The sequence below is a fragment of the Hippoglossus stenolepis genome, chromosome 4 (assembly GCF_022539355.2).
Source record: "Hippoglossus stenolepis isolate QCI-W04-F060 chromosome 4, HSTE1.2, whole genome shotgun sequence".
NCBI lineage: Eukaryota > Metazoa > Chordata > Actinopteri > Pleuronectiformes > Pleuronectidae > Hippoglossus > Hippoglossus stenolepis.
The window spans coordinates 27,788,535-28,074,094 of record NC_061486.1 but is presented as its reverse complement, the minus strand read 5'-3'; the positions used below and the strand labels follow the sequence as shown (position 1 = coordinate 28,074,094).

Genomic DNA, 285,560 nt, shown 5'->3' with positions numbered 1-285,560 from the left:
CTCACACACACTACTGTACTCTTACATGCTCCATCATACTCTCTCACACACTACTGTACTCTTACATGCTCCATCATACTCTCTCACACACTACTGTACTCTTACATGCTCCCTCATACTCTCTCACACACTACTGTACTCTTACATGCTCCATCATACTCTCTCACACACTACTGTACTCTTACATGCTCCATCATACTCTCTCACACACACTACTGTACTCTTACATGCTCCATCATACTCTCTCACACACACTACTGTACTCTTACATGCTCCATCATACACTCTCACACACACTACTGTACTCTTACATGCTCCATCATACACTCTCACACACACTACTGTACTCTTACATGCTCCATCATACTCTCTCACACACACTACTGTACTCTTACATGCTCCATCATACTCTCTCACACACACTACTGTACTCTTACATGCTCCATCATACTCTCTCACACACACTACTGTACTCTCTTACATGCTCCATCATACTCTCTCACACACACTACTGTACTCTTACATGCTCCATCATACTCTCTCACACACACTACTGTACTCTTACATGCTCCATCATACTCTCTCACAAACACTACTGTACTCTTACATGCTCCATCATACTCTCTCACACACACTACTGTACTCTTACATGCTCCATCATACTCTCTCACAAACACTACTGTACTCTTACATGCTCCATCATACTCTCTCACACACACTACTGTACTCTTACATGCTCCATCATACTCTCTCACACACACTACTGTACTCTCTTACATGCTCCATCATACTCTCTCACACACACTACTGTACTCTCTTACATGCTCCATCATAATCTCTTTTATTTACAATCATACTCTCATACACACAGCAGTGATCTATCTTGCACAGAGATATTATATTTGAAACAGAATAATAGCACATGTAAGATAAATTAATAGAACATGTCAATGCAAATAACCATGTGTCTGGCACAAAATAACAGTGAATGTAAGTCAGAATGATATATGTGAATTAGAATAGTAGTGCGTGTGAGAGAGAACTAGAAAATTCTTCCTGAGAAATTTTGAATGTGTGCCTAGTGCTTACTGCCGGGTCCAGAGAGAGACTGTTTCAGTTTGAGAGTGAGAGAGACAGACTGGCTGGTCTAAGAGAGAAAGAGAGTGAGAGAGAGAGTAACGGACATAGATACAGAGTCAGAGACAGACAGACGGAGAGAGAGAGAGACACAGAGAGATGCAAACAGGGACTGAGAGAGGGAGAGAGAAAGAAGGACTGAGAGTGAGACACACAGAGAGAAAGAGGGAGAGAGACAGAGACATTTTTGATTTTCAGAACTTCTTTATATCCTCAAAACAGGTTTTCTATATCCAAACAATAGTTTTTTTCAATACGGGGAGAAATTCATAAACAAAACAAAATAAAACTGCAAGTCTCCAACTCTTTTGGTCAGCTGTGGTTTGTATAGTGCTGTCCACTCAGGACAGCACTATACAAACCACTTTGTATAGTGTCAGCTCGACCATTGAGTTTGTCTTTGTTTAAGATTTTTACCATCAGTTTGTACATGTTTTTCCTACCAGAACACTGAACCTGTTTATTGAGGCCTCACTGGACTCCAACAGCTGACCGGTACAGGCTATAAAGTCAGGAGTAAGAGTCAGTGCAGGGTTAAGGATCGTCAGCATTTAACTGACAGTGACCCTTACAGAAAGTATTCTACAAGGATAGTTCTGTTTGTGTCAGCTCACTCCTCCAAATATTGAGCAGGTGGTCCAACGGATCGAACTCCCAAACGAGAGGCCAGCTCTGCAGCGTTGATCCTCAGAGGTCTGCATACTGTAGATCCACCACGTATTTGATGGTGACGTCCCCCGCTGAGCAAAGCAGCTTTTGCATGGAGGGTCCTGCTGCTCGCTCTGCATCCCAAAAACAACGGGCTCTTTTAAAAGCCATGACAGGGAAACACAGTTCTCTAGTCTCTGTTTGATGTACATCCCCCACACAGTGAACGATCCATGGTAAAAGTTTGGGAGATTGGACAGATTGTGATCCCTCAGGTTCATTAGGAACAGAGGTTCAGCGAGGCCCAATCCCCCACCTCGACTCAGCATGGCTCGGGCTATGGGTCTCCAGGTGAGGTCTGTGGGTCCGACGAGGAGTCTTTGGATGTACTGGAGTCGAAAGGCAGCGCACCTGCTGGCCAGGTGTACCAGCCCCTGTCCACCTTCCTCCTTTGGCAGGTACAGCATGCTCTGCGGGACCCAGTGAAGATGGTCCCAGAAGAAGTCCACCAGCACCGCCTGCATCTTGGCCATCAGACGTGCTGGGGGGTCCACACATGGCAGTCGGTGCCATAGCATAGAAGACACCCGGTCTTTGATTATAAGGGTCCTTCTACCATCTCAGTTTTTGATCATAAAGGTTTCATCCCCAAGATAAACACCCAGATATTTGAGACCTTCTTTGTTCCAGGTCAACCCCCCAGGTAACACAAGCTTTCTGCTTAGCTCAGCTCCCACTGCTGAAGCTGCACTATTTTCCAGTTAGTTTTTGTATATGATATTTTGCCGAATTGATCAACAGTTTCAACAAGGATATTAATGTCGTCAGTTTTTCTGATGAGGATAATGACATCGTCAGCGTATGCAGATACCTTAAGCGTTTGTTGGCAACCTGGGAGATTTACACCTGACAGCTGTATCCTTAGTTTGTGCAAGAGCGGCTCTATGGCTAGAGAGTACAGCATGCCAAAGAGAGAGAGTAGCCCTGTCTAATTCCCCTTTGAACTTTAAAAGGAGAGCTTTCACAGCCCAAAGAACAAGAGAGGTCCAAAATGTCACGAATCAGAGTAATATTGTCAGATATCAGCCTGCTGGGCACACAGTAGGTCTGGTCTACTTGAATGACATGCTCCATCATTTTACTCAGCCTCGTGGCCAACACTTTGCACAAACGTTTATAGTCAGTGCAGAGCAGAGCTACTGGCCGCCAGTTCTTCATCTTCTGAAGATCCCCTTATTTGGGGAGAAGGGTGAGGACCGCTCTCCTGCAACTCAAAGGTAACTGTCCTTTATTAAGATTGTCTCTGAGAACCATCAGCAGGTCTTTTCCAATCACAGGCCAGAAAACCTTGTAAAAGTCTGCAGGAAGTCTGTCGATTCCTGGAGCCTTGCTGTTCTTTAGGTTCTGCAGTGCAGCATGTAGCTCTTCAGCAGAGATCTGTGTGTCTAGCTTTGCACTGACCTCTGCAGGAACCTTGGGTAGACCCTCATAGAACGACTGTGCCACCTCTGGTCTCTCTTGGAACGCCATCTTGTAGAGTTCCTCATAAAAGGTGACAGCATGTCTGCGAATCTCTGCAGCTGCCCTGTGTTGGACCGCAGGGAGTTCATGAGTCTTTTTTGTCCATTCTTGCGTTCGAGGACAAAGAAGAAGTGAGAGGGCGCATCCATTTTGGCAACATGTTGAAACCGGGAGCGAACCAGAGCACCTCGAGCAGAAAAAAAACAGCAGGTCTGACAGAACTGACTTTTTGTTTTAGAGAACTTGAATGTGTTCTCCGTCTCCTGTGGAGTCTGCAAGATCTGCAGATCCTCTATTTCTCTCTCCAGAGCTTTCATAGACCTGGTCATGTTCCTTGTAACATGGAGAGTGTACTGTAGGCACAGATGCTTCATTTGACCCTTTCCTATATCCTACCACTGTTGTAGAGATGTGTAGTCAGATTTAGTCTTTGAGAAATTATTCAAAAATAAATATTTTTGAAAACATTATCTGAGAGCAGGGCTACATTGAAATGCTAGTAGCTACTGCTGCATTTTATATTTTTGATAGAACTGAAACCTGAATACGTGAATGGTCTGAAATGCCAACTGGGTGTATGAAACAACTCTGAAGAGCATTGGCCTGATGTTTGAAGGATTAAAATCTGTCACGACGGGCCATAGATAAAAAGTTATCTCTAGTATGGACCCACGTGTACTGACGCGGAGTTTGATGAAGGAGCCTCCAGGTGTCACATAGATCATTGGATTCAATCAGTTTGACAAGACAACTCCTGGAGGCTCTGTCCAGGCACGTCCAGGCACGTGCAAATTAAATGTCCCTCATTTAATTAAAGAGCCCAGCTTTATGTCACACAGACAGAGTTTAACCATCATTGGCAATTTGTGCTCAGACTTTGGACATTCGTTTTTTGAGTCGGAAAGCTTCCTGGTCAGTGAAGGTTGGTTGGTCGGTACCGAGGCCGCAGAAGCCGTGGAGCCACCACCAGCCGAGGCAGGTGGAGGACCCGCCACGGAAGCAGTAGAACCACCACCGGCCGAGGCAGGCGGAGGACCCGCCACGGAAGCAGTAGAACCACCACCGGCCGAGGCAGGTGGAGGACCCGCCACGGAAGCAGTAGAACCACCACCGGCCGAGGCAGGCGGAGGACCCCCTGCAGAAGCAGCCGACCAGCTCTCACCGGCTCTGTCCAGGCACGTGCAAATTAAATGTCCCTCATTTCCACAGCAAAAACATTTCATTGTTTCTGACATTACATGCACAGTGTAATTAAATTCTTGAATTTTACACCTGAAAACCAGGTTTAACTTTTTAGCTGGACTGATCAGTGACAATACAGGTGTGAAAGACTTACCACAGCGCTGTTCATTCTGGAAGCAGACTTTACGCTATCATAGCCAACAACCTCACCTACAGCCAGACTGACCTCTTCGACAGAGCAGTCCACAGCCAGACACAGTTTGATGGCGTGTGGGCGTGTTAGTTTGTGGAGGCCGAAGCCTCCACCTGCAGCAGCCATGCTGTACAGAGTCAGACACACCGGCAACCACCACCTCCACCAACTACACTACTTCTACACACACTATTACTTACACAGAAACACACTACTACTATAAGTAAAGAAGGAAGAGCAAAGAAAGGGTAGAAAAATCTAACAATCTGATACATTCTCTGTAGCACACCACACTCACTCCAAACTTGCACTCTGACAGAGAGAGAGACACAGAGAGAGACACAGAGAGAGAGACAGAGAGACAGACAGACAGACAGATTTTTAATTTAAAAAAAAAACATTCTCTAGATTTTTAATTTTTTTTAAAAACATTCTCTAGTGTTTTGGAAAGGTTAGTACGTTTTTTACAGTCATAAAAACAGTGAACATTTTTTTCTGCTTCCCCACAAAACGGACATCTGCACGAAACTGTAGGGTTGATGGTGAAGATAAAAGTGTTAACTGCGATTGCTCCGTGTAAAATCCTCCACTGCAGGTCACCAGTCCTTTTCTTTAAAAGTGGTTTATATATATAACCCTCCATACTGGTTTCACATTACTGTGTATAGCTAATTTTTTCCTCCACACAATGTCAACCCTCCCATCCAGTTTACTTTTGTTCAGGACTAAAACACAACATTCATACTCGGCTCTCCTTTTGGCTGTGTATAAGTCCACGTGTCTGCAGTCCATTTTATTTAAAAAGGGCCCTGTGAGCCCATCCAGATTCGGGGTAAATCCCAGCTCTGGAAAAGGATCGCTGTCGTCAGGAGTTTCTATTCCAGCAGTGTATTCCTGCAGCATGTGGCAGTTGACCATGCCACAGGGCTCTCCCACACACAGCCAGAGACACAACTGTTGCTTTTCAGCATGTTTTATTCACACCATACACACACAATCAAACACAACTTAAATGAACTTAAAGGGTCTAGCTTTACAGCTCAGTCCTTTCCAGAGTCTCTCCTCCCATGTGTTTCTGTCTCTCAGTCCTCTCTGCCTCCGTGTGCTCGGTCCTGAGTGTCTGCGAGTCTGTTGAGGCAGCTCAGTCACTGCCTAAAATTGATCCTCTGGTGCAGGTGAAGGTGCTCTCCCAGCCCTCCTCTACCTCCTCCTCTGTTAGTCTTTTACTACTAAATGTTCTTTGTCTGTCGCATAGACCTCTGTCCGAGAAGGGAAGCTGTAGCCGGTATGTTGGTTAGTCCAGGACCTGCTGTATCCACTACTCTCCTTAAGGTGACAGCTCCAGTGGTGCACAGCATGCTGATGAGGCCTGGTGTTCAGCTGACCTGGACATCCAGCCTGGCTCAGTTGATTTGAGGTTCTTCTAGTAGCCAGTGAAGAGAGTTTGTAGGTTCCAGTCTTTTCCATTTAAAAAGGTTCCACTTTTTAAAAAGTGACTCATAAAAAGGAGATAATCCACACAGAACAGTGCATTGTCTAACCCCAGACCAGCTGTCCTACTCAGTATGCTGCTTGTCGCTTGTCCCCAAACAACATCATGTGGACCTATTTTGGTATTTTGGTACAAATTGTTCTCTGAATGTTGATAATCTGCTTTGTATGTGCACAAGGCCTGCCCCCCCCCTCCTTAGGTAAAAACAACATACTCTGGGGCACCCAGTGTAACCTGTCCCAAAACAAATCTCTTCAAATAGCTTGTAGTTTTTGTCAGTCCTTTTGGTGGTTCCATGCAGGCGAACCGATGCCACAGAGGCTACCAGGTTATTCATTATTAATGTTCTGCCTCTGAAGGATAACTGTGGCTTCAGCCATTTCCATTTGTTTAGTCTTCCTTGTATGTTTTGTACCACCCCCTCCCAGTTCTTCTGAACTATGGCCTTGTTGCCAATGTATACTCCCAGATATTTGAGACCATCTCTTTTCCACATCAACCCCCCTGGGTAGACTGGGTAGACCCCCTCCCAACTCCAAACTGCCAGCGTTTACTCTGGCAGCTGATGTGGTTCATCATCAACAATTTTCTGCAGTTCTTACATTTTTTATGCTGATAAAATGTGACTTTTGTTCAAATCATCTAAAATCACACCTTCAATGTTAGCTCTTATTTTGTTTAGCATGGGTTCAATGGACAGAGCTGAAACATCCCTGAGAGAGAGCAGCCCTGTCTCCCCCCCCCTGTGCACTTTAAAAGATGCACTCAGACCTCCATTAATCTTTAGTACACTCTCAATGTCCTGATACAAATCATTGATCATGGCTATGAGACCTGGGCTGAGGCCGAAACTCTCCAGAGTCTTCCAGAGGTAAAGGTAAATGAACTAGAGATGTCCAAAATATCTCGAATTAAGGACACATTGTCCAGGATAGATCTACCAGGCAAACAATAGGTCTGGTCTTGGTGGATCACGTGGTCCATCGCCTCTCTCAGGCGTTTTGCCAGCGCTTTGGATAGGATCTTCTAGTTTGTGCAGTGTTGGCACACAGGACGCTAGTTCTTAATCTCCTGTAGGTCTCCTTTTTCAGGCAGGAAAGTTATTATTGCTCTTCTGCAGCTTATTAGCAGCATTAGCATGTCTCTAAAACCCTTGTAAAAATAGTTAAAAGATCTTTGCCCATCTCACTCCAGAAGTCTTTATAAAACTCCACTGGACTCCCATCGATACCAGGGGCCTTTCCCCCTCCATGCTCTGCAGAGCTGTGTCGTATTCTTGTATCACCAGGGTTCCCTCCAACCCAGTGTTCATGTCTTCTGGGACATAGGGCAGCTCATTCTCTTTAAGAAACAGGAGCGTACACATTTATAAAAACAAAGTGTGTTCGAATGTCGGCCTCACCACCAGTGGTCTGCCCTCCAACAACCCACATCCAAAGATGCTGGTGTGAAGTTGCTATCAAAGAGGATGCCCATCCACCCACTGGTTGTGTTTAGGTGGCTCAGCACCATCTCACCTGCTGGACCCCACTTGTCCCCTCTTGTACCCCCTCACTCACCTGACTCAACTGCTGGACCCCACCTGTCCCCTCCTGTCTCCCCTCACTTACCTGACCTACCTGCTGAACCCGATATGTCCCCTCCTGTCCCCCCTCACTCAACTGAGTGAGACACTATCTTCCCGTGTCTCGACAGTTCTCTGATCATTGTCTCATCTCTAATAAACGGGGGCCAGAGACAGAGTGACTTTAACCGCCGGTGTGGCAAGAGGCAGAACAGATACGAACATATCATTCAGTTTGATGCCACTTGCCACAACCATGTTCGCCTTCTCCATGCTGTCTACAAAAATGACAACCGCGTTGTTCATACGTGCAGCGGACTTCAAGCTGCTGTGACCCACAACCACCCCCCCCACGGCCAGGCTGCAGTCCTCCACCAAGCAAGGGAAGCCTGGCACGATCTTAATGCCATGCTTCCTCGTTAGCCTGGTGAGAGCCTTGGCCTTTAGCATGCAATATTTGTAGCAAGACTTCAGATCTCACCGATCAGATCTCAGGATCTTCAATCAATCAGATCAATCACATTTTATTTGTATAACCCATATTCACAAATCACAATTTGTCTCATACGGCTTTAACAAGGTGTGACATCCTCTGTTCTTAACCTCAACAAGAGTAAGGAAAAACGAAAGAAAATAGGGTAAAAAGAACGTAGAAACCTCAGAGAGAGCCATGTGTGAGGGATCTTGGCAGCAAGCACTAGGCACACATTCAAAATTTCTCGGGAGGAATTTTCTAGTTCTTACTTTTTCTTTCATAAATTTCGTCCCGCTACTCTCTAATTTTTGTCGCACATACACAAGAGATATATTAAAGGGGACATAGCATGCAAAGTCCACTTTGTTAGTGCTTCTACAGGTTAATGTGGGTATCTGGCATGTCTACCAACCCAAAAACTCTGGGGAAAAACACTCGCGCGTTTTGTTATGGTTCCTCTAAGTCAGAAACGTCATGCTTGAGTGACTCGATTGAGCTTCCTGGGTTTTGTGTCGTAACAAGGTACTGGAAGTCTCCCTATGGTCTTGGCCCACCCCGTCCCCCCACACTCGTTACGCCGGGTTTACACCGGACGCAACGAGGCTGCGAGGCAGCGCAGCGCCGTTCCCAAGCACGCAGCCGCCTGGCTGCTCACACGGGACGAGCATTTCTCCGCTGGTCAGCCCGCGATTCACTCACATGTGGCATTTGTCTGGATCGTTGGGACTGGGAGGCTGCAGCAGCTGCTCGGGCGCGACCGCTCGCTCTCCCATGCGTGAGCTGGAATTTGTGTCAACGCCACACAGCCAGCAGTGTGGAAGACTTCCGCAGTGTTCAGCACTACTGTAACACTGGCACAAACACACAGAGCCCCCCCACTCGTTACACCGGGTTTACCAGGCGGAAGCGCCGCTGCCAGGCAGCGCAGCGCCGTTCTCCAGCGCGCAGCCGCCTGGCTGTTCACAGGGACGTGCATTTCTCGCGCTGGTCAGCCCCATAGACTGTATATATAAGGTCAGCCCGCGATTCTGCTTTCTCCGCTTGTTGTTGTACCCGTTGAATGTCGGGGTTCGGGGGTAAATGATGGTCTTCATAGCCCCCCCCCACCCCTCTCTTTCTCTCTCTGTCTGTCTGCTTGTGTGCTTGTAGTGGATGGGCAGAGGGGGACATTTAATTATGTGATTGGGAAAATTAAAACTCCAGGGCAACAGAAGGGGAATACAAAGTATGGGATGCATATTTGATAATTTATATCATATAAAATATGTAATTTATATTGTTTAAAATCATGGGGGGAGAGGGGGGAGGGGGGAGCTGGCTCATTAGCATTTAAAGGAACAGGCACTCAAAACAGGTCACTCTGTGGAGGGCTGTTTTAGACAGGGTAAAAAGGGTGCTGTTTTAAATGATCCTTGTGGTATTTTGACCAAAGTATGTTACAGACATTTCATTAAGACCCCAAGGAACCATATCAACTTGTGGTAAAATGGGCATACAATGTCCCCTTTAAATCATGTGGAATTACGTGGAATGGTGTGCTATGACTTTTCTAAGGCTTTCGTCAAATGCTTTGCTCAAAAATTGCTAAAAAACAGCCAAAAAAATTAATGGGGGTTAAGGTCTTTCTATCAAACAAACGAGAGTGAGAAAAGGACTGTTTTTTATGTACTTTTTGGTGCTTAAACTGCTTTCAAAGCCACAAATGGAGGTTGTCATAAATGCTTTTTAGTTTAAAACATAGAAAAACACGTTAGCTTTGCAGAAATGTCACTATGAAATCTATCAGAGCTAAACTTTTGGCTGTATTCATGTTGTAACTTTAGTTCTTTGTTGTCCCTCTCATTGGGTCTAATTTTATTTTGTTATTGTTTTCCAACTCACATTTCTTAACTCTAACCAATGAAAAATATATGTGTGTGTTCGGCAAAGTCTTGGGATTCTTACAGTGTTTTTATTTCACAGATCAGACTTATAGCTTTTGAAAAAGAGTGATTTGTTGGATATCTGCACTGGAGCATAGATCTGTCTCTTCCCAGTGGGGGACACACAAGTGCGACTAATTTGTGAGATACACACACAGAGGAGGGGGGCCAGAGGGGGAAGCACTCTTTAAAGCAGTGGTTCTCAAAGTGGGGGGGCGCGAACACTCTCCAGGGGGGGCGCGATGTCACAGACGGAGAAAAATTTAAAAATTTAAAAAATAAAAACGACCGCCGACCTGTCACTGGTTAGTGAAAGCTCCCTCAGTGGCGAAATGCAAAGGGCTGGACTGACACAAACAAATCAAATACTGTTTCGTTCCTGATCCACCAATCAAAAGAGGAGTGTTATCATTTGAACGCGAGTTGCACGTACGCTTCCGAGTATAAAAGTAACCGCAGGCATGGTCAGCGCTCACCCTCACTGAGACGACACCCTGCAGAGTTTGTGCGATTGCTCTTGTTTCCTCTATCATTCAGATATTCATTGCTTTATAAACAGTCTTTTTAAAGACTCACTCCTTCCTTAGTAATACCTTCCTGCACTTGCAGTAGGCCTATTCGTAGCCTAATCTAAGGAGTAATTTGCTCCAGTCTTTTTAGAAAGCTCCTAGCCCCAAGAGCTAGCCTTCTAGCTAGCTAACTTCTTCCAACTGCAGCTAGCCCTTTTCTCCTTAACACCTACCTTTACATCTTCAATCATCCACCGTGTTGCAACAAATAAAACACCAGCACTTGAATACTATTCTGTGCTGTCCCTGTCTACATTGTGTACTGTTCGTTTTGTTAGGAACCATTGCCTAGCACAGCCTTATTCATTATTTGTGTGCAAGTCGCTCACAGCCACACATACAAACACACTCACAAGACCACGACGTTGCAATTAGAACTTTATTAACTTCACACACTGTATCAGCAAACAAACACAACTATGGACAAGTTTCTGATTCGTAAAAGTCAGGCAACCGATGCGCCAGTTGCGAAGAAGCCAACGCTTCGCAAATATGACGAGAGCTATTTGCAGTTTGGTTTCACCGTCACTGGCACGACTGAGCAACGTCCTCAGTGTGTTTTGTGTGCCGAAGTGCTGGCAAATGACAGCATGAAGCCATGCAAATTAAAAAGGCACCTCGACACCAAACACCCTGACTTGAAAGAGAAGCCTGTGGACTTCTTTAAACGTGATGGCCTCCAGCAACAACAAACCACCATCTCCAAGCATAGCACTGTCTCCAAGCAGTGTCTGGAGGCATCGTATGTAGTTGCTCATAGAATTGCTAAGCTTGGCAAACCCCATACAATTGCCGAAACACTGATTTTGCCGGCCGCGCAAGACATGTGTAGAATAATGATAGGAGAGAGTGCAGCTGCTAAACTCAGCGCAATACCTATGTCAAATGACACTGTGTCACGCCGAATATCAGAAATGTCTAGTGATATCAAAGAGCAACTTATACACTACATTCAAATCAGTCCTTAATATGCACTGCAGCTGGACGAATCCACTGACATCGCTGGACAGGCCCAGCTTCTCACTTACGTCAGGTATGTGCGGGAAAAGGAAATTGAGGAGGACATCCTGTTTTGCCGGCCTCTTCAGACCCGTACAACAGGGGAGGCAATCTTTAATGTCCTTGACTCGTTCATCCAAGACAGTGGTTTGGGCTGGGGAAAGTGTATTGGCCTCTGCACAGATGGAGCGCGGTCGATGACAGGGCGTGAGCGTGGCCTCGTAGCTCGCGTCCAGCAAGTTGCTCCACTTGTGCAATGGACACACTGCATGGTCCATCGCGAGGCACTTGCTGCCAAGAAAATGCCACCGCTCTTCGAGTCAGTGCTTCACCAGGCCGTGAAAATAATTAACCATATTAAAGCTCGTCCACTTAACTCCCGTTTGTTTGGGGTCCTCTGCCAGGAGATGGGGTCAGGGCACAAACAGCTGTTGCTGCACACTGAAGTTCGCTGGCTCTCCAGGGGGCGGGTGTTACAACGGCTGTATGAGCTGCGAGAGGAGGTAAAGTTGTTTTTGACTGAAAGTCAAACAGATCTGGCGAAGCACCTGGATGATGCCATGTGGCTTGCCTCTCTCTCCTATTTTTGACCGGCTGAATGGCCTTAACCTGTCTTTGCAAGGCGGCGAATCTAACGTTCTGCTCCTCGCTGATAGAGTGAATGCCTTCACGCAAAAAATTGCTCTCTGGCATGGTCGCATCAGTTCTGGAAACTGCGACATGTTTCCCAGCCTTGCAGACTTCATTGCCGATGCACGTGGCACTGATTTCTCCTCTCTCCTCCAATCAGCTGCTGATCACCTTTCAGCGCTGAAGAATCAGTTTGGGTCCTATTTCAAAGAGGACTTCCGTTCATTCGCCTGGGTTCGGGATCCATTTCTCTGCTCAGCAGACGAGCTGTCAATAGACATGCAAGAGCAGCTTATTGAGCTGAAGAGTGACAGTAGACTAAAGCATCTGTTTACCACCTCCCCTCTTTCGTCATTCTGGGTAGCAATGATGCCGGAATACCCTCAGCTTTGCGACATAGCCTTAAAAATGATCCTCCTTTTCACATCGACTTATTTGTGCGAGGCAGGCTTTTCAAGACTGACTGCGCTCAAAACTAAATATCGCTACTGCGCACAGATCGAGGATGACCTGAGGATATGTTTGTCAAACATTGCCCCAAGACTTGAGGACCTTTGCAAGGCAAAGCAGGCTCATGTCTCACATTGACAGACCTGCAAGATTTTTTTTGAAAGATCACAAGAGGCCCATAATAATAACAGTATCCTAATGATAGCAATAATAACACTTATTATTATTATGATAATAATAATATAATAATAATTGGTCGATTATCATTAATTATAATAATAATAATATAATGATGGTGATAATAATGATGATATATATTATAATAAGAAAGCATGCAGGCTCACATAGCATAATATTAATAGCCTACTAATAGGCCTACTACTACTGCCCAGGATCCTCATACTATCCTACTACACAACAACCATACTTCAAAATATTCTGTAATTCTTTTTTTAAATCATGCATCATGACGAATAGGTCAGTGGATGAACCGACCCGGTGCAATCCTTATCTTGCATGATGTTTTTAAATTGTGATTCCTGATCACTTTTTCAATCGCACGAGTTTGAATTATCTGAGTTTGCAGTGTCTTCGTAATGCTGACTTTGCACATATCAAATACAGCATGTTAAGCACATTTATTCTTTTGCATACTGTAATGGTTAAGCATTCATTTTTCTAGCATTGAGCATAAAGAAGACGCCAGAAATCCTTTAGGGAATTTCATATATTTTTTTGCCAATGTAGAATTATTTTTGATAAAGTTATATTTTTCCTAAACACTATAAATTCTATGACTTTTAACGGCAGGAATCAACACTAATGCTATACATACACACACATATCACATTGCAATTAGGGTTAGCAACCAAAACTCAATTCCAAACTAGACTGAATCCGAAATGGTCTCTGAACGTGATAACCCATCTAATACTTGGATCACGACAAATTAAAGCCTTAATAAGCAGCAGCCTGTTTATTATTCTCTGACTGTAAAGAGAGTTCATTGGATATCACATACTCTCTCTCTCAGCTCTCTGCCATTTTCCTTTAGTGACTGTTCAACAAACACAAACATGCAGATGCCAATGCAATACCACATGCCCCCAACAGTCTGTGTGTAACTGCTCTCGAGGGATCTTTATTATTTAAGATGTTTTTCATGTTTCATTGTTTACTTATCATTTGACCGCACATTTTTACCATATTGGAATCAAAACAGGGAATAATTAGGAGAACTGGACCCAGAATCAACAAAACTCCAACAATGAATAAACAATTTAAACATTAACAATTAAAACTGTTCTGTATATATCAAAATGCCAGCTGGAAATGCACTCTAAACCTGTGCTGGATGCAGTGTTAAATAATAAATAAATGTGCTAAAATGTTAAAATATTCATGCATCAACAGTTTGAACTTTTAAACAGAGGTGATATATAAAATAACAATTGATGGCATTAGCATAACTTGACAAATAGAAGAGGGATGCAAGTCAACTCAATAATAATAATACATTGTTAAAGCCACTGAAAAATGAGACTGTAAGACCTGATGAGCATAATATATTTATTTTGTTGGCATATGCATGGTGTAGCTGTTAATATACATGCTATAGAACAACATGTGTAATTATAGCTGCGAGCATCAATATGCGGCTTGTGACCTCTTTGCACTAAACGGGTGGAAGCAGCTTAATTGGCATGATTTAAATCAATGATCACCAATTAAGATGTACCAGGTTTGAGAAAGCTTTAACAAAGTCACCTCTGCTAGGTAAATCATAAAGTACTCTGGGTTTTGAGGTACTCATTTTTGTTTTTCATTAGAGGCGCCACTTAGGGGACAATCGAAAAATATATATATATATTATAATATATGCTGAGCCCTATGAGACAAATTGTGATTTGTGAATATGAGCTATAAAAATACAATTTGAATGATTGATTGATTGACATTCATACAAACATTTATTCAATGAAAACTCTAAAATTTATAATCTACTGATTTACAGTAACAATCTGATCTAAGGAGATAAGTGCAATGACAGTGGATCTTCAGTACATTTAGTTTCTGATAAACATTCTGTGGTGAAATTGACAATTTCATGTAGAACTACAAAATTCCTCCAGAGAAAGTTTGAATGTTTGTCTAGTGCTTGCTGCCGATTCCAGAGAGAGACTCTTTCAGTTTGAGAGATAGAGACACATAAAGGCAGAGAGAGAGAGAGAGAGCGAGAGAGACAGAGTGAGAGAGAGACACAGAAAGACCCACAGAGAGAGAGAGAGAGAGACACAGAAAGACCCACAGAGAGAGAGAGAGAGACACAGAAAGACCCACAGAGAGAGAGAGCGAGAGAGACAGAGTGAGAGAGAGACACAGAAAGACCCACAGAGAGAGAGAGAGAGAGAGAGAGACACAGAAAGACCCACAGAGAGAGAGAGAGAGAGAGGACTTTGTGTGTTTCTGTTTAGGAGCAGCAGCAGTAAAAAAGCAAAATAAAACTTTTGAACCTACAACCACTTATTCACTGTACAAGCATTTCAACCACCCGAGCAAATCAAACAATGTTGCTGAACAGTTGTGAAAGTTTCCAGCCTCCTTTCAGGTTTCTTTCTTTTTTAAATCCAGCCTCTATTAGAGAGAGGGGACTCGGTATGTTTCTATTTGCCAGCAGCAGTGAAAAGCTAAATCAAATTTTTGCCCAGATCTGAATTTGAACCCACCACCTCTGATTCCCTGTTCAAGAGTTTCAACCAACTGAGCTTAACACAATGTTGATTAACACCTGTGAAATTTGTTCCTTTAAAGCAGGGGTTCTCAAACTTTTGCAAGCTGGGCCCCCCCAAAGCTGGTTAGGGGTAGTTGGGGCCCCTCCACCCCCCCGCCGCCCGCCACCGCCGCCCTCAACTACACCACCATATATAGATAGATAGATAGATAGATAGATAGATAGCATATTGTTATTCATAGGCCTGACATGTCAAGGTTAGGCTATTGTTATTGTTAGGCCCATACAGACAATTATTATTACTATTTTACTGTTTATTATTATTATTATTATGATTATGATCAGATTAATACTGGATGACTGTCACACAGCTTCTGTGCACGTGGTACACTGACCATTAGTAAAAGACGCTCAGCTGTGATATCCACACATGTGGAGAGGGATTCAGCTAATTAGGCAGAGGGAGGAGTCACTTCTTTTGTCTGCCTCAGTGGTCATACTAAAGAAAGCTGCCTTGTGTCTGGTTGTTTGCAACAATGGGCTCCAGCCAGCTTATCGTATTTGGCTTTGTGCTGACATGTGTGAGGTTTAGTGATGCTAGATTTCTCAGCATGAGCGTGCCAAACTACTGGGAGGTTGAGGCGCAGGAGCCTGCAGCAGCAGAGCCTGAAAGGAAGAACTCCAGGGCGTCTGTTGAACAAGCTCTCAGGCTCCAGGTAGAGCGGACCCAGCCAACAGTCAGCTCACTCTCCTGGAGGTTTCCAAAAGATCCATTGGATCCAGTGATCACGCCCCCTGTCAAGTTTGAACTGCGGCAGCCGGTGACTACCAACCCTGTTGCTTTGAGGTGTGGGGAAAGTAGACTCCAGGTGGAAGTGAGTCAGGACCTGCTAGGCCTCGGCATGTTGATTAAACCTGAGGAGATCATGCTTGGTGGTTGTCCAGCCACTGATGTTGACAACTTGTCTCATGTGCTTGTCTTTGAATCTGAGCTGCAAGGCTGTGGCAGCACACTTGTGGTATGAGAATTGTATTACTTTAATCCATTCATATAATGGTTATGGACAAATGTTTGTTTATAAACTGTTGTCTTTCCTTAGATGACAGAGAACGCCTTCATTTATGCCTTCACATTGGTCTACAACCCTAAAGTGTTGAGCAGAAGTGGCATTATACGGAGCCAGAGTGCGGTCATTGGAGTAGAGTGCCACTACCCAAGGTGAAGAGAAATCTGCCAGCAAAGTCCCAATCAAGTTTACTGTGGGAAAATGAAATGATCATCTTAATGTTTAATGGCAATTTACAATAAAAAAATTCTAAACTTGTTTCACCTTAAACCTACAAAAAGGAAGTTTATTGTAAACTATTGCTTAATATTTTTTCATGGTTTTATGCATTTTACCTTTTTGTCTTGCAGAAGGTTACTCACACAACTCATTTTATTATGGCAGGACTGGTTTGTAAAAGCTAAATAATTAATGTAATCTTTAATGGAAACCATCTGGGGCACCTATTTATAAAATGTTCTGCTCCTTCTTGGTGGGGGCCGCCCTTCACCACATTTGATAGTCTCGAAGAGATTGCCAAACTCTGGATGCTGCATGCCTCCACTGAGCTACTAATTATGGGCGATCTCAACCTGGACCGGCTCTCTGACCGCTCTAGCATATTAAAAGAACAGTGTCTGGAACTAAATCTTTTTCGACTTATAGACAAATCCACCAGACCGAACATTAAAAAATCTTTAAAATCCATATTAATTGACATCATACTTACAGACCACTGTCCCATTGCATGTGTCAGACACACCAAAATCAACAAGACCAAATCTCAAATCTTCACAACCAGAAATTATAAGCACTTTAATATTCAAGAGTTTTAAAATAATTTAGCAACCTCTGACATTAATCAAATTTTTTCATCTCTAATCTGACCATAGCACTGAAAATCTTTGAATCTTTTAACACTATCGATGACAGAAATGCCCCCTACAAGAAATACAATTTTTAAAAACAGATACAGTGCTCGGTTCTCCCCACAACTGTCCAATGCCTCCACAATAGAGACAAAGCATGGACCAAGGCTAGATCCAGTCTGGTTTTGACCCCAGCACAAAAACGGCTGCAGTTTCAGTCGTTAATAACATTGTCACCTCTCTAGATAACAAACAATCTTGTGCTGCCCTCTCCATTGACCTGTCAAAAGCATTCGACACCGTTGATCACAAAATCCTCCTTCAAAAACTAAAATCCATAGGCTTAGACAATGCAACACTAAATTGGTTCCACTCACAATGTACGTTTCTTTGCTGATTATACTGTTTTATATGCTGCAGGTGCCATCCCAGCAGGCCTGGTCTCATCTACAGTCTGCCTTTCATTCATTCCAATATTCACTGTATAATTAGAAACTGGTTTTAAATGCAGATAAGACAAAATTCTTAGTATTTTGTACCTCCAATACTGGTTGTACTCATCCCACTCTAAAACATGGAACCCATATCACTCAAACAGACTCTTACAAATATCTAGGAATTTGGCTTGATAGGTCACTCTCATTCAAAAAACATATTAAACAACTTATTCAAAATCAAAAGAAATTAGAAATCAAACTCAGTTTCCTCTTCAAAAATTCTGTCTCCATCAATCCCAAAAAATATTGTGAAGTCTACCTTCATATCAGACCTTGACTGTGGAGATATTCTATACTGCCACGCAGCCCCATCAATTCTTCAGCACCTAAACCCAGTATATCATATATATATATATATATATCACAAACAACAAATTCCGCACACATCATGGTTCTCTGTATCAATCAATTGGATGGACTTCATTACAAACGAGAAGAGACAGTCATCTCATGTTATTCATAAAGGTCTGTTGTTAAATCTTCCAATTACCTATGCTCTCTTCTCTCATTTAAAACCAGTACATACTGCACAAGATGCAGTAACTACTTAACTCTAGACATTCCTCATTTACGCACCAATATTGGCAGAACTGGATTCAGTTACTATGCACCTTCAAAATTGAATGATTTACAAACTTCCCTCAAACTACAGTCTTCTGTTCCCCTTGGATATTTTAAATCTTTGTTATGTGATGTTTTTTATTTATCTTGTGAGTGTTTTCATTCATTTATTTGTGTTGAGTTTTGTTGTTGCTTGTGTTTAATTGTTTGTTGCTGATTGTGAAAGATTCTTGATCTCAGACCTCTTTTGGAAAACAGATCTTGATCTCAATATGACTGACTGATTAAATAGAGATTTAATAAAATAAATAAAATAAGATATATGACTTAAACAACCACCTAAATTACAGCTTTTTTGATGTATATTAAAAGAGTAGTGTTGTTGCCCATATATCTTTTAAATAGTTGCTCTTGCAAAGCAATATTTCTGCTTAGGTCCATTTCTTCCTTTTAATTTAACTGTGTGTGTGTGTGGATTAGGAAAACATGCTTTATTGAAATGGTAAATGTTTTTTTTATATATATAGAGCTTTTCTAGGCTTGATGACCACTCAAAGCGCTTTACAGAAGAGTTTTTTGCCATTCAGCCATTCACACACACATTCATACAGTGCATCTAAGGGCAGCACTTTTCTATGAGGGGCCATTCGGGGTTCGATATCTTGCCCACAGACACTTTGGTGGGGATGGGGAAGACTGAATTCGAACAGCTGACCTTCTATTTGGAGGAATACCGGTCTACCCCTCAGCCAAAGCTGGCCGAAATCAGGGATTTAAGTTGAAAATATTGATAAATTGTGTGCATTCTTTGTATACTACTGACATCTAGTGGTCTAACTAAATTTGATAAAATATCTTAGACTAACGTATGCCTTAATATATAAATTGAATAATGAAGGTAATCTAGAGTAATGAAAAATGTAATGTTTATCAAGTAGGGGTGGATGAAAAATGGCTATTGTGAGCATAAAGGACAACTTTGAGACTCACACCAATAGGGTTTCAAAATCTGTACTGTGCCTATTCCAGGTTTAGGTCAGTCAGTCTTTTGAAAAGATCTGCTCTAAGTAGGTCCCAAACAGAAATGCTTCAGTAAATGTTTCCTCAGGAGGTTATAATCATCAGGCTTTTAGTACAGTTTATAGAACTTAATTGTTGAACTTAACTTTGAGTTTGTTTTTGCTTTGCATCTTAATGATGAGACAAACAACCATTTATTTTTCCCATTCACATCCATGGGCAATTTAAGGTCAGGAGAAAAACCACGTAGAACATGCACACTCCATGAAAACAGATTACAGAATACAGTCCCTGACATTTAATGTGTAATGTACTCCATTTGATGACTTAAGTGAGTAACATAAAACACTTTGAATAAATGCAGCATTCAAATTCATCAATAAATCAAATTTTATTTGTATAGCCCATATTCACAAATCACAATTTGTCTCATAAGGCTTTATCAAGGTGAAAAACATCCTCTGCCCTTAACCCTCAACAAGAGAGAGGAAAAACAATCCAAAAAAAAACTATCAACAGGGAAAAAAGAACATAGAAACCTCAGAGAGAGCCACATGTGAGGGATCCCTCTCCCAGGACGGACAGAAGTGCAATAGATGCCACGTGTAACTGAGGAGTTATTGTCAGTATTGGTAGAGTATCTGTGTAGGCATATTGTATATCAAGCAGTCTTGTTGTAATCATAGTCCACAGTCAGCTGGAACTACGATCAGGATCCACCAACATGATCAGCCAGCATTCACACAATATTGCTACCTAAAGAAAAGGGATGAAAAAAAATTTTCTTTCACCTTTTTTTCCGACAACACTATTATTTAACTTTGCCAAAATTATTTTCGATTTTGTTCTCAGCTCTACTTTTGAGAAACGTCTTCAGTTTATCTTATAGTAGGTTAACTATTTTTGTGAATTTTTGAAAGTTTTTATTTCTATGTATATGTTACATTCTCCTGAGGAATATAAATGTTTTTCTTATGTTGTTGTGTGTGTGCTGCTCCTAGGCCTCAGTCAGCCCCAGATCCTCAGCTCTGCCTCTGCAGTGGGCGGGGCCTCTGTACACCTGGAGCCCGAATCAAGCTGGAGAGTATAAAGCTGAGGAGCTTCTCTTCAGTCCCCCTCTGCCTCCTGCTCTGCTCGCTCTGCTGTTGTCGGCTGCCTTGCTAAATGCACTGCCTGTGTGTTTGTACTTGTTGAGCTTTTTGCCTGCTTGTACTAGTGAACTTTTTGGTATTGTTGAACTACTATTGTTAGTTTTGGGATCTTTAGTTAGACGTTTGGCCAGGAAGCTGTAGGGTGGAGTAGCCATTTTGTTTCGACTCAGTTTTCTCCTGTCTAAGTGCTGGGAGGTTCAGTTTTTGTACCTTTCTTTTTGTTAGACAGAAGTATATTTGGTTCTAGTTAGGGATGAGCTTGGTTTGTTATTTTGGTTAGGCTCTCTCTGAAGTTGTTTTGCTTCAGTTGCTGGCAATAAACAACATTAAATGGACTACTTGACTCCTGACATCTTTAATCTGATATTATGTTACTCCCCCTACCCCTAGACCAAGTGGGGGACGTAACAGTATATTATGTATACCTTAAGGCATTCTTGAGATATTGCATTCACGAGAAATGTTTTTGTCACCATGTAAAACAGGGTTTACACTCCATATGCATTCAAGTGTGTGCCACATAATCTTTCCTCTGAGCTCAGAAAATAAAGGGGAACATGTAGTAATTTAGAAGCTAATATAATATTTATATGTGACTGTATCTACATCTATGTCATTTAATTCTAAAGGGTGTTTCTATTTGATAAGAGGCAGACAGCTGGAGAGCAAAAGTTCCAACAAACTGATTCACAGAACGTTGTCACTAAATCTTGAACCTCTGTATAGAGCAGAACTAAATGTGTGTGAGGGTGTCAAGATGCATCTCTCTTTTGAATCTAATCCTCTACAATGAAACTGTAAAATCTCCCAAACAAGTCTTAGCTGTACTAACATTTAGCACATTAAAACCTTTGTCAGGTATACTGACAAGCATCACAACAGATATCTATATCTATATAGATATATATCTATATAACTATAGATATCTATATCTATAGATATAGATATCTATATGGTCCTGGGGCTTGCTGTGGATGGGCTTTCTTTGGAGCTGGCTGATGGTCAATCTGATCCTCTTCTTTAAACTCACTGTAGCAGAGAATCTTTTCGATTGTGATAAGGAGCCAAACGGTCAAAGCTATTTATTTGTTGTATCCCACCCATAGACTGTATATCCCCGCCCTCAATTTGCAGTTGGGATTGTGTGATGATAGAGGTGCTTGAAATGTAACAATGTTGCAACCTTGTGCGGGAATAGCGGGTGCAGAAAGACAAAATTCACTCACACACACACACACACACACACACACACACACACACCGTAACCCTAAAACCAAGTCTTAGCCCTCAAACAGCCCTTCGAAAGGGTGTAAAAAAGTGAGGACCGGCAAAAATGTCCTCACTCCAATTGTCTAAAACTCAAATTGGTCCTCACAAAGTTAGCTGTACAAGATACACTCACACACATACGTAAATGTGTCACAGAGTGAAGGTACAAAGCACCTTCAATTTCCACACTTTCCTTACCCCTGCGTCCAGTGGACCCGAACACCACATATGTAATATAAATGTGTAGGGTTTACAGTGTACAGTCATTGAAAATATGTTCTTCACAGCAACTTCCTTTTTCCCCTTTCCACGGACGGGTAACACAACTGGGCTTAATAATTATACTAGGCTAAGCAAGACTGTTATTCGATTCTGTGTGAGGTTTATAAGTTTGATTGGTGGGGTTGTGATATATGCATATCTCTTCACCTAATTACCTCTGAGCCCCCGCTACATGTAGTAAACATTCCAATAGGGGGGGAAGGGTGTTATCTTCAAAGTGGCCAGCCGCCATTTGGGAAGCACACAGACACACACACATACCTATCTTTGTTTAGTAATTACACCGTTAGTAATTTGTGTTTTTATACTTTATTATATTCATAATAAATGTTTTCCCATTAATGTTGCATAAGTGAATTTTGCCAACCTCTACACTGTCAAGAACTCCATATCCTTCAACTTAGCTAACTATCTATATGGTAATTTTGGTTATAGTTATTAATTTAATTGTTAATCAGAGATCCAAATTTGTAGTTAGTACTTTTATGAGACTCAATCAATAAATTGGCTATCTTTTCCCTTCCTTTGAAGGGTGGTGCCCCGAGGTAACTTTAATCAATTAAAGTTATCATTTAATATTAATAATAAAATATGAATATTTAATATTTTATTTTGATAACCAAATTTATTGAATGCCGAAAGGCACACCATTTTATGGTATCACGTTTAATGCATTATTGCACAACATATATAACTGTTGTTTGTATGTTTAGTCTGTAAAGTGTTGATAGTTACATGTACAAAAATGGATCAGCGTCGTCAGCTAAATGAAATGTAATGAATACAGTGTACCTCCCTAAACTTAAATACACTCAACAAAAATATAAATGCAACACTTCACTACAATTTTTCACAGATGGTGAGCGAGCGGTTTGCTGATGTAAGTGTTGTCAAGAGAGTAGCCCATGGTGGTGTGGTTATGGTATGGGCAGGCACAAGCTATGGACAACGACCACAGGTGCTTTTTATTGATGGCAATTTGAATACAGATACTGTGGTGAGATCCTCAGGCCCATTGTGGACCAATAATACACAGGCCACAATCAATAACCTGATCAACTCAACTCAAGGAGATGTGTTGCACTGCATGAGGCAAGTGGATACACCAGATACTGACTGAACTTTGACTGAACTCCTATTGAGAAAGAGAGAGTAAGGGATTTTGAACTGAGCAGAGGCTTTGTTAACTGTCATAACTGCTCCCCAACAGGAAACAAGTGAAGCGAGAGGACAGACGGCGATCTGGCAAAGTATAACCACATGACGATTCAGAGCAGTGCACAAGCCAGCACACTCAGAAATCACCCTCTGCAGACGCACAAACAGTATGGTAAACAAAGACATTAATAACGTGTGCAGTGTTGCTGTGTGAGTCACTGACTGTGGGTGTGTAGTGATGGTAGATGACAAACGGCTCTAACATGATGATGTTAACGACTGATGTGGCAACTTCAAGGATGGACGTATTCACGATCTGAGTGTGACGTTTTCAGAGTAAAACTTCACAAATGACCTTTTCACTTTTGAAGCAGCGGTTATAACAGTTTTTGAATTGTACTTTACATATATATGGGATTGATTTATTGTCCCTCACTGAGACCTGGCTGCATCTTGATGAATATGTCAGCCTAAATGAATCTACTCCCCCCAGTCATGTAAATTCACACGTTCCCTGAGAATTCGGCCGAGGAGGTGGAGTTGTTGCTATTTTTAACTCCAGTCTATCAATTAATCCTAAACTAAGCTACAACTCATTTGAAAGTCTTGTTCTTAGTCTTCCACACCCGTCCAAGAAATACCAACAGCCAATCATATTTGTTGTTTGTAGTTTACCTGTCATGCCCTCTGCCTCATCTGCCCCCTAGTCTCTCTCTCTCTCTCTCTCTCTCTCTCTCTCTCTCTCTCTCTCTCTCTCGGTGCGTGTGGAGACTAATTGCAGATGAGGACCTGGTGTGCTGGAGTTGGGGTCTTGGCTACACAGCTGCTGTTGAGCGGTCAGCTGCCTTTATAAGCTCCAGCCCTGCTCTCAGTCTTCACCGGACTATAGACTAAGTTACCGTTAGTACTGCCAGCCACAACCTTTAGTAAAGATACTAGAAGATTCTGAACTTCCTGTTTTGCTGTGTCCTGACTTTCCCTGTCTCCCTGCCCAGGATCAACAGCTGGACATTAGCCCCGACTCCAGCCTCAGATTCCTGCCTGCCTACCTGTTCCACACGGTCATACAAATAAACCCTGTTTGACTTGACTTCTGCCTCAAGCCTCTCTCTGCCTCTGCGTCCAAAGCCTGGTCCTAACATTACCGTGCTCCTGGGGCTTATTCAGAATTTTTAATGGAAGTCCCTGAGTTTTTATCAAACCTAGTCCTAAAGACCGATAAAATTATTATTGTCGGTGACTTTAATATTCATGTTGACAATAATAATGATAGCCTTAGCGTAGCATTTATTTCAGTACTAGACTCAATAGGTTTCAGTCAGTGTGTACACCAACCTACTCATTGTTGTAACCACACACTTGACCTTGTATTATCATACGGTGTCAAAATTGAACATCTAATAGTACTTCCACAGAATCCGATTCTATCAGACCATAATTTTATAACCTTTGATTTTTCATTATCAGAATATATGCCACTAATAAAAAACTCCTTTTCTAGATGCCTACCTGATAGTGATGTAGCTAAATTTAAGGAAATAATTCCGATTACATTTAAACCCGTATTATCCGTCAATATAACCAACGAATCCTTTAAAAACCCTAGCTCCACTAAGATTGACCATCTCGTCGATAGCTCTGTAGACTCATTACGATTAACATTAGACTCAATAGCGCCTCTAAAAAAGAAACGTGTAAAACATAGTAAATTAGCTCCGTGGTATAATTCCAAGACACATGAGTTAAAACAAGTATCAAGAAAACTAGAAAGGAAGTGAGCTCCAGCAACCGTGCTGAATATCTCCTAGACTGGAAGAATAGTGTTAAAGCATATAAGAAGGCCCTCCACAAAGCAAGAGCTGCTTACTGCTCCACATAATAGAAGAAAATAGAAACAACCCCAGGTTTCTCTTCAGCACTGTAGCCAGGCTGACAGAGAGTCACACCTCCACCGAACCCAGTGTTCCTCGATCCCTGAATAGCAATATCTTTATGAGCTTCTTTAATGATAAAATTCTAACTATTAGAAATCAAATCAACCATCTCCTGCCCTCAATTGGCACTAATACCCCACCAAGAACAGAAATCTCAGAAACAGATGAGAATCCTACCGATTATTTAGACAGCTTCTCTCTGATCACCCTTGATCAGCTGACCAAAATAATCTCATCTTCTAAACCAACAACTTGTATCTTAGATCCCATTCCTACAAAATTACTTTTGATAGTACGTTACTGAACACAATCAATCTGTCATTATCATCAGGATATGTACCACAGTCCTTTAAACTAGCTGTAATCAAACCCATTCTCAAAAAACCCACCCTAGACCCGGAGGTTTTAGCCAATTACAGAACGATATCAAACCTCCTCTTCCTGTCTAAAATCCTTGAAAAGGTTGTAGCCAATCAGCTGTGTGAGTTTCTCCAGGAAAGTAATGAAGACTTTCAGTCAGGGTTTAGAGCCAATCACAGCACAGAGACAGCCTTGGCAAAAGTCACTAATGACCTTCTAATAGCTTCAGATCAGGGGTTTGTGTCTGTCCTCGTTCTGTTAGATCTTAGTGCATCATTCGACACTATTGACCATCAAATTTTATTACAGAGACTAGAACAGTTAATTAGCATTAAAGGAACCGCCCTAAACTGGTTTAAAATCATATTTTTCAGATCGATTCCAATTCGTGCAAATTAATGATGATTCATCTGTGCGCACCAAAGTTAACCACGGTGTTCCACAGGGCTCTGTGCTCGTCCCAATTTTATTCTCATTATATATGCTTCCACTAGGAAACATTATCAGGACACACTCTGTAAATTTCCACTGCTATGCAGATGACACCCATTTATACTTGTAATTCCTTATTATCAGGCTCCAGCAGTAAGTCGTTAAAGACTCTGCAGCTTGTCCAAAATGCTGCAGCACGTGTCCTGACAAGAACCAAGAAAAGAGACCACATTTCTCCAGTATTAGCTTCACTGGCTTCCGGTTAAATTCTCCTCCTCACCTTCAAGGCCCTTAATAATATGGCACCCTTATACCTCAAAGAGCTGATAGTACCAAATCAACCCACTAGAGCACTGCGCTCCCAGAATTCAGGCTTACTCCTCGTCCCTAAAGTCTCTAAAAGTAGAGTAGGAGCCAGAGCTTTCAGCTATCAGGTTCCTCTCATGTGGAATCATCTCCCACTTTCAGTTCGGGAGGCAGACACCATCTGTACGTTTAAGAGTAGGCTTAAAACCTTCCTTTACGATAAAGCTTATAGTTAGAGCTGGTCCAGGCTTGTCCTAGACCTGCTCTTAGTTATGCTGCTATAGGTCTAGAAGGTCGGGGGACACATGGCACTCGGAGCTTCTCTTCCCAGCTTCTCCTTCCTCTTCTCCCTCCTTATCACATCAAAGAAATTCATATCTCATCAATACATGTTACTGACTTGACTTCTTCCCCGGAGTCCCTTTGCCTTATCGTCCGCAGATCCAGGGCCGCGGCTGTGGCCACATCGTGGATTATGATCTGTGGATCACGTATCAGAGATCGTAATGGTGGATCCAGTATGGCGGATTCTGCATCGTGCTGGCTGATCATGATAATAAAGGCGGATCCTTTATCGTGTTGGCATCTGATAGTGGTGGTGGACCACGATCAAGGTGGCAGCTGATGATGGATCCTAATGGCGGCAGTGGACAATGACTGTGGACTATAGTGGCATCCGATCTTGATGGTGGATCATGATCGTGGTGGCTGCTGACCAGGGACTATGATTGCAGCAGGACTGCTTGATATATAGTATTTCTCCTCAGATACTCGACCATTACTGACAATAATCCATCAATTCATTGACCTTCAGTTATGCTTCAAAATGTTTATTCTTATCAATGCTGCTAAAACCCTTATCTTTCTGATGTTCTCCTTTACACTTGACATCTATTGCACTTGTGTCCGTCCTGGGAGAGGGATCCCTCACATGTGGCTCTCTCTGAGGTTTCTACCTTCTTTTTACCCTGTTAAAAGGGTTTTTTAGTAGTTTTTCCTTACTCTGGTTGAGGGTTAAGGGCAGAGGATGTTACACCCTGTTAAAGCCCTATGAGACAAATTGTGATTTGAGATTTATGGGCTATACAAATAAAATTTGATTGATTGATTGATGAGTATGTGACTGAGGACCAGTTTATTCTTTCTGGTGTTAAGTTAATGTACAGTGCAACCGGAAAGTATTCACAGCGCTTCACTTTTTCCACATTTTGTTATGTTACAGCCTTATTCCATTATGGGTTAAATTTGCAAACATTTTAAACAAACTTTTTTCACTTTGTTATTATGGGGTATTGTGTGTAGAATTTTGAGGAAAAAAATGAATTTGATACATTTTGAAATAAAGCTGTAACATAACAAAATGTGGAAAAAGTGAAGCGCTGTGAATACTTTCCGGATGCACTGTACTTACATGATTCTTGCTGTTCTGTGTTTGTACCCTCATAGTTGAATTCACTTATTGTAAGTCGCTTTGGATAAAAGTGTTGACTGTTTTAATGGAATACTGAGAAAGCTTAATAACAACAATAGGACAATTGAAGTCCAAATTATGAGGCAATTTCAGCAGAGTCAACAGCTTAGTATGCCATGGACATGTGAATATAATGCAGATTTTTTTTACCAGTAGTTTGGGAGGACAAATGTTTGGGACTTTGTCACGTGATGACACAGCTGATATGCTTTATGTGAAGCACAGTGTTTTGGTGTCAGCAGAAAGACATCTCTTAGAAAACTGTTCAGTGGTGCTACTCTCTCCATTCCAACAGATTATCTTGGATGAGCTTGACAGACATGCAATGTTATCAATGTATCATCAGATGTACCCTGAAAATTGTATCACTGATTACACTCATTATAGCATACTAACTTATATAAGGCAAATCTATTCAAGCTACAATTTATGATTCTTTAATTATACTAAGCCTGATGTATTTATAGGAGAAATTTCTTAAAAGGGAGTTAGTACCTTTTAGAAAAAGGTGTAACCTCTGCACCACTGAGTGAAACTATCCTGATTTGCATTTGTAAAGATCACAGTTTTGTCATTTACATGTGAAAGCCCCCCTATAGACCTAGGAGCAGGGAGGTCAACTGCCAAGCTTCTCAGGCTTGTAAAACTGCCGAAACCAGAACCCCACGTCAATTCCCGGCAGTTCCTGGCAGTTTTCTGTGCTGCCTGCAGATTCCTGTGAACAGTCGTTAACCTGAACTTCCACAGAAATTTACAGGGGCACTAACTGGCACAAATTCTTCTTTTCATGCAGTGTGAAATGTTACTGCTTTCCCTGGGTTTGTGGATGATATCATATATATATATATATATATATATAAAATGAATGTAAAACTGTACTGTAAAGCGCTTTGAGTGCTCAGCAAGACTAGAAAAGCGCTATATACATACAGACCAGACCATTTAAGTCAGGGGACATTGAGGTAAAGTAGCTTTTCCTGTGGCATATAAACCCTGAAAGTCATATTCATACTGGCGCTGCTTTTACTAAACTGGATAAAAATGTTAAATATTATATTAATGAGTAATGCAACTGTTTCCAACAGGACGACTATTCCATGCAGCTGGGGATTTGACTCAGATGGGAGGTCACTGTTCATCCTTTAAAAGCACAGCTGAATCATGATGCCTCTCCGGCACACCAACCTGTGTTCATAAATCTGTTTATGTATATAATATATATACAAAATAAATACAAATCTTTAGAACTTCTTTTTTATTATTACAATTTTCATTCCAGTGTAAACTCACTTTAACAAAATAATGGCAAAGCAAATGTGTGGCAATAGTAATATAAATACAATTATATAAAAAATAAAGATACAACAGAAATAATAATAATTATTGCCTTTATGCTCCCATTATACCAACATATGTTTGAAGCCTTTCCTTGATGTATGTGCAGGTGTGTACTGTGCGAAGGTTCCTGAGGGACTGTAAGGAAACTCAGAGACCATGTATGAAACCTGTGTAATGTCTAGGGTTGGGTACTATACTTTTAAGGGTAGCGACCGGGTACCATTCACCTTAAATCAATCGGTGCCCAATTTAGGTACCTTTGAGCACATCTGGGTGAGAGTATGAATACGTGAGTTAGAATGAAAAAGTTAAATAAAGAGAGAGAGCAAGACGATGTGACTCACCCCTGGAACGTGATCAAGCCAAGCTCATTTCTGATCATTGCACACACAGTCAGAACGATGGGAAGTCAATGACGCAGACACCCAGGTAGCCATCCACGGCGCCAGCTGGCACTGGCCCAGGGACCGTCAGAGTGCGCACAGCCCAGCCACAGCGCCACCAAGGCAGACACCCACTCCACTCTGTTCACTTACAGAGTTCATTTGGGCCTTCTCATTCATGTTTGGACCGTAAATAAGTTCTTTTTTACCAGCTCTGTCAGTAATTCACTGCTCCTCTCTGTATCTGTATCATTCGTGTTCAGTCTGAATTTACACGTGCCCGATCACAATGTGACCCCTGGGGGTGTGCGAGCTGCCTCTAGGGCAGGGATTCCCAAAGTGTGGTGAGCTGCCTCTAGGGCAGGGATTCCCAAAGTGTGGTGAGCTGCCTCTAGGGCAGGGATTCCCAAAGTGTGGTGAGCTGCCTCTAGGGCAGGGATTCCCAAAGTGTGGTGAGCTGCCTCTAGGGGGTGCGCGAGAGTAAAAATGTAATGGTGCTCTCTCCCCTTCCCTCTCCCTCTCTCTCTCTCTCTCTTGCTGCAGGCTGAGCCACCTGCGCTGCACTAGAAAATCCTCAAATGGATCATCTTTTTTATCCATATCTGGTTCTGAGCCTATGCATGTGCCAATCTTTGTTCTTTATGTGGTGGATCGTGTACAACTTTATTGTAATTTCATTCAGATTAATGGTGTTCAATTTCCGTAACCGCAGCTGAAAATATGATAGCATTTTCCCCCATGTTCTCTCATAATGGGCAAATCTGCCTCTGAGCGTGTGTCCTCGCCGTCCTCTTTGCTCTTTAAAAGTGACGGCTTGTGTAACTTTGTTGAAATTTATTGAAACTTTGTTGCAGTGTTTCAATTTCATTCGAATGTGAGAGCGCATTGATGCAATCTCTTGATTATTTTGTTCCGTGTGTTCTGATCATGTGTTCATGATTAAAGATGATGCATTTAATAAATAAGCTCTGTTGCGTATTTTTTTTTTGAAGGTGTGGGGGATTGGGGGTGCGTGAAACCAGTCGGGATGTAGAAGGGGGTGCGTGGCCTATAAAGTTTGGGAACCGCTGTTCTAGACAATACTGAAACACAGTAGTTTCAACAAAGTTAACATAGTTTCTCTGACTGAGCCAAAATGTCACAAAAATCATTACTGATTCAGCACTTCATGACTTTTCTAATTTGATTCCACAAAATGGCTCAAATTCAGAGGTCACGGCAGACTGTTTGTGATTCTCAAACATGTAGTGACTGTTTAGCAGCTGTATTTCTGAAGAAGTGTTTTTAAGCCAGCCACTACACCTATATCATTATACAGACCAGCTCAGGATTGTTCTGGGGGGCATCATCTCACAAGACCTGTTGGCAGGACTCACTGATGACTGGCTTATATGTTTTGCCTGGATAACTGACATATTTGACTCAGCCCTGTGACATGATACATGCAGAACAGGCTGAGTGCAAAAAATTGTCAATTTGGATATCATCAAGTGTAAGGTCTGTATAATTGCCTGCAGATATACAGCTGTAGTTATTATTTTACTACAGTGAGTGTGTCTAGAAATACAATTAGTGGACAAGTGAAGAAAATGTCACAGCAGCAGAAGATTCACTGCATCCTCACCTCTAATTTCCATTGGACCAGCTATCAGTTACTGCAGCATCAACAGAAGACATGACCAGTCATGGCCCTGCCAAAGTTAATGAGCGTGTCTGGACGACATATCCTAAAGCTCTTCCCCACTCAGAAAGTCGACTTGGAGGCAGAAACTCTGACATGGCACATCAGGAGGTCCTTATCGGAGGAGTCTATTGTCCTGATTGAGCTCAAGTTTCACCAATGAGGCACCAGCCGGGGCCAGAGCTCCCAAGGGCATCACCAAAGTGGGAAGGAAATACAATAAAGTGTCAAGGCCAATTAAACTGTTAATGCTTTAGGTCCAGCTTTCTAGTTGCTGGCTTGTTTGTAGCAAAAAGATTGTAGGAAAATTGATACAATTTATTTTGCATAATGTAAAAATGTTGTAACCGTTCACTGTCCTGGTCAATATGCTGGACATAAATACTGCAGCAGCAGACTGCACCCAGGCCATTATGGCCATTAATTCACATCCTAGTGGACGGTCCCAGACATGGAAAAAAATGAGTGAAGTTTTAATGGAGTGCATTGATATGATTCAGCAATGTACTTCATCACTCCCATCAGCCATTAGCCATTACTGTAACATTTTAAAATTTGAACACTTAAGTGTTCATACAGGCACATCATAAATGACAGGCTAACATAAATAGGAGTCCTGGCTTCCAGCATTACTCTCAAATGACAGTGGATCAATGATGGGCTTGTCTGTACACTGGCTCTGAGTGAAGTCATGTTGATCTGCTGATAAATGACTCGGGCGGTTCACTGTAATCCCAGTTCAGGGATGTGGCAGCAAACATTTGTAGAAAACCCTGGCTGATCACTGACAAGGGAAACTGGACCTTTTCAGCTGTATGACCAATTACAGAAACACTTATTTACACTTACAACTTAAATATGGCTTTAGTGACTTTGCCAGTCAAAACAGTTTCTTCAGTTGTTGAGTGTTCACTAGCTGCTTACTGGTTTGTCTGTCTCTCTACAGAACACAAACGATAATTGGATTTATATATTTATTTATCAGTTTATTTCCAAACGAATCTGCTTATATATTTTGACATGAAAACCACCAGAGACAGAATTACACATTTTTCAACCAACTAAAGTCATATAAAATACATCAATAAAACTAATAAATTAGATTAGATGGCTAAAGAAGACAGGTAAGAGACTGCTGCTATGTTTCAATGTTCTTGACCAGGGACTGCAGATGAAAATTAGCTAATAGCTAACTCTGGTACTGCTAAGGAGCTGTACATTGTCCATGTCAAATAAACAAATAAATTAAACATGATAAAATAACATACAAATTCACAAAATAATATGTACACCTAGGTTAACATGAGTAAGGTTCTGTGTCAGATAGATGCAGGTCATTCCCTGAAGTAACCATTTTACTAATCATTAACAGGACATTTAAAAAGACTAAGATCTGAATGAATCATTTAAAGCATGTGGGACTATTGTATCTGATCTGTTGTGAAAATGCCACTGACGACGGCAGTAAGTGTGGATTTAACCAGTGCAGTGGCAGAACCAAAACAATGAGCTGAAAGACACTGCAGGGTTCACTGCTCAGGGAAAAGCTGGAAGGAGCTGGAGTGAACTGCCTGTGAGTTCCATTCTCAAAGCTGATTGGCTTTCACAACATTACATCACACACATTTTTTGCTCAAGTTCATTATTTCATCTCGAACGGGTGAAGCGAATTATGCAAATTTCGTGTCTTTGCATCTATCACGTCACACTTCATTTGCACTGCCCGGAGTGAGTGATACTTTGTGTTTGGTGTGAATGTTAGGGACCAAGCAGAAAGGCAAAGGACAAAGGTGTAGATAGGAATTTCCCTTTTTAATAAAAACATGTTTTCTAATAACAAACAACTAAACAACCTATCAGAATAAGTAGATACACAAACGAACATGATTAACTCTAAACAAATATTAACAAAGTCAAACAAAAAAGTTTCAACCCATTCTAGATCTTATAGAAGCAGGAAACATTGGCTCAGCTGTGATGGTTGTTCTTCTGAATAAGAGTTATGATTCATTTATGATCATCATGAAACATTTTAGTTTTACTCAGACTGAATTAAAAAAATCCCCATCAATCTTGTAATATCCTGCCTTCTGGAGTTCTCACTGCTAATCCAAGGATAACTATAAATCAGAACGTTCTTTCCAGAACAATAGCTGATGAGCTCTACGATTCTATGTACTCCACCAGAGATGGACATTTTCCCAAATATCATCCTTTCAAATAAACTTTACTGGACACAGTAGCATGAAAAATAAGTGGAACCTCTTGAATAATCCTGGACCTCTTTTATTGGCATACGCAAAAATTGGAATCTATAAATTTGAACATTTTGGAGACGGGAGAGTGGTGATGTAGAAGTGAGGTGGTGAGTTGAAGCCACATTATAGATCCATGTTATCATGAACATTAATACAGAAGTGTTATTTGTGCTCATGCTATTGTTTCATAAGCTGTAACACATTAACACTCATTTTCTTTTATTAGTGGTATCACTGCTGTGATCACCAAACAATCTTCACACCCACCTCACTCACAAACACCTTGATTTCAGTATCAGTGTTACCTTTTGGATTCTTTGTTTGAAGACTTTCTGTCATAGATTTACTTCCATATTCATAGTCATTGTCCTGTTGTCACTCAGAAGCTAGACAGCTTCCCTGATAGCGATACACTGATGCACTTGGGAATTAATTCGATGTTGAGCTTTTCAGACAAAGAAGCAGGAAAGCCCGTCTTTTGACACATTTTAATTCGTTTTAGTCTAGTTCTAGTCAACTAAATAATAGCATTGTGGGACTACAGCTGTCACCAACTTCGAGTACATTTCCCATGTTTACAGGTTTGTCCATATGCTCTGCTCTGCAAGAATACACAGTGTATTTAACATTTCCAAACATTCTATTTGAACAAAACCAATATGCTAGTACAGCTGTTCCTGCTTACACAGCATTACAGCAGCTGCAGAGCATTGAGTCACTCACTTGTTCACCAAAATACTGCTAATTGTCTGGGTATAGTTTGAGAGGAAGCTCACACTGCATCATATAAAGTCAGTACAGAAATATCTCCCTCTGTTACCTCCACAGCAATTGGTAGTTACATCATCCTCTATGATAATCATAATTATAATAATTTAGTTGCAGCCTCTTGTCTAATTCAGGACTGTGGATTAATTTAGTTCATAAATCATTTTCTTCCAAGAACAGGTGACGTCAAACATCATTACTGACAGACACCTTGAAAGACGAACAGAACGGAAACATGAGGAAAAGCCATTTGTAAACAGACGAACTGACAAACACTGGAGGGAAACACAGAGACTAAATAATAAGGGAAGAGAGACAATTAGACACAGATGTGACACATCAGGATGGTGGTGCAGGTAATCAAGGATTCAAGTAACATGAGGAAGTGAATTGTCCTGAAACAAGAGCAGAAGTGAGTTTTAAAATAAGACACAAGACAACATGAGGCACTCTCACAGGAGAACTCTTCCCACTTTTATGTTGTGTTTTGTTGTCACAGCTCCTCTGTGCCCCCTTGTGTTTTTCCCCTTGTCTTGCTTTGTCTCCTCTCTGCAGGTGTGTGCCATCTGCCAGGGACAGCTCACCCCCGCACCTGCAGCTCATTCGCTGATCACCGGCAGGATAGGTACCCTGCTCATGCTCCCAGTCATCGCCAGTTCGTCCTCGTCACTACAGTGGTGGTCTCTTATACTCGGCCATTCTGAATTGTGCATTTAGAGTTTAATTCCCCGTGTCTCAGTTCGTGCTTTTCTGACAGTGTTTTCTCCTTGTGCCTCTAGGATTCACTCTCTGGCTCCCCTGCCTACCGTCCTTGCGGACTGGATTCTGCGAGCGAATCATTTACTCACCGCTTCCTCATCTCATCCCCGTGCCACCTTTGATTGGATTAATAAACACGTTCTGTACTGCCTCGTGCTCTGTGTTCTGTCTCTGCGCTGGGGATTAAAGACATTTTAAATGTCACCTTTTGAGATTCATTGTTGTGTTTTGGGATTTGCACTTCAGGACCATTGTTGTAGTGGGCAGTAGGCATTGGGCACATCTTAAGAGGGAAAACACATAGTTTATACATAAATTAAGGTAACTCCAAAGGATTATAATCTTTTTGCCACAAAATAGTATTTAGTGTCAGAATATGGAACGCTATTGCTTCTTTGACCGAAAAAAACAAAACACATCAGTAACACAGGTTTACTGTATTCGCATGATATTATCAAGTTATCTAACATTATACTATTTGTCTTATCTGATCAATTCTTATATAATTACCTGTAATTCAAGTTTAAATGATGAAACATGCTCAGGAAGGGGATACATTCATGAATATGGCTCATTTACCTGATCCAATAAATTTCTATTTCATGCTAAGAGTGAGACGAGTGAAATTCTTCCATTAATGAGCATTGTTGCTGTATGCATACACTCAGCAGTAAGGAAGAACGAGACCGACCCTTTGGAGGTATAGTATTTAATCAGCTGGAGGGGCACAGGCAAACCTATTTGGATCATGTAAATGACATGTTCATCAATTGATTTTATCATTCAAACATTAGTTTCAGATGATAACAATACAAGAAATATGTGATGTTATAAAATGGCATGCTTATATCCCCTAATAATGTGAACATTTCTATTCTTTCTCAAGAGGAGCAAAACAGGGAAATATGACAAGAAGTAGACAGTGATAAACATTCAAATCTGGCAATTGTTAAGGGCTACTGCACACTCGAGGATAATCCAGCTGATTTTAGACCCAATTCAACCCTTCCATCAATCGTGGGGCCGTTCCCATACAGAGATCAGTCGGTGCCAATTATCTGCCCAAATAATCCTGAGGTGTGAGGGGTTTACAAAATAATCTTAATGCTACCAATTGAGTCAAAGCATCCCCATAACTCGAATCGTAAATATCAAACAAATTGTAAATATCAACCATGATCGAAGGAGGCTCCGGCTCAATTGGTATCAGATAATTGGCTCTGACAAAAACCTACAATAGACTAAATACATCTTTTCTTTCTTTTTTTTGCTGCAAAACAGAACACAAGACGTTGGCCTGCTCCATGTTTGTTTTTCTTCTGAAGTCACGTTCAATCACGTGAGTTTTCCACACTCCAGTTCAGATGGTGGCAGTAATACTCTTCAGTCATTTCCCAACCGGCATAAAAAAAATATCGCCAGTTTCAGAGAGATTCCAAGTCTCTGGAATCGTCAGTGTAAAATCGTTTCCTACAAACAGCAAGTGTTGGTCTTATGTTCCGGCCAAATCATCTCGATTGTGTGTCCTGAAGATTATAATAATTAAAATTGGTTAAATCTGTCATTATGTCTGTGGTCTCTCACATTTATCAAATCAGTTAAGGCTACTGCACACTAGATGATAATGGGGCAGATTTTAGACCCTTCGGACAATCGGTGGGCCTTTCTGACTGGAGGTCACTTGGTGCTGATTATCTGCCCAAATAATCCTGAAGTGTGCGGGTTTACGAAATAATCTTAATGCTGCCAATTGAGTCGGAGTCTCCCAGAAGTCAAATCGTAATAATAATGATAATTATAATAACTTTATTTCTATAGCACTTTTCAATTTCAAGTAACAAAGTGCTTTACAAAATAATTTATAACATTTACAAATACAAATAATAGTCTTTATAGAGATGTGTCTTAAAATAAGAGATAAAACGGGTAACTGATTCTGCTGGTCTAATGTCTTCTGGCAGATTGTTCCAAAGTGTAGGGGCCTTCGCGGCAAAGGCTTTATCTCCCTCGGTTTTCAGCCTAGACTTTGGAGGATCTCAGACTGTGTCCTGGCTCGTAGGGGGATAAAAGGTAGGAAATATAGGGAGGGGCCAGTCCATGTCTGGCTGTCAAAGTAATTGAAAGAATTTTAAAATGAATCCTAAAACAAACGAAAAGAGGGGTGATATGGTTACATTTTTTAGGATTGTGTCAAAAGCCAAGTGGCAGCATTCTGGACTAACTGTAGACGGTGGATTGATTTCTGAGTAAGACCACTATAAAGGGAGTTACAGTTGTCGAGACAAGAGAAAATAAGGGCATGAATGATTTTTTTCCAGGTCTGTGTGAGAAAACCTTGGATATGTTTCTTAAATGATAAAAACACAATCGCACAACCTTCTTAATGTAGGGTTCAAATATCAGGTTTCGGAAAGTTATGACCTGAACCAGTTTAAGGGCATGTTCTCCAGTCTGTCGATGAGTATGTGGTGGTCTACACTATCGAAAGCAGCGCTTAGATCCAAAAGAACCAAGATGGAGGATTTACCAGCATATTCAGTCAACAGAATATGAAACATGTTTGACATTTTACGATAATTGGCTCCCACAGAAACCAGCAATAACAGGAGAGAAAGAGCGAGCTGACCCGGAAGTGTCACCAACCGGATTTTGCATACTTGTTGTACAGCTGTGACTCAAAACAACAATAAATCTCAAATTCACCTCCAAAAACTGAAGAAGAAGAAGAAGAAGAAGATATTGAGAGTTTTTCTGAGATTTCAAGTCTCTGGAATCGCCACTGTGAAATAGTTTCTTACACACGGCAAGTGTGTGGTATGATGTTCTGAACAAATTGTCCAGTGTGTGTGTGTTGTAAGAATCGGTTAAATCTGTCATTTTATGTCTGTAGTCTTCCGAGTCTTTTTCAAGAGTTGAAAATCCTCTAATGTGCAGCAGCCTTAAGGGAAAACAAAAGGATGCAATGTACTGAGGACTAATTGACTAACAAGACACAGGTGCAACAAAAACTGGTTGGAAAACTCACCAAGACAGGAAGTAAAACTGCAACAGACACACAAGAATAGTAATTTCCAAACAAAACAGGATTTCAAGTCCAAGCTGAAGGGTCACTATTAAGTTCCGCTACTTTAGCCGTTCAGACAGTTAAACCTCTGACTTAAGTCCATGGTCAACTTGCATTGTGGGTATTACCTACATCAATGCTACATGAAAGGCAGTCAGCTGGTGTTCTGTTTCTCTAGTTTCATAAAGTATCCGTAACTGATATCAAGTCATCCACTGTAAATGGTAAATAGTCTGCTTTTCTAGACTTGATGACAATTCAAAGTGCTTCACAGTACAGTTTTACATTCACCCATTCACACACACATTCATACAGTGCATCTACGTGCAGCACTTTTCTCTATAAGCAATTTGTGTTTCAGTATCTTTCCCAAGGACACTCTGGAATAGGGAATACTGGGATCAAACCGCCGACCTTCTGGTTAGAGAACAACAGCTCTAACCCCTGTACTAGCCACAGCCGCCCTGTACTGAGTAGTGTGCACAAGTTCTATATTGTATCTGTTTTATAATTGATAGGCTAACAGTGTTGCCTTTTAAGACTCTGTAGAGTCTGGAAGCTGTCGTGTAACTCTACCACAAACCAAAGAACCGTTGTAAACTGGCTGGACTCACCCTGTGAATCACCCATCTGCAATGGACTGGACACACTTAAAATAAAGATGCTAAAACCTAAATGGTTTGTCTCTGGCTGCTTTGTGATGAGAGCCCTGTGGCATGGTCAACTGCCACAGAGTGAAAGACACTTTAAGGGAAGTTGTACTGTTATCATCACTGCCATGGACCAACAAGCTAATAAAAAACACCAGGGTTCAAAGCTCCTTTGACAGCATCAACTGAAGTAATGTAAGAAAGACACAGACTACCTCTGGGTTTCTCCAGCCAGCCCCCTAGTAAATACTCTGCAGCACGTACAAATGAATGAGTGAGCGACTGTATGGATGACATTCCTAACACTCGACCTACACAAAAATGAAAATAACAAAAATGGACAAATATCTCAGAATGAAAAAGCGGTGTCATCCAAATTTAATACACTTATGAAGACGTCAAGAGAGTTTTTGGTGATAAGGGCAGATGCCGGTGCCGATGTGCTGTGAACAAAAATATGTGATCTAAGCAGAGGAATTAGTATGTTACATCCTGCCTGTGCCTGCTGCTCCACCCCTTGAAAGCTCTCGACCTGTATGCGTTGTTGTGAACATGTCTGAGCAGAGAATCTCCTGCTGCATTGTTCATGTGTGAAAGGCAAAGTCTGTAGAAAGTCTGAACCCAATTCTGCAGACATCATCTGGAGTTCATGTCTGAAATTGGCTTATGTAATTACCATGGAATGGAGACTGAGGGAAAGTACAAATACATTTATAACTTTAGTCAAGCAAATATTAATTGTGAAAAAGTAATGAACATATAATAGTAATAAAAGTGATATAGTATACTGACGACTGTAGCCACTGTCCCCATGTGTTACTGACTGGCGTGACTGCACACATTAATTACACCAGACCAGTGACTTACCATGAGGCAGGTACCTGCCTGGAATCTGGTGACAAAAAAATTGCTAAGAATCTAAGTATCAGCCGTTCGTATGAGGACTGTGCCCTCAGCCTGGTTTCACACACAGATATTTCCACTTGAGATACATGAGACGTCAGAGAATTATGTTTATGCTTTGAAATGTGTGTTAAAGCTGCAGATAATCATGATACATTTTCACAATATTGTATTAAATCTGCAAAATTGCATTGTAAGTGGTAAACAAGATAATAAACTTTTGACTGTGAAAACATCTTGTTTTGCCAAGTTACTCTCTACTGTCTGACATAACCTTTTCAGTACTGTTTTCATACATCCCTTTGTTTGATGTTTGTTTCATGGTTTTCTGCTGTGTGTGCCTGTCCTCAATAGGTCCCTAATCCTGTATGTGTACAATATAGAATGTAACCTTTTTATAGCCTGTGCTCAGGATTACCAACCTGCCTAGTAGTACCTCTCCTGTAAAAGTCACTGCATGCCACTGCTATGAGATATCGCCACATATTTTGGACTTGCAAAGTTTTAATATTCAGAGAATGAATCATACAAGATCCACAATTGTCATCTTGAAGTAAATTTCTATTGGGTTGAGTATTGTAGGATTGTAGTAATTCCCTATACCCAAGCTACAAATGTCTGACAGGACGGAAAGGTATATTGTGGATAGGTGCTGACAAGAAGAGAGGATAATATAACAAGTTCTTTTTGTTATCTAGTTTCACTTAGCCTAACATTGACAATCCTGGGGCCTCTACTACTGTAAAGCAGGATTTTCATTTATCTGGTTAACTTCAGGTTTACCATTGATTATTCTGAGCCGCTAACCTGCTCTGGTGCAGGTTGAGTTCGAGATAAGAGATCAAAATGTGTCAACAGCAAAACTATAGTCATACATGATCCTGAAAGGGACAAAAGTTTAAAATAAATGCTTAGAAATAAATGTCAGCAAATAAGATGGGCGCAGGGATTTTCCTTTTCCAGACTTTTCGTGTCAACTCTGGTTTTAAAACAGAGCCTCTGATAAATGGAGTTTATTACAATATATAAATATATCATGTTTATTATAGCTTCATATTAATTCAACAAAGATCCCTTGATTCTGACATAAACCCTGAGTGTTGATGCTTTTAAATTCTAATTATCTCAGTGCAACTCAGAACAGCATGAGGAGAAACTAAAACCAAAACCTCTGTCTTGAAAAAAAAAGAGAGATCCCAACACTGATCAATATATTCAAGCTTTTACATTTTGACATCACTTCAACTTTTTTATCTGAATTACATGCTCATAAGTTTGTTCAGACAAAAAAGTCTCAGCAATAACCTCAATAAAATCTCTCTGCTTTACAGTTTCTTTAGACACAATATATTTTCAATCTTTAAAGTATGAGGATAAATGAACTGCAAATAAGTAAAGGAATTTAATTAAGGTTGGGGCTGAGCATTTATTATGAACATGTTAAGTCTTGGAATGGATGAGGACCCAAGTGCAGATGACACAAAATTCAATTGAATTTTATTTGTATAGTGCCAAATTACAGACATTACTACACATGCATTATCTCAAGGCACTTTGCATAGTAAGGTGGAGATCTTACAAAATTATGGAGAAACTCAACAGTACCCACAATGAGCCAACGCTTTGGCGACTGTGGAGAGAAAACCGGAGAAAAAAAACCTCTAGCATAACGAGACTCAATGTGGGTGGTCATCTGCCTCGACCGGTTGGGGAAAAAATGTGGGTTGAAAAGAGGGGAGAAAAGATTATGTGTAACCATCATATTTAAGCTGACTGGTTGTTCAAATTAAAACAATAAGAGTGTTATTAATGATAGAAGCACTAGTTAAGTAGTAATGATGATAATAATAATAGTAATAATAATCCACACAACAAGGCAGGTATAGTGTGTGGAGTTTTTAATGATAAAGGCAGGCAAAAGCAAACTTAAATGTTAAGTGTGTAGATTTTAGATACATCTAGTGGTGAAGTTGCATGTTGCAGCTGAATAACCCTCACCTCACCCTCCCCTTCCAAACATGAAAGAGAACCTGTGGTAGGCTTTGGTTGTCATAAAAACAGTGTTTACTTTGTCCAGTTTGGAAAACATGACGACCTCCGTAGAGAGACCACGCTCCAGTTGTAAATGTAAATGTATTTAAATATAAAGAGGCCATTCTAGGGTAAAGAAAAAATCAATTCGTATAATTTAGATGAAACACACCAGTGAAAACATCACTAGGATTATTTTATATTCAATTTCTGCCAATAGATCCCTTTCACCTTAATCTTACACTCTGGACCTTTAAAGTCTAAAAAAGTCTGGTACAAACCAACAAAACGTAGGTACCAAGAAAACCAGGAAAACCAGCTGAAGCATGAGGAAGCCGAGACTAAGGCCCAATCCCATTTCACCCCTTAGCCCTATCCATTAGCCCTTCCTCTCTGTTTTGCGCGTTCCTGTGTAGGGGTAGAGTGAGATTTTTCAGACCCACACTTCAAGCCGAGGGCTACGATAATTTCCCAGAATGCCTTGCGAATCATCAGCAAGCTGGGAGAGAGACCTGTAAATGTAGTATTTTCTCCATTAATAAGGATTTTAAAATTATAATAATAATTGTAATGTCTTAGTAAATATCGTTTAAATGTATTATGGTCATTTTTTCCCGCAACAACCTTAAAAAAAATCGATAGTGTGCCGGCCTTAGCATCCCATAATTTCACATAATTTCATGTCGCATCCCCCCTTCTTTGAAGATACACGATGAACTTGATTTAACCAGCGTATAGCAGCGATGTTACTGAACTGAACTGCTCCTCTAATAACAAAGCATCATGGCAGGCAGCTAGCATCCTGAAGCTGTGTGCTTTTGATTTATACGTGAAATAGTGCCGAGCATCCAAGCTTTTCAATTTCAAATGTCATTAATTCACCTGCATTAGTATAGATGCTATTAGGATATAATGGGTTTGTCACTTCAGTAACTGCAAACAATAGCATTGGTTTATTTAAGATCTCAAAGATGTTATAACAATGACATCCCCGGCAAATTGTCTCTTCTGTTTACATAGACGACTACTGATAACGTGATGTAACAGCTTCTTGAAGGGCTGTCCCAATTCGTAGGGGAAGATTTCAAGTAAGGTAAGGGGAGGGGTAGGGAGAAGGGGTTAATTGGGATTGGGCCTTTATACAAGAAGGGATAATTGAACACAAGTAAAACAAACTTACATTAGAACTAGTGCAGACATAGGAGAGGGGAAATCAGACAGGAAGTAAAGTTAGAAACCCATGGAAGGACTTTTCCAAATAAAACAGGATAAATAAAACAGCAATGAGTCTCAATTATTGCTGTAATATGCACTTTTCCAAACATTAAAATCTTCATCTCTGTGAGAAGTGGATAAGGGACCTGTTTAACCACAGTAAATGTCCCATAACCCACTGCATTATACAGGTGGACATAGTATACATGATTAATGATTCCACATTTGTGTATGATAGTTTATGATAACAATGTTAACATTTAGCAGGTATTATATTTTTTATTGTCTAGTTAAAATCTTACTTTATTGTATTTGCATGCTAACCCTTCCTCATTACAAAACACTATAACAGCTGAGGCTGATGGGAATGTTATTAGTTCGTTTTGCAATAACTGAACAATGTTGAATCTTTATCTAAAGATGGCGCTACATAAAGAATACATAAAGTTATTTTTGATGGCAGCATGATTGTGCCTACCAGTTTACAGCAATCTGTCAGGATAAGCCCCTATAAGGGACTTTCGGGACTCTTTTTGAACATTTAAAGGCTGGTTGGACTTCTGATTTCCTTTGTTTGGATTGAAGTTGTTATTGTATTTGTTTGGACTTTGACATTATTCCCTGTTTTGCTTTGAAGTTACTTACCTTGTGTGTCTCTTACATACACTGTATTTGGTCTCTGGCTGTTTCAATCACCATTCACTATATAGTCCACTATTTAGTGAGTTCCCATTTTGTTGTGGTGTCCAAATCTTTAGTGAATTTTTTAAAACCCTATATAGTGGACTCATTCTTTCCCACAATGCATTGTGAAAGGTAATGTACAACATATGCACCAACCGAGCAATTTTTACCATTATGCATTGCACTCACGGCAGTAAGACGAGAGAAGAGAGGGCAGCAGAAATAGCCAGACCTTTTGTATAAATGTAAATTCAAGCAGAGCATCACAGCACAAACTGAGGCAAACAAGTTTGTTTCTACATTTAAAGATGATCATTCAACATTTTTTTCCTCTATCATCTACAAAATCCTGACAGTCACAACAATAAAAGGAGAATTAATAAAGAGCTATAAATAGAGAGTTTATCACATTTAATACAGGCATCACAACTATTATTGATTGATTTGAATTCAATGAAGATCCTTTAATTTTATATTTGATAATAGCTGATTGTTGATTGGTTTACTTTTCTCTATCACTGCAACTCAGAACAGCATAAGGAGAAATAAACACTCACGCCTCTGATGTCTTTATTAAAAAATTATCCACACTTCGCTCAATATGTCCCATGATTATAAATGAACATTTCAGTCAGACTGAGCACATCACACAATAACTACTAGAAACAATTTGACACCACTTCAACTTTTTTTTTTATCTGCATCACAGGTGTAATGATTTTGCCCCCTCAGTTGACTTTTTAGGAGACTTTGCATTCGGACATTTGGGAAATCATTTTTGGACTCTTGACATGTGTTGTGGACTTCAAGTTTGGACTTTGCTTTTTGAATTTTTATTTTGATCTGTTTCAGATTAACACAAATGCTGAATTCCCCAATACTTATGATGAGTTTAAACTGTGCCAGAGCATGATTGAATTGGTGTGTGTGTGTGTACAGATATCTTTGAGATGACCGTTTTGAGCCCACAACCTTAAGAGTGAAGACATTTTGGGACAGTGACGACATCCTCACTTTTAACCCACTTTTAACGGGCTGTTTCAGGGTTAAGACTTGTTTTTAGGGTTAGGGTTAGAAATAGATTTAGGTTGGGGTTTGGGTAATAGTTAAGCATTTAGTTTTGATGGCTAAGGTTCAGGTATGGGGCTGGGGAATGTATTATGCCAATGAATGTCCTCACCAAGATAGATGTACGTGTGTGTGTGTGTGTGTGTGTGTGTGTGTGTGTGTGTGTGTGTGTGTGTGTGTGTGTGTGTGTGTGTGTGTGTGTGTGAGAATGTGTGTGTGTGTTTTTAGGGGGGTCCATTAAGCTAAAGCATTATCAAGTTATTGCATAATGTTTCTGTTGAGCAGCTGATTTAAAAATGAATCATAATTTGAAGGGACATCTGTTTTTAATTATTTTTCTCTAATGAGCAAAATAAAGTGTGTGGGAGTAGAATAGTTCACTGTGGCTGCAGTGAAATACACATTTGACCTGAATTTAGAGAAGTGCAGCTTTGCACGCTCTTTGAGAAAATACTGACACAGATACATTCAGGTTAAGAGAGCTTTGATGAATACAACAACTCATTCTGTGCTCCCTCTGGAGATAAAATTACAAACTTGTTTGTATCCTGAAGCTGTTTGTGAGCAGTCAATTGTAAAAATACAAGAATGAAAGAGTGATTGGTATTAAAATATTGTTCCATGTTATTAGATCAGACATTTTAGGAAGTACAAGATCTTCTGTTTAGCTTTATCTTGCTCAAGTGCAGAAATATATTTGTCTTGGCACAATGACTGGTAGCTGGAGAAAGTTGCTTGCCTTGCTTGTGAAATAATCGAGATGCCTGTGACCATAGCATGTTACTAGGTTTGTAATGATTATAATGCAGAATATATTGGGATAATAGCTAGAAATTTAACAACATAAAATGTAACTTTGAAGCAGATTCATCTTGTGTCTTTAATTACAGATCAAGAAACACAGACATGAAATTTCTTTTAACTTCTAATATATATATATATGTGTTTGTGTGTAAATAAAATTTAGCTGAACTACAAACTATGCCTTATTTCTGTTCTGACTTCATACTCAATACCTTGACCTTTGCACCAGAAGAGATTATTGGACACTGCACATTTTTCTCAACGTCTCATAACTCACATCCATTCTCACACTTCACCAGGCCATTAAGTAAATGTCTCCTGGGAGAGCATTGTGGCAGCAGCGATGTTTGACCTCATCAACCTCTTGAGCCTCTCAGTAGATGATGACTTTTACCACTTTGTTCGTGAGAAATCTCTCATTCATATAAAGAAAACTGCCATGTAGTGACCTTCCATGCTCCTCACATGTCAGGGGACTGCGGTCAGCACTTATTACCTCAGTGTTTATTGTCGCTGCTTTACTATAAATGAGTCTCATGGGAAATATGAGTGTGAGCCAAACATCACACCACCCAATGTTCTTGCAATTAACACTGAATGGAACTAAGCATCTTTTTATTGGTATTAAGTTGTCAGCTGTCCATTGACTATCCATATATTTGGTTGGATAGATCAATGTATGATTAAATATTTAAAGATATTTAAATCAGTCATCCAATATGACGAAGGTTCAAACATGAACACAGTTCCTTTGTGGTTGCAATTGTTCTCTGATGTTTAATGTTTTGAATGACTTTATCATTAATGTTTTATGGAAATTGGGTTGTAAATTTGCCAACCAATGAGAATGGAGCTAAAGTAATTTTTTGGGGCTCATAAGGATCAAACTGTTATTGTAACATAATTTCTTTTCAGAAAACAGAATGGTTGTCATTTTGAGGGAAAGCAACCGATTGATCCAAATCTACTAATTTAAAGCAATTCTATTTAAAAAATGTAAGTGTCAACATCGTATTTCAAAACCCCCACACATTTCAAACCCTTATGTTTATTCTCAGTGTTCCCTGTGTCTTCTCATATCAGTTCATATGCACTTTTGAACCCTGCAGGAGTTGCTGAGTGCTGGTCCCTGTTGACTTTTCACTGTGACTGGAACCAGAGCAGGCACAATAATGGCATCATTGATCACAGACCATTTTTTCTGCCTTCAAAGCTCCCATTGCCACAAGAAATCTTTCTGAAACAGAAAAGCAATCTCTAATGTGGTGAGAGGCCTGATCTGCCCTCTCCATTACCCTCTGAAGCCTGATGGGCTTTTACACTCACTGCCTCACTCTTTCTCTGACTTTCAAGCAAAGATAACTGTTTGCTTCCTGAGGGGCTTCTCTCTCGTCTTTGTGACACAACAGCTGCATCACACCAATTTGTTATCAAACAGAAATCAACTCAACTCACTGTATTTGTGTAAAAATATCAAACCAGTGGTTGAATTTGTTTTGGGCCATATTTGCTACAGCAACTGTAGCAAAAAATGTGAGAGCAGGAGTTTCTTAATTTGTGATTCGGAACATCAGAATTGTGCACCTGTAATGACGTTGAGAAGGTGTAACTGTTGTGTTGTTCCTGTGGGAAAAAAATGTATCTACAAGTTTGCAACTCCTGAAGACTTTTTCTCTGTGACTTCAGATTTACCCATAAACATGTGGGTGATTTTCTACAACTACAAATTCCATTGTCACTGGTGCTTAGTTGAAACTTGCAGTTTTGTGCACTAAACTACTTTCATATTCACCATTAACTGACTGCTTCTTACCATGCATATTAGGAGCATAGAGCATTTTCGTTCTTTTACAAGTGTACAACAACTTCCTTACTTATTGGCTTACTACCACCGATTTGGCTCTGATGGCCTGAGAGGGAACAGTTTGCCCCCTTTCTGCCACCAGACATGGTGGAAGAACCAACCCAAACATCCTCACTATTACCATCAAGGAGGTTATGTTTTCCCTTCTTTCCGTTTGTTTGTTGGTTTGTTTGTCAGCTGGATCACACAAAAAACTACACTACTAAACTTGGTGTAAGGATGGCACATAGGCCAAGAAACAGCACAAACAATTTTACATAGATGGATCCAGGATTTTTTTCACTATCTTAAGTTTTTCCTATTTCCTAATGCATTTGTTTTGATGAAACGATTGAGTGTGTGAAATTTGCTGCAATTTGGTTGAATTTAAGGGGTCTGTTGGGCCTGTACTGCAATTGTAGTGGATATTTGCTGGTTGAACCTGTACTGTGCTTTTAAATCTGCTGTAGTTCCACCCAACACCGTATGGACCAATCAGCATCTCTGACACACAACCCTCTCTGAATTATGGACCAATCACAACTCGTCTCTCACATCCAGTAGAGCAGTAAGTTGTAGCAGTCTGGTTCGTTATCACCACCAGTCTACCAGCGCAACAAGCTTGTCCTCCTCGCGATTGATGCCGTCTATGTGCACAGAAAATGACCGGAAAGTGATTGTGGGGAACGGCAGGATTGTCCGGACGTTCCCAGTTGGTACACTGGAAGTTTGCTGACCGACAAATTCGAGTCTCCTGCGCCGTTTAAGGTAGGTTTTCGTCGGTGTGGTGCTGTTGCAATGTCCTCTCCTTCCCTTTTGCTCATGACCTGCGACTATTTACCGCACGTTTTGGCAAGGGGTTCTGAATAAGCGTAATTCGTTTTTTTCTCTTTAACATGGCCACTCATTTTTTAAAATGCTGGTTACGTAATTGCTAGTGTTTGTCATGTTAGCCACGAAGGCTGGAAAGTGAGTCCAGCTGATATAAAAACACAAATGAAGCCCTGTCAGCTAAAAGCCTTCTCCATAATAATGTATGCTGACAGATAGCTCCGTTACGTGCCGCCCCCGGGGAAACGTCGCGCTGAAATCATACATCTGCTCCGGTAATCGACGAACGGACCCTGGTTAGTCACCTTGGAGATCACCGAAGGCATTTTACCAAGCTTTAGAACCAACTCTCCCACTGCACACACGTTTTTGTCGCCGCGGAGTACGTCTTTCAGCGAAATCCAACTTAAGAATGCGTCCTCAGTGCTATTCTTGCCGTCCTTTCCCCCCCTCAACAGTCAGGTCTAGCTGCGTTACAAAACACTGAAAATAAAATCCTAGTTTATTCGAGGCCCTTCAAGCAGATGTGTATATCTGGTGATATAGATGCTTGCTGATTTGAAAAGAAGACCATAACATTAACGGAAGTTTCCAGTGGCCTAGCATCAAATCTGCCCCGCTGCTTCTGAACGAGGCGTCGTTTAATTGCGGTATTTTGAATATAGTTTGGTTTGAGGTTGCTTTTAACATTAAGAGGCACTGGGATGTGCTAGGGTTACATGCAAGAGTGTTCTACACTGTGAGTAAAGCTGGGGGAAATGAATCATGCCCTGGGTATCACAGATTTTACATATTAACATGCGGATGTATTGGTGACATGTTAGAGCTTCATACAATATTTTCTCTGTAAGGTCCTGTCAGAGGCCCAACAAATCTTGCCCTTTTATTGTGTTGTGGCCCACAGAAATATCTTCTTAAGTTAGTGCATATTACTTCTCCTTCATTTCAGACAGTTCTACTGTTTACCACTGCAATGTTACAGGTCAAGCTTCTCATCTCGTTACCCCCCATTGTTTATTGTATGTTAGACTAGCAAGTAAAAATAGGAAATACTTGTCTCATGTGTAAGGGAAATAGTTCAGAGGGCGAGTTATTTTTTTTTGCTTCCAGTGTCCAGTGATGGCCATAGAGTACAATTGTCTAGGTAGCCAGCAGGACATCTGCTCTGTGCAGGTGGTCTGGGGGGGAAAATACTCAAGTCTCGTTGAATTCTGAGTGTTTCTCAGTAGGTCATCTTCCACAGCTGCAGTGTTGGATCAGTTGGAATTTAGCTCACTTATACTCTCATTTCCATGTCTCAAAAGAACAGCCAGTGCTGCATCACAATTATTACAGTGAGTCAAACAGCTGTCCCCTTGCTGCGGCCAGCCACGGTTTCAACTGTAGAGTAAAGCCCATATTTATCATGTTCCTGGACTCATTGATGCAGGGGCCTACATTTGTCAAACCTCCCAGAATAGTAAAGATTCGTACAAAGTTAACATCTTGGACATCATAATTTTTTGGCATGTGTTTAGGCACTAAGAAAACTGCATTAAATTTGCATTTATGGAAACAAGTAGAAGTGGCTCTTCATGGGCAGTATACTGGAACAGCTGAACTCTGAGCCAACAAGTTTGGTGACCACCCACACACTGGCCAGGTTTCCTTGGTGACTTGCTGTTTCTCAGGAGGAGAAGAGAAGCAATATTCGGGAAGTGAAGTGGTAAGGGGTGCTGCTTCCACGTGTGCTTTAACTTTTCTGTTTTCCCCTAACAATGTTTTTTTTCCCCAAACTGGGAAGATGTTACTGGACACAGGAAAATGTGACTATTAGATCATGTAATAATCCTATAATTTTATGTTAAGAAGTTTTTTTGTAATTTGGAGATATATGCACGCCACATTGAGACACTATGGATTTGGTGATTTTTTTTTCCCATCACTCATCAAGATGCTTTATGCTTGTCCTACATCTGCCATTCTCACTAATGGGAACAGGTCATAACCTTTTAACCTGAAGCGTGGGACAAGGCAGGGCTGCTGTGCCAGTCCTCTGCTGTTCAACTTAGCACTTGCGCGTCTGGCTATTAGTATAAGGCAGCATACTGATATTAAGGTGGGGGATATTGACTGTAAATTATCTCTTTATGCAGACGATTTGTAAAAAATATTATCGGACCCCCTGTATCCCTTCCTACACTCCTCTTGCTAATTAAACTTTTTGGTAGCCTGTCTGGGTATTCCATTATTTGGAGGAAAAGTGTATTTATTCCTCTTTCAGAAAATCTGGATTCTGGATCAGTTCACTTATTTGGGCTTATCTATTCCTGTAAATCCTACACTCTTACTTAAGAATAATTTTACTATTCAGTTAGACAAGCTGAAGAAAGAAATAGATATTTGGAGGACTTTGGCTCTATCTCTTATAGGGCATGTAAATACGATTTTAAAATGGTGTCGCTCCCCAGGTTTATGTATTTGTTTCAAACTTTTCCAATTAACCTTCTGTTATCATTTTGTTTTTAAACTTGACTCAATAATAATGCTGTTTGTCTGGGGTATAATACACATCGTATTGCCAAGACCCACCTACAAAAGCCCAAAAAACTGGGGGGGTTTCTACCTTCCAGTATTCCAACATTATTATTGTTGGGCAACTAATGCCAGACCCCTAATTTATTGGCAAGACCAGCTTCCCCAGACAAATGAGCTCCATGATACACCCAAGTGGTTGCAATTGGAATCGCACGCTGCGAGAAACAGCTCTCTGTCAGCTCTTTTGTTTTCTACTAAGGATTATCCAATGCATCTAGTTGAGGACAATTTTGTTCTGCAAAATTCACTTAAAATTAAAAAAAATATTAAAATGGTGCTTCAAGCTCCTGAATTTGTTACATTCTCCTATTTGTTTTAATCATAATTTGATTCCATCTCAATCTGATCAGGCCTTTATTTACTGGAAGGATAAAGGACTGACTACTATTGCAGACTTGTACATAAATAATCATTTTGCATCCTATTTGGAGAGGATCCATTTGGGCTAAATTAATGCCAGGTTGCAGTTGATTCAATTTAAAGTCATGCATAGATTACATTATTCTAAAGAAAAAATGAATATAATGTTTATTCCTCGCCATATGCTTTCTTCTTTACTGAATGATTGGTTAGTATAGGCTGTAACTCCGTAGTTTATCTCTGTACAGTCTGGCTTTTTCTTTTTTGTCCTTTGTGATTGTCTTTTATGCTTTGGTTTGTGTTGTATGTTTTGTATGGGTGTTTATGTTTTGTTTCAGTGTGATGAAAGTTAAATATAATAAAATAAAAAAAGATGAAAAGTTTCCACTGTGTAAGAGAAATCCTGTTTTGTCATTTTGTGGTAGATGGCTTGACATCTTAAAGATCCTATGAGCCTCCAGTGCTATTGCTATGAAGAAGAAGGCCAGGTCAGGTTTTAATGCAAATGGTGGGGAATTCAAAATAGTTCTTATTGGCTTTGGCTCAAAGAGTGAATATGAAGATGGATGACATGACAGCTCCCTAGAAGTGAAGCCAAATCATCTTGATTGCCCCCTGGTGGCTGGCTGCCGTATAGGTCATAAACCCTGCCCCCTCAATGTTAGCAGGTGGGACATGAATCACACTATAAAGTAAAAGTCAAATACATATTTTCCAAAAATGGTTCCTGTCATATAGGGATGTGTATGTGTTTATATTTTTGATTTGTTTGGTTTTGACTAGTTGCTTGATGATATAAAAACACGGTAAAACATCATGACTGCTGAGATTCTCTTGGTCGTACAAGTATATCAGTGGGACCATGATAATGTTGCTTGACCATTACTCTGCAGTCTGGCTCCAAATAATGGCACCAGTAAAAGAGTGCGATTGAATGAATATATCGTCTATCAGCGGTTTGGATGATTCTTGCATTTTATTTTGGTCTGCCTCCTCGAGAAATTATTCAACTCTCTAAATAATTAACTGAACTAACACTAATCGCATATCATATTATATATATTCATTCAGTCCATCTGAACTCCTTGCTCACTTTTCTCTCTCTCGCTCTGACACGCAGACACTGACAGCTGAAGTTTCTGACTTATCTTTAGCTGCTTTGTGTCCATATGTCGATTTGTTTATAGCTACTGCCACAATATCAATCATTATGACAAATCACTTTTCTTAAATTATTTTATTTATTCCCTTTATTTAAAGCCAAAATAATCCAAAATAGGGGATTGTGTATTATTCTTTGCAACAAGCAATGCCATGCATACCCCCTGTGCATGCGTGCTCTGTGTCCGTCCCCCCCCCCCAGTGGGAGTAAGAATTGTAGTCTTGCTGATTGGATGTTTTTTGCTGAAATATACCTTGAGTCATAGTTAACTTTGGTCCTGAAAATATCATATACAAAAGCTTGTACCTTCAGGACTTTTTTTTTATCAGAAAACCAGATATTTTGTAAAGCAATTTTTGATCATTATGACTGACAATTGAATAGGGACAGTTTCATGCTATTGCATTGTTCCAGACACTGCAGTGTCACAAAACATGTTTAGTGTCTTGTTGTGTAGACGTGCAAGCCGATGCCTATTGTGCATTGGGAAAAGATGCATATTCATATGATTTGGACCATTTTCATTAGGGATGGGTAAGGTTAAGATTATAACCTTACATTACATTTCATTTAGCTGACGCTTTTATCCAAAGCGACTTACAATAAGTGCATTCAACCATGAAGGTACAGACCCAGAACAGCAATGAATAAAGTAAGCACAATTTGCTTCAAAAAAGCCAAACTACAAGTGTTACATGTAAGTGCCATATAAGTTACTACTTACTTTGTAGTTAGTGACCATTTCTGCACCCATAACAATCAGCTTGCTAATGGTTACTTTTAATCATTAACCCATGCTCCTATCATCAACTGTAGTTTATTGCACAAAAGCTTTGTCAAATAATCACAGGTGTAACACTGCTGTGCTGTGATGTTTACTTTAGTGATGTGTTATTTACACTGGCTGCCTGCTGATTGGATATAAATCTGATGCTGCTGTTATATTGTATTTTATATTACAGGGCTCCAGACTAACTTTTTTTACTAGGAGCACTGTAGCCCCTTACTAAAAATCTTTGGAGCGCAAGCAGAAAATTTAGGGGCACACCTTGTATTGACCTGCAACGGAATTATTCATAATTTTTCCCAACTTAACTGTTTAATGATAAATGTTTTGGTAATAAATAGAACATTTACAAAATAACAGCCACAACGAAACAGGTAAGGAACTTCCTCTTACAGAATGCTTCTCCTTCCCCTCCCTTTAGGGCACATCCCCCTGAGGACCACTAGGGCCTGGCACCTCTGAAGGCCAACCCTTGTAGTTGGGTGTTCGAGCTCTTTTGCCCTGACTGAACCTCATCTGTTCAGCCTCCTTGGGTCAACCTCCTATGATAATATTAATGTAGGCCTGTCATGATAACAAATCTTTTTAGATGATATATTGCCCCAGAAATTATTGGGATGAATAATATTATTGTCATCATTTTAAAACATTTTCTTACCACTGAAAAAAATTATCCTGCAAGTACACACTTTCAAAGAGCAATAAACTTGCAATTCTTCAGAATATTCAGTCTCAATAAATAAACCATAAATATAATAAACCACACACACATCCAAAACAATACTCTATTTTATTCAACTTTATACTGTTAACAAAAATTGCTCTTGAATAAATATTAAACAAACAAATTTACGATGATGTATTTAATTATTAATCGATGGTATCCGATCATGAATCTGGATCCTCCGTTCACTTAACACTGAGTCCTGACTGTGTGCGTCACGTCTCATGTTGTACTAAGCGCTCACAAAATGTTGACGACACATTCATAATGTTTAAATGCAGCCTCATAAACTCTGGACTGATAACTCCTGATGAGTGTTAGTTTAAGTGAGAGCAAGTCAGAAGGAGACTGGAGGAGGACACAGAAACTCCAGGAAGGTTTAAACCAATCTTCTGATCATTGAGCAGCTGTGGAACGGAGAGAAACTTTGTGTTTTCAGTTTGTTTCACTGTTCTTCAACATAGTAACTCACATGCACGAGCATAACATTTTGTCGCACTGTCTCCAAAAATAATCGCAAAATGCAACTAAATGGTCGCAGTCTGGAGCCCTGTATTACTCTGAAGATGTCTGGGATGCACACATCAACGAAAATGTGTTTGTCTAGAATTTCACACACGCACACAGTGTCTAGTCACACACAGATATACACATTACTGATTAGTGATGCCATTCATTGTTTATAGTCCCTGCATTTTGTTAGTTTGTGTGCAGCTGCTGAGATGGCTGCTGCACAAGCTTAAGTTGACTTACTTGCATTGCTTTAACAGGAAATATTGCAATTGATTGTTGTATATTCAGTTGCATGCAGGGCTGTGATGGTTTAATGTGTGAATACCTCCTGTGTAGGCATATACTCTACAAACTACAGTTCCAATGAGTGTGCTTTCAAAATATCAATGGTTTTATGTTGTTTGTTTTTGTAGAGTTTTTTTAAGGTTTGAGTGTGGAGTTGCCATCTAAGGTTTAAGTAGTCATGTGGAAATTTCTCGATTCTTAGATGCATCGCGAAATGGACGACTCTGCATCGATGCCGAGACAGAACATAAACGAGTCATGTTATATGCTGCGTTCATTGTTTAATCAGTTTTCCACCGCTGAATAATATAGGACAGACGCACACACAGGCCCCGGGGCTCAGCCCCCACTCACTCACAATGACGTAGTGAGATAAGAGGCGCGTTCACGTGAAGCAGCCGGTCAGTGACTTTGTTGAAGAGCACCGGAGACGAGCAGTGAAAACACAGTTTCCTCTATGATCCACAGCTGCTCAATGATCAGGAAGCAAGCCTTTATATCAAAAAATGGAAATGCTAACATCCACTAGCTTAGCCAATTTAACATTTGTACAGTGATTTAGAGGCAATTTTCAAAATATTGAAAAATGTATTGTGTATCGCGATATAGCCTAAAAATATAGCAATATTTGTTTTAGGCCATATTGCCCAGCCCTAATGAATTGTTGACTGCTGAATTGTGTGGCTAGTGAAGATGTATACTCAAAAGATATAGCTGTCTGTAGACATGTTTGTCATCATAGAAATTGATAATAATGTGGTGTTTTTTCAACTTTAGCGTAGAGGATTATGATGTTTATTGGAACTTCTTCAGCAGTATTTGTTGCCTCAAGCCCAGGCCACAGTGGTTTTCAATTCAGCGCCCATGATAACAGATTAGAGCAAACACACTGGCTGCAGTTCAGCCGCGAAGCAGCGCTGCTCTTATAGAGATTTGTGTTCTCGACGAATCTTTTCCCCCGGCATACTGCCCACTGTTCACAGTAGAGTAAACTTTAGAACAGTCTTTTCAGCATAGTTTCAATGATTATCTGTCGTATATATACAAGACATAAATATTTGCAACACTTTCTGTTGCCTACCTTTTTCAAAATAAAAGCACTCCAGCGTTTCTGTTGATTGATGCCATTCTTTCGTTTTTAAAGGTTTTTATTGTGAAATGTGTGCAGGAGCGGAAGATGCACAGCTTCATACTGTATAGTACTATACTATAGGACTACTTTTATAAAAGGAAATATAGTGATAACACCAGAAACCTCACAAAGGTTGTAGTTATATTAAAAGTTAAAAACCCTGTCACTCGCATTTTAGAATTAATTATTATCACCAATTGGATAAAATAATTACAGACACAGATAATCTAAAAATGCCCCCGATAATCGACGAGTTAGCGTATTTATCAGATTTCCTCTTAATTCCTGCCTGACCCACCAACATCATCACTGCAGTAAATGCCTGCATTTCAACAAGTCATTGAAGTTTCGTCTACACAGTGTATGGACAGAAGCTTCTGAGGTTTATTTTAGTTTCAGCTTATTAGTGAGTAGGGATGTCGCGATTAACCAATTTTACGATATCCGCGGTTTCATAACCTTAAGAATTTTAAAAACTACGCGTCACCTAATTTATGTGTGCGCCTTGCGGTGAAATCTCTCGCAAGTCACATTTTGTGCCACTGAAACGTGAGTTGACAAGAGGGACCTGAAGTAAAAGCCTCATTTCCACCAATGCTGGAAAAAACTCCATCGGAGCAGTTCGCAGCGAGAGGACAAATCCTTGTTTACTTTCAGTTTCTGACCAGCTCCGAAGGAGCCGCTGACATACCCCATCTCTCTGTCGCTTTCTCTCTCTCTCTCTCTTCCTATTAACAATTATAAATGTAGCCGAGAGTTTAATTCACCTATACTGAGAGGTAATAGTGTAATAAGAATGTGGCTTGAACCAGAACAATATGCCCGTTGACTTTTTCCCAACTAGTCAACACATGGCTCCATCAACTTCCGTCGGTGACCCTTCACAATAAAAGTCCCATACAGATACACTGCTTATGATGACAGGGAACACAAATTGGATATAGTTGATGATAATAATACATATTTTAGTTCATTAGCTATTCAATTAGCTATATTTTAGCTATATATTGCTTGTTGTGTGTCTATTTCCTTCTATAGTATCAATAATTGTGAAAACTTTGAAATTTCCTCTGACAATAATCGTGGCACCGAAATTTCACATCGTCACTATATGAAATTTCCTGCAGGATGGCTGGCATCATGTATAATCAAACAAAGGGAAAATAAATTCAGTGTGTGCTCCAGATGGCTGTGTTTGGCCACATGGCTTTGTATATTGGAAGACTTTCTATACACACCAAGTGAACATTGAACAAAAGCATGGAATGATCATTTATTGCAGAATATTAGTATTTAATTAAAAATTCATGCACAGCTAAGCCTAACATAGAATTGTATTCTATATCTTTATTTGATGAAAAATGTACTTGACCATGGTTTTAAAGGAAAATGGGAAGAAAGAGTTCTAAGTTAAGTTTTACTTCAGTGAGCTTGAGATCTCCTTACATGCATTTACTTAAGTTCTTCCTAGTCTTCAGGTTTTCCGCTATGTTCATTTTGCAGCTGGGCCAAATTATTGCTGCCACTGCTTCAAGATAGGGACAGACGCACATTGAAGGCCCGGTCTCTTTTACTGTGTCAGAGTGTCCTGTCTGAGTGTCCTCCCTCTCTGCTCCCCTGTTGACCTGTGCTCACTTTAGACTTTAACAAATAACAACAACCCTAATAATCTATAAGTTATTGGGACCTGTACAGGTTTAGTTTTTGTTTGTTTGATTCACTATAAAATTAAATGTTTTATCTTGCGCCCACTCCTGACGTACTGGTGTGCACGGCTGCAGTAGTCGAGGTGCATTTCAATGTATCACATCCCAAATTTTCTATTTTTCTGCACATGGCTGCTTTTTCATCAGTTAATATCAATTAATATAATCCATCAGAAAAATATGAACTCCCTTTTTATTTAGAAAGTGCTTTAAAAAGTATAATAGACTGTTACTGTTATTACAAGTCTGCTGTTATTTACAAAATAAGGAATTTCAATTCAAAAATCTGTCTGACAGTATTACAAGTTTACACTTGTGTGCTGCACCTGAGGCTTCAAAGGACAAACTCTGATTATAGCCTTTACAGGGTGGCTGTGGCTGAGGGGTAGAGCGGTCGTCCGCCAACCAGAAGGTTGGCAGTTCGATCCTAGTCTTTCCCATCTGCATGCCGAAGTGTCCTTGGGCAAGATGCTGAACCCCGAATTCCCCCTCATTGAAAAAAAGTGCTGCTAATAGATGCACTTTATGAATGGGTGAATGGTAAGCTGTAATGTAAAGCGCTTTGAGTGGTCATCAAGACTAGAAAAGCGCTATATAAATACAAAACCATTTAATCATTACTGTATCAAGGTGGTCCCGCCTGGCCCCCCTGCCAGCGCCACTGCACTGAGGTGCATTACTCTGCACAGGTCAACAAGTGACTCTGCTCTTCTGCTGTTTTCATTCATGCTTTCATTTACGTTCCTGGATAAATGGGGCATCACTTCTTCTGCAACAATGAAGTTAAAACATTGTGCTGCGTCATAATCTGCGTGTGTGTGCGTGCGTGTGTGTGTGTCCTTCTTCACACACAAACAATAATCACATATATTAAGTTATTAATCGATGATGTCAGATCATGACGATTGCTCCGGTCACTTTAACCCTGATGTCCTGCTGTGCGTGTCACGTTACATCTTGTGTTGTGTAGCAGGTTTAAACATGTGTCTCATAGAGTGAATCAAACAAACACAAAGTAAACATCAGTACTGTACGTGTCCTAATAACTTGTGATCAGAGATGGTGTTTATTCTTTGAGTGTAAAGTGAACGCAGGTCAGGGGGGACTGAGGAGGAAGCAGACTCTGACACATACAGGACGACTGGACCTTTAATGTGCATCTGTTCTGATCCTGAAGCAGCGGTGGTTAAAATTATTCAGCGTTGGAAAACCGCTAAAACAACAAATGTAGCGGAAAAAAAGAATCTTATGTTCTGTCACTGCATCGATGCAGAGTTGTCCACGTCCTCATTGTGATGCATCTAAAAATCGAGAAATTACAACACCAATATGAAGTAGCCCAAACATTAGCATGTGTGCTGCTGCGGGCTGCTACACTTACACTCTGTGCTGTGTGCGTCAACCATAGACTGTATATATAGAGGCGTCAACCTAACTTGACGTGGCTGTAACTCTATTCCAGCCACATGATTGGTTCGACGCAGTGCTATGCTCTTTATCGTTGGCTGTTCGTGTTGTCTGTCAAAACATGGATTGCATGAGTTCTATCGACGTTGAATTGACCATGTCCTATATTTGTATCAAGGAAAAAAAAAATTGCGAAAAGGGTTAGGGTTATCACCCACTCCTAGTATGTACACATTTCTACATTCCCCAGTTACAGGGCATAGAAAATGATTAAAGCATTAGGGTCTTAGGGCAGCTTAGGGTCGAACGAGGCCCCTGTCTGAGTGGCAAATGCAAGGCTTAGCAGTAATGTTTTGTTGTGAAATACTCGTAACTTGTAAAACAATTAATTAACAGTCAAGGATGTTGCTTAAAAGCAACAAAAGCCATTTGGCTCATTAGTAACCCACTGAGAAAAGAAGTTTGCAACTTTGTGTCAGAGTGGAAACAGATGGTGAAGTGATCCAAATGTAGCTTTGCAGATTCAAATACATTTCGCAGTATATTAACGAAATTATTTATTTTATTTGTCTAATTTGTTATATGAATTAAAATAAGAGAAACAGGGAAGGCTCTGGGGATGGTGATGTCTGTCTCAACAACTGTTGATTGGAATACCGAAATATCTACAGTCTGTCTAGAGTTAAACAAAGACTTCATTATTATATAATTTAATACAGGTTAGTTATTTGTCAGTCGCCTGTTTCACTCATTAACATTACAGCCTAAATACATGTGTGTATGTGACTCCGACTCAGTGGATTTGATGTGGGGCCGTAAGTCTCTCCTGATTGTGTTATAATTAAAATAGCACCAATATGCTGCCACAGCCGCAGAAAAGTGTATTTGCCATTAGCAGTGGTCATGGGTAAGGTGTTTTAGTCAGTAATAAAGTGTGGAGATAGCTCATGTTGTAGTATGGTAGTTACTGAAAGGGAAGTGAGCTGGGATATTAGTTAGCTAAACTAACCCAGCTTGGACCTTAGAGCGAGGGGAAAGATGCAATGCACTGTCAGCCCTCTCCGAAATGAATGCTTCACTACGGTTTTGCATTAGATGATTGATTGGTTGGATGGATGGATTGATTGATTTTGCCATGAGAAATTTTACCAGCAGAAACTTTGATTGGAAACTCCAATGCATTCCCACATACTTTGCTGCTTTGCATTCACAGCTGTACTTTTCCTGTCTAAAATCTTTATGCATGTGGTCACATGTAAAATGTGGATAAAAAAACTGTTGGTGAATGCAGACGGAAATCCTTCTTCTCTTAGCCACTCCCATGATTATAGAAACCGGTTTTGATTGAGTTGTAGATGACCTGCTACATGTCACTGTTTTCATCATTTCAGGTTAACCATATCCAAGTTAGGTTAACCTAATGATAAACTTGCATTGGAGTGAATGGTTTGCAAGTGAGGCACTGCAGTGAGCTGACCTGTTGTGGTTTCCTGTCATTCTTCCAACAAGGCAGTTTGTTCAGGAGGGTGACTGTGGCTGCAGAGTCAGCACAGAGAAACCCATCCAACAAATAAGCTGTATTAATCCGGCAGCTTTACTTCCCAACAGCAGAAGAAAAGTGGTCTGGCAGCCCTCTGTGGTGTGTAGACTGTGTGTGTGAGAGTGCGTGCTTATATCTTTGAGGACCATTCAGAGCATAGCGCTTACAGAGTGAGGACATTTTGGCAAAGTGAGGACATTTTTCACTTTTTCAAAGGACTGTTTAAGGGAAAGTCTTGCTCGTAGACTTAGGGTAAGGGTTAGGCATTTAGTTGGGATGTTTATGGTAAAGGTCCGGGACAAGCATTATACGTTACATTATTGTTCTGTGCTACATCACAAGTTCTGTTTCCTGATTGATTCCTGATTAGCTCTGTGAGCTTCGATAATAACTGCTGCAAATTTAAAATTAACTCATGTGACTTGCTCTGGCGATGTTGCTAATGAAAACGTTTAATTATCTTTTGCTGTTAACCTTGCTAAATGAGTGCTGAACTATATGTTTTGTGTTTTGTGCCACAGTCCAGGCCTCATGGAGCTGGGAACTGGACACCTGCTATGCACCAGGGAGCTTGATCCATGCCTGGTTCCCAGCAAGCAACCATAAGGGGTGGGAATCTTAATTACACCTCAGTTCCTTTTCCCATCCCGCTCCCTAAATTGCCCCTGTGGAGATATTGTCCTCTGCTGTCTCTGGTCTGCAACATGATTGGCAAGCTGAAACAGAACTTGCTGGTGGCCTGTCTGGTCATCAGCTCAGTCACGGTGTTCTACCTGGGCCGCCATGCCATGGAGTGCCACCATCGCATCGAGGAGCGCGGTCAGCCGGTTGGAATTCTCCCTCTGTCAGCAATGGGTGGCAGCATGCGAACCACTTTACGGACAGGCCAGAATCTCAGTACACCTTTTGTTTACAACAAAGACATGCCACTCATCTTCATCGGCGGTGTGCCCCGAAGTGGAACCACACTAATGCGAGCAATGCTTGATGCCCACCCAGAGGTACGCTGTGGCGAGGAAACCCGTGTCATCCCACGTATCCTGGCCATGAAGCAGATGTGGAGCCGCTCAGGCCGAGAGAAGATGCGCCTGGATGAGGCAGGTGTGACAGATGAGGTGCTGGACGCCGCCATGCAGGCCTTCCTGCTGGAAATCATCGTCAAACATGGAGAGCCTGCCAACTTCCTGTGCAACAAGGACCCTTTTGCACTGAAGTCGCTTGCCTACCTGGCTAAAATATTTCCCCATGCCAAGTTTGTACTGATGATTCGTGATGGGCGGGCTTCAGTCCACTCCATGATCTCACGGAAGGTGACCATTGCTGGCTTTGATCTGGGCAGCTACCGGGACTGCCTGACAAAGTGGAATCGGGCCATAGAGACCATGTATACTCAGTGCCTGGAGGCATCAAATAAATGTTTACCAGTGCATTACGAACAGTTAGTCCTCCATCCTGAGAAATGGATGAGGACACTGCTCAAATTCCTTGACATTCCTTGGAATGATGCTGTTCTACACCACGAGGAGCTCATTGGGAAAGCTGGAGGAGTGTCCCTCTCCAAGTAAGTAATATTACAACTCCTTCCTTTACTTTTTTCTTTCCCTAGCCCAACCAACTCCAAGCCCTGACATCTTGATCTGTGCCTAGACTTTAAAAGGTACTTATAGTTTAAGGTATACATTACAAATAAACCTTCATACTTCTTTGTTGGCTCAATAACTAGTAATAGTTGTCACAGACTAAAACATCACGCTATTCATTGTGACTGTGTCTTTGTTTGTTGCTCTGGGCAAAACATGTCCAGGTCATTACATCTAGAGCTCTTTTATTTCAGAGTAATTAAAACATAAGCCTGTGTGATGCATTTCAGGAATAGATTTTCTTTTTAAGCAGTTCTCTCTGCTGGAATGGCTCCATTGGTTTCTTTTTTTTCACTGCTGTGTAATATGTGAGTCAATGGCCTATTGTCTCAATAAACTAGACTTAGCTTATTGGCTGTTTAGTTGCTTTCAGGACTTAAAAGAGGTCACTACCAGTGAGGACAAACTAAATCACCATCCATCATTGTGTCATGCTGTGATTCATTTAGAGCAGTGGACGCCAACCCGTCGATCGCGATCTACTGGGCGATCTTGCAGTCTTCACTGTCGATCCCCCAACTCTTTGGACTAACTGGCTGTCGTCGCGCCGCAGATCAGCTGTGTGTCGGTTGTCTGTTTTTCACACACGCTGTGTGTCCACTACTGGTGGTGGAGTTGCAGGTTTATCTCCTGCATTTCCTTCAAGAACAAGTTGGTTTATGTTCTAAACTAAATGTCAGTACTCTACGTTATGAAGATGCGCATCTTTCTGTCTGTCGATAACAATCAAAGCCCCATTGGAACAAATGAGTGGATTCAGAAGGTGAAACGCTGGAGTGCTTTTACGTTGAACCTGGTTCGGAAAGTGTTGTAAATACATTTGTGTCATAGACAGATAAACATTGTGGTTCACAGAAGAATAAACAGAGAAGATGATCTTTCACCTGAGTTTTAATGTTTATCTGATGAATTTATGTCACAATAATAAGTATGAACCTCCTAAGTGGGTTTTTGGGAAGATAGCAGGGTGGTAGATCTCGGCTTACATTTGTAATTAATAAATGATCTTGGGCTTGAAAAGGTTGGTGACCACTGATATAGAGTGTTCTTGAAATTTTGGACTCTTTCGGATTGTAGTTTAAAGATGTCTGTTATGCCTGGGCTCCTGGTCATTTTTTTCTGTAATTCAAAATAATTTTATTAACACAACAACATGGTAACACTATCCTCAATGGGGGCATTACTTTTATATATTTTATTATGAAGTGATAGTAAAAAGAAGAAAAAATATAGCTGCAAGCGGCAATGAGCGGGTTTGAGCCTTAATTCGCTCAATAGGAGGAAGCGGCTCCATAAGAGTAAGCAGCAGCTCAATAAAGAGAAGCAGCAGCTCAAGAAGAAGAAGCAGCAGCTCAATAACAGAAGGCAGCTCAATAAGAGGAAGCAGCGGCTCAATAAGAGGAAGCACCTCAATAGGAATGTTTGGGGTATTTTTTGGTGCACCCTATGGGCGAAACGCAAAATGCTTTAGCACCACTATTTTACAACATGATATCAACATAATTGAATAGTTAATGATGATTGGACAAATTTTTAAAGAGTTATGGCCAATTTCCCTCTATGCCCCTCCTTTGGCAAAAGTTTATGGTTAATAACGGCCATGATTTTTGACCAATCCTGCTCATTTATAATAGAAATGTGTTTCTCAGTCTCACAATTTTTTATACTGAATTTGAATTTTATTTGATATTTGAATTGAGCTGGACTTGTGTGTGAAATTTCAAGTCAATTGGACGAACTGTGTGAGGGGCGTGGCCTGTGAAATGTAATAGCGCCACCATGTGGCAGATTGTACTCAAATTTCTTGGGCATTACTTTTACATCATTCTCAATCGATTGCAAAATATGCAAATGTTTGATACGCCACACCTATTTCTGCCAATCAATTCGGCAGCTTAGATTTTAGTTCGTAGTTGCTCATAGGGCTCTGTGAGAGTAACAAGAGTAAGGAAAAACTTCCAAAAAAAACCCTATTAACAGAGAAAAATGCGTAAAAAAACCTATGAAAGAGCCCACATGTGAGGGATCCCTCTCTCAGGACGTAGAGAAGTGCAATAGATGCCTGTTAAAGGGTTAAAGGGGTGCAACCCCCTCGGCTTGCCTCTGTGTAACCCTCCCTGCTCCCACCCTCTTCCTGCCACGTTGAACCACAGCCTCTTGAGATAATTTATGCCACATTGTACTATTGCCTGCATATGAGGATACTCATGGTTTTTATAAAAAAACAAAAAAAATAGGCTTATAGGATCCATTGAGTAGTTTTCTCTCAAAATACCTTTTGGATTTACTACAGACTTTATGACCTCATCCTACATCCTCTGTTGTAAAAAATGAGGGAGGGATGTTAAACTTCTAATTGGCTACATTCTTAATTTCTCTTTCCTCCTGTGTTCTTTCTAATGTTGGATGTTATGAGAATAAATAATTTCATTTACATAGGCTGGTTTTTCTAGCATTGTTTAGTACAATGTGGTAAAACTATATACTATACCAATACTTTAGCAAATGTTGCTGCTAATATAACAACAATATATTTAATACCATTAATTGATAAAACGGTAAGTTTCACAGTAGGTTGTGTTCGTATTAGCAAGCCATTTCTGTTGACTTTTTTTGTTTGACTGCTACCTGTCAAGTGGAATTAAAACTTTACTTGGTATGAACCAAGATATATCATTGTGTTACTCAAATTGGTTTGGTTTAGGATGAAGTTCTAGTAGTGAGGTCAAAATATATTTTCTTTCCCCATGCATGCAATATTTCTGCATGTGTCACTGTTATTATTCTAAAGCATTAGTACCACACTGTAAAATGTACACTCTTTCAAAGAAAAGTCCTGCATTCAAAATGTTAAATTTAAGTATGCAGGTATTTATTAAAAAGTACTTCAAATTTTAAAGAAAGTTTAATCACTCAATTTAATAAAAAATTCCCCTGTAATTGTTAATATATTAAATCATTAGATTGTTATGACTCCTGAGTCATATTTCATTTATGAATGTTATTTTCTTCATTAATTGATGACTCTGTCTGTAACTTATACTCACACACACATCTTTTCCATCTCCCTGAACCAGGAAAGTTTGTTTGGGCTTTTCTTTAAGGGGTCATATCAGGGTCAGTGTGAATCTGTAAGTCGGAGGTTAACGACCAGATAGACAATTCAGATGTTTGCTGGGAGGTGGGATGCGAAAAATCATTTAAAGACAGTATGCCATGTATGTGTGCACACACCAGGAATTTGACTCTGGTGTTAGCAAAATACAGAGGCGTCATTCTGGATCTACCAGTATCAGTCTATTAAATGGTGAATATACAGTATTTATATATTGCTTTTGCTATCTTATCTCAAAGTGCTTTACACAAACAAGTCACATTCACCCATTCACATATATATTACAGCACTTCTTCTATCGCATATGGTTGCCACAGGCAATCTGGGCTTCAGTGTCATGCCCAAGGAAATGCAGACTGGAGGAGCAGGGGATGACCCTCTCTAACTCCTGAGCCACAGCTGCCTGTTGTGGTATTTAGATTTAAACACATAAAATAAAGTCCATTCTTTGTTATCAGTCAAAATGTCTTATTCAGTTCTGTGAACTCAATTGCACAAAATCAACATGATTACATTTGTTTTAAATAATCGCTTCTCTCTTGGAAAAAGTTTATGATCATAAAACATTCAAAATAAAAATGAAACCAATTGAGAAATGGAACCAATATATTTATTCTTAGAAGAATAAAGTGTACAGGCTAGGCTTGCGTGGTCCAAAATTCGCAGCAATATTTAGATACAATCCAGTAGCCAATGTTGCATCTTGTAGAAACTCTATTTCCTGAGTTTAAATATTGACCTCTAACATGGAACAACTGCCGGTGTTGCTTTTTATAGTAGTGTTGGGACATTGAAAAAGGAAGTGACGAAAGATTGAGTAAGACAAGGCCACTGAAGCAGGATCTAGACACCAGGAGTGTAGTAATATCCTGGATATAAAGAGATGTCTATCCAAAAGCATGCTTGGCTCTGATTCATCCCTTTTCACATCTGTATTTGAGATCAGTTTAGTTTTTCAGTCACAATAAATGTTGGTCTACAGAAATATTGTAGTTGCTGTTTATCTCAGCTTGGACCAATCATAGCTTTATCGATTTGTCAAGAAATATTAATATATAAACTCAGCATTCTATGCATGACAGGGGAGCATTGTCAATTTGCAATTTTATACAGGAGTTTAAACAAGCTGTGGTGTGTGTGTGTAGTCAGAACACCTTTTTTTTGTCATTTCTATTTTTATTGGATTTCCAATAATAACAGTAACTTCCTTAAATGCAGGGTTGGTGATACAGGTATTGATTCTGGAGTAGACATCATGAGACATATATAGAAGTGGGAAATTCAGTTCATAATAGAGGGAGGGAGTGTACTGTATTCAGTCACTGGATCTCTGAACCAAGTTTTCATCAATCCTGGAATAGGTCCAAAAGAGCTCCCAGAGGATTGTCCCATCGTCCATGTTCCTGTCACTACAGCTAGAGAGAGAGAGGCTAAAGAATGCGCTGCTCTGAATAAAGATGCCCACCCTCCACTGATTGTGCTCATGTGACTCAGCACCCCCCCATATAACTACAGTATTTTCCTGTTTAAAAGTAGTCCTGTGTACTCAAATACATACCAGTACTATACAGTATGCCATGCATTTTTCAAATATTTCCCTATAAAAACCTTTTTAAAAACCGATGAATAGATTCAGTCAACAGAAACGCTTGAGTGCAGCTGTCTCTGTCTGTTCAGCTGTGAACAGCATGTGGAACACAGGGAAAAAAACTGCAAGACCTCAACTCTCTAAAAGAGCAGCACGGGTGAACAGTGGCTGAACCGCAGCCGATGTTCAGATCTAATCTGTTCCGCAGCCCTTCCGCAGCCAGTGTTCTAGGGGCGTGAGTGTTTAAATACAAGCCGTATGTTTACTGTGTGTGCAACACTTTACTTTCACTCCATATAGGTGAACCTGCAGTGCCTCCCTGTAGATTGCGTTTTTTCTCTCTCACTAGCAGCTGTCATATGTATGTATATCTATAATAAGATGTTATTTTATTAAAGTTGACAAGCTATGACCTTGATCATTACAATAATCAAATTATACAAAGCCTAATGCTATAAATTGAACGCTACTTATCCATTGTCAAAAACCAACCTACATGCATGAATACAACCAAACAACACTTAACAGATAAACTTATATATATATATTATACAATTATTCTGTTTACTGAATCCATTTATTTGTACAACAAGGTTTTGATTTTTATTGCACGACTGTAAAGTCTTTGCATTTAGTTGCCTATGTATTTGTACTTTTATTCAAGCAATACAGTATTCATACCAGAAACCTTACATTGTAGCTCCCCTGCAGTCATGCTGCCTGTGTCAACAATAGACACCCTATTAACAAACCTGCAAGATATCAAAGGTCATCTTAAAGTGCTGCGTGGCATGTCGTTGTTCAAGCAGAGATGCCATGGAGACTCTTGAGTGTTCTTCAGCCTTGCCACTACGATGCTGGACCTCTACAAATCAATGGTAAGGACACTTGAGGTTCTCAGTAAGGCAGCAGTGTCCTTGTCTCTCACTTGTGTCTAGACACTGGAAAACCTTCAGTGGTCATGTTTTCATAAAACAGGGGCTTGCGTGTAGAACCTCCTACAGCTGTACTATGAAACTGAAAAACAAATGAGGCCAAAACAGATGCAAGGTTTGCACAGGGAGGGAGAGGGGAAAAGCTCTTTGGCATCCAGATGCAGATCTTGGTCATTTAGTGTGCACATCACCCCTCTAGAAATCGACTTCCATCAAATATTAATGAATTGGTACCTTAACCAGAGCCCTCTGAGTTGAGCAGAAGATAGGCATGGAGACATTGCTTTGCCCTGCATGTCTACGTCTAATAACAAGTGTTAGCAGCCACAGTCAGAGACAATGTTCATGATGATTAAAGAGAAAACAGCGATTTATTGCCTAAAACGGATTCTTAAAAACAAACGGTAGCAAATCAAACTATTTTCTGTCTCTTCAAATGTGGTGTTTAGTTGGAATGTAACCTGTACACTCTTTGGCCCCTATTGAACATAATCCAAATAATAACAATTTCAGTTATAACAAAATGTCGTGAAATTTCTTTCCCTGATTTTTTTGTTACGACAGAACTGAATTGCCAATTTTAATATCCCCTAAATAGCTTTGATTCAAGTCATGTCTCTGCTCTCTCTCTTACCAACATTTCCTGTTTGACTAAATGTTGAAAAATAATCTTTAAAAAAAAAAGAAGAAGAATAGGCCAACTACAAGAGGTCACTACCTTTTACCATCATAAATGTTTTGCTCCATCGCCTCTCAAGTACTTTGCCCTTGGTGCATTACAGTCAACCCCCCTGACATGCCTCTTATCCACTGCAACCACCAGCGCTCCTCGCTCTCAACTATCCCAAAGCTTTGGGTCTCTAAGGAATATCTCAATAGTGGGGAGCCAGGCCCCATGGCGGGACCTTCTCTTAGCGTTAACATCAATTACCTGGCTTTGATTTAGTAAAGGCCTGCCTTGCTGAGTGACTTGCTCCATTATCTTATCCAAGAACAGAGAGCCACTCCATCCCTCCTCCCTAACTCTCTATCCTATTTGCAATCTTGATTTCTCTATCTATTCTCTCTTATCAGCTGTTGGTGATACAGAACACCACCTTGTGTTAAATAGGTTCGGTTATGATAACTGACAAGCTGCAGGCAATAAAGGGCATCAACCCGAAGGGAAGTGGTCATGTGATGACCTTTGTGTTTGAATGAACAGTTGAAGTGTTGTTATAACTTACCTTTTAAATGTATGGTATCAGCTTCAGCACTGAAAAGGACTGTGTTCTACCATTTAGTTCTTTAAAGACTTGACTAAAGCTGCAATTACTGATTATTTTCAATGTAGATATAATCTACCAATTATTTCATCATGCATCTATCATATCATTTATATCTGAAATTCCTGATTGCCATAATATTTTGTTTCTCAAAGGCCAAGGCAACGTAATCAAATTTCTGTTCAGTCCAAAATGTAAAGAAAAATTCAGATTTTACAATTACATATGATTAAGAAATGTAGAAAATCCTAACAAATGACAAGTGCAAACTGGGGAGGGGGTTGATTATTGTGAACATGCATGTAATATTCCCTCATCTGCACAGTTATACTACGGCATGGTACAAGCATACCAGGCTTATAATATGCATCTGCCCTAATTCTGAAGGAGTGGTGGTAATAATTTTGTAGCTGTGGGCCATAATTGCCATAATTTGCTATATCTATAAATCTGAAATATCCACTGAAGATTTTCATCTCTCTGTCAACTTTGTGTCATTCTAAGAGCAGGAGTATCTTTAACGCGCACTGTGTCATGTCATGTGTGTGTTTTTGTGATTAGACATAGTTTGGAGACCAGACGTACTAGTTGGGGGTTTCTTCTGGTGAAAGATCCTGTAGTCTGTGACCCCCGCTGTTGCCAGTCAGTGATGCTAAAGTCATGACTGCAAGACAGCTAGTCGTGCTATGTTAACTGCACAAGGATTCGTCAACTTTTAAAGTCCTGCTGTCTGAACTTGGCATTATGGTCTCTTGATTTATAGGTTGGGGGGGATATGTATGTACACAAGCACTTCAAAATCAACATTTTATATCATGGATTCAACAAAAATATTGGAAATAGATTTCTTAAGCTGCACATTCATGCTTCAAATCTTCTGCTGTTGTAGAACTATCATACTGAAGGTAGGATGTATTGTCTGCCTGTGTCTGCAGGATTACTCAAAGGGTAAGGCAGCAGATGTTGCAGCGGTTACAGTAAACATCACAGTCGTACAGTGAAGTTTGAAAAACATCACAATCAATATTTATTTGTATAGCCCATATTCACAAATTCCAATTTGTCTCATAGGGCTTTAACAAGATGTGACATCCTCTGCTCTTAACCCTAAACAAGAGTAAGGAAAAACTACCAAAAAATCTCTGTTAACGGGGGGGAAAAAATGTAGAAACTTCAGAGAGAAGTTATGACGTTTCTGTTGATCTAATACACAGAGAGAAGCCATCTTTAATTATACTGCAGCATGTTGGCATGCATTTGACTGCTCACCACTGTACCTTAAAAGTAGAAGAAAAATTACTGGTGTAAAAATGTAATCTGATAGAAAAACATTAGTCAATTAATCCGAGCAAAAGTAACTGTGTTAGAGATTTGTTGATTTTAACTGTGGAATAATTTTTAAGTATGTATTGCTGTGGAGTTGTAGTGGATAATATAGAGGTGTTTGTGTTATTCATGAATTATTGTTATAAATAGGATGGACAAAATAATTGAAAGACCTGGACATGACAGTGGGTGTCATGACAGTGGTTGCAAATATTGATGATCAGTCGCTTCGATATTGGACCTTAAATTTGATAGATTGTCTGCATCTAACATGTTGGTGAAGCTGAACTGTGTTAGCAAGACTCAGTCTTTGTCTTTATCAGTTTATCTTCCATGTCAACACTTAGCAGCCTCTTGGGTCTTGATGGAGTTACCTAAAGTGATTCCCTACCTATTTGTTGCAGAGTGGATATTTGGATCACGGCCCATCTCTCAAAAACCATCTCCACCATCCTCCTGAGATGACAAAACCAGCTCACTCTATTAATCATGCAGGAGACTATACCCATAGAGTGTAAAAATTGAATTGCAAAGTAAATGGATTAGAGGAAAGTGAATTGCAAGATTGAGGTATAGGGTCCGACAGGAAACATACGGATGGAGACGCTGGACTCTAGATGGTATATAGACATTTGTGGGGAGAGGGAGCAACTTGAACATTGTGTGTATTATGTATTAGTTGTGTTTACATCCTCACCAATAGAACAAAATGTCAACAGTCAACAGTTATCGATATTGATCAAAAGGATTATCTTGTGCTGTTCAGATGTGGTAAAATTTCAGAAAAAAACACTCCAGTTGAGCAGCTCCGATGCTCTTGCTTGTTGAATATTTAATTTCACACAATGAATAATTTAACATTGGTATGACATAATGGTGGATTCCTTTTAAAATGCTCTAACCAATGGCTAATTAAGTGAAATGACAGGTTGAGCAGTATTCATCTTCACTCTGACAACAAGAATCAAGAAGCTTGACTTGCTTTAACAAGTAATAACAATTTAACCTGGCTTGGTCACATTCTGTTGGCATGTCTGAAAATGGTTTGCCTTCAGAGTCCAGAACTGAAGGATGCACCAGTCTGCTATAAGGTGGACCATTTAAGGACAAGCTGAGGAAACAATGTTGCCATTACACTGATTACCAATGCTAATGTCATGTCATGCGGCATTACTTGCACTTCTGTCCGTCCTGGGAGAGGGATCCTCCACATGTGGCTCTCTCTGAGGTTTCCATGTTTTTTGTCTCCTGTAAAAATGTATTTTTTGGGGTAGTTTTTCCAGAGGATTTCGCACCTTGTTAAGCCCTATGAGTAGAGCTGGGAGATATTTTTCACATCAGTCGATAATTATATATATATAGTGATATAAATTAAATAACCAGAACATTTTTTTTTTGCACAATTATGTTGATGTACAACGTTCTTATGTACAAGCGTTTTTTCTTATGCACAACACAGCTTTTACTTGCTCGTACAATCATCCTGTGCCACTGCACTTTACTTTTCATATAAACCACTACAGTGAAAAGGTCTATATAATGTACATAATCAGCATTTTTTTAGACTTAATTTTAGTATTTTATTTTGTTCTATTGCCTTTTTATATTTCTTCATTCTCTTATCTACCTCATTCTGACGTGCCTGCTGCTGAATGTCCCCGGTGTGTGGATCCATCAAGTTTTATCTTATCTTAACTTAAATCAACGCCACTGCACTGAGGCCCATTACTCTGCTGGTCAACAAGTGACTCTGCTCCTCTGATGTTTTCTAATCATCACACTTAGAACTGATCTTTATAAAAACTGATGAATTCATATTCATGTTCCTGGATAAACGGGGCGTCGCTTCTTCTGCAACAGTAAAGTTAAACAGTTGCATTACGTATTAATCTGCGGGAGGAACTTCTGCCTGCAGGAGTGTGTGTGTTTGTATGCCAGTGTGTTCGTCTCTGTCCCTTTGTCACATGCAGTTACAACTACATGGTTAGGGTAAGGTTTGCTAAATTGATCCACTTGGGATTAAAGCCTTGAATATTAGGTGTTCCAAACATATACTTCAGCAACCAAGCAAAAACTTGCAAATACATTGTCACTTTTGTCTTGTAAGGGTGGAGAGGTCTACAGACCAGGTCATCAAGCCTGTCAATGTGGAGGCCTTGTCCAAGTGGGTGGGGAAGATCCCAGCAGACGTGGTGAGGGACATGGCTGTCATTGCACCAATGCTGTCCAGACTGGGCTACGATCCACACGCCAACCCTCCCAACTACGGCCGGCCTGACCCCAAGGTCCTGGACAACACCAGAAGGGTGAGTATTGGACGGATATGTTCAGTATTTCATTTTCAGTCAGTCTTTAAGGGACTTTAAGGATGATTTAACTTCTAGAATCTGAAATACCAGTAATTCCACATATTTGGAAAAATGTACTTATCTACTCTCTTGCTGAGAACTGAATGTGAACATTATTACCACTTATACTGTATGGAAAAATAGAAGCTGCAGTCAGCAGTTTGTTAGCGTAACAAAAAGCAGGCACCAATTGAAATAAATGGCCAAGAAATGTTCCATTACATGATAAAACCACAGCTTATGTTCTTGAAGACGTCCATCAGCTACTATTCAAGTGATTCATATAGATTGGGACATTTTATGACATTTACACTTGGTCACTTCAGGCTAGATTCACAAACCTCCAGAATGAATGCCTGCTGACTGACAAAATTGTATTATCTGATTTTATCATACGACATAATTGGGGGGGAAAAACCAACAATGTGAGCTATCAGCATGGTGGATAAGGATGTCATTAGTGCTGCAGTGATTCGGTTATGTGCTCTCAACAATTTCTCAAAGCAAAGTTATGGCAGGCGGTGGCCATTACTTCCAGAGGTAAAACAATGAATCTATTCAACCACAACGTAACTGAATGAGCATGCTGAGGGCGTGTCACTAATGTGGGTGCAACCCCTCTCATCTGTCTCTCACAAGGTCCTGAAACGTGAATCGTTACAAATGACAAGCATAGAAAAAATGCAATAAAAGTGGGAGAAGTGACTGGGCGTTTCACACTTTATCTTCTAGGATATGATGTTGTTCAAAGCTGTGGAAAACATGGGATTTAAGACATAGGTGCACATGGCCATTTTAAATCAGTGTTAAATGTAACGTTTTGTTTTAAATGGTGCAAACAGTTGTGTACATAGGCTGGATGGAGCCCGAATAATCTCAACAGTACATTTCAAAATCTGGATCATGATTGTGTGTTAAAATGATTGTGATATGATATTTCTTATTAGGACAAATTGCCTATTAACATTTTATCAAAAGATGTGTTAATTTGTGAGCTTTAGAGGGGTTACAAGATGAGTATTATTACTTATGAAGACCATCATTTACCCCCGAACCCCGACATTCAACGGGTACAACAACAAGCGGAGAAAGCAGAATCGCGGGCTGACCTTATATATACAGTCTATGGGGCTGACCAGCACGGAGCAATGCACGTCCCGTGTGAACAGCCAGGCGGCTGCGCGCTTGAGAACGGCGCTGCGTTGCCTCGCAGCGGCGCTTCCGCGTCCGGTGTTAACCCGGCATAACGAGTGGGGGGGGCTCGGTGTCTTTGTGCCAGTGTTACAGTAGTGCTGAACACTGCGGAAGTCTTCCACAGCGCGGAGAAATGCTCGTCCCGTGTGAACAGCCAGGCGGCTGCGTGCTTGGGAACAGCGCTGCGCTGCCTCGCAGCCTCGCTGCCTCCGGTGTAAACCCGGCATAACGAGTGTGGGGGGATGGGGGGTGGGGACGGGGGATGGGGGATGAGGGGATGAGGGGGGGGGCCAAGGCCATGTAGGGAGACTTCCAGTACCTTGTTACGACACAAAACCCAGGAAGCTCAATCGAGTCACTCAAGCATGACGTTTCTGACTTAGAGGAACTATAACAAAACGCGCGAGTGTTTTTTTCCCAGAGTTTTTGGGTTGGTAGACATGCCAGATACCCACATTAACCTGTAGAAGCACTAACAAAGTGGACTTTGCATGCTATGTCCCCTTTAAGAGAAAATCCACTTGAAGAGCATTTCCAGGATAAAGGACAACTGTAATTACATGTAATTGAGTGTCAGCAGTGAAACTATGCAATATGTAATAAGAACCTCTAGTTAAAATCTCTTAATATAAAGGAAGCACTCATTGATTGTCAGTGTACATCAGACATCATTAGTGGACAGCTCTAAACTCAGGTGTGAAAAGTTTTATAATGAACCGAAGGTATTTTTGAATTTCTACTTTTTTCTCCATTTCAAATATGTAAAATCTTGCTTTGGTGAGATATATATATTAAATAGCTCAGCCCCCTCCTGGCCTCTCTCCGGCTCTCTCTCGCCCTTGGTCTTTCTCTTGCTCTCTCATGCTCTCTCACACCAACACATTGACAATATAATCATCTATACCAGGGGTGTCATTTAAATTTTTATAACATCCCTCGAGGGCCCAGAGACTCTGACACGGTACAAACTGACTGCTGCTTCTGCTCTGATCATAAAGCAGTGACGCTAATAATCTATCATTGGCGGTCCGCAGTGGAAACCCTATATCCACACTTTTTGTGGCCACTGTTCGACATTTACCGCCTCGTTCACGTGTGTGAGTGAAATGGGGCGGTGTCTCACCCAAGACTCAGAGGAGATGAGAGACAGAGCAGCTAAATGCAGACGCACCGGTGAGACCAAGGACTTTTTCAAGGCACTACACACAGGTGTGTGTGTGTGTGTGTGTGTGTGTGTGTGTGTGTGTGTGTGTGTGTGTGTGTGTGTGTGTGTGTGTGTGTGTGTGTGTGTGTGTGTGTGTGTGTGTGTGTGTGTGTGTGTGTGTGTGTGTGTGTGTGTGTTTATACGGCCCGAATGCCAAACGTTCCCCAACCCTGATCTATATATTTGGATTGGTTTAAAACATCATCAGAGAGTGGGACACTGGAGACACGTGTCTTGAAATGTGGACACATGATCTAGGCCTATAGCAACATAACTAAGAGCTGGTCCAAGACAGACCTGAACCAGCTCTATCTACAATGTTCCTGCTGCTCCTTAAAAAGTACTAAAGTCTTAAATCAACAGCTGCTACTACTGCTACTATTGGTATTACCTCTTCAAATGACATGACACTAGGAACTCAATATGCTCTTGTCCAAAGTGACTGATACCTGGAACTACAACTCTATCAGTCAACCCTCTCTTCACATTACATAAACTATCCTCCTTATATTCTGGGAAGACATCTGCTATTTTTGGAGTAGAATGTTTTATTAAATTCCTTTTCTCAAGCTAAGCTATCAGGTGACATGTTCTGTATATTAGTTCTTATTTGGAGGACACAGGTCCTGCTGATACTCTTTAAGACATAAGTCTGTGTCTGTAATAATCTACAGTACTGGGAAGAAGATTATTTCACATTGCACCCTGGAGAGGAGACAAGAGTTGAGGATTGGGGAAAGGAGGAGCTTTAGTTTCCACTAGTTAAAATTTTCCCCTGTGATGATTTGTTGGTAAATTTGTAGCTGTCCAATGCTGGTAGACTGAAACATAACTCAAGTCATTCATTAAGTGAAAAGAAATGTTGATCCCTCAGGGTTCTGTCCTGGGTCCTCTCCTGTTCTCTCTGTACGCCAACTCTCACGGCTCTGTCATTCACTCACATGGCTTTTCCTACCACAGCTACCCCAGTAGTGAGGGGACAAGGTTCTGACACAGAGATCTAGAGATCGCTGTGCTTGCCCCGTCAATTTCACTGTGTCTGTCAGGCTTATCTCTTTTCCTCTTTCTCTCTCCATCTTTTCTGAGTAAAAACATCTCAGGGACGTCTTGGAATTGCCAACATCCATAATGAATTACAGACTTATTAAACAGAGAAACACCATTAACCCTATTAGTTGGATGGCCATCTGGTTCTTTGGTGGGTGTTTCAATTTCATTTTTGGAGCGCTGTGATGTCCGTCAACATCTCACTCAGATTCTGCCAGACTGTTTTCCACTGTGCTCTTGGAAGGCACCTGAGGTTCTTGAATCTGGGATCTAGAGCTGTTGGTGCCTTTAGCCATGGCAGGTTTGTGGCATATTACTCAGAGGTCCTCTGAGTGGAGTATTGAAGCGCACTGTATAGGCAGAGTTAACATCAAACAAGTCCAGTACTTGGAGTAGTGAGACTGACCCGCTACAGTTTAAACGTTGATTTGTTTGAAATGAGACCACAATATCCACACTGATCACCACATAATGGTCGATGCTTTTCTTAAATGAGTAAATTTCTTCATAGCTGCGCATTCATCAGCCCGTCCCCCTCTCTCTGTCTCTAGCGCTGACACAAATGCACTCACTCACAAACACACACCGACACACACCCACACAGTGTTATTGGACACGTGTAATGTGAGACTGTGTAAAAACAACAGAATTAGTACACTTAGTCAATGTATGTAGAGCGGGCTTGATTCAGTTTGCAGGGGGCAGCATGAATGATGGAGACACAGAGAGGAGCAGTAAATAACTGACAGAGCTGGTAAAAACTGTAAATCTAACTTTTTTTACAGTCCAAACATGTATGAAAAGACCCAAATTGAACACTGTAAGAGGACTACCTGATCACTATAACTGAATTATTTAAATAGCATCTGTATAGGAACTATTCTGTTCCAAGCTTTTTGATCCATATAAACGGTTGATTAAATATCTCTGATCACTATATCCGGTTTCCACTGTATTAGTCTGCCTTACCTGCACTGCATCAGCCACGGTCACAGTCGTCGAAGATGGGGATCTCATCAGCAGTGATTGTTAGTGCCATATGTGTGTTTAGTTGTAACAAGCAGGAGGCCCTCTCTTAATGTAACCTGCGATATATAATTTTAGCTTTGCTGAAACATCACCACTGCATCATCCTGACGTTTTCCGATCCAGCAGAAAGTGTCTTCCTGGTCACATAAAGCTGTGACTCGTACATCAGCAGGATGACACATCACCCAGTGGCAAGAATCTGCACACTCAGAGAAACCTAAATAGCATAGGCAGGCTGGTAGTGGTGGGGGGAGGGGTGTCGCAGAATACCAGCAGTTGAACAACTCACAGTAAAAAAGACCATCAGCCAATTCAGAATGTCCTTTCTTTCAGTCCTGATTTTGATGTACATATAAAGTTCTACTGTATTTTGCGTTATGTGAGTTTGCTAATGATGGTGAAAGTCTATAACAATGGTGCTTGGTAGACTTAACTTTAATCCAGTTTGGAGTTTTAGCCAAAATATTTTTCTAAAGCTTTGAGATGACTTTTCCATTTGTTTAAGCGGAATGAAGGGTGGGGGGTGGGTGTAGAATGAATTTGATGCAATTCATCATGTTGTCAAGACTGTTATGAGTCAAACGGAAAACATTTGTGAGATGTGAGTGGAGAGGGAATTTCTTTGGAAAAATATGTCTGACCACAAGTAGGGATGGAAACTACACAGAAGGTGGCAGAGTTGCAGAATGTCCCCTCCAGGGCTTTTCATAAGATTTAAACTTCAAAGTGGAAGTAACTTGCACTGATGTTGCTGAGTTTACTTTACATTATTACATTAGATGTTAGCACTCGGAGTCAAAAGTTAAATATAACTTCCTTTGAAGGACAAGGCTTTCATCGTCATACTATGATCAATGTATTGATCAGTATTGGCTCTGTTCTATTGAATACTGATGCTCCCCATTTTGTGTGGATTTTAACTGAATGGTGAAAAAATTGTGCTCTGAAGTATTGGCAATAAAACCTGATTCTTGTCTGTTGATGTTTTGAATAGCTATATTTTAATCATTAGATCTAGCAGGGCAGTGATAAGGTTAACACTTGTATCTAAGGCTGTAGGCTTGATTTTATGAAGATGGGGGAAAAACATTATTTCTGGTTAGCCTTATGTTAGTGTATTATGTTGTGTTTGCTGTTAAACCTAGAAGTAAATAATAATAATATCCATTTCATCTCTGTGTGTCCAGTAGAGAGCTAGATCAGGGGTATGTGTAGCCTAGCTTAACACATGCAGGTGGGGTATTAACACGTGCAGACTGGAGGTACTAGAGATGGAAACACTGACCCACTGGTTAGTGGACGACTTACTCGACCTTCACCCATGTTAATGAAAACCCTGAGGAATAAACTAAGGAAACTGTTACCATTCTGTTGTTCATTCTTTGATGGGGTCTATAGATGGGACAGAAGGACCTGTGTAAAAAGTGTTGATTGGGGATGGGCCCAACTGCGATTTCCCAACAGAACCATGAAAATGCACAACCCTATCAATCTGACCTAATGTGAACACAGAGTTGTAGTTGCACCTGGCGACAGTACTCTTGACATACTGCTTACAGTCATAGCAAAAAACTGTTGGTGAAAAATAGCTCCATTGTGTTGAATTCAGCTGCTTCAAAAACCACAATGTCCCATTGTGTGATGACTACAAAGAAGCAAATTTCCCAGAGGTTCTGACTATTCTTTTAAAGCTTAGTCTGCACACTATATGTAACCCCTTTTCCATCAAGGTTGCCCATATGTCAGTGTGTTAGTGACATATCAAATCCTCATGCTGTTCTTTCGATGTTATCACCATGTTGTCCAAGTTAATGCTTTTCAAATGTGCCTGTGGTCCTGTTTGCGTACTTTGGAGACAGCCAATATCCATGTCTGTGCTCCTCCCCCCTCTGCTCTCTGAAATAATTCTCCTCACAATAGACCTTACGTGTCTTGTTGAAAGCATGTGCGTGTTGAAGCTCAATTGCACAGATTTATGCTGTGTACATCTGCAGGTTATTAGTGTGACTTCCCTGCATCAAACACAGCTGCAGGGTTGATATTATTGTTTCTGTTCCCCTGGCTGGAGTTCCTGCATACGGAGGACCTCCTTCTTACCAGATCCAACTGAAGAAGTCGTCTCACAAAGTATCCTGGAGGCAGTGTATATATACATGTTCATTTTTAAGAGCAACAATCTCAGAGGTTTTTGAGCTGGCTCGGCAGTGTCTGAAGTTTGTTTTTATGAGGTCATTTACATCCAGGGTGGGGTGGCTGAGGGGTAGAGCGGTCGTCCTCCAACCTGAAGGTCGGCAGTTCGATCCCCAGTCTTCCCCATCTGCATGCCGAAGTGTCCTTGGGCAAGATGCTGAACCCTGAATTGCCCCTCATAGAACAACAAAGTGCTGCTAATAGATGCACTGTATGAATGTGTGTGTGAATGGGTGAATGTAAAACTGTACTGTAAAGAGCTTTGAGTGGTCATCAAGACTAGAAAAGCGCTATATAAATACAAAACCATTTACCATTTTACTGAAACTCAGCAGTATTGTTCAGGACGGAAGCTACTAAGCACCTAAAGCAGATAATGCTCTATTTCATATCATTCCAGTTGTTACCATGAAACTCTCCTTAGCTTTGTTTTGCTTGGTGGATTTATCAGATTATTTTTACCTTAGCAGTTGCCTGCTGCTGGAAAGGAGTTGAGTCCTGTGGTCAAACAGTGATCCAGAATATGCTGAAAGGTTGTGTTAGATGTTAAATCTGGATAAGTTCATCACAACGAGCAACCCTCTCACATTACTTCCATGACATCCATTATTAATATAAAAAGACAAGTTTGGCTTAAGGTGACATTTTATTTTTTAAACATTTTTTGTATGACTTGGCAGCTACAGGATAGCTGAGCATGAAGTCATATGACCTGACTTAAAATAGTAGCTACAAACTAAGCTGTCCCTTTACTTTTATGTTTTTGACGTTTGGATTTTTTAGTTCAATGAAACCATAATTAGGAAAAATATGGCTTTGCCATCTGTACCAACTTGAGTATTGTTTTGCACTAGTTATGTTGAATGTTAAGATACACATGAAAAAGATTTTTCTTTCCAGGTATGTTTCTTTGTAAGTCACAAATTGTCATTCTTTATTTATTATACCTTATCTGTATTTCAGTTTCTATTTTTCTTCTACTCCTCTAAATTACTCAAATTCAAGGTATTATATCTCTGTCTCCCCTCCATGTTGTATTGTATAAGACATCTGGTAGCCTATCGCAATATATCAATATTTTTAGGCTATATCGCGATACACGATATATATCGATATTTTGAAGTCTCCTCTCAATCACTGTATAAATGTTAAATTCATAAAAGTCCACAGAAAATGCCTAAGCTAGCAGACATTAGCATTTCCGACGTTCCCTGAATGCACCTTGTCGCAAGATATCAGCTGACATTTAGGCTTAAAACACGGTGTAAATGACCTCGTTTCGAGTCGAATATAAATGTCGGGGGCATGTCTTCTGATCATTGAGCAGCTGTGGATCATAGAGAAAACTCTGTGTTTTCACTGTTTGTTTCCACTGTTCTTCAACAAAGTCACCGACCGGCTGCTACACGTGAACGTGAAGTGAGTGAGTGGGGGCGGAGCCCCGGGGCCTGTTTGTGTGTGTGTCCGTGCTGGAGTGAACGTCGCTTACGTTCACTTTCATCATTTATAAACTTAGGTTCAGCGTTCACAAAGAATATTATAATAACCGAGTCTCTTCCCTTCCTCTCCTGATAAAAAAATATGCATGTGCTCAGGAGAGTTTTCTGGATGGATTGGGGGGGGTTAGTACTCTGTTGCCTTGAGTTTTCTCCCAGCTCCATCCAGATATTTACCTTCTATCTCATCTCTTCTTCAGCCCTGATTTCACCACACAACATGCAGTGTGGATCTAGTTGCTCAATAGAGAAATCCATTGGAAGCAGTTTGTTGAACAGAGTGTTACGTATATTGGGGAGTTTGACCTGGGCAGACCAGCCTTATCTCAGTGGTGCTTTGTTGTTTGTGTATTGTGAAGATACTGTGAAGACTCAGCTGGATTGAATTGAATCCATCTAAATGGTGTCAGCCCTTTTGTCAAAGCAGTAGGAGTGGACACATATGTTCCCATAGACCTTTGTCTTTATATTAATTTAATACAAAACGGTTCCAACAATTTGGTTATGGACATGTAACGTTGGAGAAGCAGCCAGAATGTTGGCAGAAAATGTGTTTGTTCACTCTACTTGTTCAGCTACCCAGAAGGCAGCATAAAAGCTATTTATGGCTGTCTTTCGTTGGTACCATTTCAAATTGCAATTTTAAAAAGATAATGTTTGTTTAGTCCTAGCCATGGACGAGGGCTGAGTTTGGTTTAGATTATTTTCAAATGGCATTCATTCATTCAGGAATGTTCTCTTTTTGTTGTTTGACTGTGCAAATAGTCTGTCCATGGGGGGCTTTTTTGCAAGTAAATATGTGATGCTCTGTGGTAAGAGGAAGAGTTACACACAGCCAACATTATTGTGGTGAGCTAACAGTCTCTGATCTTGCTTTGGGTTTAGGTCTCAAATTTGCCAGTACCATTAAAGTTCAGTGGGGTTGTGGTTACAGGTGGCAAGTTTACAAAACATGTAACTGGAGCTAATTGGAGAAAATCTTGCACGTAACATCCTTATGTATCTTTTCAACCAATGCTGCTCTCTGTCCAGGCTTCATGTCTTTCTGTTGGTAGAGGTTGTTCTGTGCGTGCTGTAAATTAGTCGTGTCAGGGCTGGCTCTTGGAACCGCAATCAATAGCTTTTAAGTGGCTTTGCAGTTGTTCTGATCCCTGGTGAGAAATGGATATTGGGATCAATAACTTCTCAGTTTCTCCACAGTAACAATGATAATATGAGTAAGTGGTGAGGTTACAAACAAATGTGCGTAAAGTTCCTTGTGTATTCACGTCTGTGGCTGGACCTTTTCCTTTATATTGATACAAGGACAGTTAATGATGTGGAAGCTAATCATATCCTATTGATTCCAGGCCTTCATCAATGCCTTGCCACCATTTGGCTCTGAAACCTCAAGAGAGATTAGTATTCATGAAAGCTTTGGTTGGATGAGGATAAAAAGAAGATTGTGCTTTGTTCAAGAGAACTTCAAAATTGAATGTCTCTTGATGGATGCATCTTGCTCTTTTTGCTAAAATTAACACTAAAAATGAGTTAATGTTTGTGATCCATGAAGAATCTTGGCGCATGCAGACAGATGTATAGTAAAGGTTAATCTTAAATTTGAGGTGGTTCCCTTTAGAGAGGGTGGAAGTTGCCAAGTGTGCAGCTGGAACTTTTTCTCCTGCCAACTGTAACTCAACAGGGGCTTAGTCACAGGGAGCCCAAGCCATTATACTGAAGCTGAAACTCTGCAGGGTTTAGTTTGGCACTTGCACACAGGACTGACCTGCTGCGTGTACCAGCAGGCACCTTGGCTGACCTGACTATGCTGGTCCCTCCCTAACTCAACTTTGCCTGGCTCTGCTTGGACATGTTGAGGCAGCCACACAGGGTTTCTGCTCACCTAGTCTTCCTGTGACGACAGTCCAACCCGTTCAGTGACTCGTTCCAACATGTCTGTCTCAGTCTTATATAAAAAAGGTCAGAATAGACTAACAAACAAAGCATTAAACAGACATAACCTCCTTGAGGAAATAATTTGTAATTATATTATATATTATATATTTATAATATATAATAATTTATAAATACTGTTGCAATGATGTGTATTATTTGATTGGTAGAGGAACTGATAAAGTGACAACATCTTTGATAATGGATCCATCACTTGCTTTGCAAAAAGGATATGCTGCTGTAATTATTAATAGATGAAAAATAATAAAATAAAATGAACACAAGGACAGTGTGCTTTGTTTTAGACTACATCTTAATCTTAATTATTGGATAAAGTCTGATCTTTGATCATAACAGTTTGAGTTGAGTCAACTCAATCACCCTTACAACCAACATCTTCAGGAACTTAACTTGAATGAATAACAGTCAACACAGCATACTACTACAAGAAATCATGATTGAAAAATATTGCATTAAAATACAAAAAACAACATAAATATATAATATTATTTATATAGACAAATGGCCTGAACATATTCAAATATGCAAATTATAGAGAACAATAGGGTGAATACAAAGTGCTCCTAAAAAAGAGACTTTCTCTGAGACGCGACCTACTGGCTGACAATCATGTCCAATGATGATCAGTTTATTGGTACTTTGAAGGGAGACATGGCGGAGTGACCAACCTGATAAAAACTGACAAAAGCACATGGAATATTATGCTCAATAAAGAATAGGAAAAAGATTGAGGATAGCTTATGTACTTGAGAGTGCAAGAGAGTAAGGAAGGTTTCTCTATACTTTGGCCTTCATGTAACATAAATCTTATCAAATGTTTTGCATAAAAATACTGAATAAATTAAATGCACTGACAATCTCTGAACAGAACTGTCATTTATCAAACACAATTAGTTTAAGCAAAATATAAAGTGCATCTTTCATTAATAAATGAAGGCTCTTATAGAACTGACAGGCTTGCTGTATGCGAGTGCATGCAACAATGATTCTGTCATTAATTGCTTTAGCCTGTGGAATGTAGGCCTTTTTTTGCCCCCTCACTAACGCTGGCTGCAAGCGCCTCGTATTCTCGCCATACATCGTTGTCACGATGACGGACTCTAAGGTGACTTATAAGATTGGTAGTGTTAAAATTTGCAAATGTTTTTCCACATTTTTTGCACATTTGTTGCAAATTGCAATCCCAAAGTCACTCTCAGAAAGTGTGAAAAGCATCCACACCCGCGACGCAGTTTACAGTTCCGACGTAAACGCATCACACTGGTATGACATGCACGGATGTATGACATCATGAGCACGACCAGGCACTCTGTGTTTATTGAATGTTTTATCTTGTATACTGTACTTTAAAGCTCAGCATGTAAAAGTGTGATAAATTCAAAAGTACAGATGGACCAGAAGAACTGACTTGTTATAATTATTATTATTAGAAACCCGTTCATTATTTAGAGGAAGAGTCTAATGAGCAGTAGAGTGCAGCTTGGAGTTGCTTCATCTAAATTTAAGAGGTCAGCTGGCTGTCTATGCTCCGGAAGGATGACGGTAAAGAGGTACACAGCCATTGAGTCAGCTGACTCACCACCAAGTCATGTGTTAGTAATCAGAGGACCCTTTTGTCAGACTGACCATATTTAAATCTTTCACCAGATGAATACTCTGCCTTTCATAACCATTTTAAAAGATCCCTCTGAGCTTACAGAGCTTGAGGTCAGAGGATTGCTTCAGGTTACTACAGTTTCCCAATCATGCAGACATGACACTGGGCCTTTCCCAGAGGGACACCTCCATCTGTTTTCTCTACAGTTCGATCTGTCGCTTGCGAAGGCCACAAACCCAGCCTCATCTTTATGTTTTTTAATCATACATCACTTGAATGATCAACATGTGACCTAGTGTGTAACCAGAGGTCATTGTGCTCCTCTTCTCCTGTGTGTGTACGTTGCATTTGTATCTGAGGAGAAGGTGTGGATAGGCTCGGAGCAGTCTGGCCTGGATCCCCTGCAAAGTGGGGAAATCAGAAACATGCGTTTGCCTGGCTGTCTCTGCTGCTGGAAATCATTTCCGATTACACTCAGTGTCTGGCCCTGTTTCAATATCAGCTAAACACGCAAGCATGCATGAAGGCACATGGGGTGGTTAAAAAACAAGTTATTTGTTTTGGGGAAGTTTTAATCACTGGCGCCCAGAAAGAGAGCACAGGACTTTAGACCACTCCTCCATCTCCATGGAGCTCCAACACAGGCTCACATTAAATATTTCCATTGATTACATCACTCTCGTACTACTCTGTCTATTAGCTCTATTGTTGATGAAAATAATATAAATGAAACATTCATATCAAGACTGTCTGAATGTTTGACTTTAAAATGAGATAATAGAACCTTTTCAGCTGATCTTTGACCCTGTGTTTTACCTAGATCACTGGTCACCAAACTTTTCGAGCCCAAGATCACTTTTTAATTCCAAACTCTTGCAAATAAAGAGCGGTAAAAACCTTTATTAACAAAAGAATGGATACATCTATGTTGCACTCAAAACATCCATGGACTTGTGCAGCCTATGAACCTATGAAGAGCCACTTCAGTACCCTAGCACTGAGTAAGGTTTTCCACCTGCTAACCTGAAATACCCTGTGGTACAGGGACAGAGACGTGTTTGTTGGCTCTAAAACTATTTTAAAACATTCATGCCTTTCTTCTGTCTTCTTAAAAGACAAACAGTTCCGACATAAACACTACGTACAGTGTTGAAGTGAGAATTGTCTTGGATAAGGCCATTAGTACTTTTCTAGGAGACCCTCCCTTCAAGCTTTTGGACAGAAAATCTTTCCACAGGAAAGGCACAATATGAACACAAAGCAGGATCTTTTCCTGCGCCTGATTCTGTTGCTGAAACTGAAAAGTTTTTCTGCCTGAAGGCGAACATATCCCCTCAGCTTGGCAGCGCTTGCTCACTGCTGTCCCCTACAGTAGTAAATGGTAAATGGTCTGTATTAATTTAGCGCTTTTCTAGTCTTGATGACCACTCAAAGCGCTTTACAGTACAGTTTTTGCCATTCACACAAACATGTATGGGTCCATTGGCATGCAGATGGGGAAGACTGGGATGGAACCGCCGACCTTCTGGTTGGAGGACGACCGGTCTACCTCAGCCACAGCCGCTACTACTACTGTAGTAGTACAGTAGTAACTGTATCCTCCTGTTTCCTGTCTTTATCTGGTAAATTCCTCTGATATTGAGCTTCTGTCCAACATTACACTGCTGTTACTCATTGTCCAGCCTTTCTTCCACATTCCTCTTCTCTGGCTTGCAGCTTATGCTACAGTGTTGTTTTCATTCAAAGCTGGTAGTGAGTTCATGTCCATATACAGTTACAGTCTCTGAAAAAATACTTCCAACACTCACAAACTAAAAGTCTCTGTGTACAGGGGAGCACAGTGCACCCAAGTAACCTCTAGGATATTGACCTCCACTCCCCCTCTCTCTTGATGTGACCTTTTTTAAACACTCAGTCAGCCTCCTGCCAGCAAACTGTCACTGTCTCAGGCTGATCTCATGTCAGCCCCCTGGGGTGAAACTATAGCCCTTTTACACAGTCTGTTCAAGACAGGAATGTGGATCCTTCATTCCGCCCCATCCTTTGTATAACAGGTACAAATATGGCATGCGGATGCCTGTATGCTGGCAGTGGAGATAGACAGAGGGCAGGATCGATGTCTGTGTAAAAGGGAGAGGCGGCATGGCTGACAGCGCCATGATGTATAAAAACAGTGAGTGCGTCCTGAGTCTGAAACGCCACTGTGCTGTTTTGAAATGTCACACTGGAGAGGCTTTGTTTGGTTCAGTGTAAACAAGCTAAGACCAAACAACATATGTCTGTATGAGGCCTGTATTACACTAGGAGCTGTGTGAAGTTCCTTGCATGTGTCCAGCAGTTTCAAGCTTTTCTCTTGCAAATGTTTACCTCACACAACGGAGTGTCACTACAAGTTAAATACATGTCACACTCTGTTGGACTAAAAGCTGTGAATTATGCTGTTTTACATATATCTAATTTACCAAAGGGTTCCCACGGCTCCTTAAAAACCAATAAATTAAAATCAATGAAACTAAAGGGATAGTTCACTAAAAAATGAAACTTCACTCATTATCTACTCACCACTATGCTGATGGAGAGATGGGTGAAGTATTGAAGAGTCCACAAAACCCTTTTGGAGTCTCAGGGGTAAACTGTGTTGCAGCCAAATCCATACAATTGAAGTGCAGGGTGCTTGTTAGCATCGCTACATCCCCCATCTTTAGGCTTATAACATGGTGGTGAGTAGATAATGAGCGAATTTTCATTTTAGGGTTAACTATCCCTTTAAATTACATTTTTTAAGTTCTTAAAAAGCATTCAATTTGACTTTAAAAATGGTGCAAGAACCCTGTACCAAGTGATTAATAAAAAATAATCTAGTAAATCTTCACCATGGTAATCCAGATGATGATTTCATGCAGATTTAATACATTTGTCGAGTTCTAAACCTGGTCCTTTGTTTTCCCAGGTCTTTAAAGGTGAATTTCAGCTACCAGATTTCCTAAAAGAACAATCACAACAGGTACAGTAACATTTCTGCCTGTCGCTGAGGTTTTTTTTCTTCCTAAATCAGCTTTCTTCAGTGTCTGATTTAAGTAAAACTAGTGTATAGCTCAGTTGAAGATCAAATTACAGATTTCCATCTGCTCAAGGTTCATCCCTTTTTTTTACTTGATTTTCGGGACATCTAATGCAGCCTGTTGTTTTTTGGTCCATGCTTCATCATTTTCTTCATGTTTTTGGTCTTTAGTGGTGATTTGTTTGTTAGTCTCTTTGTGTTGTTGCCTTTTTGTCTCTCATATCAAGAGCCTGATATTGGTTAAAGAGCATGTCTGCCGTCTTCTGGTAGTTGGATGCATTTACAGTTGTTGTTTTTTTTTAACACTGTCAATCTCTTTGTTCACGGAATGAGCGAAAAAGACGATTTATATGCTGAAGTCAGTGAGTCAGCTGTCTGGACAGCAGTTTATCTGTCACCCTGAGCACTGGTACTGTAACCTATGCTGTCTGTTTCTCCACACAGATCCAGAAGTCTGCAGAAAGACCCAACCCCAGTTAGAGCTGAAGGAGTGCATCACCTTAACACACAGGTACTACACAGGATTGGAGCTTACCAAACTCCAAACTACTCAGCAAAAACTCTGTGTTGACTGAGATATTAAATCAATAAGTGTTATTGTTAAAAGCAATTTCTCCATGCAATAATAAGTCTTGTTTGTTTAACGGTACACATACTAAGAGTTCAATATAGTGTTCTATATGCTTTCCTGAACACCAATATATTAAATATCTATCAAAATTTATTTCCTGGTTTCCTCCTGCCTAACAATAGAACTTTTGTTTCATTCTTACACAACATTTGCATATGGTGTGTTATTTCAGAAGAAAGTGGACAGCTCCGAGTTCAGGTGAAAACTCACCCAAGACGCATTGAGAAGGCATTTTAGTTTTGGGGCCTCATTTAAAACCGTTGCCTGATTTATAAAAAGGGACATTGCCTTCAGGTGTGCATGCGCACGGTTTTATAAATCTGAATGTTTCTTTACGTATGCCATTTTCGTCTTTTGTGCGCACGTAGACTTTTAGTATGAATCCAACACACTCTTTTATAAATGAGGCCCCAGATCACTTTGACCGCATGCAGAGCTGGCCTGGGAAGAATGTCGCCACAATGTTTTAGCTGTGTGAAGTTTTGTGTTCTGCTAGTGTCCTTGTCACGACTGGTAGCATTAGGCGGTACCTCCAGCCCAATCAAGTTGCAAAGGTAGTGCAGCTCCTCCAGGATGGCACATCTCCCAGCACAGTCTCAAAAGGATGGAGGAGATACCAGGAGACCGGCTGTGACAGGAGGAAAGCTGGACATGGCTTTAGATGGTTACTAACCCAGCAGCAGGACCGGTATATGCTTCTTTGTGCAAGGAGGATCAGGTGGAGCACTGCCAGAGCCCTACAAAATGACCTCCAGAGGGCTAATGGTGTGCATTTCTCTGACCAAACTGTCAGAAACAGACTCCATGAGGGTGTCATGAGGGCTGAACGTTCTCTAGTGGGACCTGTGCTCACAGCCCAGCACCGTTCAGCTCGATTGGCAATCGCCAGAGAACACCAGAATTGGCAGGTTTGCCACTGGCGCTCTGTTCTCTTCACAGATAAGACCAGGTTCAGACTGAGCACACGGCATGGTGAACGTTACGCCGGGTTTACACCGGACGCGGAAGCGCCGCGCAGCGCCAAGAAAAGCCAGGCGCCTCCTTTCCGCCCCCCTGTTACACAATTGTGCCGTTCGCATCGGCTGCGATGCGCCGCGCAGCGCCAAGGGCGCCTCGCTCCCTGCACCGATGATTTCGGCGTCAAGTCTATTTTTTCCGCTCGCCACGAGCGTATCGCGCCAGGAAACACACTGAAAAATGATTTAAAACGATATAAATGACATATTTTATATGATATAAATGATCAAATATGCATCCCATACTTTGGATTCCCCTTCTGTTGTCCTGGAGTTTCAATTTCCCAGATTTTTCCACTCACATTATAAATGTCCCCCTCTGCCCATCCACTACAAGCACACAAGCAGACAGACCGAGAGAGAAAGAGAGGGGTGGGGGGGGGGCTATGAAGACCATCATTTACCCCCGAACCCCGACATTCAACGGGTACAACAACAAGCGGAGAAAGCAGAATCGCGGGCTGACCGGCGCGGAGAAATGTGCGTCCGGTGTGAACAGCCAGGCGGCTGCGCGCTTGAGAATGCATCCGGTGTAAACCCGGCGTAATGCTGCCTGTAACATCATCCAGCATGATCGGTTTAGCTGTGGGTCACTGATAGTCTGCGGAGGCATATCCTTGGAGGGTCGCAAAGACCTTCATGTCATAGCCAACGGTACCTTGACTGCTGTTAGGTACCAGGATGAAATCCTCAGAGTGATTGTCAGACCTTACTCTGGTGCAATGGGCTCTGGGTTCCCCCTGGTGCAGGACAATGCATGTGGCCAGAGTGTGTAGGCAGTTCCAGAAATGACTAAGGCATTGATGCCATTGACTGACCCTCATGTTCCCCAGGCCTGAATCCAATTGAGAACGCCTTGGACATTATGTATCAGTGTGTACGTCGCTGTCAAGTACCGCCACAGACTGTCCAGGAGCTCAATGATGCCCTGATCCAGATCTGGGACGAGATCCCCAAGAACCATCCGCCGTCTGATCAGGAGCATGCCCAGACGATGGATTGCATACAGGCACGTGGTGGCCATACCCACCACTGCGTCGCATTGTGTTGTTTTGATGAAAATTCACACAAGTTGGATCAGCCTGTGATTTCAAATTTTCAATTTGACGTCGGTGTGATTTTGCATCCAGCCCTCAAGGGGTTAATGATGTTGGTTTCCATTGGAACTCCTCACGTTATTTTGTCCTCAATGTACATCAGTGTTCATCATGAATATTTTGTTCATTGAGATCCTGTGTGTGATTTAAGTGTACCCTATAACTTTTTTTGAGCAGTGTATATTGACATAATTGTCAGTCTGTGGACCGAGTTGGACATTTGTCTTCTTCTACTTCCTCGTATAAACTACATCAGTGGTTGGTAGCTGGGTCAAACTGCAGGTCAAAATGGTTGCCAGATCATTTTGTTCATTTGATTATTTTTATTTCACCATATTGGACTTGGACTGGCATTTGGGAGTAAACCAGAAGCTGATCTTTGTCTGCAACATTATTCATAGAATCACTTCTGATTGGGAATTTGTTGTCAAAGTAAAAGCATGTTTGTTTTGTTGCTGTTATGCTTTATATCATATATAATATATAGAGCTGAATAACAGCTTTTATTTTGAAGTCGTGAACTTTGGTCTGAAGATTGTGATTGCTTATCAGACTTCTGAAATAGCCGACATGTATGAAAAAATAACACCAGGTATGATGAACACAAAGTTTTTCTTACTTGACTCTGTGTAACGCGTGTGTGGATGAGGGCATGGAAGAAGACGACTCACAAATTGTTTCCAAGAATTTATTTGCTCCTGCAAAGGACAATATAAAAACATGTGTCCTTCCTAATTTCTTGTCTGCACAACAGCTCCCTTAGCGATGTGGATTGCATTGTGTGTATTACAACACATACAAATACATTAATCAGACATTACAGTCTATTCTTATTTATAATAAGATGTTTCCAAAAACCATGACATATACATGTGCAAAAGCCTGAACAGTGACACCTACTGGTCAGAATAAGATAAGATAAGAAGTCCTTTATTATTCCCACAATGGGGAAGAGTCAAAAGGACATCGGCAAGTAACATGCAATACTTAAGCGTGAGGAATATAGAAAATAGATAGAAATATAGAAACATATGAATGTAATTATTAAACCAGTATATACAGTTTAAAGACAGGATTAAATAAACAAGGTGCATGGAGTAGGGTAACTACACAGAAACATAGAAAACTAAAACATTTGACAAAGAAAGAAAACATACCTGCAAAGGACAATATGAAAACATAAGTGTCCTTCCGGTACTTTCTTCACATCAGCTCCTAAACATATAAAAATACAGAGAAAGAAGTATGTGACTTTGCTTTACTTTCATGGTTATTGTAACTAACATTCTATCCTCATATTTCAGTACGGGAGAACAGACCATGGACGTCATCTCAGCCATCTCACCACCTGTGTTGGGTCTCGCATTTCAAAGGTCACATGACCAAAGTTGGACTTTCTCCTCCACCAATAATCGTCTGCGGAGAACTCTTGGCCTTCAATATTGTACTGTATAAAAATACTACACGTTCTCACAACCACAGAATGTCTGCTGATCGTTAATTTGGTGTCACATCACACACTGATTTTTAGAAGTGATCTCTGGCTATTTAGAAAAAATACTGCAGTGAACTGAAATCACAAGTATTTATGAATGGAAAATTAGCTTTTGGAAGATGCAATACCTATTTTAATGTTTAATGTTTTTTTTCATGCCTTTGTATTGTGCAATGTCATGCTGATCAGATTCAATTATCAACCTTGATAAATAATGCTTTTTTTTTTAAAAGCTTGGCTTCTGTCTGTCTCGTTTTTTCTTCAGGAAGAAGGTTAACATTTAACCATATTAAGAACAGTGATGGAAAGTGTAACTCAACATTGAATTTTAATATAAAATTGAAGGTGATTTAGTTTTTCTTCGGTAAACACCAGGGGACTAATTTATTAACCGCGCGACACAACTGTTCCATAAGAACATATATAACATATCATAGTGTGTTTTTTAAATTGCTGCGGTTAACAAGTCTATGCTATACATGGTTCTGGTTATAGGTCACGACTGATGAGTAAAGTAATCGTTCCGATTTCAATAAACATAAATACTGCGGTGACACTCATGCGTAATCCTGGTTGATGATGCATGTGACATCGAGAAGTACGCGAATGGAAGAATTAGTGGGAAACAAGTGTTTAGTGACTATAAATCTTTCCTGTCCCATGATGATGACTGAATCATCAGCTCATATAGATTCTTTAGAGCTGTGATCTTGGATCTTTGTACTGAACTGAGTCCAGTATTACACAGGCCTCCACCTTTAAATCTGACCTCACTCACACTAGCAGCAACACTTTTATTAATGATATCACTGCCGTGGCAACCAAACAATCTGTCATTCCTCACCTCCACCTCACTAATAGGCTCCTCAATGTCGGTGTCAGAAAGTTTGCGCTTCTTCTCATCGCGTGATTCCATGATTCACCATAGAAACCCATTGGTCAGCAGGATAATTCAATATTCATAAGGTGCTTGTATTGACCATATAGGTTGAATGTGGGCGTTTAGAGGGTGGAATATGAGGCAGATCCATGCATGCATATTTCCAGGTGGAGTGTGATTTATAAAGAGAACATTGTGTTCACACAATTTTATAAATCTGAAAATTTGTGGCTTTTATGTATGTAGTATGAATCCTATACGCACTGTTTTGTAAATGACACCCCAGGTAAATTCAGTTTAAGTCGAAAACATTTTCAACCCTCACTGAGAATTTGGCTGCTGCTGGTTTTCTTCTATTATTGAACAAAGCAGAATTATTAACTTGGACTTGGGTTAGGGTTAACCCTAACCCTAAAGTTTTGATTAATCAAACTGAGTGACAGTAAGAGATGTCTATCTGCAAGAACTGTGCTAATATAATCCTAATCTAGATTTCTTCTGTCTATAGCTATTAACTAAATTAATTTATTGTTCTGTATAAAATGATAACTGATGGCTCACCCTGTACAAACAGAGTGAGGAGATATGTTGCTATATCTTTGTTTGAATAATGTCATAGAGGCTCTTTTATTTTATTATTAAAGATAGTGTTTTTTCCTTGTTGTGGATTTAACTGTATCTGTTGTAAAAACGCTATAAAAAGATCACTGGTGTGATGTTTAGGTTGTTTTTGGAAGGACTCTATTGAACTCTGTGACATGAATGTCATGGTAACACATGAGAAGCACAGGCTTAAGCACAGAGGCCCCCTGACAGATCCGGTGTTACATTAGACTCTTGGATTTCAGATGTGTGATCACAATTTTTTTTCTATCACACTATTGTTGCGTGCTGTGATTATGATGTGCTGGAGTCTGACACTGTAAGATCATGAATAAGACCATATGTCGTCAGGTGAGATGGTTACTGCTCTATACAGACAGGCCCTGTATCTAATATGTTAATACTGTACAATAATAGTCAATATTAATTTAAACTGAATAATATTAACAATATTGTAAGTCTTATGCTTTGTTATCAAACATCCCACACCCCAAGCAAAACTGGACTTACCATTAATGTGGGGACCAAAATCTTCAAGCTCCCACACAACAGTTGAACCTCGTGAAAAAATCCAATCCCTCCAAGCGGAGCAGGGCACTACTACCACCGCTCTGTCTTTACATGACTTTAGAGGAACATTTAGAGAAGCAACATAAAATGTATCAAAAGTCACAGTGACTTCTTTTGTGGTGTCAAAAGGAAAGAGAGCAGCACACAACTGAACAACCCCTTATTTAATAATACAGTACATTCAAGGCAAATGATACATCCTTACTAGTACATATTCAGCAATGCAATCACTGGCTCTCTAAATAAATAGAAATTTGAAATCTTGAAGTCAGTGCACAACATTGAGAAAGAACACTTAACAGTCAACGTGTACATAGTCTGCACACAATCTGCAGCTGTGCACAGTTTACACCTTCGACTATAGTGCCGCTAAAACCAACATAAAAAATAGATCTTAAAATAAGTTATATGTTCTGACTGTCTTCATAGAAATATTGGGTTCTTGATTCATATTTACAGGAATATAGAGTTTGATGGATTTTCTCAAATGACAGAAATTACAGAATCCAAGATCACCATTTTCAAAAATATTTTACACACATAGTAAACAGTCAGATGCTGTATGAAATTGCACATTGTTGTCATGCCACAGAGGGGGCTGTTTCAAGTAAAGTCCGACCGATACATTAGTCAGTCGATTTTCTCTGCCCATGTAGACCTATATCATATGTTTATACAGAATACAATGCAGAAAAAGATTGATCTCAGACAAATTTGTGCCACATGTTGGTAGTTTGCAAATGTTCATTAGTAGTCTCTGGGCAGGTGAACTAAGACAAAAGAAGCACATCGCAAAACCTATCAAATGAATAAAGAACTTACCAACCTTTTTTACTCCCCAAAACACGCTATCATAATCCGCCCCCAAAAAATCCAGTATCAGTGGGGTCTAGTTTCAAGGCTTTGGTAGACAATGTCCTGATTGGAAGAAAAGGCTCTGCTGTGGGCCCAGGCTTCCCTTAAGGCCCCCACTCTGTCGCTGTGGAGGCAGGATGGGGGAGGGGAAGAGGCCGTAGCAAGGCACATCCACACCACCGCCCATTCCTGGGATCAAACTAGCGAATCAGAGAGACAGATGACTACAGTGCACTTCAGGATTGGGGAAGACTCTTGGCCCTTGAATCACAGGTGCAGGTCCGTGCTGGATGACCAATCATATGCAGCCATATTGGACATTTGAAGGAGGTGAGGCGGGTGGAGATAAAGGGTCACACTGATTAGAGGATTGGAAACGGTATCAAAATTGTCCCAGATTTCCTTTAGATGTAATTATTAATGTATTCTTTGCTATTACTGTGAAGCCAATCCCAACCTAATACTGATTCAATGAACACTCAACAAAGTTTGGCATCAAAAGCAGCTTTTGTCTCAGGTACTTTTCAGACCTGTGACCAGGGGTCGGTTATTTAGACCAGCCTATTCTGAGCTTGTCTTCTTTTCTGAGGCTGGACTCGAGGCAGTAGAAAAATTTGGTTCAACATGGATGACTGCAACCACTTTTCCTGATAGCACTGCTCAGCAGCTTTCATGCTGTCTTCAGATCAATGTGCATGTTTGACTCCAATTCCAAAGGAAAACACTTCAAGATATTTCTTATGCTTAATGCAACCCCATGAAAAGACCCTAACCAACATTGAATGTGACTTAGTGACAGGTAAAGCCTGATATATGTGACTTATGAACACATAGAGCTCTGTTAAAAACACTGGGTGACATGTTGTAGTTTATAACTGTAGTACAAGATTGTGCTCATGTAACAACTAAATGTCCAAGAGCGTGGCACTCATACCTCACAACTCTCCAACAACATGCTGACATGACAGAAGACATGGATATTCCTCCCCTGCCACTGAATCACTAATAACCTCAGGTCAACTATGAATCTGACACATGACTTTGTGCTTTTCCAACTTTGTGAAGAGCTGATCCATTATAACCACATTATGTAAAATGTATGAAATAGTATAATACCCGAAAATTATAAATATAATAAATGTCATAATATGATTAGTTAACCACAGTCCATTTCTCAAATCAAACTCCCTTCATGACATGAATTCCCAGACTTAATGGGGATATACAGATTTTGAATCCGGTGAAAACCTTGAACCCTCATCCTGCTGCTGTAACTACTCAGTATAACACCAGACTGTGGAGGTGAGGGGGCTGGGAGGGCCCCTTCACCACAGAGGATCAATCAGCACATTGATCCTCACGCTTAACAGGCAGCGACTGGGCTGCCTCACGAGGGACTCAGACACACGGGACACTGAGAGACAGGCACAGAGGACCGAGACACACGGACAGAGACACTGAACTGCAAATCTTAGACTTAGACTAACCCCTTTAAGTTAAGTTTAATTTATGTTTGCTGACGTGTGTTAAATGGCAATAAAAGAATGCTGAAACCTGAATGGTTTGTGTCTGGCTGCTGTGTGTGGGAGAGCCCCGTGGCATGGTCAACTGCCACACCGATGTGTATTAATCTGCCACTGAAAACAGTCCCCAACAAATGCACTATCTATTGTAAAGTAGGGTCAAAGTGTCTGCTTGTTTTAAGAGTCTCTATATCTGAAAGCAGTTTTAAAGATTTGTGTCTTCAGTAAAACAGACAGGACAGGGACTTTGTGTTTTCATGGGATCTGTTGACAATAATAAAATATAGAATAATGTCAGCCTAATTCTTAACTCTCCCTGTAGACATGGGTATATGATCAATTCAAGTTTGTTATCTTCTTATAGCCTCTTCGTCTCCTTCTCCTCACCAGTCTCAGACCTATGAGACTTAATTCATTGGACACTTTTTCTTTTCAAATATCCTTCAGTCACCATGTCTTCTGAAACCTTAAGCAGTAAAACAGAGGCTGATTTTAGTTACTGAGCTCAGTTCAGTTTAACACATCTAAGAAACTCTTGGCCAGTCACTAAGCAACACTGACAATTTAAAGTATTGCTGAGAATAAAAACCAATCACAGAATTTCATGTAGTATTTATTCATTAATCCTTTACATTGTGTTGTATGTGTATGGTCTAAATCTTGTTTAAAAGCCCTCCCCACACTACCACACGTGTGATGTGATGCATGTGTGATTGGGAATGGTTAATCCCTTAATTTAATCAGAATTTTGGCTAAAACTACTTCTGAAATGCATGAATAAAACCAAATGTATAATATGCGTGTTTAATCAAAGCATCTAAATTCCCAAATTCAATGTCACAAATTGTAGAGATATTCCTAAGGGCCCGACCTCAATGGTTGTTAGAGCCGTAATTAAAATCATGAGGTAAAAAAGAGGATATTTTGTGTGAACGAGGACGGCCTGTGTGCTCTTGTCCTAACTGATGTGCTCTGCTGTTAGTTTGGTTTTCCATCTTGGAACGAGGATTAAACATGCTCTGACCACTGACTGACATGCTCAGAAAAGTCGGCTGCAAATCATCCTGAGTTTCTCAACAATTTGGCCTGTTGTGGCCCCTCCAGCCTCCACTGACTGTGGTGAGGCCTTCACAGGTGCCAGGAAGGAAACCCTCACAAAAAGTGCAACAAGTACCTTGGACTGTTACTGATAAAGGCAACATTTGTGTGATAATAAAGTCCTTGACAAAAGGAAAAACAGGGATTGGGTTGGGGTAAAAACACACATGCTAGTTGTAGAAAACACTCATGAAAAGGTAGTTGGCACAGTCCATTTGGTCACTAATGAAAACTTCTTCGTGGCTTAGTCCTCTGCTCCTCTGTGTAAATCCTGAACATTACTGGCCTCTGCTGGAGGAACACATCCAACAAACACTGACGATGCGTCAGCCTCTATCCAATATGTTCTGTTTCAGAGTTGAGGAAAAGGGTGAAACTCTAGAACTCTGATGACTAATATTGAATGTGCATGTGTGTGTTTGTATTTGTGTGTATGTGTGTTTTCATGCACGCACACAAACTGCAAGACTGGGGAGACTCAAGAATGTGCTTACAGTGTGATCAAACTTACAAGCATGCAGACCAATCCACATGTCTGAACGGACACCATGAGCATTCCATGTGAAGGTAAATGTAAACAGATCCAGGCCAAGCTCCAGAGCCAGTCTGTTTCAGCAGCACCGCGGCCCCACTCCCAGGACCTTCCATTGGACAGGGAGGAGACCTGAACCCTCTTCACCTTCTCTGGATCAACGGAGCTCTGGAAATCACTCTGGCGGAGAAAACATTTTCTCCCTCTGCATTATCCCATTTCTCCTCCTCCTCTTGCTCTTCGATCACTTGTTGTCCATCAGAGACTGAACTTTGTGGACCAGCTCACGTGCTATCTTCAAGATGTGTTGGACATCATGACGCTCAGCCATCTCTGTGGATCAGACACACTATTAGAGAGGCTTAACAACTACACTATATACAACTAAACTCACACAGAAAGCATTACACAGCCTCAGCTGTAATAAACAAGCTTAACTGTGAACCAGATGTGGTTGGATGACACCATGAAATAGTTTGTCTAAAGCATAGCTGCCTTATGAATGAGGAATATTATTATCTAAAGATTCAGCCTGTGGAGTAAAATCATATGCTGCATCTGAAATGTATAAGTGCTCCTTCTTCTTTTTCATCTTACTGTACGTGTTTGCTGGGCAGTTTTCATGTGCATAATAATATTTTCCTGCAGGTTTGAACATGGAAGCTACTTTAGTGATTTTAATACTTTTTAAAACTTCTTCCAGATGAGCTAAATGACAGTCATCCAAACCATCCATCATGTTCCAAATTCATTTCAGATTTTGGGCTCACTTTTTACCTGATGTTTTGTCAAGTTTGCATTGGTACTACTACCACATTTATACCATTTATCAATTATGTAATATTTTTTATTATTTTACTTAAATCTATAATGCTTTAAGTAAACTGAGATTTTTGTCTGTACTGTTTCTGTATTTTAAACTATCCGTATACTATGGAGTAGCAGGTGACAGTAAATATTCCATAAACATGATTATTTACACATTTAAAATGAAGTATAGCACTTGGATATCAAATATCTATCTGCTGAAAGTACTACACTAATGTTACACTAACAAACAACAAAAAGTATTCCTCTTTTTACTGGAATCCCAATGCTCCCATTGCACAAACTACAACTGAAAGAGAGTAGCAAAGTAGAAAGAATATTCTCCATTAAAAAACTAAAAACAGTATAAATTCCACAATATTAACCTCACAAATGTGTTGTCCCCTTCCCACAGGGGGGTGCTGAATCACCCAGAATGGCACTAACACAGCAGCCATAACAGGATAGTGAAAAATAAGCAATGTACACTACAAGTGTGTCTTACTTACCATTGAAGAACTTGATAATGTCAGTGAAGTCCATGTTGTTGTCCATGATGATCTCACGGTAAACTGTGACCAGTGCCAAGGCCAGGAAGAGGACGAAGTGTTGCGAGGAAATTCTGGGAGCCACCCAGATCACCTCCCACACTGCAAACACATTCTCGTACAGGAGCTCTGCACACACACAAACACACACACACACACACACACGTCATTATTGCTACATTTCTTCTGAGTGCTCTTTTCAGTTGGCAAACAACACAACTGTACAACAGCTACTACTCCTTTTGAAGATTTTGTACTTGTGTAACACTGCATATAACTTCTTTCAGTTGTGAACTTCACCTGAAGCACATAGCATGCTAGAGGTCTATGCTGTGCAGTGTGCACTTCAGTTGTAACCCAAACTGTGTGGTGTTCTATGACTTTCAGTTTCCCCTCTGCAAAAAATGCTAAATGTGTGAGGAGTCTTTCTGCTCAAAAAGACCTAATGTAGCTTTAGAGCCGACAACTCAATGAGTCACAGAACACAGGTCAGTGAGAGTAAAGGAAAGGTTGTTCACCTCTCTTGAAGTCCAGCAGGAACCAGCGGTAACAAAAGTAGAAGTGAGTGTAATCTCCATTTTGGTGAAACAGTTCAAACAGCTCAGAGTCCAGGATCTGACAACAAAGACAACGCCCATGGCTTTTAGTGGAAGTGTCACATTCACTCTCTGTCTATTTCTCTCTTTCACATAGACAAACAAACACAACAAAGAGTCTCTCACCTGGATCAGTGACCTCATGTTGGCAAAATGTGTGTCCATGGCTCCACCATTAGGGAAGTTCTGACTCATCCTCTTCATTAGCTGAGTGAAACAGCTGTACGCCAGGCTCTCTAACACACACACACACACACACACACATAAATTACATATGGTCAAGTAACCAGGACAACACTGTACACAGTAATTACATAATCCAATTCAACTCTGAAACAATGACAACACTTTTACTTCAAATCAATTGTACTGCAATTTAACTACTGTTCTAAACCTGCCTGTTTTGAATGGGCTGTTTTCTTTTTTCTGCGGTAATGCTTTGGAGCTACTTCAGAATTATTCCTGATCATAAGTGAGTCCTCCTCAAAGAGTCCCACAATACCTGTCACTTTTTATTGTTTGTGTGCTGAATGTTTTGTGTGTAGAGCTTTTTATTATGAGTCAATGGTGCAGAGGGAAGTTAGAAAACTTTGTGTTCATCCTACCTGGTTCATCTACAATTAAGATTTTATAATGTGTGGCTCATATATAAGTTTGAATGATTTACTTAAATGTTATTTTTTCATACATTGCATGGTGGCTATTTCAGTGGTCTGTTAAACATCTAAAAAAATGTCAGACCCAAATTCACAACTTTTCAAAACTAGAATTACCGTACTGCGGGTTGTATGTCTCCACCAACCATTGCAGTTTCTGTCTACGTAAATGTCTTTTTCCAGATTTATATAAAGTCACAGTGACCTTTACTTTTGACCACTGAAATCGAATCAGATAACCTTTGAGTCCAAGTGACAACTAATCAAAAGATCTTGAGATATTACATTCACAAGGAAAAATGTGTTTTGGGAGGTCACAGTGACCTTGACCTTTGACCACCAAATTCTAATCAGGTCATCCATGAGTCCAAGAGAATTGTGCCAGATGTAATGAAATTCCCTAAGGGTAGTCCTCATATATCACATTCACAGGAACGTGGGTCACTTGACCTTTGACCTCCAGTCACCAAAAATCAAATCAGTTCATCTTAGAGTCAATGTTTGTGACAATTTTAAGATATGTTCAAGAAAAACATAAACATACTTTGTGAGGCCACCATGAACTTGGTCCAAGTTAATGTTTTTCTAAATTTGGAAGGATTCTTTCAAAGTATTCCGGAGATATCACGTTCACAAGGCAAAAAATGTGAATTGTCTCCAAAGTCTAATCACTTCATCCTTGAGTCCTCAGGAATGTTTGAACTAAATTTAAAGAAAATCCCTCTGGGCCTTTTTTAGATATAGCGTTCACTGCAAGGATGGACAGACAACCCGAAAACAAAATGTCTCCAGTCTCATAAAAGCTCTGTAATTCAGCTGGATGTGAAGCATGAATGTTGTTGCCATGAAGAAGATAAGCACCTACAGACTGTGTAAAATTGAACCAATTATCCCAAAGATCTGAAGGCGCCTTTTGACCCGTGATTTAACTAAATGTAGTTTATGTGAGGATGTAGATGAAGACATGTTAAACAAGGTCCACAGACTGACCTTTAACACTGCCTCGCCCCCTGCGCCCCCACTCATAAACGCTGACTGCTACAGAGCGCTGGAGGCTTGTTTATTCCATTTGTATTAATATTGGTGGACGCGCTCTTGTTTCAGCCCTCAATGTGTTGATGATTTTGGTTTCCATTGACTGTTGTTACGTCATTTTGTTATCAACAAATTATACAATGTACATCAGTGAAGATTTTCAACTTGAATAATTCTTCAACTTGTTAATTCAACCCAGGTTTTCCTCATCAATATCTGAGCGCGTCCACATGAAAAGGAGCAGTGTTTCAAACTGTTATATTAGAAAAAATAGGAGAAGAACAAACACATTATCCAGACTAAAGGAAACACAGTTACAGCGGCTAAATGCAGGAAGGACAGCTGGTAAAAAAATCACTGATTTTGTGAATGTGTAAGGTACGGAGCTCCCCGGTGACATTTGGGAAAAAAATATATAATGTGTCCACAATATAATAACGCATGGGAACAAGATAAATAACCGTTGGCCACAAGATATGATTCTGTTCTTTGCTAACAAGACTTGTCGAAGTCTGACTCTTATACCGACTCACTTAAATTGCCTCTATCGCTAAATCTCAATTAATAAAGAAAAATAAGGATCATCTATCGGATAGATGATCCTTATAGATTCTATCCTGTAAGAATTACCACCCCATCAGCTTATTATCTGTAGATCTGAAGCTCCTGTCCAAATTGTAAGCTACCCGTTTGGAACCTGTCCTTCCTAATGTTACCTCCTCAGATCAGACGGAGTTGATTCAAGAAAGACAGGCCCTTTTTAATGTGAGGTGTCTCCTCAATGTGGTTTACAACCCCTCTTCTTCAAAGACATCAGAAGCTGTGATTTCAATTGATGTGGAAAAGGCCTTTGATCGGGTGGAGTGAAATATCTTTTTTATTCACTGGAGAATTTCAGGTTTTGTAAGAATTTAGTCACCTGGGTAAAACTACTTTATACCTCTCCCTGAGCATCAGTTAGAACCAACTTCACCCGCTCGAAGCAGTTCCCCTTGCACTGCTCCACCCGGCAAGGCTGCAGCCTGAGTCCGCTCTTGCTATTGAACCACTGCCGGTCGATCAGACCCCCGCATAACAGTTGTGTGGAGGAGTGGGTGCGAGCAGAAGATTTCGCTATATGTGGATGACTTACTTCTGTATCTATCCAACCTCTCCTCATCTGTTCCGGCTGCTCTGGACATATTCACCTTATTTGGCCATAAATCAGGTTATAAGATAAATTTAGATAAAAGTGCATGGTTTCCCCTAAATGGAGTAGCATATAAATATCCCCTACATAACTTCCCATTCAAAATTTCTCCACACGGCTTCACCTACATCTGCATCCTAATTGGGGATTAAATTAAAATTTTATTTCACCCCAGCTTTTAACCCGGTTAAAGGAAGATTTCAAACATTGGTCATTACCACCTTTATCTATTGCAGCACGAATAAACTGCATAAAGATGAACACTCTACCAAAATGTTTCTACTTCTTCCAGTCTATACCCATCTTCCTCGCTTATCCTTTTCTTCATAATATTGATATCCTAGTGTCCGAATTAGTTTGGAATAAAAAAATACCCAGACTTGGAAAAACCCTGTTACAGAGGCCTAAACCCCTTGGAGGACTGGCCTTACCTAATTTTATGTTTGACTACTGGGCAGCCAATCTTAGAATAATTCAATATTGGGTACAGTTGGATAATTCCCCCTGTCTGGGTGATTGTGGAGGCTACCATCAGCTAAAACACCTCACTCACAGCTCTCACTCCTGCTCCCATCAATATTTCATCTTCTCCTTACTCTAAAAATATTATCATCAAATCAACGCTTAAAATATGGACAGTTCTGAGATCTACAATCTTTCTCGCTCTTGACTCTGATAGCCACTAACCCAAGCTTTCATTCGTCTCTGATAGATGGAACCTTTTCCTTATGGTCCTCCCTTGGCCTCGATACCTTAAAGGATCTATATACATCAACATTTTGTCTTCGTTTCAGCAGCTCTCTAAGAATTACGCCCTCCCTAAACACTTCTTTTTCGGATAAATACTAATCTGTAGCTTTGTACGAAATATTCATCTATTGAGTCCTTTCTGGACCCACTAGCATCCACAAAGTGCGTGTGCCTTGCCATGTACAACTTTATCTATTCTTTATGCCCTGTTTCCTTAGATAATGGAAGGAGGATTTGGGGGAGGGGATCCCGGATGAGATGTGGAGTAAAATTTTAAAATGGGTACACTCCTCATCTATCTGTGCAAGGCACAGCCTGATTCAGTGTAAAATCCTTGACCGTGTACAGATGACAAAAGCTAGGATGGCTAAAATCTATGACAATGTCAACTCTGCATGTGAGAGGTCTCACATGCAGAGGCCCTAGCCACTTATATTTATATGTTTTGGTCACACCCCTCCTTGCACAGTTACTGGTCAGAGGTGTTAGCACTATCTCAACAAGTGTTGGAACTTGCCTTGTCAGCTCTTTTCGGGGTGGTCCCCTCTACTACATCCATGCCTAAATACAAAGGTGGCCTATGCCACGTTTGTAGCGAGGCGCCTTATTCTCCTGAGATGGAAATCCCCTACGCCACCCTCTTACTCCTTATGGATCAGAGATATTCTCCATTTCAGTAAGCTCGGAAAAATTAGATGTACTGTGAGAGGTTCATCAGTTAAATATGAGAAAATATGGGGACCTTTTCTCAAGTCCCCAATGTTCCAGAGTAATGACATCTAGTACTCTTGCCACTAATATCACATGAATCTGAAATGGACCGAGCTGGTTAGGTGTGTTGTGCCTTTTTAGTTTCATCTGCTTATTTCTATTTACTATTACTATCTATTTTTTGTAATTGTGGGGTAGCTACATAGATATGTATCCATACCTGTTTCTGTTGGGTGTTCGGACTGTGCAAGATGTGTTGTTGTTGTGGTGGTTGTATTTTTGAGAAAAGCTAACTCCGGGTCTACATCCAACGCTAATGTTATCACTATTATTATTACTTGTATTATTATTGTTGTTATTATTTTCTTATTTAGGTTTATTAAGGTCTCTCAGTTCTATTATGCTTTTCAATATTCTTTTTGTTGCTATTAATTTTTTTGTACTATAGTTTTAACATTGTATATCTAGATATAGATAAATATCTATATATCTATATCTATTTTCTATTTTATTTTTTATTTATCTACTTATTCGTTCTCTATTTCTATCTTTCTACTTTGTACGATCTGCACATTCATATTCGCCCGCCCAGAAGAGGGTATTGTGTGTGGAGACCATTGTATGCCCTGAAAAACTCAATAAATAAAACTGTGAATATTTGTGAGTTATTTGAAAATTGAGGAATTAGTAGGTAAATTTAAATAGCGCCAAATCAAGACATATATTATGTCAAGACTCTTTACGGGGTGAGGTCGAGACCTTACTATATTATGGAGAAAAAGTTCCAATGACGAGCAAGCACTTGGCCATAGAGGAGAGAAAAAACTCCCTCTGAACAGGAAATAACCTCTAGAACCAGACTAAATATGGGCCGCCATCTGCCTTGACTGGTTGAGGTTAGAGGAGAGGCTGCTTGTTAAATTTAAATCAGTTTATTATTTAATACATTTACAATTTGCTTTGGTTTTGGGTGATTCAACTTTACAAACTGACAATTTCATGTAATATCAATATAAACAGGAAAAAAAACGTACTTTGTGTGATGTTTGACTGCTGTGACAAAGAATCTAGTTCATGCATTGATTTCATTGTAGCATAAACTTCAACACATAGCTTCAAAATGTCTCATGTTCATGCCAACTGATACTGGGACCGTACTGTTTCTGAACTTTTGGCAATTACTAGTGTGTATAGGAGGAGCCCTTCTTCTTACCATCATCAAGGATGACCATGAGTGGAGCGAGCAGGTCACACATACCCTGAACGTAGCCCATCTCCAAATGTTCCCATACATAACTGCAGGCAGGGATAAGACACACATCACATTTAACTCAATACATTTTCTGTGCATGTTACACTGAGAGTCAGTATATTTACTCAAGTATGCTATAGTTGTTATTAATATTATTATTAAACCTGCACATGATGTTGCGTAGTTTCTCCAGGTTGGCTGTAGTGAAGTAATAGTAGTTTCGGTCGCAGCGTTGTACATCTTTGTCTATCCTGTGGAGGTTCAGGGCGACTATGTCCAAAAGCTCGATCTGTTTAAAGGAATCATTGTTGTTAACACCAGTGAGTAACTGAGTATCCATGACACCAGGCAAATAGTATGTTTCCATCTTGGATACAAGACTATTCTTCATCTACTAGCTTCAGCATAAATCTATGAGCCCCACATTGGTAAGAATGAGTTCATTCATTCTGTCAAATACAGGTCAGTGTGATGAACATTACCACCTCTACAGTTGAGGTCACTTATTCCTGGAGTTCACCCCACCTTCTCAAAGTTGGCATAGTTTTAGCCTTTAAGTCATATTCAAAGCAGACGTACTGTATATGACGACAGTGATGGTGATATCCCCTCAGCAGATGCTCCATTGGTCACCAGTTTGTCCAATTGGCAACACAGCCTGTCCTCGGTCAGAGAATCCTCACGCCCCCCCAGCCCACCTGGAGTCCTGCCCTCATCCCCACCCCCCCCTTCCTCCTCTGTGCTCTGACCGTCGTCTATGCTTGACAGGATCTGGGAATGAGCAGAGGTCACTGAGTAGTTTCTGGAGGAGGGGAGACCCGAGTCTGGGGAGTCAAACTCCACTAGAGGACGCTCCTCTGGGGGGAGGGCGGCAGGAGGGATCAAGGTGGTCATGGTGGGAGTACTGTCCTCTCCACTGGGGGTCTCCTGGCTGCCTGCGTCTGGCTCATCCACTGACATGAACACCTGGAGATGCAGTGATGGAGGGTGTGGGACTTAAATAATTATCTCTCAGTTACAAACTGTGATAATATATAAGGACAGAGGATACTGCACCTTTTACAGATTGTTAAGCCCAAAAAAAGCAAACTGTACATGTATGAAACACAAGGTGATGTGAAGCTCCCTGGGTTTTATGATTAAATGATTCATCTAATAATTAATTCAATATCAGCCTATTTGTGTTACTGCATTTGGACATTTCTTTTAGCTGCGATGGTCTATATTTTTGCAGTTTGCATCAGTTAATCGATGTGCAATATTTGCACTACTTCACCCAAAGATTTAAAATAGCCAAGTTTATACATTGACTATATAAATGGGGCGGCATGGTACAGTGGTTAGCCATCTCAACTCACAGTAGGAAGGTTCAGGTCCCAATTTGATATATATATATATAAATTTCTTTGAACTGTGATATACATATATATATATATATATATATATATATGTATGTATGTTCCTGATTGTAAGTTGGATTTGGATGTTGCATCAAACTGTGTTGAGCCTCCTTACCTCATTGCTGAGTGTGGAGTCTCTGTGAACCAGTCGTAGGACATGACTGTCAATGCTGCTGCCTGAGGAGAGCTTGGCAAAGATGGCCGACTGCATCTCCTTCTCCCTCTGCTTCACAATCACCTCACAAGCCTTCCACTCCCGCATCACCTGCTGGTAACGCCCACTGATCTTTGCATCAATCTTTACAGGAAAAAAGGGCAATCAAACACTGCCTTTCCAGTTTGGAGACAACTTATATTGTCTATGTGTGTGTATGTGTGTATGTGTCTGCATGCCTGTGTGTGTGAACTATACCTGTCCCATGTCCTTTTTGCCCATGCCGAATTTGTAGTGTCCCAGCAGGAAAGGCCAGACCTCCTTCCTGATGTCATGTTGCACTCCACCATAGTAAACCAGCCTCAGCAGCTCCAGTTCCTTATAGTTCTACACACACACACGCGCGCACACACACACACACACACACACACACACACACACACACACACACACACACACACACGAAGAAGAAGCTTGGTGTGAGTGCTGTGAAGAAGAGGAAGTGCATCAATAATGGACGGAGACAACAGAGTGATCCATACTCGGGAAGATAAAGTACAGGTTTGTAAATAAGTTATGATGACTTTGTTGGAGCTGATGAATTATTACAGTGGCTGCTCTGCTATCTGTCTCTATACATTTTAACGTCTTGACCATATTATGTTATGATTCGGCCCTTAAAATTTAACTGAATTGAATACCCTTTTATTATAATTCTTTCATCTTTTTGCCATGGATATTTTTGTGAAGCACTTTGTAACCTTGTTTAAATAAGTGCTATACAAATAAAGTTATTATTATCTTGTCACACTGCACTCCTTAATGAGACTTAATTTTACTGAAACTCTTTACTGAAACGCATTTTCATTAGAGTGAAGGAAAGAGTGGAGATTGCAGGATCAATACATGATTTCTGACACTAAATTAATATAAAACTACATCAGCAGAGGACACAGAATACCGTGTATGAGGGGAGGACAATATAGAGACCTATTTAACAATGAGCTGATGAATGGACAGATATGATGTTTTAAAGAGTTTATTAAGTTTACTAAGATCATGTTTAGTGTTGAGTGAGCGCGGATGACCATCACTTTCCCATCCACTTAAAACAAGAAGGAATTATTATATGTATATTATCTAAATTTAGAGCAATAACTATAAAAGACAAGACACTATTTGCATATATCCCTCTGAGATTTAGTTGCACAATGTAGTTAATTCCCCCCCAACATATTTTAAGGTGAAAAAGGGAGGTCATGTGTTAGGAAGCACACACACACACACACACACACACACACACACACACACACACACACACACACACACACACACACACACACACACACACAGATGAAATACAGATGTTCACCTCTTTGATTGACAGAAAGGTGAGATGCTTTTCTTCCTCTAGTTTTAACATGTCACTCCTCACAATTCAAAGCAATGACTCAAGCTGCTCTGCTCTTTATAAACAAGATACTTCTTTCACATTTGTTTACCAAAATCTGATATGTGCTATAAAATCTTCACTATTAATATTATATCAAGTTGTCTTATTTCTCAAAAATAGACTGTAGGAAAGAAACCTTTGCTCCTTATTATTATTTTAAGGACTATTCCTGACAGGTTGGGACAATTTATCACACTTTATAAGATGCTGCATTAAATAAGACTCCCCCACTGCACAAAATGATGATGATTAATCATTGGGGGCTGATCAATACCAAAAATGACTTGGCAAGCTGCTTGGATGTCTTGCCTCTAAATCTCCCGCCTGTGGGAGGTGTCATAGTGTGATGGAAGAAGATTAATATCTTTGGTGTGTTTCTGCAGTTTTCCATGAGCTCAATCCAGCTGTACCCACCTTGCAGTCTTTCTGGTACTTGCTCCACACCTCTTTGCTGAGGCCCCCGGACGCCTCACATGGTCTGTCTGGAGGAACAATGTTGTGGTTGACCAGAGCTGACAGATGAGTCCGCACAGTGGACAGGTGTCGACAGTAGGCCAGCCCTGATGGACAGATTAGACATGGACACACACACACCCACACACATATACAGCTGAGACTAAGCAGTGATAAAGTCAAGACAAGCAAATAGAAGGTTTTACAATTCGGACAACACAAAACTCCACTACAGTATAATGGAGCATCTAAACGGAGTAAAAAGAACCTCAACAAAAGCAGCAGAGCAAAGCTCCTGCTTCCACGACTGACAGATGTTCATATAAAGACTAGACTCAAAGGGTGGGCATATAGTTACTAAACAGTGCTATCTTAAAGTCAATGAAGACGTCTCCTTTTGGAAATTCCTACAATCTCCCAGAGTTCTACACTTCTCCTTCAAGGTTATCTAACTATGACATTAACCTTGCTGCATACTGAACTAGGAAGGTGGAGACATTAGGCACTGAATGTCTATGTTGGCTCGTGGGTTTTTTCCCCTCTCCTTATTATAGAGCGTGGTCTTTCAGTTGGAAGGCAGGACTTATTGATTTCACTTATTGATTTATCAATTTTCTAATGCTGTCACTCAAAACCCTGTGCTTGCACTGAAATAGCCCCTGTTTGTGCTCAAATTGTGCGCTTGCACTCAGATTTCTTGCGCTCCAGCTCCATATATTGGTTGTGAATTTTGACAGACAAAAAATCCAAGCACAGAAGAAAAAATCCAACACCAGAGGAGAAATCTGAGAGCAGACGTTGCACACGCGCACAGAAGCAGTGTGCAAGGAGCAGAGCTAAAGCTGGAGCACAGGAAATACATCCATGCAACAAAATATCTTGAGTGCAAGTACACAGTTTGTGCACTAGTACAACAAATCTAAACATAAGCAGGGGCTACTTGAGTACGAGTGCAGGTTTTTAGTGAGAGTTTTACAAAATCTTAATTTGAAATCAAGTCATATTCTCAAACTGAATGAGCACACTCTTCAATTGAGAGAGAAAAAAACCCATAGTCACTGACACAGTAGAAAAAACATTATTACATTACATTTCATTTAGCTGACGCTTTTATCCAAAGCGACTTACAATAAGTGCATCAACCATGAGGAACAAACTCAGAACAACAAGAATCAAGAAAGGGTTACAATTTCTTCAAAAAAGCAAAACTACAAAGTGCTATAAGTAAGTGCCATTTAAGTGCTACTAAATTGTTAGTTTTAAAATATTATTCAAGGTATAGTCGGAAGAGGTGTGTTTTTAGTTTGCGGGGGAAGATGTGTAAACTTTCTGATGTCCGGATGTCAATGGGGAGCTCATTCCACCATTTAGGAGCCAGAACAGCAAACAGTCGTGATTTTGATGAGTGTTTAGCTCGCAGTGAGGGAGCAACAAGCCGATTGGCAGATGCAATAACAATTTACAATAACAATAAGGTCTCATAATGTCAAACGTTGACATAACTCAAATGATTTTTCGTCTTCATTTACACAGACAAAAAAAGCTGAGTTATGCTGCAGAATGGCCCAAAATCTATGTATCTTAATTCTATGCTGACATACATTATTATATACATTTATATACAGATTATCACTTAAAGTTGCATTTTCTTTTTTCTTTTATGACATCAAAATTAATGTACATTCCAACTCCTTTCTTCATACTGATGTTGTAATTAAAATGATCCTTAGAACAGCACACTACTTACTCCTTTGATTTATTTGGAATTATTGTATATTGTATTACATTACGGTCAGCAAACATATTATTCTATCCAGACGAAAGTGCACTGAGCCATTCATTAATTTTGAAGGGGAGTTTTCATCTCCCTACTGTCACAGAGTGTTTGCTATAGGAACTGTTGGGTTTCTCTCTAACATTGTAACCTGACTCTGTAAAGTGCCTTAGGATAATGTATTTTCTGATTTGGTGCTATACAAATAAAATGGAATTGAAGTAAAATTGTAGTCATTTTGAAGTTGAATTCTTCACAAGTAGAATTTCATAAGAAATCAAATGTAATATCTATTATCTATTATATAATAATGTAATAGATATGTATTTACTATAGTCTATGGATAAAGTCTTATTAATTCTCGTAACAAAATAAACAAATAAATACGTGTCAAATCAAATTCCTTACATAATTACAGACTTAGCATAGTCACACTGTTGAGAGCCAATAAAAAAGAGCTAGATATTGATTACAAGCATTTATTAAGATGGCCCCTAATAGATACAATATATTACCTTGTGTGACAGCAGCAGAAATGTGTATATCAACACAATTCATCAAAGAACCTCAGTATTCAGAAACAAGGTAGACATAAGTAGTCTGCTGTGGTAACATGGTGTACTTACATCCATAAAAGGCTCTGGAGACTATCTGCCTCTTCATGTTCTGGCAGAGCATCTTTAGAGGAATACTGGTGGGAAAAAAGGTCACCCATTATCACCATGGTAACCACCAACATGGCTGGTCTTCAAATTATTCCTCTGATATGGTTTGCATAGATTCTGGCTCCATGAAATCTGTGACTTCAAAGTCCCTTTCTTTTGGAAGATGAGGTCAGATATTGTCGCCATGGTAATGCCTAGTCACCAATAACTAGTTGCAAATTAGCATAAACATTAGGAGAATAATGGCTCTTTATTACAAAGCACGTTGTAGTCAGCATGATTTAGAATAGGGAAGGGAAATGTGACAAAAAAGCGAGTCATTTACGAGCAAGACCTCTAAAATGAGGAACATATTGTGAATTAGATGGACTCGATTTACAGTTATTTTGACTTTATTAACATATGTAGTTGTCTATTTTGTTTCATGAGTATAGACTATATTCATGAATGTGTTATACGTACTGTAAAGCATACTTAGGTGCTAAAAAATAACTAATATGTGAATAACATCATAAACAACTCAGCAAAATGTAACTTCATTATCCATTATCATATTATAAAAACACTACAGCTTTTAACGTGCATCCAGGTGGCACCACATTCAGACACATTAAGGCTAAAAGGGAGAAAGGCTTTGGGTTGTTTGTTTAAAAGACTCAAGTCTTGAGACAGTTAGATTGTATGGCTCTCTCTCCCTTAATGACTCTTAGCAGACACACCCCAGCACCAGTCTGTGTTTTCATCTTTTGTTGACCACAGATGCTCAGGCAATAGTCCTGTGTAGTGTAGCTGTACACTGACAGCTGGGCTGTTAGGAGTTAGGTTTTACATTGAAGACGACTTTTTGAATTTTGTTGTTGTTTTACTTTATCTTTGTGTATTTTACAAGAATAAAAAATGTGTAGGACTTTAGTGCTACACTGGAATCCAGTGAATCACTAATCCTGTTTTCTTCTGCAGAGATTAACATTAAAAAACGTCTTTTCACGATCAATCTTTCGGTCAATCTCTCAATTTACAAGTCAGAATTAGTGAAAACACAACCACAAATTTCCAAAACCAAAGCTGACCTTTCGAAATCGATGTTTTATCTGACCAAGGAGAACATTGCACAGCCTCTCCCCCTTTAGCAGATGACATCATGATGTTAGATTATTCTTTTAAAATGAAGTCACTTGTCATGCTTCCCACATGATAAACCCCAGTAGCCCCAGTCTGTTTCTAATAGTAAATTATAATGAAAACGAAACTGCAGTGCGCATGAACATGTAATGGAAGTGCATACGTGTGAATGTCTGATGGTTCGTGTATGCAGGTACAGCCAGCCGGGTAGTCGAATGACACATTGCTACCAGCTGTGAAGCAGGACTGGCACAGGGACTCATGAGCGATTACTTCGGCCTGTTGCCATGACGATGGGCTTCCGCCAAAACCCTGCATCTCCATCATTTCCCCATGGTCTAAACCAGAAAGAAGGAAAGTAAGAAGACAGAGAGGTCTCAGTGCTGTGAGACACAATGGACAATGTTGTTTTCATGTATCACACTCTTTCACACTGGCTATGTTTTATGTCTTACATATTATGACATAGGTCCCTCAGCTCAACCATAAATACATCTCTCCATGTATTGCTCCTTGTTATTCATGAAATCAAGAGATGAGTTGATTGATGGACATTTTACACTCATGTTACATGTGAGAGCTGCAAACACATGTGTAGAGAGGAAACCAAAAGTGGAGGGGGACACTTAAGGAAGCAGGAACAGTGCTGTGGGAGATACAGGCAGAGAGGATGCTGGGAAGCCATGCTGGATCGGTTCATTCAGAGGGGAGAGAGGAGACAGCAGAGCGCAGAGGGACGTTCCACACAAACAGAAGAGATGAGGAAATGGAAGAGGAAGAAGAAGAGAAGTGAAAGAGGAGGAGAGGGCAGGGACGAGGCTGATGCTCAGGCCATGCAGGATGCATAAAGCCAGAACAAGACAAGAGACACCAAAATAAATCATCTCAGAAACAACAAAAAAGAATGGACACCAGTAAAAAGGCACACAAAGGGGAGGCAAAAAACATAAAAACTTCAACATTAAATATATGCTCTTCACCTTAATTCTTCAGGTTGGAGCTGATGACCTGTCATAAATATGAAGCTGCATTTTGGTTGTTTAATAACCCCCAAAAAACAAATAATATTAAGAACAAAAAAAGCAAACAGAAAAAAACGCTGGAACGAGACCAACATTTGGCCTTGTTCCCTTTGCTTTAGGACTATATGTGATCAACAAGTGTTTTTGGGCTCAGTAATACAACCCTGCTCACACAAGGACTCCACATCTCTACTACTGCGGAACCCCACAGGACCGTAATGAGAGGGGTGGAGGAGGGGACAAGGGGAGGGGAAGAGGGGTGGTGGGTTTAGTGAAGAATTACAGTGAACAGCATCGCAGCAAACGACTGCACAAACAAAGGAGAAACAACCCAGGAAGTCAGAGAAAAGCGAGAGAGAAATCAAAACAAACAGAGGAGGAGACTGAGAGAAAGGATTTTCAATCACAAATATGCAGAAACACACAATCGTTCTTTAAAGAACAACAAGACGGGTGCATATTTCCCATGCAAAAACTGTCAAGCATGTTGCAAGTGAGAAATGAAAGGACAAAAAAAAGGAAACAGAATCAAGTCAAATTAAAGAAGTAAATAAAAACGAAGCAAATTCTCAAAGCTATTTTTTGTCACGAAAACATAAAACCCAACAGTGCTGAGGCATACTTCACCAGCTGTGCCCTCGGATATTTGTAAGGCAGTTAGCTCTGCAAATCCCAGAATGTAAAGCAGCCAGAAAGCCTTTCACATAACTGACGAGACCTAGGTAAGTTTGAATCAGTGATGAAACCAGTTGGCGGACAAGTCTGTTCATCTAACAGCGTGTGTCTCCAGTGTGCATTCACAGGCTTGAGTAACGATCCCTGCAAAGCAAATGCATTAAATTGTGTAGCTTTGAGGTGGTGAGAAAGAGAAGAGACAAAGAAAGAGTGAAATCAAACAGGAGGGATGTAGAGGAAGTGTGTTAACAGCTGCACAGGCATTTACTGCATGTGTGACAAAGACACCTTCTGACGGCAGGATGCTCTTGTGCCAGTTTGCAATGTCCAGAAAAATAACACACACAGCAAATCTAGCCAACAAGAAAGCTGAAAATGTATTTCATTGTTGAGTGGATGTAATGGAATGGTCGGAATAAATTCGGAAAAGAATCCTAACATAAAAGGATTCATCTGGCTACTTACACAAGTAGCTTTTCTAACAGGCTACTTGTGACTGCTGCTTTAAGATGGTGTGTCTCTAGACTTCTTTTTCCTTGTGTTCCTCCTCTTCCTGTCCTCCATCTGACACTTGGAAGCAGCAGCCTCAGCCATACTATAATCTTTCTGTGGTAGATTGATAGACAAAACAATGTAATGATGAATGTTGATGGAGCTTTAGAGGACACTGTCTGAAGTATGAGTAAACTCTAAAACGCGCTTGATCCCTGAAACTAAATAAATACAAGAGTATGCAGCCACAAAGTTAAAGGAATTAATTTTGTATGTACTATAAAAAAACATGTAGCATTTTTAAGTAGCATTAATAATTTGGGTATCATACTGCCAAAGCTTGATTATTTCAAACCTGATGGTACACAACTGTCCCTGTCTATCTGTCTATCTCTCTCCCCTGGAACAGTAGTTTGTTACCCAGATGGACTTAACCCTGCCAGTTCTCTAATCAAACTCCATGTGCAACTGAGCCAATGTGCAAACTGATAAAGGCCTGATACCATGGCCTGACAAAAGCGAATACAACACAGTTCAGAATATGTTCATCGGTATATTGCAGGTCCACAATTGTCTTGAACTCCATGCTCAGGTTCACATTTACAATACCAGACAAGCCATATAGTAAGTTTTGACCTCGTGTTTTAACCAGAAATGTTTTTTCACTTAAACAACAGCTAACTCTAACGTTACTTGCTCCCAAGTATTTCCCTTTGGAAAACAATATGGCAGATTTTTTAACTACATCCAACCTTGTGGTTCAAAGTTAGAGACAGGGGACAGTCACCTCAGTGATTGGTGGACTGGTTTAGATCTATACCAATCATGTTCTCTAATGTTAGCATTTCTTCATTTTCAACAGGGCAAATATTTGTCCAAAATCATGCCTTTAAATAATCTTTGCATTTTAGATTTTTGTTGATCATCCTAAACTTCCCATGTCCTTGTTAAAAAAGCCAGCGCCAGCACACTCCACACTGTTGGGCTCAGCGTCTGGCAGCACACACACAGGTGGACAAAGCTGGTGGAGTGAGGTTGGGAGGAAAGGTGGGGAGAGGACTTGAGAGAGCAATGGGGTGGAAGGCAGGGAGGGACATCTGAAGCTGGGGTGAGGTCTCAGGAGTGGAGGGGCGGTGGGATTGGATGGGTGTGTTAAGGTGATAAAAACCTTTCATGACATTAGGGTCTGTGAGGTTCCGCGAGCAGATCATTGAGATCATAGCATGGAGCCTATCTTCTTCTTCCTCGTCATCGTCCAGCGACGGAGCGCGGCTGCCCGTGGTGTGGTGGTAATTTATAGTGACTGCTTGCACCAGTGGGACAACAGAGAACATAGTTAGAAGAGTTCCGTCCTACAGGCCTCAAGATGTGCATTGTGGGGTAGCCAGCACACTACACCCAAACTTTGTAAAAACATCATTGGAAGATAATCTTTAAACACATGTTCACTTATTATTTAAAAAGCAATCACAGAGATTAGTGTTAAATTGTTGAAACAATATATATTACATTGTAAATGTATTACTTACTGGCGTCGTAGTGGTATCCTGGGTAGACAATGCGAAACACATAGTCAGCAGCTGTCTGCTCCTCACCATTCCTGTCCTGGTCAATGAGTCGGGCAGCACTGCTCCTCTTCCTCAGTTTTGGGAACACTTTTCCCTGCAGGACACAGATATATTTATAAAAATACAAAGATACACAGTGAGCCAGAGAACACACATTACACATTTACATTACCCAATAAGAAATAAGCACATTTTTCAGATGGTAGCTGCATCTTCTGTAGACAACAAAAGGTGACTTTAAAATTAAGGTCTTCGAAGGTCCAGATGTTACTGACCACTCAATTCCCAATCCCCATTTAAACCACAGACATTGGACCTCCATGGTACTTACACCAAGCTAATATAACTGTGCAGCTGTTTACATTACTATCATACAAAAATGAGGATGGCTCAAGTATTCGATACAACTCTCGGTATAAAACAATTCAGCAAATGCAGCCTCCAAAACGATGCTCATATTGCATATGCAGCACTGGTGCTGCTACCCCTGCTGCTGTTATTATGAATAATTGTACATGGGCAATTGGAGTCCACTTGTCTATGTAAACTTATACTTTGAGGAGAGGGCTGATAGGAGAAGGGGTGGGATGTCTTGGTTGAATTCTGTGTGTGCGCTGCCTGCTCATGCTAGCTTTTCCAGGTTTATCAACCCTAGCTTTAATAACAGGTGTACATGTAATCAGGCTAAACTAATATGGAGATACAATCTGGATACGGGACACATAGTAATGCCAGGTGTAATCCTGAAATTTAAATGAGTACTGATATAACACTGACACACCTTGCCTTTCTTGGACCAGAGGGGGGGCTCCAGCTGACCACGCGGTAAGAGGCCTGTTTCCAGGCAAGAGAGGAAAGCCAGGAGGTGACCACCAGGGGGGAAGTGAAGAGGCGGCCTCTGGATCCCATCCTGACTTACCAGAACTAGTGTACCACCATAATCCGCTGAAACATATTACACTAGAATGAGATAGGTAGAGAGAAATTGCACAGCTGATATACAAACAAACGTAAAAAGGAGTTGAGAAGCGGTCACAACGACAAAAGATTGAAAGTGATATTAAAATAGTGATATGGCCGTTATTAATGCTGCATCAGTAAGCTCCAAGTCACTGATGCAGCATTACAGGAGGAGGGTTGATTGGGAGGAGCAGCAGAAGCAGCAGTATACTCACAGCGCTGATGGCAGTGGATACAGACAATCTGGCGCAGAGGAACAGTCAGTGCGTAGTCCCAGTAGATACTTAAAGTCACGTAAAATATGTTTTGGATTAGTAAGACAAGGTGGAAAATAAAGCTTTAGTGGCAGTTGAAAAATGTATCTGTGTCACTAAATGCATGTTGTTACATTTTTTGAAAGGAGATAAAGAGATAGATGATATACATATACATATCTATATATCTTTATATATATATATATATATATTATAATACCTTTTCTCCAGGTCACAGTCTCCCAATGTGCCATTGATGAGCTGGTTGGGGGTCCACTTCAGAGTGAGGTTATCCCCAGCCTGGTGGAGCGACAAGTAGCCCCGCAACACCTCCATCTCCTTCTTCTACCGTGGGAAGAACATAAGGAAGACGTAAGGGAACTGTGAGACTTGAGCTTTGAAAGAGAAGGAGACAGCATAAAACTGAAAAAAAAAAAAAAAGACAATTGAGAACTACTGTCAGTTCATTAGCTATACTCTCAATTGTATGTTGTAAGTAGCCTATAGAGCATAGGTTAGCATAAAAAGTGAAGGTAGGGCAGACAGTTGTCCAAAGTTTAAAAACACACACATAGACATATGTGATGAACACGTCCCAGCTATTGTGTAATTCAGTGGCTTTCAAATGTACATTTTGTGTCTGTGGGCAGGTTTTCAACAAGCATCTAATATGTAGAAGAATGGTTTAAGTATACTGTCCTTGTTCGAGGGATATAAGAACCATTCGGGAAGTTCGAATTCTGAGTGTTTTTGCTGTGAATATTTCGTTATAAGATTGACATGGAGTAAGTTGGCTACAACTTGAGACATCACATTTTTCTAAAATGGCTCTGTTAAAAGTATCCTGGATTGGCTATGAGCATGTGCTGTTTGTAATGTAACCAATGATGTACAGATAACTATCACTGAATCACTTATTTGACTGTTAAAACTCCAAAAATGAGAATGAATTTTGACTGAAATTCCTTCTACTCTTGGATAAATTCATACACAAACAGTAATGTAAGAATGTCTATTTATGATTTATGGTATACGAAAGAGCATGCGTGCAGTGAGTGCTGTGGTAATCTGTGTCTGCATTCAGTCAAATATCACATTTACAAAAAAGCAAATGAGGAGGAGATCAAGATAACAGGGTTAGTGAGTTAATCATTGCTGCCAGTGACGAAATGCACTGATATATGAGAGTTATAAAGGAAATGCTCACAGCAAAAATCAAAATGATAGACTTGAGTAAAGTGAAACAGACCAAAGTGATAAAAATGTCACAGAAGAAATATGTACAGAAGAAATTACTTGAAATGTTGGACATCCACAATTGACAATGTAGGGTGACACCTTGTGAACAAAAACTGAACTACACTGATGATGCCGAAATAATGGGTGATTGCAGAAAATAGAGAAAGCTGTAGGTAGCATAATCAATCTGACCACATGTACAAGAACCAGTCTGAGTTTTGTAGTAAGTCAACTGTCACAATATTTTACTGAGCAATGGACTTCTGTAAAACATATATTATCTATTTGGGAATACAGACAATGACACAAGCACACAGGGATGCAAATCAGGCAATTGTGAGAGGGTATTGATGGGCATCAGCGCACACACAACCTAAAGTTAATGAGGATAACCAAAGTCCAGTGGTGTTAGTAAAAACACAGACATAGGCTGTTTTCAGACTTGACCTCCGCAGGAAGTCTGGAGAATTGGGCCCTGACTTTCTCCAGAGTTTGCATTTCACACATGAACAATGCAGCAGGAGATTCTCTGCTCAGGCACGATCAAAACAACAAAGAAATCTGCGGAGCACGATGGGTGGTGCAGTAGCCAGAGGCAGGAAGTCATGTATTAATTCTCCTGCAGAGATCACATTTTTTGGTTTACAGCACATTCAGGTGTCGGCCCTTATCACCAAAAGCTCAGTCTTTGTCTGTGTCTTCTACATGGATAGCACCGCTTTTTCATCCAGAGACGTTTGTTTTCCTTTTTTTTCTTTTTTACACATCTGTCACATTTTTTTAATCAATCCCCCTCGGGATTCATTGGAAGTGAGTGGGGGGTTGATGACACTTCTAACACGTGACACGCCACATATAAAAGTGGAGCCACGCACATAGAAGACAATCACGAAGATGTCAAGACAGTTTATGGTGATAAGAGCCAACGCCGTTGTCAATGTGCTGTAAACAAACAACACATGATCTCTGCAGCGGAATTAAAACATTCTGTCTCTGACTGCTGCACCACCCCTAGCATGAATCCTGAGGTGCATTTGTTGCTGTTGTGAACGTGTCTGAGCAGAGAACCTCCTGCCGAGTTTTGCATGTGTAAAAGGAAAACTGTGGAGAGAGTACAGATGTGATTCTCCTGAGAGAACTAAAACGACTATACAACCCCTACGGAGAATGAGTTCAGTGAATGTCTGAAGGCAGCTATAGAGCACATTTGAAATGTTGCTGAGCAGATAAGATGATATGGCTCAGGAGGTAGAGAGGGCCGTCCACTAACCAGAAGGTCAATGGTTTGATTCCCGGCTCCTCCAGTCTGCATTCCGAAGTTGCCTTGGGCAGGATACTGTGATACACGAATGAATGGTGTGTAAGAGAAAAAGCTCGGCAAATGAAAGTGCAGTATGAATATAAGCATAATTGGGTGAATGTGACTTGTATCATAAGGTTGCTAGTACCTAAAGACTGTTTAGAATTGTCACATAAATAACTTCAGGAACTAATGCAGGGAATATGTGACAGACAATGGTAACAGCCAATGAGATTTGCTGAGATATACATGTAATGGTTATGTATGCATTAATGGGCAGTCGCCACTACTGTGCAGATGAGCAGGACTGATGCCCCATTGTGTTTTTATTCCTCTGGCTTTGCCTGCACTGCCATGGCAACCAAACACAAAAAAAACAATTCCCTGCATTACACAATATCATCACACATGAGTTTCTGTTAGTCCGAATAATGAAGAGACCCTCCCTGCAAAAACATCTCATAACCAGAGTCATGGGGATTCTGGCTTTCAGTCTAGAATGTTGTTGTATTTTTTAAGTAAATCTTTTTGTAAAATAATTAAAAACAATCTCATGAAAGACACACAGACTCATTAAATCTATAGAGACCTTTGTACTGTGAAGAGGGACTGAACAGACGTCCTCCTGTAGATATCAGGAGTCAAGGTCAGGTAATAACTAACTCAACTGATTTCTGTGCACAAGAGCATATTTTACTGCACGACATCATCTAGTTAGAAGTAAATGACCATTCTATTACTGGATCGATCTATCTACACAGCCAGATACCACTAAAGGTAAATGTGTCCTCATTTGATCAGGTGAGTTGGGTTGAGGTGTTCTGTATCAAACCAGATCCTCTGTTTGCTCTCAGTACACCATCTGTCAAAGCCCATTTAGAAAGACTGGGACTGTGTAGTGCGAATTTTTACTTCTGGGGGATTATCTGTTTTTAAATTATTATTATTATTATTACAGGGTAAGAGGGAGAATGTGCCATAATACCGGTTGCACCAGGACGTTGTTTTTGCCGTAGAGAAGGTGTGTTCTGGAGTTTTGGTGAAGAGACTCAACATACTCTCTCGCTGATGCAGCAAACTTGTCCTCTGACATACTGCCACTGGACTGCCTCTTGCGGATCTAGAATAGCAAAGAAAGTTTTTAATACCAAACTTAACAGTACAAAAATAAGAGCAACTCCTGTCCCACACATCCTCAGTGATCACCCATGACCAAACACCAACACTTCCTGAGGACTGAGCTGATCTAAATCAGCCTCTAAACTCACTCCAAGTGCAGGTCGACGGCTTGCCGTGGTGTCCTGACTCCGGTGGGCCCCATGGATGCGGTGGCGCTGGACTAGCTCATTGGCTGAGGGGTCGGTCCATAAATGATCCGATGTCTTCAGCTTGGTGTACTCCAGAGCACAGGGCCCCACTGAAAATACATGCGGACATTTCCAACACACTGTTAAACACAAATGTCATTCCTCAATTGAAACCCCTTTTGAAAGTTACTAAGTTAGAACTAAGCTGAGGTGAATTTTTACTAAGCTTAAACTGACTAAACTCCATATAAATAAGACAGATCAGACTTTGGCTACACACACTGAAAAAATAAATGTGACAGTTTGTTCATGCAAACAAATATGTCAGAAACAGGAAGTTATGATCCGGTGCTGTTATGTCATATTTTCAACCAGCCACATTTGTCTGACTTTATGCTTAAGTACTGCCTTTAACTGTCCCAGCTGTACAAGGTACAATAACTCAAACCATGTTTTTAGAATATGTCTTCACCAATATTTGCTGTTATAATTACATACACATTATTATTACATCTAAACATATCAATGTCGTTACTGTAATAACAACTCTGCTTGAATACAAAGGCATGACTAACAGCTGAACACCAAACTCTGTACTTTTAAGGGTACCAACAAAATGACATTGGTTCTACTGAGCACTGTTTCACGTTAAATCAAACGGTGCCAAATTTGATGCCAAGAGAGTGAATCTGATTAAAGAGTAACAGAGCATAGAGAGTAAGAAATATACGAATGTGATTCCAACCTAAAGATCAATTGAGATCAGTAGAATGAGAGACTACAGCACAGAGTGAGAATAAATATATTAAGATAAATGATGCGTTTGCACTCGCTTCTTGTGCTGATGACATCATTAGGAGCAAGTCTGTGCAGCAGAAATCATGGAGTGGATCTGTAATATCGAGGTCACGCCAAAAGCAGCCTTAGTTGTCAATCATGATGTTTCATCCCCTTTCTAAAGCATCAAATAACTAATAACTAAAACCAAACTTATCAGAAAAAGCTCTTGAACACACATCAGTGTGACGAGAATTACAAAAAATGACAGGAACCATCTTTGAGAAAAATATATTTGACACCACTGACATGGAGGAGGTGGGTTTATGACCTATACTGCAGCCAGCCACCGATCACAATGAGGCGGAGCGACAGCAAGCAGAAATCAGTCCCAAGTGTGGTTGTACTTTGCAAAGGTCTATGCAGGCAGAGCTTGATGACACTTTTGTGACGCCAAATGAAAAGCTGACAAGGAAAACCCACCTAATCTGAGGTAACACAGCAGCTGCAGGCTGAGGTTAGCACAATAGTATGTGTTCATTTCAGCAGCTACAGCTGAAGAATCCCTTATGGACAATGAAACCCTAATCTTTACCCCCATCTCCAAGTGATTAATGAGCTCTTTGGATAAAGATGGAGATGACTGAGCTTTTTTCACTGTCATGGTTGACATTAGCTTTTACTAGTTAACACCCAGTCAGTGGCTGCATCCAACATTTTGGTTGTCTGAATGTGCTTAATGTGAAACCAGTAGTTCACGAATTACATACTATTTATTGGAAAATCTTACATTGTGCACTGTGCGCACTGCAGTAGGGACAATGACGAATCTTACACCTACAGAGAAAGTAAAGTATGGGCTACAGACTGCACACCAGTGCTGAGTTTTAACTAATGGTACCATATTGGTTCAAATTTACCTACATTTGGAAGCATGCAAATTGATATTACTTATCACATATCAAAATGCTGAGATGAAAAAAAGGTAAAGCTTCCTGTGTCACATAGGGACTGACATCTACTGCACCAATGTGCAGCAACAAACCAGAAGAGTATATAATGTTTTAATTTTTTTCCCCCATAGATTTGTGTGTTTCTGTCCACTGTCCTCATCTGTCTAACAGGTGTCCTCCATGTGTTCTGCTGACTCCTATGTGCCACATCAGTGGCAACTTGTAACCTCTGCAGTCAGTGTGAATACAGTGTTTACTTTGTCTCAGCCGGTTGTCACATTGTTCAACATGTCCACTTTGGTTAAGTCTACAGACTTGTTTGTTTCCTCTTCCTGCCAGACTGTTTTAAACTTTGTGTCTGGGTATTTTGCCTCAGTCCTCTTCCTGCTGTTGGCTTTCAGCTCCTGCTGCTATACTCTCAGTAGAGCTGGCTCTGAATTTTACCCTCCAACCAATCGATCTGCAAGAAGTTGTATTTGTGGTAATTTCTATGATTGCAACTCCTGCAAGGACTGTAATTATTTTATATAATAGTGGCTTTTCACATGAATTTGGATACTGTAGCTTTGTACATTTTGATACTGATCTCTGGTAATTTTGTACATTTTTGTTGTTCAAGCACACGCTAATATACTTACCCAGCAGGGCTGCCAAGATGGGCCCGAAGACTGAGTCATGCATTAGAGCTTCTCTCTCGTAGTATTTACTGTAATGATAAACATACAGAAAAAAGTGAATGACAGAAAAACATTAAATGTCATTAGTTATTGATCCTCCTGATCATCATAAAATTTAAACTGAAAACTGGTTTTAATATTGTGTTTGCTTAAAGATAAGTATAATTAGAACTATGCACATGCGCCAACTTTATAACACAGAATTTATTTTATCTCCAAAGAGCAAAAATTTGTTTCTCACATGCAAAGACAGATATAATGTTTATAGCTTATAAATTATGTAATGCAGCTCTGAATATTGTTGTTTATCATTATATCAGTAAACCCAACTTAAAACATACAGTATGGCTGCATTGCCTCCTGGGGCCAAAACCCGATTATTTGGTTATCCAGCTGACTATGGGTTTTGACTCATCAGTGGTGGAGTGGTGTGCTGTGAGTCACTGCTGTGCAATGCCTGGGAACAAAGAATAAAAAAAAATCACCTGGAGTTGTCCACAATGTACTGCACTATCTTGTCCAGAACTTTCTCAAAGACAGCTGTTCGGACCCAGATGTGTTTGATGGCCTGAGCAGAGAGGGGTTGAGGGGGGCGGCTGGTGGTGGACGAGCCCTGTCTCCTCAGAGGCTCATGTCCCACGCTCTGAGTTCTCCTGCAGAGAAAAAAGCACATGTCAGAACCATTAATAACCATTACTACAGGGAAATGCTTCTGCTTGTATCTGACCCTGGCAGAAACAGGATTTTTGAATCTGATATAAATATTTAAGATTTAGACAAGAATGGAAAACAGGAAACAAAGCGAGTATGACATGCAACAAAGGTTCGTGGCTAAAATCAAACCGAAGACACTATGGGCGTGTGGCATGCGCTGTAACAATTTGGCCACCAGGGCATATCAAATTAAACAATTGTGATGTTATTCTTTTTGCTGATATGTTTTTGGGGTTATTTTATATGAGTATATATGTTGCAATCTCATGGTCGCTGTCATAAATCCACTCCTTGTTTTTTGAATATAACACAATTCAAAACCTTTCTTAGGAAACCCTTCACCTTGTTTTTCAAACCAAGATATGCATGTATAAATGGAGACATATGCTGTTACAACATGAATATAATTGGAATGGTTGTATAGCCTACATCAGTGGTCACCAGCCTTTTCGAGCCCAAGATCACTTTTTAATTCCAAACTTAAGCCGAGATCTACCATTACATTACATTTCATTTAGGTGACACTTTTATCCAAAGCGACTTACAATAAGTGCATTCAACCATGAGGAACAAACCCAGAACAACAAGAATCAAGAAAGTACAATTTCTTCAAAAAAAAGCCAAACTACAAAGTGCTATAAGTAAGTGCCACTTAAGTGCTACTAAATTGTTAGTTTAAACTTTTATTCAAGGTTTAGTCGGAAGAGGTGTGTTTTTAGTTTGCGGTGGAAGATGTGTAGACTTTCTGTCCTGATGTCAATGTGGAGCTCATTCCACCATTTAGGAGCCAGGACAGCAAACAGCTGGATTTTGTTGATATCTTCCAAAAAAAACACTTAGGAGGGTCATACTTATTATTTTTTGCAATTTCTGTTTAAGGCTGAATGTACAAGAAATAAATATACACAAAGAAAGGCAGTTGTGCAAATCTTTCTATTCAATGCAAAATATTCAAATTAATATCAATTCATATTTACAATGCAAAATATGAAGCTTCTCAGTTCCACAACATGTTCTGCAGAGGAGCTGCTACTGCAGCACAATGTTTTTAAATATAGGCTTTGATTTGAATATGGCCACAAATATGATTATTTCCTTGTATGAAAGAAGTACTTTGTACTCAAATAAATACCAGTACTACACAGTATGAAGCCGTGCATCTTCCGCTCCAGCAAATATTTCACAATAAAAAAAACTTTTTAAACATGGGAATGGATTCCATCAACAGAAACGCTTGAGTGCTTTTATTTTGAAAAGGCATACAGAAAGTGTTGCAACCATTTGTTTGTGACATAAATTCATCAGATAAACATAAAAAATCAGTTGAAAGATCATTTTCTCTGTTTATTCTGCTGTGAACCACAATGTTAATCTCTCTATGACACAAACGTATTTACATCACTTCCCGAACCCGTTTCAAAGTAAAAGCACTCCAGCGTTTCACTTTCTGAATCCACTCATTTGTTCCAACGGGGCTTTGTTTGTTATCGACAGACCGAAAGATGCGCATCTTCATACCGTAGAGTCCTGACATTTACATGAACCAACTTGTTCTTGAAGGAAATGCAGGAGATAAACCTGCAACTCCACCACCAGTAGTGGACACACAGCGCGTGTGAAAAACAGACAGCTGACACACAGCTGATCTGCGGCGCGACGACAGCCAGTTAGTCCAAAGAGTTGGGGGATCGACAGTGAAGATTGCGAGATCGACCGGTAGATCGCGATCGACGGGTTGGCGACCACTGGCCTACATGGTTCCTTATTACCTTCCTGCCCTGCAGTTGCAGTCAGTGGTGTAGTGCAGGGTATATGTAGGTACACGGCGTATAACCATTTATTTTTCAGCAAAGCATTTACCCCCAAAGCATTTAACCATTTCTAAATTTGCCGCTGATGCTGTGAGCCAATTTTTTTCCTATTACAGCGAAAACATGACGCGCCTTACTTTTGTCTAAGTAGGTTGGTACTTTAGTTAGTTAGGATAAGAATATCAGTGTTACGGCCGTTCCTCTTGTTTTTCCCTTTTTTCTCTCTGCTCCCCTGTGAGTGCATGTGTGAATGTGTGTTTGAGAGTGGCAGTGGCACGAGTCCCACACCTGGTCGCAATCACCTCATCAGCAGCCCTACAAGAACTTTAGGTTAAGGAATTAACCCCAGTTCTCTGAAACATGAGTGAGGTATCTCACTATGGGATATAGCGACTCCCGCATTGCCAGATAAGCTTACCTCGAAGACCAATAACTAACGAATCAATCAGTCAGTCAGACAGGGACATTTGTGACTGACCCCACGCTCAGAACTGTATGAGACCATGTAGGTACAGTAACATCCAGATTATAAAATCTGGTGAAGGTATGAGGCGTTGCCCAGCTGGCTGCCTCACATATCTCTTCCACAGACATGCCCTGGAACAGTGTCCATGACGCAACCATACCACGAGTGGAATGTGCGCGCAGGCCTATGGGGGGTTGTAATCCCCTGCAATGATAGGCTGTGGCAATCGCCTCCACGATAAAGCAATACAAACGCTGCTTCTTAAGAGGCGAGTGCGACATAGTCCAAGACACAAACAGCTGCTCTGATTTCCTGAAGCCAGATGTCCGGTCCACATATGTGCGTAATGCGCGCACCGGGCAGAGAGCATTCAGCCGTTCCTGCTCCAGCGTGGAGAACGGTGGAGGATGGAACGCCGACAGTTCAATAGGGCGATATGATAATGCCGAGTTAAAAACCTTAGGCACAAACGCGGGATTTGGTTTGAGAAAAACGTTTAAATCCCCCATAAAAAAACGCATGCATGACGGATTCACTGACAGTGCGTGAATGTCGCTTACGCGCTTTGCAGATGTCAGCGCCAGTAAGAGAGACGTTTTAAACGAGAGCATCTTAAGCTCTACCTGCTGTAGTGGCTCGAAGGGTGTGCAAGATAGCGCCTCGAGCACCAGTGTCAAATCCCACGGTGGGGTTAAGCTCCTTGACACTGGCCACATCTGCCGAGCGCCCTTCATAAACTGGCAAACGAGAGGATGCTGTCCTGGCGTTTTTCCCCCAAAGCCTATGTGACATGCTGAAATAGCAGCTAAGTACACTTTGACCGTGGAGAACGCCAGACCCTTGTCCAAACGTTCCTGTAGGAATGTCAAAATTCCAGGTGTAGGGCTCTTAAAGCCTCCATACCTTGACCACCAGAGCTGAGGCCATCAGCCCTAAAAGTCTGAGGCACGACCTGAACTTTAGCAACGCCCCCCTGTGAAAAAGTGCCAGATAAAAGTGCCCTAACCCAAAGCTTGGAAAGCTTTTATCCTTTCCGCTGACAGACGCGCTCTGAACCTGACGGCATCGAGGGACAGTCCTATGAATGTGATTCTCTGAGTTGGATTCAGAACACTCTTTTCCCAGTTTATTGTAAAACCCAGGGCCGCCAGATGCGATGTGAGCTGACTGGTGTGGGCCTGAATTTGCTGGGGCGACTGTGCTGCTATCAGCCAGTCATCTATGTACATCGCTAAATGCATACCCCCCTCCCTCAGGGGCACCACAGCTGCCTCGGTGCATTTCACAAACACCCGTGGGCTTAATGAAAGACCGAACGGGAGGACCAGGTATTCGTATGTTATACCCTGGAAGGCAGACCTGAGATATTTTCTGTGGGGAGAATAAATAGGGATGTGAAAATATGCGTCTTTTAGGTCTATGGCTGTAAACCAGTGACCTGGATGCACAAAGCGGATCAGTGCTGAATGTGTCAGCATTCTGAATTTGTACTGCCTCATGTATGTGTTAAGTGCACGCAGGTCCACTATCGGACGTACACCCCCGTCCTTCTTCGGGATCAGAAAATACCTTGAATAGAAGCCACTGTGGCTCTGTTCTCGTTGAACCACCTGAACAGCCCCCTTGTTCTGCAGAGCAGTGATTTCTTTCTGCAAGATATGCGCCTTTTCTCCCTGCGCCTGTGACTGCAATATCCCGTTGAAATGGGGTGGAGTGGCCGCAAATTGAAGCCTGTAGCCCCTGGTCACAGTCTTCATTACCCACTCCGATGCCCCACCGGTTCGCCACTGTCGGGTTCGAGCCGCCAGCGGCCCTAGTGCCTGAGCAGTGGTGGGTAACACGAGCTGCGTGGTTCCAGCGCTCATATTGCCCTTTGCAAAAGGCAGGCTGGGTCGCTGTGCCATGAATGGAGCCATACTGCCCCCTTGTGGTGTTATGCGAGCCCGCACCCCCATGTTCCGTTCCTCTATCATTTTGATTGTTTTTGTCATTTTCTATTCGTTTTTTAGTGAGGTTACGCCCTCGGTATTTGGCCTGGATGCGCACCGCATATGACATTTATTGAACATTTCACAGAGGGAAAAGGAATTTTGTGTTTGTTTGGGCACGGGTTTGTGCTTGTGCACTGTGTGCTTTTGGAAACACTCGGCTGCGGCTCCACAGAGCTCTCTGCAGCGCTGACCTTTCCTTTCTTTGATTGTACGTGAACCTTGAGCGCCAACATGGCCTCTGCACGCCTTTTGTGGGTTCTGGAACAAGCCCCTCGGAGCTGAACCCCTTCCGCCGGGAGGGACGCAGGCGTCTGGCTGAACCCGTCCCCCCCGACTGGCGGAGGTGCGCTAGGTAACGCGCCTCTTCTTCTTGGCACCCAGAGTGGCAGGATGGGCAGCTGGATCTCCCGCTGTCACGCTGGAAGCGAAGGGTTTGTTCGCCCAGGCGCCTTTGAGCTCCTGTGGTTTGTTCTGGCCCCGACCGCCAGCCTGAGGGTGAGTCTGACGTTTCGGGTTACAGGAACCTGGTCGTGCCACGGCTTGGGCGAATATTTGCCGGTGTGCGGCTGGGGGAGCGGCCGGCGCTTTCCTGGGGAGGGAAAGCTGGAGCGCTTCCCCCTCTCTCTCTTTTTCTCCTCACAGCGTTTTTGCATGGTGGCTACCGCCGGGCCGAATAAGCCTTTCGGGTCCACGGGAACATCGAGGAGTTGGGCCTTTTCCTTCTGGGAGAGGCTAGATAAATTTAGCCACCGAGCTCTCTCCTGGGTGATCATCAGGGCCATGGCTCTTCCAGATGCCTGGACAGCGCATCTGTGCAGACGCAGGCAGAGGTCCGTGACCACTCACAGCTCGTCCCATACCGCCATGTAAGGTGAAGCCACCATGTCATCCTCCAACTCAGCCTGGTAGGAGAGCAGCAGCGAAGAGGCGTTCAGAGCTTTCACCGATGTGGCCACCGCCTTGTAGCTCTTCTCTGTCAGCGACGACTGGAAACAGTCTGCTTTGGAGGGCAGGGTGGGGCCGGCTGAGGTCATGGTGGACCTCTGAGTCGGGTGGAGGTGAGTCGCCAGTAAAGGTTCGACAGGGGGCAGGTGGGAGAAGCCTTTTCCCTCCATATCAGCCCAGTCCAACGTCGCCCCTCCCTGGGCGGGGTGTTTGGCGGAGATTGGATTACTCCAGGACCGTGTCGCCTCCTCCAGGCACTTGGGAAACACAGGCAGAAGCTGTTTGGTGGAAGCTTTTGCTCTGGGGAGCCTTTTACCCTCATAGCGGGACATGGTGGTCTCGGTGAGTGCTTCAGGCAACGCAATTCCCAGTTTAACGGCCGCTTTCTTACAGACCTCGTGCAGGTCCATGCATGTACCATCTTTGGACGCCAGCCTCGTGGCTGGTGGGGTGAAAGCGGATTCCACGTCCACCTTGTCACGTCTGCCTGCCAGTCAGGACTGGCGTAGTGTAAAATTGCTTCTGGGGGACAGCGCGGAGATCGTGTCCCAGAGTGAGATACCGAAACGAATGTTGAAAGAGAACCCTGGTCTTCTCTCCACTCATCGCCAGATTGTTTTGTCACCTCAGTGGTACACACTCTCTGCCGATTTCAAGTCGTCTTCTAGTGGAAACTATTTTGTATGCCTCTCGTGAAACTTCCTAATGCTTTTTCTCTTCTGTGCCTCAGGATCGCCAGAGCCAACCTGCCTGCCTTATCTCCAGCTCACTGGATCACAGGCTGTCTCAGCCAGCACCCAGCTTGTTACCTGTCTGCCTCTGCGCTTCATTAAAAGACTTTTTGCTCACTCACAAACCAATCCATCTCTGTGTCTGCTTTCGGGTCCAGATCAAAAACAAACCCTTACAATCAGAGCCAATCAGTTCTGTGTTTGCCTTCATGGGAAAACATATAATCTGCCCCTTACTTGACCTCCCAGCTAACTGAAATAAAAATGCAACTGTATATGGCCTCTAATAAAATTCAAACATAAAACGAACTACCCAAACAAAAACTTTGATTCAGCAGAAACAACATTGTGCTGCTACATCTGTGCTGCTAGCCGGCAGCTCAGGTAGTGATGGCCGCATCGTTGCATGCTCATTCCCCAACGACCCCACCCCCATCAGAGAGGATGCTGATGGTGCCTCTGAAATAACAACTTCAAGTGAAGTCGTCAATCCCGGTGAGTAATTGCAGAACCATGTAAATGGTTAGTACTTAGTACTATTAGTACTATCTCATGCTAATCAGTTGTTCTAAGTGACAGTTAACAAGATAAACTACTGGCACATCCACTACTTTCAAGATGAGAGAATAATTTGCCTGTGTGGATGGACTCAGGAATAGTTGACTCAAAATACATAATCGTACAGTTTATTCACTCTGAACACTGTGGGCCAGTAAGTGTCAATACGCAAACACTCTTGGGCCATTTGTGGTTGAACAAAATATGCAAATGTAGATTAACATAACACAAGCAGCTTATCCTTTGCTGGACGGGCTGCTTTAAAATAAGCTGTGCCATAAATAAAAAGAATATACCCACTTCTCCAGGGAACGCTACATCATTGGGGCAGAGGTCCTGTTTGGACCAGACATTGATATGTTAATCATGCCCTCATGATTTTTTGCCTTGTTGATAGGGCATGTACATATTATATATGTATATTGTGTGTATATATATATTAGTGCTGTCAAACGATTAAAATTTTTAATCAGATTAATCACAGGATAGCTGTTAATAATCACGATTTCTAAATGCCCGAAAAATCCCCATTTTCTATGTATATTGTTGTGGGAACGGAAAGATAAATGAAAGAAGGCGGATATATACATTTAACATTTGTTTTTTTATTGATGACAAGTCCAAATGATAATGTTATTAAGATTGAAAAATAAAATCAAACTAAAACATACCACACCATTAATAAATGTGGCTGTCTCTTCTCTATGCCTCTGAGCAAACATAGGATGATGTTATTTTGAATTCTTTTTTTTTTTTTATCAAACTCAAAGATAACCTTTATCCTACACAATTGGGGCATCTTAGCCTTTGCTCTTTTACTTCATAAAAGTCCTCTTTTGGCATCATAAACTCGCCAAAAGAGGAAACAGAAGCCACAGATATCAAGACAAGAAAGTTCCTCACCCTGCTATACACTAAGCGGAAAGGAGGAGGCCGAGGACTAGTGAGCATCAAAGCCTCTATCCAGGATGAGACATCAAGCATCCATAAATACATCAAGAAAAGGGCCCCAAATGATAAGCTAAACAGTGAATGCCTCAGACAGCAGAAACAGAATTAAGGTGAAGAAGACAAGGAGCAAACAACATGGATGGACAAGCCCCTACACGGCATGTACCACCGCCAGATAGAGTATGTGGCTGATATCAAGAAGACCTAGCTAGAGAACGCTGGAGTGACAGACAGCACAGAGGCGTTAATCATGGCCGCACAGGAACAGGCCCTACAAACAAGAGCAATAAAGGCCAGGGTTTACCACATCAGACAAGACCCAAGGTGCAGACTGAGACATCCCAGCATATAATAGCAGGGTGTAAGGTGCAAGCTGGAACAGCGTATATGGAAAGGCACAACCAAGTAGCTGGAATAGTGTACAGGAACATCTGCACCCAGTATGGATAAGAAGTGCACAAGCCCGATGGGACACACCACCGAAGGTGATTGAGAACACAAGGGCTAAGGTCCTGTGAGACTTCAGATTCCAGACTGACAGACAACTACTGGCTAACCAACCGGATGTAGTGGTGATCGACAAACAGCAGAAGAAGGCAGAAATAGTAGATGTGGTAATGACAGCAACATCAGAAAGAAGGAACACGAAAAAGACTGAGAAGTACCAAGGGTTGAAAGAACAGCTGGAAGAAATGTGGAAGGTCAAGACTAATGTGATCCCCATGGCAATAGGAGCACTGGGGGCTGTGACCCCCAAACTGGGAGAGTTGCTCTAACAGTTTCCATGATCAACATCTGAAGCCTCAGTCCAGAGGAGCGCAGTCCTAGGAATGGCTAAGATACTGCGCAGAACCCTCAGACTCCTAGGTCTCTGGTAGAGGACCTGAGCTTGAGGAAGACAATACAGACCCCCCCAAAGGAGGGTGAGAGGGAGATTATTATATAAACACCAACACTACATATGTGCATATGTATGTTTATGTTTTAAGTTTTGTGTTTGTCAGTTGATTGAAAAGGTTTAGTTGGTTTCATAATGGCAAAAAATACTGAACAAATAACAAAACAGTAAGTTTCTTTACCCTGAGCCTAGCCTTTAGGACCTTGTTTGACATAGTAAGGTCTATCATTGTCTAAAGTCCACAGACTCAATAACGATACATAATTTAATGAATTGGCCATGCCAACAATTCTACATTTCCAACTCAGTGTACTGGTCATAACTCCAAGGGTATTTCACATAAATACTTTGCGAGTGCATTAAAGAAAATGTAAGATCCTTTACTTTTTAAGCTCAACATAAACTAGAGACCAACAGAAATAATGGTAATAATATTGATAATAATATAATCATATACAAGTGCACATGGTGTCAAATGATTTAAAGCAGGGGTCTTCAACGTTTTTCAGGCCAAGGACCCCCAAACTGATGGAGAGATGGAGCAGGGACCCCCTACTATATATATTGTATAAAATAGTGTTTTATATTAAACTGGGCCTAGTGCCATGTATAAACATAGCTACCCTGTTATTGTGCATTCAATACTAAGCTATTCAAATAATACACAGGTTCATATATTCATGTTTTTATTATTGTGTGTCGCTGAATGTGTGCATTGCTGACTGAAAGATAACGTCTTCTGCCTCCATTTATCCGTTCGCTACAATATGTTGGATTCATGTTCATGTGTATTTAAAGACATTTAAATTTGTGGAAAAAAATTGATTGGAAAAAAAATACAAAAATAAATATATATATAAAAAATTGTCTAATCAACCAAAAATTTCGCGACCCCCCTGCAGTACCTCCGCGGACCCCCTAGGGGTCGCGGACCCCCTGTTGAAGACCTCTGATTTAAAAGTTAAGCATTTAACAGCATTCTTCCTGCCTAGCTCTCTCTCCCTCCCCTGTCTATCTCTCTCAGGTGCTGCTGTTGCTTAAGATGATGATGATGGTGATGATGATGATGATGAAGATGATGATGATGGCCGCCACCTGTGTAGATTGATCTGCTGCATTGGTTCAGCCTATCACAACCCAGGGCTCCAGAATAAAGGGAGCAAGCCCTCAGAGTTCAGGGTCTTTTTGACTCGGCCTCAGATCTGCCGCTACACGTGCTGTTTTTCTGTTTGCTATTGCAACTATTTGTACGGTTTGTGTAGGGAGGTTTGTTTGGACATTAGGTAAGTACCCTATACAATCTTGCACACACAGAGTCAGTTGTATAGACACACTAGGGTTATTGGTTGGTGTCACCCATGTATTTTGGAGAGCTGCTTCTTTAGATAAGTGAGTTAGGCATTTTGGTTGTTTTATTTTAAGAATAGACAATAGGTCAGGTCTTATTTTGTTACATTAATTTCATTTTCTTTGACACCAACCACCTTGTCCTCACCTCCCCCACATTTGTAAAACCTTCCCTTTGTTTGACTCCATCAATTATTTTGGTTGTCCTGTGTTTGTCTCTGTTTTACAGGAAAGAAAAGGGATGTAACAAGCATCTTCTCATCCAGGACTGGAGTTAGAACTGTGGCAGCAATCAGACACAACCACTCACACCCATTTCAACAGGCTAATGAGTGTTTGTGCGTCTGTGCTGAGGGGGACTCGCCTGCCATAGTCACGTTGTTAGATATCCTGGTGTGTGTGTGTGTGTGTGTGTGTGTGTGTGTGTGTGTTGTGTGTGGTGTGTGGTGTGTTGTGTGTGTGCTTCAGCTAAGTCACGATTTCTGCAGGCCCCTCACATTTTGAAGTTTGTGTGTGCGTGTGAGGTGCCAGTACTCCAGAGGATGGTAGAGCGCCAGGATGACATCAGATATAAGACAGAATGTTGAAGAGACAGGTTTTTCCTTTTCTAAATTAATTTGTTTTGCAGTCTGAAACGTGAACTCCTCTTTACTTAATGTAGAACTTCTATTCATGTTTTAACTTGAGGCATATGTTGCTTTAAAACCAGTACTGTATTGTACTGTATGGCAAGGACTAACGCGGGCACTTCTGCCACTCTAAGCAGAAAATTATTTTACCGCCCCTTTTTTTGCAATGTACCATACCAGCAACAACACACAAATGCCAATATGCCATCCACATAAAGTGCAAGTGCATTAGATCACTAGTGCAATCTAGGGTTTGTGTCTGTCCTCGTCCTGTAAGATCTTCATGCAGCATTTGACACTATCGATCATCACATTTTATTACAGAGACTAGAACAGTTAATTGGCAATAAAGGAACCGCCCTAACCTGGTTTAAATCCTGTTTTTCAGATCGATTCCAATTTGTACAAATTAATGATGGGTCATCTGTTCACACCAAAAATAACCACGGTGTTCCTCATGGTTCTGTGTTTGGCCCAATTCTCTTCTCATTATATATGCTTCCACTAGGAAACATGATCATGATGGTGGATAGCTGATCGTGAACAGTGGTGTTGGACCATGATCAAGGTGGCAGCTGATGGTAGATCCTGATGGCGTCAGAGGATCATGATGATGGATTGTGGATTATGGTGGCATCTGATAGTGGTGCTGGATCCTGATCGGGGTTCTAGCTGATTGTGGACTATGATTACAACAAGACTGCTTGATATACAATATGCCTACTCAGATACTCTACCATTACTGACAATAACTCCTCAATTCATTTACTTTCCATTATGCGACAAACTGTTTATTCTAATCAATGGTGTAAATACTGTTATTTTGCTGATGTTCTATGTTACACGTGTCATCTATTGCACTTCTGTCCATCCTGGGAGAGGGACCCCTCACATGTGGCCCCTATCAGGTTTCTCTCTCTCTGAATGAATCCTCAATCTCAGCTCAAGACAATAAGAAACACAGCCTAATAGTGATAGATGTAAATTGTTCAAGTCAATGACAAGTGGTTGGATGTTATTATTGCTCAACAGCCAAAATGTCTTAATGAACATAATAGTTCCGTACCTGGGCCAAACTGCAGGTCAGAATCACCGCCAGATCGCTTCGATAATTTGTTTTAATCCATCATGAGCAACATTCAACAGAATTACTTCCTGTTGGCCAATTTGTCTTAAAAGTAAAAGCACAATACCCGTTTTGTGGCTCCAATGGTTTTTATGGAGCTGAATTGCAAAGCTTTTCTTAAGAAAACTTGTGAACTGAAGATTGTGTAAATTGCTTAACAGTCCTCTAAAACAGCAGACATGTAATTCAAAAAATAATAACACCATTTAAGTAAATTCAAACTTATATATGTCACTTATGAACAATCATTAAGTAAATTCAGTTTGATTTATTGAGGGGATTATGGACACGTGTGTCCTCCTAAATATCAGTAAGACATTGTGAGTGAGAGACAACAGAAAAAGCTACAAATAACATAGCTTACTTTTTGACAAAGTGATATTTTGCTATGCATTAGTGATATTATGCAGGTGAACCAGAAATCTCATTCTCTCAGACACAAAACGAAATCGTTTGTAGTTATTTTGCCTCTAAGTGGTCATTTTGTGTGTCCTTTAAGTCATTAAGCATCTAATTGAGGTCGTGTTATTTGTAGTTTAGTTTGTTTTGTGATCATCTCTTTGTCGTTATAAACTCTTTGTGTGTGAATTATTGATTGTTTTGTGTCTTGTATCAATTTGCATACCTTTATGGCCTTTTTTCGTAGCTTTTGATATCTTGTCTCTTTCGGGGGGGGGGGGTTTGCATTCCTTTTCAGACATTTTCATCTCTTTGTAGTAATTTCATTGTTTTAACAACAATAAATATAAATGATCATTTCATACTGATGCTCAAAGGTACAGAGTCATTGTGCTGTCTAAATGTCTTGCTGTTCTAGCGAGGCCAAATGCCATAAATCATACACAGTTGGGATAACATCAGACACTTTTATAGAGGCTTTCCCTTAAGATATGAATAGTATTAAACTTAGCTGTGTCTGAAGTAGTTGTGGTAAGAAGTGAAAAAGGCGTTTACTTCCTGTGTCTGGAAAGGAAAGACAGTCAAACTTGTTAATCAACCTAAAAGATTTTTTTAGCTTCTCATCTGCCTATATGTTATGATCTGCCCATTTAACGATTCTGTTTTTTTTGTAAGTTGCTTCTGTCTCTAGGTTGTCTTGCTTCTTGTCTTTGTCAACTTTACATTACATTACATGTCATTTCGCTGATGCTTTTTTCAAAAGCGACTTCCATTTAGTCCATTCAACATCTATGAGGGGCCATTCGGCCCAAGCCGCCGATCTTCTGGTTGGAGGACGACCGCTCTACCCCTCAGCCACAGGCGGCCCATTTACGATTGCTGTGACTGATGTGTTTCACCTGTGTCCAGTTGTACCTGCTACCCGTGTGTATTTATTCTCTGAGCATTTGACTCCACAGTCTGACCCTTTCTGCTGTTCTGTTCGGGCTACTGCAACCCCATGTTTCTTTAAGTATTTGGATATTTAGCTTTCCTGCCTGTAAGCTTATTAATTCACATAAAATATGATTCTCAAACCATATCTCAAAGATTCAAAACACTACTAACTTTTCTACTATTTAGATTCCAAGTGCCCAGCAGAGACTTTTGACCCCTCGCTTGAGATTACCATATCCGATATCACCTTCGACACCTCATGTTCTCAATCCACCTTAAGCACTCAAAATCTGCTAGAGAGGGAAAAGGTTCAACTGTTGTCATATCACAAACTAACACTGCTTTCTGTCCCCTATCTCCTATAACCCGACATCTCCAATGGCGTCCTCGAGTGAAGCAAGATGAACCCTTGTTACCGAATGACAAAGGAAAGGTCATGTCAGGATCTTGGTTCACGTCTCGCCTTCGCCTACTCTGCAAGTGATGCAGATTCAAGTCCCGGCGGTACACCTCGCACTCCTTTTCGTTTCAGTGCTGCTACCACCACTGCTGCCCTGGTCCCTGAATCCACACAGATATTTAACATAACCGTAGTACAACCTATCGCAGAATGCATGCCTGCATTCTTTAATAATAATTTTGATGTCTGCAGCATGTTTACTGCTACACATAGATATTTGACACAAGGGCTGCGAAGAGGGACCGGCTAAACGGCTCCGTGTTGCGTGTGCTTTGCGCACCGCTGGAATGCTAAACACTTCACTTCCTGTGTCCGTCATGCATTATGGTCCACGCCATCAAGTGCAGACCACACTGTGAAAGTTTTATGTAAATCAAATTAAAGTTGTAAAACAAGGCTTACTTTCTGTTGCCAGTAGGTGGGGCTATCACTATCACTACATACAGACTAATAGATCTGTTCAGGCCCTAACCCTAACCTTCTGATGAAGCGTGAGCAATTGCCGATTGGACAATGCACAGTGGAGTTAAAAAAAACGTAATTTTCACGCTGATCAGTAGGTGGCGCTATGACCCTGAGTTATTTTTGACACATGAAGCTGTTCAGGTGCTGTGATTTTAAGTCATGATTTCTCTGTAGCTGTCATCAGGCCAGGACTCCTGTCATACATGTCCAGATTGGAGTCGATTGGACCATGTATGTCCGAGATACAACAACCTCGTCACGATCACCCTATGTTAACAAAAACTCAAACTTTTAACAATTTTTACACTCACTGAATTTGAAGTTGATCTGATGAAAGCACTAGGAGGAGTATGATTTCGTAGCAGGTGTCAAAATGCTAAAAATCAAGCCAAATTTAATTTTCAATCCAAAATGGCTGATTTCGTGTTGGGTGTGGCAAAAAGTGACAAGAGGCTTTTTTATGCGTCTGGGTATGATACATGTGTACCAATTTTCTTCACTCTAGGTGAAAGTAAAGGAGTAGGAAAACCCTCATTGAAAATTTGTAGGGGGCGCTATCGAGCCATTTTTTATGCATGTTCCCTACCACATTAAATATGTAAATTTTAACATGACTGCACAATTTAGTGAGTTTTTGAGTATGATAAGGCCCTCAAAAAGGCACTTCTTTTCTAAACGGAAGAAAGCACTGTCGGTGCTTGGGCACTAATCAGAATCAGAATCAGAATCAGAATTCTTTTTATTGCCAAGTATATTTACATATACAGGAAATTGCCTTGGTGTGGTTGGTGCCTTTGGACATAACAACAAATCGGACATAAAACAACAATATATACAGAAAAAACAATAGGCACGTGCGGTGCTAAGGTGCAGTGATTGGTTCCGGATAGTGCCAACAATATATAAGTTATGTGCGGGGGGGGCAGAGTCAGTGTGATGCAGGGGGCTTGTTTGTGAGCCCCACTGCCATGGGGAAAAACTGTTCAGGTGGCGCGAGGTTTTGGTCTTGATGGCCGGAACCTTTTCCAGATGGGAGTCTCTGGAATAGGTGGTGGCGGGATGGGAAGGATCAGCAATGATCTTGCCTGCTCTCTTCCTGGTCCTGGAGTGGAACAGGTGTAGGAGAGCCGGCAGGTCACAGCCGATGACCTTCTCAGCTGACCGAATCATCCGCTGCAGTCTGCCCTTGTCCTTGGCAGTGGAGGCAGCGAACCAGACGGTGATTGATGCAGTGAGGATGGACTCAATGATGGCCGTGTAGAACTCGACCATCACTTTCTGCGGCATGTTGAATTTCTTCAGTTGCCGCAGGAAAAACATCCTCTGCTGGGCCTTCTTGGTGATGGTGGTGATGTTCTCAGCCCACCTCAGGTCCTGTGCAATTATGGTCCCCAGGAATCTGAAAGACTCCACTGTTTTAACTGGGGAGTCGCACATGAAGGGGCGGCTTAGGCTGGGCTCCTCCTGAAGTCTGCTATCATCTCTACAGTTTTGGGCGTTCAGCTCCAGGAAGTTCTGGCTGCACCAGGGAGCCAGGCTGTCAACTTCCTCTCTGTAGGCGGCCTCGTCCCCATTGGAGATTAATCCAATTAGGGTTGTGTCGTCTGCAAACTTCAGGAGTTTGACAGAGGGTGGCTGGAGATGCAGTTGTTGGTGTAGAGGAGAAGAGTAGAGGGAGAGCACACAACCTTGTGGGGCTCCAGTGCTGATGGTCGGGGCTCAGAGACAAGCTTGCCCAGCCTCACGCGCTGCTTCCTGTCTGTCAGGAAGTCAGTGATCCACCTGCAGGTGGACTCAGGCACACTCAGCTGTGTCAACTTGTCTCGGAGAAGAGCTGGGGCGATAGTGTTGAATGCGGAGCTGAAGTCCACAAACAGGATCCTGGCGTAGGTGCCGGGGGAGTCAAGGTGCTGGAGGATGAAGTGGAGTCCCATGTTGACTGCGTCGTCTACAGACCTGTTGGCTCTGTAGGCAAACTGCAGTGGGTCGAGGAGGTGGTTGGTTATGGCCTTGAGGTGGGTCAGCACGAGGCGCTCAAAGGTCTTCATTACTACAGAGGTCAGGGCGACTGGTCTGTAGTCATTAAGGTCTGTGATCCTCTGCTTTTTGGGAACGGGGATGATGGTGGATGTTTTGAGGCAGGCAGGTACCACGCATTCAGCCAGTGAGGTGTTGAAGATGTCCGTGAACACTGGAGACAGCTGGTCCGCACAGTACCTGAGTGTGGAGGGGGAGACAGCGTCTGGTCCAGCTGCCTTGCGGGGGTTCAGTCTCTTCAGTAGTTTGTTGACATCTCTCTCCTGAATGGAGAGAGGTGTGATGGGGGGGAGGGGGCAGTCTGGGACCATTTTGTGGGGGAGTGTCTTTGTCCAGGCTGGGAAGAAGAGGTGTGATAGCTGGGGGGGTTCAGAATGTGGGGTAGGGTTAGAACTGGTCCATTGTCTGTCGAATCTGCAGTAGAACTCATTCAGGTCGTTTGCAAGTTGAAGGTCTTCCACAGAGTGGGGGGTTTTGCAGCCGGTGATCACCGAAGGCAGGCCTTTCCAGACTGACGAGGAGTCGTTGGCTGCAAATTGTTGTTCCAGCTTCTTTGAATACTGTCGTTTGGCCTCCTTAATCTCCTTGCCAAACGAGTATTTAGCCAGTCTGAACCTATCCTTGTCCCCAGTCTTGAAGGCCACCTCTTTCTCCAAACGAAGCTGTTTGAGTTTTGCTGTGAACCAGGGCTTGTCGTTGTTGTAACTCACCCTGGTGCGTGTTGGAATACATCTGTCCTCACAGAAGCTGATGTATGACGTCACAGCATCTGTAAATTCGTCCAGGCTGTTGGAAGAAGTTCTAAAAATGTCCCAGTCTGTGTTGTCCAGGCAATCACGCAGCTCCTCCACAGCTTCACTGCTGCTCCAGTTCTTAGATCTCAGCACAGCAGGTTTAGAAAGTTTGAGTTTCTGTCTGTAGGCCGGGATCAGATGAATAAGCGCGTGGTCGGATAGACCCAGAGCAGCGCGGGAAACTGCATGATAAGCCCTGCTGATGGTACTGTAGCAGTGGTCCAGAGTATTCTCCCCTCTGGTCGGGCATTTAACAAACTGTTTGTATTTGGGGAGTTCGTGAGTTAAGTTGCCCTTATTAAAGTCCCCAATGACAATAACAGGGGAGTACGTGTTCTCTCTCCTTCTCTCCACTCCTTGTATCTGATCAGCGAGTTGACGCTGGGCCTCGCGCACGTCAGCTTGCGGTGGGATGTAAACTCCGGCCAGGATAAAAGAAGTGAATTCACGGGGAGAGTAAAACGGTCTGCAGGTGATGAAGAAAGATTCCAGGTCAGGAGAACAGGATTGTAAAATCACTTTCACGTCGCTGCACCAGCCATGGTTTATATAGAAACAAATCCCTCCGCCTTTTGCTTTGCGTGAGAGGATCGGGGCGCGTCCGCGTAACAGCTGAAAGCGGTCAGCTGTGCGGCAGAGTCGGTGTAGATTCCGTCAGCCACGATTCCGTAAAACACAAAACAGAAGAGAGGGAAAAGTCTCTATTTGTCCTGATGAGAAGGCGCAGTTCGTCCATCTTATTGCACAGTGAGCGGACATTGGAGAGGAGTATACTCGGGAGAGGCGAGCGTAATCCTCTCTCCCTGAAGCGCACCAGGGCCCCAGCGCGCTTTCCTCTCCGTCTCTGCCTCAGTCTCGCTGCGTGACCGAGGACCACGGCACCTTTGATAAGTAAATCCACTAAATCCACGGAAGAGGCGAGAAAGTTGGGAAATAAATCAGATGGTGTTGTGTCCCTGATGTTAAGTAGCTCGTCCATCGTGAAAATAATCTGAGTTGAGTCGCAATTAACTGAGTTAAAGACTAAAAACAAACAAAAAAGTGCGCACCAACACACCGAGGCGGCCGTTCGAGGCGCCATCATTGATCATTCAGGTAATAATTGTAGTATGACGTCTCGCAGAACGCATGCCTGCATTCTTTAGTCATAACTTTAGAAGTCAGCAGCTTGCTCCCTGCTACACATAGATAATTCACATAACAGTAGCACGGTCTCTCGCAGAATGCATACCTACATTCCTTAATCTATAATTTTAGAGGTCTGCAGCATTCTTGATGCGACACTTACTCATGTCACATAATAGTAGTATGCCCTTTCGCAGGATTCATGCTTGCATAACTTAGTCAACAATTTCAGGTCTGCAGCATGCTTGCTGCTACATATAGATATCTCTCACAACAGCAGTATGACCTCTCGCAGGATGCATGCTTGCATTCATTGTTCAATAATTGAGAGGTCTGCAGCATGCTTGCTGCTACTGTAATGGAAATTTACTTAATAACTTCTGAGTTTATGCTTACAGCATACATTTCAATCTAGGGTACAGCTCAACATAAACTTTATGGTGCACCCACTGTCTAGCATGTGAGCCCATTGTCTATTCATGTCTTGCAGAAGTTGATCCTGATATAACCTTATCATGTGACCTTTTGCTCTACTCTGGTTTAACTGTGTTTGTCCTTTGTTTGAAGAACTCAGCTGACTGACACAACACCCTAACCAGACATGATACTATTTCCTCTCCAACACATTTAGGATGCAGTCTATCAGTCACACCTTATCAGACGATAAGTTCCAGACACAGAACAATACATTCACACATCCCCCTCTGCGTGTTTTTGGGTCAGGAGGTAACCCACACAGAAACACTTAAATATGAGCACAGACACTTCACATTTCATCTCACTTGCAACCTCCACCTTGCCTGTGTGATCCCTTCTGCTGAACGCTTTTTACAAATAAATTTACAAAGACAACTTGTCGCAGAACCTCGTTCGTTGACCAAGATTTCCACCACACTACATATAGATATTGTTATTCTACCTTGGCATTAGGTTTCTATTGTTTTGGGGGGGTTGTGCACATGTTCCCTGTTTTATCTTAGCATGCAGCTTGGCTAGTCCAGGGAACATCCAAAGAATGGAGCCTTCAGCGCTGAATAACTGTATTCCCATTTGTGCAATAATTGGGTAAAACATGACAAACGTGTTCCTGACTGAAATGAAGCATTGCGTTAGTTCATGCAGGACACAGAGTCATGTTCTCAGCTGTCAGAAGCTGTCAGCTACTGATAGGTTTATGGGTGCTCGTCAGTCACCCACCAATCCCAGCTGATTCTCACACCAAAGCGGTCCCTTTATATACGACCTCCCCTGCTGCCGGCAACTTTCCTACACCACCCCAGCCTCCACCTTTTAGCACTGAGTCCAAACATGGTTGTGGTCAACGATATTCATCTTGAACAAATGTATCTTGCCTGCTACGCCTACCAGGGGGTTCTACACATGTTCCCTGTTTTATCTAACCATGCTGCTTGGCTAGTCCAGGGAACATCCAAGGAATGGAGCCATCAATTATCCAAGCATAACCTTATTCCCGTTTGTGCAATAAATGGGTAAATCATGACAAAGTGTTCCTGACTGAAGGGGTATTTTTTTCAATTCTGCTGCTGAACATTTGAGAAGTCTTTCTACATCAGAGCTCACAAGTCTTTGACAACAGAGCTCTTCTATCTGTGACATCGGAGCTCACCCGTCTGTGAAATAAGAGCTCACCAGTCTGTGATAACAGACCTGACTCATCTGTGTGTCCGTTTTGCTTAAGCTGCTGCTAGCAAGATTTTCAGAAAAAGTTGACACAAACAAATCAGTTGAACAAGTTCAAGCTTATCTCTCCTATGCTATATCGGGACCCGCTCCAATATAAATATAAAGTATTTAAATGTAAAGGGTTCATTCTAGGGTAAAGAAAAGAACAATTCGTACAATTTAGATGATCACACACTAGTGAAAACATCACGAGAATATTTTATATTCGATTACTGCCAATAGATCCCTATCACCTAAATCTTACACACTGGACCTTTAAGATGGCAGTATTATTAAAGATGGCTAAATATATTGGTAGGGACAACTGAAGGGAGTGGTGTCCAAACCCAATTCTAGCCCCATGCTGTTATTACCATCTACTTAACCACTGTAACTGATATCTGGTCACATTCTCTCTTTCTCTCTGTCTGTTGTTTCCCATCATGCTCTCTGCCTTTATTACTGTCAGTGGCACAAACTGTGTTGCCATGGCAACCAGAGTAAAAGAGAAATGGAGCCCTGAGGGAGTAAGACACGGTGGGGTGGGGCATAGCTTTGTGAGCATGTTTGTGTGTGTGTGTGCTTGTGTGTGCATAGATGCATTCTGGTGAGAGAGGTGTGACTTGTGCAAACCAAATAGATAGACAATAATAGGCTTTAATGCTGTGTGCAGTCCATCTGGGGAAATAAAGGCCAATGAGACGTGACAGATGAACCAGAGATGGGGGCTGATATGAAGACAGAGACCTGAGCACCCAGTCCACCCAAAGACGTTTAACTCAGATGCTCTACATCATATAACGAAGTCATGTTGCACTTACATCTCACTCAAATTCTGTCTGTGTTTTTTTTTGTTTCCTCATTTATACAGACATTGTGTAGATGTGTGTCAGTGTGTGTGAGCGTGTTTTTGTTGCTCAAAGCTTTCCCCTCTTCATTTCTAAACCTCTCTCCATTAGCCTGAGCCACATGGCTCAGGCTAATGGACAATTAATGAGCTTGGAAACAGCTTGGCTAGTGCCTAAGTGCCTGCAAATAAAGCAATTTATAATACTCTGTGTGTACACACGTACATGCAAAAATACATACACATGGGCCTGAGGGTTATCACAAAGTGTACACAAATTGCTCAGCTTCAGTAAAAACTCAACTGACCAGAAAGTGTGTCTGCTTTTATATACATAAATCTATGTACATAAAAGCTTAGAGGTTCAGTGTGTAAGGTTTAGGTCAAAGTGTAGAAATTTAATATAAAATAATCCTAGTGATGTTTTCACTGTGTGATTGTTGCTATATTTACCCTAGAATGGCCCTTTATATTTAAATACTTTAAATTTACATCAGGAGGGGGTCTTCTCTACGGACGGCATGTTTTTTTACAGTAGTCCACCTGGACAAACTAAAAACCTTTTGAGTTTTTATGACAACTGAAGGCTACCACAGGTTCTCTTTCATGTTTGGAAGGGGAGGGTGAGGTGAGGGGTGTTCAGCTGTAATGTGCAACTTCACCACTAGATCTCATTACATTCTACACACTGAGCCTTTAAATCTGGGTTAAAAAAATAAATGATACTGTACAAGGACTGTGTTAAGTATGGGAGTCACCTCAATATTAAGACCTGCTGAAAATCTGAATCAAATTTTGGGGTCTTCCAATAACTACTTACTTAGATTACTACTGTACTTGGGAGTTTTCTTGATAGTGTACTTTTTTGTTTTGCTGGACATGGTAGTGGTTTTTTGGTGAGACTAAGGATGATACTTGGAAGCGTAGGCTGAAGTCTTTTTTTAGTTTGTTCCTCATTCAACTATTTAAAGTAAATAAATATAATTGAAGATAATACAGCATTTTGATTTTATTTTATTTTTTGACTTTTTTCCATATTTAGTCAAAATGTCCATCTGCAATATTGTTCACCACTACAGTATTAACCTAGCTATCAGGTTAGATAACCACCTGCGTGAACGACGCAGAGAGATGTATGGTCATTCACCTAATTCTCGTTCCACACCCACACTCTTTAGAGTGGCAGCTCAGGAGCCCATGCTGTGTCTCATCCCCCTGCCAACTCTAAAGTGGAGCCTATGTAGTTCGGTTAGAGTCGCCTTTTCCCTCTTAGCACCAGGGGATACTGGTGAGCCAAACTGCCTTTGCGCCCCCATCCCAGTCCAAGATCCAATGCAAGCTAATCAGCTCTCCCCCGAGGTATTAAGGAAGGATTCGGCGCTCTCCCTGCCACCTCATCACCCTTATGATTTTGCAATAGATCTCCTCCCTGGTGCACCCCTACCCCCCCAGTAGACTTTACAATCGTTCCTGGCCTGAGAGAGAGGCCATGGAAAAGTATACTAAGGGTTGGCTGCAGGGTTAATTCTCTCCCCTCTGTTGCAGCTGAGTTTTTCTTTGTTTCTAAGAAAGACCAGTCTCTGCATCCCTGTATTGATTTTCACGGTTTGAATAATATCACTGTGAAAAACAAGTACCCTTTGCCAGTAATCATCTCTGTCTTTGAGCCCCTCCACAATTCTATAGTAATCACGAAACTAGACCTCCGGAATGCATACCATCTAGTTTGTATAAGAGAAGGAGACGAATGGAAGACAGCCTTTACACTTTGAATATCTGGTAATGCCTTTTGGTCTCACGAATGCTCCTGCAGTTTTCCAAGCCCTGGTGAATGAAGTGTTGAAAGACTTTCTCAACTACTTTATTTTTGTGTACCTGGATGACAAACTCATTTTTTCTAAGAACATGTCTGATCACGTCTTCCATGTCTGTCAGGTCCAGAGGCTCCTGGAGAACAAGCTCTATGTGAAGGCAGAGAAATATGACTTCCACGCCAGTACTGTAAGTTTCCTGGGTTACATCATTGACAGCGGGCAGGTTAGAGCAGTAGCAGAGTGGCCAAGACCAACCTCCCAGGAACAGATTCAGAGATTTTTGTGCTTTGATAATGTCTACCACCGCTTAATCAGATACTACAGTAAAGTAGCAGTACCTGTAACCCAACTCACCTCCACTTCCATTCCATTCTCCTGGTACCCTGAGGCAGACGTAGCTTTTTCCCAGCTAAAGATTCTTTTCACGATCGCCCCCATTTTGGTTCAACCATCACATCAATTTATTGTGGAGGTGGATGCATCAGAGACTAGTGTAGGGGCAGTTCTTTCCCAGCGTTCAGACCAAAAACTTGACCCCTGTGCCTTTTTCTCCCTTCTACTCTCTCCAGCAAAACGTAGTTACAATGTTGGGAAAAGGGAGCTGCTCGCAGTTAAACTTGCTCTAGAGGAGTAATGGGACTGGCTGGAGGGAGCTGAGCAGCCATTCATTGTCTGGACTGATCAGAGTTTAGCATATATTCAGGCAGCCACGTTGGGCACTGTTTCTTGGTCAGTTTAACTTTTCACTCACTTATCGTCTAGGTTCTAGAAATGTCAAACCTGATGCTCTCTCCCGTCAGCATTTTGCTGAAGAATTTCCCTCCAATCCAGAAACCATTCTCCTAGCTACATGTGTTGTGGCTGCTGTTTCCTGGGAGATTACATCTCTGGTGAGAGAGGGGCAGCAGACTCAACCTGACCCAGGTAATGGACCTCCTAATCGTCTGTTTGTCCCTGATTCGGCTCGTTCCTAGGTTTTTCAGTGGGTCCATACCTCTCATTTCGCTTGTCATCCTGGAATCTACCTTGTCCCTGCTCAAGTGTCATTCCTGGTGGCCTCTTCTCATCGTCTCCCTTCTGGTCTGCTGCGAACTCTCCCTGTGCCAATTTGTCCCTGGTCCTACATAGCCCTTGACTTTGTGACTGGTTTACCTCCATCTCAAGGTAGCACTGCCATTCTCACCATTGTGGACCGTTTCTCAAAAGCATTTCATTTTGTGGCTCTCCCTAAAGTACCCACAGCCCACGAACCATCGAGTAAATTACGTATTCTGTCTCCATAGCATTCCCATGGATATCGTCTCGGATCAGGGTCCACAATTCATATCTCAGGTCTGGAAAGCTTTCTGTCAAGCCATGGGAGCAACTGTAAATTTGTCATCTGGTTTCCATCCTCAGACCAACAGTCAGACGGAATGAACAAATCAGGAGTTGGAGCCTGCACTACCCTGTGTGATATCCACTAACCCATCATCCTGGAGTCCCCAGCCCCCTTGGATCGAATACGAACACAACTCTCTGACCAGTGCTGCTACAGGTTTGACACCCTTTGAAGCTAGTTGAGTTTATCAACCACCTTTATTTCCCTCTCAGAAAAGTGAACTTCCCTCAGTCCAAATGCTCCTCAGTCGTTGTCGCAAAGCCTGGAAGGACACCCGCTCTGCCCTGCTTTGTTCAGGCGCAGGATCCCTGCCTCTACATTCAAACCAGAAAGTTTGTCTTTCGTCTAAAAATATCCCTCTGAAAACTGAATCAAAGAAATTGACACATCGCTATATTGGACTATTTGCTATTGAATGCATAATTAATCCATCAACTGTCAGATTAAATTTACCTACTGCCACTTCATGTGTTGAACCAACTAATTTGGATTCTCTTGCCAGATAAAAGTAATATATTTACTATGTTGAGAACATCTGTTTCTATGGAGTTACAATTTTAAGTTAGACAGCATGTGGATGTTTTAAGATGCTGCACTGTTTGTAATAATAAAAAAAAAAACTAAAGTTTGTGTTACATTTGATTCAATTCCAAGTCTGATTTTATACATTTTCTTGTAAAAAAGGATCCAAATTCAAGTCACTGTGACTTTTGACCACTCGAGCAAACACCAATCCAAGTCGAAGTTAGTGTGCCAAATGTGAAAGGATTCCCTCAAGGCGTTCCTAAGATATCGCATTCACAGTGACATTCTGTCATTATCATCAGGATATGTACCACAGTCCTTTAAACTAGCTGTAATCAAACCCCTTCTCAAAAAACCCACCCTAGACCCGGAGGTTTTAGCCAATTACAGACCGATATCAAACCTCCCCTTCCTGTCTAAAATCCTTGAAAAAGTTGTAGCCAATCAGCTGTGCGAGTTTCTCCAGGAAAGTAATATATATGAAGACTTTCAGTCGGGGTTTAGAGCCAATCACAGCACAGAGACAGCCTTGGCAAAAGTCACTAATGACCTTCTAATAGCTTCAGATCAGGGGTTTGTGTCTGTCCTCATTCTGTTAGATCTTAGTGCAGCATTCAACACTATTGACCATCAAATTCTATTACAGAGACTAGAACAGTTAATTAGCATTAAAGGAACCGCCCTAAACTGGTTTAAATCATATTTTTCAGATCGATTCCAATTCGTGCAAATTAATGATAAGTCTTCTGTGTGCACCAAAGTTAACCACGGTGTTCCACAGGGCTCTGTGCTCGGTCCAATTTTATTGTCATTATATATGCTTCCACTAGGAAACATTATCAGGACACACTCTGTAAATTTCCACTGCTATGCGGATGACACCCAGTTATACTTGTCAATAAAACCTGAACAATGTAATCAATTAACTAAACTCCAAGCATGTCTCAAGGACATAAAAACCTGGATGACCCGCAATTTTCTCTTATTAAACTCAGATAAAACAGAGGTTCTAATACTTGGCCCTAAACACCTCAGGGATACATTATCTAATGATATAGCTGCGCTAGGCGACATTGCCCTTGCTTCCAATGAAATAGTCAGGAACTTGGGAGTGATCTTCGATCCTGATTTGTCCTTTAATTCTCACTTAAAACTAATTTCTAGGACCGCCTTCTTCCACTTGCGTAACATCTCAAAAATCGGACATGTCCTTTCTCAAAAGGATGCAGAAAAACTAGTCCACGCCTTTGTTACATCCAGACTTGATTATTGTAATTCCTTATTATCAGGCTCCAGCAGTAAGTCGTTAAAGACTCTGCAGCTTGTCCAAAATGCTGCAGCACGTGTCCTGACAAGAACCAGGAAAAGAGACCACATTTCTCCTGTATTAGCTTCACTACACTGGCTTCTGGTTAAATCTAGAATAGAATTTAAAATTATCCTCCTCACCTTCAAGGCCCTTAATAATATGGCACCATTATACCTCAAAGAGTTGATAGTACCAACTCAACCCACTACAGCAGTGGTTCTCAAATGGGGGTACGTGAAGGTACTCCAGGGGGTAGGTGAGATTTTTTTTAAATATATTTAAAATTAGCATCCATACAAATATCCTTTAAAAATAGTTATTTAATAAATATTCAATCAAATATAAGTGTTTAATAAATCAGACACTGATGGCACAGCGCTGTGTATTACATCTTTTTTTCAACCAAAAATACTTTGCGCTTGTTAGGGGGTACTTGGCTGAAAAAATATTTCACAGGGGGTACATCATTGAAAAAAGGTTGAGAACCACTGCACTAGAGCACTGCGCTCCCAGAATTCAGGCTTACTTGTCAACCCTAAAGTCTCTAAAAGTAGAGTAGGAGCCAGAGCTTTCAGCTATCAGGTTCCTCTCATGTGGAATCATCTCCCACTTTCAGTTCGGGAGGCAGACACCATCTGTACATTTAAGAGTAGGCTTAAAACCTTCCTTTACGATAAAGCTTATAGTTAGAGCCGGTCCAGGCTTGTCTTAGACCTGCTCTTAGTTAGGCTGCTATAGGTCTAGAAGGTCGGGGGACACATGGCACTCGGAGCTTCTCTTCCCAGCTTCTCCTTCCTCTTCTCCCTCCTTATCACATCAAAGAAATGAATATCTCATCAATCCATGTTACTGACTTGACTTCTTCCCCGGAGTCCCTTTGTCTTATCGTCCGCAGATCCAGGGCCGCGGCTGTGGCCACATCGTGGATTATGATGGTGGATCGCGTATCAGAGATCGTGATCGTAATGGTGGATCCAGTATGGCGTATTCTGTATCGTGCTGGCTGATCGTGATAATAATGGTGGATCCTGTATCGTGTTGGCATCTGGTAGTGGTGGTGGACCACGATCAAGGTGGCAGCTGATGATGGATCCTAATGGCGGCAGTGGACAATGACTGTGGACTATGGTGGCATCCGATCTTGATGGTGGATCATGATCGTGGTGGCTGCTGACCAGGGACTATGATTGCAGCAGGACTGCTTGATATAAAGTATTTCTCCTCAGATACTCGACCATTACTGACAATAATCCATCAATTCATTGACCTTCAGTTATACTTCAAAATGTTTATTCTAATCAATGCTGCTAAAACCCTTATCTTTCTGATGTTCTCCTTTACACTTGACATCTATTGCACTTCTGTCCGTCCTGGGAGAGGGATCCCTCACATGTGGCTCTCTCTGAGGTTTCTACGTTCTTTTTCTTTTTGTTAAAAGGGTTTTTTAGTAGTTTTTCCTTACTCTTGTTGAGGGTTAAGGGCAGAGGATGTCACACCTTGTTAAAGCCCTATGAGACAAATTGTGATTTGAGATTTATGGGCTATACAAATAAAATTTGATTGATTGATTAACCTTTGCCTCTCTGTCTAACGAACTGGGATCAGAGCATGAGGGCCTGCTGTTCCAAACCGAAGTTCGATGGCTCTCGCGGGGAAATGTTCTGAGCCGCCTGTATGAGCTGACCACCTCACTGACCCTGCCTGGTTAACAAGGCTGGCGTATTTGTCTTGCATATTTGAAAAACTCAACGGACTTAATCGGGCACTGCAAGGTGAAAAAACAAGCATCTTGTCAATGAATGATAAAATCTGCGCATTCAAGAGGAAACTCAAGCGCTGGTCAGCGTGAGTGAAAATGGGTAGGCTCGATATGTTTTCTGAGCTGGATGAATTCATCGAGGAAAGTGTCAATACAGTGAAGAAGTCTATCACAACGCACCCTCAGTCCCTCCTGGAACACTTAAACAAGTATTTTCATGAGGAAACTGCTCCAGAGCAATATGACTGGATAAGATCATCTGACATCCGACCTGGAGGACGCATTGGTTGAACTGTCAAGTGACCGAACCTTACAGGCAGCCTTTAACACCAAGACGCTGGCGGAGTTTCTGATTTTGGTCGAGAGGGAATAACCACAGCTATCCAAGGCCGCTATGTATCTACTGATACCCTTTGGCTCTACTTACTTGTGCGAAAAGACTTTCTCAGCACTGACATACATAAAAAATAAATACAGATCGCGGCTAAACGTGGAGGAGGATCTCCGAATGGCTGTCTGCAAAATAAAGCCCAGAATGGACTTGCTCTGCTCCATGCATATTGCCCACCCATCTCATTAGGTGAGTTTAAGAAATGTAAGTAATGTGTAGGCTAAAATAAATAACCCTCAAGTTTTTGCACATGGCAGCAATAAGGTTTCTGCTGCATGTTATGCATACAGAAGCGCATAGACGAACACAGACATCACCTGCGTTTATAATTGTATGTTCACTCAGCCCTGCTGTTTAAACAGGGAGATTCCCTGTATTCTGGTTGTATTCTATTTCTCAAATTACTATAAAATAATTTCATGGCAGTAAGGCTGTGCATGGCTGTGTGCAACATTATATCCCACCTCCAGTGTCGTTTGGGGTCGGCAGTCTCTGGCACCGTTATTTTGGGGGTCGCGGGCTGAAAAGTTTGGGAACCCCTGCATTAGAGGACTAACTGCTAATGACACTGTCTACCATACATCGAAGGTGACCATTGATGGCATCGACTATATCACTGTAATGTTTCTGTCAGTTGGAGTAAGTGGGGGACTGTATACATTTTGCAAACTAGCACAGATCTACCTTGTGAGTCACAATGTTTCTTTTCTCTGTTGTGATTTTGACTCCTGCTGTGTAGAACACCTTTGGTCCAATGAGCTGTCAGCCACACAGACAAGCATGTCAAGCATATCCACCAGCAATCTGACTTTAATGATTCAGTCCCACTCTCTGCATACAAGATAGATGGCTCACGGCTGTTGATTCCACAGAGGTTCATAAAAGTGAGACAGAATTGAGACTACTCAATGGTAAGTAATTCTCTATGAATAATGCCTTTTTTAAAATACAAAAATGTGTGCATTAATCAGTGCATAGTCTGTAATTTGTAAGCACAATCTTTTAACCCCTCAAATGTCTCATCATTGATTAGTGCAATGGCAGCTGAAGCTACACAAAACATGATCCTCCATGTCATTGAGGCAGACGGAGTTAGAAAATTAAAACTCAGCTCTCGGCCAAGCTCTGTTGACGCACTAATCAACATTTTGGAAGACCAACTAGAATTGCACCATGACTTCAGCTTACAATACGAAGATCTAGACTTTGATGGAAAACTTACTTCCCTAGTTGACATTGACGATTTGCCACAAATAGCTGTTTTACATATTTCACTTTCACACAATTCCAGTTCTGTTGCATCAACTGAAACACTCTTAGATGTGTCATCCCCAGAATGCCTAAGCAGATGGCCTTCAAGTCCTTTTCTGATTCCCACATTTGCATTTGATGTTGAGCTGATGCTTAGAGAAGGGAATACTGTATTTGAGAAGAATGGAAGACCTCTTCAGTTGTCAAGGGACCAAAAGCATGATATTTTGGAGAAACTTGCTTCTGCTATATATGGTTTTAAGGCTTACCCAAGTGATAAAGAGTTAGCTATGGCAGCTGAAGCTCTTGTGGCCAAACATCCCTGTTTAAAGGAAGCAGGATCTGACACTGGATGGAATGGCTGGAAAAACAGCATCAAGTTTAAAATTGGCAATTACAGGACCAAGATGAGAAAGGTTGGCTGTCAAGAGGTCACTGTAAATGCTGGAAAAAGAAGCCGAAGAAACCCTGACAATGAACCTTCACACTCTAACATCAAAAGGCCCAAGTGGGCAGAAGTTAACGTTCTGCACAACTTTCCCCAAGGAGAAGATCCCTCAAGTCTTGAACATTTGAGGCAAGTCATTGTTGAAGAAGTAAAGAAGACAAAGAGAAACGTACCTCTCATTGGTAAGATGATGCAGACCACATTTGCCCTGCGGCGACAGACCAAAGTGATGACCAAAGTGAAACATAACCATTTTTACGTAGATGTTAAGTCAGTATTGATGGTCAATGTTATCTGTTGAAGCAATAATTTCATCAGTGCTGTTATATTGATCAAGAAAGAAGGAAACGGTCAAAGAGCCATGCAGGCTGTGCTCATGTCAACAACATCAAGGTGACATCACAACTGATTGCCTAACTTTTTTTGAGTACTGTTTACTGGGTTTACAGTGTATACAAAAACTTTATAACAGTAAATGTATGGCTGATAAGTTGATGATTTGATGCATGATTAAAGAGAGACAACAGAGGATGTAATAAAGAAGAGTGTCTCTTCCTCTCTAGTTAAGACAGCTGTCATTCAATGTTAGCCAATTAGATTCTGATTGTAGTGTCAGGTATGGTCCAAATGATGAAATGAAAATTAAACGTGAAACTGAAGCTTGGTCTTAAACAGCAGTGAGTGAGCTCTTCCTCGTTCTCGCATAGGGTTTGTTTTCAATAAATTCAGAACAGGAGGGAGGGGTTGGGGAGATCCATGTGAAACCAACCTGGTGAGATCAGCATGCTGCTGGAGCTGTTCTTGCACTTTACGGCAAACCTCGCCAGCGGTGTCGTAGACTTTGCCGACTTTGGTGAAGAGGGCAGCAATCTTGTCACTGCGGAGAAAACCAGCTGCCCGTCTCTTGAGCAGGTGACCCAGACAGGCCTCGATAGCAGCTGGAGAGAGAAGAGATAAGTAGTGGGAGTTAATGCTGACAAAACTGGATAGAGAAAAAAATGAATGGAGAGATGGAGTGGAGAAAAATATCAACGTGATTAAGGCAGCACATATGAAGAATTATACATGTTAACAATAAAAAAGTGTGAAACTAATAAGAACAAGATAAAGCATCAAGCCCTCTATTGGCACATAGGGGCTGCAAAGATCATCACACAGCAAAACTGACTTATAACTTGATGACTCATGTTTAAAGACAAAAACAGACAATTATATTTCATACATAAAATATTTGATTTGCATGTTTAAAATAGCTGCACAAGAATATCAAGAGAAAAAAATATGTGAATTGACAGCATAATGGCTCTGTGCAGCAGGAAAAGAGTGATACAAATCTGCAAGAGAATGGTGGGTCACAAAAGTAGACCACTTTCTGTACAGCAATATAAGTAAACTTAGAAATTATTTTCATACAGCTGTGAATTCAACAGAACTAAATGTCTCAGTTTAACCTGTAAGGTTGAACAAGATGATGTGGAAGACAGTGTCCAGTCCACACAGGGGGCATTAACCATGATGTTATTGTAATGCCAGGTAAGCAGTAAGAGCATACATATATATTGACATTTTCCTCAGACCCATGATTGATTATGAGACAAAGCACAACCCTCCTAAGCCATGCACCTGGTGCTGTTAAACCAACAAAGTTTGGGCACAAATTAAATCCATATTAGTTTCAAAATAGAGTTCCCAGTCTTAGGTTTATAGCTGGGTCATGTACACAGAAAATTGTCTGTGCAACAATGCATTGTTGTAAACTAACAAGACAGTAGTACAAGAGAAAAATCTGAAACACAGTGGCTCAGAGAAATGCATTGACGTCAGAAAATGCATAAGAATTGGAGGCAAGAAGTCTAGCTACGATCCATCCATTAGCTATCTCCCTCCCTATGTAATTGCTGCATTAATGCTTGGCCATAATGAGCTTTTCAGGGCAGATTGTAAAAGCAACACTGTAACGTGATTATTCCAGCACACTTTGAAACATTTTTAGTTTGCTGTATGCTTTGATATAGTTTCAATGATCAAAGTTTTAATAACGCGCCGACCTATAAATTAAGGGCTCCTGAAAAATTCATGCAATTTTCGCATTCATACAAATTACTCTCTTAATAAAAATTCAATAAAATTCAGCGACCACAGAGAATTTCCTAATGAATTCTTTAGAAGAAGACCAATCTTCAGTGTGTGTTTTTCCTCTATGAGGTAAATATAGTAGGATATTATAGTGAATTATAGTAACCAACAAGATTGTTCTCTGTGATGCTGGGAAAAGTGAGTGGTGCTTTATGGGTGTACTAGTTTTCTTTCATTGGGGATCTTGGAGCCGTAGAACAACTGCTGATAAGCTTAAAGTTTTAGCTTGAAAAGCTTCATTCTGGCAGATCAATGGGTTAAAGAAGTTTTGTTGGTATCCAATAATGTTTTGGTTGTATAGAAATCTCCCTTCTTCCCCAATAGAAGAGGATAGCTGGGATTAGCAGCTGTGAAGTTTGAGGTTTGGAGGAGGTTTTTAACAGTCTTGGAGGAAACATTCATGCAGTTGTTTCAGTGGAAACAAAGGAATCTTGCTAAGAATTGCCCAGCTCCTCTCATTCCACTACCTTCCCTCTCAACCAGCCTGTGGCATCTGTGTCTCCTTTAAATCATAGAATCCTTTCCATTATCTGCATAATTGCCATAATGGTTTTGAGGAAAATTATGCAGAAATACAATCTTTAATTAAAATTTTTTAGGTAAGAGGGAAAGCTCAACCCAGTGCTTACATTCTCACGATATCGCATGTATTCATTTTCGTGTAACACACTTGCCTAATCCTGCAGTTCCTGCCCCTAACCATTTCCATATATTTTACTAATAACTCTTTACTAATTTACCCTCATGTTTGTAAAGCACTGGTTTTAAAATTCATGTTACTTAGAATAACCACAGCGAGAAGATGAATGAGAAACTACTGTACTGTATCTCAATGACCTTCTCTGCTGCAAAACTAAATGTTCAAAATCTTTCTTAAGCTGACTTCATACTTCATACATAACCACCTCATGGAATAATTGTTCCGTCCAAACATTTCTACAACTTTCTGAAACAAAAGATCTTACGTTTACACCCACTTCAGCTCTTGTTCTCCTTTTTAAGTTGCTACTATTGTTTTCATGTGAACAACTTAGTGTCTTTTAAGAGAGACTGTCTAAAGATATGCACCATTATACCCATTTTGTAAATTATATCTTCTCTATAATGGCCAGCTTTTTACTTCATCTTCCACTGTGTCTTTTGGGAACAACTAAACTACTATTTTCTAATATGGTCAGACATTGTTTTGTTACACAGTAACCTTGGTTCTCTGAGTGAAGGAATTATCTCTCCAAATGGTTATATATTTCTTAGGTATGTACAGGGAATGACTCACTGGGGCAGTTGGTATGTGGACGGTTGTGGCTCTGGAGGTAGAGAGGGTCATCCCCTAACCAGAGGGTTGGTGGTCTGATCCAAAGTGCCCTTATTAAACACAACTGTGAATATTCTCTTCCGGAAAAGAGGAGAGAAAGACCACTGGCTGAAGTGACTACAGTTGTTGCATTGTACCGGTTGTTGAAACACTGGAGGAAGCCAGCGGAAGAGTGGAGAGGTACCGGGGCTACATTCAAATAATGAAATCAATCGTTTCAATAAAATCAAATTTAATAAAAAAATGAGCATGAAGCAGACTCACAAATATCCGAGAGGCTGAGGCCCAAGGCCAAGTCCATGTGAAGCGCACCCTCAACCACACAGGTGAAGGCATGCTGCTGTCTTTGTATGCCTGCTGAATCGTTTCCACAACCCAGTGTGGGATCCAAGATTTAGACACTGGCTGACCTAGGCACTTAGACTTAAAGCAGACAGACGGCTGGTGTGCAGACCCCCGGGACTTTGCCAGGGCATAGGAGTGAGCCTTGATCCCCCTGGCCCTCTCCCTGATCAGCCAGCAGGATCACAACTCCGTCAGTGGATTTAGGTAAAAATCCGACAGCACCTTAGGCAGAAACGACAGCAGTTCTTGTGTACCGACAAAGCCTGTAACTCTTCCAATCTTCTGGCAGATGTTACAGCTAAAACGAACACAACCTTGAGTGACAAACATCTAATGTCTTCCAGGGGCTTATGGGGCTCGTATGGTAAGGCAGCCAGCTCAAGACCTAAATCCCATGAAGGGATGGTCAATATCCTATGGGGCGCATGCCTGTGAGCACCTTTCAGGAACTTTGAGATAAGGCTGCACTCACCAGTAAACCTATTACCTCTACTGTTTAAGTCTGCCACCATACCCTTAGGGTTAAAGGTGACTTGCAGATATCGGCGCATGTCTGCAGCTGCACAAGACAGTGTGTCAACTTGGTTTTCTGTCAAACACAACATAAAGAGTTTCCAGAGTTACCAACTAAACAGGAGGTCAGTGGTGTGATCCTTGCTCCTCCATTTTGTGTGGCGAAGTGTACTTGAGCAAGTCACTGAACCCCATATTGCCCTAATAGTTGGCAGGGAGGGAGTGATGTGTGATAGAGAATGTCCTGCACATAGATGCACTGTACAAATAAGTGGGTGAATGGCAAATCTGAAAAGCATTTTGAGTGTTGGGATTTAACCACTGACCTTCTAGTTAGTGGACGACCGGCTCTACCTTCTGAACCACAACACGGTGTAACATTAGTTGATAGTTGTAACACTATCATGTTGACAAACACCTGCTGATGTACTCAGAACCACCTCTGTGCTACCGTGGGTGTCTCCAGGACCACATTTTGCCATCAAAGGCCATAGAAGGCTGATAGCTGAAAAAGCCTTTGGGTGGGAAACTGCTGTATAATATATTTCTCTGGCATTGCGTTAAAGGAAATGCATAGCTAGCCAAGACAGTATGAATGATGTTTAGTCATTTATGATTTGTGAAAATGAGTCGAGGATAGAAACAAGAGTGTCGACAGTGTTGGTCAAGCAGCATTTAGTGGTATCTGCTTCCTGCAGCTTCAAGTGTGTGTGTGTGTGTGTGTGTGTGTGTGTGTGTGTGTGTGTGTGTGTGTGTGTGTGAATGATGAGCTGGATTCAACAGGATATCATCTATATGCAGCAGAAAGTGAAAGAAGGGAAGAGTTGAAATGAAAAATTAAAGAGTGAATAATTTTGTCATTTTAGCAAGAAAGAATCTGAGAATATTTTTGTCAAGCCTCTCTATGTGGTTTTTGTTTTATTGTATTTGACTTTGACTATAAACGATTTAGCCAAGCATATACAGCAGCCCTAACCCTGGTAAATCTTGCCTTTATCCTGGGGATCAGGAAAAGTATCTCTAAATGCCCACTTTTTGAACATATTGTATCATCTTTACTTTTCCTCCATTTTACATCCTATTTCATTTTTTTCTTTGCTTGTCTCCATTCTGAGTCATTTCAAATACAATTTCATTTTACTGAGCCCTGCCCTGAGACCACCAATCCCTCCTTTATCCACTGTATCATGAAACTAGGAGTACTGCAGTCTAATTCCAGATGCTGGAGAGAAGCTTTTGTCTCAGTCTCAAATAGCTGAAGTTCAAGAAGGCAGGCTAAATTGGTCCTGCTTCAACTCATCTCTGTACAAAGCCGCTGCTAGAACAGTTCATTTCAAATGGCATCCGAAAGCAGATGCAGATTAGTCGCCATGGCAACCTGCCTGACCCCTTGACCATCTTTGCTTCCTTCCTCCCTCATCTTTCCTACTGAAATCCTTCCTTCCCACGCGAGAGAGCAGAGAAAGGCGTGAGAGAAAGAATCAGTTTACACTGACTCTCCCCTGTTCAGAGTCAGTTCAGAAGACCCTGATCCTTTCTCCGGCTTACCAATTCACACACACAAACACACACTAATTAGTTTGTATTACCAAAGTGCATTTCAAAAGTATTGCTGCATGATTCACACTGTAATGTCTACAATCTGTACACCTCATCCTGCACTCCCTCAGGTTGTCTCTGTTCAGTTTGTGACTTCCTACATCCAATTTATTTGTCAGTTATTACTGTTTAAATGCAAAAAACAAAGAAACCAAAGAGTGAACTTTAATAAGACACTAAGCAAGGCCTGGTGCTACAATAAGACTACAATTGACATTAGCCAACCTGATGGACTTATGTGAGAACACTTCATTGATGACTTAGGCAAATAATGCCAATGATAGCTGTGGCTGAGGGGTAGAGCGGTTGTCCTCCAACCTGAAGGTCAGTTCGATCCCCAGTCTTCCCCATCTGCATGCTGAAGTGTCCTTGGGCAAGATGCTGAACCATAGCACTTCTTCTGTTAGTGTTTTAATGGGATTGTTTTACATGTAACATATCTGTGTGTTTCTGTAGTCTATAACATATAAATTGAATAGCCAAAAACTGGTGCACAACCAGTTTTTGGATCTGGCCCACTCCCACTGCAGACATGAAACAGAAATCAATTATTTTCTGGCCCAGATGACACCATTTACTCCTTATTGTGCCCAGCCAGTAACTTGGTCACATCGGGCAGTAAAATGGATGTGACCCAAATCAGATTTCTGCCAGACACCACCGCTGACACCTGCAGCAATGAACCTGGATGTGAACTTGGTGATGCATCATTGCCCTTCAATTGGACAAGGAAGCAATGGAGTGAGTGGAAAAACAGGAATACATTGCTCTTTGCTCTTCTCTTGGCTCTTTTCTATTTTTTGTGGCAATCCACAGACAGAAGTCAAGGGATAGTGACAGTCAATGACAGAGTGACAGAATGAGAGAGAGGGAGCTGCAAGCCGCAGACAACTATTTTATGTTTTTCAACGTGCGCAATAGACGTATTGCAAAAAATGGCAAAAATTCCGATAAACGGTGTTCTATGCACCATGCATTCACACTATGCAAGTCAATATATTTGGCCAATCAGATGGAGTCCTGCTGCCCAAGATAACAAATTAAAGACATTCAGATCATTGATCAGCCCCAGCTGTGGCCACATCGTGGATTATGATCTGTGGATCGCGTATCAGAGATCGTAATGGTGGATCCAGTATGGCGGATTCTGTATCGTGCTGGCTGATCGTGATAATAATGGTGGATCCTTTATCATGTTGGCATCTGATAATGGTGGTGGACCACGATCGAGGTGGCAGCTGATGGTGGATCCTAATGGCGGCAGTGGACAATGACTGTGGACTATAGTGGCATCCGATCTTGATGGTGGATCATGATCGTGGTGGCTGCTGACCAGGGACTATGATTGCAGCAGGACTGCTTGATATAAAGTATTTCTCCTCAGATACTCGACCATTACTGACAATAATCTATTAATTATTTGACCTTCAGTTATCCTTCAAAATGTTTACCCTTATCAATGCTGCTAAAACCTTTATCTTGATGATGTTCTCCTTTACACTTGACATCTATTGCACTTCTGTCCGTCCTGGGAGAGGGACGTGGCTCTCTCTGAGGTTTCTACGTTCTTTTTACCCTGTTAAAAGGGTTTTTTAGTAGTTTTTCCTTACTCTTGTTGAGGGTTAAGGGCAGAGGATGTCACACCCTGTTAAAGCCCTATGAGACAAACTGTGATTTGTGAATATGGGCTATACAAATAAAATTTTATCGCCGGAGCAAGGGTAAGATTAAAGAAGAGCCGCGCTGTGCTGTATAAAATACACTGTCTAAGTTTACTTTATCTGATCTATTTCATCATTGTGTTTTCACAGCCTGAGCCCCCCCCCCACAACGAGGCAGTCACTGCACATTAGGCCGAAACTCTCGCTGCAAGTCCGGATTTGCAGTGTGGAAAATGACGCCATTGTCTGTAAGTAACTGTTTAGTAATTGAGTTTTTTTACTGTGGATCTTCCAACGGTGAATTAGCGAGGCTATTTCCATTTATAATAATTTAATCATGTTGTTTTCCAGCTGCCTGTAAGACGTACTATGACGTACTAAGACGTACTATGAGCCAGTAAGGAACTTCCGGTACATCCAACTGGACCTCGCAGCTCTTGCAGCAGCATTGAAAAGTTCAGGAGTCGACAGAGAAGAAAGAGGGTAAGATTAGATTCATTAGATTATTTTTCAGTTACATGTGTAGGTGTATATTGTCATTGAACTGTGCTAATTGTACTGATTGTGTTTACAGCTGATTGAAGCGGGACAGATGACATGGATCCATCCTTCCACAGCCAGGAGCTCACCGACCTGTGTGCCACACTTCAAATAAGACTAGACGCTACACTGAATCTCACAGCTACACATCACAGACGTCTACACACTGGGGCAGATTCGGACAGAGTCCCACAAAGAACTTATTACCCAGAGGCGGCAAAGAGACATTTCAAGCTTCACCTGATTAGTTTTTCACTGGCTAGGCCAGTTGTGTTTTTACAATATTTGTGCTGTATGTAAATAAAGCTTTGACTCAACATATACCTTTTTAAATGTTTTTTTCCCATCAACCAGCAAACATAAATGTCATTCATTCAATAACAAAGCAATCATTTGGATTACTGTACTATATACTGTACAACTGTAATTTACAAGACAAGGGACAAACTGTGATGTTATAAGTGGCATCAGAGAAAAAGGATAGTGACATTCATAATCTTATGTATGACTGTCACTGCTACTGGTGGATAGATAACTAGCTTTTAATAGCATGCAAAATGTAATTAGCAAGTGCTTTGTTTCCCTGGTGGGAATCTGCCAGCTTCTTCAACAAGTCAGGGTACAGAATGGTAAATAGTCTGTATTTATAGCGCTTTTCTAGTCTTGATGACCACTCAAAGCACTTTACAGTACAGTTTGCCATTCACCCATTAACCCAATGGGCAGCAATCTTTTCTATGAGGGGCAATTCGGGGTTCAGCATCTTGCCCAAGGACACGCAGATGGGGAATACTGGGGATCGAACTGCCGACCTTCAGGTTGGAGGACGACTGCTCTACCCCTCAGCCACATATATATATATATATATATATATATACAGTGCCTTGCATAAGTATTCACCCCCTTTGGACTTTTCTACATTTTGTCATGGTATAACCACAGATTAAAATTTATTTCATCGTGAGTTTATGTAATGGACCAACACAAAATAGTGCATCATTTGGAAGTGGGGGGAAATATTACATGGATTTCACAATTATTTACAAATAAAAATCTGAAAAGTGTTGAGTGCATATGTATAACCCCTTTACTGTGAAACCCTAACAAAGATCTGGTGCAACCAATTGCATTCACAAGTCACATTTGCAAGTCACATAATTAGTAAATAGGGTCCACCTGTCTGCAATTTAATCTCAGTATAAATACACCTGTTCTGTGACGGACTCAGAGTTTGTTGGAGATCATTACTGAACAAACAGCATCATGAAGACCAAGGAGCTCACCAAACAGGTCAGGGATAAAGTTGTGGAGAAATATGAAGCAGGGTTAGGTTATAAAAAATATCCAGAGCTTTGAACATCTCTCTGAGCACCATAAAATCCATCATAAGAAAATGGAAAGAATATGGCACAACCGCAAACCTACCAAGAGGAGGCCGTCCACCCAAACTGAAGAGTCGGACAAGGAGAAAATTAATCAGAGAAGCAACCAGGAGGCCCATGGTTACTCTGGAGGAGTTGCAGAGATCCACAGCTGAGGTGGGAGAATCTGTCCACAGGACAACTATTAGTCGTCTACTCCACAAATCTGGCCTTTATGGAAGAGTGGCAAGAAGAAAGCCATTGTTGAAAGGGATCCATAAAAAATCCCGTTTGGAGTTTGCCAGAAGCCATGTGGGAGACACAGCAAACATGTGGAAGAAGGTGCTCTGGTCAGATGAGACCAAAATTGAACTTTTTGGCCTCAATGCAAAACGCTATGTGTGAAAACCCAACACTGCCCATCACCCTGAGCACACCATCCCAACAGTGAAATATGGTGGTGGTAGCATCATGCTGTGGGGATGCTTCTCTTCAGCAGGTACAGGAAACAGGTCAGAATAGAGGAAAGATGGATGGAGCCAAATACAGGGAAATCCTTGAAGAAAAACTGATGCAGTCTGCAAAGACTTGAGACTGGGGCGGAGGTTCATCTTCCAGCAGGACAATGACCCTAAACATACAGCCAGAGCTACAAAGGAATGGTTTGGATTAAAGAATGTTAATGTCTTAAAATGGCCCAGTCAAAGCCCAGACCTCAATCCAATAGAGAATCTATGGCAAGACTTGAAGATTGCGGTTCACAGACGGTCTCCATCCAATCTGACTGAGCTTCATCTTTTTTGCCAAGAAGAATGGACAAACCTTTCCATCTCTAGATGTGCAAAGCTGGTAGAGACATACCCCAAAAGACTTGCAGCTGTAATTGCAGCGAAAGGGGGTTCTACCAAGTATTGACACAGGGGGGTGAATACTTATGCACCCAACAGATGTCAACTTTTTTGTTCTCATTATTGTTTGTGTCACAATAAAATTTATTTTGCACCTCCAAAGTACTATGCATGTTTTGTTGATCAAACGGGAAAAAGTTTATTTAAGTCTATTTGAATTCCAGTTAGTAACAGTACATAATGGGAAAAAGTCCAAGGGGGGTGAATACTTATGCAAGGCACTGTACATGCATATCATACATGTATATGTCAATATGTGTAGATAAGGAGACATTACAACAAGAAAGAGAGTTTTACATTGAGGTTTATTATCACAATGTAGTTAAATGGGACTGCAGGCTGAGGACAGGCTGATAAATATACACATGTTTTAGTGTCAGAAAAACTAAACTCAAATATCCCCCAAAATCCATCAATAAGTATATTTGGAACCATTTGGGGCTTAGTGTCTTGCTCACAGACACTTTGACACATAGACAGTAGGAGTAAGAGAATAAACCACCTCCCCGTGACAGACATTTGTGTTGGCATTGAAAACGCCTGCCTTAAAGCCACAACAACTTCAAATAGGCCTTTGTACCACACCAGCATCCAACCATTCTGAAGTGATATTTGCAGGTACATTTACATACCTTTCAATGGGGCTGCACAGCATAGGAGCAAACCAGGAGGGGAGACAGCAGTGCATATGGGTGTTGTTTCTATGACAACAATATTTTGGCAACCAATCACCACTTCCGTTACATGATAGTTTAGATATTTGTTTGACATTGCTTTTTCACAACGAGCACCAACTGCAGAACTTGTATGACAGCCATAGAGCAAGGAAAAGATTACATATATTGATAAAAGTGTATAATAATGTGTATAATGATAAAAGCAGAACACTCAGAAGCAACATTCAGTATGCGGCTGCCCTCTTTGACTGGTGGCCTGAACAGGCCTATCTCTTTTTCTCACTGGGAAAAACTGAAAACATTCTGTGACCCTCAGGAGAAGACTAGCTTTGACTTTAATAACAGTTTGTTGCTGTGAAACCATACCGTCAGAAGACTCACAGGAAAAAATTTTTGGTGCTGAACGCTTGAAATGAAATGTGTTAAATACCTATTGGAGTCATCTCACACACACGCACGCAAGCACACGCACGCACACACACACACACACACACACACACACACACACACACACACTTAGATAGTGAAAGATATAGGCAGGAAATATAAGAGACAGATATGACATCTCAACATGTTGTGGATATATATGTGCTTTAACCAATGAAGGTACAAGGCCAATATTCCCTCTCACAGCTCCCCAAATTTCAATTACAATAACTGTACAGATGTTATCTGTTAGATAGACGTCTCTGAAGTGTCTGTTCAGCTCAGCCTCTGACTTCTGTGTGTCTCTCTCCTTTGTCCTTGTGTCTCTGTGCACACATCATGAAACAAATCTACTTGAAGAGAAAAAGATGTAAATTAACTTATGATTCTACTGTGTGTTAACATTACATTGAAATGATTGTGTTACTCCTGAGTTAGTATGAACATGCACAAGCAGACACTTTTGTATCAAACCTATTTCTCTTTCTCCAGTTTGATTGTGAATCTTTTGATTGAATAAATTAATTTCTTTATCTACTTGATCTTATCTCGAAGCCAAATACTACTAGCCAGTGTTTAGAACTAATTTCTCACTATTGAAACACTGGATTTATTGGGGCCTCAATTAGCAGACATAGCAGAATTAACAGGTATTATGAGAGACACTCTGGGAGAGTGAGCCGGCAGTCATTCCTGGGCTGACGTCACTGCTTAACACCTGACCTTTTACCTTCACTTTTCCCCAGAGTCCCCGAGCTCGAGAGGCTGATGTTTAGTCTCCATTACAGTGGCGTCATGGTTGGCTTCGCCTGCATACTCTTAGAGCAGGACTGATGAAACAGAGCTCACATTAACCTACAAACCCAATGAGGCAAGATGATTCTTATTTTTTAGAAACATAAAACACAAACACTAAATATTCAAATAATCAATCAAATTTTATTTGAATAGCCCATATTCACAAATCACAATTTGTCTCATAGGGCTTTAACAAATTGTGACATCCTCTGCCCTTAACCCTCAACAAGGAAAAACTACTAAAAAACCCTTTTAACAGGGTAAAAAGAAGGTAGAAACCTCAGAGAGAGCCACATGTGAGGGATCCCTCTCCCAGGACGGACAGAAGTGCAATAGATGTCAAGTGTAAAGGAGAACATCAGAAAGATAAGGGTATTTGCAGCATTGATTAGAATAAACACTTTGTAGCATAACTGAAGGTCAATGAATTGCTGGATTATTGTCAGTAATGGTCGAGCAGTCTTGTTGTAATCATAGTCCCTGGTCAGCAGCCACCAGGATCATGATCCACCATCAAGATCGGATGCCACTATAGTCCACAGTCATTGTCCACTGCTGCCATCAGGATCCACCATCAGCTGCCACCTCGATCGTGGTCCACCACCATTATCAGATGCCAACACGATACAGGATCCGCCATTATTATCATGATCAGCCAGTTAATGATTCTAAAAAAACACTAAGTGGGACTAAGCGGGGTGGGGGGGGGACTACTTCACCTTCCCCATCCCTGAGATCCAGGCCGCCGACCCCTACAGAGCATCGTTGCAAAAGGTCCTTGAGGTTCATTAGAAGTGAATACCAGGCCTCTATAGCTGGTTTCCTTTGCTCCATGAACAGTGACAAATCCAGGTACACAATGTTCACATACCTCAAAGCCCAAGCACGTAAAGGGAGGGAGTTTGGAGTCTTCTGAGGCATGTAAATCCAGCTAATAGTACTTGTTTTTGGTTAAAGTAAGGCCCAAATTTCATACTCATTACATTACACTCGTAATGACTCCTGCATAGTCTGTGGCGGTACTTGACGGCGTTGGATGCACCGATACATAATGTCCCATAGGTGCTCAATTGGATTTAGGTCAGGGGAACGAGAGGACCAGTCAATGGCATCAATACCTTCGTCATCAAGGAACTGCCGACACACTCTGGCCACATGAGGCCGGACATTGTCCTGCACCAGGGGGAACCCAGAGCCCATTGCACCAGTGTAAGGTCTGACAATCTCTCTGAGGATTTCATCCTGGTACCTAACAGCAGTCAAGGTACCGTTGGCTATGACATGGAGGTCTATGCGACCCTCCAAGAATATGCCTCTCTAGACCATCACTGACCCACAGCTAAACCGATCATGCTGGATGATGTTACAGGCAGCATAACTGTGTCTCCAGACTCTTTCACGCCTGTCACATGTGCTCAGTGTGAACTGCTCTCATCTGTGAAGAGAACGGGGCACCGATGGCGGACCTGCCAATTCTGGTGGTCCAGCTCTCCTTGTGTAACAGCCGGTCTCCTGGTCTCTCCTCCATGCTCTTCAAACTGTGCTGTGAGTCACAGCAAACCTTCTTACACCCACCAGTATGGATGTGCCTTCCTGGAGGAGCTGGACTGCCTGTGCAACCTGATTTGGCTGCAGGTATTGCCTCATGCTACCAGTAGTGACAAGGACACTAGCAGAACACAAAACTAAAGAAGAATTAGTCAGGACGGATAAAGAGAGATCAACTGTCTGAAGCCAGCACATGCCAAACTATTCCCTCTTTGGGGGTTGTCTTGCTTTTGCCTCTCCATTGCACCCGTAGTCACTTTAATTTGCACCAAAGCAGGTGAAATTGATTCACAATCACTTGTGCTTCCTAAATGGACAGATTGATATCCATGAAGTTTAACTGACTTGGTGTTATACTGTGACGATTAAGGGTTCCCTTCATTTTCTATATATACACATACATGTATACATACACACATATACACACACACACACACACACACACACACACACACACACATATGCACATGTGAGCAAACCACACACTATAGGTTCAAGATGACCACACTGTAATTTCCTTGACGGGGTCATATGGGCATCCAGCAGGATTTCTACGATGACTCAAAGCTATTATTATATCATTACTAATGTTCATATAAGCACTATTAATATGACCACTTAAAACTGAGACTCTCACTCATTGCCAACATGTTCTCATTTGTTTGTCAAGGTTGGGGCTTCCTGCTTTGTTTTACAGTATGTATGTACTGTATCCCACCTCATCTGAAATGTGCTTCCACTAAGGTACCCAGTTTTATCAAATGTAAGAACCTATTTAAGATTATTAAGCTTTAGGGAAACTGAGCAGTGGTGTTATACCAAACTACAAACACAATTTAAACCATCATCTCGTAAATACTTTAACAGGACATTGTTTCAGGATCTATGGCTCAGATTAACAATAGGTAAACTCCCTGAAAATGAAATTAGAGCAGCTCATTGCAATATTTGACTGACTTCAAGCGATACAGGGGTGAAAGAAGTACTCAAATCTCCTCAGTAAAAGTAGTAATGTCACAGTGTAAAGTAAAGTAAAGTAAAAGTCATGTAAAGTATAGCTTCATCAAGATTATATTTAAGTACAATACTTGAGTTACTGTACTTAGTTATTTTCCTTTGCCAACCAATACAGAGGTTTGAGTTCATTGATACAGATTACCACATCTGCCCAAATTCTACATGACCATCTGATTATCCCAACTAATGTTCTTTCTATGTACCTTTTTCCCTTGTGTGTGTGTGTGTATATGTGTGTGTGTGTGTGATCCTGATGTGTCGGCTGACAGTTAAGTCACCAAAACTTGCTAAAGCTTTATAGCTTATTGTTACTGAACCTACGTACATTTTTACCCACAGGGATATGAGTCTATATATGACCAAAGTTTTCACTAGTGTGTTTCATCTAAAGTGTATGAATCGTTGTTTTCTTTATCAAAGAATGGGCCCTTTATATTTAAATACTTTATAAATCTGGAGCAGGTCCTCTCTACGGCAGCCGCCATGTTTTTAACAGCAGTCCAAACTGGACAAACTTGACACCTTTTGAGTTGTTATGACAACTGAAGGCTACCACAGGTTCTCTTTCATGTTTGAAAGGGTAGGGTGAGCTTAGGGGTATTCAGCTGCAAAATGCAACTTCACCACTAGATGACACTAAATTGTACACACTGAACCTTTGAAAAAAATCTGCGGAATTAATTGGTAGAATCAAATAATAGTCAGATAACAGTCACACTTTTATTATTCAAATCCTAATTGCAGCTGAATTGATTGCACATAGAATCACAGTCTATTATATCATAACATAAAAATTTTGATTGGAGTGCACTTAAAAGTTTTGCATTATATTTGGCATACAAAATTAGACACAATGTCATGTTTAATATGTGTGACAGTGGTTGACATCTATGTTACTGTATATTTAATGCAAATATTTATTTCAGAGTCTCCGTTCAGCCACATGGATCAGTCATCTTTAGTCTGATGTGGTAACAGTACAACAGAGTTGAAATTAGTTAACACAGGATTTAAAAGGCCTCAGGTCTACACATGCGTTGTGATGAGAACAAGATGTTGCATCTGACACAGCCCTGTTCCGGTTCAGCTATTAGGATACTGAGCTGCGATTCAGACAGATATTTGACCTACTGATGTTGATGGATAATTAACTCTGCTTTCACGGCAGTCACTCTTTTAATGCACTCAATCATGGCGGTCTCACTGATTAAGGTGACAAGTGTCTCTTGTTGTTGAACTCTGCTGAGTTTCTATTGCTGGGCCATTACCACCTGGAGCCTGATTGACTCATTAGCAGGGGGTGTGGTCAGCACAGCTGTAGCCAATCATCGTTGACTCTGGTGTTAAAAAACAGGATTTGTTTGAAGCGTCAGCGTCAGAGAAGACTCGGTGGATCTATTCCACCTGTTCCACACATACCCAACACCTTGTCACAGGGGGCCTCTGGAACTGCCAGTTAGCTACCCGCAAGACAGACTTCATCTCTGGCTTTGCTACACAGCAATCGCTTGACTTCCTTGCTCTCACTGAGACTTGGATCACACCGGCCAACACATCCACCCCAGCTGCTCTCTCATCTGCCTTCTCTTTCACCCACACATCCAGACCCACTGGTAGGGGTGGTGGTACAGGTTTACTCACCACCCCCAAATGGAGTTTTTCTCTCTACCCGCTGCCACATTTTACCCCATTGTCTTTTGAATTTCATGCTGTGACAGTAACTCATCCGGTACAATTAACCATTTTTGTTCTCTATCGAACATCCCAGAAAATGGCCCTCCACTTGTCCTTCTGGTAACCACCTTGACTATATTTTCACCAGAAACTGCTCTTCCACTAACCTCACTGTAACCCCACTTTACGTCTCTGACCACTTCTTTATCTCTTACTCTCGGCCACTCTCACAATCTGACAACCCTATCACATCAACAGATTCTGTACCTGTCAGCGCAATATTCACTCCCTCTCTCCCTCCTCTCTGGCCTCCTGTGTTTTATCAGCCCTCCCTTCATCTGACTCTTTCTCACTCATGCATCCTAACTCTGCCACAGACACTCTCCTTTCCACTCTACTACTGTCCTCCTCTCTTGATTCTCTCTGTCCTCTTACATCATGACAGCTCCACAAGTCCTCCCCAGCTCCGTGGTTGTCTGACTCTTTGTGCGCCGACAGAGCCACTATGCGAGCTTCAGAAAGGAAATGGTGAAAATCTAAACACCCTGATGACCTGTGTCCGAACCTTGTCCTCTCACTACTGGGGTCCCTCAATGTTCCGTCCTGGTCCCCCTCCTCTTCTCTCTGTACACCAACTCTCTCGGCTCTGTCATTCACTCACATGGCTTTTCCTACCACAGCTACGCTGATGACACCCGACTAATCCTCTCTTTTCCCCAATCTGAAACACAGGTAGCAGCACGAATCTCGGCTTGTCTGACTGACATCTCTCAGTTGATGTCTGCACAAGACCTGAAAATCAACCTTGACAAAACCCAACTACTTTTCCTTCCAGGGAAAGGTTCTCCCACCCATGATCTGACTATTACCTTTGACAACTCCGTGTTAGCCCCCACCCAGACTGCTAGGAACCTGGGTGTGACACTCGACAGTCAACTCTCCCTTACTGCCAACATTACTGCAACAATCCGTTCCTGTAGATACATGCTGCACAATATCAGGAGAATACGTCCCCTTCTCACTCAGAAGGCAGCGCAGGTTCTGGTCCAGGCCCTGGTCATCTAGACGCCTAGACTATTGCAACTCCCTCCTGGCAGGTCTACCTGCTAGTGCCATCCAAGGTCTGCAGCTCATACAGAATGCAGAAGCTCGACTGGTCTTCTACCTACCTAAGTTCACTCACACTACTCCGCTCCTCCACTCCCTTCACTGGTTACCAGTAGCTGCCCGCATCCGTTTCAAAACACGAGTTCTTGCGTAACGTGCTGCGAACGGATCGGACCCAGTCTACATCCAGGACATGGTCAAACCTTACACCCCAGCCCGTCAACTCCACTCTGCAGCTGCCAATCGGCTTGTTGCTCCCTCACTGCGAGCTAACCACTCAACAAAATCATGACTCTTTGATGTCCTGGCTCCTAAATGGTGGAACGAGCTCCCCATTGGACAGCAGAAAGTCTACACATCTTCCACCACAGGCTAAAGACACACCTCTTCCAACTATACCTTGGATAAAAAATTAAAAAATAAATAAAAAACACCATATATATTTAGTAGAACTTATATGGCACTTACAGATAGCACTTTGTAGTTTGGCTTTCTTGAAGCAAATTGTACTTTGATTCTTGCTGTTCTGGGTTTGTACCCTCATGGTTGCTGTCACTTATTGTAAGTCGCTTTGGATAAAAGCATCAGCTAAATGAAATGTAATGTTCAGAGAGAGAGAGAGCGAGAGAGAGAGAGAGGGAACCTACTGCCCATTATCTGAAGTTCTTCACTTTAACTTTTAATAGCTGATAATTACAGCATTTGTGATGTTTCTGGTATGGCTACTGTATGTCCTTGTTTGTGACATATATTTAACAGATAAATATTTAAACTATGCGGAAAGAACATTGTCTCTGTATATTCTGCTGCGCGGCATGCAGAGAAAATCAGCTAGATCTCGTATCTCAGAAGAGCAGCGTGACTTAACCACAGCTAAACAACAGGCAGTGCAGCTGCTATGATCTTTTAAATGGACGCGAAATTAAAAGCAAGCTGATCTGCGGCCTTTCTGTGGTGCAACAGCAGCCAGTGTGGCAGGCGAGGAAGTGCCCCTGGTCCTCCCTGATAACGCTACACCTGATGAACCAGGTTTGAATAACCGCAGCATTTCAAGAGGTCCCTGTGTGGGCTGTATTACAGGAGGTTTCTGTGGATCCAGCTTTTCTGACATTGTTGTAATGAAGCTTAAGCGTAAGTTCAGTCAGGAAGACTTAACCTGCATACTGATCAGCTGATTGTGGGTGTTCCTAAATGTCCAATCAGGTCTGCCGCAGTCTCTTTCAGCCAATCATTCAGCACCTGTCAAACTTTAAAAATCCCTTCTCCTCTCTTCCGCAGTCAGCCGTCTTTCAGTGACGCATAACCAAACTTTAGCCACTCCTAGCTTATTTCACATCATTTTCATCTCGATGTCGGATCCTGACAATGATTATTCCCCAAGAGGTTCGGACCCAGCACCCAAGAGATCGTTCAATCCTACGGATCGTCGTTGCAGGAGCCTTCGCCGAGCGAACCCGACGAGTCTCCCACGGGGAGGCCGATTCCTCATCGCTCAGCTTCAACATCGCGGCATCATGCCAGCTTCAGGCCGGCCTCCTTCTCAGCTCCGTGACCCAGTGGTTCAAGTAAACCCCTCCATCGATTCTACCTGATCGCAGATTGAGCACGATCCAGCGACCCCAGCCAGGTCCCCCGCCGCTTCTGTTCGCGGTCGCAAAAGTTTCAACAAGCGACTTCTTCCAAAGCCCCCTCCCGAAGATAAGTATCACATCGTACTTCTTAACACTCCTGCAACCACTTTAGCTTTAGATAATATTCTGACGACCACTCTGCAGTCCCCGGTCCTCACCGTGCAGAACATTGACACTCGTCTAAAAACCCTCAAACGCCACAGCCGCGCTTATTGCTCAGCGAACATCAGCTTGCGCCTCCCCGATGCAACCAGGCACAGGTCACTCAGCGGCCCAGCTCCGGCTGAATGTGGCCACACACACCTCAGTCTGCTGATATTCCGCACGGCTCAATTCAGAGTATTACAAGGCAAAAAACATATTCCAGTCAGCCTCATTTCGCCATCCCAGAGTGCGATAAAGCGCCAATAACCACAACACAATTTGCTTCGTCTACCCCGGGAGAGTCAACAACTCGACGCTATCTGGCGTATTCAGCGATCTAATCTGAGACACGGAAGCAACGTATTCTTTCAGAATCACAAAACCGCGCCGTGTATAAAGCATGCAATACACACCTGAATTGGCCCGAATTACATCTCCTCTAATTGAGTGCGCGTACGCGTGCACTTGATGGCTCGCATATCCTGAGTCCATGTGGAGCGTCAGTTGTGCACGTCCTCAGAAATTAACGCTACGCGAACGCCAGATGCAATATGCACTTGAGGTGGGGAAGCTCACTTTGTGTCTTGTGGTGTAAGATCAGTGGACCAATCCGGCGGAGCAAATAATCAAAACGTCCTGGCGGACATTATAAAATACTGGGTGTGAATCTCCATTAATTTCTCGCATCGGTGAACGATAGAAACATATTCGCATTGTCACACCGTACTTGATTGATGGGCCTTACAGACCATCTACGTGGCGCCGCTGTCTCTTTTCTGCTGTAATCTTAAAATTAACAAAACAGTAATCTCCTAGAGCGTCACATGCTTATTGTTTACGTCATGCAATTCCAGAAGTCCTACACGGTCTGATTTCTCCGGTGTGCCCTCCAGTGGTATCCTCCGGTAACACGCGTAGTACGTCGGCAAGTATGCGAACAACATTTCAAGTGTCAAATTGATCCCCTCATGTCCTCAGCGCACCGACAGGCCTCAGACGCATCATTCAACAAGTTTCCAATTTGAAATCAACGAACTTGGAAGTTCGTACATTCCAACTGCTAGTTCTTAACAGCCACAAGACTCTCATCCCGGTCAGTCTGTCCAGGTGCTCGATCCCATCCCGGATCCTACATATTCAGGAGACAAGCGATGATTTCCTACCTCTCTGCCGGCCCTGTATCTCTCTCTAACTACGAGGCATAATCAGACCTAGGCGGTCGACAAAGCAAATAAATGAATAAGCTCGCAGGCCAAGGTGCTTGGCTTCCTAAAGCATAACTGACAATTTCATAATATATCCTCTGGCGACGGTGGGAATTATGCGCCTGACTTCAGGTGCAGAGCACCAAAGAGCTGCCAAATTCTCAGCCAATTTCTGTGATGGTTGCTAGGGTTACCTGTTTAATGAGTTAATACATGAATCTATGTCGCTCCGCTCATTTTAACACTGTGACTGTGAGCATCACGTCTCGTGGTGTACTGAGCACTAAATGTTGACGAGTGTTTTTTCATGATGTTTAAATGTAGACTCATAAACTCTGGAGCGATTTCAAACAACATTAAGTGACTTCATGTACTGATCAGATCCTGATAACTAGTGATGAGCGTTTATTAGTTCAAGTGAGAGCAGAGCAGAGGAGAACACAGAAACTCCAGCTCGGTACAAACCAAGTGCAGCTTCTGCTCTGATCACCGAGCAGCTGTGACCAGAGAAACCCACAAACACATACAACACATTTTTGTTGCTCCTAGTATTTCACTTGATGGTCTGTTACGATGATTTATAAAATATATTAAAATAATAAATAAATAAATATATATATAAATTAAATAAATAAATAATAATAATACTAAAATTAAATTAAAAACAATCTAAGTTAATTAATAAATAAAATCACATTCTTCATATGTAAATTGATTCGTTCAACTCATCGTTCACATAAAAAAAAAAAATAATAATAATAATTGGACCAAGGTGTAAGTGCAACAGCTGACTTATTTTCAAACTGTCAGAGACGCGTGTTCCTGAGAGGTCCTGCTGTTTTCATCTGTTGGATGATTCCCCCCCGATAGTTCCCCGGAGTTCAGGTGCGTCCCTCTCCAACTAAACGCTTCAATCACTCGGTGTCCCTCAGTCCGAATTGAAATAATAAATAAAATCGTACAGCATATTCGCGACATCACAAAATCCTCCCTTGCAGCTAAAACGTCACAAAGCAGCAGCTGCTTTCCTCAGCACTTCGCGATGAGCATCATCCCTCATGAAGCCCCTTAAAATTCCATCTATGGGACACGGCATCTCGCGCAAAAAATGTGTATATAATATGGTGTTGAAAGTGCCGATCTGACCTGCATTCTGGTCCCATCTGCACGATCACTGAAGTGATCTCACTTTCTTAAAAAAAAATACAAAAAATACAAAAAATACAAAAAAGAAAATACAAAAATACAAAAAATAAATAAATAAAAGAAAAAAATATAAATAAATAAATAAATAATTAAAAAAAAAGAATAAATAAAAAAAAAGAATAAAAAAAAAAAGCTAGTGCATCCCTCTGATTCTCTGCAGTTATTCACAAATGCACTCCATCTGTGAGTTTTGGGGATTTTCAAGGATCGTGGCTGCAAGCGCTGGCCCCTCCTTCCCAAGTTGCAACTGGCTTCTACAAAACGGACCTTCTCCTAGCCATTTGTCCTGTATTCTGTACTGGAAAAATTAACTAAGTGTGGTTGAAACCTATTTTATAGTTGAAGAGTAACTTTTGCAGCCCTGTCTAAAGACTTTTATGACCTGAGCTGTTTCATGGTCTGAACTGTGTATGACCTGAAAACTGCCAGACCCTTTTGCCACTTATTTACCTTATTCACCAATAAACATCGTTAAATTGTGAATCAAGTCTCTCCTGATTGAAATGGTGGGAGAGTTAAAAAAAATTCCCCAGGAGGTGTAGTGCCGCTCCAACAGGTTCCCTTATGGATCTGTTGATTTGGAGAAGCGGGACATGTCATTTAAACCACGCTTCATCAAAGATAACCGATCAGGAACTGAGAATACAATGTTACTTCCATTTCAATCAAACTCAGTTCCGTTTTAATCAAACTCTCATACACACACAATACTATTCTACTACTACTAATAATAATAATACATTTTCTTTATAGGAGCCTTTCAGAGCACTCAAGGTCAGCTTACATGGCAGAGATAAAAACACAAAAAAAAATGTATCAAAAACATCAATAAAATAAATAAAATGAACAGTGAATAAAACATATAGTTTGCAAAATGGAAGACAATCAAACTGAATATGCCTATTTAAAAAGATGTGTTTTTAGATGAGATTTAAAAATGGAGAGTGAGTCAATGTTATGAATGTCTGGTGGTAGAGAGTTCCAGAGGTGGGGAGCAAAGCGGCTGAAGGCTCTAGATCCCATGGTTGTCAAACAGACAGGTGGTACATTGAGGTGGATGGAAGAAGAAGGTCTGAGGGTGCAGGAGGGTGTGTCAATGTGCAGGAATTCAGAAAGGTATAGAGGAGCGAGATTGGGGATAGCCTTAAAGGTGAGGAGCAGGATCTTAAAAACAATGCAGTATTTGACCAGGAGCCAATGAAGCTGCAGGAGTGATGTGATTAATGGAGGGGGTTCTGGAAATGATGCGAGTTCTGGACTAATTGAAATTTATGAAGAAATTTGTGACGGAGACCAAAAAGAAGGGAATTACAGTAATCAATACGGGAAGAAACAAGGATGTGAACGAGAATGGCGTTGTTTGGTGTGAGGGATGGGCGGAGGCGATTCATGTTGCGTAGATGAAAGTATGTGGACTGGGTAACATTATTGATGTGAGCTTGGAAAGATTGTGTTCTGTCAAGGATGACACCCAGACTCTTAACCTGAGGGGAGGGAGAAACTAAAGAGTTGTCGATACTGGAGGGAAAGCTGTCTGATTTTGATAAGGTGGATTTCGTGCCAATAAGGAGATCTTTGTGTTTATCGTCATTGAGTTTGAGGAAATTGCAGGAGAACCAGGACTTTCCTGAAGGCAGTCAGAGAGGGAGGAAGGCGGGAGGATGGAGGTAGAATTGGTTGAAAGGTAGAGCTGGGTGTCATCTGCATAGCAATGGAAATGAATGTTCAATTTACGGAAGATATGGCCAAGAGGAAGTAAGTAGATGATAAACAGAAGGGGCCCCAGGACAGAACCCTGGGGAACACCAGTATAGACTGGAAATGGCTCGGATTTGAAAGATCTCAGTTGGAGGAACTGAGTGCGGTCAGAGAGGTATGATTTGAACCATACAAGGGTGTGATGGTGATGCCAATGGAGGCTAGTCTGTTGAGGAGTATATGGTGAGAGATGGTGTCAAAGTCTGCAGTCAGATCAAGGAGGATGAGAATGGTTAACAATCCGGAGTCAGCTGCCATGAGAAGGTCATTGGTGATTTTTACCAGGGCTGTTTCTGTACTATGGAGGGGGCGGAAACTAGACTGGAATTGTTCAAAAAGGTTACTGTCAGATAAATAGTCATGGAGTTGAGATGAAACAGTTTTTTTCAAAGATTTTGGAAAGAAATTGTAGGTTAGAAATAAACTAATTTATCAGCGGATAAACACTGAATGCTGGGGAGGCTGTCAATACCACTGGAGAGAGCATTTAAATTAATGTCCTTAATGTTGTGAAATGAGATTACATGAGACAGATTTGTTTTGGATAGTAGTAGGTTGACCTTAAAAGATATCAACATATGATCAGAAATGGGGAGATCGGCTGTTGTACAGTCAAGAGGAGTAACACCAGAACAGCAAATCAAGTCCAGAATATGTCCTTTGGAGTGAGTGGGAAAAGCAATATTTTGCTTTAATTCAAAGCTGTCAAGGCGAGATGTCTCTAGTGAGAGCATTGTTGATATTGTCCATATGTATATTAAAATCTCCCAGCAATATTATGTTAGGGGAGAGTGAGCATATATGGGTGAGGAAAGTAACAAATTCATTTAAAAAGTCCTTATTTAGCTTGGGTGGACGATAAACAATTGCGACCACAGTAGGGGTAGGCCCATTCAGGTGTGATACAATAGATTCAAATGAGAGAAAAGCAGGTACAGACACAGGCGAGACTTTCCAGTTCTCGCGGTAGATTATTGGGAGACCTCCCCCTCGGCTGGAGGCACGGGGCTGACAGATGTAAACAAACCTGGAGGAGTAGTTTCATTCAGTTGTGAAAAGTCATTAGGTTGTTGCCATGTTTCAGTCAAACACAAGAAGTCAAACTTACAATCATTCAGAAGATCCTGAAGGAGATGACCCTTGCTCGTAAGTGAGCGGATGTTTAACAATCCGAAATTGACATTAGTGTGGTTGTGTTTGACGTTGACGTTAGCCGACCTAGCTAGGCTGGCTAAGACACTGTGGCCGACTTCCCGACCGGCTAGACCAGAGGAGGGCTCCGGATGGCGCAAGCAGCCACGTTTGGAGTTGGAGCCGACCCGCAAACAGGTAATGGTAGTCAGAACACACACCACAGATAATCTGATCGATAGTTGGTATGACCAAGGCAGATTACAACATTGCAAAAGTCGGTGGAGATTAATTGCAAAGTCAGTTTAAAAAACAGTGAAGCAATAAACAGAAAAGGAACCGGAGAGCAGCGGCAGCTAATCACGCTAGCGTGGTTACTTAAATTCACATGTACTATTAATGTCTCTTACATGTGCTATTATTCTGTTAAATAATCCCAAAAATTCAAACATAATATCTCTGTGCAAGAGAGATCAGCGTTGTGTGTATGATAGTGAATAAAAGTGGACAGGCCAAGAGTGTAATGGTACAAGAGTATACTGGTGTGTGTGTGAGTTTATAATGCTGTGTGTGAGACCAAGTATGAATTATCTCTCATGGGGCCATAGGGCCATACCATACACATATACAACACCTATACCATATACTATACCTTATCATACCATACATATACATACGGTCATCCTGCGACCAGACGTTCTGTGGGTCGATCCCAGTCTTGGGCAAGATACTGAACCCGAAATTATTGTGCCCATAGGTGTGTGTGTGTGTGTGTGTGTGTGTGTGTGTGTGTGTGTGTGTGTGTGTGTGTGTGTGTGTGTGTGTGTGTGTGTGTGTGTGTGTGTTTGACTGACAATCACACTTATTTATTAATCGATGGTGTCTGATCATGAATCTGGATCGTTCGGGTCACTTAACCCTAATGTCCTGGGTGTGCACATCACGTCTCATCTCATGTAGTGTGGGGCAAGTGAACTGGGTGTGAACAGTATGTTGGAATGTTTTTCAATGTGTTTGAATATGTGCCTAATTAATTGTAGAACAATTAAACAAAGTAAAATCAAGTACTGTATGTGTCATTATAACTTCTGATTAGTGTTGGTGTATATTGTGAGGATTGCATCTATAATGTGCGTCTGTCCTGATTCTGAAGCAGCGTAGGTAAAATGATAGTAGCAGAAAACGCAATACATTTTCACACCTCTACCATACATATACCATACCATATAATATATAAACCATACCATGTAGCATGAAATACTATACCATATAATACCATTCCAGATTCTATTAAAAGCTAAAGAGATAAAGTTAATCCACACTGAATAGATATTATAAAATAATACTTTCAAAGGAGGAGTGTATGGTATGGATAAAGTATTCTATTACAGTATATGTTATTTAAAATGAAAAGCAAACATGCCAAAGGTAACCTAGATGGGAATGGGAGCTTTTTGATAATCTATTGTTACAAGCAAAGCACGATGTCCCAATGATGCTATAATCCTGGGAATTTATACTTTGCCTAAGTTTATATGAACATGTCTCTTATAACAACTAACAAGGTGTAGAGAGGGATCCTTCCCAAAGTTTTCTTTTAATCAATGGTTCTCTCCAGTTAATAGTTATCCTGTGCAAATAAAGTTTAAACTCGAATTATCATAAGAAGAAGACAGCAACGAAGAAGAAATCAATAGTGACGATGTGACTTAAGTCTCAACAACTCATATGTGCAGACAGGGACACTATGGGCTACTACAATATTTATGCCTGGTTACAGAAACAGAAGTTAAGGTGATAAAGTAAGTCATAATTTGTTTCTGGATAGAAATCATAGCTTTATACTTTTTATCTATCCTGATCCCAGAATATAAAAATATGATCTCAGATTCTTTGAACAGTAAAAAAGTAAGTATTTGAAAAATCTCTAGTTTCTTATCGTTTTAAGGTATGTGTATCAACCCCAAGAAACGGACTAGAAGCGTCCATTGTGCAGCTAGTCATTGGCTGATCTGAATATACAAGAATATTCAGCACAGAGGCGGTGACACGCACACACTTACGCACATACATGCACAAACCCACACGCACATACGTCTAGGGCTTAGAAAGCTTGTGTATGAAATTGGTTTCCATTAGCTCCTCTGTGATTAACTTTCCATTGATGCAGCAGCATAGTCACAGGGGCAGTGACATCACGGAGTGTCCTTGATGGAGAAGCAGCACAGAGTGACCTGCTGAGGAGTTCAACAAGTGTGTGTGTAAGACAGAGAGCGAAAGAGAGACAGACAGTCTGTGTGTATGTGTGTGTGTGTCCAGAGAAAAAGAGAAGAGTGCACTTACTACATAGAGCAATGATGTGGCTGCTGTCTTCGTGGACAAATTTCTTAGTCACTGCTTCCTCCATAATCTGCTTTACCTGCACAAAAAAGACTCAATTTGTTAGAGTGTCAACAATCAGTGCCATTGTCTTTAATGTAGCTGCCACCGTCATTATTGCTTCTGTACAGGAAGGCAGTCAGTGCAGAAACACCACAGCAATTAGCACTTTGCAACAAAGCCACAGATAAAATGTTGAATTACATGCGCTGCCAAGTCCTCCTCTCTTCCAGCCCATAGGGGCAGAAATGTTCATTACTTCTCACCATGTTAGGCTGGTGGACAAAATGAACAACATACTGATGATTTGCTTTTACACTTAATAGAAAAATCTAAATGGAATTGATTTATGCTAGAATGAAAGTCTTCACCTCAATCTACCCACCGAAGTTACATGTGTCCAACAGTGGCTTTTAAAGATGCGATAATGTTATTAACAATAACAGTAGCGATGACAGCAGCAGCTTTCAATGATAGCAACAATAACCGTAATTTGATTTATAATAATGATAGTTGGTTGGGCAGTACAGGTCTGAGTCCTGCACCGGTTCAGTTTTTTTTTTCCCGCACCAGCAAAACTCAGAACCAGAACCGACCCGTTACCCGCAATTACCTCTAACTCAAATCCGGACCCCCCAGACTCATTAATATTAGACCCGCGACTCACCCGTGATTAAACACAGACGCTAAAAAGTCACTCAGTTCAAAGCGCTTCATTTTTACTTGCGACATTTAAAAATGTAGAAACAAGAATTTCAAATTATAATTAACAGCAGCTAATGTGGCAGAATCAATAAACAACCATGCCACTATTCACTATTCTCATGCTGACGTGTCATTGCTCTTGAGAATGAGGTTGCTGTGCCGAAACAGAATATCGTCAACAGTCCCTGGTTTAAGCTGGGTTCTGCGTTATTGAATCACAAACCCAGCTGTGGAAAAGTCTCTTTCGCTGGCTGTGCTCGAAGCCGGGATGTCGAGCACATTCCGTACGATCACTGCCAGGTTAGGAAACATTGTAGGGTGCTCATTCCACCAACACAAAACATCGAAAGGATCCTCCTTGGATGTTTTGAAATCCATGTAGAGCTAGAGTCCTCCACGTCGGCTAAGTCCTCACCTGTTGATAGGGGACGGGGTCCCTTCTCCGGGGGTGGTACACTCGGGCCCGTAGTCTTTGATGATACCAAATTTAAACATCAGACTAGGCTCTCGACGATGTGTTGTCCACAATTTGGTATTCACCACTGACTATTTTTGTCTTTATGTCATCCATTCTGATCTACTAGCTAGCAGCAAGCCTACATCGCTGTCGCATCAGTGACGTCAAAATAAAGTCTATGTGTGTGGGTCAAGCTGTGTCGCAGGCTTTAACAGTAAAACATTTTTCCAGTGGCTCATTAGACTTTTCATCACAGATATCAATTTAAAAAATAACAGCAACCACATATTTTTGTTCTCACCCGCGATCCGCCTGCATTTAGTTCACTTTTACCCGTGCCCATGAATTTACATATATATTTTTTACCCGTTACACATGGTTATTGCAGGTTACCCGGCGGGTACCCGACCCGATGCAGGACTCTTGTACAGCTTGATCTGAGCATATTACTGCCTGTAATGACAGAGAGGGAGATTATCTGATGTCAGATGCAGTCATTTTGGCACTTTGTTTGGGTGCTTTGAGACAGGCCAGCCTTGTCGTTGGAAGGTTCATAACATGTGTGCTATCTAATCTACTCCCTGTCCCAGCTGTTGAATGTTACTACACACTCTGATTAGCAAATGGAGGCATCCTGCAGGTCTGATTAAGCCACGTGTTCAACCAGCTACATTGTTCACATTGACAGATTTTGCACTTTGATTTGTTTACACATGTACTTAAGAATATCTAGCAACAAATATCACGCTTAAGCTGCACTCCACATGTTTTTTTTTGTGGGTAGACTCACACAATTGAGACAGTCTTAGTCAGTCTCCGCACCATCATCTGCATCATCAACATCTGCACCACGAACTTCAAATAAAACCACGGCATTCCTGGAAACATTCAGTCTTTGTGCTGCAATCTCTTGTGTCTCTGAGGAGGAGAGCCTGAGTGAGTTCAACAACACTGTGTTAGTGTGGTGTTTGCTTGTCTAAGTTCCTTCTCTCTACAGAACTAATTGTCGTCAGTAATTAATCCGGGAACTGCCTGTCAGCTCTATCTGGTTTGGGTGTAATTGATAAACAGGAAGAATTGAATTGCTTGGTTGTATATTAATAAAGCTCTGACAACAATATCACTCTCTCTTTCCTCCTATTATCGAGGTATTGGCCACTTTGTTTTCCAGAATTGAGCTTTTATGTGGTTTAAACTCTTACTGATTTCCTCCATGGCTTTCAGACAACAATTGACAAACCGTCAACCATATAGTTAGGGGAGCAGCAGAACAGCAGAATCCTGGTGTTGCTGATACACAAACTCTTAAAATAAACCAGCTAATCGGGTGGGGGGGCGAGTTGTTGTCTCTCTCTTTTCTTTATTTCCTTTTTTTCTCTTTTTTTTTTCTTTTGCCTCAACACTCAGATATTGGATTACACAATCAAGAAACTGACTCAGTGCCATATGGATGATAGATAAGAACATGTCATCTATGAATAACATTCGTTTCATATCCTGGAATGTTAAAGGGGCAAATCGGGCAACTGAAATAAATAAGATTATGTCAAACCATCAGGATCTAAGAGGAGACGTAGTGTTTTTGCAGGAGACACATCTCCGCTGTGATGAGATTTTGCGTATTAAAAGGGGCAGGTTCAGTCATTTATATCACTCAAAGTTCAGTGCTAGAGCCAGGGGTGCTGCAATTCTAATTCGTAGTGGCATTTTATTGGAACCAGAAAACACTTTAACTGACACCACTGGTCAGTTTGTTATCATATCAGGCAGGCTGTGCAATACTCAGCTTGGTTTTGCAAGCATCTATACAGCTAACTAGGATGATGAGCAATTTATCTCCAGGCTCTTTACTTCTATTCCCAATATTGAGACCTACCACATCATCATTGGGGGGATTTCAATTTTGTACAAGATGCTGATTTAGACAGATCCTCTACCAGATCACATTCCCTTACCAACTCTGCTAAGTTACTAACTTCCATTGCGAGTGAGCTGGGCCTGTCTGATCTGTGGAGGCGTAAATTCACAGACAAAAAAACATTCTCTTTTTTTTCCACACGTCCACCACTCATATTCTCAAATAGACCTTTTTCTCTGCCTGTAAGGTTCGGTCACTTGACAGTTCAACCAATGCGTCCTCCAGGTCGGATGTCAGATGATATGCCCTCGTAACAGTGAATGGTGATCTTATCCAGTCATATTGCTCTGGAGCAGTTTCCTCAGGAAAATACTTGTTAAAGTGTTCCAGGAGGGACTGAAGGTGCGTTGTGATAGACTTCTTCACTGTATTGACACTCATTCATTCAGCTCAGAAAACATATCGAGCCTACCCATTTTCACTCGCGCTGACCAGCGCTCGAGTTTCCTCTTGAATGCGCAGATTTTATCATTCATTGACAAGATGCTTGTTTTTTCACCTTGCAGTGCCCGATTAAGTCCGTTGAGTTTTTCAGCCAGCCTTGTTAACCAGTCAGGGTCAGTGAAGTGGTCAACGAGCTGGGATCCATGTTACATCAGAAATATGCGCACCTCGTCTCGCAGCTCATACAGGAGGCTCAGAACATTTCCCTGCGAGAGCCATCGGACTTCAGTATGCAACAGCAGGCCCTCATGCTCTGATCCTAGTACGTTACATAGGCAAACAGTCTGATATTGAGTGGATGTGTTTTTAGCTTTAGACCCATATCACTACTAAATGTAGATTTTAGCCCTCTGCCTCCAGCATGTTTTACCAGGGATCATTTCATCAGATCAAACAGGCTTCATGTTGGGGAGACAATCCTTCCACAAAAACCAAGACTTTTAAATTAAATGCACTTAGCTCCAGCACTCCAGAGTTGGTGGTGGTGAAAAATGCCATGGCTTTCTGCACCCTTGTGGCCAGGCGTCCAATTCTTTTAAACTGGAAGAACGTTTTGCCCCAATCTTATGATCGGTGGATCGAAGAGGTTCTGCATGATCTAAAGCTGGAGAGGTTAAGGTTTTCTCTTAGAGGCTCCCTGAAGAAATTTGACAATGTTTGGAACCCTTTATTGTCCCTCATAGACTCTCTGAATGTGGTACCTGAGGAGTTGGATGGCTGAGCACTGAGACAGGTTTATTTTTATTTATTTATTTATTTTCTCTGTATCCTTTGTGGGGTTTTTTCCACCTTTAATTATTCATTATTTAATTTAACAGTTTTTTGTTTTGTTTGTTTTTCTTTCCCTCTGTGTATTTTTGCCCTTTTTTGTTGTGTCTATCACCCTGAGATAGGGTGGGAGGAAACAACCAACAAAAACATGAGCATTGTTTCTTGGTCTTTCTCTTGTATCTTGTTCTGTACCTTTGCATGGTTAAAGAATGGTTTGATAAAGACAAATAAGTAAATGACAGGGAATTTGGTTAAAGAGTCCTTTATTAACAAATACTCTTCTTATTGGTCTGGCACTATCTGAATGAAATCTTCATCAATGCTTTGAGAGTCCTCGTTCCCAGTAATTAAAATGTTTAGTTGATCGAAGATGTACCTTTAAATAGGTCAATATCCAATACTTAAGATGTGCTGAATGAGCAGACACCACTTTCAGGTCAGTGTGAACTCTCCAGTGAGCTTTTATTCTTCTTTTTAATGCTCTCATACAGAGACTGACCACCACCCGCAGAGAGATGTGCAATTAGATCCATATACAGTATATACATACATAGAGCTGTAACTCTACCCAATTAATAAGAGTGAAAACAGCAGTTTGTCAAAGAGGTCCAATACCTTAACCTGGACTGTGAGTGGAAATGGTATGATCCTCAATTGGTGATAAAGTTTATTGGTTTGTTGTACAATGAAAGCAGGTTACTTAAATCAAGACTAGGACAAAGCCTTTAAGTGTATGGTCAATGTAGAATATTAAGGACACGGTATACGCCAAAAAGCATATTAGTGCCATCATTGTGTCCTATTTGAATGCAAATAGCCAAATCTGGAAGGGAAATTTTCACATAAATCTCTGATAGGATCAAAGTCCCATGCTTTTTCACCATTTTCCCTGAAAGGCCTGCCCAAAACCAGTCTTACTGCTCTGCAATATCTTCATACCCACAAATAACAACTTTGTCAGTCTGAGTTTGTGTTCAAACCATTATGTAGCCTAGAAATGGTTAGGATAAGTCACGATCTGTTGATTTGATTAGATATCCTTGAAGTTAGAATAAGGGCAAACATGGTGTAGGGCACACACATTAAAAAAACTACAGATGCTGGATCGAAAACAGTATGAATGCAAATGTCAGATGAAGAATTCCCAGATTGTACTGCCATTTCTACTTTACTCCCACACAAGCTGAAGGCCATGTTCTCAAAGCAGAAGCCTCACTGCGTAAAAACTATCTCAATGGTACAAGTCACAAACATACATTTTAAAGCAGCCAAAGTTGGAAAGGAAGTGACATTCTACCTATAGAGGACAAACTAGAAGAATCTCGTCTAACTTGGAAAGAGTCGAATAACATATAAGCCCTTTAAGATGTCAGAACCTCCAAATATTCATCATTAATAGAAGAAAATCATAACCCCAAGTACCTCTTTAGCACTGGGGCCAGGCTGAGAGAGTCTCTATTGAGCCGTCTATTCCTTTAACTCTCACCAGTCGTCATGTTTGGGTAGTAACAATTGTTATTTTCAAATTATTTTCTGCAGCTCCTCGATTTTTCCATGTATACTTTCTCCATGTGAAATGGCTTTTACTTCTTCAAACAAGCAATACAAAACGATAGCTTGCCAGTCGAGCTTTCTGGATGCTGCCATATGAATTTATTAAAGTAAGGACTCATTTGTATTTTGACTTGATATTCGTATTGGCCTCTTCAAGAGGCAAACTTCCAGTGAAGTTTAATTCAGCTGGCAGGGATATTTGAGCATCTAGGGGATCACTAAATCTCTAAATGATTACCATATATCTGTGTGAAATATGGAGCATTAAAGAGAGAAGGGAGGGTCCAGATAAGAGGAAGAAACAGAGAAAGAGAGGAAAGCAAATTAGGACAGAATTCAGTGAAGAATCTAATCGGCGCAGTGGAAAACTTTGGGTACACCTAAATTATGTGCTGCTGCACCTAAATCAAAGTTGCACAGGTGCAACCAATGTAAAAAGTTTGTCTGGAGCCGTGAAAAAGGAAAACAAATATTTTTCCACAAATTTTAATGTCTTTAAATACACATTAACATGAATCCAACATATTGTAGCGAACGGATAAATGGAGGCAGAAGACGTTATCTTTCAGTCAGCAATGCACACATTCAGCGACACACAGGAGCTCTCTCAAGCTGGGCACTGGTTCACTCACAGCACAAGACTAGCCTAGACCTGTCCCTCCAAGCCTCCTGTACACAAAGAGGAGGACCTCTTAAAATTGTGTATAAAAACACAATTTTATACAATATATATAGTAGGGGGTCCCTGCTCCATCTCTCCATCAGTTTGGGGGTCCTTGGCCTGAAAAACGTTGAAGACCCCTGGTCTAACTGTTATGCATGAGTTTGTAGAGCCCATGAGGATTTGTGAGTGAACGTGTGCATACATATCTTAAAGGGGACATAGCATGCCCATTTTACCACAAGTTGATATGGTTCCTTGGGGTCTTAATGAAATGTCTGTAACATACTTTGGTCAAAATACCACAAGGATCATTTAAAACAGCACCCTTTTTACCCTGTCTAAAACAGCCCTCCACAGAGTGACCTGTTTTGAGTGCCTGTTCCTTTAAATGCTAATGAGCCAGCTCCCCCTCCCCTCTCCCCCCATGATTTTAAACGATATAAATTATCAAATATGCATCCCATACTTTGTATTCCCCTTCTGTTGTCCTGGAGTTTTAATTTTCCCAATCACATAATTAAATGTCCCCCTCTGCCCATCCACTACAAGCACACAAGCAGACAGACAGAGAGAGAAAGAGAGGGGTGGGGGGGGGGCTATGAAGACCATCATTTACCCCCGAACCCCGACATTCAACGGGTACAACAACAAGCGGAGAAAGCAGAATCGCGGGCTGACTTTATATATACAGTCTATGGGGCTGACCAGCGGAGAAATGCACGTCCCGTGTGAACAGCCAGGCGGCTGCGCGCTTGGGAACGGCGCTGTGCTGCCTCGCAGCCTCGCAGCCTCGCAGCCTCCGGTGTAAACCCAGCGTGACGGGGGGGCCAAGACCATGTAGGGAGACTTCCAGTGCCTTGTTACGACACAAAACCCAGGAAGCTCAATCGAGTCGCTCAAGCATGACGTTTCTGACTTAGAGGAACCATAACAAAACGCGCGAGTGTTTTTTCCCAGAGTTTTGTGGTTGGTAGACATGCCAGATACCCACATTAACCTGTAGAAGCACTAACAAAGTGGAATTTGCATGCTATGTCCCCTTTAAGGTGAATCCACTGATGGATTGGGGACAGAGAGGCGGAGAGGCCTTCAGGATGTGGGAAAGCAGATTATGGTAACCCCTACATGAATTCTCTCTCGTCGTGGGAGCGAAAGCCATTCACATCTTTAGGTGAGTGGCGAATAATCAGCGAACAGCAGCAGCTTATGACTCCCGTAGGTGAGGGATGAGCCCACAGCTTGGTAAGCATCTAGTATATCCTTCTCCTCAGTAAAACGGAGTAGCCTGAATATGACCTGTCTGGTTTTTGTTTAATCACCGGAAGACTTGGAATAAATCCTTTTGGCCCTCCGATTTCCATGACCCCGCTTGTCGACAGCGAAAAGAGCCATATAGGGAGTTAACGCTGCAGAAAGCTGATTGTGTTGCTCCCCTCCTCTTCTTCAGGCAGGAACAGCAATGTGCAAGGAGGTCCGACTGAATGATATCGGTTCTTTTAGAAAGCGAATTAGTGAGACCGAAACTTGCTCTCCATTCTGGACCCGATAAGCTTCAAACTGCTCATGTCTGTTTGAATGGAGGCAACAGCGGCAGTGTGTGTATGCTGGGGGAGAGTGCAATATTTGCTTGGTCTGATTCAGAAAGATGAAAACATTTGTTTTGATTCAGAGGGCAATGCAGGCTCCATCAGGCCACAGTTTAATTTGTTAAAGTTATCTATTTTTTTTCCATACAAGTTGAGGGATTTCAGTTTTGCAACATCCTTAAAAAGTTAGCTCGGCGAGAGCACCATGCAGCCATCTCACTCACAGACCCAGAAGCCAACTTTTATAACTGGGTTGTAGATAGTCCCAGAGAAATCTGCCTGCTGATCTGCCAATTGACCGCCTTCATAAATTACTACCCAGCCTCAGTGATCATTTTTCAGACAATGACAATCCAGATTCACTATATATACATTTACTGATGGCTCCAAAGATCCTGACACATGGTGAGCTGATGTAGCAGTATATATCCCAGTTAGTGAGTCAATAATTGAGAGAATGGTAACAGGTCATGTGTCAGTATACCACAGAGTTATTCTTATGCACCGTTCAGTGGAAAAACATTCCATCTGAGGGCTATTCCGCACTTACAAGCATAACATCTGCCAGATCATCATAAAGGACTGATGTCATCAATTACATTTTTCTTATGATGGAAAGAAGTTAATTATGTATCTACATTCTTCCTCTGTGTTCATGTTGTTGAGGGAAAAAAGAAGGTCAACACTCCGGCCAAACAAACATCAAGACTAACAAGTCCCATTAACCAAAGCCGAAACTGAGACATCATGAGGTGTATTAGGATAACAAAATACTGGAAGACATCCCCGGAGTCCCTGTGCTTTATTGTTTGCTGCGGCCACATCGCGGATCATGGATCGTGGTGGCATGATTACAATTAGATTGCTTAGATATACAATATGCCTACTTACATATACTATTATTATTGGCAATACTGCTATCATTACAATAGTCATTACTGCTCCCTTCAGACATCAGTCATTTTCTTTTGTATAAATACCAAAAAAATCACAGTATAACCAGAGGAAGTGTTTGTAATGCTGCTTAGAGCCATCCTTTAATGCAGTTGACAGCTACAGTAAGTTTAAACTTATAGTTTATTCGGTGGTGACTGTTTAAGGAACCGCTCTGTCATCGATCAGCTGCCCTGGCTCTGCGCCATGTTGGAATTGCTGATCAGATCTATCTATCAACGACTGAAGTGATGATGTTTTCCTTATTTTATTTTCCAAAACTGATATTAAGGCAATTTTAACAATCAGAACCCTTCAAGCCTTATTAATCAACAAAATTGACGAGTACATTCCTCAATTCCAAAGTGGTTGGTGACATCTGACACACATCTCTGTCCATCCATATGCCTGTCCATAAGAGGAGTTAACATTATGGATATGATTTGGATTGTAATATAAAAACACAATACGGAACGTGATACTGTAGCACAAGCTCAGACTTTAAAAAAAAAATGTTCACACTCTTTTGTAAATGTTCATTCATATACCTTTACCTGTATTGGTTGCAGAAAGCTAAAAGGTGTGACTATTTTAAAGCTCTGTCAAACTTTAAGACATACACAAGTTGATTATTCAAAATCTTTACTCCAATTGATGTTTAGGGTGGCTGCAGTACACCATTGATGTGTGTCCTGGATGGAGCACACAATCAGTCTTTGTAGTAACCAGTTCATTAATCAGCAACCAGCATAATCACAAGCAAAGTAAACAGCCCATTCTAAACATACCTGTTTAGAATGGGCTCTGTACAAGTTGGAAGAGGAAATGTTGGATTATTCCCTAGAAATTGTGGGAATTGGTTTAAGATGTATGGACTCTATGTACCAGGGGACATGATTTTTAATCTCACAATATATTAAAACTACACAGTAGAATAGATGTGCTGTCACTCACGGCACACAAAAAACTAGGACACAAATCCTCACTTGCACAAATGCATACATAAATGTATCACACAGGCACTGCTGCAGTAAATTCATTTTTTTCACAGACTGAATTTATTGTTGCACATGCAACATGTCTTGCACAGCACAGTACTGACATATTGTTTCCTTGTGGTGCCTTTCCTTCTCTCAGTCTAAGTTGCTGCAGTGTGGCTCCATCCTAATCAGCTGTTGTTAAGTGTCATTACTGAGGTAATTATGTATGCCTTAGTGGAGTTGGTGGACGAGGAAAAGGGCTGAAGTGGTGACAGCAGACTCTGACGGATGAGTTAGTGGAGTTAGTATTGATCTAATTTTACTTCTGCAGCAGCTTTCACACAAAACTGAATCATTTACACACAATACAATCCTGTCATCTCCTTAAGAGTGTCATTTCCTGTGTTGAATCAATTGCTCCACTTCTCTTTCAAGAAAATTGAGAGGAAATTAACATTTAACCTCAGAGTACAAAATATCAAGTGGATATAAATGCAGTGTAGACACCATGCCTAGCCTTTCAAGCTCATTGAGATTCAGTCATAAAATAGAATTGTGGCAAGAAGAAATTATTCTGTCCAGGAGGAGGTGTCAGTCTGGGGGAGAAATGACCCTGTGACTGCATAATGAGAGAATATTTAAGGAAGAGGGAAGTTAATGTTGTTTACCTTTAAGCTGCAATATGGCAACCAAGGCAGTTAAATGTACTAAACAAAGGAAACAGTTTTAGAAAAATGGAAACCTTTGGCAGTAGCTTCAAGCATTCAGGTACAGAATGATGATGTTGACTGGTCCAGAACAGCTCTTTAAAGAGTTTTTAATTATCAGATTTTAACTGTCAATCAATCCTGTTGTCACGTTTGGGTAATTGTGTAGGAATCAAAGGTACTGCACTCAGGTGGTTTCAGTCCTTCCTAACAGATAGGAGTTTCTCTGTCCACCTGGGTGATTACTCCTCTGGGACGGCCCCACTTACATGTGGTGTCCCTCAAGGTTCTGTTTATAGGCCCCATCCTATATATCTCCTTATATATGCTGCCCCTGGCATACATTTTTGAGATATATGATGTATCTTTCCATTGCTTTGCGGATGATGTACAAATATACTTGCCCTTAAATTTTACAGTTCACTGCAGCCCCTGTTTGACTGCCTAAATGACATTAAGTCATGGATGACCTTAAACTTCCTCAAACTAAATAAAAACAAGACTGAGGTCATTGTGTTTTGAGACCCTGAACTGCTGGATGTGGGCACCCTTGGCCCTCTAGCTCCTAATATTCACTCCTCTGTGAAGAGTCTTGGTGTTCATTTTGAAAGTGTTTTTAAATTCGACAAGCAGATTTCCTCTGTTGTTAGGTGTAGCTTCTTTCAGTTGAGACTTGTAGCTACGGTAAAGGCCTATCTCCCACCTAAAGATCTAGAGAGGGTGATCCATGCCTTCATAACCTCTCGAATTCACTACTGAAATTCTCTGTATGTGGGCTTAGACCAGTCATCTAATCAATGCCTGCAGCTCGTCCAAAATGCTGCCGCTCGCCTCATGACAGGAAAGAAAAACAGAGAGCATTAAACACCTGTGTTGCGCTCCCTCCACTGTATTCCTGTTCGTAACAGGATTGATTTCAAAATTGGATTGTTTACTCTTAAAACTCTTAATGGACTGGCACTGTCTTGCCTAACTTATCATGAACTCCTTCATGTTCACACTCCAGTTAAAGAGCTGAGATCAGCTTGTGGAGCTTACCACTCGATAAGAGTAGCAGATCTGCCCCCTCTCTAGCACACTTCAAATCATTGTTAAAAACACATCTATTTCTTTGGCCTTCTTGTCGAGTTAAGAACGTCTTTGTATTGCGTGTTGCTGATTTCTTGTTGTACCTTTTACTTTGTAAAGCACTTTGGTCAACCAAGTTAAAATCAAAGTCAAAATTAACACTGTTAGTGGACATGGTGGAGCTGTGTCTGGTCTCCCTAGGGATGTGGAGCTGTCCGTGGTCCCTGCATCCAAAGCCAGGTGGGATTTTTCAGTAAAACCATGTTGTTGGAATGGAAATAATGCTCTTCTAATTTTTTTCCCGTGTCTGCATAGACCAGTAACTGTATGGGGACTATTTTTAGCAGTGAAACCAAAGCAGAAAGACTTCACTAAAGCCTTTTTGTATTTATCGCAAGTCATATTCAACAACATATCGCATGTTTTCCCTCATATTGTGCAGCCCTATGCTGCATGAATGTGTGTGTGAATGCGGGGATGGCAATAAACTTTACTGTAAAGCGATTTGAGAGGTCATCAAGACTAGAAAAACGTAAATACAAAAAGAAAGAATGTGTTTGAGCAGGCATCACATTGGATTTTGTCAAACACCACAGCTTTACCGCAGATGACTGACCGGTGGTTGAGTATGAGAAAAGGATTGTGGGTTCTGTGGTAATTGATGGCTGCATTTAATTTAATAGACCATGACAGGGCAGTAGTGGGGGGTAAACGCACCTAAACACAGTTTGCGTACTTTTTTAAAATACAAAATAGCGTTTACGCACCTTTTTATGGTGGTTTACTCTTTTGTTATTGTCAATTTTTTTTAAGTTTGAGTCAATTACTGAGCATTATATGACAGTTCAGAGCACAACCCCATCTTGCCCCTGCCCCTTCTCACTGTTGCCTGGCACGCGATCCATGCTCCTCCCTCTGCTTAGCGTACAACAAAAAAAACACGGCTAACATTACAGGTTGCAAATAGTAAGTATAAATATGAATAATTGGAAGAAGTTACAGAACTTACAATAAATCTGTGTGTGTGCGTGTGTGTGTGTGTGTGTGTGTGTGTGTGTGTGTGTGTGTGTGTGTGTGTGGGTGTGTGTGTGTGGGTGTGTGTAGATGGTTGAATGGCAAAACTCTACTCTATAGCACTTTGAGTGGTCATCAAGACCAGAAAAGTGTTGAATAAATGCAGACCTTTTACCATCTATATGTGTTTCAAAACACCCTGCTGCCTGTACTGAGGAAATCTCAAGGTTTACTCTTGGTTAGGTGTGTAAAATAAATAACCAATAGCTTTTTATCATTGTTTCAGTGTTCTCCTTGTGGTCATAATGCATGCAAGCTTACGTTAAGTTTTCTCATTTCTAATGTAAGACTGCCTGCTCTAGTCAAGAATGACGACAGAGAGCATCTTTTCAAACTTGCTGTATCTCTGGAGAAACTATGGGGGTGGCACTTCACGTTGAATAGGTTTTGTAAACCCTCATATCTTTTGACCTAACAGACACTGATGAGTTAGTCAACTAGTTCACCACTTCAGACTGAGACATCTTGACAACTACCAGATACTGTAGATTCACATTAAAATAATGACAGACTTTCAGGATTCTTAAAGGATCAATAAATCTGATGCTTCATCTAGAGTTAGGGTCAAAACATTTGAATTTAAACATCCATGTTCCCTGCAGGCTCAACTGTAATAACTTTGTGAATCATGTTACTTTTAACCTAAATAATGTCCACATAGTTTGAAAATTGCATCTCTGGTGAATGGACTACATCCTCAGTAAATTGGATGGTTCACCAGGAATACCAGTGGATGTATAGATACATTATCTGCCAAAGCTTTTATTAATATTGTGGATGGATCATTTTGCTACTTGTGTGGTGTTTTTCCACAAAGGGTTACAAAGCAAGAATTACAAGCAAGATTGGTAAAAGCAACTCTCACTATATGTTAACAGTGACTTGTTTTTTTTCCATCACTATTCTAAATAAATGGGACAGATTTTCAGGCATTATTGGTCTGCAGTCTGTAGCTACGACACCAGGATCAGAGCGGTCCCTGTACTCTCTTAATATCTGTCATAATCATAGTTGTCACAAAGGACATATGGCACCTTATACAACTTACACAAACACAGCACTTACGCAAGTATGATGCTGTATTTTACCCTTTTTTTACAGTATGACTGACAACTGCAGTTCTGGTGCATTGAAGTCAAAATGGCTGATCTGGGATTTATATTGTTAAATAAAGACAGGATTAACAGAGGCATGAAAAAAGCTGTCATATCTCTTAAACTGTACAAATATTCTCTCTAATAACAACATCACCGTACATTTTGATTTGTTTGTTGGAAAAACTGTATTGCTGGCAGCCATACTATTCTTTGTTTATATATATTGAATATTTGTATTCTTAGTACATGAGAAAAAAATCCCCTAAACAGAGCTCCTCGCTACATATCATACAACCAAACGGATCCTGATGGTAGCAGGTTAATACTGAAAGGCACTTTTTTTCTCAGTACAAGAGACCACCTGCCTCACTGCTGCGATATTAATCGCCAACTGATGCAATTTAACTTCTCTGGGAGCTGCTTAAGCTTTCAGTTGCCAAGCAATACTGAGATAGCTGAGTGCTGCTTAAAGAGACAGGAGCTTTGGACCAGGAGCTAAACGCCTTTGTTCAAACACTATCTTTCCATCCAGGTCACTCTGCTTTAGAATTCCCGAGGGCATTGGCTACTGACCAGCATTAATGGATGAACTGTGACCAATCACTGACACTTTGGAACAATATGGTAAAAATTCAAACATGACACAAAGAAAAATATGTATTGACATGTGATGAAAATTTACATTTAAAAGTATAAAGCAGAAAATAAGTTTTCTTTAAAGAATGTATACTGCCTAAGCACATGTCATAATGAGCAGAGGTGTGGTTAAAGATGCAGCTCAGAGCATCAACACAGCTTCCAATGGCCCAGTAGTTAATGAATTTAACGTTCCTCATTCTTTCTCTGATGTTTGGAGTTTGGTAAACACAGCTCCCCCTGCCTGCTGAAGATGTCTTAAGAACTGCAGCTATTTTTGGCCCCACAGACATTGTGATGATTTAATTATTTAAGAGCTGACCTGTGGGTGAATGAGGGATGGGCCGGAGGAGGACAGGAAAGTATTTAGCCTTCACTCACACTGGCTCCTTCCACTAAACTTTTCCGTCTGCATATTTTACATGACAAAATGTGCTACAAGTGAAAATGAATTAACATAAATGTTACTTGTGGCTGCCCTTATGGTCCAACAACTAGTGGGTACTTTGGAAAACAGCTCAAACACCCTTACACAATAAATATCTCTAGTTACTACTTAAACACTTTTATGAGATGATTTGTCTCTATCAGTGTTTTGACTCTGATTTATTTGAGACTTAAGTTTAGGGGACGCTTAGAATCGCTTTGTTTTAGTGTCTCATGAGTACACATGTCGGAAAAAAACACAACATTTAGACAAATTGTGTTGCTTGTTACTTTCATATTTTAGTCTTTTCTAAAGTGGTCTGTACTGTGTGTGTCCGTACTGAGTAATTCAGATTCATCACAGATTTCCTCTCTTACTGATAGGCATTGTGCAGTGTTTACTGTTCTTAGCTTTGACTTCAGCTCTACCCTCATGAAAAGGGGGTTTGACAGCTTCAAAGTCTCCTTGGACTTGTCACTGACCCCATGTAAGGGATGTTGGCTACAACACTGCTAAACAATCAAAATTAAATTGGTGCTAAAAGGGAGTGAATTCATAAAGGTTCCACAAACCAATGTGCAGGTACCCCAGTGGAAAAAAGAGCTAACTTATTTACACATTTCATTGGACTAGATGTCAAAGGCTGAACAAGAAGTGTATCACTGACATTAAAGTCCAGAGCAAAATAAATGTTGGTACTGTGAAGTACACTTACTTTGTCTACCCTAACAGGACAGACTTTTTACATCAGCTGCAGAGCTATATCAGGTCACACAAGCACAAGCTTTGGTAAACGCATCTGATTTCATGTCACAAAACATGAAATGTTGATTACATCCAGTTCATTCTGTGGTTAAATTGAAGACCAGAATTACAACTCACGATTCTTCGTGAGGGTGATGTCTGGAACTCTCAAAGTTCAGACAACACGGATTGTACATTTTCTTCTCTTTTGCTCGACTGTCTGGTGGATTGTTGGCCTGATATTTTTAGTCCGACCTGTCCTCTCCACTTTAGTGATGGTACCTACAGGCTCACATTTGCTCTCACTCAGATTAAAGTGTAGGCAGTAATCCACACCTTGTCTCCATCAGTGTCACTATCATTTTCACAGACATTTTACCGCATGTTGTGAAGGAAGCATGATGATTTGGATGGTAGTGGGTAGAGAGGTTAAAGGAGTAATGTCTTACTCCTCACTGGAGAGATGCGAAACATTCATCACCAGGAACAAAATGCCTGGAGCGCTGTTTGAGCTGTGGATGTTAGTATTGGTGGTGGAGGCAGCAGACACAAATGCAGCCTGTACTGAAAGAGGCATCTTTCAAATGAACGTAACAAACACTGAATGCAGTTGCAGCTCCATTTATTCAGCCCCGTTTTGGTGAACTTGTTAGTAAACGGAGAAGAATGCAGTGCAACACAACATGTAAACACTGGGATCTGCCTTAACGTTGAAGCAACACGTCCACGCTTTCTGTCGTGACTTAGAAGGAAATAATGACAGAAAATCAAACAATAAAATGAGTGTGACGCGCGGCGGCCCGTCAAACAGCAGCCTACCTCTCGTTTGACGCTCCATAATAATTTCTCTTTGTATTCTTCCTCCGTGGAGCCCTCCATGTCTGCCCGGCTGTGCAGGCCGCAGGTCAGTCTCCGTGGCAGCCTCGGTCCGCTCTCCTCGGCCTTTTCACACCCTCCGTCCGTTTCGGTTTTTTTATTCCGTCTCTCCTTCTTCCTTCGCTCGGCTGGACTCTGACGCAGCCGAGCAGCTTGGCGACGACGTCAGAGGATCCGCCTTCCTCACAGCACTGATCAATGGAAGAGGGACGAAAATCCGTGTGAGCATCCAGGCCCGCCCAACCTGCAGCCTCTCAGCATCCCACACAGCAACCTGTAGAGCCTCCAAGTTATTTATAGCCGCTGCCGTTTCCTCCAGTGCAGTGCAGAGGACAGATGTGTTTTTCACTACGGGTTCTATCTCATCCTGACAGCTCTCTTCTACATAGATGAAGGACTCAACTGGAGGAAACATCAAGTGCATCCGATGAGCCCATTCGAAATCCGCTCTTGTTTAATGACTTCATTCACAAGCTTGGCACCATCACACACAGAGGGATGTAGAGATGATCCCTCCTGAAGCTCATCCTCCTCATTCTCAGTGCTGATGGCAGGTTGAGCTGCTGCAATGTAAATGACGCAACCTCCGTTGGAGTCCTGCTTGTGCCGCCATGTGGGCTGAGGGTGCACTTGCAACCATCACAAAGTTATCTGTTGAGTTGGTATTTCTGTTCCACAGTAAACTGTATCCAATTTGAATTCAACATTGTCAACTCAAAAAGCCTTTTGCCTCAATTTGTTGGCAGGACATTAATCTTTCATTGTTTGATTTCTGCTACAGTCCAAGTCTTGCAGCTAATTCCTTTGGATGACTGGACAACTTAAAGAAGTGGTTCTCAACCTTGGTGTGACCCTCCTCACAAGATCCACCAAGGTGATTCGTTTTCGTTTTTGTAAGAAAGAATCATCATTTTATTACAGATATTAATATCAGCGACAAACACTTGAATCTTTGAACAATGTACAAAGATCTCAAAATATCAAAGTATTTGGTGTGTCTCTATGAGTTTTTGTGAAACCTGATGACTCATGCTATCCCAGCATTAACTGACAATGTTCCAAAGAGCTTCTGATCAATGGAAGAGGGAAGAAAATCAGTGTGAGCCTCCAGGCCCGCCCAACCTGCAGCCTCTCAGCATCCCACACAGCAACCTGTAGAGCCTCCAAGTTATTTATAGCCGCTGCCGTTTCCTCCAGTGCACTGCAGAGGACAGATGTCTTCAAGTTGATCTTGCAAAACCTTTGAGTTTTTGGCATCACTGTCCTGCTGCAGTGTGAATCCTACTCCACAAAGATAAAACCAGAGGGTACAGTATGTCACCTAAGAATGGGGAGGTACCTCTCCTTGTTCAGGGTGTGGTCACTTCAGGGTGGGTGAGTAGAAAAAGCTGCCCCAGACTTAAATATTCCCGCCACCATGTTTCACTAAAGGTTTGCTACACTGCAGCATGATTTTCTCTCCTACTGCTTTGGATACAACAGATCCAGTGTCATGACTTCTTAGAAACCTTTATTACAGCCACGATTTGACATTGAGAAAGAATAACAACTTGCCTTCTGACACTTTCACTTACTTTAAGCAATAAACTGCTGAGGCCCTATTTATAAGAGGGGAACACTGGCTGCAAGTTACTTGAACAAGCCTTTGACAATTAAAACCAAGCTGCATGTCGCATGCTTTAATGGAAATCTGACCTTTTGTAGAGGAGTTCAGTTGGGCGAAGCCCCAAGTTTAATTAAATTGGATTTTTGACATAGAAACAGAGCAGAATCTTAAATATTTCTTCATTTCACATTTGCTTATCTTGCTTTTAAAATGTTACCTTAAATGTCATTATTACCTTGTAACTGTGCTATGTAAATAATGTTTATTATTACCATTATTGAAAGGAGCTATTTTATCTAATTTTGAGTGAAATTTGGTTAACACTGCTTACATTTCACATCTTTTTATCCCACTTTCAGAGCTGTATTAGGTAGTGCAATTTCCTACTGTTGTTGTGTCAGATAAAAAAATGTCTATAGCTAAACATTATCGCTTATCAAAAATGCCTCCACCAAATAAGAACATTTTAATGCAGAACTTTTGTTTGGCATTTTTTGTCAAGGAATCACTTTTTAAAAAAGGTGCAATAAGTATGTTTCTTGTCAGGAGCCAATGGTGGTAATGGTCCTTTGCCAAGAGCTGCAGCCTGCAGCCATTGTTACATTTACAAGACAAGAAGTTTCAATTATCCCTCTGAACAGAGCTACTTCTTTATGGCAGACTGGATGCTACAGTGATGAGCCGGGCCGGGGCTAGCTTAAGTAGAAGTTTATCAGAGATATAAATAGAAACAAATCAAGAGTTAACATTGGTGTGGCTTTCCACCACTGAAGACAGAACTTGGTGAGTGAAGGAATGAAGTTCGATGCTGAATTGGCAACGTTGTCCCTAGATTGGTAATTAACGATTGTTAATGCAAATGTTGGCGTGTAATAGAACAGTCAGGAGCTTAAGGCAATAGGCTGCACACCTCTGGCTCCACACCTCCGGCTCCACTGCAAGGTAACCAACCTGCCGCTGTCATGTGAAAAACTTCTTTATGTCTGTTGTCTAACATGAACAATATAATTCTTGCTCATGCATGGAAAAGGTAAGATTATTGACTGCTTCATTAAAAAAGGGAAGTTTGATTGCTCTGTAAACTGATACACCAGTTCCTCCAGCGGCTCATAGAATGTTGCTGCCTACAAGCATTGCTGCTTCTTTGAGGTGCGCAATGCATAAGAGCATATTACTTTTGGCATGCTGATGGTCAATTTCCAACTCTACAATTCACAAATACTCCTGCCAACTAAAAACAAAACAAGACAAACAATTATTTTTGAATAACAAGAACGTTTATCTACAACTGGAAAAAGGCATCATGGTTAGAGGCAATTCTGGTAAAACTAAATCTTGGGCGAACAAAAGGCTGTTGTAAATATAAATGTGTAAATGAAAAATACAATCTACAAATAGAAAACATGCTTATTCAGATAGTAAGTGCTATAACATAGTTGGCGGATGTGGCTCAGGAGGCAGAACATATCCTCAACTAGCCAGGTCGGTGGTTTGATCCCTGGCTCCTCCAGTCCGATGAAGTGTCCTTGGGCAAGGCACTAAACTGCCAAATTGCAGTGTGTGAATGATTAAAAAAAAGTGCTGCTTATAGAAGCACGATATGAATATGTATTTGAATGGGTGACTGAGACTTGTTCTGTAATGCACTTTGAGTGGTCAATAATACTAGAAAAGCACTATATAAATACAGTCCATTTACAATATTTTATTTTATCTAAGAAATAGTGCACGTTAGTGGTTTGTCCTCCACTAATAAACTACATTTACTTAGTAAAAGCTACGACTCTCTTGACATTTGAAGTATCTGCCTTGAGTCCTCTGATAATTCCTAAATTATGATAGGTCAAAAAGTCAGATGTAATTACATCAATGTCATAACTCTGACTTCTTTTAGATAGTAGTGGTAGATACTAAGATAATAAGAATTTCAAAATAGACATAAACAGGCATCATCACACGTTTGTTCATTAATGTGAAAAGCTCAAATCAGCCCAGTGCTTGGGGGTTTCAGTCTCAGTGTCCCAGTTGCCGGTCATCATATGTGCTGTACCTCTTGACATGGATACGACGAACACGCTCACGAAGCTCAGCTCCCCCCGACACTTCCTCCTCCTCACTGAGAGAGCCACAGTTGTTATAGCTTCTACGAGTGGCCTCCAGCAGGGAGTTGTCAGGCGGTGGCATTGTCTCATACAACAAAGTATTTAGAGTCTCCTCATAGATACGAGCTTCTGGAAACTCCACCTACGACAAGAGACACAGATATCATTTCTACAATGTGAAGAAAAATCTTCAATATATGACAATATACCGCTCAAGATTATAAATTTTCCAACGCAGGTTTGAGCTGATTAGAAACCTGGTTATGCATATGTCAAATAAATAGAGCCATACATATAATATGTCTACTTTACCTTTTCATAAACAGCAATTGTGACTTCCCAAATTCTTACCTTGGTCTGTTTCTTCTCTGTGGCATAGAAAATGGAGGTGCAGCACACCTCAGCAAGTTTGCGGCGCTGACCATAGAAGGACCAGCAGCAGATCTCATCTCCAATTACATCTTTGATGAAGAGGACGCGGCCATTGAAGCTGAGAGACAGCCTGTCGAAGAGCTCGATGTTCTTCAGCAGGTTGTCGTCTGAGTTACTGTGGACCCATAAGGAAACAAAGTGCTTCATTGTTTACTCTAGTCTGTGGCTCATTAGACTTTATTAGCTCAAAAAGTAGTAGAAGAAAAAAGACAATCTTTTATCAATGATGAAACGTGTGGGACCGAAGGAGGAAGGCTTCCTCACCTGGTGTAAGAGTACTTGTTATTGCTTCTGTTGTACAACAGCTTCACCACAGGCTAACAAAGAAAAGAAAAAAGATTCAGTATTAGAATTCATCTAAATGTACCATTTATGAATCAACTTTAAGTTGACATCAGCCAACCTAGGTCAGAATACAAGGTGAGATCAGAGACTATGCCTATAACAAGCAAAAACTGTACCCAATTTAAATTTGTCCCCTTTAAAGTAGTCAACTTGTGCAGTGATACACTGCTCCAAGCACCACTGTGGCAAAACAGTGACACTTCTGCTGAATTTCATTTTAGGGAAGGGGAAGAAGTCACAGGGCTGAAGCTGGGAGCAGGTTTAACCACTGGTGCTGATGGAAGGGAATATGTCAAAAATATTTTAGGAAAACTTGTGTCCAAATAATAATGGCATGAAGAATCCAGGTCCAGGCACTCAAAGTGGTTTGAAAAATGTAAAAGGCCTTTATTTAAATGGGCTTGAGATTGCAAATGTCCAAGTGAGAGCCTCCGAACTTTCTCTAGAGTTTCACTTGCAAGCCCCCTAGTAAAAACTCAGCAGAATGAACCGATGTTAGAACACAGGAGGAGATCCTCCGCAGGATTCACCGCAAGCAAGTGGGTGTGTTGAAGATGTTTCCAACATGCTACAGACGCAAAAATGAAAACAACAAAAAGAAGATAAATATCTCAGGATGAGAAAGCGGTATACTCTCTATATATACTCTAGGTATACTCTGTAGACCTTCCTGAAAAAAATGTAAATGGCATAGATCAGGCCAAGGGGGAATAAAACTGTTTCCAAATGTTTATAGAAGGGAATAATGTTGAAATCACCAGTCTATTCCTAGAGTTCATTGTCTGGCTAAACTGAGTAAGTGGGCAAGAATGGTGTTGGCCAGGGAGGTGACCAAGTACCCAATGGTCACTTGACAGAGCTTCAAAGTGCACATGACCTGAGGCTGGGACAACAGTTTATCTTTTAGCACAACATATTCCCACAGCATGCCCCTTGTCAGAGTGGCCCAGAATTAAACCCCCTAAAACATCTGTAGACAGACCTGACGATGGAAGCTTCCCATCCAGTCAGACTGTCGGCTTGAGAGGATCTGCCTGGAATGTGTTAAACTGCACAAATCTAGGCGTGCAAACCCTGTAGAGACTTAAAATTGTGACTGCTGCGAGGGGCTTCTATAAAGTACAGAATTACGGGTCTAAATAAAGGTGTAGAGAGATTGAAGATTCAAAACTAAGTGATGTTTCCGAAGCTACTCTAAGTGCATTCATATGAAAAATAAGCATATATAATGCATATAATGAATTAGCTGCTAAAGGAAATGAACAGGTATTATTAGTACAGTACAGTATTTTATCTTTTTATTATCAAGAACAATTTTCCACAAAAGACCTGATCCTGATTTCTCTCATTATAAATTAGCACTTCAGTGGGCTCAAATTGATGGAGATGCTGTTAAAAAAATAGTTCAACAATATTTGTACAATATTTTCAGTGTCTCTGATTCAAGATTCTGAATTTCCATATTTACCTTTGAGGAAGATTGGATGAGCCTCTCTTCTTCCTTACTAGAGGTCACCACAGGTACAACACACAGGGGCTGCTCTTTATTGCCCTGTCAATCAGAAATCATTATACACTTAAAGTTGAAGGTATCATAGCATTTAGGGATTGGGTATATTTAATCATATTTAAATAATACCATGACACATTTTGATAATTATTCTTATTTAGATCATTGTTAAACATTACTAATAAAATAACTATATGAAATACAAAATGAAGGCCTTCTGAAATGATTATTTAAATTCTCAACATTTAAGTAGAAACTCAAATACAACATTTTATCTAAATACATAATTACATAAAATGTACCATTGCACAATTTTAAATTGCTTCTTACATGCAGTCAAAATAAGTCAGGATTAAGAATTCATAACAAAGAGTAGAGATGCCTTTGACAAATATCTCAGAACTTCTTTCTTCGCCATTTTGCATGCCCTTTTAGGATGGCTCCGACCTAAACTCAGCTTTTTAGTTTCCTGTCCTCTGACAAGTCACTCAAAGCTTTAAAAGCCATTACCTAAGTTTAAGACCCTGATAAATGTGCTTTGGCCCGCAAGACGGCCTGCAAATAAAGCTGGCATGTGTGTGATATGATAAGACTAAGGTATATCTGTGGTCAGCCTCGTTTTGATCTGCTCCTATTCACCCTTATTCTGTCCTTTCCTCCTGGGGCTGCATATGTAGGAATAAACACACACATACATGCTGACACGTGACTTACACACTCAAATATAAAGGCATGATCAAAGTTGAATAGTCGTGATGTACAGCATAGAAAATGGTCTGATTCTTATCCAAAAGACCCTGAGCACGAACCTCATCAAATGTCTGAATATCTAGACCTCATGTCTCAAATAGGCGGCACTAAAAGTGATAAATCATTGAGAGAGCAGCTTTTCTAGCCTTTATAGCACTGGTTTGGCAGCCCAGGAAACCAACTGCATGTGTTGTAAATCATCTCATGTGATGCTACTCAACCAATCAAATCTATGGCTTCCAGTGTCCGTGATTGAGATTCACACACTATGGACAGAGAGACAGTGAGAAGTCAGTCAGAAGGAAGAAAGAAAAGTAACTTCACATAGTGTGCTCTGAAAAGAGAAAGGTAGACAGTGAAAAGCAGTTTGGTTTTAGGTTTTTCAGCTACTTTCTCTCACTGAACAAGAAAACTGGGGGTGGGATATAAGAGGAAAAGTTGATAAGATACGTAAATTAAAAAAAAAAATTGATATAGACTAGGGTTGGGCTGATGGACGATACCATTGCCAAGCCATCACAATATTGAGTCTACATCGTTATGCACCCTCGACGTTCGACAGGGGTACAGCCTGCCACGCTGTGTCTCGAAATTCAGTTTCTACTATAATGTAGAAAAATACAGTGGAAACTGGATATAGTGAATTAAATAATTTTGTTATAGTGATCAAGAAGGCTTTTGTCCAACAATATACCAACCGTGTGATGGTAGTTGAAGAAATCACCACAACCTAAATATTTCTCACAGACTAGCCTTAATATATTTTGTAATATTTGAACTAAAAAGAACTAACCAAAATAACTCTTCTTCTGATATACTAAATATCCAGGGGCTTCGCACTACATCCCCTTTTCTCCCTTGTATAAATATGGGCCAGTATGGGTGTAACTGACCTGCAGGGTGTTTTGACAAAGCTCCACCAGGCCCTGGATGAGATAATACTTTGCCTCAGACAGCAGCTCTTTAACAGCCTGACCGCCTTTGGGTAAGGTGACTGTGCCGTCACGCAGGTAGGACAGTATGCTGCCAAAGTGTTTCCCACTGCGGTCAATCAGGATCCAACCTGAACAGAAACAGACCATGATGAGAATGTGAATATTGTTACCTCCAAGACACTGGTGCAGTCTTGGGGCAGCAAACATCTTTGACAAACATTCTCCATTACATGACAATGTAATCATGTGAGACTTTTTCTGGTGTCATTTCAATTATTTCATAATTCCAAAAATATACCATGAATGCATGTGTCAGACAGGACAACATAATGTATCAGGATGCAGCTAAGGAATATACTGTTAAAGTAGAAATAACGCACTGTGGTTGTATGCCTGCACTACGTGCAGTTTTCAGTAAACATAAGTTTTTTCCAGATTAATATTAAAGTCACTTTGACTAAGGCTTCACAATATATCTCAAATTTACCATCATCGTGATATCAACATGCACGTTATACGTATATGCAAAAGACTGCTTGAACTGGGATGAATGGTGTTCCATGTGCCATGCATTCACTGCTCTTCAAGAGAATCAACATCTCGCCTATTGTCTCAGTGTTGCGTGTGGTTCACAGCAAAATACACGATGAAATGATCTTTCACCACAGTTTCAATGTCTACATTTGTCGAATATGTTAAAAAAGTATCACTTTAAAAGTTAAAGCACGCCAGCGTTTCTGTTGACTGAATCCACTCATTTGTATTAACAAGGATTTTATTGTTACTGTAGGACTGGAAGATGCAAGGATTTATACCGTAGAGTCCTGGCATTGTTTCATAAATTTCAGAAAGTGTTTAGGTTATAACAGGAATTTCCACCACAATTTTGACATAAACACTTTTAACATCACTAGCAGAGGTGTTTTTTATTATTATTATTTAGTGTGAAAAGTCATGTTTAATAAAACATTAAAATGGCAATATTAGTTTTGGTGCTAATGTTAACAGATTTGTGTTATGGAAAGATAACAGCATAAAATGGATTTTAGTCACAATCTATATAGAACAGTCAGCTTGCATGTGCAGTTCAGCGATGGCTTACCTTTTTTATCAGTCAACACTTCCTTCTTTCCACTGAACATGGCTTTCAGAATGGAGTCCTGCCTGGTTAGTATTTGCAGTGTGGTGTAAAACAGGGCCCCACCAACATTAATGCGGACATACTTGTTGCCCAGGCCGACCGCTCCTTGATAACTGCAGGTCTTAGACTTGGAACAGGTCAGAGGAGGGGCTGGGGAGGTGGAGTCTGACCGGGAATGTTGCTGGGGCAGGCAGCTCTCTCCAGACATGTCCTTTTGGAGATAGATGACCACCCTGCAGACGGAGGTTCGAAGGTCCCCCGCCGTGATGACAGTTACTGATGTGGCCACCACAACCTCTCACTGCTACAGATCATTGCTGACAAAACATAGAACACTGAGATTGAGCCAAAAATGCTGTAGATCTACAGGGAATGTCAATGTTTAACTGGTAAAGCAAGGACACCTAGTGGCTGAAGGCATGTATTATAATACCGAGTAGAAAACACTACTATTATCTTTTCCTCAGTCCCCCTTTCCAGTCAATGGAATGTCACTGGGCCGGAAACTAACGGGGGTAGGGAGGGGCACATATGACTGAGTAAAAGGACAAATTATGACACACAACATAACTTATTTTGACATTAAGTAAAATCCGCAGCTGCTGTCCAACCTCCAGCTAATTTACAGTGCTCTCAAATAAGCTTCAGCTCGGTTTAACAGAATAGTGCCTACGTTAAGTGTGACAGCATAAACAACTTTAAATAATTGTATTTTGTTTCTAGGGCACAGCGTTAGCATCGCTAGCTAATAAACATTAAGGTTTTAACTTGAAATAGATAGTTGTGAAAGTTATTTAGTTAGCTTCTATTAGATGGTAAACTACTGTCGACATAACGTCAACACACAGAGAGATGTGGTTACTGACCTGAACTACTCAACTTAACAAGTGAACATGAAGTAACAGCTAACTTAGTTACTATTACTGAGTCAGCGGCAATTTACAGTATTGTTATGAACGCCGTTATATACACAATTTCCCTCTGGGATCAATAAAGTGTTTCTGATTCTGATTCGCTGAGGGCCACACTTCTTGTGCTAATGTTAGCAAATGTTGAGAGGAGTGAACAAACGTTCAGCATGAATGAGACACAACTAGAAAAGAACAAGCCAACTGTATAACCAAAAAAGACAGTAACCTCTCGGTAGGTTTATAACAATCAGAGAAGATCCTTTAGATGTATATGTTCAATTAAATAAACATAACACTTTCAATGGAGGGTTTAACGTTACTGTCCCTATCTGTAGTGAACAAAACGTAACCGGGCGACACTTTACGACTTTTGACGGTTACTTACCGACCTCTCCTCTTCACTGGTCAGGAAACCGCATACTGGGTGGCTAAGTCACCTTATTTATCGTCATGATACATGTCAACAGCCTTGTCAAGATGTATTCACAACAAAGTAGGTAAAGTTTCCCCTTCTTCTTCTTCTTCTTCTTCTTCTTCTTCTTCTTCTTTAATGGCGGGTGGCACCTAATGTTAAAGGCGCATTACCGCCACCTACTATTCTGGAGTGGGGGTCCCAGTGTTTGGTCTGCGAAAATACATAAATAAAAATAAAAAAAACCAACTAACAGACAAACAAAAAAACACCAACAAATAAATAAAAGAAAAAAAGAAAAGAAAAGAAAAACCCAACCCTAATTTAAACTTATATCCTCTTCATTAAACCGGTTTCTCTTAAAAACTCAAACAATACTTTATATTTTCCTTCTCCAATATTAAACAAATTCTTCAGGTTTAACTCTTCCACTCCACCTCTTCCCTCTTCTTCTTCCTCTTCTGCTTTTTATGGTGGTTGGCTAACAACTTTTCAGTGTATTACCGCCACCTTCTGACCCGGTGTCCCTGACCCTGTTTTTTCATCTACACCAGGGGTCTTCAACGTTTTTCAGGCCAAGGACCCCCAAACTGATGGAGAGATGGAGCAGGGACCCCCTATTATATATATTGTATAAAATTGTGTTTTATATTAAACTGGGCCTTGTGCCATGTATAAATACAGCTACCCTGTTATTGTGCAGTCAATACTAAGCTATTCAAATAATACACAGGTTCATATATTCATGTTTTTATTATTGTGTGTCGCTGAATGTGTGCATTGCTGACTGAAAGATAACGTCTTCTGCCTCCATTTATCCGTTCGCTACAATATGTTGGATTCATCTTAATGTGTATTTAAAGACATTTAAATTTGTGGGAAAAAAATTGGTTGGAAAAAAATAAATAAATAAATAAAAAAAAAAATTGTCTAATCAACCAAAAATTCCGCGACCCCCCTGCATTACCTCCGCCGCCCCCCTAGGGGTCGCGGACCCCCTGTTGAAGACCTCTGTCCTACACTGTATTCCTTTGATTAGTCCTGTTCTAGTAAGAAAAGAAAGCCTCGCCTTGTATCCAACATGCCCAGAGTTCAATGTCAGCATTCTTGAAATCTGATGTGATCTTTTTCCAGTCTGCTAATGACAATTTGCCTTTCCTATTGAGATTGATGACAATTAATCATTACATGTTCTATGGTTTACCTACAGTACTTACAATTTCCTATATCATGTTTGTACTGTTTAACCCTGTATGTCCAATTCTCACATTTTAAATTATGTCTTCCTTTTTGAATTCTACAAGTCTCTTGTTTCTCCTTCTTTCTTTCTTCTTAATAATTTTTGATTAATTATGTGTTTAGCTTAAAGCCTTACTATACGTTTCTGTCACTTTTACTTCTGATTTCTTAGTTGCATCCTTTGCATAGTTATACAAGCAATAAAGAATGAAGAGAATAAAACTATATGTATAAAATGACTGCCCTACTTTGGTTTGTTGCATGTGGTAAGGACAGAAAAAGATACTGAGGTATCTTGATAAGTTTAGCTGGTTCCGCTGGAAACCTACATCATACACTGGTATTGGAAGCATGTTATCTGCAAATAATAATAATAATAATAATAATAATAATAATAATAATAATAATAATAACAAATCAGAATAATGCTATATCAAATGTTACTGTCTCAAAGTGTCAAAAATGGCCTATTATCTTATAATAATGACCCAGTTCGTACATTCATGCAAAGGGCAATGGATCTCAGTCCCAGGTAACAACAGTTACCCTGAAGAAACAACAGGTAGTAGTGAAACTCATACATCGTGAATAAACAACAAGAAGACAACACCTGTCCACTACTGGCTCATCTCTGTCTGAAAATCCTCACTTCCGGTTGAATTTCGAAGTAAGAGCCATCAATCCCAGTTTAAAGCTTTGTGATAGTTGCTCGCTGTTCATGTTCCTGTTCAGCGTTTCCTGGGGAGGAGACTGGTCTGCTTTAGTTGCTGTGCCACATCACACAACACAACACATCGGTGATAGCTGTGTAAACAGGTGAGACACACACTCTTCTGTCCTCGTATTTAGATAGTGTTTAATGTAACTTTTTGAAGGAAGTAAGGTTTAACCAGGTTAGGGTTTTTTTAGAGCGTCCAGATAGCTTCTGTGAGCGGGCTAGCGTAATATAGCTAACTAGCTGAGTTTATTTAACTGTTGTGGTGAGAAGCTAAAGCTGTTAATAACATGGCCAGTAGAGAGCATAGCAGGGGAAGTATGTGAACTTCTCTATTTGATACTGTGTCCACCTCTGATGATACAACACTGACGTTAGCTCGGTCACCGTTAGACCAAATGTTAACTAATTTACTCAAGACCAATGGTTCGCTAATGCTAATATAGATGGTTTACACGGGAAGAAACCGAATGGAGTAATGTAGCTGTATGTATGTAACGGTACATACAGCGTTAGATACACCACATGTTCGAGTTTAACAGAAAGAACATAGGCACTGTAGCCATCTCTCATTATAGAACACAGTTTAACAAGATGTTTACTTTGCATCAGGAGACATGTCCCGTGTTAACGTTGCAGATATAGACGTTGTCAGCAAAGTGGTCTCAGTGTGAAAGCCAGATAGAGATTCACTTCAGCGGCACACTTGTTATAAAGCTGCCCTGGTGATCCTGTTGATTTCAGTGTGTAGACTGCAACATCCACAAATCAAAAATATTTCATGTAATTCAAATAAATTCATCCTTCAATTTGTGTCTCCTTTGCGACAGGGCCTGTGGCCATGGCTAAAGACCCGTTGGCAGAGGCTGGCATTTATTTTGATGAACTCAATAAGCTCAGGGTACTGGAGCCTGATGTGGGCCAGAAGACCTCAGAGCTGAAGGAGGAGTGTAAAGAATTTGTGGACAGTAAGAACTGAAGGCTTTGTCAAGGCCATCTGGTCATGAGTGTTTCTCTCTGCCGATGTTAACTAGGTTTACATAAGTGTGACTTTGTTATCTGTTCCAGAAATTGGCCAGTTTCAGAAGATAGTTGGAGGTCTGATTGAACTGGTTGATGAACTGGCAAAAGAAGCAGAGACAGAAAAGATGAAGGTATGCTTGACATTTAAATCTGGAATGGATGATCTCTTGTTCAGCTGTACAGTATGTGCCTGTGTTTGCTCATTAGAGTATTCATCCTGTTTTCTTCTCCTTTAGGCGATAGGAGCCAGAAACCTGCTGAAGTCAGTAGCAAAACAAAGGGAGGCTCAACAGCAGCAGCTTCAGGCTCTCATTGCAGAAAAAAAGATGCAACTTGAGAGGTAAACTGTGTGTGTGTGTGTGTGTGTGTGTGTGTGTGTGTGTGTGTGTGTGTGTGTGTGTGTGTGTGTGTGTGTGTGTGTGTGTCAACTCTGTAACAAAGCTATAATAGTGCAGGTCTGTTCTAGACGGTTTTCGTTGTCTGTCAATTTAATTGAAAGGATTGGCCCCAAAATCCAGTACAGACCCAGGGCTCAATTATTAAAGGCCACAGTATTGATAAGCTACAACATTATCAGTTATACTTGAGAAATTAAGAAAATAGATTTCCTCAAAAGTAACCCTTCACATTTTATCTCACCAACTCTTTTCTGATGTAGACATAAGTTTATGATGCATTATAGCACACACATCCCCTGCAAATGTCTGAGTTACAGCCTCTGGACTTTCTCAGGACTTGTTCCGTATGGCCCCCAAGTAAAAAGTCAGCAGAATGTCCGAAGGAGAAGATTTGAGAACACAACATGAGATTCTCAGCAGGATTCACTGTGAGCGAGTGGGTGTGTTGATTCATTTTTTTAACATGCAACAGACTCAAAAATAAAAAGAAACAAGAAAACAAATATCTAAGGATGAAAAAGAAGTGCCAGACACATAGAAGAGACACTGACACATTTGCCAAGAGAGCTTTTGGTGATAAGGGCCGACACTGGTGTCAATGTGCTGCAAACAAAAACATGGCTGGTGATGTCCGCTGTGAAATATATACATTCACTGATTCTTGAGAAGTGGGAAAAAATGTTCGATCTTTTTAACGTTTATTTAGTTCAGCTTTTCCACTGCAACACATTACATTTCCACCAACCGCCAACAAACCACCATGCGCGACCTGCAGTCAAAGCATAGGGTCAAAGGGTAAAACTACTTTACCGTAAAGTACAGAGTAGAGGGGAAATACATGTTAACACAAAAGAGGATCCAATATTGAAAAAATAAAACCTCAAACTCAGACAAATTAAACGACATGCATGCATCTACCATGTACTACGCTACTGAGCTATGCTTTGATAAACCCTCCCAACATTGCTCTTTTTAACAAAATGTGCTTTTTGCCTTGCCATCACTTATTTTGTATCAACACCATCAGTCACCAAAAACACAGGTTCATTTTTACTCGCATTATGCTAGACCTACAAAAACTCTTAACAAAAACAAATTTTCACTAAGGCTGACAGAGCCCTCAAGAAATTTACTATCAATATGTATATATATTTATGTTACAAAGATTTTTGTTTTTTATTGGACTGTATAATATTAACTTTACCTTAAACAGCTATCAAAATATTTGTAAGATTTAAAAGCACATTCTCGTGTTAGGAGACAGATAACATTTTCACATATGACCAACAATTCCTCCAAAAATATGAAATATCATACTGAAATATTATTATGCATCTGACAGAGCTGGCATACACCGGACAGAGATAATCCATATCTGAAGGTGGTGACGAAAACATAAACTTGTAGTCATTTTAAATCAATCAATCAAATTTTATTTGTATAGCCCATATTCACAAATCACAATTTGTCTCATAGGGCTTTAACAAGGTGTGACATCCTCTGCCCTTAACCCTCAACAAGAGTAAGGAAAAACTACTTAAAAACCCTTTAACAGGGTAAAATGTTTTAAATCTCAAATACATTGAATCAATCAATTACAGCATTAAAACAAAAAACAATGAATGTTGTTTATAAACATTTTATTCACATTTAAGTCTGTATTTTAGTTTGACTTTGGATTCCTTTGGCCTCAGCGTTTTGTATCTCAGACCAACTTGCCTCATTTGGTTCAGCAGCCGGTATTGGCTACTTCCAATTCTTTCTCCTTTTCCTCTGTCAGTCAAATCCTTTATTTGCTCTATTTTTTTCCCCTGTCTCTCCTGTCTTCTTCCTTTTTAATTCTGGCTGTGTACTGATTTTCTCTCTTTGCTTTTTTGATACTCTCTGTTCCTCCAGTGACAGATGTTACCTACCCATGCTGGACTAAAACACACAAAAGTAACACTCAATATTATTAATCATATTTTCCTGTACGAGAGGGAAGGTTCCTTTACCAACTTCCACGGAGTAAAAGTCAATAACAATGATATATATTTGATTGTATAAAACCTGCCTCTGATCTGATTCCATATGATCAGAACCCTTCATGCTACTTTTAAGTGCTCAGTAAAATGTTGTCTTCCCAGGTTCTGACAAAGCAACTTTTATCAGGCTCACACATTTTACTGTAAATGCTTTGAAGTTCCTCTCAGGGCTTGAATTTATATGGTATCTTTTATTCATTTTCACTTAACCAATATGTCTTTAGGTGCATATACATAAACTGAAAAATTTACTCTCATCTACAACCCCAAATCAGAAAAGGTTGACACGGTATGTTACATTTAAAATTAAAACTGAGAACAGTGATTTATAAATGATCTTTGACCTGTATTACAATAAAAACAATACAAAAGCACATTACTTGATGTTTGACCTCCATGAATTGTGTTTTTTCAAAATAAACACTTGATTCTTGCAACATATTTCAAAAAAAGTTGGGACAGTAAAGCATCTAGCACTTTGTAATGTTGCCTTTTCTTTTCACAACACTTTAAAGACGTTTAGGAACTCAAGACACCAAGTGATGAAGCATTTCAGGGGTCATTTTGTCCCATTCTTCCTGCAAACAAGTCTTAAGGTGTGCAACAGTACGGGCTCTCCATTGTTGCATTTTGTGTTTGAAAATGCACCACATATTCTCTATTGTGGCCAAGTCGGGACTGCACGCAGGCCAGTCCAGCACCCCCACCCTCTTCTTCCGCAGCCATGCTGCTCCAAAATCTCTATGTACTTTTCATCATTAGTGGTGCCATCACAGAAGTGTAAGTTACCTTTTAACAGGGGTACTGACACAAGCCCATACATGACAGACCCTGGCTTTTGGACTTGTTGCTGGTAACAGTCTGGATGGTCCTTCTATTCTTTAGTCCTGAGTACACAGCGTCCATTTCTTCCAGAAAAGACCTGAAATACTGACTCGTCTGACCACAATACACGTTTCCACTGTGTTATGGTCCATCCCAGATGCCTTCGAGCCCAGAGAAGTCGACGCCGCTTTCGAACACGGTTAACATAAGGCGTCCTTTTGGCACAGTAAAGTTTTAACGGGCATTTGTGGATGTACTACGTATTGTAGTGCTTGACAAAGGTTTGCCAAAGTAATCCTGAGCCCATGTGGTTATATTGCTTATAGATAAATGACGGTTCTTGATGCAGTGTTGTCTGAGGGATCGGAGAGCACGGTTAGTCAGCTTAGGCTTGCACCCTTGATCTTTATGCACTGAAATTTCTCCAGATTCCTTGAATATTTTAATGATGTTATGCACCGTAGAGGATGAAATATCCAAATCCCTTCATATCCTTCTTTGAGGAACACTGTTTTTAAACATTTCTCACATATTTGTTGGCGATCCTCGGCCCATCTTTGCTCCTAAAGAGCTAGGCCATTCCTGGATGCTGCTTTTGTACCAAGTCATGATTACAATCACCTATTTCAAATCACATCATTTTTTTAATCATTGTACCTCATTTCTAGCCCTAAATTGCCCCCGTCCCAACTTTCTTTGGAATGTGTTGCAGGCCTGAATGGCAGGAATGGATGTATATTAACAAATAAAATGAAGTTGACCAGACAAAACATAAAATATCGTTTGTTCATACTGTCTGCAATGAAATACAAGTCAAATAAAATGTAGAAATCACTGCCGTTTTTTTTTGCATTTTCCATACCGTCCCAACTTTTTCTGAGTTGGGGTTGTATAGAATGTAAGCATGCATTTAACATTTATCAGCAGGATATATTATTTTAAAAAAACAGGGCATCCAATATCATAGAGCCACTCAGCAGTCAATACAATGGGCTGCTTTCCAGAACAGTTTGAGGTGTGTAAAATTAGGTTGGAACAGTAAATCGCTGAAAACGGAGTCACTTTCCTTCATGTGAGTCAGTGAAATAGCAGTCAGCCTCATATTGATATAGGTGTGTTTTCAACAGTAAGTTTAAGTGTAAAATTTTAAAATGGCTGATTATTTTCCTGATAAGTCTTATCATGATTTCTACTCTACACAGAATTTGTAGTCACATGACTGTGTGTGATGTGTTTTTCTTTATTGCATTCATTTGGTTGTTTGTTTTGTTTGCTTGTCTCAGGTATCGTATCGAGTATGAAGCCTTGTCCAAGGTGGAGTCGGAGCAGAACGAGTTCATTGACCAGTTTATTCTGCAGAAGTGACGATGTGACTGAGACCTTGTTCAGACCTGGTATTACCATTCGCCTTGAGTGATCCAATCACAAGTGGTCAGCGCTAAGTACAGGTCTTAACGCTGAGATCTGATCACTCAAACCACATCAGACGTGGTCTTGGACGCACGCACATTTCCAAATTCCAAATGCGTTCTCCTCTGCTGATGTCGTCTCTCCCACTAGTTTCAAATCGACGCAAACATATTTATACGCTTCTCAGTGTCACTAAGATTTGTTTCAGACTACCATCACAATATTAAAACTGACCACCACATAATGACTGATACTTTTCTTAAATTAGTAAAGTATTTCTTTACAGCTGCACAATATTCTCTCTCTCACATTCAGGACAGATTTTAATACCAGGTGTGAGCAGGGCCCGAGAGAGCAGAAGGTGTGTGACCCCAGTGCCTGTCCTTTTCTCTGGGTGATACTGACCTCAGAACTACTCTGCTGCACCTCCCTTCTTCTGAGGCAACCCCTAAGCTCCACCTTTATCCTAAAACACCAATACCTTTTCTTTACACCCTATCTCTGCCTGTGTGGTTAAATTAATTGTAGTGGTTCTTACCCTGGTCAACAGCTGAGGATTTCCGGTGGTGTAAGCTTGAATACACTTAACATTAAGCTTTTTTCACACCAAATATCTCTACATCTCAGACCAACATTAAAGATGAAGCCATTTATATTAAGAACTATTATTTATAATATTTATACTGAAGAATTACCCTAAATATTTAGTTTTATTACTTTTTGTATCAATCCAAATACTGCATGTGCATGAATTGTAAATACACAATTGTTTTAAACGATGGAAAAACATCCTCATTTGATCATCTGTGTTATTTTCGTTTTTATTTCATTCTTCTGGTAGAACCAGTCTGTGGGTACAAAACATGACGAATAGATCCTCCTCTTCTTTCTGCCATGTGTAATATTGTCTTTTATTCATTGTAGGACTAATGGATATACTTGAATAAATACTGTCAATTGCACAAAAAGTTCCATGTGTTGCTGTAAAGCTGCCTGACAGGCATATCCATATATTTAAACTCTGCTCAGTTGTTCCTATGCTCTCAACAAGTAAGTACAAATCATGGACCTAAATTAAAATGTATTTCAGAGTGGAGAGCAGTTATTAACAATATCTATTTTTGCATGGAAATCTACTGTAGATTTTTAACACACTGTTTGAACATCATTTCCATGAACTGCTTGAGATTTGTAAGAAAGTAGCCACAGTCTGACCTGTCAGGTCATATCTTTATCTCAGTGAACCTGTCAACTGTCACGTGAAAATTAAGTCCTCTGCATCTGATTTTGGAAAACATAAGTAAATATAAATAATATAAACAGTTGATCAATCAATCAAATTTTATTTGTATAGCCCATATTCACAAATCACAATTTGTCTCAGAGCTTTAACAGGGTGTGACATCCTCTGCCCTTAACCCTCAACAAGAGTAAGGAAAAACTACTAAAAAAACTATAAACCCTTTGAACAGGGTAAAAAGAAGGTAGACACCTCAGAGAGAGCCACATGTGAGGGATCCCTCTCCCAGTTGATGAGGCCCAGGAACCCCCTGTGAGTTTTTTGGCCTACTTGCTATTGAAGGTGAATCGTCCACCCATAGCTGCAACGCCACCTTAGTTTTATATCAATCTAAATCTCTGCATGGCTTTCGTTTTCCATCAAAACTTTCTACAGTTGGAATGATTTGCTGATTTTCAGAGTAGTCATCTCAGAAATTAAGGTTAGTCACTGTAGACATCTGATCAGACATAATAAATAAGACTACTGCGCTATAATCATTCCTTTATTAAAAAAGACAAACTGTACATTGTCAACACATTTTATTCTAACTACTGTATTTACACTTTTAAATATTTTATTCAACTCAGCATTAGAGGGTCAGAGGTTCAAGTTCCACCTCCTCAATTCCACATGTTGAGGTGTCCTTGGGCAAGACACTGAACCCTAAACCCCAAATGTGTGAATGTGACCAAGTTAAAGCTCTTTCAGTGGCCAGCTACATGAGTCCATTTAACATGAATACAGCCCCTGATTTGAGACCTACAACCATGTCAGGTGCAGCAGTGCAGTGGACACCCTCTCTTCTCAAGAGCCTCACTTCTTCTTAGTATACTGTTAATTCAAAAGATAATTCATTATTGTATTATTTGTGAAGGAAGATAATATACAAACAACTAGTGATATTAATATCATCCTTACTTTATCAAGAATCCACTGAGCATCTGCTACTGCTCTGTGGATTATCATTTGGATCCGCTCTGGGTCATCTTCATCCGAGTGACTCTTGTAACCCTGGGAACAGAAAGTAAAGCATCAGTGAGGTGCTTCATGACGGAGTCTCAGAAAATACAGGGTTCCTAGTGAAAAGCCTGAATTGAATAAAACAGAATTGTTTCATGAAGCTAACTCAGACCTGACAGCACCAGACTAATTCACATCTTGTTTCATGACTCAGACACAGACCTGAGACATCATATTAATTCATAACAAAGCAATTAGACAAATTACAGCAAATTTCTGATACCTGCAAACACACAGCAGCACATGATTAACAAACCGCGCTGAGGGTAGAGTGTTCAAATAAAACAAAGGCAACAAAGTCGAATGTTCTTCCCATTGACTTTGCAGTTAAGTATAATAATAATAATAATAATACATTTATTTATACAGCACCTTTCAAACATAAAATGTAGCTCAAAGTGGTTTAAATCAATAAAAGCAAAGACATGAAATAAGAGATCAATAAGAACATGTTAGCAATAAAACAAAGAAAGAAAAAAATTGAAAGAATACAAATAAAACAGATAAAATGAATTTAAAGCAAGATCGTACAAATAGGTCTGGAGTTGTTTCTTAAAACTATCAACGGAAGAAGCTTGTCTGATGTGTGGTGGGAGTTTGTTCCAAACCTTTGGTGCATAGCAAGAGAAAGCTGCTTCCCCAAACTTGTTATAGTTTGTTTTGGGGATATTGAGCAAGCCAAGCCAGTAGATGACCTGAGGGAACGGTTTGGAACATATTCCAATAAACAGTCAGAGATGTATGAGGGTGTAAGAGACTTAAGTAAAATCATTTTAAAACCAAACCTCAGTGATACTGGAAGCCAGTGTAAAGACGCTAAAACCAGACTAATGTGATCTCTTTTCCTATTTCTCGTTAAAACCCTGGCTGCTGAATTTTGTACAAGTTGTAGTCGATCAATGGATTATTTCGGTAATCCTGAACATAGTGCATTTACAGTAGTCCAGGCGAGAAAGTATAAAAGCATGAGTCACCCTTTTGATTAACGATAAAAGGAAATCTTTGTGACATTGTTTATGTGTGAATTAAAATCTAGTTCTGAGTCAAGTGTAACACCCAGGTTCTTTACTTTTGATTTGTTGAGATGCGCCAGACTTCAAAGTTTGCTGATAATGTTTTGTCTCTGATCATCACTACCAATTACAAGAATTTCTGTGTTATCTTTGTTTAATTTGAGAAAATTGTTGCTCATCCATTTTTCCAAGCTTGAGAGGCAATTTATAACTTGGTTTGGAGCATTATAGTCGTCTGGCGCTACGGATAGATATAATTGAGTATCAATTTTTCCATTTCCAATCGTTTCCATTTTCATTGATGTCTTTAGAGAAATATGCTCTAAAGATGAACTCAGCCCAACTTTATCTATTTATGGCTCTGCATATAATCAAACATTCAAGTCATGTATATATGATAATTTATATAAGTGCTGAACATGTATTTATGAATGTAGAAGATACAAATGACAAACTACTTTTAAATATTAAATAGGGCCAAAGGCATCAAATTAAATCAATTAGTAACAACATAAAGATTTAGTGTTTGCTACAAACATTTCATATCACTAAAGACAATAATTGATGAAAAGTGCATAAACTCTACACCAGAAGAATTCATAATCTGTAGTTTCAGCCTCAATTATTAGATTATCTTGTTGTTTCAATCTTACATAATAGTAATAATACAATCAAACTTGTTTGCTGAGATGTGGTTATTGACATTTATGGTAAGTGAACATAAGTTATATAGCACCTTTCAAGTCTGTTGACCACTCAAAATGTCTCCTTCACACACTGATGACACAGCATCAGGAGCACAGAGAGGTTCACTGTCCTGCCTCTGGAAACTTGAGCTGCTTTCAGACAAGGACTGAACTCTGGATAATCTCCTGACATTCTTCGGAGGGGCTGTGTGCGGAAACGCAAATGTCAGAGTGAGAGCCTCAAGACTTTCTCCGGCCAGCCCACAAGTTAAATCTTTGAGAATGTCCGAATGGGCTCACAGAGTTCATAGCGAGTAAGTGGGCATGTTGATTATGTTTCTAACAAGCAACAAATGTAAAAACATTGTGTAGACATTCTCTGGAGTACATGTCTGAAAATGCCTTTGGAAACACTGGAGAAGCAGGAGATCACCTGCCTTCAAGTGTGTGTTATAAACATCCTTCACAGTTTCGATGCACTGCTCTTAGTGTGTGTCTGTGTTGGCAGCAGCTGTGCAAACCTTCCTGAAGTAGTGTGGATCCCAGCAGTGACTTTAGAGGGTGCACTGTCCTGATAACGTATGGCAGGTAGCGGTTACAAAACAACACCACAAAAATGACACCCAAGTTGTGATACACGTGAACTACTGTCTAGTTGAGCAGAACCCACAATTACACAATTATTGGTAGCTTATACTGTAAATGAAATGTCCATGAGAATCTATGACAGCTACCTGAAAATAATCTGTTAATCTTTGCTCGATATCAGAAATGACTCTTCGTCAAGGATGAAGTGTGCGAAACACAGGTCTTTGTGTCATCAGATACTGAAGCAGGATGTTAACACAGACAACATCTGTAACCTCTGCACAGAAAGGCCTAGTCACATTCAAACCAAGGATCTTTCACTGGTCCATCATGTTACTGACTGGAGGAAGATATTAGATATCAATATGTATAATTAGCAGTTCAGTCTTGTTTGACGGTTTGGAAATGACTTGTCTCTGTGCAAAAGTCTACATGTTACATTGTACAAGATCACAAGGAAAACATTTAGCTTGCTCACCTGTCTTATGGCGTGTTTGTAGTGGTGCTGCATCACTGTGGTCGGCAACTGTCTGCAACATCTGAGGAGATATCGATAGAGCTGCACTGGTGTCTGGATCAACAATGCTCCCCCTGCAGGTGCCATTCCTTCCTCCTTGGGGGTCAACTGTTTATGTAAATATCAGTTTAATGTTTAAATAAAGAAAGAAAGAAATAGGTAGGTAAATAAATAAATAAATAAGGCTATGAAATAAACCTTGAAATAAAAAATATATGGCAATAAATATATAAATATAGCATAAGATAAATATATAACTGAATCCATTTACTTAAATAAATACAATTACTTATTTCAAAATTGTTTTTCAAAAGACATTTATTTATTTCACAGTACCTTTATTTCATAATGCCACACTATCAGCTTGACCTATTGCCTGCCCTTTATCATTTAAGTAAGCCAGGAATGTTACCATGTTTGCGTTGAAAATAGAGGACGTCACTAAGCAAAGCCATGCTGAGCCGACAGTCATTACAAGAAAGCATCTGAGAAGCAGCATGTGGTAGTATTTTGAGTACAGATTTCAAAGTAACAAACATAGGTGGGGCTGTTTGTCGACTTTGTACCATGCTTTCTGTGGGCTCACCTGTTAGCTTTGGAATATATTTGAATGAATTATGCACCATGTCAAATTCGTCCGAACCTGATTTTTAGAAAAAGTGACAGCCCTAGAACTCACAGTGTTCAGTTTTTATTTCTGTTGTGTCTGTTTGTCTCTACAGGACTTAATGGACCACTGGACACATTTGACACAAACACAAACATGACTCCTATTTGATTTTGACGTCTGCTGGATACACTGTACACTTTTAGCTAACATGTAATAACACAAATGATAAAAATCTAAAATCTTAAATCTAAAAAACAGCAGTATAAACATATACATTTAAACATACCATGGGTTGTGCTAGTCATAAAAATGTTAAGAGAACAGTTACATTAAGCATAATATAAGGTTGGTGTAGGAAGCTGTTTCCCGTTTTGTTTTCCTACATAAGTAATGTGACCATGTGAATTCAACACTGCCTCACAGTAGCAATGATCCTTATTGGGATTTCTGCCTGCAATTTAAATAACAGTCTGGGATACATTTTAAAATAATATTCTAAATGAATAAGACACAGCTGTGGCAGTTGACCATGCCACGGGGTCTCCCACACACAGAGACACAACTGTTGTGTGTCTCTGTGTTTCTCTCTCGGGCAGCTCCACTGCTGCCTTTTAACCCTGAGGATCAGTCAGCTCTCACCTGATTGATCCTCTGGTCCAGGTGAAGGTGCCCTCCCAGCCCCCTCCACAGCTAAATACATGGTTATTTGGGAGTGTAACCATTGCTTAGCATTATGTACGACAAGGTAGTCTTTTTCCTATCACTTCATTTTGGTTATTTATATAGTGATATGTCGGTAGGCTTTGTGCCACAAACCTGAGCATGTCAAACAGATAGGCACCATTTACTTTTTGGAATTTCACAACGTGTATACGTTGGGTTTTCTAAAAAGTAAGTAACAAAGTAACTTATTTTACATACATGAATGTGATCTATTCATAGTTGAATAAACACATTTCTCTTAAAATAATTTATTACCTTAATAATAACTTTACTAGTAGTAGCAGGTTCGTTTTTTTATTAAACAATTAATCTTCCATTCAGCATGAATGACAGTAGAATTTTATTTGGGTTAAAGATCCACTTGTGCAATGCTCAGTGTCTTTAAGCTTTCTGCAACCAATATAAAGTTATGTGAATAAACATTCATAAAAGCATGACAGTGTTTTTAAAATATTAAAACATCTACCTAATAAAAGGTATCATCTCTGTTCCTTTAGAAAGTCCATGTGTACTTGTGCAAGAACTTCACAGTGTCATGGTCCATTCTGTCTTTGATATCACAATCCAAATCATATCCGAATGTGAACTACTCTTATGAGCATTGGGGACTAGCTCGTGTGTAATGTTACATAACGTGCAGTGATACGGCTGGGGGCCTTCCAGGCTCAAAGAGTCCGACTGACATCAATGAGAGATGACTGATGGAGCCTGTGGAGAGATAGGGTTTGATGTGTATTCGTTAATTAGGAGCTTACACAGAGGAGTTGGGTGGACAGGCGTGTGGAGAACAGACACGTGAGGCCGATTCATGGAAAAGAGACAAACTACTTTGTAATCGATGCTTTAAAATGTACTCACTTAGGCTGAAAGGGCGGACATGCTGCTCCACCAGATTCTATATGACTGAATGTAGCTAAATAGCATCAGCATCATCCCTTCAGGCGTAGATAGATAGATCTGATCGCCAATCAACACAAGCCTGCTACATCTGCTTTCAGAGCCAGGGCAGCTGGTCGATGGCAGAGCGGTTCAGTCACCACCTAACAAACTGTGAGTTTGAACTTCCTGTAGCGGTGCGGTGAAGGACGTGCTCTCTGTCCTAACCGGTCATAACACCTCCTGCGGCTGTCTTCTTCTTCTCCTGGTGCTTAATAATAACTTATCGGTGCATTACCGCCACCGTCTGGGAAGGAGTCTGAGTCAGAATGGCTATTTACTTCAATTCTGTTATGGAGTCCTGTGTTTTTTAGAAACCTGAATATCACCTGCGTCCCTCTGTAGTGTTTCTCTCAGACTTGATGTTAAATGGTTTCTTTGGAGTGAGTTTTAAGTGACTCTGTCGATGGTGTTGTGGACAGACTCAAAATATATGCTCCACTGTTTCCTGCTGATTACAATTGTCACATCTGCCTTTGTCCTGCCTGTTCATTATCTTCAGGCGGCTGTTTAGACCTGTGGGACCAAATCTCATTCTTGGTACTATCACCTCTTCCTTTGTATCTCATTTCACCCACTTTCTTTTTAATACTATGAAAGTATCTGCCCTTAATTCCTCTGTCCCATTCCTCCTGCCATCTCTTTTTAAGTCCTGATTTAATGATATGTTTGATCTCAGCCTTGCTATAATTTACGGCCATATCTACAGTTCTTTTCCTTGTTGCTCCTTTTGCGTATTTATCAGCCAGATAGTTTCCTTCCTCCCAGATGTGTGCGGAAAGCCATACAAACTTGATTTCATCCCAATTCTCTTTATTACTAATACAGTATGTGCTATCTCTAATATCATGTCTTGTGTCTAAGTGACTATTTTTTATGCCTTCAAGGGCACTGCTGGAATCTGAACTAATCATTACTTTACTTGGTTTTTCTTTCTCACTCTTTCCTTCACTCCTTTTCCTGACATAGTGACCATTGACCATTAATGACATTAATCCACCAATTCACTGACCTTCAGTTATACTTCAAAATGTTTACCCTTATCAATGCTGCTAAAACCTTTATCTTGATGTTCTCCTTTACACTTGACATCTATTGCACTTCTGTCCATCCTGGGAGAGGGATCCCTCACATGTGGCTCTCTCTGAGGTTTCTACCTTCTTTTTACCCTGTTAAAAGGGTTTTTAGTAGTTTTTCCTCTCTCTTGTTGAGGGTTAAGGGCAGAGGATGTCACACCTTGTTAAAGCCCTATGAGACAATTTGTGATTTTGAATATGGGCTATACAAATAAAATTTGATTGATAGTTCCCGTATGCTCTTAACTGGATGAATATTGTTATGTCCCCTCAAGTCTGCCCAGTATGTTAATGTAAGTTCTGATCTTCTCAGTACAAGAAGAGTTTCTCCCATTTCCACCTGTAGGCTGACACTGGAGTGATCTTCATGGCCCCTCAACATAACCTCAGAGCCTGAATAGTGTCCAACGTTTTCTTACAAGGTCTTAGCTGCTGACTCATACTAGACACATCCATAATCAAGAGCTGATCTGACTAGTGCAATATAAATACTTTTCAGAGCACTCCTATTTGCTCCCCACTGCCCCACAAACACCTGCTAATGTTTAGGACCTTTTTACATTTCTCTTCAATTTTTCTGATATGAATGTTCCATATAAGCCTTCAATCAAACCACTTGATACACGCCACGCTTTCAAATTTTTCTCCATACAACTTAATTGTTTCAACAATTTTGTTATAGGTAGAAAACAATACTTTATTTTTATCCACTGAAAATCTAAAACTTCATTTCTTTTCCACACAACTCCATCATCTGCAAATAGTGACATCCCAATTGACCCGTCTACCTTACTAAATACTTCATTTATCGTAATTGAAAATAAAACTGGACTAATTATACTGACTTGAGGTGTTTATACTGACTTGACTATTTTCCACTGAATAATCTGCACTAAGATCTTTCCCTGCTCTAACTTGTTGAGGAAGTACACCTGCCTGTACAATCTGGACATCATTAGGAGAATAGAGCCTGTCCCATTCCACACATACTCCCTTCTCTCTCCTCGCAGTACCCAAGGTCAGGGTATAGATAAAGGGCCAACTAGCAGTACATTGTAGTGTCTACGCTCATGGACTTTCACATTTAACTCAGATGCTTCAGACAGAGACACCAACTTTAACTCTTTTGCGTATTTCACCAGTGGCAAGACGTAAGGACACCATGTGATTTAGGAATAGATACTTTAGGCTTAACTATCCAATAGGATGCGAACACCTACATGTAACATAGAGAGTGACAGCAATTCTAGCCATTCATGGATGTGCTGTTAGAATGGGTGATGCAAGTAGAGGGAGATATATGGGGATGCTGTGGGAGACATCTTCAGAAATGGGGTTGAGCTCCAAGCAATGCAGACAGCATATATGGTTAATATTTGCCATCTACCCCTGTTTGATCACATTTATGACTATAAGCCACTATTTGTTTTTTTGTGATAAAATGCAATAAAAAAAAGGAAAATGGGTTGTAAAAAACCAATATGAAACAAGATATTTCATCACTATTGATGTTTATTTCTTTGAACTTAATTAGAAATTGAACACACCCATGTCAGTCTGCAAAACACATCACGGCCTATTCATGCCAGCCTATACAACACATGAGGGGCAGAGTTTTAAGGTGTGTATGCTGCATTTGTGTATCTCCACTTACTGGCTCCTGCGGGCCTGGGCCTGTGGCTTGCGGCTGACAGGCTTTCTTTGGAGTTGGCTGATGATCAATCTAATCATCTTCTTCAAACTCACTGTCAGTCTCTGTAATTGACAGAAATATGATTCACATAAACTCTTCCTCTTCCTCATGAGGAAGTTTTGTTCTCTTCAAAAGTCATTACTAAGGCCCTCTGAGCAGAGAATCTTTTTGCCACCTTGATCGATTGTGATAAGAAGCCACACAGGCAAAGCTATTCATTTGTTGTATCCCGCCCCCAGTTTGCCCCTGGGAGTGAGCAAATATAGGGTCAAATGTGTGGGAATGCAGGAGGAGTTGGTGCTTGATTGAAACAAAAATTGCAGGTGCAGAAAGACAAAATTCCCACACACATGCACACATATACAAACACACATTAACTGCAGACCCAGGTAAGAGGAGGACAGAGTGAATGTACATCGCACCTACAATTTCAATTCCTTGGTACCCCCGGGTCAAGAGGACCCGAACATCACATATGTAATATAAATGTGTAAGGAGATGTACAGTCTGCAGTTCTTTTTTATGTTCTTCACAGAAAATGAGCCAAGGCCAGTAATTAATAGCATCACTTTTCTTTTAGCAAATATAGAAAATTGGTCCCACAGACGAACACCACACAAAGGTTAACCATATATGGAGCGGGGGTGAGCTATTTACTCACTCACTGTATATTTTCTGTTTACACTGTATATATTAGTTCTATTCAATTTATATCGTTTTTAGATTGCCTTGCATATATAAGTGTTACATGTTTAAATATGATTACTTTACTGACTAATTTTGACTGTCCTCCTCTGTAACACAGCAAATTTCCCTGCTGGGGGACTGATAAAGGATTCTCTTATCTTATCTTATCTTATCTTATCTTATCTTATCTTGTCTTGTCTTGTCTTGTCTTTTCTTATCGTCTTTTAAACATCTCTAAATGGGACCATAATTGACAAGAAAATTAGGTTGTCTTGAACAAGACTTGAAACTAGCGATTGTGACCATAAACTTAGGTGTGAACTGTTGTTATAAATCAATTGAGAGGTAGAGTCATTTTCTCGTGGACTTCTATAAAATGTCACTTCTCTTTGAAATAAGTGGAGTCTCCCTCTGCTGGTTTCTCAAGAGAATAAAGGTCCAGTCACCTCTGCATTGACTTCACTTTCCAGACCTGGAGTCTACATCCATTTTTAGATCCAGTTTATGATCATATTACTACATGTTATCATTAGTGAATATGGGCTATACAAATAAAATTTGATTTGATTTGATTTGATTAATTTGAACCTGATTTGGTGGGAAGTATATTACAGATGATAGGATCAAAGATCAACAATGATGGTGTGAAAAACACATTTTCCAAGAAATAATAGAGATATTGATATTGATCAGAGAATTATTCCCACCAAGTTGAGTGAAAATCCCAAATATCGTATATGTATAGCTCAAAATGCTTTTTTTGAGAAATATCTGCATCCTGTAGGACTTTATACATGAATTAAAGATGAGATTGAAAAGTAATTTATGATCTTATGATAGGAATGTCATCATGATGTCATGAATCTATGGAGTCATGTAATGTAGTAATGCATTAGATTTTGCAACAAATAACATTAGGGACACAATCTTCAACTTAACCAGTCGTCAACATATGGTATAAACAACTTAATGATAAAATGAGGTTACTACTTGGGGTGTATCCTGGGTATATACAGTGCACATTAACAGTATGCATTGTTGCTCTGATGTGTTTCACTCTGTTACATTGACTGTGGTCAATTAGTCACCATCGTATCCTTTGACCCTCCACCTTACACACTATGTAGCAATGGGATTACGCTCCTGCAGTTGTCAGTCCATGACTTCGTGCTTCTGTTAGGACCAGGGTTGCCACCTCCTTTTGTGCTCCTTGTTTTCCCTTCCTGCTGTGTTCTCTGTTTTCCCTTCCCACACTGGAGCTGGGAGGGGCCTCCTGTGGGTCACCGGCGCAGCTGACCTTCATCTCGTCATCAACTCCACCTCAGTCTATAAGACCTCAGCTCATCTCCCCTGTCATCGCCAGATCGACCGTTCACCAGTGTGGTACTTATCCTGGCTCCTGTGACTACTTCTTTCTTGTTTAATGATACCTGTTAACCCCGTGCTCCCTTTTGCCTCAGATTCAGCTGTGCACCTTCCGTTTGTTCGACTCAATCAACTCTGGCCTCACCCTCCCTGGACTTTGGATCCCCACTGCCTGCCGCCACCACCCCAGCTCCAGCTTTAAACAATAAACCTTTTTACTACCATCTACCTGCTGTGTTCGTGCTCTGCACTTTTGGGTCCGCTTAAATCAGATCCTAACAGCTTCTCTTAAAAACTCCTCAAAAAGATGTCAAAACACAGGCGTAGTTGGAAAATTGTGGTGGTTTCAATTTATTTACAGCCGGCCTCCCGAGGTGCGCGTGGCCATATTTACAAGAAAATAAAAACAAATAGATTTTAATCAAAAACACAAGAAGAAAATTATTTTGGTTTAAAAAATACTGATGTTTACAAAAACACCAACAAGAGTTCTTCCCTAACTCCCACATCAGCTCCGACGTTACTTCCTCTGTAACCTGACTGACTCTGACTCTTGGCAAGTGCTTGAAGCTGCCCTTTTATACATTTAGCTCCTCCCACTGGGCTTAATTAACAAATTAAACAATATTTTGGGTAAAACCAGTTCATGGAAACAAAAATAACTGGTGACAATGATTTATACGTCACAAAATATCTCCTTTTTAAACAAATCAAATGACTATTGCGAAAAAGAGGCATAAACTATAAAGAGTAGAATTCTAACTAATTATTATTGAATAAAAAACAAAACAGGAACCTATTTAAACAGCGAGGAAGTTAAGCCCCTGGAGCTGCTCCGTCACACTTCTCTATTGTATTTTCAAAATCATGGGTGGGAGGGTTAAAGCAGAATTTGAAGGTGTATTTTATACACTTTAACTTAATTGCAGCTCCCCTAAACCCCCTCAACACACACACATGAATAATAATCATCAGTCCCTAAACTGTGACTTGGGCTTCTTATTACCATCTTCCCTTTGAAGTTCCTTGCTGGTATGTGTGACAGAACTGTATGTACAGTTAGGAGTGAAAAGAACACATATGCATATTCATTTGTATTTCTCCCATGCTGAAAGAAAAATACTTAAATCATGAAAGTAATAATAATCAGCAAGTCACACACATCTCTGATCAGTGCTTTTTTATGAACAATAATTTACATCTTACAAAATGAAATAATTATTTAGTAATTATTACTTTAAACATTAAATGTTTGCTGTACTGTACACACATTATTTAAAGACACACAGGCTTTACAATTGCAATGATCCATAGTTGTTGTTAGTGTTAATACATTCAATGCATTTGTGATATATTGCAGTTATTTGGCATTAAATTGCAATGTGTGTGTGTGTGTGTGTGTGTGTGTGTGTGTGTGTGTGTGTGTGTGTGTGTGTGTCTGCATCTGTGCGCGTGTGTGTTTGTGTGTGTGTGTGTGCTTTTGTTAACCGATCATTTCAAAGTGATTTTGTCTCTCTTGAGTATCAAACACTGTAGGCTGAGAAGACGACTGTTGCTCTTAGCATTAGAGCTTCAGACGGTCTTGTGGGAACAATAACTGGGAAATACTGTAGTCCAATGTGTCTAGTGTCTCCTTCATCATATGGCAGTTATTACCTCTGCCATGAGTTTATGTCTTCACTCTTGTCTGTCTGTAAGATTTGTTTGTTTGCTTGGTAGAGTATTTCATTAGCAGAATTACACAAAAACTATTAAACCAATTTCTGCCAATGTTGGTGAAGGGATGGGCCCTTGGCCTGGGAGGAACCCATTACATTTTGGTGTGGATGCAGATTGATGGGGGGAATCCAGGATTCCACTTTCTCTAAATAAGTTGTCAAATAAATCAGTTAGGTTATTAGACCACTTCCTTTTTTCTTTTATATATCTACTATTTGATAAAGCCAGAGATCTGTTTAGTGAAATGAGAAACACGAGTCAAGCTACCAAAGTTGGAAAAGTTTTTTTAACCATAGTCACCCACCGTTGAACCTGGTCCCAGTAGCATTAGCAAGGATGCAGCAGGTCAAATATGGGTCTGGAAATGTGCAAAGATGCTTGTTGTGGATCATAGTCATATGCATATTCATTTAAGTTTCCTCTGCCCTGCTTATTGTTCATGAAGTTACTGTCGCACTGTTGCAGAAGCATAGATGTAAAATAAATTGAATTGTTAAATACACCAATTGAAGCAGGCAGATGAGTGACTATATGGCCCTGCTGTGTGTGTTCTTCTAACCTCTTGTTGTGTGACTTAGGTTGCAGCCAACATTGTATTTTTCTTAAAATGCAGAAACATTTGTGTTCAATTTGTGTGTGTGCGTGTCTTTGCATGGATGTCTTGACACTGTTGTGAAGACAAGCTGATCACTCGGCTTCTTTTACAGCCAGCACTGAAGGCTGGCTATAGTCAGTGTTTCATACTCAAGATACATTTTGGATGGAGTGCCACTCTGACTCATTACATTAATATTTATAGACACAGACCTTTAAATCACCATCAGTGATTTGGATGCAACATTAATCTTTGTCTTAATTTGTGTTAGATATTTGTATGGTGACCCTGAAAGCACAATGCACTGCACTCAGGCAAATAGTCAAAACACCAGCAAATGATAATCATGGCAATAATCACAGTTCAAGCAGCTTGTCAGTAAGTTGGGCCTTTGTGACCCCAGAGAAGATGGAAATCATGTGTATGGAGACATTTTCTGGAGACCTTCAATGAAACATACAAAACTGGGATATGTTTTGTATGTTTAAACTCAAAATACTTGCAACATTCAAAATGTTGGTTATAAAATGCTGAAAAAAAAATCACATCATGTGGTATTTTGATTAGCGAAGCTTGGAGCAAGTTCAGTTACAAGCGCTTCAGCCAATTGAGATGAATAAGCATTTCTGTCAAGTTGAAATTAAAGACACATTTGAAAATGTGTAATTTTATCTGGTTTGACATTTCTTTAAAAAACGTTTTATCAGCATTGTCTGTAGATGATACCAAAAGTGTGAGTATCGAATGACCAGTCAGAGTAGTTTGCTTTGCTTTAACTTCTGGTTTTAAGAGCAGAAGATCCAGATGAAAGCTGCACATGTTTGGCAATTGATGAAGGTCCTTTGCTTTAATTCACTGCATATGCTTTCTTAAGTTGCAGTGCATTGAGCTATCAGGGCCATTAGAAATGTAATGTGTATGGGTATTTTACAATGTAATGAACACTAAAAGTTTCAAAAATTGTCCATGCAGCAGTACCTTTAGACTGTTAGGGGTCATTTCCACACAAAGCTCTCTACCATACATAGAGCTTTGTGCCATGCATTACACACCATGGTGTGTGGGCGTACAATACACATTTACTACACATTTATATGAAACATGCAGCATCACATGTTCAAGGTTACTGACTCAAGCACTTTAATCATCTCTGGATTTCTCCATCCACTGCTCAATGAAAATCAAAGGACAAGGTGTCATTGTGTGGGAATTAAGTCACATGTCTCCTGATCATTTTACTTTTCATGCATATGGTCCTGAATGGTGACATTCATCGCTGTTACTGATTCACTGCTTTACTTCACTGCTTTCCCCCATTTGATCAATCCGAGGACTGGAGAAGCTGGACACCTTATGGGTGCGTCTCCCTGCCCTCACACCAACCCTGGCTCCAGTTTGCGGTCCTCCTCCTCCACCTTCTTGGGCTTGTTGGATCCTAAAGGCCTCTCTCAGGTTCTGAGCTCGGACCTCCTTGCTCTGGATCTCCTCTACTAATCGGCCAGGGAACCAGCCCCTTTCACCATCATGGAGCCTTTCACCCAACATCCAGCCTGTAATACATATGACACAAAAAGTCAGGGGGTGGCATAAAGATAGAAAGAGAAAATTACTGAAAACAAACTATCCAAATAGAATTTCTTGAGATATTTAACAAACAACAGCTTCAAAGGAGATATAGGAGCAGAGTTGTTCCACTACAAACCATCATCTGTTCTCTCTAGGAGGTTCAAAACATCAGCCATCTCAATGGAGAGTTCATCTGGCTCCTGAGATGAGTATGACTGAATACACTGCACCTGTGGAGAGTCTAAAGATCACACACACTTTGAGTTCATGTCTTCATGTCTGGATGTTGAGGACTGCAATCTGTTGGTGTGATATTCTGTCTCACCTGGTTGGTGGGCGTTGGTAGACATAAAGCGCGTGCGCCGGTTTGGAGTGAGAGCGCAAATCCATCGCAGCTTGTCACTCCTGTCCACACAATTTCATTAATTAGAAAACGGTACAACAGGATAACATGTGGACCAACAAACTGTTTACAAATCCAACCGATCACATGATCCTTCATTAATGCTCTGCACAAAATTCTGGTGTGTTGTTCATTCTGACTTAGTCCCACACACATAACCCATAACTGGATGTACCAGAACTATACACCTTGTTTATGTCATTTTCCTCATTTTATTTACATTAATTACACATTTCCCCCTAGAATTAAAATGCAATGTGATAATCAGATATTGCTCGACTACATGAATCTACAGCTGTAAATACATGCACTGAGGACAGATTGTGATCTGATCAGACAAACCAACTCCAGAGGGTGACACATCGAGAACACAAGTGTAATTGCAATTGTGTTATGTGGGGGAATTAATATTTATTGCACTTTACTAATGCACTCCTAGGCTTGATTTATAAAACAGTGCGTGGGTATGCTGACCAATGGGTTTATATGGTGAATCATGGCATCAAGCAATGAGAAGAAAAAAAAAGCCCAACTTTTCTGACACCGAAATCGAGCTTGTGAGTGAGTGAGGTGGAGGTGAAGAACGACAGATTGTTTGGTGGACACAGCAGTGATGTGACTAATAAAAGAAAATGCACTGAATGGTAACATGTTGCCGCTGCAGTTAATGCAGTGAGTGAGAGTGAATATAAAAAATTATCGAATTTAAAGGAGGAGGCAAAAATAGAATTACGTCATGCTGTCAGAATGTGAGGGAATTTGTATCAACTCCCATTTTAATCCTCCAAAACTGGAGAATTATTAAATTCAAAGACATCTACGATATCCCCTATCGATAAAATGTAATAGAATTATATTATTTCAAAAGGGGTTTTAAGCAGAAAGGTAAATATTGATGAGTACTTGTGTATAAACTGGGATGGTTCAATTCCATCGGGTTAGTCTGTGCAATGCGGGACTCAGTTCAGCACATAGATCCATGATCACAGCTCTAGAATATATATCAGCTGATGATTCAGTCATCATCATTGGCCAGGAAATCTTCGTGGTCGCTGAATACTTGTTTCCTCCTTATCCTTCCATTGGCTTACACCTCTGGCAGAACAAGTGCATCCAACATGCAGTACTACGCACGAGTGTCAATCGTGTACAGATTACTTCACACCTTAACAAATTTATCCCAACAATCAGTGGTATCTAACCTCCAGTCTGGGACATTATTTGGAACTGGCAGTTTGACAGGTGAACACAGTTTATGTATTTTTTACTTTGTCCACCTGACAGCACAGTCATGTTAGCCGCAGACATTTTAAACATACACACACACATTATATGAACACTAAAGTCGTACTTGGTGATAGAGGTGCAGTGGTAGAATATTATTAAAAACTAATAATCACTCGGTTCTGCAACTCTGTTATTTTATGGTATCTAAGTGTAAATTGCTTGAAGTTTACTTATATATTTTAGCATCGAAGGTTCCTATGGCGCAGTTGTGTCGCACAAATAACACTGCTGGTTTCATGTTTATGATATGAAGTGGATCTATAATCTGGTTTTAATTCACAGCCTCACGTCTGCATCGCAAGTTTCCCGTCTCTAAACTATTTGTATGCATGGGTTAGAGTTAGCGTACAGGAACTTTAACGCTATGTGGCGCACGCATCTTTGTTTTACACCCTGTTTTATGCAATGGTTATAAATGAGACACATATGTTTGTGTTGTGCTCCCTGTGTCTACTGTCATTAATATTTCCATACAAACATATTAGAGTTTATCTCTTTGTTTGTTTTTCCCTGCCTTTGAGTGTGCAGTTTGTCATAGTTTGGATTTTCCAGTCACTCCTGTTTGTATAACACTATTGTTGAAGCACCTTGTTGGCCAGTTTTCAGTTCATGTTTTGCTTTGCTAACCTTCACCAGGACAAACCTGCCAACATTCTATCAAGTATATCAAGCCTTCTCAGCACCTGAAGCTCTGTATCAGAATGGTGTACAGATCCCTCACCTGCCTGCCCAGCTCTGTAATCCTGGACTCCTGTATCAATTCCAGTCTATCCGCTTCAAATCATCCTTTCAAGTTTTTACAATAAACATATTAAAACGTGTTCAGTCAGATGTGAATAAACTCCACTTGCACAATTTGTACTCCTGCTCTTCCGATATGGAGTACACATCTGCTTTCACAAATAAAGTCATCAGAATTTGATTGGAAGTGGACAGAGACCCATACCTTCAATTTCTCTCAGTACTTTAACCTACATGTACATCTCATTTACTGCGGCTCCTCTGATTCCGCCACAGATACTTACATACTGGCCGTCTTGAGCATGTAGTTGACTTGACGATCCTCTTGGTTCTCCAGTAGCTTAAGATTAAAGACACTGGCCAGCAGCTGGCCCTGGTCGTCCAGATCCTCAGTCCTCAACATGGCCCGTGTGCACGAGTCGAGAACCTGGAACTTGTCCCCACTGACAACAAGATGGCTTAGTTAACATTCCCTCCCTTCAGTGCAACAACTGACTGATACAAGTCAGTCAGGTACATATATATTTTCAGTCCTCAACTGCATCATTACACCTACATATATAGATCGATATATGTATAAGTTAGATACATATATCTATCTATATATATGAATTGTAGTGTGTTGTACTGACTGGCGATTCTTTTATTTTGTCCATCCAATTTATTTCTGTCAGCATGAGTGCTAAATAACAACTGTATGTCTGTATAATGCAGTACAATTACACAGCAGTACAAAATACATGCTCCTCTTTAAAATAGAAAGACAAACATCAGAACACTCATGATGGCAGCACTGCATTTGTTTTAGGTAGGTGTTACTGATAATCTGACAGTAAAGAGACAAAGACACGAGTAAATACTTAATTTTTACCTGGAGCTGGGCTTGGTTACCAGCAGCAGATTGTTAAAAAGAAATAAGTAGACCGGTTGGTAGAGTTTACGACTCCGCATGGTCCGAGTGCTCTTTGGTCCAGCCATTAGCTGCACTTCACCCTTCTTTAGCAACCAGCGTGAGTGAGAAATGATGGGCACAGACTAAAAGGGGTTAAAAGAAGTCAAAGATATGAGTATAAAGTGAGGTCTACACTTATGCACACAAAACTGCCCTTTATAGTTCCTGCCCTTCTGAATGATGCTTTAGTTTGCATCCAAACACTGTTGACATTAAAGGACCAGTATGTGATTAAGGCAGAAATGGAATATACTATTAATAATGATGTTTTCATTAGTGAATAATCACATATAACTAAGAATTGTAGTGTTTTCTTTAAGTGGAAATGAGTTCTGTCTGCAAAATGTTCAATGCATGGGTCAGAGTTAGTGTAAAAGTGTGCACATATTTTCCGTCAAGTTGTTTTTTATAGATCCCAACTTTACTCACAAAATGGGCTCTGAAAGATGCATAACAGTACGCAACAGTTATAAATGAAGCCCCAGGGCCTTTAAAATGACTGATTTACATATTTGATGCAGTCAGTCTTGATCCAGACTTGAAAAGGGTATTGTCTAAATTGGGACAGAGCTATAGTCTGAACAAATCCCCTTAATCCTTAGCAGCATTATTGCATTGTACTAACACATTGTGTTGACCTACTTTTCCCACTTTGTGATAACCACGTCAGCAAGGGCTCATATTATGAACTGGACAGAGACAAAGGTGTCACATCAACAGACCCAAAACCCATCGAATCTGCCATCATGAAAACTAAACAGTGTGACTTCATTACAGTGGAAAATACAAGACAATAAGACTTTGTTTACCTTGGATTTAAACTCCAGTGTTTTCTCTATCCTAATAAGATCCTCGGTACGACTCATTTTTCTGACTCCCTCGTTACACTCTTTCACAATCTGAGGAAGACATAGATATTCACCATCAGTCCATTACATTAAAACATCACGCACCTTGTTTTCTCATCATTATCTTTTTCTTAATAATCTTCATCTTCTTTATGTACACAGCTGGAGTCAGTCCCAGCTGACATTGGGCGAATGCAGCCTTCACCCTGGACAGGTCGCCCGTCCATCACAGGACTGTTGTATAGAGACAAACAACCATTCACACTCACATTCAAACCTACGGACAATTTTGTCTCCAATAACCTGCATGTCTATGCCATTTGACTGTTGAAAGAGTGGGTGTATGTTTGTTTGTACAAATGTCTGATTAAATCACATCGAAATCCCAATGCTGAAATCGACTAATTGTTTATTTCAATAAAATGGATACAGGAACACTGGCCTCTTAACAGTGGACTTTTAAATCTAATCCAGACTCTTTGAAAAATATAACCATGTAAAATGGGAAATGATTTAGTCTTTAGACTGAAATAAGCCATGCAGGGGATGATATCCAAACAGGACGTTGTCAGATAGAAGGAACACTGCACACTTATCAACGGGACATTGTTTTGTCTCTAATCCCTTTGTGAACCCTGTAATAACACCAGTTACATACATCGTAACAAACCTGGAACGTGTGCTTGTATGAATGTGTGTGCTCAGCCAACACAGTGCGTAAATAAAACCAATGTAAACAGTCATATCATTATGTGGATACCATCCTCACAGCGACCTCAGCGGGCCCAGCTCCCTGACTGACCTGCTCCAGCTGCTGATGTGCTATTATAGCATTTGCTTCCCTGTCTGAGTTTTCCTCAGCTTTCTTCAGGATATTCTGTGAAGAGAAAAAGAGTCTTATGAAAATAAACCAAATTATTCAACAATGGAACCAAACATTGTTTATTGCTGCAACTTTGACATGTGTCCAAAAATATATTAAAACTTATGGCTGAATCTTCTCACCTGAACAAGCAGCTTGAGCCTTGTGATCCTCTGGAATGGAAGGATGAGGAATGACGTAAAGGACAGGCCTCTGACACAAGAATGATTCTCCAGTGCAGCCATGGTCTCCCGAAAAGCCTGGTTCCCCTCTCTGGAACCACAGTCATAAGAACACAGTGACCATACAGCTCTGCCCTCCACACACACACACACACACACACACACACACACACACACACACACACACACACACACACACACACACACACACACACACACACACACACACACACACACACACACACACACACACACACACCATCCTTGTAGTTGACTTAAAGAATTTCCTTTGTCAACATGAAAGACAAAAAGTGCTAAACCTGAGCAAACAAAAGCCCCATGAATCACCATAAAGCAAAGTGTGGTCTGCAAATACAAAATATATACGTATCAAACACTTCAGTCAAACCTTTATTTATACCAGGAAAAGCCTCTAAGAGCAAGATCTCTTTTTTTGGCACACCCTAATTACAACTATACAGAAAGAATAATCCACAAATGTGAAAAAATTATTATAGACAGATACAATAAACAAACAATATAAGACCTATTGGTAGATAAAAGCAGTATATGTTCAATATAAGAACCTCAGGTAGCCTGAGTCGACAAAAATAAATTCAAAAGAATAAGTAGAATGAGCTCATCTAATTTCACTTGTTCCTGCATGTTGTTCCACCGATGTGGAGCATAACACTTAATCTTATCTCATTGTTGATGAATGTGACCCAATTATTCCTGAAGCTGTTCTCGGTTATGAAGTAATCACAATGATAAACTGCATTTAGGGGTTTGAGAGTAATACACAACATTTGTGTTTTGGCTGCGTTCTTTCTCCTCTGCTCTGCTCTTCTCCCTGTACACTAACAGCTGCACCTCCAGTCACCAGTCCGTCAAGCTTGACCACCTTTTGACCTGGTGCAGTGACAACAACTTGGAGCTCAATGCTCTCAAACAGTGGAGATGACTGTGGACTTCAGGAAGAGCCAAGTCCTGCCTGCCCCCATCACCCTGTGGGACTCTCCAGTGGACACAGTGGAGTCAATCCGCTTCCTGGGCACCTTCATCACCCAGGACCTGAAGTGGGAGCTGAACATCGGCTCCCTCCCCAAAATATCCCAGCAGTGGATGTAGTTCCTGCGGCAGCTGAAAAAGTTTAACCTTCCAAAGCTGATGATGGTGAACTAGTCCATCTTGACCTCCTCCATCACCTTATGGTACGCTGCTGCTACAGCCAAGGACCGGGCCAGACTGCAGCGCATCATTCGCTCCCCTGAGAAAGTGATCAGCTGCAACCTGCCCTCTCTACAGGACCTGCATGTCCCCAGGACTCTGAGGCCTGCAGTTAAGATTGTGGCCGACCCCTCCTACCCTTGACATGGACTCTTCAAGCCCCTTCCCTCTGGCAGGAGAGGAAGCCAGTCTGCATGCTGAGGCTCTCTGGGGGTCGAGCAGGTTGGCACCGCCGTGCACAGAGTCTCTCCAGGGGTCGGCCTCTCCGCCGATGAGGGGCCCAGAGCAGGGGCTTTAGCATTTTATTAACAGGATCAAAACTCAAAGAGTCCAGCAGGTTCTGCAGCTCAGCCGCTGCCTTTTAAACCTGAGGATCAATCAGCTCAGAGCTCTCACCTGCGCTGATGGATCCTCTGGTACAGGTGAAGGTGCCCTCCCAGCTACCTCACCTCAACACACCCATTCATACAGTGCATCTGTGTGCAGCAGTTTTCTCTCTATGATATGGGGCAACTTTTGGGGTTCAGCATCTTGCCCAAGGACACGGGAATCAAACCGTCGATTTTTCATAGAACATATTTAATTCTATATTTGTCCAATATTATTATAATGTTTAATATAGTGTTCCACTGGGTATATGCACTGTTTACTCTCAGTTTTAACATTTCCATTTTGGCCATTTTCAGCACCGTACCCAAAATACATTTAAGGAGATATAGAGTACCAAACTTTGTTTTTAAAAAAAAATCATAGGGCATTTGTTTTACACATTTTGTTTGTTAAGTTCAAACAAACTCAGATAGGAGGAAATTGTTCATTTATTGAGGTCTAATCTTAGTTGCAGATTAATATATGTTAATGTTGCATTCTAACGCATCACTGTTTTAAAACGTCACAAGAGACCTGAATTCTTCCATATGAATATGTGCAGTAGTCAATCAGGGTGTTCTGTGCAAAGTATGTGATACAAATCAAGTAGACAGCAGGAACAACAGAACACAGGTTGCTATGGAAGTGTGTGGAAGTACAGTCCAAATGTAGCAGAGGAATTCAGGCATATACTGTACTATGTTTTAGCCAGATTAAATGATTTAAACAACCTGAACCAAAAATAACAGAAAGCAGCTTCACTACAGTCAAGCAAACAAGCGAGCAAATTGTGTTTACAAACTGTTTACCAGTATTTACCAGTTGTTAACCAGTTGGTTCAGCTCATCACTGACCCTCGTCTTTGTTATAGAAGCTTTATGGTGAAAAATTATATTGTGTTTCACCTGTAATGCTTCATGTTGACATAACATGTCTTTTAGTAGTGACTGTCAATCATTCATCAGAGTTAACGCCCAGCGACATTCTGTTTGGACCATTTTACTGCCAAAGGGTTTGAAGACCCAGTGACTGAACCAGGAAATAAAGATGATCAAAATCATGATGAGAGTAGAGATGATGGCCCTTACCTTTAATTGTTAATGAACAAAAATGAAGGTCTATTGCAAAGACTTTAGCTACACAGGAGGAATTTATAGATAATTTCATGGTTGTATTTGGTCTTTTTATGGGACCTCTTTAACAATAAGAAAAATATAAAACCAGTTTTATCCTTTAAAGATAAGATCCAGCAGTGAAGCCTTCAACAGGATGTAGATATTGCCTGGAACCTTCCATTGTATAACACATTGCGTAATATTATTTAGGTTAATTTGCCTTAAATATGTGTAATGAATCATGCACTGAAGTCTTTTGGGAAAAGGCTCTGTAGAAAACAGTAGAAAAGCTCCTACTCCTGTAACCCTGTTAGTGAATGTGAAGAAAGGGAGCAAATCGCCTTTGCTTTATGATATGCAGCCTGGAAATAATCTGTCCTGGAATGAATGGCAGTGAAAAGCTCTTAAGAAGCAACCAGGCTGCATGAGGAAGAAACACGCTTCACAGCTGAGAAAGAAAACAGCTCTCCTCCTCCCAACTATCACAATCATTAGTCATTAGTCATCGCTTTTTTCATAGTTTTGTCACATGCTTCCCTCAACTGATAGAACTAACATTTCTACATTGCAGCTCATATGCGGATGTGATTCTATGTGACAAGTAATTAGGCCTGGCACTCCTGACTCCTGCTGCCCCGACAAAACATCTCATGGACTTCATCAGTGAAGCATTCCCAAAATGTTGCTTTATAAACTAACCAACAATATTCTCTGAACATACTGTATTTCATATTTCATCTTTAAACAAACAGCAGGTCTCAAAGGTTTTTTTAGTAGCTGTCATCTGAGGTACCTGTCCTCTGCAGTGCATCGGAACAACACACTCTCAATCAGGTATGTGTGCTTGATGAAGAGGGACAAATGTATTATATTCGTACCCAACCACACCCTGCAGATCACATTCGTCATGACTACAACAAACCTGTTCTCTGAAAAGTGAAAGCATTCCCTACACACAAAAAACATAAATGCATGAAGGTTTACGCCTATGTACCCATAGTTCCTCTCTCTCCAAGCATGTAATCATTATAAATAGTCAAGCAGCCAACAGCCCTGTTCTGAGCACAGGTCTCATTTTTGTTACGGCTTTCAAAAAGGTACTCTCCAAAGACAAACATCACAATAAATCGCCACAATTACTTCAACTAGAAATTAGCATGTGACTCATGTACCAATCCATAGACAACTGCTAGTATAGGAAGACAGCACATAGTAACAGATGTATTCAAAAAACAGCTACTCACAAAATACGTCTGTAGTTCTTCTCCTGGTATACTTGGTTGATAACGTATTTGATGAAGACACTGAAGTGTTCCACAGCATGGTGGTAAACAATGTCGCACACATCAGAAATGAAAATGGACTTCTCGATTCGGTGCTCAAGATCCATGAGGAACCTAAACACATTATTGGACCATGACTTAGGGATGGACTGGAACTTTGTACGGTCAGACATCAATTACGAACGGATACAAAACTGTTCAAAAAGACCTTGTCCTACCTTTCACTGGCTTTCATGACCTCCTCAATGTTGGAGAAGAGAAAATGCATGTCGGATTGGCTGAGAGTGTTGAATAAAACAGGGTTACGTAGGAAGTGAGCCTCTAAAATCTCCAAACTCTTGTAGTAGGATGCCTCTGATGTGATAAGCTCAAACATGGCCTATGGACAGAAAAGCAAAGCAAAAGGCACATTAATGCTGACTGTGGTTCCCTGCATACACTGAGCATTTGATATGATGAGTGATGTCCTGCTGGCACAGCTGACTGCAGTACACACTCAATGCACCTGAGAGAAATTATGCCGCAGAACTTCACTGCTCCACTGAGACTAGGAAGCTCATCCTTCACCTGTGGGAACTGTATGTGTACCAAAATAATCTCCATGCAAAGCTCCACTTACTAGTTTTTTTAAGCATTCAATAACATCTCATGATCTTGTAGAGATTAACGCATCAGCAAATATCTTTAAAAAAAAACGTATAACATTTCTTGTTACTTCAACCTTTAACTAGATCTTGCACTTGCCCGCATTCCAGCACAAATTTGTTTTATCACTTTCTATTTTTTTTGTATTAATTAATTAATTATTCTTTTTTCTTTCTCCTTCATAAACACGTTTTTTTTAAACATTAATTAACATTTATCATCATTATTATTAGTATTTACTATCATTGTTTTTTATCTATATTGTATGTAAAGCACATTTCTTGAATGAAAGGAGTCATACAAATAAAGTGTATTATTATTATTATTATTCATATGCTAGTGTGTGTGTGTGTGTGTGTGTGTGTGTGTGTGTGTGTGTGTGTGTGTGTGTGTGTGTGTGTGTGTGTGTGTGTGTGTGTGTGTGTGTGGGCTCAGGTATCAATGTATGAGCCAGGTGTGAAACTTCATTCATATAAGTGGATAGACTGTAAACATTAAAGTCTGGATAAATACAGGAAACAACACTAACACTGCTCAGAATAAAAGGTCGAAGGTCATCAACCATAAGTCAGTGAGCTGGACGAAGGTCATCACCTGCTGATAACCACCTGTTGTCACATGGCTCAAGTTCAGCACTTTGGTCAAATGAAAACGAATGAGTCAGTTCCATTTACCCAAGAAGACCACATGACATGGTTTAGGCCTGGAGCTTGGTGTTTCTCACCCTTTGTCCTTGTTTGAACAAAACATGAGAAAACACAACTTGCACCAGAACCATCACCTCGATAGTTATGTGACTCCTTGGTCAAACTGAGTTTATTTTTTCTGCATTTCATCATTGAGTGTTCAATTACTTTCTCAATTCACTTGTTTTTGATCATTACAAATCCTTATATTTATTTTATAAAAAATATATTTGCATCACTGCCCTTCTAATGCACAGCATGGTTAGAGAAATGACCTATACTGTAGAGAGCCATTCACTCTCCATATATGTGCTGGTTTCTATCAGCAAGCTACTATCCTCCTGAATATTTACTGTGGACTCACCAGTCTGACATCTCACATTCACAGCTGTGTGTGCAATTCTGATGCATGGCAGTCTTATTGTAACACTGTTAGGAGGGGTTTGCATATCTTGTGCATCAAGGTTAGGAGTGTTTCATACCACATGATTGTCGTTCTGTGGCTGACCCTGATTTATTGCACATAAACAGCATCTAAATCCTAAAATCCTTGATATGCTCTGTTTTGTTAGTGTATTAATTGTTTATCAGATTATTTTTCCATAAAATGTCATATTTAGGGAAATCTCAATATAGACTCAATCCAGTTTATTAGATATATCTTGTTAAAACCATTACAGTCTAAAGCAGCAGCCCTGCAAACAATTCTACCTTCAGAGATGTAATCATGTTCATGGTTTTTGGAGTGTATGGATTCAACTTTAGTTTGTCCATCACATTATTGGAAACCCCTGTCTTTAAAACAAAACACAGGTCAAACAGTTCTACAGCCATCACGTGGCCACAGAGTTGAATTAACACCTCTGGTTTTGAGTGTCATAACCTTGATAAAGGAAGGAGAATCTGGCTGTTGACAAGAATGTGGACGCCAACCGCAATAGTTATATCAGTATAGCAAGACATCAGCCTCCAGTAGTGATAGCTTTTTTATTTTTCTTATATTTTTTTTATACTAGCCTGATTGTAACAGATGGAAAGTTTGCATAACCTTTAAATAGTGGTTATGCCAGAGATCCCTGGGAGTTCTCTGGTTATTTTTAGCATACAGGATTGCTCAAGATTGCATTCTGTATATTCTTGAGGTCGGACAAACATGTTGAGTTCATTTCTTTCCTCAAAAAAATTACAAAAAATGTTATTAAAATTTAAAAAGTACGTTTCCCTGCTTTTGTTGGGACAGTACAAAAGCATGGGCCTGACCAACAGAACTCATACGATGAGGTAGTTAGGGCTAACTTACTTTGAGCAATACAGTGTAATCATATTGTAATCAATCGGTCAATTAATGACATTTTATCTCAATAAGTAGTCATGTAAAGCGTATTACTGCTGAACTGTGTAAAGTATCTTCCTTCCAACTATGTGAAGCTATAAAAGATATCACTCAAGTCCTCATGACGTATGGATATTAATTAAATATATGTTTTTCCCATCACTGTGGCTTCTTTTAGCTCCAAACGGGCGAAGTCTCTAAAGGTCTTCAGGACTGTAACTGTCCTCTGGAAAACAAAAAAACAGCCAAAAATGTTTGGGTTGATGTATCAGCGGCTGTGGCTCAGGGGGTCGTCCTCTACCCACAATGAATTTGAATGGTAAATGGTTTGTATTTATATAGAATTCCTAGTCTTGATGACCACTCAAAGTGCTTTACAGTACAGATTTGCCATTTCCCCATTCAGCAACATGTATACAGTGCATCTATGGGCAGCACTTTTCTATGAGAACGGCACAGCCATTAGGGGCAATTTGGGGTTCAGTATCTTGCGCAAGGACACTTCGGCATGTGGAATGGGGAAGACTTGGATCACCGACCTTCTGATTGGAGGACAACCCGCTCTACCCCCTGACCCACAGCTGTCCCTTGAGTGGTCATCAAAATATAAATACAGACCATTTACCATCTTTTAAAATGTATGTGAATCAATGCTGACCCCACTCACATTAATTATTCACAAAGTTACAGTTAGTGTGAGATTCATTAGCTGTAGCTGACAATTAAAACCTTTGTTATCCCCACCTAACTTATCCTACATGAATAGCATGAATAGTTTGATTAACTATTAACTTTTGACTAACCCTATAGTTTAGTAACATTAATAATAATTTTTAAACTTTGAATTTGACCTGTTATACTGTCACTTTACTTGTAGGCATGGAGGAAGCAGACACTCAAGCATGTGCTTCTATTTCTTCTTGTTAAAGAGGCAGCAGACTCATCAAACACAAACACTGTCAAACCAAAATATCACAGAAAAAGCACCTCCATCTGTTGTCCATGGACGTATTATGAGAAATGGCTCATAAATGATGTGGCTGTGTTCCTGAGCAAGAACATGTTAAGTCAGCCAAATCTTTAAAGTTTAAAAAATATCAAACTTGGAATAATAGCCGATAATAGAAAGTGTAACCAAACTAATGTTGAAGTTTTCCTGTCTACTGTTTTATAGTTTTTATCTTTTAATCATATTATTTTCATCGCAATACCACAGGTGGCCATTTGGACAAATTGGCAGAAATGGGCAGCAATGCTTTTGTAATGCAGTCATGCTGTTACACAACATCGTGTATGTTAAAAGTCAAGGTGGTTGATGTTCCCATCTAGTCTGCAGTCAGGTCCTTCTCTGATTTATCATAGGGATGTTTTACTGGACAACAATAGTTTTAACCAGGTGCATCTAGTAAACTGCATATTAGTGTTGATAGTGCCATTCAAAACTACATGTACACATTACTCATCCCTATTATTTCTGTACACATTACAAAGAAAAGTCATTTCTAAGTTGCCTGGCATGGTGAAACGTCTTGGTCACACTGACCTGTTCACTGTAACATAACTAACCTCTTGCATTATGATTTCTTTCTGCTGTAACTGGCTGAGCATCCCACTGGCCTGCACAGCTTCCAGATTCTGCCACAAGCTCAGTGAGCGATCACTGTTTCTCAGCTGCAGATGTAACGCTGGGGGGGACACGACACCGGGCTCTGCCACCATAGTCCCTGTCCAGATCCCAGGGGAGAGGTTGTCGCGCTGCCGCCGCTGCTCAATCTCCTGCTGCTTTGATGTATCCCGGTACTCCTGGTACAAGAAGGCTGGAGGGTCAGAAAGACATGAGTTAGGCAATAAGCTAATGAGGGAATTTCTTTTTGCTTTTTGCAAAGGCCTTAGTTACCAGTGTGACATTACTGAGATAATATTAAGATAGGTCTACACTTCTGTGCTAGCTTCTATTCCAGTAGTCTGTGTAAAATATTAATCTAAAGTGTTTTAGACAAAAAGAAGAATCTGATTTCCTGTCTACACGAGAACATTGGAATGTGTAGTATCTACTGCTTCCTCCTACATTTTATTAATATATGTGCACATATATATAAATAAATATATATATAAAAATATATGTGTCCTGTTTTATAATCGAATGCACTGTGACCAACAGCGCTGAAGAGAATCAGAGACTTTCTCAAACAGCCGTCTGTCAAACATCCAGCAACCCTAACCCTAACCTTAACCCCTGTGTTTTATACCATATTATAACAAAAGCATAAATTGCTTAAAATATGTATTAATACAATATTCCAAATATTATTCATGAAAAAACGTCAAAGTTGTCAGACCAATAAAGCAAATATCAGCCTGTTGTGCTGAAGGTTTTTACAGAGGGTTTTGTTCATATATAATTTACCTGATTTATCAAACATGTTATTTCTAAAAAAATTTAAATAATTCTGTCTTTCCTTTCAGTATTTTAATCTTTAGCTCTAATTGGTCAACAAATTGAAAAAGGTATTTTGAATCTGACTTGTGGTAGTGCATGTTACTCTGACCTTACCTAACTTTCTTATTTAAACATAAAGTTTGGGGAAATTGTCATAGAAAGTGATGATATAAGTAATCAGTTTCATATTGATTTTTATTATCCTAGTCACATGTTATTTCTTGCTGTTATTAACAATAACCTGTGTCATCATACGGATAAATTAAGCATCAGTGTTCATGCATTTCTCCACCATATAAACATCAAATGATGATCAGCAGCAACATATGATAAGCTCGTTGAGCGCATTGTAAATTAGTTCACACAGTAACCAAAGGTTGTTTCTTTTATTGCGTCTGTCTGGTGGTATGACCATAACATAAGCATCTCCTAAATGTGCACCCAGCTTTGACTCATTATCACATGTTTCATATGTAGGTCAGATCTACATAACATCTAAAAAAAGCCAGTAATTTTTTCTTATTGCTTTCATTTACAGTTGGTGTCCTCATGCAAACCCCTCAGCTTTATGTTCCAGCTCTGCACGAACACTAATAAAAGAAAGTCTCTGTTCTTTATGGGACGGAGGCCGGTGAAACAGAAGCTTGCCTAGAGGTGGGTAGGACTTCAACTGTGTTCTGCATTGCAGTCAGTGCGGAGGTTGGAGAGCCACAGAGATACTGTCTCGCTCACCAAGTTTCAGGTGGGTTGAAAGTTAGCTGATAAGAACAGATGGTCTTTACAGGGAGCACTGGCCCCGTGTATGTGAAGAGGGAAGGTGACTTTGAACAACCGGAGCCTGTTGCATAATCTCCCTCAGTCATATACTGCAGATTGCTTTGGTGGGCGTTGAACTGGACTGAGAATTACATAAGTACACGCACACACACAAACGCACACACACACACACACACACACACACACACACACACACACACACACACACACACACACACACACACACACACACACACACACACACACACACACACACACACACACCTCTTTGTATACAATATATTTTTCGTTTTGTATTGCTGGAAATTCTGCAGGTGCTGTCTTAAGTAAATTTGGACTAATCCCTGCAAATAACAATTGTCGAGTGTACACACTGAAGTACACAATGGTGAGCAGACTTTCAAAACTGCCAGACGATCAGCTTAGAGAGGTCGAGTGCGACCTTGATGAACGAGTCAGAGATATGTACTAACAGGTACAACCCAGTGGCAGTGCTGAAGCCAGCGTATTGTAGGTATAGAGATTGTTAATGATAAATCTCTGTTATTCAGTGTTAGTCATATAATCTCTTTGCATCTAAGAGCTGACTTTGCAGCAGCGTCTCTGGAGGTAGTAAAAGTGGGTGGAATGTATGTGCTACCATCACCATTTGACAAGTCTTTCCTCACCAATGTTTTTGATGATGTTGATGCTGTGGCAGATTGTCTGTGAGCTTTCTCCATTGCTCAGCAACCTGAAAAGAAACAACAAAGGAAATCCATGTTTGGGCAGGCAGATGGATGGATGAATTCACTCTATGCTTCTATATTTCTGTTGAAAAATCATGCAGCAGTGCTGTTGCTGCCTTCAAGCCCACAGATAGTCTACACAATGATGAATCTCCGCTCTGTCTTCTCCAACAACAGGCTGAACTGCAGCACTAGATTTACGCTGTCATTAAAATACTGACGGAAATATAAAAACTGTGCCTCTTACCATTCACTCTCTAGCCCCACAGTGAGTCACTACTCAGTTATCAATCTGCTCCTCCTCAAACAAAAGTACCAATTTTTTCTCATTTTAATTTGCCTGTTTTGTGTCTTATATCTGCTGTTTACTGCTAAAAATATTTACAAGCACAGTTTAAGCCTTATAAAAAGAATCTGTTCTCACTTCTGTCCATTACATTTTTGTGTTTTCAGAGTCATTTGGTCTGACCTGCGGTTGAAGTGATCCCGGTCTGCTCCGTCAGAACTGGGCTGTTGTGAGCTCATGGCTATCCCTCTGACCTCCTGTACAGTGCAAGCTGCAGCCGTTTGCTCCGACAGCTTTTTTATGTCTCCACTATGAATGCTGTGAGTCCGGTAAGTGATCCTGTCATCTGCAAAGTCTCTATGCTGGCTGTTGGAGGCAGCCGATGTGTCCACACTCCCTCCACCCACACCTCCTCTTCTCTTATCCACAGCATCCTTGTTGTACAGAGCATGTCTGCTGCTGGCCTCACCATTGCTTGGCAACACAGTTCTGGTATCGTGGAGCTTTGGTGATGGTGGAAGGCTATATTCAACAGCAAAAAAGAAAAAAATCTTTAGAATCACATCCATTGAAGCAACTGAACTGAAATTCCTCAAAAATACTGAGAGGCATATTTTCTCCACATTGTTAATTTTCATGTACAGAGACCCTTGGATATTTGTTACTATATTTGATTTTCACAGTAATTGTATTTGTTTGAGTGCATTCTGGGCTTTTGTTCACAAACAGCTTTCATTAGACTTGCTGTGTCCTAATCCAGTGGCTGGATCCTCTGTACAGCAAAAACTGTACATTTCCTGAAGGCTTCAACATAGGTGGTAAACACCAGACCAAAATTACTCAAAGCATCATGGGAGGAGGATAAGGTTATTGGCCCTGGGCCATATGTTTAAAACTCTTCTACTAAAACTCACAAAACAGAAATATGCATTCCCATTCTATTCCTCAGATTTATGATTTATGAAGCTGTGCTCACACTAGGTTTTGTCTCAGTGTGAACCTGGGCACACATTCACGAGCCCCATTTTCACCATAAATTAATTGCTGTAGTTTACAAGTCCATACTTGTGTCTGCTCCACTTCTCATTAGACCTGTCACAGTGAAAGAACACGTGCAGTTTTACTGACTGTTGCATCAGTGTAGTTCTGCAGTAACAGCAGAGCAGCTGTCATCACTCACTGCTGTGGCTTAACATATCACATGTATACGTCAACTATCATTGTTATGATATCTCAGTCATCATTATCAAACATCATAATGGAAAAGACTTCACGACAAAACTAAGATTATTGATCACTTGAGAAATAATGGCTTGAATATATCTGAATAGATTATAAAAAATGCATAATTTACAATAATCCATCAATTCATTGACCTTCCATTATGCTTCAAAGTGTTTATTCTAATCAATGCTGCAAATACCCTTATCTTTCTGATGTTCTCCATTACACATGACATCTATTGCACTTCTGTCCGTCCTGGGAGAGGGATCCCTCACATGTGGCTCTCTCTGAGGTTTCTACCTTCTTTTTACCCTGTTAAAAGGGTTTTTAGTAGTTTTTCCTCTCTCTGGTTGAGGGTTAAGGGCAGAGGATGTCACACCTTGTTAAAGCCCTATGAGACAAATTGTGATTTGTGAATATGGGCTATACAAATAAAATTTGATTGATTGATTGATCACTTACATCACTGCATAAATTGTTATTTAAAATTAATGTTTAATCTGTGTGGATTAAAGTAATAATAACAGCCAGGAAAACTGGCAAAGAATTGCAGTTTTCCCACAAGTTTACATCTTCCCATAAGTTTACATTTCTCACTTAATATATATTCACCTCCTCATTACATCATCCACTGATGATTCTAGAACCTTGTGAACGCTGGTCTGAAGTCTGCTGAGGTGACACATTCTCAATTATTTTCTCAAAAATATCTGTTTATGTGGAGGAAATGATGATGATTTTTGTGTTCATGCATCAATTTCAGCTTGGGACCGAGAAGTGAGATCATTTGCTGAATGAAAACTATAAGGTGAGGTTGAAAGCTCTGAAAGGTAATTTAGTACTTTAGGTACTTAGTTTTGAGTTTAGATTTTTTTGTTACAGTTTTTAAAGGTCAAACTGTATAGGAGAACCTTCAGGTATCCTGAACAACTAGTTTGAGAATAGGACTTGGACTTAAAGGGATAATTCACAGAAAAATGATAATTCACTCATTATTTACTCACCACTATGCACCTTGTTTTAAGCCTAGCTTCTTGGTAGAAATTGGTTTGTTGTTAAGCAGGCTAATACAGAGAAATATTATATAGGCAATATACAGAGTATATACTGTATATACAATATAAAGTATATACACTGTATATAGCATTAACCTGGTACAGTAGTCATTTTGCCAACATTACAATCTGTATTATAGGTAATGTGGTATTTTAACCACTGAATTTACAGTATGACAGATACTGTCAAAAATGCACTGAATCATTCAATGGTTACCCGTTGAATAAAAGTAATTCCTGCTCTTCGACATTGAATCTTTATAGGACTTTTGCAGTTTTTACGAAGTCCTACAACATCATTATTTGTTACTACTTCTAAAACAATTTTCTGATCTGCCACGCCTATTGTAAGGACGTCAACACAATAACGTCACAAACCTGCAAGACAAAGTCACAAAACCTGACAGGTGTGTAGTTGAGATCAAAAGCAAGCTTAGTTCGGAAACAGGTGTGGTCCAACCCTTGAATACTTATCTAGTAATGTGGTAATGATTACTGAGTACTCATGGGTCAGAACAGCAACATGTTGACAGATGCAATGGCTCATTTGATCCCATTGCAAAGTGGTCACCCTGACCGATCAACGCTCTGGTTCTGTTGGAGGTTTCTTCCTGGTAAAAGGGAGTTTTTCTCTCTACAGTCGCCAAGTGCTTAATGTTGGGCTTCTTTTTAATATTGTATGGTATCAACCAACTAAAGTGCCATGAGATAATATATGTTGTAATTTGAAACAATATAAATAAGATTTAATTTAAATATAATTTAAATTAACTTATGGTAATTTTGTAAGATGTAGTTTGCGGTACTGTTGAATTGAGCCATTAATATCATCAATAAATAATGGATTAATTGTACCTGACAACTGGCAGGAAATGGTATTTCACAGCACATTGACCCTTTGATTAGTGACCAGTAGCGTGTGCAGTCTCCGACAGGAGGTCACTGAGCAGCTGTGGTTTGACAGACCTCTGTGCTTATCAAAGACATGATAAGTCATTGAGTACACCATGCATGAAGTTTAAAAATGGTGTATGGTAGTGGCACTGTGCGTTATTGTTTGTTTTCCGGGCGTGTTTTGGTTCAGTTGTTGGGTTGGGTAGTGAAGGCATGTACTGTAGACTCACCGTCTAGCCCCGGGCAACAAAGGTGATTTGTGGGGTAAAGGAGAATTAGAGTGGGAAACTCCTGCTCTGTTGGATGGACTGTGGTCTGGTCCAGGTCTGGTAGAACCTAGAGTGAGAGAGAGATTATGAACATATATTGTCCAATCATTTTAAAATGGCATTGGCTATAAATATGCAGGGGCCACATCCCGATCAGATCAGTTATTCCTAACTTGGTTCAATGTACCCTTCAAATGTAAAAACTATTTTTATTTATTAATCAAGCAAACCTGTTAGTCAGATCTCTGACAATAATACATTTGTTAGACTGTACACAATAATATATTTAATGTCTTATTAATATGGATACAATAAACATGATGCTGATATTAAACATTAAGACAGGCTAATTTCTCTATATCCTACAATGCTACATATTATATACGTGCTATGTTTAGACGCTGTTGTCTTTCTGTCATCTGAATAGTCACCGGTCACCAGACTACAAGCGAGAGAACACACCCAAGGCCTCAGTTCAGATTGTGCAATAAACTGATGACGCGTCCGTGCTTTTTCTTCATTAGTATTTCTATATGTAGTTAGGAAGTAAAAAGTAAATTCCGGTAAAACATCACAAGTCAGTATAGAACTTTTTAAGATGCTAAGAGACATTTTAAAATGGAGCCACAGAAACTTTGAATCACGGGCTGGAAAAGAGCAAAACAGCAGCTTGTCCCGGGTTTTTTGTTAATGTTTGAAGTTGTGCAACTGGAACGTTTACAAATTAATTTTTAAATAAGTCCTATAATTCTTTCGCCTTACATGTGGTAAACAGGAAGAAGTTGAATTCAATTGGATTCCTGCAAGGTTTGGCAGCCTAATAGGATACAACATAACTACATTTAACCACAACATTAGCCACTGCGAGCTACACTGGCCCAGCCCAGCAAATAGTGACAACATGACAAAACAGGCGTAGTAAGTAGCAAGATGGCAGGCAGGTAACTATCACAGAATCTGACTTTTATTATTGACTGCGTGATTTCTAAATTTTGGGCTACATGCAGATTTCTACATACAGGGTTGGAGACTAAAATACCACAGTCAATTTTCAAATGTTTAACTCAAATATTTCTGCTTTCCTTTCTACTATCATTTCCCAGAGCAAAGAGACAAACCCACTCACACACACACACATACCATGCTCGGATACATTTTTTACAGAAACCTTGAACACAGTTCAAGAACATCTTCAAGTCATATGCTACAAAACAGTTCATGACTTAGAGGGTTAATTAATATGATTAATATACATCTAACAGGTCTTATTTAACTCAGATTCCTCCCACAGTCCAAAGACATGCAGATTAACTGGAGATTCTATTACATTGCCTGCAAGTGTGAATGTTAGAGTGAATGATTGTTTGTATGTCAGCTCTGTGATGGACTGCAACCTGTCCAGAGTGCACCCCACTTCTTGCAGGGATTGGCTCCAGCTCTCTCAAAGGATAAGCGGTATAGATAATGGCTAGACGGTATTATTCAGGAATGCTTCTCATTTCATTTTGTCAGATGCTTCTTTAATGTACAATAAAAGGCTAAGATATGACCCAGTCATCACTAATTAGATGTTAATACTGTGATTTGCTGCTATTATGCATGACACTTTTTTTTTTTAAGTTTTGAATTTCAAATCAGTTTTATTCTTTGAGGAACATGGAAGGAGTTCATTACTATTATAATATAGCCTATTAGGGAAACTTGTTTGTCGCATTTTGAGGAGATTTTTAAATGTTGCAGCACTTTCCTAAGAATTGTATTTCAATCAATCAATCAATCAAATTTTATTTGTATAGCCCATATTCACAAATCACAATTTGTCTCATAGGGCTTTAACAAGGTGTGACATCCTCTGCCCTTAACCCTCAACTGTGTTTGAAAGATAATATTACAACTCTTTATCAATTTGCCCAAATGAATAGCTATCCCGGGTTTTTATTTAATTTCTGTTTGTGGCATTTCAGTTTTATTGGAAAGTCTTAGCGGAAAAAGCTAAAGGATGAGGTAAAGACTCTTACTACGTAGAATGTGTCAATTAGGTGAGCCGCCAGGGCAAGAAAGGGAACTATCCTGAGTTTCATTTGTAGATTGTGAGTTGCTAGTGAGACTAGCTTTTTTTTGTGTCCTGCAGGCTACTGAACTCAAAGACATGACTGATAATAATCTTCTGATTCCAGATTCCTTCTATTATTCCAGATAAGAGATAAAACATGTCATATATAGGATTGTAAGATTTTATGGGCATTCTTAGATGACATAATTGCTATAAATTGTACTCTGTGTTACATAGTGGATGCATTTAACATTGTGACTACAGTTAAATCTTCATTTGTGTACATCTGCTGTATATAATCGAACATGCAATCAAAGCATGATCATACTGTATCCTTATTGAAATGCAAAGAACAAAGCTATCAGTCTAAATGATCATTATAGGTACCTGGTGGTGTAAGATAACAATATCTTATAATAAATAATCATAAGTTATCATCATTTCACGTGATCTCTGATGTCCCAATCAGCAAACTACCTCTGAAAACACACTACTAGCGATCAGGTAGTTATGTATTAATCATTTGTAAGATCCCTCCCTGTGAAGCCTATCTGAGATGCTGGGCAAAGTCTAAGCTACAACACTTTATTGTTGTATTTGGTGTGGCTTTCTGAATAGGATGCTTTGTTGTAGAAAGCACTGACTAATGTATAGTATGGAAAATATTTAGTAAAATGATTTATCACTATTATTCTCACTTTCTATTATTGTGCCTTAAAGACAGTCGATTATTGATCTTGAAGTCCAAAGTAGGTTGTCAAATTAAACTCCAAACAGAATAACGTTGCCGTATGTGAACAACTTTGCTGCTCAGCTGTATTTGTTTGTGTTTGGCATTTTTTTACTTGAAATCCTCAAGGGAGAAGTCGACTGTGGGAGCGAAATGTATTACTCAGAGTATTGTGCTCTTTAAACAGAACCAGTTTCTCAAGTTGTATTCATGTAGATTTCTACTGGAGCATAGGACTACCAAGCCTTTGTTCCACTTCCAATAACAGCAGCATCAACTGCATAAATGGGGCAACAATATAGAGCACCAGTATACAGTATCCAACATACCTCCATTGCCAATCCCTAGCCCTTTAATGAAGGCTGTTAATACATACGTTTTAGTAAGTGCAAAATGGTCTGAGTTAGGTTAAACACATAATGATTCAATGAGAGAAAGGTCATCTCAAATATACAGTAGAAATACAAAGTTGTACTCAGAGCACAGCAGAAGCCTAATGTTCTCTTACTTTCAGACTGCTCAGATGAGACCAGCCTCTTTTTCCTCATTGACCGGTAAAAGCGTGAGTTCCTGCGAATAGGCTCTTTGCTGAAACCAGCTTTGGTATCATCCTCGTCAACATCCTCCTCGTGCCGGGGTTGAACCGCAGCAGTTGGAGGCTTCACTGGGGTTTCTTGTGTCTTCTGGCCCCACTTGCCCCTAAACAGGGCAGTCACAGACATGGTAAAAGATTCCCACTAATTTCTCTCACGAGTGAAATGAGTCAAGAAAATCCTGTTTGGCTTTGAGAAAACTAGGAGAAGGAAATCTGTCATAATTAGCCAAAATCCAGGAGCAAATCCATGCTTCGAAATAGAAACAATTTGTAGAAAAATAAATCCCAGTACAATACAGTACAAACAACAACTCAGAGAACAGGTGGTCCTTGTGCTCTCTCTCCCTTCTGTCAGTGGGACAGTAGTGTTGTTAGCTACGGAGGCAGCCTGTGGAACTAGGAGAGTGCGTCGTTTATTTCTGCCCAAGCTGTAATTATTGTATTTATGACTCTCTCCCTCTCCTGCTCTTTGTCCCTCCTCTGTTAGGCTCACTCCCTCCGTCCCTCTCTCTCTACACCAACCTGTTACGTGCTGACATTCCTGAATGCAACCTGGCCTTACCAGCCTGCCTTTCCCTCTGCTCTAAAACACTGTGGTGGAACCTGAAAAGCCACCCAATGACAGACAGCAGTCTGGTCACTTTCTCTCTATTCAGAGATCACTCCAGAAAATGTGTCTCATAGTTTCTTTCTAATTGCTTCTTCTCTCTGATTCAGGTAAAGGGTTATAATTCAGGTTAGTAGTAGAGAGTACATTATAAGGATACAACTTGCATTTTGGAGATGGTGGCTATTGTTTTATTGTGTGTTCTGTGTTCTTGTGTGTGAAGTAATACGTTTAATGTTTCTGGTGCTTTTAAGGCAGGGCCCCATACAGTATTTTATCTCTAGTCAGCTGACACAGAGAGTTTAAAGTTCACTTTCTCTTTTCTCCACACAGCAGTAAGCCGGCCTGTGTTGCCTTTCAACGCTGCATTCTGAAACCAAATGCAACAAATGACTTCCTAACCCTAAGATGGATTGTTTTTCCTTGTTGTCCAATTAAATGTTTGGTTCTGTCCAAGAAGGATTAATGTGACAAAAACAATGCTTCACTTTACTTTTCTTGGATTACCCTCTATTTTATGATATATATGTTTGTATGCACTGTTTTAGGATGCAGTAGTTTTGTTATATTATTGTAAAACCATGTGTAAAACCATTGACTGCATATAAAGATTGATGACGGCTCACAAATCTGAAGCCAAATCATCTTGATTGCACCCTGGTGGATGGCTTCATAAACCTCACCTCCTCCATGTAAGCAGATGGGACATGGACCAAACCAAAGAGTCAAAGTACTTATCAAATAAATGTTTCCCATGCATGCCATATAAATGGGTTAGGTCTTAACCCACAGTTCCCCCCTTTTTCATTCCAGTCTATCTATTCGCCACTTACCTGGGTGCTGGTTGCCAAATACATAACCTCTGCAGTGGGTTTTGGGTCCACTCCTTGCTCTCCTTCCCAAAACAACCTTCAAATGAAGGCATCAGTCATTATCAGATGGCCAAACCACCTCATCTTACTCTTTAAGATGCAATGGTGCAAATGCTTCTAGTCTGAGTTACCATCACCCATGGAGGAAATTAATATCACCCACTTGTAACTGTCATCTCATTATCTCAGTAGTTACCCAATGCTCCTCACCATGGATGAGGGGCATAAATTACATGGTAAATTGAGAACTTAAGCTTCAGACTCAGTGGTCCAGTGTGAAGGTCCTATTATTGCTGCACCAATCTGCTTGTTGATCTCAGACTTCATTTTCCTCTAAGAATTTCTTTCTTATTACCAGCAACTCCTAGCCAGTCAGTCAGCAAACCTTGAGTCCATCTCAACCCCTGATCCACTGGTTTCAAATGAGAATGTGCATCTTAAAACTTAACTATATAAAATGTCCCCTTGCAGCCCACACATGGCACATGGGGTGGCATGTTTTCTCAGGTTCGGTCCTCTACCAGAGGCTTGGGAGTTTGAGCGTTCTGCATAGTTTTTTTAGCTGTTCCTATAGGACTCCGCTTTTCTGGACAGAGGCTTCAGATGTTGTACCTGATTGGCTGAAGCCACTCTCCCTGTTTAGGGGTTACAGCCCCTAATGCACCTACTACCACATGGATCATATTGCATTTCACCTTCCACATCTGATAGATTTGTTGAATACAAAATAAATCTAGTTCTCAGTTTCACTTTATTATATATTCATGAATCTAAATTTACAGACTTTTCTGAGCTGATAATCTATGTCTATACACTTCATCAATAGGTTTACTATTAGTTTCCCTGACATATTTTTGGACACAAGTTGTATTGTTTGATAGATATTTAAATTGCTTCATGGATGTAAACAACACCATATTAACATTTGGATGGATGACCTAAAGAGGTAAAAATACCCTACAACGTCTTTCTCTCTCTTATGTTGATTGAGAATGATTCAGTGATAAGCATTTAGATTTTTGTTTGTTCATTTATTTCTTCATTTTGTGCTGTCTGTTACTGTTAAATGTGAATGTTATGAAAATACATTATCAAAGCATTCTTTAAATGCTTGGCATTTCCACATTTTCTGCTTCTGCAGAGAATCTTCTGCAGAGAATTGTTATTCTAATGTAAAAAGCAAATTAAACATCTAGCCTATTAAGAAAGCATACCTTAAGTGACAAATTAAATAATACGCACTACGCACTAAACGTTGCGTAGTGACAACACCTGCTGACCCTATTGTGCACTGTCCAGTAATATTCATGGGGAAAAAATATGTAAACTAATAGAAGCGTCATTGTATTTGTCTATAAAATGTTCATCAATCCAACAACATGAATATGTATGTCAGAGTGTTCAGCCAGGCGAAGTTTGTCAAGTGGCCTAAAATGATAGGTAAAGGAGGACAAGGTGTCATGCCTTGTGATTAAATTCAAATCAAGGCAAGAGGAAAGGGAAATTATAGGTTCCAGTTCATGTACATAGCCTTCACAATAAGTCAAAATTAAACAATTGTTTTCTTAGATCATCACATCACTAAACAAGATATAGATTTTAACGTGGAGTGCTACAACGTTGTATAGAATATGATTGTATTTTTTCTCAATTAGTTCACCAGTGTGGAAAATTTCAATTAATAAAGTGTGAGCACATAAGAAAGCCTGCCAGGGTAGACACCAAACCCAGGAATCAGTCATATGTACATGATCAAAACATGTCATTTATTACCAGTGCAAGGGATGTACCGACCGGTTTGTGCAACTATGGAAAAACAGTAAACTAGGACCTTTATTCTGAAAAAAAAACCCAACGACCTACAATCTAACCGGAAATCGCATACTCGTAGGTTATTTGAGCAACATCCCATAGGTTACACGTGTGTGTGTGTGTTTGTTTGTTGGTCACCTCTGGTTGTACCGTGAGACATAGCGGAATGGCGGGCAGCAGGTTGGAGAAGTTTGGAACTGTTTTCACCCGGTAAGAGCAGCAGAGCGTATTTGTGCTCCTTTACTAGCCCAACAGCTAACAGTGGATGCTAACGTGAGTGTATCAGTGAAGGGCATCACGTTAACCTCTGTCTGACTGGAACACATGTGACCAGGCACTGTGCAGGCTGGTTAGCACCGTGTCTGACCGCTGGAACACACATCGCTCTCTTCTTCTGTCAGAAACCTGTGGAAGTCCTAAACTCTGCTGTAGCTGCGATGCTAACATTAGCGTCATTAGCTGGCGGTACGGCAGCAGTGTACCTTAAATCCGATTGATTCCCAGGCAGCACTGATATCTCCACAGATAGTAAATAATGGTAATTAATGATTTCTGTCAAGACAAACTCTGGGGACGAGTCTAACATTACAGCGCTTTCTAAAACGTGTCACACTAATGCAAGTAAGACACCAGTCATCAACTCAGCAGGACTGAACCGAGTCTCTAAATCATCCAAGCACAGCACATATACTTCAGATAAATAAAGATAAATAGAAAAATCAGCGTTCAGCTTGAACCTGTAAAGTAAAAAAAACCAAATTAAGTCAGAAATCGTACCTTTACATTTTGTAGAACAAGCTCCCAGACACCTGCAGGTCTGCTGCACCTCTTAGTTCTTTTCAATTTACTCTGCATTTATTCAATCAAATAATTACTAATTTCTTACTCTGCACCATAACTGTCACTCTTTTATTTCTTATTTCATAAATATTGTTCACTATGTAACTCTCTGTTACATTAAGTTTCCTTTTGAAATGTCTTTTTTTATTGTGTAGTTGCTTTTACAATTTGTCATGATGCCTTTTATATTTTATGTAAAGCACTTTGGACTGCCTTATTGTCAAAATGGGTTGTGCAACTAAACTTGCCTTGTCTCTAAAAAGTGATTCAAATTCAAACATGACCTTTGGAGGATATCCGGAGACCTGGGTCCAGACTTTCTCCAGTGGTCGCCTTTCACACATGCACAACGCAGTGGGAGATTCTCCACTCAGACGTGCCCACAACAACACAAACCGCTTTTTCACATGAGATATTTGTTTTCCTTTATTTATTTTTTTGCATTTGTCGTGTGTTAGAAACCTCACCAACACACCCACTTGCTCGTGCTGAATCCTGCGGAGGATCTCCTGCTGTGTTCACACAGGACTGGCTGGAGAAGTCCACAGAGAGTCTGGAGGCTCTCACTGGGACATTTGCGTTAAGCCCCTCCAGAGAAGTCCGGAGGTTCTGCGGAGTTCAGTGCAGGTCTTAAAGCAGCTCATGATACTTATTCAGTTGTTAAATAAAGAGCAACATGACATGGGTCCAGGGTTTTTTTTTACAGAGAGAATTGTGAGGCGACCGCCTCCATCAAATTTCGTGACAAAATTCTAGTAGAGTGGAAACAGCTTATAGTGATCACGCTCCTCCTGGACCTAATTTATCACTGTAAACTGTTGATTTGTATAAAATAATTGCGTAGCTTCTGTATAATAGTCCCGGAACTTGAGGGAAAGCTAAGTTACACACACACACACACACACACACACACACAGTGGGATCAGACACATGTAAACTCAGACTGGGTAAAAACAACAGAATTTGTTATCTTAGTCAATGTATAGAGAGCAGGAGGAGATGACGGGGCGCACTCGGTTTGCCTCGATTCAGTTGGCACTGATGAATGACAGAGACATAGAGAGGAGCAGTGAATTACTGACACAGCTGGTAAAGACTGTAAAACATAACTTATTTACGGTCCAAACATGTAGGAGTAGACCCAAAATGAACACTGTAAGCAGACTTCGTGGAGCTATGCATGGCTCCCTGTGTCCGTGCCCCTGGCTCCTTGCACCTGAAGACCCCCACTTGAGCCCAAGAACAGCTCTAATTTGGAGTTGGAAATTACTTTTATTTTCTCTGTGTACATTTCTTCTGTAGTTAATGACACTGCTGTCCAATGGCATTTTACTCATATGATGGCCTCTCATGGCAGGGTTCGAGATCTGATGCGCTCTGGAGTCATTCAGCCGGCACAGAAACCCATCTGGTATGATGTATTCCAGGCTTTTCCACCAAAGAGGGACCCACTTCACGTGAAGCCACGCACCAGAGCCAGCTCCAAGAAACAGGAAACGGTGCCTGATATCTTCTACAGAGAGGATGAAATCAGAGCGTAAGTCAACTATTCACAGCAGTAATAACAGGAGCTGTGCTTCTTTACACCTACATATTGAAAAATAGAGTAAATACTATGTGCAAATGACATGGATGAGGTGTGTTGTTATTAGGGGTGTAACGGTACATGTATCCGCACCAAAAACTCCTCGTGCGGAACTTATTTGTGTTCGTACAGGTCTCAAACAAGTGTGAAGACCCTCCCTAGTCATTTTAGTCCGCTGTGTGGGAACACTTCAGTCACTATAATGATGACGTGCAAAGACAAGTGGGTCGTACAAATGCTGTATGTTGACATTGCGCAACTGCAATCGGATATGGAGCTGGTAGCACATCGAACATGCCAACTCGTTTGAAAGGGCATAACCAGAGTGATGTCCCACTAACATTGGGAATAACACTAACATTAGTGGGATAAGGAAAAAACGAGTTCCGTGCAAACCCAGCACCCAATCTGCCGCTTGCAAATAATTCTGACCTTGTCAAAGCAATAACGAGCGTCATAGGTGTTTTTAATAGCAGGAGACATACAAACGTTCTCTGTTGAGAACGCAGGGTTCAAACACACACTGAAAGTAATCGAGCCCCGTTATGAAGTTCCCTCTCGACCACATTTTAGCCAGCAAGTCACACCAGCCCTTTTTATAAACCTATGTCCCAGTGTGAGCGTGTCGTCCACAGCGGGAGACATTGGGTCTCATACACAAACAATGCGTACGCAAAAATCTGTGCGTAAACCGCCCGATGAACGTTTGACGCACAAATCTGGGATTCATCAATATGTTGGTACCTAGAAATGTTTTGAACTTTCTCAGACCATGCGTACGCACAAATGATGAAGGCGCGGCTGTCCTAGAAAATGGAAACACGCACCCTTTTAACTAAATTCATAGTATATTAAAACTATGAAATTGACGCCGTTTCATCATCATCTCTATAAACACCTGCGGAATTCATATTTTCACATGTATTTAGTTATTATTATGATGTTAGATCATGACTCCGGATCATTCCGGTCACTTTAACCCTGATGTCCTGACTGTGCGCGTCACGTTACGTCTCGTGTTGTGTAGCAGGTTTAAACATGTGTCTCATAAACTCTAAACTGAATCAAACACAAAGTAAACATCAGTCCAGTACGTGTCCTAATAACTTGTGATCAGTGATGGTGTTTATTGTTGAAGTGTAAAGGGAGCGCAGGTCGGGGGGGGGGGTGAGGAGGAAACAGAGACACAGGATGACTGGACCTTTTTAATGTGCGTCTGTTCTGAACCTGAAGCAGCGCTGGTTATAATTATTCAGCGGAGTCCACGTCGCGATGCATCTAAGAGAAATGTCCACAGCTCTAGTGCTCAGCTCTGTGCAGAGCATTCACCGCCTCAGTTATTGCAGCCAAGGTTTCCTTTTTTTCACTCTGGAGGACAGAAAAGTGTGTTTGTGTCTTCCCCCTTCTGACGCTTTTAATTTCTGCTGTTAGATTCTTGTGTTTTTTACCTTGTGCGGCCGTCTCTTATAACTTCAACTGTTCAGCACACCGCTCTCTCCATGTCCTCATATGGAGAAATAGAGGCGTGGCAGTATGCTAATTGCAGAGAGTGGACACGCGCCTATCGATTTAGAATGATTCTGATTCACAAACATACGCATGGTGGTGAGAACAAAATCATCTGGTGCGCATGTGTCATGAATCCGGCGGTGATTTTGCGCACGCACTTATTTTCTGCCGAGAGTCCGAACATTTGATTGGCTCCAGAGTTTATGAGGCTGCATTTAAACATCATGAAAATGACTCGTCAACATGTTGTGCTCAGTACAACACGAGACGCTCACAGTCAGGACTCAGTGTTAAAGTGAGCGGAGCGACACGCAGACATGATCCGACACCATCGATTCAGAACCAAACACATGACCGTACGTTTGTCACCTAAATCATCCCAGTAAATAATGAACTATGAATGTGAATTAGTCTGCATCTGCATGAACTGAACTTGGAACTCGTTCTTTTTAATTGTGAACTGGCTCAACACTGCTTCTACAGATGGGCTCAGATTCAGATTTCCCATTCACATTGAATTGTGTAAAGGTTTGGTTGTTTATTTGATTTAAAAAAGAAAAGAAAAAAGTTTTATTCAACCATCCTATATTTCCCCCCCCAAAAAAAAGAGCAAAGGCTAAAATGCCCCAATTGTTTAGGATAAAGGTTATCTTTGAGTTTGATAAAATAAAAATAAAATGTTCTAAATAACATCATCCTATTTTGCTCAGGCATAGCAAAGAGACAGCCAAATTTAATTATGGTGTGGTATGTTTTAGTTTGATTTGATTTTTCAATATTAATAACTATCATTTGAACTTGTCATCAATAAAAAAACAAATGTTAAATGTATATATCCGCCTTCTGTCATTTATCTTTCCGTTCCCACAACAATATACATATAATGGTGAATAATCATGATTAATCACAGCTACCCTGTGATTAATGTAGTAATTAAAGGCAAGAAGGACACAGCCATAGTTAACCAGGGTTGATTCAATATAAATAAAAAATCTGTTTGTTTTCTGTTCCTTGTTTCTACTGTACCGAAAACGTTCTGAACCGTGACCTCAGAACTGAGGTACATACGAACCGTGATTTGTGTGTACCGTTACACCCCTAGTTGTTATGGGTTTAACTGAGGCTATGTCCACACTAACACATTTTAGCTTTAAAACGCATCACTGTTGATGTGTACACACACTACTGGAGTTTTCAGATGGATTTATTTTTTAAATTCAATCATGTAATTTGGATGTAGCCTTTGACTCTCTACTGAAGTTTTATTATCACACACATACTTTGACGTGGAGCACAGATGTTTTGCGTCATGGCAGCATTGACTGAAAGTCACTGCATGTCATACTTGGCATTTGATAAGTCTTAAGTTGAGAATGTGTCATGGTGCAGAAATGTATCATGACACTGAATCTGAATCTTACCCAAGGATACTTAGGAATGCCGACTGGAGGAACCATTCAAGATGAAACTACCAACCCTCTCGTTAGTGGACAACCCTGTCTACCTCCTAAGCCAGAGCTCCCTGTCTAGGCAGCACTGTCAACCCCCTAACAACTTCAGTTTCATCACTAGATCATTTAGTTATTTCATTGTCACAGATTTGTTGTTTTTCTAAAGGCTTATTTTTAGATTTAATACAATTTTTTTTTTTTTACAATTTGGAATTATACCCAACACATTACATGGTAACCAAAATGCAAAGCTGAAAAACTTAATTTATGTGATTCAAATGAAATTTGCCATTTTACTTTCTCTCATCAGGATTTCTTCAAACTGTTTTGATGGGAATTACCACTTGCATGTGTTTCAACAACTGTCTGCCTTTCAGGAAGTTCTATGAGCAGTATGGGGTAGGTCCTCGGCCTCTTGACCTCACCAAAACAACCTTTGTTTCTACTTGTCAGAGGTATGGATTGCAATGTATGGAAAAAATGCATTAAATCATGAAAGCAACCAAACAATCTATGTGGTTGAATGTATGGTTTTTGTAATGTAAAGTGTTGTCAAGTGCACATCAAATGTACAGTGGGGGAAATTATAAATGAATATCAATATCTTGAAATGAATACATTATTTCCATGCTAATATTGCTGCCTGTGTTTTTCTCTCTCTTTGATGCGGCAGATTTGTAGACAAATACACAGAGTTACAGAGCCACCGCGAGCTGGAAGAGTCTGCTCTGTTTGAGGAGACTGGCAAGGCTTTACTCTCAGAGGGCATTGTGTTGAGGAGGAGAGGAGCGCCACCTGTAAGTTTCTTGCTAAAAGAAAATGTTTTAACTATGGTTGCTACCTTAATATCATCATTTAAGTAGCTGATGATTTCAGACTCATGTTGTCAGTGCAGTCATCAGCCCAGTGTTCCTTGCTCTTATGCTGAATGCTAGAAAAATATGGCCCATGGACCAGGCTATGTAATTAATTAAAAATGACTTCAAGCAAACACTTACAACCTGAGATCATCATTATACAATTCTGCGTTACAACTCGGACATAATCAAACTATTACTGATCTGCTATAGTTCTATATAGCTGAAGAATAGCATCATCAAATTCTAATTATACCATATGAAGTGATAATCTGCAGTTCTGTTTTGCAATCTGCAGTTCTGTTTTGCAATCTGCAGTTCTGTTTTGAAAACACTCTGTGGAACAACATCTGGCCCCGAAGCTATGGATTGATAAGGAATTTTTTTCCCCTTTGCATAGGGCTGTAATAAAAAAATATGAAAAAGGGGACGGGGTCTGAATATTTTCTTAAAACACTGTTATAATATATCTATAATTTTATAGAGATTTGGGGGATTTTCCTTTACAACGGTCTAAGGAAAGTGAGAGCCATATGCTGTATAGATTGTTCAGCCCTGTGAGGAAAATTTTAACTTGTGATATTTGGCTATATTGATATCATTGACTTGATTGACTTTGCCGCTTGTATAATGACAACAAATGGCCTTCACTGCTGTTTGCACAAATCATTACAGTGCTGCTTTTATCCTGCAGGTGTCAGCAGAGTCCAAGGATCCTGTGCTCAAGCTGAAGCTAACAGACATGTTGGCTGAGCAGCAGTCAGTAGGTTCGCACAACAAGGAGACAATGGATGACCCAACACAAACACAGCCCATAGACCCCAGCAACTCCAAAACCTTTGGATGAGCTGCAAATTCTCTCACACAAAGAAATGATGTGACTGACTTGAGAAGCTGTGGTTCTGTTTATTCTCCTCTTATGGAAGTGTTGGACATTTATTACAACCACCACTTGTCAGGGATCTCAACCAAGGTCGGGAACTGCTCTCTCTGGAACTGCTGTCCTAACTGGCTGAATGCAACCTCCTTGTTTCCTCGGCTGATGCCATTTAGATTTGAATTCTTTCAGCATCAAATAACATACTGTTGTCATTAAAGTGTCTATATTTCAGCAGAGGATGGAGTCAAAAAATCTGTAAATCGTCAATACATGCTAAAACTGTGTTATATACTGAATGTGTGTATATTTAATCGTCCAATTCAACAAGGACTTCAAAAAATTATATCATCTCTGATCTGTTACCATTGATGAGTCAATACTGGACAGGGAAATATGATTTTATTGTCAACATTGTAGCAGGCCAGGATTAATACATCAACCTGGAAGTCACAAAGGCGCACCTTATAAAATGTTTTCTGGGGCTAGTCGAGGATAAATAATCACCATGAGTCAAACCCTTCTGCAGATAAATCTATTGAGTCACTAAGATTTAATGCTGACAGCGGCACCACATGGAACAAAATTGTCTGAAGACAAGAGAATTACTTAATTGCACAGGAAAGCTGAAGGGTACAAGAGGACTAGCAAATTGTTCCTGGATGACTTCAATTCGATTTAGTGCCTTTCTCCGTGCCAAGGGGCATCTTGACCTTAAACCTTTCTGTAACCCTACTACTACATTACTGAAGTTTAAAGTAAAAATACTGCAATGGCCAGTATGTCACCCAACCTCTGGGGAGTTTAATATGTAAGAAATATGTAAGGAGACAAACAGGAGAGACCATGATATGGCAGTGTATTAAACCTGCGCTGTACCTGCTCATTCCTCATAGACATGCTGCACCCTCTGGTATTACCTTTGTGGAGAAGGATTCATACTGTGGCAGGAAAATTCAATTTGATTTGAATAGTGCCAAATCATAATATACATGATCTCAAGGCACTTTACATAGACAATAATAATGAGCCAAAACTCCTCAAAGCTTTGCCAAGATGGTTATGTTTCTGCCCCTGTCTGTTTGTCAGCACGGTATATGCAAAAACTGACTGAACAGAGTTGCACACATTTGGCACAGATTTGGACAAAGCAGCAGATCCATTACTTTTTTTTACTTTGAGAGATAGGGTGGGGGTGAACATTTTCACTGATTTTGATGAAAAAACTAATGCAACAGGGATTATGATTTCATGATCCGCATTGCTTTGTTGGCTTAGGTAAATGGTCTGCATTTATATAGCCATTTTCTAGTCTTGATGACCACTAAAAGCTCTTTACAGTACACTTTTGCCATTCAACTATTCACATGGTGCAGCACTTTCTCTATCTCATATCTCTCACAGCCATCAGGGGCAATTTGGGACACTTCGACACATGGAGCTGAAGGAGACTTGGATCGAAAATCTGAGCCACAGCCGCCCACCACTATAAGGCTTGATTGAATTTATGAGGACTTTGCGCCCTTGCCAGAGGTATGTGCACTACTGAGTGCCATTTTAGTTTGACCAGTAAGTGTTCAACTAAACTACAACTAATTTTAAATTTGCAAAGCGAGTGAATAATGCAGACTTCTAATTGCCACCAATTTAAATTGTAACATACTAAATATAGTTACTCGTATTTTATATTCCAAATGTGTAACATTAACATGTATTCTGTTACCTGCCAATGCTGTATATATGTAATTACTCAACACAAGCCTACAGACCCTTTTTTGTTGTGTGATCTTTTAAGACATGTAAACATCAGACTAAGTCACCTTTACAACATGTTACAGTCTTGATATTCTTGACCCAAAGCTTCCTGCACCTTGTAACCAGTCATAAGAGTAACACAACAGAAGTGCTACTGCCAGTGGGGTTTCCTTCTTCCTGATGACATGACCTTGGTGTTGATATCCTGCCTTTCACAAAGAAAACTGTCATTCCCACAAGGTGGAGAGATGATATTCTCAGCTTAATGGAATGGCTGATTGTGTCACAGTGAGAGAGAAAGCAATCCTATACGTAGTTGACAGCCCCCACCCAAATGAACACACTGGAGGAGAGAATCAGCAAAGCAATAAGAAAAGAGGAGCTCTCTGTCGTTTGCTGCCAGTAGAAAACACAAGCTCTGTGTTTTTGCTTTGAAATGGATGATTTTAGTCAAGGTTCAGTTTATTCCTTGCGTTTATTTATTTATTCACTTTCTCTCCATACTTAAAGTAAAGCGACAGCCAGTGGCTGGAGGCATCATGTTTTCAGGTTGTCCGTTTGTCCATCCCATTCTTGTAAACATAATGTGTCAAGAATGCCTTAAGGGAATTTCTTCTAAATTGGCAAAAATGTTCAGTTGGATTCAAAGATGAACTTATTCGGTTTTGGTGGTGAAAGGTCAAAAGTCAAGGTCATGGTGACGTCATGTTTTTGTGAACGTGATATATCCGGAACACCCATAGGAAATTTCATCATCAATGTTTGTCACTCCATCTAATCATGTCAATCAATCAATCAAATTTTATAGTATAGCCCATATTTACAATTTGTCTCATAGGGCTTAACAATGTGTGACATCCTCTGCCCTTAACCCTCAACAAGAGGAAGGAAAAACTACCAAAAAGACCATGTTAACAGGGGGAAAAAACTTAAAAATCTCAGAGAGAGCCACAGACACAAGTGCAATAGATGCTGCGTGTAGTCGAACATATCAATACAAATTACAATATTTACAACATTGATTAGAAGAAACGGTTTGCAACATAATGGAAAAGTTAATATTTGAAGTATTTATACATAAGAAATTGTCTGATAGAGATAAAGGGAGCAGCAATGAATTGAAATGGAGGAGTTTTTGCCAGTACTGCTAGAATATATGAGTAAGCATATTGTATATCAAGCAGTCTTGTTGTAATCCTAGTCAATGATCAGCTGCCACCACGATCACCATCCATCATCACGATCTACCTCAACCACCATGATTCACACCACCACATCCACGATCCACCATCATGATCTCTGATTCATGATCCACCATCATGATCTCTGATTCATGATCCACCATCATGATCTCTGATTCATGATCCACCATCATGATCTCTGATTCATGATCACAATCTACAATCCACCTTTACAGTCCACCATGTGGCTGCAGCAATGACCCTGGATCCGTAAACGATCAAGCACAAGGACTCAGGGGAAGAAATCAAGTCAGTAACCTGTATTGATGAGACATTAATGTCATAAAGACGGAGAAGAGGAAACTCCATGTGTCATGTGTCCCCTTACATTCTAGAGGGTTAGACTAAAACTGCACTGGTTGGCAGAGGCACAATGGTAGGGTGGTATTTCTAGTTGTAGTCTGGTTTGAATTATTATATTTTACTGCATGGAAGTTGGTAGCTTTCTGCTGGGCCATTATGTGGGCAATTGCCTTCAATATCCCCTCCATTCATCATGCCCAGGGACCCAAAAACTGAGCAGTATCAAGTGCTACATACTAACTGATTCATGTCAAACACAAATATATTCAGGAATACACACCAAAGAACAAAATAAATTAAGATAGTACAGATGTTAAAATAGACGGTGAACATGTTGCAAACTGGGGCAGTTAGGAGACCTTGGAGGTCTGGAGGCAGCTGTTTACTTCACCTAGTTGGTAACAGCCTTGGTTGGTCAGAGAAGATATGGTGCAATCTGTTGTGTTGCCTGTCTGATAACACTTACCTGATCTTTGCACGAGTAAAATGTGACAATTCCGCTATAGATTCTCAGTATATGTACATGCCTGATTGCGGTGCTTAGTAAATATAAATGTAGACAAAAATAAGAGCAGATGAAGTTTGCTTTTTCTTTATTCATAGTACGTTCTCATTCAAGTGTCTTTTCAAATCATGCATTTTGAAAAAGAAACAAAAATCTAAATAGGCATTGATTCCTTTGAGTCTATCTGTGTCTTTATCCTCTGGCACAAAGACAGTGCAGTCTCATCATCATGTAGTCTGTGCCTCGAAGTGAAATAATTGTTCTTCCTATTCCATCACTTATGATAATGCATAGCATTCCACTCACTTTAATGGACAGCTGTATTATTATTTGGAACGCAGGATGTAAACAATCATGTGTCTTTGTTCATATTCAGCCAGTTGCAGCCATTATCAGTTGTTTAACTCGCTGTGCATCTTATACTTTACACATACAAGTTGAAAATACTGGGTTTTTTTGGTTTAAAAAAGGATGAGAGGCATTTTATTTCTAACCTGGATAAAACTTTCCTCATATGTTCCAAGGCATTACTTGGTTAATTACCGGGTGTAACCAGAGCAGAAAAGGATTTGGCTCAATTTTAATACCGATTGAAATTCACCCTCCTATTCTTGGTCAAATTGGTGATAAAGCAATGCAAACACACAAACACATTACCAATAATCCATTTTGTTGACAATGTTCACTATCTTATTCGGAGTACGTGTTCATTTTAGTTTGCTCTATGTTACTCCTTTCCTGCAGTTCTTTGGGAGCTTGTTCCACAAATGTGGAGCATAGAACTGAACGCTGCTGAACGGGTCTGTGTTCTGCTTAAATAATCTCCTCCTCCAGGAATGATCAGACTTGTTTTGTTTTATCTTATCTTTCATTTAATAACATGCCATGCAAGCAGTACGAACTTTGATGTCTCGATGGAATATAAATTGTCCAAACTGTTCCAAACTTTGCATGTTTATTTAAAGTCCCAGCCTGAAGGCATTTACAATACCGATATTTAGTCAAAGCCATAGCAACAGCTACTAATTCAAATTCAAAACAACTTTATTTCCCCCTGGAAATCAATTCTAAGGTACATAGAGCATGTCAAGACAACAAGTAAAAACAAGAAAGAAAACAACAATGACATCAGTGCAATATCAACGGACAGTTAAAATCTGTGCAGTATACTAAAATTATAAAGTATGAGTAGTTTAAATGTCTGTAAAAGGATGGTGAACGAGATAACGGCTGTAAAAACTGATTGTAAGAACGTATATAAATAACCCTTGTGTGAAAATCATACTTCAATTTAAAAGAAATTCCCTTTGGGTGTTCCTGATATATCACATTCACAGTGACATGACATCAACGTCACCTTGAGTATTGACCTACAACCACGAAAATCTGCTCATCTTTGAGTCCAAATAAACGTTTGTGCCCACTTTGAAGAATTTCCCTTAAGGTGACCTTGAGATGTTGGGTTGATAAGACCAAAACTGTGATTTATTTACACAGAGATTAGTTCATTATTGAGTCCAACTGAAGGTCTGTTCCAAATTTGACGAATTCCCTGAGACATTCTTGAGATATCGTGTTCATAAGAATGGGCTGGAAAACATAAAGTCTGTGGCCACTGGCTGTTGCCAACGCAGAGGCAAAGCCTGTAATGAACACACTCTAAGAAAAACTGTTTCTTCACAAGTGCTCTGGGGAACCATTTCTCACTAAAGAACCTTTTTTTTGCTGTTTATGGTCCTTTGGGGAACTGAATTCAAAAGAAAAAATTTTAAAAACACACCTAGCTCCACTTTTGGTGCTTTGAAGAACCTTTTCATGTTAAATCACCTTTTTTAGAGAGAAGAATAATTTAACGTCTGTTTCCCGCCCTCTGGTCTCTAGCTGGAGATCTACAGTCATGGTAAATTCATTTATCTGTGGTGGAGTCTTAGTTAACTGTGATTCAATTTCACACAGAATCACACTTTTACCTCTTTTTAATGTTTTTTGCCTCACATCATTTGATTAAAGAGCGAACTATGCATTAGCTTGCTAGTTAGCATTAGCAACGTTAGCATTAGCAACGTTAGCATTAGCAACGTTAGCATTAGCTACGTTAGCTTTTTAAAATAATTTTCATTTCATCACTTATGTGCTGTTGTATTTCTAAGGGGAAAACATGACGGGTTTTCCTGAGGAGCAAGAATTTGGTTTAAGCAGGTACATTTCAAAATAACTAGTTTTAGTTTTCTAAAACTAGTTTTCTAAAGCACCCAATTGAACTGGTTCTTCAGGGAACCTATAAACAAACGGTTCTTTGTGGAACCTTAAATTTTAGTTCTTTAAAGAACCCAATTAGGGTCTTTAAAGAACTCGTTGAAAAATGGTTATTTGAATAACCAATAAGTAAAAGGTTCTTTGCAGAACCTAAAAAGGTTCCCCTATGGCATCACCGTTTTTTAAAGAGTGTATATTAACCATCTTTGAGGAGCTTTAGTGGATTCATTTCTCAGGCTAGCAATCATCCTCATTCAGCTTACATAAACAGCATCCTTGTCTCACTGTTCACTCTTGTTGTCTAACTTTAATGTGGTTAGTGAACCAAAAGTTGGGCTGGTTAATTGAATTGCGTTGGCCTCCTGTGCAGATTTCTGTGTGCCTTCCTAACCCCTGATTATGATTTGTGTGTTATTGCTGACTGGAGCGTAACAAAGCTGTTATGTTGTTTTGCTTGCAGTAATTCAATTGTGATTATTCATCTTTTATATTGATGCCACAAGCACAAGTAAGAGTGCAAGAGTTCAGAGGCAGGCAGGTTCAGCTTTATACTTTTTGTGCTTCTTGCACTTTAAGTCTGGAGAGTATTGTAGATTCTTTTATTTAAAATATAGGAGCTATTTGACAGCAGGCGACATTATTATATGTGAAGTTGAAGTTAAAAATCTGTATGTAAAATATTAATATTAATTCAGTTTATGGTGTGTTCATTTGTATATGTCTTACATGTGCATGTGTATGTGAATTTGAACACGCATATGTAAGTTACACACATTTATTTTTAAACATAGGACAAGATGGAGAATATCCTATTGTATGCATTTATATATCTTAGTTGTAGATCATGTAATACACATTTGTGACCATTTTGAGTCTTTTTTTCCTCCATTTTCCTTGATAATATATTAACAATGTCTTTAATTTTGCTTCCATCATCAGTAGATGTCTTCATATTATGTCTTCGGGCAGCTGTGGCTGAGGGGTAGAGCGGTCGTCCTCCAACCAGCAGGTCGGCAGTTTGATCTCCAGTCTTCCCCATCTGCATGCCGAAGTGTCCTTGGGCAAGATGCTGAACCCCAAACTGCCCCTCATAGAACAAAAAAGTGCTGCTAATAGATGCACTGTATGAATGTGTGTGTGAATAGGTGAATGGCAAACTGTGCTTTGAGTGCTTTGAGTGGTCATCAAGACTAGAAAAGCATAAGTATATAAATACAAAACCATTTACATATTATAGTGTAGAGCATTCTGTAGCCTTAGATGTAAACTTGTCATGTAAGTGAGCATGGGACTTTGCTTTAGAAATAAAAGAAGCTCTGGCAGCAGCTGTTCCAAAAATGCAATTGGCATAGTGCCAAAGTTAGGTTCTGTCCAATACTCCTTGGTGCTGTAGTTACAACCCTTTGATATCATATCAATATTTAAAAGGGAGCACAACAGATCAGAAGGACTTAGGATATTTCTCTTTACTCCTTAATCTATAAAAGGCATACTGTCCCCGACAGCTGATACTCCAGAGCCAGGTATCTCTAAAACCGACAAAGCAAACTTCAGGGTTTTCATTGTAAACTTTTCAGAGGATCTCATTTCATTAGTTTTGTCATTGACTCTGTCCCCATAATAGGAAATACATTACATTTTCCCATTTTTGTCCCACATGAAGCCTACATTAAATATTGAAGCCATCACAGGCAGGGGTAGTGATGAAATGGCCTTTATTAATTATACCTTTGAATAAATAATGTTACCTCATGTGGATCTATCCGTCTTCACTCTTGCTGTCCTTTCTTTAATTTCCTATGCCATCCTCTTTCACATCTGATCCCTCTCTTTTTAGAATGCTGTTTTCTGCTATGACCTCTCAAAACCAGCAGTGGGATAGAAGTAATTACAGTCTCATTCCTCTGAGTATGACATCAGACAGGGAATTTATAGTTTGGAATTATAATCAAGATTTTGGCATAGTGACTTCAACTTCTAGTAAATTTAAATATATAAATCATTTTCTCTCTCTCTCTTCTCTCAGCAGACCCAGTGTGCTCTGGGAAGCATAAGAGCATAGCTTCAAATCTGGAGATGTATTTGAAGATATAGTCACAGCTTTATTCTGAGTTTGTTTTTGCAGTTGGCTTCACAGAGCTGTGGCTCTGCGAAGACAAGTAGGGCTTTTCCAAAGTCCCTCTAATTCTTAACGGGCTAAAGGAGATAAAAATGCTCATCCCACACAACACATATCCTGGTCCCTCACATCCATCTCAATAGGGCTTTAGTCTGTGGTTGGCTGTCAGGGATGATCTTATCTGCCTGTTGTTTAGGAGAGGAACAAAAGAGGTCAGGACACACTGACAGACCTGGTTGTTCTGATAGGCTGTTTGTTACAGTCCGTTGCCATGAAAACAATCAATCAATCAATCAATCAAATTTTATTTGTATAGCCCATATTCACAAATCACAATTTGTCTCATAGGGCTTTAACAAGGTGTGACATCCTCTGCCCTTAACCCTCAACAAGAGTAAGGAAAAACTACTAAAAAACCCTTTTAACAGGGTAAAAAGAAGGTAGAAACCTCAGAGAGAGCCACATGTGAGGATCCCTCTCCCAGGACGGACAGAAGTGCAATAGATGCCACGTGTAATGGAGAACATCATCAAGATAAAGATATTTACAGCACTGATTAGAATAAACACTTTGTAGCATAATGGAAGGTCAATGAATTGATGGATTATTGTCAGTAAAGTGTCGTGAATAGAGTCCATGCTCTGGGTCAGCAAAGGTCTCATATTGGACAGAAGTTTGTTGGATCGGCACATGTCCGCTGCAGTCGTGCTCCGGTGTGTGTGTGTGTCGCCACCAGGTGTGTCGAGTTGTCCACTAAAAAGGGAGTTAACCCCCCCAACCTGTGTGGTGTGTCAGTCTTAACCTATAACCTCGCTCTACACCAAACACTACAGCTAAATCCAAAAATAAATAAATAACAAACAAACCTCCTAATGGATCTTAACAATGACTTACAACAGCAAATGAGACAATCAGGGAGAAAATTGGCTTTTTCTATAAACTATTGTCAATGTCTGTCGCCGGGAGGGATTACGTCAGAGCAACGATTTACGACAGTCAGGCTTGAAAAGCCGTTGGCGAAGGGAAAGAAAACAGAAGCGGGGAAAGCTACTTCCAAAACAAATGCACATGCTGTCTTGATAGAGGTTTTGACGACAGGCGACAGTGGAAACACTACCGCTTTTGTGGCACCAAAATAAAAAAAAAATTAAAGTTCCTCGTCGGACCATGAAAAAGCATTCAGATAATTGTTGACTAATGACATCAAGATGGAGAAAAGAATAAAGAAAGCAAATTTTTCATCAAATGGCGCTGAGAGAAATGCTAAAGGCTGGCTGAAGGAGGATGGGAACACTCCTGGTCACAGATCCACAACTACAGGACAAGCAGTGTGTTTTAATTGTACACAAGGCCTCACCAAATTAGTTCTCAAGAGACCTTCCTACACCCGCAGCCATTTTCAACTTCTTTTAATTGGTTCTCCTCAGTGAGCCGATTCCCCCGTGTAAAAGCTTTGAGCCAGGTCCCAATCAAACTCATTCTGACACAATGGCACAAAGGACACAGGTAGCTTTTAGTGGAAATCCTCTGCACTGTTATCCACTGTTGATTCACATACAATATAACAGGTACTTCAATACTCTACAGAACTCTAAATGAAATGAAAACTGATCGAAGTCAGTCCTTGGTCCTGGTGGTTTAATCCAAAATGTCACTCTCAAAAATAATCATACAAACTATGCTCAACTGTTTACAAATGAAAAATGAGACCTGCTGCATCATAATTCATGATTGCTAATCAATGTACACAACAGATGAATTGCTCTCGGCTACATTCTGGCATTCCCTACAGGTGGGAGGCGTAATTCACTGTCGTAAATAAAAGTTGCGGTTTGAGCCAAAATAGGAAGCATTGAAACTCCTAATCATTTAGAGAAATCACACATATCTTATTATGGCGCTTGCTCAGATAATTCTGGGTCATTTAGGGACCTTCTCAAGCAAAATAAGGCATTCCACCTTTAATTTGTGTACCTGCCACCCGGGATCTGTTGCGAATGAGAGCAAACTGCGTGCAGGTGCAATCTCGCTACTGCCGCTACCTTTCTAAACACCACTGTAAGATATTATTACCATATTATCAAGTCAGTACTCGAGTCGATGCTGTATTCTGTGAGAAATTTTAAAATAACATATAATCTTTTAAAATAACATATAATCGTTTATTCAGTATTTTGTAATTGTTGGTTTATGTTGAACTTTATTGTTTCATTAGCAGGAGGCAATTTTACAAGCATTGGCCTGTATAAAACTCTTTATTTTAGAGAATCTACTGTAATGTTTTGAAATGTTTAATCTCCATTTAATATCATCTATGTGACAGTGGGATTCCCTCTTATGATTCTACCTTACAATATGAGGTAAACTGGTCTAATTCTGAGAATGGTACTAACTACAGTAATTTATGAAAAAAAAATAATCTTAACAATAGATCCACCCACACACCTTAGTTTTGTAGAGACTCCTTCATTAGCAGCAGAGGCTGGTCCCGCTGTCATGACATGAGCTAAGTGTGAAACATGATCCAGTCTGGATCAAGAAACACATTCACACCCAACATCATACACCAGCACTGTATCTACCTCATGACAGGAGAGGGCTTAAATGCCCAAACCTGCTTTAGTATTACCTGGCAACTCAACTTAGTAACTATGAGGTTTTGTTACTCGACAGGTAACTAACCAGCATGGAAAGATATTGAATCTTACTCTGTAAGGCCTCAAATGCCGGCACACATATACTCTAATAATCTGTAAAAAATTCAAAAGAGAACAATGAATCCTACAGTATAATAAGAAACAGGATTGATGTATGGTATGAAGTACAAAACTATTTGAAGGCAACACCTGCTCTCTCTCAGTATAGTCACATTTGATGTAATACTTATTTGGTGCCAGGCAGGGCTGATGGAGGTATTCAATTATGGGCTGACAGGGAAGTTAATCTAATTAGTGATATTTTTGGTCCAATGGATAGAAAAATGTAAACATTTGAAAAACTAGTAGATAATTATAATATCCCCTGTGCACACTTCTTTAAATATTTACAGCTTAAGAGCTTTATTGGGTCTTCTCAAAAACAAGGCTTATCTATTCCTTATTTATCTCCAATGGAGGATGTTCTATTTAAAGACCCATCTGAAAAATGAATTATATCAGAAATATAAAATGTATGGATTTCTGGATTACTGGAATCATCAGAATCAAAACTTAGAGCATAGAAAGATGATCTATGGGAGGAATTTCCAATTGAAGAATGGAATAAGGCATGCAGCAAAGCTCAAACTCAAACTGCTTACACGCGATTGAAACTCCTGCAATATAACTGGAAAACATAACAAATGTAATCCCAACATCCCCAAAGTATGTAACACATGTAGTAAGGAAAAGGTGATTTTTTTTCAGTGTATATGGAAATGTCCAAAGATTAGGGAAATTTGAAAAGATGTAAGACTAGTAATTCAAGAGATTTTATCTACTCAATTAGCTGTAGAGCCTAAACTCTTTGTTCTTGGTTGTTCTGTTATCACATGAGAGAAGTCCAAAAGTTGCTGTTGAAAGTTCTGGTAAAAACTAGAAGTTAATTTTTTGTTTAAATTATTTAGTTGATTTATCTATTTCAATGTTAAAGAATGATCTCTCAGGTGATGTGATCTATTTGTGAATTTCATGGCTGAATAACAACAGGTTCCATGTGTACGTGTTTGTTCAGCAGGGAAAAAACACATTAGGTTAAAAGTTATAAATATTTTATTTCATTTTTTAGACAAACATTGATTTCAGAACCAGAGAGTAACCTTTGACAAACAACTTTTAGTATCATTATTTGAAAATACAAATACAAAATTATACTCTTCACATCTCAGATGTGAGAGACCCTCATCCACTTTTAAAAAAAATGTACTTCAATGAATATTTTCTTTTTTCATCTTTTTTTGCCTTTATTGCTTTTTTATTTTAAACGGGGTTTGAGCAAGCCATACAAGAAGACCTGAAAGATGCGTTCAGTCAGTCTGTTCACTCAGCTCTCATGTTAAAAATCAGTTCATATTAGAAGAAATTGGGCAAGTGGCATGAATGAGCAAGGCAATCAGCATTGTCCAGATAGAGGACAAACTTCTACTGCTACAATTTGAGACAATAAGACTGCACCGCTCATAAAGTACATTATACCAAGTAGACTTGTGCCACTGTTGGTAATGATTATTGTAATAGTGTCAGTATCATTTAATTTTCTTTTTGGTAAAATATGTATGTGTATGTGTAAGGACATTTTGAGCCTAGAACCTATGGAGTGAGGATATTATGAGAATATTAGGACATTTTGTCTGGTTTTCACTTTCTGACCCACTTTTGGTTAATGTTTGGGTAAGGGGCTAGGTGCCAATCAGCGACACTAAGAGAGAAGTAAGAATGTGTTTGTGTGTGTATACGCATTTGACTTTAGCCTATGAAGCATACACACCTACAAACTTTGAGTGTATACATAAGTATCTGAATGTCTCCTGCTATCGCTCGAAGGGAGCTGCATTTCAGCTACCAGATGTGCAGTTGGCCATTTCCTTGCACTTGCCTCAGGATTCAAGTTTAAGTGGATAAAGTATTACACTACCAAAAAGATATTCAAACACCTTACATATCATAAATTGTTTTCTCTTTTTTAGTCAACAATTATCCAGTGATGAAGTTATCTAGAAAGATGTGCAACATTCTTTAGCTGTAAACTATCATCAATGTAAATTATAGCAACAACAGAGCCATGCTACCTTAAAGTGCGATCCTGAAGCAATAAAGGTATATGGCACACATGCTGTACACATGGAACTTGGCTAGATACTTTAAAGGGTTAACAGCTCATACTTTAATTACAGTTCATATTCAAATAAGGTTCAGGCAGGTACACATGTGTCTCTAAGACCGAAACATTATTCTATGCTAAAACAATTTTGCGTGTGTCCAACAATAAACGTCCCCCAAAGTGTCAATAAAGACACAGTGCTGTACTACAATTAAATCCTAAAATGAGGTCTAAAATTCAGAGTCCAGGCCTACCACCCATTAATTAATCTTTGCAATATACAATAAATCACTGTGAATCACTTCAAAGGTACAGTACACGGCAGCAATGTGTGTATGATAGTGTATGGGTCCTTCAAATTACTTCTGTACCTGCCCAGTAAATTATATTCATATAAAACTATGCTGCATTCATAAAGTCCCCTTCAGTGGCAGTATTAACTGCAAAAGCAGGAATCACTGCAATATTTATATAAAGGACTGAAAAGTGAAATATAGAATACATGAAAACAAAAGTTTTTCTAGCTACACTGAGCATTTTATTTCACTATTTCTTGAGTCACATAAAACAATGTATGTGACATAATGAAGATCTGCAGTTTCAGAGAATGCAAGTTATGCATTTGGTAGAAAAAAACCCAGAATGAGCTTCTGTGCTTCTTTTCAGTCTCCCGCGACTGTAATGGCTGCCTAGTTGACATTAAGTAACACCTAGGTGCAACAGGCATCTAGCAGTTGCAGTAAATATGGAAGGAAGGAGGGTGATGTAATAAGGAGGGTGATGTAATAAGGAGGGTGATGTAATAAGGAGGGTGATGTAATAAAGCAGGGAGACAAGGTGAACAAAACTTGAGTGTGTTTAAAAAAATGTTATTTCCTATTTATTACCGGCAGTCAACATTGGTTCAGGTCTGTCCAACAGTTCTTAGTTATGAGCTATAGGCCTAGATTGTTGGGGGCCACATGACACATGGAGCCTCTCTTTCCTCCTCTTCGTCACCATCACATTAATGTTGAATCAATACATGTTACTGACTTCTTCCCCTGAGTTCTTGTTCTTTATTGTTTCGAAATCCAGGATCACTGCTGCGGCCACATCATGGATCGTGATCGTGGTGGCACCTGATCGTGGATTATGATTACAACTAGATTGCTAAAATATACAATATAATCTTCTCATATTTTCTACCAAATGTTACACCTCTATCATTGTAACTTTCAGTCCTGCTCCCTTCATCTCTCTGGACATTGATATACCTCTCCATTTATGTAGATGCTGTCTTTTCTCACTTTTGCACCTCTGTCTGTCCTTCACCTGTGGCTCTCTCTGAGTTTCCACATTTATTTTCCCCCTGTTAGGTTTTTTAGTAGTTTTTCCATACTTTTGCTGAAGGTTAGGGGCAGAAAATGTTGTGCCTTGTTAAGCCCTATGTTTCTAAAATATCAGCCATACAAATAAAAATTTGATTGATCGATTTTTAACATTTTCAACCACTGTATTTTCCAACTTTGTGCAAACAAATGCAACATTGGTGAAGTAGTTAATTTAACCTATTATTTCCCTTACCATAACCATGTTGATCTTGCATCTGACCTAACTCAACCTTTACCATAACATTTATCAATAATATGTTTGAAAGGTATAGAAAAATGATGTTGCTCCAACAATACAGGTGTAAGAAAAGACTTCTACAGTATGTCATTGTAGGGGGCAGTTATAGACAGCGTGACTTGTCACATTTTTATTTTTGTCATTTATTCGAGACCACAATAATAAGCCAGGCGGCAAGCAAGGGTGGGAACCTGGACATAATGACCCCTGGCATTCTACACAAGCTCTAGGGACATACAACGTCACCTCTCTGGCTCAAATTGATGCAGGAGGTGGAGTGGTACCGGCTAGATATAGTTGGGCTCACCTCTACACATTGCATTGATTCTGGAACCAGACCACTGTAAATGAGCTGGACTATCTCCTTTGCCAGAATGCAAGGGTGGCAAGAGCATGGAACTGCACTGAACTCTGCAGTTCTTCCATATTTTCTCCAGAGGAGGTGCATTTATGAACGTAAATGACCAAGTGGGATGCCTTGTGTCTCTGTGGACTTTCTTCGCCTGACCTCTTAGTATAATGTTCATAGAAATCCAGTTGGTAGGAGAATCCAGTGGGGGATCCGATTAATATGTCACTTCCTGAAGTCAAGATGGGGCTGTAAACGGCTGCCTCGTGTGTGTTTGTGCGCACTTTTTTGTCTTGTTTTGTGTTTTAACCCTGCAATACCCAGAGTTCTTAAACATCTCATACAAATCAAGAGAACAACTCCAGCGGATTTATTTTCTATCTTCCTTGTGTTCATCTGTGGAATTATTGGACATACTGGTCTAAGGTGCGCTCACCTTTGCCAATATAGTGAAATGAGGGATAGACGTGCTGGAGCGCATCGTACACCTCTCCCGGGGATATTTCTCTCCAACTTGCATTACTAAGCAACAAACTGGATGAACTTCAGCTCTTGGTGACTAGTGACAGAGACTTTTCTTCATCTTGCGTTTTATGTTTCACGGTGAGGACTTTTAAGAAACGGACCACAGAGGCTGTGGAGGACCTTCAAGCGTGTTTGGACTGCACTGACTGGGATATCTTCAAGTCTGCTACCAACTGTCCGGATGAATACACAGAGGCTGTAACTTCTTACATCAGCTTCTGTGAGGACTGCTGTATCCCATCATGGACCAGGGTGAGTTACAACAACGACAAACCCTGGTTCACAGCCAAACTCGGACAGTTGAGGTTGGTGAAGGAGAAGGCTTTTAGGAGTGTGGACAGGGACAGGTTTAAAGTACAAGTTTCGCTGGGTGTTGAGAGATGCTAAACGACAGTACTCAGAGAAACTCCAACATCAGTTCTCAGCCAATGACTCTGCTTCTGTCTGGAAAGAACTCAGACAGATTACCAACTTCAAACCTTCAGCCCCCCATTCCATTAACAACCTGCGTCTGACCAACCAGCTGAACGAGTTCTACTGTTGTTTTGAAAGACAATTGGACAGACCGGACACCATCCCCCACGACCACCAGCCCCCATCCAAGAGCATCACCAACACCAGCTCAACAGGCACTGCATGAAAAGAAGAATTTGTGTCAGTGGTCTGAAGTGGGAGCTGAACATCGGCTCCCTCCCCAAAATATCCCAGCAGTGGATGTAGTTCCTGCGGCAGCAGAAAATGTTTAACCTGCCAAAGCCGATGATGGTGAACTTCTACACTGCAATCATAGAGTTCATCCTGACCTCCTCCATCACCTTATGGTGACAGCCAAGGACCGGACCAGACTGCAGCGCATCATTCGCTCCCCTGAGAAAATGATCAGCTGCAACCTGCCCTCTCTACAGGACCTGGAGGGGTAAGATTGTGGCTGACCCCTCACACTCTGGACATGGACTCTTTAAGCCACTCCCCTCTGGCAGGAGGCTGCGGACCATCAGGACCAAAACCTCATGCCACAAAAACTGTTTCTTCCCGACTGCTGCTGGCCTCATCAATATGGCCTGGGACCCTTTAACCAAACTGCACTGATGTCGCTACCTGTGACTTTGACACTTGACACTTTACAAATAACAGTAACTGTACATTTGCACAATCCCTCCAGCTTATAGTATATTTTTTATTTGCCTATAGTATTTTCCTTTTAATTTTTGTTTCCTATTGTTTATATTTTCTATATTGAAAATTGCACAAACTCACCACAGCAAATTCTATGTATGTGTAAACCTACTTGGCATTAAACCCATTTTGATTCTGATTCCGTCTCTGCCTGCTGCTCCAGCTCTCGCCTGAATAATGTGGAGGAAGTGGGACTAGCAAAGACAGACACTTGCTCACTGTGAACTTTAGGCACAACAGTTCAAGCACTCTGGCAATGTCAACCGGTTCACTCTTTTTGGGACATGGTAACACTAAAACTCCCTTCATCTCCACAGCTCTGTCTGCTAGGAGACATGTCAGAAATCCACATACAAAACAAACTTCTCTAACTATCGCTAAGAAAACAATTCTCCTAAACTGGAAATCAAAAAACTCAAGAAATATCACCCACTGGACCAACCTCTTTTCAGAATACAAAAGCTGTGGAAAAAATCACTGCCCACAATATCAACAATCTAATTTATGAAAAGATGGTCCCCATTGTCATTGATGGGGCTAAGCTAGTGCCGCACACATTCCCACACAGACATCATATTACAAAGCACAAATTAACCTGGATACACACGCCCATGACACATCCCACCACACACACACACACACGTCTCTAGTCGTGAGGACACTCGTGGACATAATGCATCCCCATCCCCTAACCCCAACCACCATAACAAAATGCCTAACCCTAACCTAGCCTGCATTGTAACTCCTTCTCTAAAATTAAGTCTTAACATCCAAACAGCCCTTTTGAATTTATGAAGACCAGCCAAAATGCCCTCAAAATGTCCACACAATGATAATGTACCAAAATTGACCCTCACAACTATAGATAGACATGTACACACACTCAAAAACACCTATAAACATGTACACACCCATGGTTTCTGTTTTCTCTCATTTAGTAATATTATCCCTTTCCTTTTTTTATGTGTTGGGATACGGACGCATGAACCCATGAAGTCGCATATAAGTATTTATGTATTTTTATTCTTTGTTTATTTTTGTTTGTTTTTCTCAGTTGCTGCTCCTTTCCATTTTCTTTTTGAATATTATTTAATCAACAGAACCACACTATGTCTGTTCCCCCTGGTGGCACGGCGTGGGACTCTTGTGACTGCATGGTGAGGGTTGGGATTGGCTAGCTCTACCTCCCTCTTTTAAAAAAAGGAGAAATAAAAAGGTAATGGTGGACGGATGCATGGAATTATAATTTTTAGATTTTATGTATTTGTTTATTATTTTTTTAATCAAATTGTTAATATCTTTTTAAACCAAAACATTCACAAAAACCTTAATTTGTCTAAGAATGACATTCCTCAATGGACATACCCCCTCCTAACCGGACTGAGAGTAGTCCAAAGCAGGGAGAGGCATAAGATCTGCATGGGCCAACGTCCTCCCCTGTGTTTCTTGTCTATCTTGTATGTCACCATTTCACAAATAAAAAATCCACAAACACAATCCACCACCAGAATGTACAATCAGCTGCCACCATGATCACCACCCATGATCACAATCCACCATCACAATCACGATCCATGATCTATAATCCACCTTCAGGATACCATCATGATCGCAATCCGTGATCACAATCACAATCCATGATGCGGTTGCAGCAGCGATCCTGTATCTGCAAATGATAAAGCACAAGGACTCCGTGGAATAAGTCAAGTCAGAGACATTAATGTGATGAAGAGCGAGAGGAAAAAAGAGAAGCTCCATGTGTCATGTGTCCCGCAACATTGTAGGCCTATAGCAGCAGAACTAAGAGATGGTCCAGGCATTATACAGGTATGTCCACCATAGCACATTATTTGCTAATGCAAAACGAGTAGCATGTGAACTTATTTTGAAGGCTGCTTTGTGAGGTGATAAGTATACCTGTCCATCTCCAGAATTGCTTGTATACCTTCTTATAGGAGTGCAAAGCCTTTTCTACATTGGTCGCCAACCCATCGATCACGATCTCGAAAACCTTCACTGCCGATCCCCGGTTGCTCCGCAGACCAGCTGTGTGTCGGTTGTCTGTTATTAACATGTGCAGTGTCTGCAGTCTGGCGGCGGAGCTGCTGGTTTATCTCCTGCATTTCCTTCAATACAAGTTGGATTATGTTCTAAACTAAATGCCAGGACATTACGGTATGAAGACGTGCATCTTCCGGTCTTGCGATAACAATCAAAGCCCCATTAGAACAAATGAATGGATTCAGATAAACATTGTGTTTCACTGCAGAATAAACAGAGAAAATGATCTTTCACCTGAGTTTTAATGTTTATCTGATGAATTTATGTCACAAACATAAATGGTTGCAACACTTCCTGTATGCATTTAAAAATAAAAGCAATCCAGTGTTTCTGTTGACGAAATCCATTCTTTTGTTTAAAAAGGGGGTTATATTGTGAAATATTTGCGGGAGTGGCAGATGCACGGCTTCATACTGTATAGTACTGGTATTTATTTGAGTACACAGTACTACTTTTATACAAGGAAATAGTCATAGTTCTGTCTGTATTCAAGGTTAAGCCTATATGTAAAATCCTTGTGCTGCAGTAGCAGAAATCTGCAGAACATATTGTTGAACTGAAGCTAAATATTGTGCATTGAACAGATGCTATAAATACAAATTGATATTAATGTGAATATTGTGCATTGAATAGATAAAGTTACACTACTGTATTTCTTTGTGTGTATATATGCTCGTACATTCAGCCTTTAAAGGTCCAGTGTGTAAGATTTAGGTGAAAGGGATCTATTGACAGAAATTTTATATAGTGATGTTTTCACAGGTGTGTTTCATCTAAATTATACAAATTGATGTTTTATTTACCCTAAAATGGGATTTTTATATTAAAATACTTTATATTTACATCAGGGGGGGTCCTCTCTGTTGAGGCCGCCATGTTTCTTGTAGTAGCCCAGACTGGACAAACTAAACACCCTTTGAGTTTTTATGAAAACTGAAGGTTACCACAGGTTCTCTGTCATGTTTGGACGGGGAGGATGAGGTGAGGGGTATTCAGCTGCAACATGCAACTTCAGCACTTTATGTCACTAAATTCTACAGACTGCAACTTTAACAGAAATTGCAAAAAATAATGAATATGACCCTCCTAAGTGTTTTTTTTGGAAGATATCAGGGTGGTAGATCTCGGATTACGTTTGGAATTAAAAAGTGATCTTGGGCTCGAAAAGGTTGGTGACCACTGCTGTGCATGATATGTATACAAACTTCATTTGAACAACTATGTCTGACATATGGAAGCAAGTTTTATCTCATTAAAGTTGTACTCAGACAAACACAGTTAAGGATATGCAATGAAAGACAATTATTTCAAGTTTCTCAGGCTGTTAGTATTGAGGTCAAAATTATATGAATGGCATCTCGATCAGCACACGGTGGTTTTCGGATGGTCAGTTGAGCACTGATTAAAGTATCAGCTGTTTCCATGAATAAAGAGTATTACCTAAAAAGTATTGAACTAACAAGTAAAAAATAGTATAGTCAAATATTAGTACTATGGACCACTGGGATATTTCAAGAGTATAAATATTAAAACATTGAGTTTATATTATTGATGCTTATAATAGTAATTGTTGTTGTTATTATCATTTATCTGTTATAACTATAAAATATGTTATCTGTTTCATCAGTGTAGTAAAATCCCACCTGCTCTCGAACTCTTGTAAAATTATAACAAATCAAACTATTTTGCATATCTATCATTAGCATTTTTTTTTTTTACAACATTCAAGGGTGACAATGCCTTGTTTAAAACGATTACAGCATGTTTTTCTTCAGATGTTTTCAAAGAGAGCTTTGGTTCACTGAAAACATAAAAAGCACAGCACAGAACAGAAAAATAACTGAGTCAGTTTTTTTCTCCACATGGAAAAATCGGAAAAATTCGATGCTCACTGCTACTACATTACATAGTGAGTCCGTCTAGCTGTCTACTGTAGCTACAGAACATCTATCACTAGTAACTGGGAGAAATCGAATAGGAGACAAAGAGGTTGACAGTTTAAAAGGTAAAGAAATCAGTGTATAGAACACTAGATAGGTATCAAAGACAGCACATTAACACTTTCTTTGTATAGATTACTGAAATACATTGATCAGCTGAAATGATTGTAAAGGATGACAGGGAATGGAAAGAGGATAGGGTGGATGTCCAGTACATAATATTATTATTGTTATCGAGATATTGTTCATATAATCATTTACAATCGCAAAAATATTGACACAAATCGTTCTTAAAAATGTAAAACAAGGGAAAATACATGTTTTTTTAATATTTATACCACATCTTTTAATTAATTGATTATTACTACAAGGTTTAGAAACAGTCCAGCATTCAGCTTCCATGGTTTGTGAAAGTAATTTGTAAAACGTCTTCGTCGTCACAGAGGGGGAAGAATACAGCATTTACATTAAAGGTATATATCAGCGAAAAATTAAAGTTCACTCATTATCTACTCACCACTATGCCGATGGTGGGGATTGGTTGAAGTGTTTGAGTCCACAAAACACTTTCAGAGTTTCAGGGGTAAACAGTGTTGCAGCCAAATCCAATACAATTGAATTTTTCAAATGTGAAAAAACAACAGAAAAAAACCCATAAAATGCCTCCATACTGCTCGTGTGGTGTCACCCCCAAATGTCGGTAAGCCCCGACATTCAAATTCGACTCGAAACGGCATCATT

At 40.5% G+C, this 285,560-nt stretch overlaps 8 protein-coding genes and 1 long non-coding RNA gene across 19 annotated transcripts; 5 read left to right on the top strand and 4 right to left on the bottom strand.

The window, feature by feature from the left end:
- The first annotated feature begins 15,959 nt into the window (after window positions 1–15,959).
- LOC118106289 lies at window positions 15,960–20,888 on the top strand. The gene is made up of 3 exons (XM_035154705.1): window positions 15,960–16,532; window positions 16,614–16,732; window positions 20,508–20,888. Exons 1-3 carry the CDS (start codon window positions 16,050–16,052, stop codon window positions 20,668–20,670), a joined length of 765 nt encoding a protein of 254 aa, XP_035010596.1. The 5' UTR covers window positions 15,960–16,049; the 3' UTR covers window positions 20,671–20,888.
- Window positions 20,889–47,866: 26,978 nt separating this feature from the next.
- tpst1 (tyrosylprotein sulfotransferase 1) lies at window positions 47,867–91,806 on the top strand. 4 transcript variants are annotated; one of them, XR_004695143.2, is made up of 7 exons: window positions 47,867–48,086; window positions 60,864–61,903; window positions 72,319–72,517; window positions 87,220–87,273; window positions 87,775–87,841; window positions 88,134–88,159; window positions 91,379–91,806. XR_004695143.2 is itself a non-coding variant. In XM_035153452.2 (6 exons), the coding sequence occupies exons 2-5, from the start codon at window positions 60,921–60,923 to the stop codon at window positions 87,808–87,810; spliced, it is 1,272 nt and encodes a 423-aa protein (XP_035009343.1). In that variant the 5' UTR covers window positions 47,867–48,086; window positions 60,864–60,920; the 3' UTR covers window positions 87,811–87,841; window positions 91,379–91,806. The 4 variants fall into 4 exon arrangements, 2 of the variants coding, with proteins under 2 accessions (XP_035009343.1, XP_035009344.1); XR_004695144.2 differs by lacking the exon at window positions 87,220–87,273; XM_035153452.2 differs by lacking the exon at window positions 88,134–88,159.
- A 1,965-nt stretch (window positions 91,807–93,771) lies between these two features.
- sgsm2 (small G protein signaling modulator 2) lies at window positions 93,772–197,508 on the bottom strand. 5 transcript variants are annotated; one of them, XM_035153446.1, is made up of 25 exons: window positions 196,874–197,508; window positions 180,254–180,329; window positions 153,980–154,148; window positions 123,905–124,072; window positions 123,381–123,448; window positions 120,974–121,122; window positions 120,691–120,825; window positions 119,676–119,741; window positions 117,387–117,511; window positions 117,128–117,195; window positions 116,734–116,897; window positions 115,914–116,046; window positions 115,553–115,690; window positions 112,359–112,533; window positions 111,035–111,099; window positions 108,596–108,741; window positions 106,987–107,115; window positions 106,690–106,872; window positions 105,754–106,140; window positions 105,339–105,463; window positions 105,136–105,218; window positions 99,708–99,817; window positions 99,504–99,600; window positions 98,947–99,114; window positions 93,772–97,963 (listed from the first exon to the last, which is right to left on the bottom strand). In XM_035153446.1, exons 1-25 carry the CDS (start codon window positions 196,931–196,933, stop codon window positions 97,875–97,877), a joined length of 3,276 nt encoding a protein of 1,091 aa, XP_035009337.1. In that variant the 5' UTR covers window positions 196,934–197,508; the 3' UTR covers window positions 93,772–97,874. The 5 variants fall into 5 exon arrangements, with proteins under 5 accessions (XP_035009337.1, XP_035009339.1, XP_035009342.1 ...); XM_035153448.1 differs by having other exon boundaries at window positions 115,553–115,687; XM_035153451.1 differs by lacking the exon at window positions 115,553–115,690 and having other exon boundaries at window positions 196,874–197,507.
- LOC118105677 lies at window positions 160,917–161,410 on the top strand. The gene is made up of 3 exons (XR_004695145.1): window positions 160,917–161,027; window positions 161,131–161,262; window positions 161,354–161,410. It is a non-coding gene; the product is annotated as an uncharacterized LOC118105677 (long non-coding RNA).
- Window positions 197,509–199,794: 2,286 nt separating the features above from the next.
- tnfaip1 (tumor necrosis factor, alpha-induced protein 1 (endothelial)) lies at window positions 199,795–207,226 on the bottom strand. The gene is made up of 7 exons (XM_035154889.2): window positions 207,048–207,226; window positions 205,713–206,068; window positions 204,569–204,738; window positions 202,884–202,967; window positions 201,335–201,387; window positions 200,990–201,185; window positions 199,795–200,780 (listed from the first exon to the last, which is right to left on the bottom strand). Exons 2-7 carry the CDS (start codon window positions 205,957–205,959, stop codon window positions 200,550–200,552), a joined length of 981 nt encoding a protein of 326 aa, XP_035010780.1. The 5' UTR covers window positions 205,960–206,068; window positions 207,048–207,226; the 3' UTR covers window positions 199,795–200,549.
- Window positions 207,227–209,039: 1,813 nt separating this feature from the next.
- On the top strand, window positions 209,040–215,670 carry ift20 (intraflagellar transport 20 homolog (Chlamydomonas)). 3 transcript variants are annotated; one of them, XM_035154552.2, is made up of 6 exons: window positions 209,040–209,129; window positions 209,859–209,996; window positions 210,097–210,182; window positions 210,288–210,391; window positions 214,582–214,692; window positions 215,024–215,670. In XM_035154552.2, exons 2-5 carry the CDS (start codon window positions 209,870–209,872, stop codon window positions 214,661–214,663), a joined length of 399 nt encoding a protein of 132 aa, XP_035010443.1. In that variant the 5' UTR covers window positions 209,040–209,129; window positions 209,859–209,869; the 3' UTR covers window positions 214,664–214,692; window positions 215,024–215,670. The 3 variants fall into 3 exon arrangements, with proteins under 3 accessions (XP_035010443.1, XP_035010442.1, XP_035010444.1); XM_035154551.2 differs by having other exon boundaries at window positions 214,582–215,670; XM_035154553.2 differs by lacking the exons at window positions 214,582–214,692; window positions 215,024–215,670 and adding an exon at window positions 212,346–214,517.
- Window positions 215,671–216,474: 804 nt separating this feature from the next.
- Window positions 216,475–222,288, bottom strand: lyrm9 (LYR motif containing 9). 2 transcript variants are annotated; one of them, XM_035154555.2, is made up of 5 exons: window positions 222,006–222,288; window positions 221,614–221,855; window positions 219,776–219,922; window positions 216,909–217,001; window positions 216,475–216,821 (listed from the first exon to the last, which is right to left on the bottom strand). In XM_035154555.2, exons 3-5 carry the CDS (start codon window positions 219,899–219,901, stop codon window positions 216,804–216,806), a joined length of 237 nt encoding a protein of 78 aa, XP_035010446.1. In that variant the 5' UTR covers window positions 219,902–219,922; window positions 221,614–221,855; window positions 222,006–222,288; the 3' UTR covers window positions 216,475–216,803. The 2 variants fall into 2 exon arrangements, with proteins under 2 accessions (XP_035010446.1, XP_035010445.1); XM_035154554.2 differs by lacking the exon at window positions 221,614–221,855 and having other exon boundaries at window positions 222,006–222,287.
- A 5,784-nt stretch (window positions 222,289–228,072) lies between these two features.
- Window positions 228,073–254,220, bottom strand: ngef (neuronal guanine nucleotide exchange factor). Its single transcript, XM_035155336.2, has 15 exons — window positions 253,685–254,220; window positions 250,355–250,460; window positions 247,135–247,473; window positions 246,606–246,670; window positions 244,287–244,537; window positions 240,275–240,435; window positions 240,018–240,170; window positions 236,021–236,150; window positions 235,818–235,892; window positions 234,977–235,066; window positions 234,087–234,250; window positions 233,500–233,658; window positions 231,110–231,189; window positions 230,921–231,025; window positions 228,073–230,768 (listed from the first exon to the last, which is right to left on the bottom strand). The coding sequence occupies exons 1-15, from the start codon at window positions 253,896–253,898 to the stop codon at window positions 230,506–230,508; spliced, it is 2,355 nt and encodes a 784-aa protein (XP_035011227.1). The 5' UTR covers window positions 253,899–254,220; the 3' UTR covers window positions 228,073–230,505.
- A 2,886-nt stretch (window positions 254,221–257,106) lies between these two features.
- Window positions 257,107–264,418, top strand: mrps23 (mitochondrial ribosomal protein S23). The gene is made up of 5 exons (XM_035155050.2): window positions 257,107–257,272; window positions 259,260–259,439; window positions 262,825–262,902; window positions 263,121–263,244; window positions 263,999–264,418. Exons 1-5 carry the CDS (start codon window positions 257,229–257,231, stop codon window positions 264,149–264,151), a joined length of 579 nt encoding a protein of 192 aa, XP_035010941.1. The 5' UTR covers window positions 257,107–257,228; the 3' UTR covers window positions 264,152–264,418.
- Window positions 264,419–285,560: the final 21,142 nt, after the last annotated feature.

Bases quoted from the DNA above. Each gene is read 5' to 3' on its own strand.
- LOC118106289 (XM_035154705.1), top strand. From the start codon at position 16,050: ATGGGCTCCAGCCAGCTTATCGTATTTGGCTTTGTGCTGACATGTGTG. The intron at 16,533-16,613 runs GTATGAGAATTG...GTCTTTCCTTAG, and splicing joins GCTGTGGCAGCACACTTGTG to ATGACAGAGAACGCCTTCAT. The intron at 16,733-20,507 runs GTGAAGAGAAAT...TGCTGCTCCTAG, and splicing joins GTAGAGTGCCACTACCCAAG to GCCTCAGTCAGCCCCAGATC.
- tpst1 (XM_035153452.2), top strand. From the start codon at position 60,921: ATGCCTGGTTCCCAGCAAGCAACCATAAGGGGTGGGAATCTTAATTAC. The intron at 61,904-72,318 runs GTAAGTAATATT...TTGTCTTGTAAG, and splicing joins GGAGGAGTGTCCCTCTCCAA to GGTGGAGAGGTCTACAGACC. The intron at 72,518-87,219 runs GTGAGTATTGGA...TTGTTTTCCCAG, and splicing joins TCCTGGACAACACCAGAAGG to GTCTTTAAAGGTGAATTTCA.
- sgsm2 (XM_035153446.1), bottom strand. From the start codon at position 196,933: ATGGAGGGCTCCACGGAGGAAGAATACAAAGAGAAATTATTATGGAGC. The intron at 117,512-119,675 runs GTTAGTGGACGG...TTCCCACGGTAG, and splicing joins ATCAAACCATTGACCTTCTG to AAGAAGGAGATGGAGGTGTT. The intron at 115,691-115,913 runs GTAAGTAATACA...CACTGGTGCAAG, and splicing joins AGGATACCACTACGACGCCA to CAGTCACTATAAATTACCAC.
- tnfaip1 (XM_035154889.2), bottom strand. From the start codon at position 205,959: ATGTCTGGAGAGAGCTGCCTGCCCCAGCAACATTCCCGGTCAGACTCC. The intron at 201,186-201,334 runs GTGAGGAAGCCT...ATGGGTCCACAG, and splicing joins AACAAGTACTCTTACACCAG to TAACTCAGACGACAACCTGC. The intron at 200,781-200,989 runs GTAAGAATTTGG...CTCTTGTCGTAG, and splicing joins CAGAGAAGAAACAGACCAAG to GTGGAGTTTCCAGAAGCTCG.
- ift20 (XM_035154552.2), top strand. From the start codon at position 209,870: ATGGCTAAAGACCCGTTGGCAGAGGCTGGCATTTATTTTGATGAACTC. The intron at 209,997-210,096 runs GTAAGAACTGAA...TATCTGTTCCAG, and splicing joins GTGTAAAGAATTTGTGGACA to AAATTGGCCAGTTTCAGAAG. The intron at 210,183-210,287 runs GTATGCTTGACA...CTTCTCCTTTAG, and splicing joins CAGAGACAGAAAAGATGAAG to GCGATAGGAGCCAGAAACCT.
- lyrm9 (XM_035154555.2), bottom strand. From the start codon at position 219,901: ATGGCACCTGCAGGGGGAGCATTGTTGATCCAGACACCAGTGCAGCTC. The intron at 217,002-219,775 runs GTGAGCAAGCTA...TTCTGTTCCCAG, and splicing joins ACAAACACGCCATAAGACAG to GGTTACAAGAGTCACTCGGA.
- ngef (XM_035155336.2), bottom strand. From the start codon at position 253,898: ATGTCTGTGACTGCCCTGTTTAGGGGCAAGTGGGGCCAGAAGACACAA. The intron at 244,538-246,605 runs GTGAGGAAAGAC...CTGACCCTCCAG, and splicing joins CAACATCATCAAAAACATTG to CCTTCTTGTACCAGGAGTAC. The intron at 235,067-235,817 runs GTCAGTCAGGGA...TGTCTTCCTCAG, and splicing joins CACATCAGCAGCTGGAGCAG to ATTGTGAAAGAGTGTAACGA.
- mrps23 (XM_035155050.2), top strand. From the start codon at position 257,229: ATGGCGGGCAGCAGGTTGGAGAAGTTTGGAACTGTTTTCACCCG. The intron at 257,273-259,259 runs GTAAGAGCAGCA...CTCTCATGGCAG, and splicing joins TTTGGAACTGTTTTCACCCG to GGTTCGAGATCTGATGCGCT. The intron at 263,245-263,998 runs GTAAGTTTCTTG...TTTATCCTGCAG, and splicing joins GGAGGAGAGGAGCGCCACCT to GTGTCAGCAGAGTCCAAGGA.